General features: G+C 38.7%; 5 protein-coding genes and 1 pseudogene across 14 annotated transcripts; 2 read left to right on the top strand and 4 right to left on the bottom strand.

The window, feature by feature from the left end:
- Positions 1-67,052: 67,052 nt before the first annotated feature.
- On the bottom strand, positions 67,053-67,254 carry LOC112541067 (U2 spliceosomal RNA; annotated as a pseudogene).
- Positions 67,255-77,129: 9,875 nt separating this feature from the next.
- Positions 77,130-125,242, top strand: DELE1 (DAP3 binding cell death enhancer 1). Of its 4 annotated transcripts, none has more exons than XM_088131446.1 (10): positions 77,130-77,226; positions 77,310-77,412; positions 90,035-90,116; positions 90,264-90,399; positions 90,570-90,707; positions 96,799-96,860; positions 112,670-112,763; positions 118,900-119,042; positions 121,508-121,601; positions 122,264-125,242. In XM_088131446.1, the coding sequence occupies exons 1-10, from the start codon at positions 77,190-77,192 to the stop codon at positions 122,512-122,514; spliced, it is 1,140 nt and encodes a 379-aa protein (XP_087987572.1). In that variant the 5' UTR covers positions 77,130-77,189; the 3' UTR covers positions 122,515-125,242. The 4 variants fall into 4 exon arrangements, with proteins under 4 accessions (XP_087987572.1, XP_087987575.1, XP_087987574.1 ...); XM_088131449.1 differs by having other exon boundaries at positions 121,488-121,601; positions 122,264-122,486; XM_088131447.1 differs by lacking the exon at positions 77,130-77,226 and adding an exon at positions 89,297-89,371 and having other exon boundaries at positions 77,348-77,412.
- Positions 125,243-125,696: 454 nt separating this feature from the next.
- POLR3F (RNA polymerase III subunit F) lies at positions 125,697-152,684 on the bottom strand. 3 transcript variants are annotated; one of them, XR_003085102.2, is made up of 10 exons: positions 152,545-152,684; positions 151,868-151,985; positions 151,039-151,106; positions 149,391-149,458; positions 144,326-144,438; positions 142,374-142,517; positions 135,472-135,579; positions 134,209-134,400; positions 133,383-133,531; positions 125,815-129,814 (listed from the first exon to the last, which is right to left on the bottom strand). XR_003085102.2 is itself a non-coding variant. In XM_088131451.1 (9 exons), the coding sequence occupies exons 1-9, from the start codon at positions 152,586-152,588 to the stop codon at positions 125,697-125,699; spliced, it is 1,113 nt and encodes a 370-aa protein (XP_087987577.1). In that variant the 5' UTR covers positions 152,589-152,684. The 3 variants fall into 3 exon arrangements, 2 of the variants coding, with proteins under 2 accessions (XP_087987577.1, XP_007431891.1); XM_088131451.1 differs by lacking the exon at positions 133,383-133,531 and having other exon boundaries at positions 125,697-125,954; XM_007431829.3 differs by lacking the exon at positions 133,383-133,531 and having other exon boundaries at positions 152,545-152,603.
- Positions 152,678-207,020, top strand: DZANK1 (double zinc ribbon and ankyrin repeat domains 1). Its single transcript, XM_088131450.1, has 11 exons — positions 152,678-152,943; positions 161,157-161,284; positions 168,632-168,785; positions 170,600-170,711; positions 176,565-176,658; positions 181,024-181,148; positions 189,687-189,779; positions 196,213-196,432; positions 201,471-201,574; positions 203,612-203,683; positions 206,905-207,020. The coding sequence occupies exons 2-11, from the start codon at positions 161,179-161,181 to the stop codon at positions 206,935-206,937; spliced, it is 1,113 nt and encodes a 370-aa protein (XP_087987576.1). The 5' UTR covers positions 152,678-152,943; positions 161,157-161,178; the 3' UTR covers positions 206,938-207,020.
- Positions 207,021-212,825: 5,805 nt separating this feature from the next.
- Positions 212,826-243,804, bottom strand: KAT14 (lysine acetyltransferase 14). 4 transcript variants are annotated; one of them, XM_088131321.1, is made up of 11 exons: positions 243,548-243,577; positions 241,398-241,516; positions 237,895-238,136; positions 232,614-232,735; positions 229,853-230,034; positions 227,745-228,164; positions 223,105-223,658; positions 221,033-221,166; positions 219,536-219,711; positions 217,378-217,568; positions 212,826-215,886 (listed from the first exon to the last, which is right to left on the bottom strand). In XM_088131321.1, exons 2-11 carry the CDS (start codon positions 241,405-241,407, stop codon positions 215,713-215,715), a joined length of 2,205 nt encoding a protein of 734 aa, XP_087987447.1. In that variant the 5' UTR covers positions 241,408-241,516; positions 243,548-243,577; the 3' UTR covers positions 212,826-215,712. The 4 variants fall into 4 exon arrangements, with proteins under 4 accessions (XP_087987447.1, XP_007431887.1, XP_007431888.1 ...); XM_007431825.4 differs by lacking the exon at positions 237,895-238,136 and having other exon boundaries at positions 243,548-243,804; XM_007431826.4 differs by lacking the exon at positions 237,895-238,136 and having other exon boundaries at positions 227,745-228,161; positions 243,548-243,804.
- A 136-nt stretch (positions 243,805-243,940) lies between these two features.
- On the bottom strand, positions 243,941-248,481 carry PET117 (PET117 cytochrome c oxidase chaperone). Of its 2 annotated transcripts, XR_015794209.1 has the most exons (3): positions 248,305-248,442; positions 244,842-244,974; positions 243,953-244,087 (listed from the first exon to the last, which is right to left on the bottom strand). XR_015794209.1 is itself a non-coding variant. In XM_007431828.4 (2 exons), exons 1-2 carry the CDS (start codon positions 248,398-248,400, stop codon positions 243,944-243,946), a joined length of 240 nt encoding a protein of 79 aa, XP_007431890.1. In that variant the 5' UTR covers positions 248,401-248,481; the 3' UTR covers positions 243,941-243,943. The 2 variants fall into 2 exon arrangements, 1 of the variants encoding a protein (XP_007431890.1); XM_007431828.4 differs by lacking the exon at positions 244,842-244,974 and having other exon boundaries at positions 243,941-244,087; positions 248,305-248,481.
- Between the last annotated feature and the right edge of the window lie 3,897 nt (positions 248,482-252,378).

The raw sequence follows: 252,378 nt of genomic DNA, 5'->3' as shown, positions 1-252,378 counted from the left end.
AAAAGTAATCACCAGCACCTTGAATTGCACTCAACTCCACTGGCAACCAGTGCAGCTTGCAAAATAGCAGTGTCAAATGGGTGTACTAAGGTACACCCATAACTACCCATACCACTGTATTCTGGACCAGCTGTAGCTTTCAGGTGGTCTTTAAGAGCAACTCCACATAAAGCACATTGCAGTAATCCAAACAAGCAGTAACCAAGGCATAAGTAACCACAAATTTATTTATTTGTTGTTTGTTTTAATCAATTTACATAGCCACATGCAAACTCTAGACCCTAGATGACTAACAAATTTAAAACTATATAAACCAACAAGAGAACACAAGAACCAAGAACAAAACAAACGTAGTATGACAACTAAGAAGACCAACAACCAACCCATATGGACTCAACTAATCTCTGATTCCTGGGTAAACAACCAGTCTTAATGGCTTTCCAAAAGGCCAACAGGATTGGGACCAATCCAATTTTGGGTGGTATGGTGTTCCAAAGGGCAGGCACTGTGACAAAAAAGGCACACTTCCTGGGTCCCACAAGATGACCCTCTCTAATTGATGAAATACGGAGCGTGTTCTACCTGCTGGATCTGATGGGATAGGTAGAAAAAACTGGAAAAAGGCAATAAACTGGTCTCATGCCATGTACGTCTTTCTAGATGAAAGCCAGTATCTTGAATTGCACTCAAAAACCCATTAGGAACCAGTGCAGTGCAAAACACCAGTGCAAAACCAAGGTGTAACATGGACATATCATGGGCAAAGGCGTATAGTGGTATAATTGCTTGTACCACTATGTTCTGAACCAATAGCAGTTTCTGGATGTTCTTCAAGGGCAGCCCCATGTACAGTCCATATACAGTAAGAGATTATCAAAGCATGAACAACCATGTGCAGTGTGTTCTGGTAGAGGAAGGGGCGCAACTGGCCCACAACACAAAGCTGTGCAAAAGCCCTCAAACAGGAGCTATTAGTCCAGGAGGACCCCCAAGTTGTACAGTGGTTCTGTCTGGGACAGTGCAACCCCATCCAGAAATAAAAATGGCAAATCACTGGTACCAGGAGGACCTAACGCCCACAGCCACTCAATCTTGTTAAACTTGAGTTGAATCTGTTCTTCTCCATTCAGACCCCTTCAGCCTCCAGACACTGAGACAGAACCTCCATAGCATCACTTGGTGGGCCTGGGGCAGGGATGTACAGCTAAGTACCATCAGCATATTGATGATACCTCCCCCTGTGCCATCAGATTACCTCACCCAACAGCCTCATGTAGATGTGAAATAGGAGCGGGGAGAGTGTCTAGCCCTGAGGAACCCCACACAAAAGGGGACATGGGCTGGACCTCTCCCCCTATCAACACTGACTGGAACTGACCCTGGAGGAAGGAAGAGAACTGGTGCAAAAGCTACTCCAGAAGGATAGTAAGATTAATAGTATTGAGGGCCACCAAGAGATCAAGGACAGCAAGGATGGATGCACTATCCCCATCCCGTTACCTCCAGAGGTCATCCACAATTGTAATCAATGTTGTCTCAGACCCATACCAGGTCTGAAACCCAATTGAAAGGCATCCAGATAATCTGCTTCTTCCAGAGCTATTTGAAGCTGCAGCTCAACCACCTTCTCAACAACAAGGGGAACAACAACATTCTTAAAAGGAAATGTTGAAGGCACTATAAAAATTGTCCAAAATGTTGACTTTAGTGATGGCTTCATGAGGAAGGGGCAGACCACTGTCTCCTTAAGCACTGGTGGAACCACCTTCTCTCTCAAGGATGCATTTACCACTATCCAAATCCAACCACACATCTCCCAGGAAGCCTTAGCTAACCAAGAGGGACATGGGTCTAACATATAGATGGCCAAGTTTGCAGCTCCAAGAACCTCTTTCTCAGGACTAACAGGATCAAGCCAAGCCAGACTCAGCTTCAGCTAACTCCATGGGACCTCCAACAAGACCAGAGTTCATCTTAGAGCAAATCTGAGTGATTTATCTGCTAGATGCCTAGAGTATTCCTCATAGCAGCCCTATAAATGAGCTTCTCTTCCCTCCCCCCACATCCATAAAAGGGAGTGGGTCACTCAAAATAGAGCTGCAGATGGAATAAGGACAAAGAAGTAATGTCACTTTGCTGCCCTTACCATCACAAGGTAGGCCTTAGTAGCAGCTCTAACTTGCCCCTTGTCATCCTCCAACAGGATTCTAGGCATCTCTTCCACCACTTCATCTCATTAAGCTCCTCCATAAACCAGAGGGAATCCCTGGAGCTGAGCAACTAGACAGGTCACATAAGTGGGGAGAGGAGAGGGTGTTCTGATCCAGGAAAGAACGCAATGCTTGGTGCACAAGATGGATTTGTGCCATGGTTACCACCTGCTCTTCAAGCAGAAGTCATGAGCCTAGGAGGACCCCTCAGATTGGATATTGGACTTTCTGGGGAATTGCTGCCCCATTCAGAATTAAAGGTGGAAAATCTCTGGATCCAAGAGGCCTCAAAATCCATACCTATTCAGTCTTGCAAAGGTTGAGCCTGAGTCTGTTCCTCCCCATCCAGACCTCCACAGCCTCAAGATATTGAGTAAAAACCTTGACACTTGGGCAAAGGGGTGAACATATTGACGTTACTTCAATTCATGCCAACTGATGATCTCAGCCAGGATACTTTATAGATTGCTTGGAATTCCCATACACATATCTAGAAACCATTTTCAAAACTCAGTGCACTGTTCCATACATTTCTGTGGGTTCTTCAGTTTCAAAGGTATCTTTGAAAAAAATGCAGCTGTCAGTTAAAGGTTAGGGCTTTGATTTCCCAAATCTTGAATTATACTATTACGGATACCTTTTGATTAGTACCACATTTTGGATACTTTTATTTTAATTCAACTTCCTGGGCCTTTTTGGAATATTCATATATAGCACCTTTAGTTAACTGGGTAAAATATACATTCCTTGCAATATAGGTTGCATAAAGGTTGTAGGTTTGTTACAGATTTGTCCCTTTTTTTAACCTAAGTGTATTTATGTTCCATGCTCTATGCTTTTATTGTCTGTTATTCTGCTTTTAACCTTGTACAGGTAGTCCCCAGTTTAAGAACAAGTTCCGTTCCCAAGGTCTGTCCTTAAGTCAAATTTGTATATAAGCCAGAACAGTATCATTGTATAATACTGTATAAGTAGTATTGTGTAATGAACTTGAACCATTCTGTATTTTAACTCAAATCATTGTGTATTTAACTTGAATTTTCTACAATAGGCTCCATTTTTAACTATGGGTCATTTGTAACCCGGGCATTCCTAACTCAGGGACTACTTATAAACCACCCAGAGTTTTGTAGAATTGGGCAGTCTCTAAATCATACTACAAGCAAACAAACAAATTAAACAATTACTTTAAGAGACATGCATCAGTGTAATAACATTTCTGAAGGTCACCTTCCAAATATTACAAATATTTTTTGCTGTAGCGAGTTTAATAAATGATGAATGTATAAAAGAAAACATTTAAGCAATTAATCTGGATCTGAACTAAAAAAGTAAATCATAATACCTCCCAGCTCCTTTATGGGACTTTGGCTGGCCCTCCAGCTTCTTGTTTTACCACCTTGGAGTGGGTACAATCCAAATTTATCAGAATGGCTCTCCAGATAGCCAGTGGGTTTCAAATGCTTATCCATGGGTGGAGGCAGGCATGGTAAAAGTTGAGGCAAGAGCTTAACTTTTATTTTTGAGACTTAGCACCACTAATTCTCCAGGAAGACTATCAGTCTACCGGAATTAAAACAATTAGATCTAAACTCCTAAGTCTGGATTTCTCTGCTTCTTTGGTTCTCTAGATGGAATATGACCAGGCAAAACAAACCTTGAAGGATAAAGGAACCAAGCGCTAGGCAGATCTAGGGAGGGCCCTGGTCTTCCTGTCATCAGCAAATACTAGATACATAAACACTGCTGCTGGCTATCTCACCCAGCTAGAAATACCCAGCCTTCAGAAAGCTTTCTCCCTTGCCCATTGTCAGGCTGTCTCTGTCAGGCCTAGCCCAAGGAAATCCAGGAGACCATACAGAAATTATCCAGCAAGGTTTATTAGCTACAACCCATTTACAGGAATCTTCCCAGACTGGAGCCCAATTCCCAGGCTCAGCCAGTTCATACCGATGGTATTTCTCAGGGAGGTGCCAACCTCCTCCGCTTATCTCTTCCTCGCTCCTTCTGGAGATGAGAGCACATTCTTTACTCCCCTCCCACCATTCCAGTCCATGACAGTCTCCTCTGCAATTTTAGATGGCAAATATAAAAAATTAGCATTGGCTGAAAGGCTCTGCCCCTATAATTCTGGAGAAGTGGAGACCACAGAACATGTACTTCTTTGTTGCTCCTTTTCAAGTGATGTTTGAACCACATTTATCCTCCTCCTGATCAGCAGATGTCCTGATCACCCAGAGCCTGTGCCCAGATGAACTTCCATTTATTACAGCACATGTGGCTAGGTTTTGTGCAGCAGCATGTAAGACTTACTGGATCTTGACAGCCCAAAATGCATTTTATGTAATTTTAGATATTATCACATTTTTGTAACTTTAGATATTATCACATGTTATGTAATTTTAGATATTATCTCATTTATAGCCTACACATAGATTGCTTCTTTGGATTTCACTCATGCATCTGTTTTATAGATGTATTTTAATTTTGTCTTACATTTTTATTTACCAGTTTCTTAAGCTAGACTGTTTTATAGGTGCTTACAGATCACTTATGGACACATTTCTTGTACTGGTCTGAGACTGCAATAAAATGACTGAGATGAGAAACCATAATACCTTAAAGTGTAATAAAAGAAAAAAAAATCCCACCCCTACAGTAATAACAGTAAACAAAAAAGAAAGGGAAAAAATTAATTCCATCCTAACCCCTGGTCTAAACTTGGGTTTCAGTGCCCCTTATCTTCCCCCAACCCTGGGAAATTAAAAGAAGGAAAAAGGAAAAAAGCCACTATACTCATAGAGTGGTGGGGAGTGAAAAGAAAGAAAGAGAGAGAAAAGCAAACCTGTTATTCATCAGACAAGTGTAGAGCCTCTAAAAATTTCAAAGCAGCAGGCAGGCTGATAAATCTTTTAATCTCTTCTCCCAGGGAAAAACAAAAAATTGCAGAATAATGAAAAAATATGTTACATATTTTCTTTTGCCAAGCCTGCAAAAAATATTTTTTTTATCAAACCTATTATTTGAATAGGAAGGTCCAGATAAATCATTATTTTAATTCCATCATGTTTCAACTCAGTAACATGTCTTGAAAGCTGTAAAACATGGTCTTTGGTGCTAGACTTCAGAAATTTGACCATCACTGGAGCAGATCTCCATGAGAGACTGCATCTTGTTCTTAATCTATTAGTGTCTTGTATTTCAAGCTCAAGGGCAGTTGAAAAAGAGAAAATTTCCTGAGGACATTCTGCCATATAAATTAATAAAAGCTTTTACTTTTCTACATGTATAGATAAATTGAATATTTTAAAGATATTTCAGTGAGTTGCCCTTGGACTAACTCAGCTTGCTGGTTTGTGATAAATTTATCATGAGACTTTTCCTGTACTTCTAGAGCTGTACTTCTAGTTTCATGAGAATAAATAATAATAGTCTTCAATGACTCCAGTTTGTTCTAGAATTTAGCAACTTGAGATTTTGGTATTGAAGGGCATTATTTTGATACACAATTTTATATTCTATATATACACAATTTTATATTTTATATATATACAGTATATATATGCTTCACATAATGTATAACCATACCTGTAACAGTGCACTCTATTTTATTTCTAAAGGGTTAACTTGCTTTTGCTTTGTAAAGAGCACTGGTTTCTTCCCCCCATCTCTTTGCTGAATGCCCGATTGTCTTCGAATAAGCAATTAGCCGAGTACAAGCTGTTTGTTGTACCAAGTTTGCAACAGTTGTGGGGCCCTACATTCTAGAAAAAGATAAGAAAAATCTTGTATGCCATTCCCTTGGTAACCAGAAGAAAAAGTTACATTTAAGTTTACCTTCCTAAGAACCACCTTTCACTTGCTCAGACCGTCCCAAAAATCCCTTGTATGGGTATGAGGGGATGTACTATCTGATTACAGATTTAAATGTCTATAAAGCCTCTGATGTTTGTTTTGTGAGGTGTGATTTCATCAACATCTTTTGTTAATGTGTTGATTGGGGTCACCCAGCTGTGTCTTGATCAATATACATCTGTTATCTTAAAGAAGCCTCGTCTCAAGTCTCTTTATTTGGCTTTATTGAGACTTGGGAAATAAAAGTGCCATACAGTATATTGACTCAAATATACCATTTTCCATGCACATAAATCTGTTCTCTGTATCTGTTCACACTGATTATAGTTTAAGTATTATCTCAACACCCCTTATTTCTTCTTGCTGAGATAGAGAGGCCAATACATTTACATACAATAGAGTTACTGTTGCTCTAGCTGGCCCAGCAGAGTTGGGGAGCAGATACAGCCTCTCCTCTTTGATGGGATTTCAGGAGATTGCAAAAGTGCCTCCAAGCTTTCTTCTCTGTCAGCAGGAAGTCACTTGGGATTGCTGAGAGAGAACCATTTTATGAGGCATTTCTAGTCATTGAAATAACACTACATCTAAGTTGTCAAAGCAAATTGTAAAACTCATTCGCCATTCAATTACCTATATAAGTAAAATAATGGACGGGGTTGAAGCAAGGTGAAGGAATGCCTAAGCAGTCATTAGACAAGAAGACCTATTAAACCCAAAGGCCAATAAACAGCTTTTTTTTTTTTTTGGAGTCCTAGGAACTGAATTGGACAAACTTATATTAGCATGTGTTCAAGTAAACTATGCAGGGCATAGCATTAATAGCAACTGTAGGGGGAACATGAGTATTATGACAGGGAAGGATATTTAATTTTGATTACTTTCATGGCCTTACTAAGAATATTCTTGAAATATTTGACATATGTTTTTCCAAGTTATATTTTGCATATTATCAATAGTTAATTGTTACTGGTGAGTTCAATACTATTTTAGATTCTCAGATAGAAAACATCTACTTTTCAAAATTGGTAAATTTACAGGCATATATTCTGCAATTTAAATTAATAGATATTTGATGTGTTCTTGGGCACATCAACTTTGATTTAGACTTTTCAAAATCTCTTTTGTTCTGATTAATCTGTTGTGTCTTCTTCAGTTGGCCTAACTACAATTTCCATGTTCCAGTGATTCTTACACTGAAATTTAACATAAATTTAGATAGATAGTACCTGAATATTTAATTAATAAAAGATCTCTCTTTTCTGGAATATGTTCAGAAGAAAACTTGTCTTTTTTTTAAAAAATGAATGCATTTTACCAATAAGTTAATTGTTTGGGATGTTTATATAAAGCATTTATTCATGGATCCACAATCATCTTTGCCTCTGCAAAGATTTCAGTCTAGTACAGTTGGAAAGGATGTTAAAGATTCACTTTTGTCTTGTGCCAGAAATCCTATAGATGAATCATATAAAGCATTTCTGGGAACCAAGCTTAAGTTGGAGTGATTACACTCAGAACAATGTGAATATTCTCTGAAAGCTAGAAAGTTATTGACTCACCAGTTGAGAAAACAAAAATCATTTCTGGAATTCAGGCAAATAATGTTCAGTTACATATTAAAACAGAATCTATTACTTACCAGTTTTTAAATTTTATTTGTATACTCAATTACATAAACTGGAGACATCTGCAACTGAACAGCAAATTACCAATTTATTGGGAAATATTAAAATGGAAGATATCTCTTGAGAATATAAAAATAAAGTGGGACAACCACTGTCACTATTACAGAGATAATCCAATCTATGAAACTTGGGAAAGTCCCCAGCGTTTTCACCTGAATGGTACAGAAGTATATAGATTTATTGGCACCTACATTATAAGAGCTTTATAATAAGTCATTTAATCTTACATTCTCTCCTTTGTTCTATAAGGTCCATATTACAGTAATATAAAAGCCAGAGAAATACTCTATAATACTCTACTCTATAATACTCTGAAAACTATAGGCCAGCATTGCTGCTTAATATGTATGCCAACATTTTAACTGCAGTAAATTAGGAGATTATAGAATCTGTAATTGACCTATCTCAAATAAACAAGCATCTCAGAATCTTCATTTTGATATTTTGTACATGGTGGCAGATAAATTAGAATAAATTGTTTTAATTTTGTTACATGCTGACAAGGCCTTTGATATGGTTCAGATTAGGTTTACGAAGTGTGTTTTAAGATGATATAGGTTTCCTCCATTTTCTGTAAATTGGATTACAGTTCAGTATCTTGATCCTGTGGCCTGAGTTATTACAAATGGATTTGTTTCTCAACCTCTTAAGTTATATAATCATTTTTAAACTTGGTTCTTGAACCTTCAGCTCTTTTTATTAGTCTCAAGATGTTGAAAATGTTTAGCACTAGACACTGAATAAAAACTGTGTCTACTTGCTGATGATCTTATAACTATTTTGGATAACTATCTCGTTACTAGTAAAGCTTATTGAAGTTGTGCAACAATATAGTTTATTGTCTGGTTACACTATCAATTGGAAAATGTATAATCTACTCTCTTAGGGATCAAAAATATCTATAAACTACTATAAGAAACTAAGCTTAACAATTTGTACAAACTCCATAAAAATACATGGCTTTAGACTTTTTTCAAAATATATCATAATATATTAAATATGTTTAAATGCATAGATATGATTTCAGTAGATAAAAATCGGGGTTAAACTTCCAGTGAATCTCCTGAGCAAGATTAACCAAATCAAAATGAATATTTCATCTAGACTAATGTATATTTTCAGTGGGATTCCAATGTTAATTTCCATAGATACTTTACACATATAAATTACTGAGAACATTTTTATGGCAGACCAGGACCCCATACATTTATCTGGCCAAAATGAGGTTACAGTATGATGATGGTGGCCATAATTAACCAGATTTTCAATATTACCCCTGGGCCTTTATGTTAATCTTTATTTCTGTGGAATGAGAGTTTCTCTGAATAATGCCCTCTTTGGGTTCAGTTAGAGCATGACCCTTTTGAAATTCTGGCAAGTTTTAGGATCAAGGTATAGTAAACAGGGACTTTATTTTCTAGCTTTGAAAGCCGCTAAACACATTAGTTATTAACAGGTAAGCAGCTGGATTTTGGCCTAGAATCATGTGAGAAACTGTGAAATAATCCATTTTTTGAAGATAGTAGGGAAGACGTTTTATTGGAAAGCCTGGACTAAACAAGGGATAAATACCTTAACTAAGTTGATTTATAATGGCTGTTTTAAAGACTTTGAGATACTATGTTCTGACTATGCTTTACCCATAGCATCTGCTTGGCAATATATACAGTTGAAACATGTACTGACAAAACAATGTAGTCCAGGTGCCTTAGCAGCTTCAGAGGTACCAGAATTCCTGAGAGACACTGCATTTGAAGTGAAACCAGCCATTCAATTTTTTATGGAACTAAAAAACAGAAGGGAAATTAGCACTAGTAATATACATAAAATGTGGAATCAGGAATTGGAATATCCAGTTTTCAAAAACCAATGGGTTCAAGTCTTAAGAAATGTAAAGCATACTTCTTATGACGTGAGACTATGACGTTAATTCATTAGAAAATAGGGTTTCCTGTTTGCTGGATTCCCCATAGAATGTTTTAAAATGGTTGGTTATCAGATTTTTTTTTGTGCTGGCATTGTAAGAAATGTGAGGGAAAGCCAGTTTGGTCTAGTCATTAAGGTACCAGGCTAAAAACCAGGAGACTGTGAGTTCTAGTTCCGCCTTTGGCATGAAAGCTGGCTGGCTGACTTTGGGCCAGTTACTCTCTCTTAGCCCATGACATCAGGCTCAGGCAACAAGCTGGATGGTAAATTCCTGTTGCAACCAATGGATCAACATTTGGTTGATCCGGAAAAAAAAGCAGACCCTGCACCTGTGGGAAAAGTGCTAGGAAGAAAAAAAAAATGTAAGAAATGTGAGGGTTCTGTAACTCATATGATTTCATCTTGTCCAGCCATCGCTCCTTTTTGGTTTCAAGTTGTAGGATATATTAGTTCTGGGAAAATATGTAATAGTTAAAGATATAAATGTGATGTTGAATTATACTCCTAAAATATGGATTTTGTCATTCTATGAAAACCTTTGGCTTTATTGAACTTAAGATTTGGGGGAAAAGATAAAATATATGTAAATAGGAAAAAACTTATCCTTTCAATGTTAAGGAGTGTATTCAAGATATGTTTTTGTTATCAATTCTGAAAAGTATTTATATTCTAAAATGAGAAACTGGAGCAATATTTTCATATATTGTTTGGATGTATTGATAAGTTGAAGGATTGAATTTATTTTACATCGATACTTATTTTTTCCTTTTTTAATAGTTTCTTTTTTTTTCTTTTTTCTTTTTCTTATATATACACATAGGGAGTTTTTTATTATACAATTTTTGGTGTATTTTTGTTGTGATTTGTTATATTTCACCAATAAAAAAAATTAAAAAATAAAACCCTTTAGTTGATTGAGCTTTTGGGGGCTTAAATATAACAGATTAGATATATTTCCTCTCACTGTTATATCACTTAGAAATTGTGGTAATTTCAAAATTTCAAATTATATATTGATCCTTTTTTTCAAACCAGATTGACAAAATGGGCAACCCACACCTTGTCACTGATTTTTAAAAACCTGTTATATGGAAGATTTGGCTGAATGTTGGGATTCTGATGCTGATGAGTTTTTATCATTTCCTATGTTAAAGGATATTTGTCTGGCCACCCACTGGCAGTATTTACCACTACAACATTTATTTACATCTTGATTTGGACCAATGGCATTTCAGCTTCAGAGACACCTACATTATTAGAAATAATCACAATGAGACAAAAAAAGCCTATAATTAGTCTTTATAAATACTTGTTATTGATAAAGGTTTCATATATAAATTTCATATGCAAATTTTAAAGACTAAATGGAATGAGAAATTGGAGATTCCCCCAATGGAAAATTGTCTTAGTATCAGTATCAAAAAAATCAGTAGATTTCAGATTGCTTATTCAACAAAAAATATTTCAGACTTACTGGACCCCTTTTGTGTAGAAAAGGAATGAGAAAATCATTGGGTTGTTGAAGTGCAATGAGAATAGTGCTTCATTAAAACATGCTTTTGCAATATCCTAAAGCTATTATATACAAATCATGTATATTAATTTGATTTTAATACAAGCTTTAATATCTTCAGATATCCATATTCTTTTGGACTACATATCTATTACATGGAAATTGACAGTTAAACAATGGATTCTCCATGCCCTTCTTCTTACTAAGAGATTTGTTCTTCAAAAATAAATTTATGGACCTAGTTACTTAGTGAATTGAAGATCTGATGTTACCTGTGACCTATGAATGAGTTATTCACAGATGTGCATTGTGTATGGACAATGTGTATGAGAAGCCCTTACTTATACAATTTTTGTTATCACATTGTCTTCTTTTTCTTTCTTTTTCTTTTTTGGTTCTCTTTTATGTGTTGTTGTTGTTGATGTTGATGTTGTTGTTCTAAGCCAGTTTGGTGTAGTGGTCAAAGCACCAGGCTAGAAACCAGGAGACCATGAGTTCTAGTTCCACCTTGGGCATGAAGCCAACTGGGTGACCTTGGGCCAGTCTCAGCCCTAGGAAGAAGAAGGCAACGGCAAATCACTTCCAAAAAACCTTGCCAAGAAAACTGCAGGGCAGTCATCAGGAGTCAGACTGACTTGAAGGCACACTCACACACACACATGTTGTTTTATTAAATAAAGGCAATTTTTGTTTTTTAAAAAAAGTCCCTTCACTTTCTTCTCTAATAAGAAAACAAGGCGGAAAGTGTAGTTTGGGTCCTTTTCAGGCAGGAAAACAAACATTGAATGTATGTTGCAAATCACAGTGATGTATCGTCCATTGTCTATGTTGCTTGCAGCCTTCCCCACCAATTCTTCTCACCACACTTCTACACAAAATTTCTCTGTTGCTTGCTGTAGTTGGGAGCCCCAATAAGCTGCCTCTCTGAGTGAGAATTACCCTGGACTGATAGAAGCAAAGGGGGCAGGGAGAGAAAATGGAGGGAGAATGTCCCTTTCTTAACGTCCCACCTGAACTCCCTTGCCAACTCCTGTTTGTTCTCTCTTAGTGACAGTGGTCTTTCCCATTTGAAGTACAGGGAATTTCTACTTTAAATTGCCTTAATCCTAGGGTTTGTGGGGCTAGGTATCCACTTTTTCTCAGCTTCCTACTTGCTATTGTGCCTGCTCCTGCCAAGGTTTCTTAAACAAGTCATTTATTATCAATACTAGCAATATTTGGTTTTTTGAAAAACAAACCACTGATCCTTGAGAAGTTCAAAATCAGAGTATTAGATCTGTGATGTTTTAACATCCAGAATGAATCAAATTCAAAGGCAGAAGATCAAGCAAATTCCAATGATGAATAATGTATCCTATTGATAGTCTGCTTGTTTCAATGAAAAACCTTTAAAAAAAAATAGTAGGGATTTCAGCTTGCCTGAAACAGTATTACTGTACGCTTTACGTTTAAGAAAAACATTTTGTTCTTTTCCCACTGAGCTACATAGTGTGGAAGGATTCAGTGTTTGGCTGATTGCCAGATCTGAAAACGAATACTTTGATAGTATCTAGCATTGCAGTATTAGTTTAAATTTAATCATATAGCATACAAGCCACTAACTCTAATACCTAGTTCAAAATAACTTAAGTTTTGGAATGACATTATTGCTCAAACTAGTAATCTGTCTTCCTCTCCTTATTCCATGGCTCAGTCTCCATCAGCCATAGATTAATTTTAGGTAATCTTTCTAACTGCCAATTTCTTATACTGTGCTCTTTTTAATTACTCTTGAACTAAGCAAGAGTTGTCCCTATCTGAAACTTTCTGAACATCCTGGAAGCTCACAAGGCTTGAGAAATATTGTTGTAGATTTGGAAGGAGCCATTTAGACATTATCCAAGTCACTGTTCAGCATGAGAATCAGTGTTTTGAACTTTCCAAACGTATTTTTGTCTACAGGTAGTTCTCATTTAATGACCACAACTGGGACCTGCAGCTCCATCACTAAGTGACACAGTTGCTAAGCAAAACATCACATGACTGCAACAGACTTATGACATCACTTCCCATGCAGTTGTTAAGCAAGTCATCACAGATCGTTAAGCATCACATGACAGCAACTTGCAACTTACTGCTGGCTTCTCCATTGACTTTGCTTGTTGGAAGCTGGCTGTGAAGCTCGCAAATGGCAATAATGTGATTGCAGGATGCTGCGACTGTCATAAATCTGCACTAATTGCGAAGTCCCTGAATCACAATCATGCGACTGCAGAGACACTGCAACGGCTGTAAGTTCAAGGACCGGTTGTAAAGCTCCCTTTCCAGTGCCATTGTAAGTTCAAACAGTCACTAAACAGAGCAGCCATTAACCAAGGACTATCTGTATTCAGAAAGCATTCCCCAACCTGATATCCTGTGGACATTTGGGAAATAGAAGCAGAATAACTTGGGTACAGGCCAGGTTGGAAGAATGGTGACATAAAGAATCTTCTAGTATGTAGAAAATACTACATTGTTTTATAGCTAATTTACTTCCAAACAGATGGAACTCAAACAGTATGTTAGACTGCTCCTGGTCCTTTGCATTAGCTAGTTGTATTCTTTGGAAGCTAATACGCTTTTGGAAAATTAAGATTAAAGGTCTTCTTTGATTTTTCTCAACAAATATGCTGAACTACTGTAAGAAACCAGTCTTTATTAAAACAGTTTTCATTTACTATGGGTAATATTAATAATTTAAGTGGGCTAGTTAAAGGTATTCAGGCCCTAAGCCATACAAGGTTTTACAGGTAACAAGCAGCACTTTGAATTGCACACCAAGCCAATACAGCTGCCATAGTATCAGTGTTGCACAGGCAAATTTAGGTGTACCCATAACTGCTTGGGCTGCCACATAGTGAACCAGATAAAACTTCAGACTGGTATTCAAGGGCAACCCCATGTACAGTGAGTTGCAGTAATCCAGATGTAAGACGAGGTTATGAGTAATCATGAGTAAAGCTTCCTGTTCCAGGAACAGCTGCAGCTGGCACATAGGCTGCAACACAGAATGTGTTCAACACAGGCTGTCTTGGTCATAGCTTCTACCTGCTGTTCAAGCAGGTGATATGAATCCAAGAGGACCTCCAGATTATGAACCAGCTCACTCCTGGGAAGTGCAGATGTGATGGGATGTATCTACGAGGAGGAGAGTGGGAGATCAAGGCTATCAAGAGGGAGGGGGTGCATTCCAGGAGGAAAAAGGAGACAAGAGACAATACAGTCCACGGGGGGAGTGTGGGAAATGACAGAGATTCAGGATAGCTACTCCCTAGAATCTCCCAGGGTATATCTACTAGTTTGCTGTAGTATAGATTTAGTTTGGCAAGATTCTGTCTATAAGGTATAAGCAAATAAAGGAACTTTACTCGACTGGACTGTTTCACCATTATTCTTGGGCTGGGCCTGACAGCACCCCTGTCCAGAACTGAAGATGGACTGTCTCCAGAATCAGTTGCTGGGATGGAGCAAGACCCATCCAGACCCAAACAACCTCCAGACATTGAGTCAGGACTGCTATTGCATTTCTTGTCCAGCCCAGAGTGGAGATATATATCCACACATTCATGATACCTCGCTCCATATTGGCACATGACATTTCCCAGTGGCTTTATGTACATGTTAAACAGCAGGGGGGAATGGCTGACTCCTGCAGCATCTCATAACAGAATGCCTAAGAGCTCAACCTCTTCCCTCCCCCCACCAACTGGAACTAGGTGCTTAGGAAGGAGGAGAACCATCACAGAATAGTCACCCCCATCCCAAAGGACACCACATTCAATAATATCAAATGAAGCTGAAAGACCCAGCATGACCAGAATAGCCCAACTCTCCCTCTCCTAGTCCTGCCAAAGGTCATCAAGGCATACAAGGTGCCAGCTGGTTGTTGAGAAGGTGGAGAGGATGAAGTTGCAAATAATCATGGGTAAAATGGATTATATGGACTCTTTAGAGTCAAGATTCAGACCTGGCTATGGGATGAAAACTGCACACTTGCTCTTGTGGATGACCTTTGGCAGGGAGAGGCTGCTCAGGAACAATTCTGTCAAGCACTGCTGCCATGCCTGTATTTCAAGTCAATTAACCACGCAGCAAAACTGTCTGCCAAGGCTTCAGGAAAATCCTCAAGTGCTCTTTGGAAACCCAGGGAATCATTAGACAGCTGTGGCAGGCCAGTTGACTGCAGAGGCTTGTGGCACTGGCTAATCCCATGGAAGCATCTGACCATTGTAAGGTTTACCCTGTTCGTCTCAGAGAAACTCTTGTGACACGTGTGTTCAGCAAAGAAGTTTACTCAAGCATAACGTAAGTAAGTACAGACAAAGCCAGGGTTGGCTTGGCATAGCTTACATGGTATTTTATAGCTTCCCCGTTCCCGCACTTTACCCGTTGCTTAGTTACAGATTACCCACAGTAATCCCTCCTCACCCAAATGGCAGATTCAGTCTGGTGCTTTTGTCTTTCTGATTGCAGTCTATGGGTTGTGCTGTTATTGCCTTTGTTGGGTTTGCCTGTTTGCGTGCAAAGCCGGAGTCATTGATTGCTTTTCTTTCGAGCCTCTGGGCTTTCCTTTGTTTTCAGTGCCCGAGGGGAAACCGCGCTGATACAAAGTATCCGCTTGCGGTTTGAGCCACCTGTCAGTAATCAGCTCGCGGTTTCACTTCCCCATTTTCTCTGCTCGTGCCTGGGCGGTGTAATTGACTTAGGCGAAGCTGAGCGGTGCCTTTGCCGTGCCGTGCCGTGCAGGCTGAATCTGACAACCATGACAAGGCACTGATGGAAACACACCCCACCATGAGATTATATCTCAGATGTTCTGAGACAAAAAACAGGTCTAATGTACAAGCTTTTATGTGGGTCAGGCCCACAATCACCTGGGACAAGCCCATGGTTGTCATGATGGACATGAACACATATGTTGTCTCCAACCAAATAAATTGCAGTCTTCCAAACCAAAAGTCTAGGGTACTCTAGTATTAACCCTGCAAATTTACATACATACATACATATGATTTCTATGGCTACCTATCTCACAGCAGTGATTCTGGGCAGCAGTAAGTTTGAGCATATCAGGCAAGGATTAATGTGTGCAGAGAGAAATAAAGACCCTGCCTTTCATCGCAGAACCATTTCTCCAGATTCTACAACCTCCCTGTCTTCCCAGATTTCCACTGAATCCCAAGAGAAGAATTCATGTCACACATCTTTTTCTCAAGAGGTTTCCTAGAGAAATTTTTTTTTCAGAAAAATCAGATGCTACACTTGACCTTATCCAATGCTAAAACTCAGAAAAAGGATCCTCAATGTGGAAGCACAGAGTATTGTAAATTACCCCTGAGGACAGTACTAGGAAATCATATGAACCCCTTCAAACCAGCAAGATATCTAAACCAGCTAATGATTGCCAAATATTAAGAAGCTTTTTCATTGCTCCAATATAAAACTTTTCCATCAGCAATTCTCAAAGGCAGATACAGGAAGGTCCCCTCTGCAAAAAGATTCTGCCCATGTGGTGCAGGGGCCATTGAATGTTTGGTCCACACATTATAATTTCTTTAGAAATCTTAGAAGCTCTTTACTGGAAACTTATTTAAGCTATTCCCTGGCCACCCCAATTAATTTTATGTTTGATATCTCCTATTAGAGAAAGATCCCAAAATAACATACATGGTTGCTAAATCTGCATTACTAACATTTAAACTATGGGCTCATTTAATTACAACACAGATAGGGAAAGATAAAAAATACGACAATATTATGTTTTCTTCTGCTACTGCTCTCTTTCTTACTCTAAACAGTTAAAGATCTGATTTATTACAATAAAAGTTATATCCATGTATATGTAAATGCCCAAGTCAGTCGGGCATTTACATTCAAACATAAGCTGAACATGAGCCAACAGCATGATGCACCTGCAAAAAAAAGCAAATGCAGTCCTAAGTCAAGATCAAGAGAAGTTATTGTTCTCTTTAGCCTGCATCCAGTTCTAGGCACCATATTTCATGAAGAACCTAGACAAATTGATGTCTAGAGAAGAGTAACCCATCTAGGTTTGGGGCTTGAAAGAAAAACCTACACAGAAGGTTGAAAGCATTGGTCATGTTTGGCCTGGAGAAGACTGAAGGGAAACATTATAGCTGTCTTCAAGTATCTATTGTGTAGAAGACAGGGCAAAATTGATCAGAGTTTTTCTAGCAGACAGGATATGAAGCATTGGATTTAAATCACAAGGAATTAGTTATTTACACACTGAAAGTGTTTAAACAAAGTGTTTAAACAAAGGTTAGATGACCATTCATTAGGAATGATGTATTAGGCTAGAGTCCTACATTGGGCAGGGCATTGAATCTCCAAAGTCCCTTACATTCTATGATTCTATGAGAAACCATCTAACCAAGGAGAATATTAGGGTGGTGTTTTCCAAAAGCAAACTGTAGATCTTTCGAAAGGGTATGAAATACCAGTGATGGGACACTTTAATTACTTCAACTTGTGTTGGGAAGAAAACTTTGCCCAACATAGTCCTTCCAGGAAATTCCTGACTTGTGCATCAGCTGCTCTTGAGTTGATAATAACTAACAGGGAAGACCTGGTCAAGGAAGTGGAACTAGCTGGAACTTTGGGAGAAAGTGACCACATAATGCTGGAGCTCTTGATTTTAAGAGCAGATAAAACTAGTAAAATAATACATATCTTGGCCTTTAAGAAATGGGATTTCAAAAACTATTATTCAAAAAACATTAAGTAGGATTCCAGGCAGGAGAATTTAATGAGAAAAGTTGCTCACGTCAGATATTTGTTTCTTTAAAAACGAAACTTCTAAAATCACAATATCAACGATGCAAAATAGCGGAAGCAGCAAAAGAAGCCAATCTGACCACACAAAAAAACTGAAAATAAAACAAAAAGAGAGCGATATAAGATATGGACAGGGAGACGATTCACTAAGTACAAGGATGCAGACATAACCCTGCTGGGAATATATATTCTTGGCATACATGCCTAGCATTATTTGCTCCTCCCTCCCAGGAACACACACACACACACACACACACACACACACACAAAAGCAGGACTGGAAGGGGGGATTTTGCACAAATAGGTTGATAAAGTAAAACATTGGTACCTAACCCTCAATGTACAAAAAATGCTTATAATAATACCAATTTATGAGATCTTCCTGCTCTTAAAATGTTACAGGGAGTGAAAATGCGTAGCTAAACATGGCTAATCTCAAAACTATTTAAGTTCAATATTAGGAGGGGAGGATACAGAAATCCTAGGGCTGTAGACTAGATTGGGAAATAAAACTTAGACATCCTGAAAGACAACAATGACAAATCACTTCTATATTTTTGCTAAGAAACATAGACATGGACATGTAGTCTTCAAGAATTAGCATCAGTTCAGGGAAGAACTTATTCTTAAAATGCACAGAACTCACATATTCCAGAAACATATTATTACTATTATTATTAAATGACGATTTTCACTATTTAGAAACTACTCTGTAAACTGCCTGTTTACAGAGTGATTTCTGTAATATGTTAATGTTGGTGGTTTAAGATTGTTAACCCATAAATTTTAGAGGACTGTTGGAGTGCATCATTTTTTTCTCACTGTTATCATTTTTCCAGAACATAAGAGAACTCATGGTGGTAAAAGCAACTTGAAATGGGTGTATCCATTCATTTGTGTGTTGGAATGTTACCTCAGAATTGCAGAGGTAACGTCAGAAAAGCTAAAGTTCAGAATGAGTTGAAGGATGTTAAGAACAACAGAAGGGGCTCCTTCAGATCTTTTTTTAATAGAAAAGAAAAATCAACTGCTTTAGTGAAGCTGGCAAAGGGATAACAAATAACAAAGAAAAGACAAAAATGCTTAATCGTTATTTTGGCTAAAACTTCTCTAAATACAGAGTGTTCAATAGGCAATTTTGAAGAGCAGTTTGAAGGAACTTGAACTTGATCAAGGCATAGTCAAACAATATATTGAATGAGTTCTAAATCTCCACAACCAAATTAATGTCACCTTATATAGACGAAACTTGCTGATGATCTGGCTAAACCTTTACGTGTCAAGTTTGAAAAATCCTGGAGAATAGATAAAGTGCCAGATGACTGGAGGAGGACAAATTTTGTCCCTCTCTTCAAACACAAGGAAAAGAAGGATTCTGGGAATTTCAGATGAATCAGATTAATACTGTAATCTGAAACATTTATACCACATTTGTAAAGTGATCAATTTCTTGAAAACCACGCTCAAATTCTCATCCAGCTGAGTGAGGTACCGGATGAGATTGGTTGGATTGCTGGATTTGGTGCTGGGTCAATACTCATCAACATTTTCATTAATGATTTGGTTGAAAATATTATCAAATTGGAGATACACAAAACTGGGTAGGATGGTATATATTTCAGAAGATAGAAACAAAATTTAAAATGATCTTGACAGTAGAGGAATGAAAATAGATGTAAACTGAGTCACATTCTTCACATAGGAAAAAGAAACCAAATGCATGGGTATAGAGTGGTAGTTATCTGACTTGGTAATGTGCAAAAGATCTCAGAATTTTCTTTGATTATAATGTAAATATAAATCTGCAATGTGACATGGCTGAAAAAAAGCAACTTTAGACTACATCAGTAAAAGTATAGTTTCCAAATAATAGTAAACACAATGCATCTGGTTTATTAACCTGCATTGCTCAGATCACCACTGTGTGCCCAGTTCTATATATTGCACTTGTGCTGTCATCCCAGAACAGGTAAAGATATATGAGAGTTTGTGTAGAAATAGCAGGGTTTATTAACTTGGGGTAGAAAGCTCTGAAGGGTTGAGTTCCTAATTAAGTTTCCAAAGGTATCACATAAAACATTTTGACATGGAGGACCCAGACCTGATTATAAACATCTTTCATGACTAAATGTTAACAGTGAGGTTGCTTAGAAGCTGGAAGAGAATTATTGAATTTAATATCTATCCAGCTCTCTCAGAGAAATATACTTTCCCCAGCATTATTTGTATTGCTTCTATATAAACTGGAAAAATGACAGCATTAATGAGCAAGTCTCTTATGATGAAACCCCTATGGACTATAGTTTTGGGATGACTTTTTGCTTCTTATAATAATGAAGGCAAATACCAGGAATTAGGAATATTTAACATATGGGAGAATGAATTCAAAAAACTAGGTGAGAACTGAGAATTTAAAATAGGCAAATTAAAATGTTTCAAATTAATCTATATTTGGAAGGGATGGAAGGCTGATTTGTAACCAACGCTGTTTTACCTGCAGAGACTTTTATTATCTCTAGCTCTTCCTACTAGCTGAACCATGTATAGAGTTGGACAAACAGTAAAACCCAGACTATGGATGATGCTCCAAGAAGACACAATCAAAATTATATTTTAAATATATATTTTGTAGAGGGAGGGGGGAAGGGAAGGGAAGGGAAGGGAAGGGAAGGGAAGAGAAGAGAAGAGAAGAGAAGAGAAGAGAAGAGAAGAGAAGAGAAGAGAAGAGAAGAGAAGAGAAGAGAAGAGAAGAGAAGAGAAGAGAAGAGAAGAGATTTAGTACAGGAATATACTCATAATCTTCTTTTCTGGATACAGTACAGGAGAGTATGCTACATATATAAATGACTGGAGGTATAATTCAATCAATGTGCATAGGGTTCAACAAGGATTGGGCTTTTCCTCATAGCTAAATGTCATGCACTAGTTCATCTTTGAGCTGCCAGAAAACTATACCTACATAAAATTATAGGGCAAGTGTGCTTGGGTGGAGCCTGATATATGACACTGTCACACAATCAATATTGCTGGGGCTGCTACCTGCCCAAAATGTCTACTAACCAAAAACATTGCCATTCATTGGCTCATTTAAAATTCATCTGTTTAATATTTGGGCAAGGCATAGCCTGCAAAACTGCTTATCCTTTGATTGTTGGCTAGGGAATATATGCCCTCATTTTCAGAGGTAAATATATTAAATCTGGTAATCAAGGGGACGGGTCACTTGTCCTATTCTTTCATTTGAATCCATAGCTGTGATTATGTAGGCCTTTGGGTAAAGCATCATTTGATTGGCAATATCTCTTTCCAAAGTATTCTAGAACTCCCTGTCCTCACTTGTCCACCACAAGGGAAGTTATCAGAAAGCTATATTGTAAGATAAGTTAAAGGCAAGAGAATAAAGGGTTAAAAACCTGCACTGGATTAGAAACCTAAAAAGTAGGTTTTGCCTTAGACATGAAAGCTGGCTAGGTGACTTTGGGCCAGTCATTCTCTTTTAGCCCACGACATCAGTCACAACCAATGGATCAACATTCAGTTGATCTGAAAAAATAAAAGCGGACCCTGCACCTGCAGGAAAAACACTAGGAAGAAAAAAAATCTGAATGTAGAAGATGGGACAGAGTTGTTCTAGAAGACCACACAAGAAACAATGGTAAGGAAGTAATGACAAGGAAGTAAATTTTGGTAGGACATCTGGAAAAAAATGGCTTATTCTATGATCTGTCCAACAAGGGAGCACAGATTGCTGCAAGAAGTGGTGGATTTAGAGATGTTTAAAGAGAGTTTAATGAATTGCCACCTGGTGGGGGATGCTGTAGTAGACTGGGGACTGGATTAGATGATCTTAGAGATCCCTTCCAACATTTACATTTTATGACCCTATGAAAAGATGATATATCTTCCATGAGAATCACATTTTTCTAACTATTCTGCCAAGCTTCCATATTTCTGAGCGCTGAAAACTGGTTAGAATGATTCACTTGGGAACTGACATTCTAGGAATTCTAATCAGATCTGGATGGCTTCTGAGTGTTACCGGGTTAATACATAAAACAATATTGAAAAGTTACAGTTCTTAAATATTATTCTCATTTGCCATGAATAATCTCCACTGCTTCTGGCATCAATACTATTTTAAAAATGGTCCATTCTGTTCTATTTTGTCTTTTAGAAATCTAATATAGGTTTCATAGATGCATTTAAAAAAAAACCTGTCAGTGTCTTCATGTGTTTTATTAAAAACAGAAACTGTTAACATTCATTTTTAAAGTAGGAGGAAAGGACTGACCTTTTCTCTCTCAACCCACTGAAATGATTGTATTTGTGTAAAAGCTTCCAGGGGAAATTGCAAAAGTCTTAAATTGGGTTTTGCTTCTTCCAACTTCCACTTTTCCTCACTCACTAATCAAATTTTTTCCAAACAGCATTGACAGTTCCACTCCCATAAGCTACACTAAATTCAGTAAGATTTACTCCAAAGAAAGTTTGTGCACAATTACAGTTTTACTAGTTTTTAAATATTAAAAACTAGTAAAACCCACACCCCCCACCAACACTGGCAGGGCATGCCACAGCACATAAATAGAGAGCAAACCCCATCCCATTCTAGCACTGAAGATGTTACCTAGCCAGGTAATGAAACGTTTGCAAGAAAACAGCCAGGCTCAGAGAACCCCAGGGACTCCACAATTCAACCCTGAGCTACACATATTTGCTTCTATTGGTAATATTTTACACTCTGAGAAAGCTTCCTTCTGGAATGAGAATATTCTTAAGTGGAATGCAAAATGGTAAGCTTTTTTGAATAGCTTTAATTCTGTTGAATAGTGAAAGCCCTCGTATTTTTTGTCAATTCAGTCTGCAGAGAAATCTAAGCAATCTTTCTCAAAGGTTTTCCAGTGAATCATAACATACCTGATGTTTATAAGAAAAAAATTGGACCTCTTTTAGGGTAGTAACTCAGGGAAACAGGAACACTGCAAGTAAAGCACTACCTCCCAGCAATAATGTTGTTTTCAATAATGGCTCTGGACTCCAAATAATGGCTCTGGACCCCAAAATTCTAAAATTTTCATATAAAATAAAAAATATGAGTGATTGCAACCCAGTGCTTTATTTAGGAAGCTCCACACATGGGAGACATTTTGTGAGAGCATCAAGAGCATGCATTTAAAGTTCCATATGTGTTCACTAGTCCTAAAAGGTTGGGGATGCCTATAGTAACTCTTCCATACACAGAACAAAAAAGAGTGAAAAATTCAACAAAATATCAACAAGTTTCAATTGGTTTTCTGCCCCCTAGTGAAACAGACTGACTTTTCATTGAGTGCTTTAAGAAGCCTTATTTTAGCAACATTCCCACATTCCATAGCACAATCATAATCTGAGGACCTCACTTCAGGTTCTCATTCCCAACCCCCCCATGATTCAACTTAAAGCCCTTGTAATCAATTTCCAAACACAGAATTAACTACTCTGAACAAGGCAGCCTGCCGACAGCCTGCCAAACCAATAGGGAAAAGAAATGGTGTTTTTCCTTCTTTATCAACATGGTGTAACACAAACTTGAGTTCATACCTGTGCTTGGTCAGATTCACTTTGGGATCTTCTGGCTGCTAGGTATTGTTTCCGGCACTTCATCTCCTGAAGCTTCTCAGAAGGCCAAGCCAGGTCCTAGGAATAGTGAACAGAAAGAGGCTCCTTGGGACAATTCTCAGGGCCCAGACTGCCTCCTATAGTGACAGGCTAACCAAGCAATCAGTGAAACTGCTTGTCATTTTGCTAAGAAATAACCCTCTGAAAATCCTCAGGATCCATTAGGCGCTTGGGCAACCCCTCAGAACAGGTTCTACTTTGTGGAGATCATGGATAATAGTTCACCTCAGTTGTAGCAGGAAGTGATCTAACCAGGAGTTGTCTTGCTATAATGGCCTTAATATTCAGATCACCACACATCCTGAGGTGAACACCAAGACTAATATATGATCATCTGCCTGTGTTGGGCCAGAGCTTTCTTGGATCAAGCCCACAGTTCTCATGGAGGACATGAACTGTAAACCTTTCCCACACCCAAAAGGTGAAGGGACTCCAGTATTTGCCTGGAGACCAAATTAAGGAGCCCAAAGAAGAAACCAACTGGGCAGCAGCATGGCTGGTACCCAGCCTTCCAGGTACTAGCCAGAAGGATACCCAGCTTGTCCCTACATGCAAGCATTCATGCCCAGCCACATCAGGAGTGATCACAAACAGGTTGCCTCTTAATTAATTAATTAATGTCACCATCCCTCTCCATCCTGGAGCCTATAGCTGCTGCAGAACCCCAAACTCATCTGCAGATCTGCACAAGAAGGGGTATCATCGATACACGCGTGCTCATCTAATTTCTGAGTTGTGAATGAATGTAGTCTTATTGTGAAGAGACCTGGCAATAGTTACCAAATAATTAGTTACAAAATAGCAACCCATACTAAATATGGTATTTGAAATAAAGATTCTATCACTAATGGAACAAGTTAGATTAAAACTGTTTTTACAAGTAGATGACTATAATAATATTGTAGCAATCATCCCCTAATTTTGTTTCATCAATGAAAAGCCCCTAATCTTATTAGTTCATTTGTAGCCCTAGAACTGCATGTTGTCCTGAACCTAATTTCATATATCCTTGTCATTTAGTCACTTGAACATTCTGGCAGAATGAATCAATTTCTTCTCTAGCACTTTGCTGTGTCAGAGGAAAAGACAGAAAGAGTGAAAATAGGTTGTGGTGCAGAGAAAGAAATAAAGAAAAGAAAAAGAGAGAAAATTATGTCTGAAGGAAAGGATTTATACTTCCATCAGCTTTGGCTCTGGTCCAGGCCATGGTTTACTTTAACTTCATTTACTACTTGTATTTGATGTATCCCCCAAAAGATTACTCCTGCAGTAATGTAGCCCCAACAGCAAAATGACTGCCCACCCTGAAATTAAAACCAGAGACCAAAAAAAGTTGGGTTATAGAAGGAAGAACTAAAAATTAACAATATAAAATCTAATTAAGGCTCTTATCTCATCCAAAGTTCTAAATTGGAAATAACTAAAGAACAATCAAGTTAACAATCAACCATCCCTCAAGAATTTTTTAAAAAAATCATTAATAACAAAAATATTCAAAGAGAGAGAAAGCACCAACCATCTGTTCTGAAGCCAGTAATACCCATGAATATACCATGATCCTTAGTGATGATAAATTTCTACGAATGCTTGGTGCAGGCAGTATTATTGTAGAGGAACTGAAGTACCATCCCATCTGTTTAGCAGTGTTATATAACAAAGATTTTAGATGCCTATTTAGATGCTGTTGGTCATGAAGAACTGCAGTCAGGTTCCAACACCAGTTATTACATCAGTAAATGCTCAAATAAAAAATCAAGCAGATGTGTTGAAGAGGCTTTTTTAGAACATGTAAAAATGTGGCCTACTTTTCTTCCATGCACTGACTAGAAGATACTATTCTTATTCCAAGGCAAGGAAGATGTGTGGACTTGATGGAATGTATCTGATGATGAATCCAGTGTGCTTGCAAAATTAATCAATCTCATATATTTTATCTCTGCATTTTAGAGGAATATATGATAATCATGTATCTCTAAAATCTCTGCATTTTAGAGGAATATATGATAATCGTGTATGGCTGGTGTAGTACAACTATGCATGTAAATGACACAAGCCTGGATTTTTTCTGCAAGAAAATTAAATTCTTACTTGATATTCACCTAATCTAGAATTATCTCTTAATATATTCTGTGGGCTACATAAAAGTCCAAATAGTACAGAGCTAAACTACTTGCCAACTGAAAGTAACAGGGGTTTCTTAATGCGGCTTGATGGAAATGGATATTTCTTGTCATGGGATGCAACCCGGAAAGGCAATTTCCTCAGCCCCTCCCTTGCTGGTTAAAAACCTTTGTGTTCTCCTAACTTGGAGGAACAAGCTCTTCCCCAAAGTTGGGACTGCCCCTGAGAAGGCCTGCTTCCAGATTCCGAACTCCTGACACCCTAAGGGGGGGTGGGGGTCTGAAGCATTTCCCTGCCAAGTTGAATAAACAGGATGGACAGATTCTGCATGGGGAAGATGGTCCCACAGATAACAAGGACTCAAGCCATAACGGATTTTATAAATCATAACCAGCTCTTGGAATTGTACTCAAAGCCATGTTGGCAGCAAATCCAGCACCCATAACCCAGGTGTTACTTTCCCCCCCAGCCCCCCCCCAACTAGCAAGTGCCTGCTGCATGATGCACCAACTGAAGATGCCAGGAAGTTTTCAATGGCAACTCTAAGTAGGATGCATTATAGTAAATCCAGTCTCTAAGTGATAACATGAGTAACTCTCACAAAAGCCTTTTCCATCTAAAGATATTTACCATCTGTTTTCTTCTTAGAAAAAATAAGATCTTAAATTTTGTTTCTTTAGCAACTTTTGCTCTCTGGGCAACAATAAACTTTATTGGGAAGAAAGGAAAATAAGATGCTGAGGCCCTAGAAAGAGTACAGAGAAGAGCAACAAAGATGATAAGGGGTCTGGAGGCCAAATCCTATGAAGAACGGCTAAAGGAATTAGGTATGTTTAGCTTAATGAAGAGAAGACTGAGGGGAGACATGATAGCAGTCTTCCAATATTTGAAGGGCTGCCCCAGAAAAGAGGGCGTTGATTTATTCTCCATAGCACCTGAGGATAGGACAAGAAGCAATGGGTGGAAGCTCATCAGAGGGAGATCCAACTGGAAATAAGGAGGAATTTCCTGACACTGAGAACTATTAAGCAGTGGAACAGCTTGCCTCCCGGAGTTGTGGGTGCTCCATCACTGGAGGTTTTCAAGAAAAGATTGGACAACCATTTGTCTGAGATGGTATGAGGACTACTGCCTTGGGCAGGGGGCTAGACTAGAAGACCTCCAAGGTCCCTTCCAACCCTATGATTCTATGATTCTATTCCATATTCTCAATATGGCACTTCTAACATAATGATTTTTAAAATTTACATTAACCTTAACTTTATCATACCATAGGAAATCATGCCATCCAAATTTCGGGTCATGCTCTTCTAATTCTAAAACTCTCTTGTTTCTCAGTTACACCCATTCTTTCATCCAAACCAAACAGCAGGTTGCAAAGTACTATTTCAGATCAGGCAATCTCAATCCCCCTTGCTCCTTTGCATCTTGAAGAATTTTAAATTTAACTCTTGGTTTTTTCCCATGGCATATGAACCTAGATATATCTTTCTGCCATTGCTTAAATGGTACATCAGTTGTCAAAATAAGTATTGTTTGAAACAAAAGCATCATTCTAGGTAATTCATTCATTTTTATCACAGAAGTTCTCCCTAACAATGACAATTGTAATTTTCCCCATCTTATCATATCCTTCTTAATTACCTTAACATAATTAACATAACCCTAACTTTATAATATTTTGATATGTTTTGTGCCTGTTTTAATATGTAATAAACTCAAGCAATTTATAAAGTCATTCATAGATAGGTAGATAAATAGCTAAAATACTTTTTGCCTCAGAAAATTATTTAAAGATTGGCATTTATTTAAACTGGGCATTTAAAACTGTAAGAAATTAATCTTAGGGAAGTTGATGATATACTTCAAAAATTCTAAGGCTCTTCAGTAAACTTAAGCTAATGACTTAATTAAAACAGAAACATACAAGGGTATTTTTGAATTTAGAACATCACTCATAAAACTACTACACAAGATCATTGCTACAGGGATAAAATGAGGGGAGTCACTTCTGTAAGACATCTTGGCTTCTCAGGAAAAAATGGTATAGAAATGCAAAAATAAATAAATTGCTAAAAGTTGTCCTTTAGCACCATCCCAAATTAGGGCTGATGAGAAACAATTACTCTATTCAAACTTTATCCTGTAATATTTTACAGCCAACTTTACCTTGGTGAGTAAATTTCTATTTCTGCCTAGCCAAAAACAGACAAAATTGCCTGAGGGTTTAATTACTTGATGAGTAAGCTTGAAATCTAGCAGCCAGAGCTGTCTGGTTGTCTAGGCAACGGAATAAAGGAATTGCTGGGTCTCTTTGATCTGTATCTGCCTAGAACCTAGATCATAGTATATGCAGCAATGAGTTTAGTGCCACCTGAAACAATTATATTACAGTTTAAGCTTTCAGAAATATAAAAACATATGCTGTATGCATGCTATAAACATTGCTTTCCATAAGGAATGTGTTAGTCCAAGAGAACCCTAGATAACTTTTTGTTGCAGGTGCTTCCTGTGATGCCAGGAGGGGGGTTGGAGGATAACCTGAGTGGCTCCTTCTAGTTCTGTGGTTCTAAGTTGCCATAAGACTGGAATTTTTTGCTGCAACAGGCCAACATAGCCATCCTTTTAAAAGAATAGTTGTTACTTATTTTTTATCCTAATCTTGACTACATTTAAACCTAGAACTGAATGTAAATGGTCCTTTTAACTTTCAATGCCATCTAGCCCTATCTTCTACCATTTTTCCCCTCTATTTTTCTCAATACTAGATGAGCTTGGAAGATTATGTATTGGCCAAGGATGACACCGAATACTCACACTGTGGAATTAAGGGTAACAAACAAAAGAAATGCAATACGAGCCACATAATAATCTGTCCTATACTATTGTCATCAGTGTAGAGTATATTTCCCCCAACATCAATTTAGAACTTATAAACTAAGAGTGGGAGAATATCAGTGGTATTTTCTAACTGTCCAATTCAAGAACCATCAAATATGTATGAGCATCATAAATTCATAGAGTCATAGAGCTGGAACAGAAGCAACCATTTGGTAACTGAACCCTCTCCCCTGCTCCATACAAGAAATCAAGGAAGGGCAGTCTTCAGCAGTCTAGCATCTGCTTGAATACATCTAATTGGGCACTTTCTCTCCAGGTAGGAAGTTTTCTAACATTTGGTTGAAATCTGCCTTCCTGTAGCTTAAATCCACTGTAATAAGAGAGAAGTGGTCCTTGCCTTCTTCTCGGTGATATCCTTTCACCTATAGGAAAAGTAGTGTCATGTCCTCACTCAATCTTTTCACCTCAAAGCTGATTTCAATATCTCTTCAAAGAACATAGTTTGTAATTCCTTGATCATCCGTACTGCACTTCTCTGAACCTGTTCTACTTTGAATCCTTCTTAAAATATGATGCCCAGGACTGGACATAGTACCTGAGATAGGGTCTGATCAATGCAGAATGAAATGGAATTATTACTTCCCCTGCATTAGAAATTATTCTTCTTTTAGAAAATGCAACCTAAAATTACATTTTCAGTTTTGCATACCATGCTGTTGACTCATATTCAGTCAATAAGTATTGGAAGGTCTTTTTATAAGTACTGTAATCAGGCTAGGTATATTCCATCATATATCTGTATATTTGATTTGTTTCCTCAGTGAAGAACCTTTCATTCTTAAATTTCATTCTGTTATTTTCAACCCAGTTCTCTAAACTTTCACAGCTGGTTTGGACTAATTCTCTCTTCTAACGTATTATTTATCCCTCCTGTTTGTTTTCCTAGCTATCCACGGTATTCTCAAGAGTTTTTTCCAACACCAAAGTTCAATAGCATCATGTCAAAGTCTATGTTTCTTCTTATCATGTGTGTTGCTGGGCAAAGTCAGTTCCCACAAAGCCAGTTGACTTGCTTTCTATCCTACTTCAAAGTCCAATTTTCACAACCATGGAGTGTTGCATGGAAAATTATAGTCTGCCTAACGTTAATGTTTATAGTTATAGACACATCACAGCATCTGAATATCTTTTTCAAGGCTATCCTACCAAGTGCTAGTGCTTGATTGCTGATTCCTTTATTGTTGATAGGCTTATAAATATTACTATTATTATTACTTCAATTCACAGTTGCACTCCACCATCTTGGCTGTCCATAGTGGATGCTCCTAGTTGCATTCCCTTTGCCCACCAGGGATCAATTGCTCTGATTTCTATTCTTCTCTTTTTCTCCCTCTGAACACTTAGAGCCCTTGAATTTGCAAGGGCCTGAAAACTGTTTCTGAATTTTGAGCAGTACAGTATCTTCTACTGCCTCTCTTTATGGGTTACCCTTGCCCATAAGCTTGCTCTTCTGTTTCTCTGTTTTCTTTACGGTGACTTGCTTTCACTGTCCGTTTGTGCTGAAGAACTTCCTTTCTTTGAACTGATAGATCTGTCCTTTTTTATGAACTCAAGTATAGCTACCTGTTGTTCCACTCTGACTTTTTCTTCAAGGACTGCTATGGTAGTCAAAGACTGCTATCCAGTCTTTCAGGTAGGAATTTAAATATGCCACAAGCAGTACAACTCAAAATTGCAGTTAATTTTTTTTTAGAGCACCTCTAGCAGAACGGCTCCCCCCTCCCCATTCCTTTTTTAGAGATGAACATGCCTTTTCTGTCACAGGGCCTTCCCTCTGGAATACAGCTGTACAGCTCCCATCCTGATGTTCTGTAAGGCACTGAAAACCTGGCTATTTTGTTGAGGACAAGGCAAGCTGAACGTCTTCAAAGGAGTGGGGATAGCATTGCAGCAGAGACTGGTGACCAGAAGGCGAATTCTGGCCACTTTCAATTTCACCAGAAAAAGGAAAGATTGTGAGATTACCCACATGCACTCCAGTCAGCTGCTCCTCATGAGTAGACTACAAGAACCAAGGTTCTTGTGGTCAGCTCGTGAGTGGAGCAGCTGGGAGTTGAGGGAATTCCACTAAGCTTACAGCCATTAACATAGCCTATGTGGACAAAAAGCTCAGCTGAGCTTCATTTCTTAATCACTTTTCGAATTGCTTTTTAACTATTAAGAACCTTTGGATTGGCAAATTTTACAACATTCACTGGGTGAGTCTCCTTCAATCCTTGGAGAAAGAAGTTTTAAGTACAAGATTAAGGACTTTAAAAAAATGGGGGAGGGAATAAACAGCAAAAGGGTGATTAGAATCTAGATTTCAGAAAGTTATAAATGGATTAAGAGTCCAGAGGGATTTGAAATAATTTTGAAATTAATTACAAGAAATCTTCCCATGGGGGGGGGGACTTGATCAGATGGGATTTTGAAGGTTGGACATTAGAGGGAACCAAAAAGAACTAGATTATAATTAAAGGAGAAGAACACTTAAATTCAACTTATTAATATAGAATGGAGCAAAATAACTTTGAATGAATTCAAGGATATTTGGGAACAATGGACTCAGAAATTAATCTTAAGATTTTCTGCTATCATAGATAAACTAGATTTAAAAGAGGTTATAGAAGAGGAACAAGTTTTACTGGACAAGACTGAGGCTGAGGCTGACTCAAATGTGGATTTAAAATGACAAATTATAAGAATGATATGGAAAATGATGTTACATTGTATATACAAATGAAACTGGCTGATGTCTTAATAATTAAAAGGATATACAAATAACAAACCAGAAGAGTGACTTAGATAGTTTTCTTACTTAGGATTTACAAAAGAGACTTGTTAAAGTTTTGAAGGATTTTTTGAGAAGAGACAAAGAGAAAATGAAATCAAGTTCTGGGACATTATTTAAAGAGATTAAAGATCAAGAATGTTAAAATCAAAGGGAAGTAATATAAAGTTAGTTTATTTGATCAAGGTTAAAATATATATGTTGCTGTTTCTGGTGACCCTTAATGGATTTTTGCTGATCAGCACCGAATGACAAGGCTTTAAAGATTTGGAAAAAGTGATTTTTTTGGTTGTATTTTTAGAGCATGGCTCTTCAGGACCTGTCTTATCCTTTGGTGGTACTTGGATGTTGCTGTCTTCCTTGCCTCCTCCTCATGGTTCCGGTGTGACTGTGGGACACCAAGGTATTTATAGCTGGTCTCTATGTCTGCCATGTGGCCCACTGGTAGTTTCACTCCATCTGTCTTAACTACCTTCCCTCTCTTTACTATCATCCTGCCACACTTCTCCAGCCAGCTCAATGGGAAGAACAAGATCCATGCCATCAACATGTATGCCCTGCCAGTCATCAGATACCCTGCCGGTATAGTGAGCTGGCCAAAGGAAGACATGGAGGCTGCCAATGTGAAGACCCGGAAGCTCCTCACAATGTACGGAGGTTTCCACCCCAAGTCCAACACCGAGAAACTGTACACCAGCCGCAAAGAGGGCGGGCGGGGTCTGATGAGTGTCAAAGCCACTGTCCTGGACGAAACCCAGAGTATCCAGGAGTACATCAGTAAGATGGCACCCAAAGATGAGCTGCTGAGAGAATGCCTCAGGCAGCAGCAGACATGGGAGGAAGTTCAAGCGGAGGAAATACCATGGCAAGACAAGCCCCTGCATGGGATGTACCATCGACAGATAGCTGAGGTGGCTGACATTGGGAAATCCTATCAATGGCTGGAAAGGGGCGGACTAAAAGACAGCACTGAGGCACTGATCATAGCAGCACAAGAACAGGCACTAAGCACCAGATCCATAGAAGCAGGGATCTACCACACTAGACAGGACCCAAGGTGCAGATTGTGCAAAGAGGCCTCAGAGACAGTCCAACACATAGTGGCAGGGTGTAAGATCCAGGCAGGAACAGCATACACTGAATGGCACAACCAAGTAGTACTTGGTACTGTGTACAGGAACATCTGCACAGCGTATGGGCTAGACCCCCCCAAGTCCAGATGGGAGATTCCACAGAAGATCGTGGAAATAACAGGGCTAAGATCCTGTGGGACTTCCAGACAGACAGGCAGGTAGTGGCTAATCAACCAGACATCGTGGTAGTAGACAAAGACCAGAAGACAGCGGTAGTGATAGATATAGCAGTGCCAAGTGACAGCAACATCAGGAAGAAGGAGCATGAGAAGCTGGAGAAGTACCAGGGCCTGAAGGAGGAAATAGAGAGGATGTGGAAAGTAAAGGCCAAAGTGGTCCCAGTGGTAGTAGGAGCACTCGAGGCCATGACTCCTAAGCTGGGAGAATGGCTCCAACAGATCCCAGGAACAACATCAGAGCCCTCTGTCCAGAAGAGTGCAGTGCTAGGAACAGCTAAGATACTGCGCAGAACCCTCAAACTCCCAGGCCTCTGGTAGAGGACCCGAGACTGAGGAAGACATGTACCACCCATAGGGGTGAGAGGGGAATTTTTCTTTACTATATTCTTATTTTTTCCTTCTTTTCTATTTTATTTTCTATTTTCTTTTCTGCACTTTTTATCCCCCTTTTATGCTTTTTAAGTTTGTATTAGTCTTTTATCTTTGCAACTGCAAACTTTAATAAAATTATTTTTTAAAAAACCTGATTATTTTCTCAGGCTTTGGGACAGTGTGGTGAATGAGCCCCTGTAAGTTTTTGTTTGGTATGTTTTTGTTTTCTATATTTGGCCTTTCTGAATGCATATCATCCGTTTCTCTTTTAATGAGAAGAGAAAAGCGCCAGTCATCTGGAGTTGGGTGTTCTTTAAATCAATATAAATAAGTACCGTATTTTTCCGACTATAAGACGATACTTTTTTCTAAAATCCTTATGCTAAAAATTGAAGGGCGTCTTATTCAAGGAAGTCAGCCAAGGAGAGAACCGCGCAGTTGCAAAACTGCCCATACTTTGTCTCTGCAGACAGGCTTCCTCCTATTGCTAGCCTCCAATCACAAGTGAAATAGCTTGTCTCCCAAACGGACTCCCTCCAATCACGAGCCTTATGTAACTGATGTCAGCTGATGCTGAACAAACCAATTAGAGGAAGTCTGTTTGCAGAGACAAGCTATCGGCAGTTTCACTCGGGATTGAATGTAATCAGTTATGCAAAAGAGCATGGAAACAGAACTGCAGAGAGACGGTTTGGACCTCCTCCCACCGAGTGTATCAGGTAAATGTTACCTAATTACTAAATAAAAATGTGTTCTGCACTATCTTTAAAATATTGATTTCTTAATTTTCGGTTGGAAAAGTGGGGGTCATCTTGTAAATGTCTTATTGACGGAAAAATACGGTAAGTAAGAGCAAACTCTTGGCTGAGACAGAAGATTGATTAGAGACTCCCCCTTAAATTGCTCTATGGTCTCCCCAGTCAAACTCCTTTTGGCTCTCCCTCTCTGCTGAGTGAGCTCACTCCCTGGAAGCAGCCTGTCTGCCTCTTAGTGTAATCCGCTTCCTCAGGACACATCCCTTGAAATCAGCAGCTGTTCTGGAGATGGCCTTTTTATTTCCACAACTCAGTACAGAACCCTTTAAAACACACAGCTTCTATGCTCACTCTAATCTATATAACAAATTACTATATTATAGATAAATAGTTATCTAAATATGTATATCACTATTTCAACAAATAGATTAAGGGACTTTAGGACAAAGGGAAGAGGCTTTCATAAGAAAAAAGTATGTCCCTGAATGTGGTGAAACTGAATTTCTATGGAATTTTCAAATTAAACTAATTCTGCAGCTGTCACTTTGGCAGTGGAGAGAGAACAGCAGCATCCCTTTGGTGGGTGAGATTGATGAAAGCAGCATATGACACAAGATGACATGCTAGTGATGTATTCCTTCCCAATGACATGCCTATGCAATTTTTAAAGATAATTAGGTGCTTTATGGCTTCCTTGCGACCCCCTTGCTTGTTTTTGTAATCTTTAAGCTTTAAATATAACTGTATCAAGACCTGCCACTTTTCTATGTGTACTATTGTAGGAATGGGCATGGGAGCTGAACCTGATAGTGAACCTGAGTATGTGGAAGTTGAACCTGCATATGAAGACTTGTGGTGGGCTGGCATATGAGAATCTGTGCATCTGGGATAGAAACTGTACTCAGTGTTCTTGTCAAGAGTGATGTATTCCTTCCCAATGACATGCTAGTGATGTATTCCTTCCCAATGACATGCCTATGTAATTTTTAAAGATAATTAGGTGCTTTATGGCTTCCTTGCGACCCCCTTGCTTGTTTTTGTAATCTTTAAGCTTTAAATATAACTGTATCATTTAGTGATTTCATTGTACCATTGAAGATAAAAATAATTGTATGATTTGTGATTTCCTTGATCCTATAGCAGAGGTGGGAGAGACAGCTATGGTCAGTCTGATGAGATGGGTCATGGCTTGGGCAACTGACAGAACATACAGGATCTATAAGCCTGTAATGTGATTCTCCTGATAGGATAAAGGGAAGGGGGTTGGGGTTAAGATAAGTTTAAGATAGATAATGAGTAATAATTAATGTATAGCAGAAGGAGGTTGTGAAGGACACAGAAACCCATTTTTGGTTGAAGTCACAGTGACCTGGTGAAATAGATAATTTTATAAGAAACACCTGCAGATGTTTGTAAGAAGTTAACCAGTTTCTTTGTTTAAACTGTCACGTGGATCCTGCGAAGAAAAAGTATATAAGCTATGTAAAATCTGTAATCAGGACTCCCCCCATTAGCTGGGAGTCTCCAGTTTGTTTAGACCTCTAAAATAAAGTGGATAGAAAAAATCTGATTTTCGTCTTGGTGTTTTGTTCACCTTGCACCAAGTCCCAAACCTGGTAATTAGGGTCGATTGGCTGGACCCAAACATTATGATGCTGCATGTATGCCCCAAAGGGGCAGAATTTGTGGTGTGATGCTTGGCACTGCTTTTATCACTCTGATGAAAATGGCAAGATCCTGCACACTGTCACCCCAGGGAGAAAGAGCAAGCAGCCGATTGAGGAGGGAGAATCAGGAAGGCAAGTAGGTGGATGGCAATGGTCAGACTGAACAACGCCTAAAAGTATGAGTTGTGAAGTGAGCACAAACCCCATATTAACCAGATTTCTGATCAGCATACTTAAGGAGCAAACAAATTATTTCTAATGAAGTCACTGGTGTTCCTAAGTCTACAGGTAAATAGCTGCAATGAGTTGTGGTAATTGTCAGATTCACCCTAGAAAACACACACTGCTAGCGCAGAGCCGTTGGTCAGTTTCACCGCTTCAGGCAATAGGTGATCAGGGCAAGGAAACAAGGCAACCGCAAGTTAACTACGGACAGGGGGCAGGCAGTTAACTCACAACAGGGAGTCAATTAGAAGTGGCAACACTGGAGCGCAGCCGGCTCCCCAGGCAACTCCGGCTTACAATACACCAGGAGCACAGCAATCCAGAGGCAATCAGTGGCCAACTCAAAACCAGATTAAAACAGCCACTCCAACTCACCATGAATGCAAGAAATGCAAGGGCAAGACAGACAAAGGAAAAAAATTATAACACAACAGAAACCTGCTGAATCTGCCATCAAGGTGAGGGGAAGGAAGATCGCAACGGACAGATGGGTAACCCAGGGATAGGGCAAGGGGCAGAACCGAGGGGTTACTACGGGTCAAGGGGGGAACCCTATAAAATGATTGTAAGAAACTGTGCCAAGCCAATCCTGGCTTTGTCTGTAACCGCTATGCATTACACCTGAATAAACTAGCTTTCGTCCAAGCCTGTGCCTCACAAGGTTTCTGTTCAGCACTGAATGCAGCGAACCTTACAATAATGTCCATCAAAAACACACTTTCACTGAAAATACTGGTGGGTGGGCAATTAGTTTCCTCTAATACTCAAAAGGATTGAACAACATTCCTCTACCAACTTTTCCTGTGGAATTATAGTAACCTGTGGAATCAAAACACAGAACCCAAAGCAAATTATCAAGGCTTACTACAGTGTTTATTATATAAACAGTACATACTGGGGGGGAGCCCACCAAAAGGATAAGAGACACCCCTGCAAGCAAAAGAGATGCACTGATATTTATACATTTCAGAAAAAGGGGGAAATGATGCAGACATACATATTCATATGATGATACAGGCATACATAAGTAATAGATCCTGGGTTACTTCCTACCCTTCTGCTATCTGCTATCTTCAAAGAAAACAATTGTCTTTGTGAGACAGATCAGATGGAGGGGGCAATTTAGGGTGCCAAATGCCAGGACAGATTTATGGGTTGCCATGGAAATGTTCTGATAAGATTAACAATAGGCTGCTGTGAACTAGATACTAAACCAGCTCTAAGGCTATTGCAAATTCCTTATGTTTCAATTTTATTTAAACAATTCCATTCATCTGAAAACTTATTTTTCTCACAATCCTATGTGATGTTCTAACAGAGGTTGGGGCATTTTCTCCCTCCATTTCATGCTAGTGCTGGGTCTTTAAAGGTTACCTTTCATCCTAAAGTTTCTCATAGTAGTTAACAAGTACATCCATTTTCTGGAATAATGACTCTGCCTCCTGCTTTGGGATAGTGGCTTGGTAGTTCCTGTTGCCACCACATATCCTTGGGAGTGCCTTATTTGATGTCTCCCTTTTATCTCTGTATGTAAGTTAAGGCTTTAACTTTTCCTTATTTTTTCTTAAATAAGTACCAGTAGTGAATCATTTCAACCTTTTTTGCAGTCACTTGTGCAGAAGGGTTTCACCTTCTGCTCCCAAGTAGCCAAAAGAACTTCTGAGTTCTTTGGGAGCTGGAGGTAAGACACTTCGCTACCTTAGATGATTGGAAAAACAATGAAACAGTGCTCTGCTGGACTTACTTAGGAAATATAGTAATAAATGAAACTCATTTCTGAACCAGCAGTCTTCTATTTACAACCCAAGTATTATAATCATTGTGCTATTATAGCATTCATGAGAGAGATAACTCTGAAAAAAAAGGTAAATGCTACTCTCTTGCCAGTTCAGTCTCTATCAGTTATCAATGTATGACTATCATTGAGGATATAAGAAAAGTTAAAGCAATGCCTTTAACAACAGTTAAAGACTGAGAGCCTTTCAAGTTAAGTCCAGTCAAGTCACTGGAAAGATTAGGGACTTTAGCCAAAGAGACTAAATCTGTTTCAGTATTCTCAGCTTTATAGGACTACAGTGGTACCTCGGTTCACGAACTTAATTTGTTCTGCGACTCTGGTTGCAGACCGAATTGGTCGCGAACTGAATCAAATTTTCCCATAAGGTTCAATGTAAATACAGTTAATCCATTCTGACCCCTACGAATTTGGTCGCCAACCGATTTTGGTCGCCAACCGAATCAAATTTTCCCATAAGTTTCAATGTAAATATGGTTAATCCGTTCTGAACCATATATATATATATTTTAAACCACAAAAATATGAAACAAAATACAGTACAGTATGAAGAGAGAGAACACTAACCTTGCTTGAGGCGATTTCTGGTGTGGAGGACAGGAAGGTGGGTGGGGAGGCGGTTATTGTTTGGAGGGAGAGTCCCCCTCCCTACAGGAAGTCACGACCACATGTCACAGCAGGGAAAATGGCCGCGGATCCTGTTCGTCACCCGATGCAGAGTTCGTGAACAGAAGCAAAATTTTGCGAACGGTGCTGTTCGTGAACCGAATTGTTCGTGAATAGAAGTGTTCGTGAAGCGAGGTACCACTGTATTTTTAAAATATGGTTGTAGCCCCTGACTATTTTTATATGTTGCTTCAACAAATAGATAGCTGTATCATAAATGGGCTGCAAAAATCCAGACAGCCACTAAATGTCAGGAAAAAGTTAGAATTTTTGCTACTATAAATATTACCTAAACTTTTGCAGATCATGTCCAGTGTACCTAAATAGGCAGGGAAGCAATCAACAGTTGGGATTTCTAATGATTTTCAAAAAGGAAAATCCTATTACTCTGGTCAGCATGATAGAGAAATGATATTTATAGCATCAAAAATATTCCAAGGCAACTCTGTTTTATTCCTAACTCCAAACTGGAAGGTTGCCAAAGAGGGGACCACTGTATAAATAGAATAAGAGATTATTATTATTATTATTACATTTGATTTATTGTCCGCCCATCTCCCCCCAATGGGGAACTCTGGGCGGCTCACAAAGTACATATCATACAATTATACAATTAATTACGCTGTGTGACCGGCAGGGGTCGCTAGGGGGTCATCCGGGCTTTTCCTCCTCCGTAGATCTTCCTCGCCGCTCGCCGCTCATGCCGGCTGCATTTGGAGTTCAGCCAGCACCAGTATTTTGCTCCCCTGCGCAGCACCGCCGGTTCCTCCCATCTAAATGGGAGTACCCATTTATCTACTCGCAGATGGAATAGCTTTCGAATTGCTGGGTGAGCAAGGAGCTAGGACAAGGGACAGGACCTCACCCTGTCCCGCGGAGCTGGGCTCGAACCGCTGGAGAGCCAATCATTTCTGACTGGCAACTCCCGCGTCATTGCATGTAATTTTGCATGTAATTAGATTGCATATAATTTCTTTTAAACTGTTAACAGAAGTAGTTGTTTAATAAATGAAGGGGTTTGGGGCTGTTTTCTTGCTAATGAGTATAAGATTATTGCCCTCCTCCCAATGAGAAGCGGTCCAAGCTTTTACTCAACCACAAAGCTTGCTTGGTGACTTTGGCCACTCATTTTCTCTTAGCTTAACATACCACGCAGGTTTGTTTTTGTGGGAATAAAATTAGGGATTATTTCCCATGCATATCACCTTGACAACAACCTTGACACCTTGATTTTTGAGACAAGAGTGCAGAATGAAAAAAAATGCAACAAACAAACACATCTTCATTTGACCCATAAAGGGGATTTGGATTCAGATTTACTCCCTTTTCATTATATTTTAATGTCTGCATCCTGCTCTGCCAGTCACAATGGTGGATGATCTTCATTACTGCACACAAAGAACAGTTTGATGTAGAACTGCTCAATCAATATGTCAGATTAGTCATGGACAAGATGAAGATCAATAAACGAAATCTTTTCATTGACAAGATTCGGTACATTGACAAGATTCGGTACTTTGGGGCAGGGATGGGAACTGACCGGTTTTTCTCTCTGGCCACTTTTTTTTTTTTTTAACTTTTATTAAGATATATAAAAAGCACAGTTAAAATACAAATCAGAGTATAGAAAAGAAAAGAAAGAAAAAGACGAAAACTAAAATAGTGAGAACAGATAGAAAAATGGAACGGAAAGTGACTTCCAACTATCTCCAATACAGATATAAGAACAAATTTTAAAAAGGTTAATCTCTTACCACTAATTAATCCAAATTCACATTATTTTTATTGGCACAAACCATTTAATCATTAAATCCCACAATCAAAGCTTCATTTTTTTCCCACCCAAGCATGAAATCTAAGAAGGGTTGCCATGAGGAGACAAATTTAGGAACAGTATTCTCTCTTATTAATGCTGTTAACTTCGCCATTTCAGCCAAGTCCATTAATTTGATAATCCATTCTTCCACTGTAGGTATTTGTGAATCCTTCCATTTTTGCGCATATAACAGTCTTGCAGCTGTTATATGTATAGACTCTGGCCACTTTATTTATGCTTCCTTCCCAAACAATATCTTGGGATAAAATTTCAGGCCTCTGATAAAGAGAGCAGGAGGGTCACACTTCCACATAGTCACCACAGCAACTGGTCTGAGTCCTGCTGTGGAGTCTTCTCACACAATTCAGTCACAATAAAGTATCACTTCTCTACCTGGGGAGAGAAAGAAGAGATTCATGGTGGTGGTGGTGGTGCTGCTGATTGAAGATGGCAGAGGAGGATGAGATGGTTATTCCGCAGCAGTTCTTCTCTCACTTTCTTCCCGCTTCCTTCCATGTCACTTCTCCATTAAAAAAAAAACAAAAAAACCCATGTGTCTGCAACCCCCAAAGGATAGCCTCCCTTTGTGTACTCCTTTCTGAAAATGAGATGCTCCTACTGTGTTTACAACTTACTGTGAGCCCAGCAGAAACTCTGTGAATAGTTCTAGTTTGAGCAAAGCACTCATGATGAGGGAGCAGACTCACACTTTTTCAGCACAGCTCATTCACATGAAAAAAAACCTGTGGCTCTTATCCTCTTATAGAAGAGTTCTATATGTGTACATGAATCCTTTTTTGCACTCTGCAAAAGACTGCAGCATACAAAAGTGGATGTGATTAGCTGGCTTTTAATTCAGGGGTGGTGGTGGTGGTGAAAGGGGATAAAATATGAAGCTTGTGAGAGTAGGTTCTACTTCATTAGACTAGTCTCTACAACACAGAGGTGATGGGAAATAGCATTCCTTCTGCATGTGAGACACTTGAAGTGGCACAGTAGTAATGTGGGTTGCGTCTTTGGTAGCAGTTTTTGGAAGAACATCAGTTGATTCCAGTTTTATTCCCTCAACAATATTCCATGTGTAATATTACTTCATCAGGAGGGCTGGCAGCATCAAAATAATAGTGACCGATACTCGTTTGAGCTCTGAGAAAAGGAAAAAAAGATAAGGAAAGTATTTTTAAACCACTTTCCCTTCCTAACCTTTTGAATGATTAAAATTAATCATTGCAAAAGTATACATATAAGAAACCTAAACAAAAGATATTCCATACCTAACAGATAATCAATCCCCAACCATTCATGGTGAGTAATTATATCTAATTCCTTTTAAGTTCATTGAAGTGAAATGAAATGAAATGAAATGAAATTTACATTTTGTCATAAGCCACTTTATAGCCCTGGCATGCCTCTCAAAGGCTCTTAACTCCAAATGCTGAGTATCCTGCACAATAACCGCCACAAATTTTAGAGTATGTGGATGGGACAAAATTTCACATAAATTTTGAAATACGTTTTGAAAGTTTTTTTTCAAGCAAACTATTCATCTGTAAAATAAGAGACTTTCTTGAGCAGAGGTGAAACCAGACAAGGGGGAATCAGAATTACACACAGTATAACCATTAATTACAAATTGCACACATATGCATAGATTCACATATGCTTAGACATAGTCCAAATCTAGGTACTATTTAATTTTGCAAAACACATCTGAAAAAGAACACCACTAACGAAAAAACAAAACAAATAAAATTCCTCATCTCTAATATCTTGACCAGATCAAGTGGAAGCGTCCTGAAATAATTGAAGCAAGAAATATCTTCAACAAGGAGGGATGAAAAGAGATCTGCTAAAATAAAGTTGAGTATATTAAACTAAATTGTACAAGAGATAAAAAATTCTGTTGGGACAGAATGGAAAACACTCAGTACAAGTATAATATGTGACCTGAATGAATATGAACTAGTAAAAGAAATTAAAAACCAATTACTGTTTCAGATCGCATACTTTTCATGTAGTGAAATTAATATGCAGGTAACTCATCAGGTGATTAATGTTTTTGAAGGGCATTGTTTTGATACACAATTTTACACTCTCTCATAATGTGTGGGCATGCATGTGATAGTGCACTCTATCTTATTTACAAAGGATTAACTTGCTTTGTAAAGAGCACAGCATTTCTTTCCCCCACCTTATCTCTTTGTTGAATGCCTGATTGCCTTCTAAGAGAGCACAGCATTCCCCCACCCCATTTCCTTAGAAGCAATTAGCCAGATGCCTGAAGCCATAAATTAGATCAGTACCAGGCAAAGAAATTGCAACAAGAGAGGCCCTACATTCCAAAGAAGTTAGGTATTTCCTTGATAACCAGAAGAAAAAAGTTAAACTTAGATTCACCTCTTTAGGCCCACCTTTACTTTTCCCTGGGTCATCCCAAAATTCCCTTGTATGGATATGAGGGGATGTACTATCTGAAATATCTGAATATGCCTATAAAATCTTTGTTGCTTGCTTTGCAAGGTGTGGTTCTGGGCAACACTTCTTGAGCCATCCAGAAGGTTTCCTTGGCCAATAAAACCTCTGTTAATTAAAAGCCTCATCTCAAGTCTTCTTATTTGGCTTTACTGAAACTTGGGAAATAAAAGGTGCCATACATTTTTGGTGAGCCAGCCAGGAGTCCCGAAGGCAGGGATTCCTTGGGGAGGCTGCTTTTAGCCCCTCTCTAAATTGCCTTCACTACAGACGGAGGAAATCGACGGGGACCTTTAACAACATCAAGCGTGCGCCTGGAAAGTTTTCCAGTGACCTTGTGCTGGGCACCGTCGACAGACTCCACTCCAGCTGAACCTGAACGCTCAAAATTGAGGCTTTTTCTTTTATATCTGTTGTATAAAGTGGATTTGGGGAAACTGAAAAAGGGTGAGTATGCTTTTATTAGGTGGGGAGAGCTGCCTTGAGAGTGCGTGAGTGAGACGTGGGAAATTCCACTAGGGGCTTGCCTACGAAGTGAGTGCAGTATGTGTGCTTGTTGGAATATATTGTCCTAGAGGAGGATTCTAGGTTAGGAGGACTCACCATTACATGGAGAAGGATTTCACATTAGGGAGGGTACACTGGCCAGACCCCGAGCTGATTATAGGAAAAATCGGCCCGAGAAATCCCTAGAAATTCCGAGCTGAATCCCTGCGTCGAGGGAAAGACGGACAGGGAGGGAAAATAAAGAGCCTGAGAAATTCTCCGGTGGAGTCTGTAAAAAAGAATCCTGAGTTGAAGGAAAAACCCGAGAAATCCTCTAGTTAACAGAAGGCTTAAAAAAAAAAAGAAGAGAAAAATAGAAAAAAAATAGAAAAAAAAATAGAAAAAGAAAAAGAAAAGAAAAAGTGGCAAGATTTTGTATTCTTTTATTTTGCTATCAATCTTCTTATCATCAGAAGAAAAATGCCAAGTGCTTAAAGCAGCTACTGAAGCATACACAGCTGCAAGAAACTTGGATGCACAGGCTGGCCACCCACTGGGTGCCTGACCAGCTGCCCTGGATGTCCTAGTGCCCAGTTATGAGACTAACCCCAATACCCCAGACAGAGCACTTGTTTTGGAAAGGGTTAGAACTGCTTTCCTTCAGAGACTGCGATTGGGTGTGCTAAAGACAGTGAATTTTCATTGTGTCCATCAAATTGTTCAGGAATCTAAAGAATCCCCTATGGAATTCCTGACACGCCTTAAAGATGGCCACCGCCACTTCAATGATCTTGACCCAGAAGCCCCTGCCAATGAAGTTATAATCAAAGCTGCTTTTGTTGGCCAAAGTGCTCCAGATATTAGGAAAAAGCTCCAGAAGTTACCTGCCCCATCAACCCAAAATTTTGAAACTCCTATCTAGATGGCTTTCACTGTTTATTCTCAGAGAGAGCTCGAAGAAAAAGAAAAAAAGATGAAAAGAAAGAAGATAAGAGAATGCATAAACAAGCATCTCTTCTTGCACTGGCCATTTGCCCCCAAAGCAAAGGGAGGCAGGAATCCTCCCCCTCAGAGACTCATATAGAAAGATCAATGTGCAAAATGTGAGCAAATTGGCCACTGGAGAAATGAATGTTTGTGGAATGCCAAGCCTGATGCCCGACCTTCAAGGGCCAACAGAGGCTGAAAAAGACCAACACTGCAAGACCAAAAACCACAGAGAGGCAGACCTCAAAACTCCCAGCAGAGGTCTGGACTCCTTTTTCTTTTTAAGTGCTCAAGCCTCTGAATTTTACCCTGAGAACAGTTCATATTGAAGGGACTCCAGAGGACTTTTGTTTTCCCCCGATCCTCTGGCTGAGTTAAATGCCAACCCTATCATTTTCTCATTGATACGGGTGCAACTTATAGAGTTTTAAATGACAAAAATATTCCTTGCCTGACCATTTTCTCTGCTCCTGTAATTGGTGCAACAGGAGTTATGGAAATGGCACCAATCAGCTAACTTTTTTCAGTTGTTGCTCCCAGGAACCTCAGCTGGATCATTCTTTTTTGTTTATGCCACATTGTCCCATCAATCTCCTTGGTTGGGACCTTTTAGGAAAATTAAGAGCTACCATTTAATTCAATGATCAAGGCTTGAGTCTTCACATTCCCCCAGAACAGGCTTATTTTTGTTTTTATCCAAGCCAACTGAAGCCAGCCCACTTGATAACACCCAGATTGACCCACAGGTGTGGTATCAAGGGAAACCAGGGCTTGCTCAGTTTGTCAAGCCCCACATGGCTCAGTTGTTCCCTGAGGCACAACCCATCTCAATCAAGCAATGTCCTATCAGATGGGAAGCATGCCTGGGAATTAAAATATTAATTTACCACCTTGTCTAGTGACCAAGTATGGTATACAGTTATTGAAAAACAAGGATGCATATTAGGAGTCCTTACCCAGAAATTAAGACCTGAAAAGGATTCCTATTGCTTATCTATCCAAAAGTTATGGATGCTGTGGTAAAAGGCTGCCTTCGTTCAATTGCAGCTACTGCACTTTTAATTCAAAAGATGTCTGCACCCCCCACTCTGTTCAAACATTGCTGGAACAAAAACTTCCTGCCTGGGCTACTTCAGCCCGATTGACTAAATATGCCAGCTTAATTTTGGAAAATGATTCAGTTAAACTGTTTCGCTGTGAACAGCTCAACCCAGCCACCCTCCTGCCTCGACCATCAGAGGAGGCTAGCTCATCAGAAGGCCCCCATGACTGCCATCAGGTTTTAGAGACTATTGTTGGAATTCGCCCTGACCTCCAAGTTGAACCTTTTAACTTGGCAGAATGTCAGTTTTGGACTGATGGTTCTTCTTTTGTTGAAAATGGGGTCCGCCTGACAGGTTTGGCTGTGGTCACCACTGATGGACCTATTTTACTACATAAGCTGCCCTCTCACTGGTCAGCCCAAGCAGCTGGACTGTTAGCCCTCATAGAAGCTTGTTATCTTGCCAACATTTTTACTGACAGCCGCTCACACACGTGCTGCTTTTTGGAAGGCCCGAGGATATGTGGAATGGAAAAGCCCTGAAAATGAAATCTCTTTTTGATCTACCCAATTAGCAATAGTTTATTGCAGAGGCCACCAGACTGATCGAGGTGAAATCTCCCAAGGCAATCGTGCTGCTGATTATTGGGCAAAACAAGCTGCTTGTGAGGGTGATGTCATGCCTGCAGAACCTCACCAACTTTTGCCCCTCATTCCTGTAGAGCCTGATCGCCCATTTCCCCTCTCTATGATTACAGAGATCATCTTGATCCACAAGGAAAGTGGAAAGATGGGTGGTGGATTGTTAACAATCGTGTTCAACTACCTCTTCAAATCCTATGAAAGTGGCTTTCTCAAAGATACAGCAACAAGAAGCTGAGGCACCTTTGCCAATCAGCTGTAGCTCAATGCACTGTTTGCCACAAAAATAACCCAAAGAGTGATAAGCCTACCCCTCCAGGCCACCTCCGTACTGCTCAATACCCAGGAGAAGCCTGGCAAGTGGACTTTACTGAACTTCCCAAAAAGGGACCCAAAAATCATCTTTTAATCTTTGTGGATTTGTTCTCCGGATGGCCTGAAGCCTTCCCTGCTACATTTCAGCTTGCAGGGAAAAATGGTTAGGGCCTAGTGGAGCACATCATCCCAAGATTTTCGGTCCCTAAAAGGTTAAATCAGATAACAGCCGGCACTTCACTTTTGAAGTCATTCAGCAAGTCAGTAAATTCCTGGACATTCCTTGGTATTCACATTCTAATTACAAGCTTCAGGTTTCAGCCAGGGCTGAAGACATGAAAGCGGGCTGAAGATCGTACTTTAAAAGCTCAGCTTGCAAAGCAACTCAGTTGCCGTGGCCCAAAAATACTGCCCCTTGCTTTAATATGTATCAGGGCTATGCCCAGAGGGCCACTATTGCTGTCCCCCTTCGAAATGCTTTAGGGGAGACCATTGTACCCCATGAAGTGCAAACTGTATGGACAGGGGAAGCTGGCGCACGTTCTATGCTCTATCCCCCTGCAGGTCCGAGATGCCTTGCCAATTGCTCCTGACGTACCACCCATCGCCCAGCCAGGCTAGTGGGTCAGGGTGAAGGAGCTGTTCCCATCCTGCACTGATCTGAAGTGGTCCGAGCCGAAGCAAGTCCTACTGAACATGCCAACTGCTGTAAAAATCGAGGGCATCAAAGCTTGGGTGCACGGATCCAGGATCGAGCAGGTGAAGGAACCCCCAGACATTTGGCAAGTTTCCTCGGTCGATAGACTCAAATTAAAATTGCAGCGCTCTCTAGCTTCTCCAACAGATCTTTTCAAAGACTGATTAGGTCCACCGGTAGCGACCTAATTCAAGAACAACCAGAAGATTTGGCATCATAGATTCTACCAGCCACACGACCCCTAGACGTGCTGGCTTTGTCACAAACTAAGTTGTGAAACTGATATTGTTTTTATTGTGTTGATTGTTTGTTCTGAAATACCTTTCCTTTGTTGTTGGTTTCCCCATGTTTTGGGGAAGAGAATTACTATTTACTGGTGGGAGGATGTCTTAATGCCCTGGATGCCCAGGGACAGATCAAAGAGTGTTTGTTTGAAGAATCTGCTCATAAGCCTATTGATAATTGAAATGTTCCTCTTGGTTGACAATATTGATGCTTATATCCAAAGGTATGGAGTTTGGAAACCACCCCGCCTGCACTGACTTATAAGGTAATACATAGAAAAGATAAAGAGGAGTTTGTGTCCCGTTTATGGCTTAATAAGACATATAATGCATACTGTGATTTTGTCCTAAACTCTGCTGCAGGAATGCAACCCCAAAATAGTAAAGGATTGTTGGATATGTCTACCTATAGCCCCAGGGGTTCACCAAGCCCTTCCTGTCCCACCAGAATGGTGGTACAAAATCAAGACTAAGTTAGTTTTCACAGGAGAAAGACCCCCAAGTGGACTTGCTCGATCTTATTTTGATACACTTAAGAGGATGATATTGGGAATGGGACTGAAATAGCCCCCCATAGATGGGCCTGTTGCTATTGGAGTAGAAATGCTGGATAAGACACCAATATGTGTTCAGCGACATAATCCCCATGAACCTAAGAGACGAGTGGAAGTGGGGAGAATTGATGTGAATGCTTGCTCTATGATGGTTTCAATGGTTTGTGATCGTACTTTCACAATGATGAAAGTTATGCATGAAGTTACAAAACAGCTTAAAAATGTGTATTTAACCAAAGGATCCAGAATAACTATTCTGCAAGGAAAAGTGAGAGAGAACTGGTGTCTGGATAAACCTGCCTGCGCCCAGTTCAATCTCCCCCTTGGCTCTTAAAGGGCAAGAAGGGACAAAATTGTTTTCCCTATTCCCCAAAGGTCCCAAGAGGGACAATGGGAAGACTCCTCATATTTTGTAAACTGAGACTTTCACTAGGAGGTTTAGTGAAAGCTCACAGGAAAAGGTTTATGGATGTAAAGGGAAAGAGACTGAGTGAGCGAGCTGGTGCGGGCAACAGGATGTGTGATGAGCAATGGCTGTGGACTGCTAACTGCCATAGAGTGTGTATACGTGTGTGAAAAAAGGAAAGGAAAGGAAAGGAAAGGAAAGGAAAGGAAAGGAAAGGAAAGGAAAGGAAAGGAAAGGAAAGGAAAGGAAAGGAAAGGAAAGGAAAGGAAAGGAAAGGAAAGGAAAGGAAATGTTGTTGTTGTTTCCACAATTGATGGTTTAACTGTAATTGCAGCCCCCAGAAATCAAGCCCAAACATTTGCCAAACTTATGATCCTTCACTTTCTTCTGAAAACGTATAAGTGGAATCACATACATAAGAAGCATCTTATGTTCAAAAGCAAAGGGAGGAAATGAAGGGCATTGTTTTGATACACAATTTTACACTCTCTCATAATGTGTGGGCATGCATGTGATAGTGCACTCTATCTTATTTACAAAGGATTAACTTGCCTTGTAAAGAGCACAGCATTTCTTTCCCCCACCTTATCTCTTTGTTGAATGCCTGATTGCCTTCTAAGAGAGCACAGCATTCCCCCACCCCATTTCCTTAGAAGCAATTAGCCAGATGCCTGAAGCCATAAATTAGATCAGTACCAGGCAAAGAAGTTGCAACGAGAGAGGCCCTACATTCCAAAGAAGTTAGGTATTTCCTTGATAACCAGAAGAAAAAAGTTAAACTTAGATTCACCTCTTTAGGCCCACCTTTACTTTTCCCTGGGTCATCCCAAAATTCCCTTGTATGGATATGAGGGGATGTACTATCTGAAATATCTGAATATGCCTATAAAATCTTTGTTGCTTGCTTTGCAAGGTGTGGTTCTGGGCAACACTTCTTGAGCCATCCAGAAGGTTTCCTTGGCCAATAAAACCTCTGTTAATTAAAAGCCTCATCTCAAGTCTTCTTATTTGGCTTTACTGAAACTTGGGAAATAAAAGGTGCCATACATTTTCTAATTACATATATTGTTTGCCTCAATTTTATTTGTGCCATAGGCTATTTTCTCTATAGTTCTGGGTATGTGTGTGTATTACTGTATCCAGCAGGTTACAAAAAGTGAGAAATTGACAGTAAACATGGCTTTGCTTCATTATGATGGTTGGATTTTAATAACAGCATTGCAGCAATGAGCAGAAAACACACCGGGGAAAGGGGAGCTTGGAAAGAGGAATGTAGCAGAGTTGTTTGAAGGGCAGATAAGCTCCAAAATGCAACCAGAAGGGTTGTGAAAGCACACAAGAACCATAGCAGGTTGCCATGGAAACAGGCAGACGGCATACCACATGTTGGGAGGAAGAATAGGAATTTCATTTCATAGGGCTCTGTGCTTCAAAAATGGTTCAGAACTACTGCAGACCTCACAAAAGCATGACAACATCACCTCTCCACTATTCATCAAGGGACCCTGACCATTTTCAGGCTTCCCTACCAGTCTGAAAAAAAGTACTGCTCCTTTAATGTGAAAGAAAAGGCCTAAAAAAGGTTGAGCTATCTTAATGCATAGCCAAGAAACAAGATTTGAAGTGTGTGTAGCTTTAGTAGTGGCTAAACAAAGGGGGAAAAGGCACGAAGAACAATAGAAGCAGCAATTTGTTTTGGAATGTTCTAAAGAGAAAAATCCCTTTCTCAAAATGTAAGGAATATACTGTATCTGAATTGTACTGCCCCCTTGTGTAAAGCCTGATTATATCCTTAGTTTCTTTGTTACATCGTTCTACTAAGCTGGCCTATTTTGAGAGAAACTCCCAAAGCATGAGGTTGGGTTTTAAGTATACATTCATGCCATTACAGCTTCCACTATGCCATTGGGATGACTTCTTTAACCCAATGTGCACACCAAGCATCATTATCTCAACATACAATAGTTGATGATTTTAAAAAAAGGCTGCATTGAAACCAGAGACAGATTCTGGATCCCTGCTGCTACCTGCCAAATACAAAAAGCTGTTTGTTGAAGAGAAATGTTGCAGCTTAGTCAGTGCTACTGACAGTGAAATGTAATAAATTTCATAAAAACACTTGCTTATCTGCAGCTAGCTGGAATGAAGGAATAGCTGGAGAAACATTGATTTTAAAAGCTTCTGGCCAAGTTGCCTTCATTATTTAAAACATCATAAGCTCATTTAGAACTCATTTATCTTTAGCTGCTCCATGAATTTGGGTTGTTTGACTGTAGTCTTGAACTTTAACTCTGCATTAATGTTTGTCCTGATATCTACAGTTCAAATTATTTACTATTAGTCCTGCCCTTAGCTCTTGACTTTTCCTCAGTTATCCATGAGATCTCCTTCATTTGACCATTTTATCTTGATTCTGTCTCTGCCTTTGCTAAGTGCAATGAAGGTTTGGAGGCTTTGGCAGGTAAAAAAAAATTGTTTCACCATTAGAATAATAGTTGGAAGGAACTTCAAAAGTCATCTAGTTCAGACTGATGCAAAAAATCCATTATTGACCACCTCCTTCAAAGGTAACTTTGTGCAATATTAGAAGAATAAATATATGTCTGATTTGCCATTATGGATTACTGATTTGTGTTGGTTGTTGGGTTTTTTTTTCAACACCAACACAGTAGGAAAAGATGTTTAAGGAACTTAGTCAGCTTTTTATGAATTATTTGATCCATGATTACATATTTTTGCAGTTTTCTTCTTAAATTTTCCTTTATTACATATTATATGTTATGGTGGAGCTCCTCTGATAATAGGAAAGATGCACAGAAGTGCCTGGGACGGCCTGGGAAATCCACTAGCAGTGGTGTGATATAGGTACTCTGTACATGGTTATAATACTACCAGGCAAGTAGCACATGCCTAGTTGTTTCTACTTCTCCATCCCCAAAGGAGCACAATAGTTCAGGATAGGGGATTTTTTTACATCTTCCCTCCTGCAGTGTTGAAGGAAGAACACCACATCTTGCCAGGGTAAAGGATCTTCTGTGCCAATGTTATGAGGTATGAGGCAGGTTTTACACTACCCTCACTACCCAATAGGGATCTGGTCACCCTAAACAGAGCTGTTGGACAGCTATCAGCGGATAAAATAAGTGCAGAGATATTGACATTTTTCCGCCCTTATCGCCACAAGGTAATCTCTAATATGGGCTCTTACCTGGCTCACTTTGAGTCTTCCTCCAACAGTACTCCAAGCATCTCTTCTGGTGCTTCATCTCCTGGAGCCCCTTGGTAAACCAAAGTGCACCCGGAGTCAGTGCATAGGGAGATGGTAAAGCTGTCTGTGACACTCTTCCATAAGCTGAAGGAAGCATTTGAAAATGTCACACTTTTACTAGTTTATCCTTCAAAAGAAAATTTGATGCTGATGTTGATAATAAACTGGTTGTTTCTTACAATATTTCCAGAATAATAGCAAATGAGGGCTATCTCACACAGCAGGTGAAACATTAGGCCTGCTATGTAGAGAGAAGTTCCAACTGCTGTCCACAAGATAACTGCTATGAATATATTGAAATCCATCCCTTAGTAACAACATCATATTTTCCAGTTGATGAAATGATCAAAGACATAGAAAGTCAACTGGTATGGATCTATGCAACTATGAATTTGGGATACAATTGGATGAAACAATAGTACAAGACATGAAGCCCTGCTGAATCATCTTACCTACAATTTATCAAAAATGAAGAAACACATGAAGAAATGCTGTTCTGCAAATCAGTGATAATTAATACAATGGAGAATCAATGTTTAAAGTACGCCAGTGGTATCTCAAAACCAAAGATATTCCAATGATGAATATGATCTGATGTGTAACAGATGGAGCGCCATAAATGGTAAGTCACCATGCGGGTTTAATCACACTTTTAAAAAATGAAATTCTAAATCTCTTTTCTATCTACCTATTCATCGTCAAAATCTTGCCACCAAAAATCTAAATCAACAGCTTCACTCAACTGTTGATAATATCAGCAGTAACATGATACTGTAAAGGCACTTTAGTTAACTAGCAGATTGTTCCATAAGTTGTGTGAAGACATCAATGAAGAATTTGAATGCCTTCTTTTTAATACTGAAGTGCTGTCCAGAGGCTCATGCTTGAAACACTTCTGTAATTTATTTGATACCATTTCTGCAGTCTGCTGAGCCTGAATTATGCAGGAAAATTCAATGTTTGCATGGAAATGTGGCACATTTGGTTGACATTTATGACAAAATGAATAAGGTAAATATTCATTCAAGGCTTCAAGGTGATAATTTCAATTTAATCAAGGCAAAAACTCCAATATCTATTTTTATCATCAAGTTGGAAATATTTAAACATAGCATTGGCAGAAGAAGTTTTGCAGAGTTTCCCAGGATTAGAAGCATAAAAACATCCTATTCAGATTGTGACTTAGAAGAATATTGCTAACACCTGCAGGCACAGGAAAGTGACTTTGAGATTCACTTCAAAGATTTAATTAATTTGGAAATACCTGCATGGGTAACAAATCCATTCAATCACAAAGAGGAAGACCAAGAAGTTCATTTGCAAGAAGAAGTCATTGAACTTAAAATGATGAAAAATGAAAGCAAATCTTCAACAGTAGAGGACATCAAGCCATGTGGCTTAAACCTCATATGAAATTTCCCACTCTTTGGGAAAAAGCAAGACTTCTTTATATTGCTTTTCCATCCTCTTATCCTGTTCAATGAGGACTTACTGCAGTGAACTGCATACTAGTGCAAAATCAAAACTGTTTAGATATTGTTAATTGTGGCATCTTAACACTGTTACTATGCACATTTGCTCCAGATATTATACTATTAGCTAAAAAACATCAAGCACAAGGATCACACTAGTGTTTTATAAATAAATCTCATTTTATCTACTTTGCTATAACTAGGTATGTTAATAAATCATGCTAATTTGATGAAAGAGAAGAAGAGGATGACCAGCAGCAAGGTGGATAGACTCAGTTACAGTGGCAATGGGTGAACCACTGGAAGACCTGAAGGACCAAATTAGGGACAGATCCTCATGGAGAAAATCTACCTATGTGGTTGCCAAGAGTCGACACTGATTTGATGGCACATAATCAGTCAATAATTTGATATGTAATGTAAGTGCAATAAAAAGGCATAATAAAAATAATCAGTAATATTAATTATTCCTGAAAAATCCTTTTATGTCAAGTATTATTTATATTTTAAATGCATAGTGGGAAGCATTGGCATGTACACAATCTGAAAGGGTGTTGGGCCAAAAAATACTTTGTAAAGGGGTGTTGGGTCAAAAAAGTTTGGGCAATGTTGCATTAGAGCAAAAGGAGATGGATCTAGACCCATGATAAAGGACCAACAAGATAAAGGGAAAAGAACAAGACAGGGAAAGAACTTGGAGACTGATAAGAAACTACAACAGTAAAACCATTCGGCTGATTACACACTCAGATTTTTCTATACCAGCACACAGATTATGGGAAACAACATGGAAAATTTGAAATCCTAACACAGAAAGGCAAATATGGTGTTATAAGTATCACTCAAGCTTCATGGAATGACACACATGATTGGAACAGCATAGCTTAGTCAGCAGAGAGGAAGGGTTTTACACTGTATGTATACAAAGAATATGCCTACAAAGAAACTGACAATGCAGAACACGTAAATCCTGTTGAGAGTTTTTAGACAAAATAAAGAGAGTAACAAAAATAATATTGTTGTGGGAGTTTATTATAGATTGCCTAGAGAGAGAGAAGTTATTGATGAGGTCTTTCTATGTTAGTTATCAAACTTTCAAGGAGGCATGCAATACAGGTGGTCCTCATTTACCAACGGTAATTGGGACTGAGAACTCTATCACTAAGTGACGTGGTCTTAAGGCGCAACATCACAACTGCACCAACTTACAACACTAGTTCCAACAATCCCAGTTGTCGTTGGTGAATCCTGTGCAATTGCAGCTTCCCGTGGTCACATGATCGCCATTTGCAACCTCCTGCCTGCTTCCCCACTGTCTTTGCTTGTCGGAAGCCAGCAATGAAGGTTGCAAATGGCGATCACATGACTGCAGGGACACTGTGATGACCACAATGAGGATGCTGTAAGTACCCCTTGTTCAGTGCCATCATAACTTCGAATGGTCACTGAACGAGTGTATGTTAAGCAAGGACTACCTGTAGTCACAATGGGAAATTTGAACTATCTGACATCTGCTAGAAATGTAACTGTGCCAAGAGTCAGAGGTCCAACAAACTTCTTTCCTCACTTACTAATAACCTCATTTGTCAGAAAGTCTGATATCCTGGACCTAATCTGTATCCCATTATCTTTGAGTTCGTGATATCAAAAGGAGAAGTAATAAAGAAGACTCAAGACTTCCATTCTTGATTTCAGATGAGTGGATTTTAATAAACTCAGATGGAAAGTAGGAGCCATGAAATCAGGGAAAAAAACCTACACCATATGTAAGGTTTACCCCATTCGTCTTAGAGAAACTCTCGTGACATGTGTGTTCAGCAAAGCAGTTTACTCAAGCGTAACGTAAGTAAGTACAGACAAAGCCAGGGTTGGCTTGGCATAGCTTACATGGTATTTTATAGCTTCCCTGTTCCCACGCTTTACCCGTTGCTTAGTTACAGATTACCCGCAGTAATCCCCCCTCACCCAAATGGAAGATTCAGTCCAGTGCTTTTGTCTTTCTGATTGCAGTCTATGGGTTGTGCTGTTGTCACCTTTGTTGGGTTTGCCTGTTTGCGCGCAAAGCCGGGAGTTCTCAATCGATTGCTTCGCTTCTGAGCCTCTGCACTTTCCTTTGTTTGCAGCGCCCGAGGGAAGCCGCGCTGATACAAAGTATCTGCTTGTGGTTTTGAGTTAAGCACTGCCACCTGTCTGTAATCAGCTCGCGGTTTCACTTCCCCTTTTCCTCTGCTTGCACCTAGGCGGTGAAATTGACTTAGGCGAAGCTGAGCGGTGCCTTTGCCATGCCGTCCCGTGCCAGCTGAATCTGACACACCACAGATAGAGTCAGAAAGGCTGTTTATGGATAGTGGGCCTCTTACATTTCCAGTTGGTCTGATTTTAGTAACTTGACAAAATGCATTGAAAAATCCTATTTTGGATGGAAATCCACCTAGGTTTAGGATTTGCCATCAGTGAGATCAGTGTTTATGGATAGTGGGCCTCTTATTTCCTATCACCCTCATTTTAGTTCCCTGGTAAAATAAGTGAGGAAATCTATTTTAGATGGTAATCCACCTAGGGTTAGGGTTAGCCATTCATGAAATTGGTGAGAAAAACCAACATCACAGATAGATTTGAAGAGGCTATTTATGGATCTTGGGCATCTTACATTTCAATTCCACCTCATTTTAATAACTTGGCAAAATGCATTGGAAAATCCAATTTGGATGTAAATTGACCCAAGGTTAATATTAGCCATCCATGAAATTGGTGAGTAAAAGCAACATTACAGATAGATTTGAAGGTGTTGTTTACAGATAATGGGGCCTCTTAGATTTCCATTTAGCCTCATTATAGTAACTTGGCAAATGCATTGGAAAATCCTATTTGGATGTAAATCCACCAAGGGTTAGGGTTAGCCATCAATGAAATCAGTGAGAAAAACAAAGATCATGGAACGATTCAGAAAGGCTATTTATGGATAGTGGGCCTCTTATGTTTCTGAACCCCCTCATTTTAGTTCCCTGGCAAATGAATGGGGAAATCCTATTTGGATGCAAATGCACCTAGAGTTAGGGTTAGGTTTCCATGAAATCAGGGAGAAAAACCAACATGAGATTCAGAAAGGCTGTTTATGGATAGTGGGCCTCTTACGTTTCAATTCTGCCTCAATTTAGTAACTTGGCTAAGTGCTTTAGAAAATCCTATTTAGATGGAAATGCACCCAGAGTTAAGGTTAGCCATCCATGAAATCAGTGAGAAAAATCAACAAGAAGATCCAATGCCTTAAAATCTTGAAGTAAAAAGGGAATTATGGAAAATCCTATGAAACTGAAAATGCCATCATAAGCAATTTCTACTAGAAGGAAAAATTGGAAGATATCCAAAAAGACTAGTGTGGACACACACAGTTTTCTGAAATGCTAAAAAGAAAAAGGGGCTTGTATAGGAAATGGAAAGAAGGATAAAATGCAGTTATCAGAAACAATAGAATATCAGATAGGCCTAGAATGAGCTGAGGTTTGTGGAAAGTACCCTAAGCAACAAAAAAGGCTTTTTGGGATAGAAAAGACAAATAGGCTATAGGTTTGTTGCAAGGAGAAAATAGTGAATTGATAATGGCTGATGGCGTGAAGGCAAACTGTCTTAATTCATCATCTCTCTGAAAGGAAACAGAGTTCTAGCTGGCCATTGTCATGTCACTAGTGGAGTTACTAAATTGTGGCTTAGGGTAGACAAGGAGAGGTTAAAAGAACACTGAGCTAATGTAAATCACCCTGTAAATTATTGACCAATTAGCCTTCAATCTGTTATCAGCAAATTATATAGTAGATTTCTGTACCACACACTTCTGACTGGATGTCCTCCAAAAACATTTTGGCCTAGAATAGCAGGTCTCAAAGTGTGGTGTACAGATCCCTGAGACCCCCTGAGACCCTCTGCAAAGTTCTTTGGGGTCCTCAATAATTTTTAAGAAAGTAAAGCGTTCCTGAGACCAAATGTTTGAGAACTGCTGGCTTAAAGCAAGCCAGCTTCAGGTCTGAACACTCAACCATGGATCAATGTATTTTACTACATCACTTAGCTGAAAAATATTACAACCAACTTAAAGGTGCTCTCTATGTAGCCTTTATAGACCCAAGGGAAGCCTTTGATTCTATTCCACAATAATGACTCTGGAGGAAATTATCTACTACAACAATAGACCACTGTCTTATTAGGCTAATTAAAAAATTTAGATACCTTTAGCCTCAGAAGACTCTACACATGGACATCACCAGATGGTCAATACCGAAACCAGATTGATTATATACTTTGCAGCCAAAGATGGAGAAGCTCTATACAGACAGCAAAAACAAGACCAGTTGCTCTGTGGCTCAGATCATGAGCTTCTTACTGCAAAATTTAGGCTTAAATTGAAGAACGTAGGGAAAACCACTAGACCACTCAGGTATGACTTAGATCATATTCCTTGTGAGTACACAGTGAAGGTGATGAATAGATTTAGAGGATTAGATTTGGTAGACAGAGTGCCTGAAGAACTATGGACAGAGGTCTGTAACATTGTACAGGAAGCAGCAACTAAAACCATCTCAAAGAAAAAGAAATGCAAAAAAGCAAAATGGCTGTCTGATGAGGCTTTACAAATAGCTGTGGAAAGAAGGAATGCGAAAAGCAAGGGTGAAAGGGAAAGATATAAGCAACTGAATGCAGATTTCCAGAGAATAGCAAGGAGAGATAAGAAGGCCTTCGTAAATGAACAATGCAAAGAAATCGAGGAAAACAATAGAATGGGGAAGACTAGAGATCTCTTCAATAAAATTGGAGATATCAAAGGAACGTTTAGTGCAAGGATGGGCATGATAAAGGACAAAAAAGGCAGGGACCTAACAGAAGCAGAAGAGATTAAGAAGAGGTGGCAAGAATACACAGAAGAACTATACAAGAAAGATCTTCCCCTGATGTCCATGCTGGTGTGGTCACTGATCTTGAGCCAGACATCCTGGAGAGTCAAGTGGGCCTTAGGAAGCATTACTAACAACAAAGCTAGTAGAGATGACAGTATTCCAGCTGAGTTATTTAAAATACTAAAAGATGATGCTGTTAGTGCTGCATTCAATATGCCAGCAAGTTTGGAAAATGCAACAGTGGCCACGGGATTGGAAAAGGTCAGTTTACATTCAAATTCCAAAGAAGGGCAATGCCAAAGAATGCTCAAACTATTGCACAATTGCACTCATTTCACATGCTAGCAAGGTTATGCTCAAAATCCTACAAGCTAGGCTTCAGCAGTAGGTGAACCAATAACTACCAGATGTACAAGCTGGGTTTTGAAGAGGCAGAGGAACTAGAGATCAAATTGCCAACATTCGCTGGATCATGGAGAAAGCATGATCACCTAATGTGAAGAGAGGACTCTTTGGAAAAGACCCTGATGCTGGGAAAGATTGAAGGCAAAAGGAGAAGAGGACAGCAGAGGATGAGATGGTTAGATAGCACCACTGAAGCAATGACCATGAAACTGAGCAAACTCAGGGAGGCAGTGAAGGACAGGAAGGCCTGGCGCGATATGGTTCATGGGGTCACGAAGAGTAGGACACAACTTAACGACTGAACAACAACAACAAGCCTCAGAAGAGAAGACTGAGAAGAAATATGAAAGCAGATTTCAAATATCTAAAGAGTTGTCATATAGAGGATGGGAGTGAATTTTTAATCTGTCACTTCAGAAGGTAGGACAAGAACTGATGAGCTGAAATTGCAGGGAGGTATATTTACATAAATATTAAGAGGAATTAGTTGACAAGAAAGAGCTGTCCACCAGTGAAGTAGTATGTTCCCCTTCCCTGGAAATCTTCAAACAGTAGACCCTACACATTTTTTATTAAATGTTTTAATAGAGCCTATGCATTTAATCTATACTTTTCTATATTTATATGCTTATTATTGGAGCATACTACATCTTGCTTACTCATCCCAGTGCTGTTCCTAGTACTTGACATCACACTATTTTCTGGACTCTTTTCTTTCTCCCTCACAGGATTAATTTGCAATAATCAAAATAGCGTGAGATTTGTTCAAAAGCTCTTTTTTATTTTTTTTATTTTATTTGTCACATTTATATAGCTGCCCATCTCACACAAAGAGACTCTGGGCAGGGTATAACAATTAAATAAAACAGCAAATGGATAAAAAACAATCATTAAAAAAAGATAAAATTATTAAAATAAAATTATCAAAAAATTTAAAATATATAAACCCCACGGAGAGAGCAGAATATCAATCATAGTGGAGCCATCTAAGAATGTCTCTGGTTCCCAAAGACCCTCAGGCCTGATGACACAGCCAGGTCTTGAGGGACTTCCTAAACGACAGCAGGGAAGGAGTGAGCCTAACTTCAGGAGGGAGAATGTTCCACAAGGAGGGAGCCATGGCAGAGAACGCCCGCCTCCTGCAAGTCCCTGGCTGATGGAACCTGTAGCATACCTTCCGTGCCAGATCTAATGGTACGGGCTGATGTAATCCAGGAGAGGCGGTCCCTCAGATAACCCAACCCCATGCCATGAAGGGCTTTAAAAGTCAAAACCAGCACTTTGAATTGGACCCAGAAGCCAACTGGCAGCCAATGCAGCTCATGAAGCAGAGGTGTAATATGTGTTCTTCTAGGAGTACACATAACTGCCTGCACCACCACATTCTGCACCAGTTAAAGCTTCCGGATACTCTTCAAGGGATATCCCCTGTAGAGCACATCACAGTAATCCAATCTGGAGGTGACTAGGGCATGAGTAACTGTGAGCAGAGCCTCCCGATCCAGAAAGGGGCACAATTGGCGCACAACACAAAGCTGTGCAAAGGCCCTCCCAGTCATGACTGTCACCTGTTCTTCAAGCAGGAGTTGCGAGTCTAGGAGGATCCCCAGATTGCACACTGGGTCTTCTGGGGCAGTGTCACCCCATGCAGCACCAAAGATGGTACAGTCCCAGAACTGGCAGGGCCCCAAACCCAAAGTTACTCAGTCTTGCCAGGGTTCAGTTGAAGCCTGTTGTTCCCCATCCAGACCATCACACCCTCCAGGCACTGGGATAAGGCATTCACGGCATCACTTAATTTGCCAGGGGCAGAGATGTATAGTTGGGTACAGGTAATCCTCGTTTAACGACCACAATTGGGACTGGAATTCCTATCACTAAGTGATATGGTAGCAAAGCAAGATATCACATGACCACATTGCTTAGCGACCGCAATCCTGGTACTCCTGGAGGTGACTAGGGCATGAGTAACTGTGAGCAGAGCCTCCCGATCCAGAAAGGGGCACAACTGGCGCACAACATGGATTGTTAAGCAGAGGGGATCCCAGGTAAAGAATCTGGGAGTGTCACAAGGCAGTAGGGGAGGCTCTAGGAGACCCAGAGCAGGCCACAGGTAATTTGGGGGTGTTCCGCTGTGTGGCACAAACTTGCAGCTGCCCCTGGAATCTTCAGCCACCCCAGCCCAGCACAGCAGCATAGCGCAAAGCTGCTATGCCCTGGGAAGCCTCAGCTGCCCCAGCCCAGCACGGCAGCATTTAAGATTGCAGGGATGCTGCAACTCCCCCCACCTGCCTATCCCCCCCCATCTATGCCTTTTTGGCTGCCTTGCACAGTGGCACTTGGCAGCAGCAACACTGAGGCTGGGGCTAAAGAAGCAGCCCAGGGCCTTCAGTCTCAGCCAGCTGCCACCACTGGCAGGCCTTGACTTCAGCCCCAGTGCCACTGCTACCACTGCTACCACTGAGAAATGCCACTTTCAGGCTCCACACCATGGCCACCCACCCCAGCACCATTGCACAAAGTCGCAGCTGCCCCCGCTGCCCTGCACTCCACAGGGTCTGTTGTGCCCAGCTGACCTACGTCATTTTCCTCCTACTCCTGATGAGGTGCGCCCGGCATGACCTACTGTATGCAAGGCAGCTGCTGGCTGTGCCAGGCCTTCTTCCTGAGGCCACTCATGCTGTTCTCCAAGCCACTTGTGCCATTCCTTCTCTAAATTGTGTGCCTCATTCCTTCTCCAAATTACACACCCCATTCTTGCGATCCTTCGGAAACCTTCTGGTCTTTCTCAGGTCTCATGACAGCGAGCGCATGATTTGGAGAATGAGGTCTTCCGAAGCTCTGCAAGAATGGGGCTCCTGCCATTCTCCAAATAGTGCACCTGTTCTTGCAAGACCTGGGGAAGATCAGGTTTCCGAAGGACCACAAGAATGGGGTGTGCGATCTGGAGAAGGAATGGCGTGAGGGGCTTGGAGAATAGCACGAGCAGCCTCGGGAAGAAGGCCTGGCATGGTCAGCAGCTGCCTCGCATAGAGTAAGGTCAGGCCAGTCGCGCCTCATCAGCAGTGGGAGGAAAATGGTGGTCAAATGGGCGTGGCAGAGCCTGTGGAGTGCAGGCAGTGAGGGCAATTGGGGCATTGTGCAATGGTGTTGGGGTGGGTGGCCACAGTGTAGGTTTGAGGTGGCATTTCTCAGTGGTGGCAGCAGCGCTGGAGCTGAAGTTGAGGCCTAGGGGTGGTGGCAGCTGGCTGAGACTGCTGAAGGCCCCAGGCCTCAACTTCAGCCCCAGCCCCACTGTAGCCCCAGCCCCACTGCAGCCGCTGAGTGTCACTGTGCGTGGCGGCCAAAAGGGCATAGATGGGGGGGAGATAGGCAGGTGGGGAGAGTTGTAGTGCCCCTGCAATTGTAAGTGCAGGCAGTTTGCCTAGTGCCTGAATTTTGATCACTTGACCGTGGAGATGCTACAACCATTGTAATTTCGGGCAGGGATCATAAGTCCATTTTTTCATCACCGTCGTAATTTAGAGTTCAGTGAGGACTACCTGTATCATCAGTGTACTGATGATACCCCACCCCATGGTGATAGATAAGCTCACCCAGTGGCCTCATGTAGATATTAAATAGGAGAGGGGAGAGCACTGAACCCTGCGGCACCCCACATAGTAGGGGTCAAGGGTGGGACCTCTCCTCCCCAATCATCACCGACTGGAATCAACTCTGGATAAAGGAGTCAAACCAGCACAGCAGTGTGCGGCCCACCCCCAGTCCTCTAAGCCAATCCAGGGTTACATCATTGCTCCCCAAATAATTTGTAGAATCCTGGATCCTTGGCCTTATTCCAAAAATGCACTTAGAAATTAGTGCATTTTTGTATCATTTTTTCATAAATTCACACATAAACACATTTTGCTTACACATAAACTATAACAGTACTCAAGATAACATTCCAATGTGCCCTAATCACAAAGGCCCTGTAGCTCCCAGTCCTGTTAAACAAGCGTACCAAACATGCCTTAGAAAATTAAATTCCTCTAAATAATAAATGAAACTTGCAGAAAGGTATCTTACTGCGGAGCACTAATAAGGAAGATAATCTGCTAAGGCTGTATAACAAAGGGACAAAATCATCTGTGTTATATAGGATATATTTAGAAACCTATGTGTAGAATGCATGTTTTATCAGTTTGAATGCCACTGATCCAGAGATCCACATTACCAGTTTTAGTTTTGCTGTAGCTCAAGGAGGGCAGTAAAAAAAATGAGAAAAGCTGTTAACCCTGTACTGTATAGGCAAATAATTTAAGAGCCAGCCTTGCCTATCTGTATTCAGACTCATTAAAGATAAGCAACTCAGTGATAATCCTTAAAGTATTGTCCAAATAACCATAATCCTTTTAGTTAATTGATTGAAGAGCAATAGCTATAGATACTGATCAAAGAGGGAAATTGTTAAGCGTCACACTAAAAATAATGATATATAATGTATTGCTTCACCTAATCATATCCCAGTGTCTTTGGCTAATGTTACAAATCCTTGATTTTCTTTTTCCAAGGGTCTTCTCCACATTAATATACCTAGAAATAGGGACTACGTGGCAGGGCCACCCATAGGAAACTGAGATTTCATCAGAATGAAGAAATGTGTATCCTGACCATGATTCAAGCTCTGCCTTTTTGTAGTTACATAGTGTCATAATGCAATAAAAAAAGGGGTAGACACATGTTTAGTAATTTGCTCTCTTCTCCTCACTTTTGCAGACACCCATCTTTTGTAAGGCTATTACCTAAAGCAGAAGTAAGGTACTGTATGTGCTAACAAATCAAAAATATTTGATGTACAGAAGGAATTAGCATTTTATTGCAAGCAGATTTTTGTTACTTTAGAGGTTTGTGCCAGTTTAAATATGAAATCCCAGACATGACAAAAGCAGTGAAAAAGTTCCAAAGAAGGGATATATTTGTTAAGACTACACTGGCTATTGTTGTTCAGTCGTTAAGTCGTGTCCTACTCTTCGTGACCCCATGAACCATATTGCGCCAGGCCTTCCTGTCCTTCACTGCCTCCCTGAGTTTGCTCAGTTTCATGCTCATTGCTTCAGTGATGCTATCTAACCATCTCATCCTCTGACGTCCTCTTCTCCTTTTGCCTTCAATCTTTCCCAGCATCAGGGTCTTTTCCAAAGAGTCCTCTCTTCACATTAGGTGACCAAAGTATCTGAGTATTCCCCCCCGCCTCAGATCTCTATAAATACCCACAAAAGGGTCACATCACCCTGGGCACAGAGATAACTGCTCCTGTCTGTGCTCCTGCACTCTGAAGATGCCGGTCACAGGTGCTGGCGAAACATTAGGAAACAAAACTTCCAGAACACGGCCACACAGCCCGGAAGACCCACACCAGCCAAAGTATCTGAGCTTGAGCTTCATTATCAATCCTTCCAATGAGCAGTCAGGGTTGATTTCCTTTAAGATTGACTGGTTTGACCTCCTAGCAGTCCAGGGGACTTTTAAGAGTCTTCTCCAGCACCACAGTTCAAAGGAATCAATTCTTCGGCGCTCGGCCTTTTTTATGGTCCAGCTCTCACAGCCATACATTACTACTGGAAAAACCATAGCTTTGACTATGCGGATCTTTGTCGGCAAGGTGACGTCTCTGCTTTTTAATATGCTATCTAGGCTTGCCATAGCTTTCCTCCCAAGGAGCAAGCGTCTTTTAATTTCATGGCTGCAGTCTCCATCTGCGGTGATCTTGGAGCCCAAATAAATGAAGTCTGTTACTGCTTCCATTTCTACCCCTTCTATTTGCCAGGAATTGATGGGTCCAGATGCCATGATCTTAGTTTTTTTAATGTTGAGTTTCAAGCCAGCTTTTGCACTCTCCTCTTTCACCCTCATCAAGAGGCTCTTTAGTTCTTCACTTTCTGCCATTAGGGTGGTATCGTCCGCATATCTGAGGTTGTTGATGATTCTCCCTGCAACCTTAATTCTGGCTTGTGATTCTTCCAGCCTGGCATTTCTCATGATGTACTCTGCATATAGGTTAAATAAGCAGGGTGACAGTATACAGCCTTGTCGTACACCTTTCCCTATTTTGAACCAATCGGTTGTTCCATGACCGGTTCTAACTGTTGCTTCTTGGCCCGCATACAGATTTCTCAGGAGACAGGTAAGGTGGTCTGGTACCCCCATCTCTTTAAGAATTTGCCACAGTTTGTTGTGATCCACACAATCAAAGGCTTTTGCATAGTCAATGAAGCAGAAGTAGATATTTTTCTGGAACTCTCGTGCTTTCTCCATGATCCAGCGAATGTTGGCGATTTGATCTCTAGTTCCTCTGCCTCTTCGAAACCCAGCTTGTATATCCGGTAGTTCTCGGTTCACATACTGCTGAAGCCTAACTTGTAGGATTTTGAGCATAACCTTATATTATATTATATTATATTATATTATATTATATTATATTATATTATATTATATTATATTATATTATATTATAATATAATATAATATAATATAATATAATATAATATAATATAATATAATATAATATAATATAATGCAATGCAATGCAATGCAACACAACACTGGCTATAACTACATTTGAATATCCCACTCTGGGTAATATTTGCTTTGTGATATATACCTTTATGTTTCTAAAACCAGGCACCATTCTCAAATCAAACAGTTCAGGAGTTTCAATCCAGTGGTTGATACTTAGAACATGAAGAATACATTCAGGTTCATTAGGCCTTAAACTATGGGGAATTCAAAGTTATTTTCTTGATGGTTATGCTATCATAGATAATAAAAACGATGAGCTCTGAATTTAATGGATGCTTTTAGCACCATGCTCTTGCAGGTTGTGCTCTTGGGTAATAGTATCCTCTGATGGGAGAAACTTACGATGCTTTTTACAGCTTTGCTCAGAAAAGTACTGCTAAACAGAAAATAATGTTTTGAAGTTAGAACTATTTGGCAGTATTCTCTAAAAACAAATGAGATTCTTAAGATCTTACTCAATGCTGTACGATTGCTAACACCATAAAATATTCTCTGTGGGGGCTCTAAAAATATTATTTTCCTTTTATAAGCTCAAAGCTTAGACACAGATCCATCATTGTTATTATACTAGTCTGTATTCATATGCTAACAAAACTTAAGGAGTACCCACTTGGTTGTACCAAAGTAATTTACAAAGACTTCAGACAACTTTTAAACTATTTTAGGATTGTAAAATGTAAAGTATGGATTTCTAGAAGTTGTCTTCTTGTACTTCTCATCAGAGTAAGCATGTTGCCATTCCGTGTGGATTATCCAGAAACCCATCAGTTACATACATGCATTCATTCTAAAGAAAAAACATGGGTTAGTGGAAACACGCTGTACTGTTGAGAATTGGATAGTAAAAACCTATGATGTCTGGCACCTTCTAAAGCAAGTCCATTGAATATCAGAATATTTGGAAATATACTTTCATCAGAATAGGAGTATTCATCAGAATAGGGGTCCAAGTGGTGTGTCAGTCTAGAAAAAAAAAAAAGAAATACTAATAATTCTCACAAGGATAGTAAGCTTTACACCAAGATCAGATCACAATCAACCTGAATAGTGCATACTTTGAGGGGAAAACCTCGTTTGAGAATTAACCTGACACACAAATGGTAAGACATCCCTATAAATTATTATAAATTATAAATAACATTATAAATTATAAAAATTACTGTTTTTTCATACTTGGGTATGACCATGTGTGAATTCATTAATGATAGGATTGTCTGCATCCTGGAAGCACTGTGAATATGATAACTTAAGGCAGGAAAAATATGTTAATTGCACGATTTACAATTCCTCATGGTCTATAGTGCTACTTTGGAAGCATATCTGGCCTACAGCATCTCTGCCAAGGTCATCTTCCTTACTCTCTCTATAGGTGCTCTCTAGTTTGCTACATAAGATTAAAGAGCACTGTCTATACTGTACTGCCTATACACTGACAGAGATTATGTAATTTGTGTCTCAGGAGGGAAAGTAAAATTCTTCTTTAGGGCAAAGCTGCAACTTTTTGTATTTGTAGGTGCTGGCATCCAAAAATCAACATTCTGGGGCAAAAGAGTCCATTTTGGGTGTTGTAATATTTCTCTCTCTCTCTCTTTCAAAAAGAGGGGTTCAAATGGAAGGCCCTTAAAAGGCAAGCTTCCCACTCCCACTCTTAACACTCATCTCCAAATGGCCCATAATCATGCCATACCACTGAACTTGTGACTTATGTATGAATTGCTTATAGATGTAGTTTATATATGGTTAAAATGAAATATAGTCATCTTCATTTAAACTGTTGTATAAAACTTGCGTTTTATTGGTCAACAAAATTTCACCTCTGCTCTACTTAAAAGACTTCACAAGCAAAAACTCTGCAAAACAATTTATTGTTTATGTATGTTGGCTGGTCCTAAAATGTAGTTGCAATCTTTTTGGAGGTACAATTCCAAGGCAAATGATTTACTCTTCATTCAGCCAATGTGAACAAATTAATATCCATTGACTTAAAGTCCACTTTACATGCTTTTCTGATAAAGAACACTCTTAGTCTTGTGAATGATTATTAGAACATTTTTGGTCAAATAACAAAAGTGTTTTACAATTGTGTAATGAGTGAAGCTGGTGAGACAGGAATCAGTGCTAGAGAGAACCGTTATGTCAGCGCAGGTTAGGTTATTCCCAAGGCCATTAAAAGAACAGCCAAATATCTGTTGACTTGGAAAGGCAAAGAAAAAGCCTAGAATTTAAACCCAGGAATATAAATCTATGAAAAAGCTTTGATTTCTGTGTACTGCAGTAACCAGAGAAACTGCAGAGATTAGAGAAACTAATTTTGACAAACTGAGTCCATTTGCTGAGAAATCCAGTTCCTGAATAAGGGTTTAAGAGAGAGTTTCTCCCTATTCTTGGAACATTTGTCAAGCTTGTACACTGGAATTTAATTTAATTTAATTAACATATGGAGAGAGTTACATTTTAATAAGCAAGAATATACTTTCTTAGATTTAGTAGATAAATGTATTATTGGACTGATGACAATTTCTGACCATGTACCAGCCACAATGCCATTAGTTCTGAGAAAACTGAGAAAACTAGTGGGAGGTGTTATTATAAAACTTTATTGCTAGACAATCCTTAATCTGTTGTTCAGCAAAAAAGATATGGATATGTTAAACTAATAAGAACAGATGATATACTTCATCTTAGCCAAAAGGCTGAGAAATGATATAGACATATTTTTCAAATAGAAAATTGATTGGTATGAGAATAGTATTGAAGGGGAGGAGGGAGGGGATTTTCTTAGCCTGGCTTTCGCTATCTTGCCTCTGTATTTTGCTTGCACTAGGAAGAAACTGCCTGAAGGACATGTACACAGAAGACCTTGAGGGAGGAGAGCACAGGGAAAAGGTCTTGAGGGTAAAGGGGGGAACACTGGTTCAAACTGCCTTAAACTGCCTTATTAGTTGCAATGCTATAAAAACTGGGTTTGGAATCTTGTTGGTGTGGAGCTGCCCAGAACTTTCTGCTGCCTGTGTTTTGGGTTACGGTCCACCCAGCTGTTCACTCGGTCGATTAAAGAGCTGTTTTCTTTTTAAGAGCCTCCGCCTGAATTCCTGGTTTTGGATTTTCTACAAACCTTACAATATGGAATAAATTTAAAGCATTTAATTGGGAAAGACAATCACTTATACCTCTTGGAGAGAAAAATGAGAGAAATACATTGTTGGAAGTAAAATGATTACATTGAAATGGAATTTTATTAAAAATTTTATTCTGAAAATGCAGTAATGCTCAATGTGCAGATGGATGCCTTTTTAAATGGGATAGATCTTCCAAAAATTTTGATTTCCTAATCAACGTGTTTTGCTACACCATGAACTTGATAATGTCTTGATATCCCTAAATTAAGTAACTGTTTAAGAGATTATTTAATGACCACTGTATCTCCTAGTAGAGAAGTTAAAATATGTTTATCTAATTATAAAATAGTATGTCCATCATAAGACTCTATGTCTTTAATATTATCTTTAACATGTACAGCTAATCCCCAGTTTAAGAATGAGTTTTGTTCCCAAGTTTTGTTTTTAAGTCGAATTTGTATGTAAGCCAGAACAGTATTATTGTATAATACTATACAAGTAGTATTATATAATTAACTAGAATGATTGTGTATTTAATTTAAATTTTGCTACAATAAGCTCCATTCTTAACTATCGGTCATCTGTAACCCCAGCATTCTTAACCTGGGGACTACCTGTGCATCTTACGAACCCATGCACGTCATAAGACCCCCATCTATTATTTGGATTTGGCTGCTGAGAATGCTTCTGTGTGGCCTGAAAGCATCCCAGGTGCTACTGTCACTTTCTTTACAAAATAAGACACTGTCATAATTTGTCATGTGCATCTGCATTAACATACCTTAGGCCAAAAGCCTCTGTTACATATATGATTACTTTTTACATCCATTCTATTTAACAGCAATTTTCTTTGAAAAAAATCAGCATAAAGCAGCCTCAGGAAGTCTTTTTTAAGACTTTCAGCAGTTACATTTTCTCTAATAAAACAAACTCTAATTGCTTTAATTCATCAGTCAGACTTGCTCTGATAAAACCTTGATATTTCCCTCCAGATCAGAAGATTCATGTTCTTTTGCTGTATCTTCGTAAAATAAGTCCACTGAAAAGTGTGTTGTGAGTATATCAACATTATAATTCAGCAAGAAGTCAAATAGAGCTCCATAAGGGTAGCAATTCTTTGATAAAGCAATTTCCCAATGTCACATCCAACTGGCTAAAGAAAGAAGGTATCAAGGGTTCACCAACCTCCTCCTCCTCTGGTATCCTCATTTACAATTTAGCAGTATATTGTTCAAATCCATATAATCCTCACCATTTCCCACAATAAAGACTAACAGTGCAGATTTTGTCAGGACTGCCAGGGGTGCACCTCAGCAAACAAATTTCTCTCAGTACTGGTTTATGTAGGTCCAATTTGGAACAAATTAAATTTAGAGTTGCAGCGGATGAAAGCCATGATGGCAATCTGAAAGATTTATCTCTTTACATACACGGTAAAAAAGCTGTCTCTTTCTTACAGCGTATGATTTTTAGGCTTCTTCTGCTCAGAGCTCTTTATTGAAGAGGCTGAGGAGGTTTGGAAAATCCCATTTGCAATGCTTTTGTTTTCCACCTTTTCTTCTTTAAATGTACTTTAAAATCATAGGTGTGATTTTAGATGGAGGGGAGGGGAAGTCAAGTAATGCATATTTTGCCCATTACACAAAACATATATAAAAAGGTAGAACCTGCATTGTGACATCACAATGCATGTTTTTTTCACTTTGGCATCATTGTGGTTAGGAACTGACACCTATGATCAAAGTTTCTTGCAAACGTGGGTGGGTCACTGTATCCAAAACAGCTTGCATAACCTTATAAACCATAATTTCAACCATATTACAAGCCACTGTTTTTGCCTGTGGCTTAATGTTACCTTGGCTTTTTCTCAGAAACTTAATCTAAATAGCAAATAGTTATTTTACTATTCTGAAGAGCCAACGCATACCTCCAATTCCCCCTGCCCCATATGATTCTGCCATAGTAACTGTTCTAATCCATTGATGCTAATTATTACTTATGCTGGTGAATATAACATTAATTATAGAAATGAACTTATGTCCACATCCCATTTTAATAACAATTTTTAAGGAAATTTACATTACATTTTCTATGTGTCTTTCTTCAAAATCTATCTATCTATCTATCTATCTATCTATCTATCTATCTATCTATCTATCCATCCATCCATCCATCCATCCATCCATCCATCCATCCATCCATCTATCTAAAGACCACCCAACTCCAAGAAGATCCTGGGCAGCATACAATAAATCCAATACATATATTAAAAACACAACTAAACAGGTTATATTCTGAAGAGGAATATAAAGGACAACAGCAAGTTTATAATCAGTGCAATGGAATACATCAGCAATAACAATAAAAGCAGCACTAATTTTCCTAGATGCAGAAAAAGCCTTTGACAACCTGCAATGGCCATTTTTACTTGCAGTATTGAACAAAATAAATCCCAGAGAAGAGTTCAAAGCCTAGGTTAAAAGTATCTATCAGTGGCAAACAGCTAAGATCATGGCCAATGGAGCACTTTCTACAGATTTTCAAAGAATTAAAGGGACTAGGCAAAACCCAATTTCTTCCCTATTATTGCCTTAGAAATACTAACAGAAAAGGATTGAGGTGACAAACTAATACCTGCCCTCAAAATTTGTGGAGAGGAATACAAGCTTAAATGTTATGTAGATGATGTAGTAATAAACCATCACAGAACCACAAAGTGCAATCAGAGAGTTGATGAAAATAATCCAAGGCCTTAGAGAATTCCCTGGATATAAAATCAATTCAAAAAACAAAAATAGTTACAGAAATCTAATGCAGGAAGAAGAAATTTAAAGAGATCTTCAAAGGTAGAAAAAAATAATGCTTTCTTGGTTAGGATCAATTACAGGTACTCCTCATTTAGTGACTGCCTTGGACAGTGACCATTTGCAGTTATGACCAATGACCACATTTACAACCTTCCCAGCCTCTCTCTCTCAGTCAGGGGTTTGCTATTACAGTCAGTCAGTATGCATTATCCTGTGTCTGACTCATTTTGTTCTTTCCCCCACCCCCAGAGATTGCCTAAACAAGCAATCTCTTCCTGAGCTGCTTTTCTCTGCAACCCAGCTCTTCCCTGAAAAGTGCTAACCCCAAGTTAACAAGCTCAGCTCTGTGACCTTAATTAGTTGATAGAACTTCTGCAGCTGCTTTCTGAAATTGACAAGGCCCTAATGAGTTTCACACTAAAGACTTTTGTTTGCCTCCTAAGGGGCTTGTGGCTGGCAGCTGCAAGCAGCTCAGCAAACAGCCAGTGCTGGCGCATTGTTTTCAATATGTATTTCCCACTGTGTGCCTGCTTACTCTCTTGTAATCCTTTCTTCTCCAATGAATGTACATACAAACATTAATTCTCTTCTTGGTAATTATCCAAAGGGCAGGGGAGCAGGGACAAAGAAAAGCTGAAAACTGTAAGTGCAGTCACAGTCATGTGATTTTTCATTTAGTGACCACTTTGCTTAATGACCAAGTTGCTACTTGCTTCAGTTCTGATCCCAGAAAAAAATTTACAATAATGGAAAAAAACTGTCAACAAATTTATATGGAGCGGAAAAAAACTTAAAGTAAAATCCAAAAATTTACAAGATTCCAAAGACAGAGGTGATCTTGCTCTTCCAAACTTCAAAGTATATTATAGAGCAAGCTGTCTGTCATGGCTAACAGAATGAATAAAATCCCCAAACAGTAGAACGTCAATAATGGAAGAAGGTGACCTAGCTAATGGACTTCATAGAGATTTATGGTACAGGTAGTCCTCATTTAATGGCCATTCAGCGACCATTTGAAATTACGACAGCACTGAAAAATGGACTTACATTCCGTGCCCAAAGATACAGCTGTTGCAACACCCCTGCAGCCACGCAATCAAAATTTGGGCGCTTGGCAGCCACCTGCACTTATGACCACAGGGGTGCTGCAATTCCCCCCACCTGCCTATCTCCCCCCATCTATGCCATTTTGGCTGCCCTGCACAATGGCACTCAGCGGTGGCGGTGCCAGGGCTGGGGCTGAAGTAGAGGCCCGAGGCCTTCAGCAGTCTCAACCAGCTGCCACCACCCCCAGGCCTCAATTTCAGCCCCAGCACCACCACTGCCACTGAGAAATGCCGCCTCAAGCCCCACACCACTGGCCTTCGCCCCTTGCACCATTCCTCAAGCCGCGCTTCTTGTTCCTTCCCTAAAGCTGGTGTCCAGTTCCTTCCCCAAGTCACATGTCCCATACCTTCTGCAACCAGCATCTCATTCCTTCCCCAAGCCGCACCTCTTGTTCCTTCCCTAAAGCCGGAGTCCCATTCTTGCAAGACCTGGGGAAGGCCACAAGGTTTCTGAAGGATTGCGAGAATGGGATGCTGGCTTCCAGAAGGAACAGGATGCCGGGACACCGGCTTTAGAGGAGGAATATAGAGGGGGGGGGGGATAGGCAGGTGGGGGGAGTTGCAGTGCCCCTGCAGTCATAAGCATTCCAGGGGCAACTGTGGCTTTATGCTACACTGCAGCACAACTCCAACTTGTACGTGGTCTGCACCAGGCCTCCCAAGGCCTACCCCACCCCCCTGAGGCACCTCTGTGCTCCTTACCTGGGACTCTGTCTGCTTAACAACCTGCAATTCTTGTTTAATGGCAGCAGTCAGGAAAGCTGGGTTTGTAGTCACTAAGTGATAATTCACTTAACAACTGCATTGCTTAGTGACCTAAATTCTGGTCCCAATTCTGGTCATTAAGTGAGGACTACCTGTACAGGGATACAAAAGAGGACACTCTTTTTAAAAGGACGTATTATAAGATAAAGCTTGATAAAAGTATGGAAGTTTTGGAGAAAAATAGTAAGTCCAACAATTTCACCACTAGCTTCTCCTTTAAATGCTTTTTATGCAAGAGAAATCTATAGTAAGAAAAGTGCAATTCCATATGCAGATATGGTCCACTCAGATCCTACAAAGAGACTGAAGACACAGCAAGAATTACTTGGCAAAGGAACATACCATGGTTGATGTACCTACAAATTGTTGGATGAATAAAAACTGACCTCAAAAATAAAGGAGGATTTCTAAGAAAAATAACAGAATTTGAAATTCTCATATAGAATCAAGACCACCTATATATATAGAAATTGTTACTTGGATATTACACAGACAGAATAAAAATTATTACTTAGATATTACACAGACAGAACAAATTAAAAAATTGTATGATAAAATGGATGCAAAACTTCCAGAAAAAAAGAGTACAACAATGAGAAGAACTATGGAGCAAATCTATAATATTTACTCCAAGTTAAAATTTAAGAGAAAACTCATATAAAATGCTTTATAGATGATATACAATTCTGTCAATAATTAACAACATAGAAAAATCATATAGGAATAAATGCTGGAAGAGAATATTTTATCATATGGGGTGAACATGTATAAAAACTCAAAAGTACTGGAAATAAACACTCAAAGAATTTTAGAAATCGAATTTGAAATGCAACCACATTTCTTTTCCTAGGCATAATTACAAGAATGGCTCATATACATACATACATACATACATACATACATACATACATACATACATACATTACATATTACATACTATATAGCAAGGCAAATTTTTAGAGTATGTTTTTTAAGGGGAAAAAGAAATGACCAAAGAATCAAAATCAGAAATATATGAAAATGCATGACCATTTTAAATTTTTATAAATAGTGTATATCAGTCAAACTTCCACAAAGGAGAAGTCAGAAACTAAACACTCATCTATAATATATTTAGTAGTTTTTTCTTTCTCCTTTTTTTATAATATCTTTAAATAACAAAATAGTGGAGACTTTGGCACTCAGTGCAGAGATTCAAAACGTTCTCTGAAGTCCTTTTTCTTATTAAAATTAACATATTCTGGGGGGGTATGATTAATTTTTCATCAATGATAAACTGAGCACTAACTATACAACTTCTGCAACTTCTTTGTCCACTTATTGGTATCAATTTTTTTTCTTTTCTTTTTTTCTCTTGTTCATGCTCTTTTTTAAAAAAAAGATTAATAAAAAAGGATTAACATCTTCACACACACACTAAAAACCACATGACTGCCTGGACCAAAACAACACTCCCCAAAATGCAAGAAAAACTCCACAGGGACTCCACAGGTCACTCTAACACCAGGCCTGGGAACAGAGCCAGGACTTAAAAGACTTCCGGAAACCATGAAAAGTGGAATCAATTAGTTTGCAATCAGAACTTCCTTAATACAGATAAAATTCTTCCCTGGGGTTAGTCAATATCTTTCCATTATTTTTCTTCCATTATTTGCATTATTGCCAATGTATAGAATCAGGACCCATAGTGAGCTGTTGTACACGGGGCCTTGATTAATTATTATTTCTACAATGCCATAGTGCTAGAGCAACCATAGGGTCACACTCTAATCATGTAGTAGCTCTGATGTGATTAGGTTTTCTATTAAATATGAATGTATGCCAGAGTTCTTTATGGCAACCTAGGAGAGTATTTAGGAGAGTATTTAGAGAGCCAATTTGGTGTAGTGGTTAAGGCATCAATGTAGAAACGGGGAGACCGTGAGTTCTAGTCCTGCCTTAGACACAAAGCCAGTTGGGTGACTTTGGGCCAACACTCTCTCTCAGCCCTAGGAAGGAGGCAAGGGCAAACCACTTCTGAAATCTTGCCAAGAAAACTACAGGGACTTGTCCAAGCAGTCGCCAGGAGTCAAAACTGACCTAAAGGTACAAAAAAAAAAAAAAAAAAGGAGAGTATTTGGAAATACTCAGGTTATACACTTCTTTTTTCTGCCTTCATTGGCTATGCCTTTCCCCAGTCTCTGAGAGCTAAGAAGAGGGCCATTTCCTTATCAGCGATTTATAGCAGCTTCTAGTATCATTGAAGCATTACTATTCTGTATACCAGTAATAAAGGTTGGCTTTTAATGCCATAGCAATGCGTGGATGAAACTATAAGATGATATAATCAGTAGCAAGAAAATGGCCATGGTTAATGGGAAGGATCTGGGACTACCAGTGTTCTCTGTAGTTGAATCATAGATATTTATACCAGTCTGATGGCTATGTTTTGCTATTTTAAGCAGATTTAAAGAAAAAAAAATATGGAATGGACCAATCCTCAGATTTTTTTAATCTAAACTACAGCTTTCACATGATGACAGGCTTTAACTTTCCTGATTTTTTGCTTTATCACTGAGTATATATTTTGACTTCCATTTCTCTGTGGAATTCAAATGATCAGATTAAAGCTCTAATTATGGGCACATTTTGGAAGCTATTAGACTCCATTGTTATTCTCTGGTATGTATCTTTGTTATGAGAACTCTGCTATCTTTCTTGCAACAAGCTATTCCCCTTTCCAGGTGGCACAAGTTTTCATTCCCATCTACATGGATGTATCTTCCCCTGTCTTGGCATTCATCTGGTTCCTGCTTAAAGTTGATTTGTTCACAACTGCTAGGCAGGGCTCTTCTGAGAAAATGTTCTGGGCCAGCCATTGCAGAGAGTTCCTATTCATTATTTCATTTGTATACTAAGCAGGCTGCTCTAATTAGTCACAGTTAAAATGCTCTAATTAGCCACATAAAATGCCTATTAGCCTACACATCCTAAATTCAGAATGTCCCTAACACACTTAATTAAGTAAGTATATTGTCATAGCTTATCCTTGAACAACCTTTAAATCCCCAAAGAAATTACCTCAGCAAGGGAAGTAACAACCTTGATCCCCAACTCTTCTCAAGAAGATTGGAAGGGCAGCCAGCTGGCCCTTTGGACACATATTTTCCTCAGTAGACCTTCAGACAACAGAACTTGCAGAGGATTCAACCCTTGTTGTCTTCAAGAGCCATCCATGAATGCATTGATTTTCATCAACTCCAATTGGCCATAACTGGGAGAGTAATATGAATTCTTTATTACTTATACATTCTGTAGAGAGAGAAGACAAAGTAATAGTGAGAGTAGTTCTATTACATAACACTCTGAACTGCAAACTAGCTAATCACCAAATGAGCTTGCAAACCCACCCAGTATTTGATGATTCAATGAGCCCTGCAATTTGGGTTGAGTAACTCATAATTCAGTTTACCATAGGCAGCCTATTGTGTAAATACAACCATTATTACCTAAAGATGGATTTGTTTCTTTTTAGCATTGTATTTCCTTCTGCTCACCATGACAAATCTGTCTCTCAAGGAAACAACAAAGATATGCAAAGTTTTAGTACGGCTGTGATTGAACTGTTTTGTGTCCACCAAGAAACAAAAGTAACAAGAAAAGCTAATACGTTTTCTCATTCAGCTTTTTTTTTTTTTGATAAAGAAATTTAGGCAAAGAAAAATGTCCATACCTGTAGAATTCACTATGTTCAGGTGTAACAGATCTGAGATGCATAAATCCAAGTGACTATAGATAGTAGCAAAGAGGTTTTCTGTAGTCATCTGGATTTTTGCAGGTCAAATCCCTAATACCTATATTTTAAGCAAAGGCCATGGCTGACAGAGAAAATAGCTTATGACAGTCGTATTATTAAATTTAGCTCTACCAGAACAATAGCTTTGTTCACACAGCACACCAAAACACAAACTACTGGACCACATTTTAGCCTAACATGTGGCATGAACCAACCCAATACTTTTATAGCTTAGTGTGTCATGAAAATCCAAAATAGAATAATTCCATAAAGTTTAACTTAATTATGAGTTAACATTTATTTCAATGACGTATATTCTGCCTCATCAAACTTCTGAGCATGTCGCATGAATGCATAGAATTATTTGAATAGCCAGTCCTGTACCATCCTCAAATTAAAAACCTCACATATTATAGCAAGGATTGGTCTACTTAGATTTCCCATCCTACCTAAGTTAAGCACTCCAAGGCAACCAGACCCCTCCTGTTTCTTACTTTGTAAAAGGGTTGTGTTTAAAGATGATTAAAAAGTGTGAGAGGAAAGGGAAGGTGTACTTTTTAATGGTTTTAATCTTTACAGTTTTCTCTTGTTAGAGAAATCAGTCATAAAGATTCTCTCTAGTCCAACTCCAAATTTAATTACTTGTATGTTGCTTTCTTGGCAATAGTACAGAAAGCTTCTGTTGTCTTCCGATGTTTTTTCCACTTCCCAGTCTGAGCTCCAGCTATGAGGTTTTTTGAAGGACTCCCATTTACTACTATTAAGGTTCCACATGATTAGCTTTTCCAAGATCACTAAGGTACAATCTTCGATTGTTTCCTCAATATTTTCCTTCATTTCAGGCCAGAGAAGGAAATATAAATGTAAAGAAACGCGGAGAAAAACACTTGCGGGGAAGAGATCCTAAAAGGACTCTAAATAAGTTGGTTTATGAAGGGAAAAAAAAATTCTAAAGGAACTCGGAGGATGTTGCTTGTGTACGTCTATATCATTCAGTTTATGCAGCCGATGGCTTAAGCACGTGCTCTCTCGCTCTCGGCTTCTGAAAATTCGGCCCGACGCAGAAAGATGTTGTGGCGTTGGCTGTGGAGTTTCAGCCGAGGAGGTTCGCTTATCTTTTTTCAGAGGTTTACGTGCGCGTTTTCTTCTCCCCTAGGCCTGATGTATATCTCCTTTTGCCTTGCTCAGTGAGATCACCTGGCGGGGGAGCCGTTGCCGGCCTTTTCCGTTCCCGTCTTCAGGAGGGGGAGTCCTTGCTTCTCGGCCAGGAGTCTACGCAGACGGATAGCAGGTGAGGTCCGGGAGTCGGCGTGCCGCCCCGTCCCATGAGAGGCAGAAACCAACTCTTGGATATCCCGCCCCATCCAAGAGGACGGTAGGGTATAAGTTGGCGTGAAAGAAGGGCAAGGAAGGGCTTTTCCCCCAAGCTCTGTTTTTGGGGGCATAGGTTTCGAGCAGTCCGAGTCACGTGGCTCGTCGCTTCCTTGAGCGCTTGGACTGGCAGCCGGTCGGAACTAATTGGGTGGTGTGGTAAATTCACCTAAAGCATTAACGGCATACTTGTGTTCCCTTGAATTACACTGCTAGGGATAAAAGCATTTCTTTCTTTTTTAACATTATATTTTTTATTAGAGTTTCACTAAATTAAAAGCTAATAGATAATTAGAAAAGATATACAAACAAAAAAGAAGAGAACAAGAAAAAGGAAAAAGAAAGACATAAAAAGTGAACTCCCCTCTCCCTCCAGACAGGTATAAGCATTTACAATAACTTCACACCTTCTCTGGTATTACAGAAAAAGAAATTCTTCCCATTTCTTATCATTAAATAACCAAATTTTTTTTAAAAATTGATAGTCTTACACAGTAAAAGCATTAAGAATTCCAGTAATAATAACCCATATGTTTTAAACGGTTAAATCTGATTTACATTTTGACTTATAACTTTCTCTGATAAGTAAAATATTTTAAAAAGTATCCCCATAAGCATAAAGAATATCAATACAACATACTTTAAACTAGATTCAATAGGTCCCTTTTACATACTAACCCCTACCTTTCTCTAACAAATAGGAAATAAAAGATTCATCCATATATAAAAAAAATCTTTACATCGTCTTACAGTCCTGGTCAGAAAGATTCCAATAATAACCCAAAATAAAAGCTTATATAATTTAATCCTGATCGAATAAGTCCACTTTGAACACCTTTTTCTTCTTTTTAAGAGGCTTGATTTTCAGTTGCTTCTTCAAATAAAGTCCCAGGTAATAATTTCTTATCATTTTCTCCCTGTCTGTTTGCAGAAGAAACTTAATAGGTTTAGCATTTCCCTTCTGTGGATCCAAAGTAAAATAACTCTCCAAATCACTCTTCTGATTTGTAATATGGATATCCCCTTTGATTATTAAAACATCAGCCAGCAAATTTGTGTATCCATTACAACTTCTTTCTCCTTGTCATTCTTGTAATCAAACATCTTTAAATCCATTTTCAGATCCACAACATCTTTTTCCATAACTTCCATATCTCTTTTATAATCTGGCATTTCTTTAAAGTCCATTTTAAATTCCTTATTCAAATCATCCTCAGCTTCTGTTTTATCCACTAGAATCTTTTATTCTTCTATAACCTCTGTTAGATCCAATTTAAAAAATAAGTCCTGAACACATTGTTCTCAAGCGGATTTAAATTCTTCTATAGTGAGACAATGTTCCTCCATTATGTTAGGATGTATCTTTTCCTTTAATTGCTCTCTGGTTCCCTCTAGTTAACCTTCAAAGCACAGTCTTATCTTTTGTTTATTTTCAGAGCCAAAACTTTCCCACAATAGGTTTTCTGACAAGTCCAAAATCATCTGCTGTATTTTTATAAAATTTAAAACAGTCCATTAAAAAACCCTATTCTTTCAGATACAACTGGCCCTTTAACTGTCCTCAGTCTACATTCTTAACTCTCTTTCGCTGTTTCCAAAAGTTAAGATTTTTCTTTTTAATCTTTAAACTTACCTAAATCTCCTTTCTTCCAGGATAGGAAATTCTCCCAATGTACAGGAATTTGCCTTTCAGAAGGTTTTTAATGTCCAAGTAAATCAGTAATAAGTAGTTTCGAATGGTAATTAAAAGAGGAAGTGAAAGCAAATCTAGTGCCCTTTTGAAATAAATAAATAAATAAGCAAGCAAGCATTTCTGAAGAGAGATTACTTTGGGGATAGAACATTCTTATATTTTGAGTGGGATATCTCCATATGGTGGAATATGCCCAACAATTTTTGGAAAAAAGATAAAGTATTCCTTCATTTTAACATTTTATTATAAAAAATAAAATAATGAATTAAATATAACTCTAACTCTTCACTCATCCACTTTCGCTTCAACCTAAAAAGCTATAGATGCTCTGGTCTTTTTTATTCATAAGGGAGTCACTCCAGCCCTTTAATCATTTTGGATGCTTTTTTTCCCCCCTTTCCTTCTCTTCCCATCTCTTCTCTTCTCAGACATTTCCCAGCTTACAATATCCTTTTTCAAATATGGTGACCTGGTCCCACACAAATGTATATACGTCTGCATTATCATTTAGGCAGTTTATTTTCAGTTTGCTTCCTTATTATTTAGACTTGCCAATCATTTTTTAAAGAAGTTTGTTTTTTTAAATTTAAATATGTTACAAGTATCACTATCTCATCATCTTTGCATTACTATACAGGATATAATCTGTTTTGTATAAACTATGTAATCCTCTCTCTAATATGTAGCCTCCTTATAAAAATGATGTAATAAGGATGAATATCATGTAAGCATCTAAAAAACTATATTTGGGGATAATCAAGGGCCAAATAATTAAACTTGTCAAAGGATGAAAAATTTATCCTGTCACTGGAATCTACATAAAATGTGTGATGTTATGTTATGTTATATTTTATATATATTCTCTGTCAACACAACCAGTAGTTGATAAGATTGCAATTCAGTGATGATCCAGTGCAACAAACCCTGTCATATCCCAGGTCAGTTAGTGATTCAAGATATCTTTCTTAATTACAGAATATTTTACAGCATTTGTATCTATAAATATTCAAAGCATCAGAAATGATTAGCAAGTGAAAATTAATAATTAACTAGTTAATTTGATTAACTGGCATTATTTACTGCTAATATTAGCCTCAGAAAGTTAAAAGAATAACTTCAAATAGCCAGAAACCAGTCTTTGGTCCAAAAGTCTATGCTCAAATAATATTTTCAAATCTTTAAAAAAAACCAGCAAATGTAGCCACTTTTTCTTTAAATGTGCAGTGAAATATGTTTGGTTCAGACTCACCAGCAAGATGGATACAGGATCCTAACTCATGATATAATCCATAATCCATTTCAAGTTGCCAGGCAGTATTGAAATAGTATGTTGTTGCTTAACATAATCAGTATTGTTCACCAAGCTTTTGACATTTCTTTAGAATAATTCACTTGAAGTCTACTCTATTGCAGGTTTATTTTATTTATTTATTTATTTATTTATTTTATTTTATTTAATTTGTCCCCGCCCATCTCCCCACAATGGGGGACTCTGGGCGGCTTACAACATACTAAAAAACATGAATACAGTTAAAAGTTATAAAACCAAACATTAAAAAGATAAAAAGATAAGAAATCCAAGAGGCTGCTAGGGTCACAGCGTACCACTGAGGGGCCAGCCAACCCCAATTCTGATTTCTTCCCTCCCTGCCCCAGGGCAGATGGCAGAGCCATGTCTTTAAGTCCCTCTGAAAGGCCTGGAGTGAGGGGGCCTGTCTCACCTCCGGGGGCAAGATGTTCCAGAGGGTGGGGCCACAGCAGAGAAGGCCCGCCTTCTGGACCCCGCTAATCAGAGTTCTTTTACCGCGGGGATCCGAAGCATGCCCTCTCTGTAAGATCGGGTGGGACGGGTAGAGATCGTGGGGGCGAGGCGGTCCTTCAGGTAGCCTGGCCCCATGCCATGTAGGGCTTTAAAGGTGATAACCAACACCTTGAATTGGACCCGGAAGCAAACTGGTACCCAATGCAGCTCACGGAGCAGAGGTGTTATATGGGTCCTTCGGGCCCCAAAAATCGCCCATGTGGCCGCATTCTGGGCCAGCTGCAGCTTCCGGATATTCTTCAAGGGTAGCCCCATGTAGAGCGCGTTGCAGTAGTCTATCTGGGAGATAACGAGGGCATGAGTGACCGTTTGCAAGGCATCCCTATCCAGGAAAGGGCGTAACTGGTGCACAACCCGAAGCTGTGCAAAAGCCCTCCCGGCCACGGCTGCCACCTGCTCTTTGAGCAGGAGTTGTGAGTCCAGGAGGACCCCCAAGTTACACACTGGGTCTGTCTGGGGCAGTGCTACCCCATCCAGAACCAACGATGACAACGTCCCGGATACAGAAGAGCCATTAACCCACAGCCACTCCGTCTTGCCAGGGTTCAGCCAGAGCCTGTTGTTCCCCATCCAGACCCTCACAGCCTCCAGGCACCGTGAGAGGGCGGAAACAGCATCACTTACCTCACCAGGGATGGAGATGTATAGTTGAGTATCATCAGCATACTGATGATACCTCATCCCATGATGACGGATGATCTCACCCAGCATATATATCGATCCAAGTAATGTTACCAATAAAAATGAAGAAAATTAATTTTTTAATACCAAAAGATGAAATATTTCTTATTCTCAGACCCTCCATAGTATGTGATTTTTGTTATCTAAGTGAAGAACTTCACACGTTTCTATTAAATGTTATTGTTACTTTTAGTCCATTTCTTCAACCTTCTAATATTGTTTAATTTAATTTTTCTTTGTTTTCTAGGGTATTACTTATGAATTTTGTATCTGCAAATATGATAACCAACTCAATAATTAAAATATTGAAAAAAATAGAGATTAAAAAAAAGGAGGACAGGGACAAAAATATTCCAGGTTCCAGTAATTTTTGTTGTTGTGTAAAAGCCCTAATGTTTCAGAATCCCTTTGGCAAGGGGCTTACAGAGCAAAGAGATATATACAAAATACTTCATCAATTTAAAAACATTAATATATAAAAAAAAATACCAACATACAACAATATATTATTTAATAAGAAGAGAAAAAACACATTTTAATATGCTCTATTATACTTATTTTTCCTCTTATAATCTAAAATTAGAAGAAATGCTAAAATACAGTAAATAAATTGATATTCTTCAAATATCTCAGAGCTAAGAAAAGAGGAATTGTTTGATAAATGTAAGACCTCCACATTTGGAGAAGATTGTATCAATTAAAACCATGTTTATGAATATCGTATTGGTTCCTTTTTTTATTACTTTGTACTTTTATTCTGTACTTCCATATAAAACAAAACTTTAAAAACATTACCTTGCTGTTTCTGCTGTTTTCCGAATTGTTAACAATGCTGCTTTCAGGGGAACATGCAGTATATAAGGGGGAAAAAATGAAGCCTAAGAAGGAAATTTTAAAAATATGTATTTATCGTATCCATGCTTACCATTAAACATTGCTTGGAGAATGAGCAGCTGTAACTGGTTTTTTTATTAGTTTATAAAAAATGTTCTTTTCTTAAAAGGATGTCAAAACTAGTATATCTAATTGAACAAAATAATTTTAAAAAGGAGAATGAATACAGTTTTTTTGGTGAAACATTAATCTTGGTTAAATGCTTTGAAAAAGGAAAAATACAATATCTGAAAATCACATCAATGGTAAATAATGGAATGTGCTTATTTTGTCCTTTAGAAATTAAGCTATTTACTGACAATATCCATTTCATTTGTTTTCTTAAGTTATTTTCATTATTAATTTTACTTTGTTCTGTAATGGAACAAAGATCTATCTATTGTCCTTGCTCCATAAAATGTTTTGTTAAAGGGGCTCCTATTCTCTGATTTTTGTATATTTTGTAAATGTTCCCCACTCCTAACTTTCAAGGTTGTAGTAATCTTGCCCATATAAATTCTGGGACAAAAATGACAATATACTTTTATATGTCATACTTAACATTTTTATTATTATAAGAAAGTCTTTGTGTCGATCTTAACAAGCTGTGGAGAGCCCTAGAAGACCTGGGGGTGTCAACATATCTGGTTAAGTTGGTGCAGTCGCTGTACACAAATCAGGAAGCCACTGTGTGAACACCATATGGAGACACTGGTTGAAGATAGAGAAAGGAGTGTGGCAAAGTTGCATTCTTTTACCTTTCTTATTCAACCTGTATGCCAAAGTGATAATGAGGAAGCTGGAATTTAAAGAATCAAGAGTCGGACTAAAGATTGGAGAAAGGAACATCAACAGTCTTCTATATGCTGATAACATATCTCTCCTCTCAGAAAGCAAAAAAGGCCTGAAACATCTGATCAGAGAGATTAAAGAAAGCAAGAAATTTGGCCTCTTCTTGAACATCAAAAAGACCAAGCTCATGACCACTATGAGGAATGTGTGCAAGAGTTCACTTCCCTAGGATCACAGATTGATCAAAGCAGTGAATGCAGTCCAGAAATAAAACGTCAAATCGTATTAGGTAGCACAGCAATGATCATGAATCGAATATATGGAAAAGCAAGGACATCAGCCTGGCAACTAAATGCAGATTAGTCTGCAGTATCGTGTTTCCCATAGCTACCTATGGTTGTGAAAATTGGACCGTGAAAAAACTAGATAGGAGGAAAATCGAGTTGTTCGAGCTGTGGTGTTGGAGAAGGCTCCTGTGCATTCCTTGGACAGCAAAGGTAACAAATGTTCTATAGTGTATAAAACCAGACATATCGCTGGAAGGCAAAATCACAAAATTCTGCCTTATTTCAGCCATGTCATGCGATCAAACTCACTGGAAAAGGCAGTTATGCTCGGAATGGTTAGTGGTAAAAAGAAACAAGGCCACCAAAAAACATAGTGGCTAGACACCATCAAAGCCAACACCAACCAGAGCATAAAACAACTGAAAGAAGCCATACAAGATTGGAAAATGTGGAGAGAGTTGGTCCATAAAATCGAGAATTGGATACGATTGAACAGATAGCATCATGTTTTGAAAGTGATATTCCTGTTTGTCCATTGAAGTATACTTGTAATAAATTCAGTAGCCACAAGGAAAGAAGCTTCAAGGATGGAAATGTCAATAATTCTATTTGCTGGTGTATTGCTTGCAATATAACAATTTCAGATTTTTTTCTTTGTCTCCAAAATATGGTAGTATGTTGCATCTTGATGCAGTATACTTCTAAGCAGTCCCCAATTTCTTTTAATGTTAGTTTGCAATTTTTCACATGATCTTCTATTTGCTTTTTCAAAATTAGTTTTCATAAGTGACATTCTTCTGCATACTCATTGTATCTTCAGAATATTGGATTGCAGATAATTCTAAAACACTTTCCTAATGGTTGATAGTTATTACCCAAAGCAAGTCAGGAAAAAATGTGTTTCAGTGAAGAGTACCTGTCTATTTCCTAAAAGTTGATTTTAAACAATTACAAGAAACCTTGATTTATTGGATCCCCATTTAGCTGACTTTTGATGCAGTGAACCAAATTTCCATCTGGACAGCACCTGAAATACGAGTCCTCGCTTAACCATTCGTTTAGTGACCATTCAAAATTACAGTGGTGCTGAAAAAATGGACTTGCAACACATACCCGAAGTTATGGCCACTGCAGCACCCCTGTGGTCACGTGATTAAAATTCCGGCACTTGGCAGTCTACCTGCACTTACAACCGCAAGGGTGCTTTAACTCCCCTGATCCACCTATCTCCCCCCAGTCTATGCCCTTTTGGCCACCCTGCACAGTGGCATTTGGCAGTGCCAGGGCTGGAGCTGAAGTAGAGGCCCAGGGCCTTCAGCAGTCTCAGCCAGCTGCCACTGCTTCCCAAGCTTCTACTTCAGCCCCAGCACTGCCACTGCCACTGAGAAATGCTGCCTCAAGCCCCACACTGCGGCCACCCCAGCACCGTTGTGCGAAGCCCCAGTTGCCCCCACCACCCTGCATTCCACAGGCTCTGCTACGCTCAGCTGACCTTTGCCGTTCTCCCACTGAGAATGAGGCGTGCTCAGCCTGAATCTACTGTATGCAAAGCAGCTGCTGGCCTCGCCGGTCCTTTTTCCCAAGGCCACTCATGCCGTTCTCCAAGCTGCTCGCACCATTCCTTCTCCAAATTGTGTGCCCCATTCTCGTGATCTTTCAGTAACCTTTTGGTCTTCCCCAGGTCTCACGAGAACAGGTATGGTATTTGGAGAATGGCAGGAGCCCCATTCTCACAGTGATTCAGAAGACCTCATTCTCCAAATTGCACGCCCCATTCCTTCTCCAAGTAGCACATCCATTCTTGTGAGACCTGGGAAAGACCAGAAGGTTTCCGAAGGATTGCAAGAATGGGACACGGGATTTGGAGAAGGAATGGTGTGAGCAGCCTCGGGAAGAAGGTCTGACATGGCCGGCAGTTGCCTTGCATGCTTTCGGCTCAGGCCAGGCACACCTCGTCAACAGTGGGAGGAAAATGGCAGCCAGCTGGCCATTTAGGCCTTCAGATCCTGCAGTGTATCTGCCTTTGGTAAATTGTGACCATCACTACTTATGAGGATTCTCCATGCTTAGGGGATTACATTTTGGCATACAGTTTGGTGACCCATCTCATAGGGGTTTATTTTGTGGATGTTAATCATTCCTCTCCCTCTTTTACCAAATTAGATTGTTCTCTCAGAGTGATCTACTGTCACTTCTTGAGGAATTACTAAACTAAATAAATAAATAAACTTATAGCATGAAAACCTACTGGAAGTGTCTGAGTGAAAATTAAGGGAAAGACCCTAAAAATGACACTGTTGGTGTGTACTGCAGCCACCCAACAAAGCAGAAGATATAGATAACCCTTATGCTAATGGCGGATTTCAAATACCCTGGCATCAACTGGGAATCTAAATCTGCAGTAACTGGGAGAGCCAATAGGATTCTTAATGTGCTTTGCAGAACTTCATTGTCCAAAAGATAAATGATAAGCTGTACTAGATTTAACAGGACAGAAATTATTAAAGAAGTGCAACTTTTAGAAACCTTGGGAGAGAATGTGAAAGAATTCTGTGTGGTTCTAGAACTCATCATACTGCTGTGGGGAGAACGGATGGTAGCCAAATAGCTGATAGAGCTGACTTTAGTAAGGTTATGGAAAAAGTAGGAAGGTATCTATGTATGGAAATCCTGAAGGGGAAAATGGTTTAGGAGGGTTGGAAAATTTTGAAAAATAATTAACTCAAATACAAAACCAGAGAGAAAGAAAAATGGGAAAATTTGATGAAACCAGTGTGGTTGCATAAAGAGCTTTCTGATAAACTAAGAAACAGAAAAAGTTTAAAAATGGGAAGAAGGGTATATAATAAAAGCAGAATATCATGGAATAGCCCAAATATGTAAGGACAGAATCAGGAAGGCTGAGGCTCAGAATGAGTCAAGACTTGCAGTGAACACCAAAAATAAAAGTGTTGAGTATGTATGGAACTAGAAAAAATGTCAAAAAAGCAGCTGGTCTTCTGGTTGTACAAAATGACAAGAGTATGACAGGCAACAGGGAGAAGGCTGAGCTATTTAATTCCTATTTTGTTCCTGTCTTGTTACACACAAAAAAGTTACAAGCCACGCTGTGGAGGGCAGAAGAGAAAAGTGGATCAAATAAGGAATAAGAGAAAACCTAGCTGCTTTGAATGAGTTCAAGTTTCTGGGAGCAGATGGATTATATCCCAGGATGCTAAAAGAACTGGTGGATGTGATATCAGAACCACTGACTGGTTTTTGAGAACTCCTGGAGTACAGGGGAAGTGTAAGAAGATTGGAGAAGAGCTAATGTTCCAATCTTTAAAAAGGGTAAAAATCAGATCCAGGAAGATGACGTTGACAGAGAGATGCGGGTGCTGTTGCATAGGCAAAAAAGGTTAAAACGTTTTTTAAGTCCAGATAATATTTGGAAGCAGCTAAGACAGACATCTCCATAATTCACTGAACTACAAGAAGGAGGAGGAGGTACAGCACAATTAGATCTGCAAGGTTCTGTTATTATAGCCAGTCTCTATAGAGATAGAGATGTGGAGTTGATTTCATGGTTTGGTCAGCCTAGTGGAGCTGATAACTACAGACTAATCAACTTTATATCAATACCTGGGAAAATACTAAGATCCTCAAGCACTGGAAAGAAAAGAACAATGTGATTATTAAAAGTCAGGAGGGGGTTGTTAAAAATAGGTCATGCAAGACAAATCTTAGCTGTCTTTTTTTTTTTTTTTAACATAATGACTGGATTAGTAGACTAAGGGAATATTGTAGATTTAATGTACTTAAACTTTAGTAAGGCATTTGATAATAGCCTTTTTCTTAATAAAATGGAACAATGTGGGATGAGTATACTACTACCAGATGGATTCATACTTGGATGAACAACCATACCCTTAATGGAGCTATGACTATGTGAAGGATGTATGAAGTGGTTTATCTGTGAGTTCTTTCCAGGGCTAAGGGCTCTTCAATCTTTTAATAAATTACTTAGATGAGGGGATAAAAGGGATGTTAATCAAATTTGCAGATGACACAAAGCAAGGGGGAATTGCTAACACCTCAGAAGAGAGGCTCATAAGGATCTTGATAGACCTGAACTTTGGGCTGTATCCAACAATATGCAGTTCAGTGGTGAGAAATGCAAGGTTCTGCACTTAGACAGCCAAAACCAGATGCACAGGTACAAGATAGACAGTACCTGGCCCAGCAGTAGAAGGATCTGGGTGTCCTGATAAGATCACAAATTAAGCATAAGCCTGTACTCCAGTTGCCCAAAAAACCAATGTGCTATCTTGGGTTGCATAAATAGAGATACAGCATCAAGTTCATAGGAACCAATAATTTTGTTTTACACTGCACCAGTCAAAGCATATCTGGAATACTGTATCTAGTCCTGATTTCTACCATACTCCGAAGGACATGAAGGAACAGGAAAGAGTGCAAAGAAGAGTGACAAAGTAACAAAGATGGAGGCTAAATACTATGAAGTATGGTTAAAGGAACTGGGTATGTTTAGCCAAAAGAACAGAGGAAATGATAGCAGTCTTCCAGTATTTGAAAGGCTGTCACAAAGAAGAGAGTGTGTATTTATTCTCCATAGCACCTGAAGCAATGGGTGGAAGTTTCATGAAGGAATTATGTTGCTCTAAATTCTTGGTTTGTATAAACTGAATGCTGTTTGTGTTTCTAATAATATGAATTATCAACCAAGAAATGTTAAAGCAGTGTTTCTTAAAGTATGTTCCTATTGTTATTTTTACATGATTCAATAAATATTTTACAAATGTGTCAATTTTAATTTTTAATATGGTAAATATTGATAAATATAACCCATACAAACAAAAGGTCTTTTGGGGTCTTTCATAATTTTTAAAAGTGGGAAGGGGTCTTGACAGCAAAGAGTTTAAGAAACACTGCATTAAAGTAATGTCTCAAATGCCATAAACCTAGTTCCCATATTTGCTGGAACCTAAAATTATGCAGTCCTACCTATAAAGGGATAGAAAGAAAAAGACAAAAATTAGTCTAGCTTTCCAATATAGAATTGCCAGATCGATCTGAAACCAAATTTAGAGATTCCACCGTGTGTACATGTAATCTGAATATGTATCTTAATATGTATATAAGTCGTCTTCATACTTTCTAATTAACATTAAGTACTTATAAAATAGGTGTGTATTTTTTAAAAAGCCAATTCTCATCTGAATATACCGATCATTCTCTCTCACAAACAACCCACAGAATTGTATGCACTGTATGATTACTAGGCCTACCAAAAACAGGATTTTCAGTGGTGGGGGTGTGTGCTGTAAGGAGGTAAGCAATCTTTTTCAGCCTGGGAATGTACTTCCTATTTCCATTGGAGCAAACAGAGCCAAATTTTGGTGACTTTTTTTTTTTGTGGGGAGTATTTCAAGGAGCAAAACTAGGGCTGTAAGCCTTGCAGAGGTTTGTCCAAGTTGGAGGTACTTTGAAATGTTTAAAGAATGCCTTATACTATTGCATGGCCTACCCCCAATTTTCCCTCAACTACCAGTAATAATAAATGGGTCCAAAACTCTCAATACTCAGTGCTGTAGGAGATGCAGATAGGGTGCTGGATATGCTATTTGTGGATTGCTCTCTTTCTCTCTCTCTTTAGCTGGAAGAAAAAGGGAGCTTTAACTTTCCTTTGTAGCTGGACAAATCTATGAACATGTGCAGCCTTCATGGGAAGGTAATCTTTAAAGTCAAAAAAGTTGCCCATTTGCCATAATTATTTGCCTTGAGCTTTCAACCTATAGTTTGAAATCTTCCTGACACTAAAATATTGGCCAAAAATATATAGTGTGAGCTGTGCAGAAGGAGGAAGAGTTGATTAATGTTTCTAATCCTATTTATATGTATAGTAGAAATATTGATATCTACAGTATTAATGGCAAGCTATAGACAAGAGATATAATCTGTGCCAGAGGAAGAACAGTGGTTTCCTAACCAGTCTGCATTTGTATGCACATTTTGTAATATTCCACATATAATCTTGTTTTGCTAGCTTAGTTGCCTTGTAGACAGCATATTTATTCTTTTATTTAATTTATTTAATCCGTTCAATTGTGTTGGATTCTTGGAGACTGCCTGGGCAAGTCCCTGCAGTTTTCTTGGCAAGGTTTTTCAGAAGTGGTTTGCCCTTGCCGTCTTCCTAGGGCTAAGAGAAAGTGACTGGCCCAAGGTCACCCAAGGTTGGCTTTGTGCCTAAGGTGGGACTAGAACTCATGATCTCCTGGTTTCTAGCCTGATGCCTTAATCACTACACCAAATTGGTTCTCTTTTATTTATTTTATCTTTTATTTAAATTTATATATTTATTCTTTAGTTCTTACCTAATGTTTTCTTTTTTTAGCTGGCATGGCAAGCAGCAGCAGCACAAAAACTTTGGAAATAGGAACTTCTACTGCTATACTCCATTAGAAGCCTTCACCTGGGTAAGCAGCCATGTGATGACTAAGTGTTCCTTGGTTGTGCAACCAATAGAGGAAGTATGTGCCATTATGAGATTGAAGGCATATGCGAACTCTATCAAGATTACTGTAATTACAGTAATATTCTCAATGTGTTTTCTCCTTTATTAGAGTACATTGGCTGTTCTTGCTTTGGAATTAACCAAACAGGCCCATTGGCTGCGTTCTGTGCAACCAAATGGAAGAAATACCAGAGTTTGTCAGCCAGAGCCACAGATTGCTGATTTGTCCCAACATCAGCACTCAGGTAAGCTTCTTATGGACTAGAATAACCAGGGTTATAATTTCCTCCATATAACAGCAGAACTGAATCAGTGTGGCAAGTTTCCTGGGAGCTGCACATTCTCTTTCTCTAAGAAGTAAATCCAATACTTAGTATATTTTCTATGAATGATTAATTCTTCTGTCTGCATTCAGTCATCCCCAGAGCACTATCTCCTTGCTCCAGAGAAGAGGATCAACAATTCTTGGGAGTACACTCTGGCCAGGCACCAAAAAATCTATCTTCTAGCAGTTGTTCTTGGCCAAAAAATTATCAACTCTGTTCGGAAACAGGTACAAATCTTTATTTTTGGAAAACAAAAAGTTTTATTATCAAAAACATAGAAGGACATGGAAAGCATGGTCCAGTGCAGGCTGACTTTGACTTGCTTTGTAATACAGGTGCATAACTCTCTCCATAGGGCTATATCATCTTTTAAGTTTCATGTTGAGAACCACCCTCTAGAAATTTGCAGGGTAAAGTCCAAAGTAGATAGAACTAAGAGCCAAAAGTAAGGGGGCCATTATGAAATTCTGAAAAACAAAGATAAAGCAAAAAAACTCTTTTACATTTCAGAATACAATGCTATTAGCAAGTTTTCAGGCTGTACCAGAAATCCAGTCGACTATACTTTTTATACTCCTGCCATGTGGGATAAGACTACTTAAGTTGTGTCTTGAAAAGGAAAGACCAAACCATCATCATCCTCCCAGGAGACAAAGGCTGAACACAGTTATTATGGACAAATCACATTACTTGCAAAAAGCCAAAAAATTATTACAGGACAAAGAAACCTACATCCCAGTTTACACCAACCCAATACAGAAACTAGACAACCTAATCGAGAGAACCCTTAACAATCTAACCAAGAAAGGCCAGATCACAAAAGAACAGTGGTGGATGAAAAGCAGTGGACCTATCCTCCCATGTTTCTATGGATGACCAAAAATACACAAGCCTGACATACCTCTGCAACCAATTGTAGCGTTACCAGGGACTCCAACATACAACGTGGCGAAAGAACTGACAAAAAAACTTGGACATCTCACAGAGAGGAATGAATATTCTATCAACTCCTCACTACAGTGCCTCCAGAAAATCAAAAATGTACACATAGATGAAGATGAAATTATGGTCTCACTTGATGTCACAGCACTCTTTACATCCATAAACCCAGAACTAGTGAAGGAATCCATATCAGCAGTACTACATAACACACCCGACCTAACCAAATACACCCAGATCGAAATACCCAGAATCATGGATCTCATCAACCTCTGCCTCACCACCTATTTTCAGTCTGATGGACAAATATACCAACCAATCAGAGGCACACCCATGGGATCACCACTGTCAGGACTCATAGCAGAGATTATAATGTAACTCCTAGAAACTATAGCACTTCCGCACATACAACCTAAAGTATGAATCCGGTAGGTAGATGACACCTTTGTTATAATAAAAAAAACAGCAGCAAATTAGAAACCCAAGTCTATCAGAAGACAACCCACACTAATCAAGTACTCCATTGCCAGAGTAACAACCCAACCTCCCACAAGAGGAGCTGTGTAAGAACATTATTCATTATTCAAATGAGCACAAATGCATTGCAGCAACCCAGAACAGCAGAAAAAGGAAAGAGACCACCTATACCACATCTTCCAACAAAATGGATATCTACACAACTTTATCAAAAAGTGCCTGACCACTCAACCTACTACAACACAACCAACACAGGCTGTGAAAAGGATCACACTGCCATACATCAGAAACATCTCAGAAACTACCAACAGACTGTTACAACCATGTGGCATCTCTGTAGCACACAAACCAACAAGCCCTCCAGAACATCTTAAGCAAACCAAAAGACCCAGTAGCCCAAGAAGAAAAAACAGGAGTCATCTACAACATACAGTGTAAGGACTGTAACAACCACTATGTAGGACAGGCAGGCAGAAGACCGGCAGAGAGCATCCATGAACACCATGTAGCAGTCAGAAGACATGATGAAAACTCCTTAATCTCACAACACATGGACAGACTTAACCATAATTTCAACTGGGAAATTGTCAGCATCTTAGACCAAGCTAAATCCAAAAATGCAAGGGAATTCCTGGAAGCTTGGTATTCAGACATGGCAACCTTATACTGAAATGTGGGATGAGCATGTACAATTAGGAACGTATTGCAGAGGTTGCTAGAGGCGCAGTTGTATGTAAAACTGTTGAAATGTGAATTCCACATTTCAGTATAAATCAAGATGTCATCCAAATATACCAGCACCCCCTTGTACAAATATTCATATAACGCCTCATTGATTAACTGCATAAAGACCCCAGGTGCCCCCAATAATCGGAACCGCATCACATGGTACTGGAAACAACCCAGGGGGCAGCGAAATGGTGTTTTCCATTCATCCCCCTCTGATCCATACTTTAAAATAAGCGTCCCGCAAATCCAGTTTCATAAATATTTTGCCCTTTGCTAAGTGAGCCAATAAGTCTTTCATCAGGGGAAGCGGATACTTGTCCTCTTTGCAAATGGCGTTTAGTCTTCTATAATCAGTACACAGTATTAACGATCCGTCTTTCTTTTCCCTGAACAGTACCAGGGCCACTAGGGGGGATTTGGCAGGTTCTGAATCCCCGGTGCAGGTTTTTATCAATGAATTCCCGGAGCGCCGCCACTTCCTTTTGAGTCATGGAATACATCTTCGGGGTGGGGTATTTTGCCCCTGGCTCTAGTTCAATTGCGCAATCCATCGTGCAGTGTGGTGGCAGTTGGTCTGACTTGGCTTCGCTAAACACTTTCGCCAAGTCTTTATATTGCTCCAGGATCTTGGTGCTCCCTTCCTGGTTCCTGGAGTCAGGTGCTAATGGCTGCCAGTCCCGGTTCTACTGAGCTTAAGGTGTCAACCCGTTTTACATCACACACCCTATCTGGGAAGGTTAGAGTCCTGGCGTGCCAGTCTATGGTGGGATTCCACAGTTCCAGCCAAGACATCCCCAGGATCAAGGGGTAACTTGCCAAAGGGGCCACTAGGCATTTTAAAGTCTCCTGGTGTAAGCCAACTCTTAATTCAAAAGCTTCCGTATAATAGTGCACGGCTTCTCCCCCCGCCGTTGACCCATCTACTTGCCTAAAGACAATAGGCACTTTTAGCTTGCACACTTTTAGTCCCAGTCCATTTACCAGCCTGGGACTAATTAAACACCAGCTACATTCTGAATCTATTAGGGCTGTAAACTCCGCCTTGCGAGTTGTTCTTAGCACCCTTATTTTCACCTCAGTTGACATGGGACTCACCTGAATGTCCTCGATGTTCGGTTTTGGCTTTTGCTCCTTACTCCTCAGGTCTCCCACCTGCTCTTGGGTGTGCTTTAGAGTAGGTGGCTGGAGTTTTCCGCTGGCTGGTCCTCCTCCTCGTTGCTTTCGACCAGCATCCGGATCGGGAACTGCTCCTCCTCTCCTGCAGCCGCCATTCCCTTTCTTTCCGGTTTCATCACTTCACAAACTTGTCAACTTTTTTGTGTTTCCCGGCTGGTTTCTAGGCTGCCTTTTTCGAACAGACGGATGTGAAGTGCCCTTCCTCTCTGCAATGGAAGCACAACTTCCCCACCGCTCAAGCGCTCACTCCAGCCCTTATGACCCTTCCGGTTTGCTTCACAGACAGTTGGCGGGGAGAGCTTGTCACTTTGGGTGGGGCCACTGCTCCCGATCCACAGATGGCTGCCCACTGTGATTCCAACACTGAGACGTGAGCAATCCATCCGGCCAGCATGGTTGGGCAGCCTCGCACCACAGCCATTTCCCACAACTTTGAGCTTAGTCCCTTCTGGAACCGCTTCAAGAGGAATGCTTCGGGCCAGTCATAAAACTTACCAGCCAGGCATTTGAACTCTAAGGCATATTCGGTCACCAAGCGGGAGCCTTGTTTGAGTTCTATGATGGCATCTTCCACCTAAGCGCGAGCGCAGGGGTCTTCAAGCCACTCCCACAGCACTGTGATGAACCCATTGAAGTCCTCCAACTCCGGTGCCTCAGCCTCCTGCAGGTCAATCACCCATTTGGCTGCGCAACCCACCAGGTAGCGCGACACGTATAGGACCCTCCAAGCGTCGCTTCGGAACAGCCAACTGCAGTTCCCCATGCAAATTCTAACTTGGTTCAGGAAGCTAGCCAACTCACCCGGGTCTCCATCATGTTTTCTCCAAACCCCATCTCTTCAACGGGTCGCCATCTTCTCTGCTGAAATGTGGTCCCCCGAAATCCTCTTGTTCCCTCAGCATCCCCCTCAGGCTCCCTCTCAGCTCCCCTTCTCTTTCACCTGGTCGATTGAGATCCGGTGGCTGGCCGCTTCCTGGTCTGGCAGGTTCGACCCAGGGTTCATGCTGCTTCTCCTCCTTCCTCCCTCTGCTCGCTGTTTGCTTGTTGCTGTGGCAGCCCCAGTTCAGCGAAAATTGGTCTTGCACGTGCCCTGTCTGAGGCTAAGAGTCTGATTTTGTTTATTAGGGCACACATGTCTTCCTCTAGCGCCTGGAACCAACAATCCTGGTCCCGTAGTTCGGTGAACCCAGTTACCCCTCCAATGGCTCTTGACCATCTCAAGCGGTCCGGCTTCGCAGGTGGCGGTTCCTCAGTCACCTCCCAAAACTCCCAGGCACTCAGGGTCCCATCGTTGAGCGTGCTGGCACTCTCTGTCCTTATGTCTGACAACCAGCTGGGCTTCTATTGGCTGGGGAGGGATGAGAATCTCCTCAACCTCTATGGGAGGAGATGGCTCCTTCTCGATCCCGCCAACTGCCCCAAGCTTGAGCTCTGTGCTCTCAGCTTCCAGCTGTAGCATATCCTTCTCCATAGTCATGGTGCTTTGAGCGACTTTCCATGGTAATTGGTTTTCTCGGAGAAAGTCCAACTGAAGGAGTTTCAGCAAAATGTCAGAATTACAGTGTTTGAGTCCCAATGAAGAAAAATCTTGTGCAACCCGAGTTAGGTTCAAAAAAGATTTCATTTATTGGAACATACATGCAACTCGAAGCAGAGCATTGCTGAAACTAAAGCCTGTGCTTTTCCCACTTTTACCCCTACTTCTCCCCCCACCTTCTTTCCAGGCATCAGTTCTGTTTCTCACAGAGGTGCAACCTTGCACATTCCTAACCTCTGATAACAGTCCATCTTCCTGGCCTTTGATAGCCTACCAATTCACTCTACTTTCATTACCCCCCTCCCCCTCCTAAAGAATGGCAGAAACAAAGCAAGCAACTACTACACTAATATTTTGATTGCTGAAAGTTCTGACACAGTCATCAACAAGCACATAGAGATAAACAACATCTACACACTATTCAAAAGAGACAAAAAAGAGAACAAAAGACCAGAACATCTCCTCACCAGTAATAATCACCCAGATAAGCAGAGATTAACACCAAGATTATCACCAGACATACAATCAAGCAGTAAACAATAGCCTAATCAAGGAACTACTGGGGGGGGGATAAAACCCCCACCCCCACTAACACTGGCAGGGCATGCCACTATATATAAACAGAGAGCAAACCCCATTCCATTCTAGCACTGAAGATGTTACCTAGCCGGGTAACAAAACATTTGCAAGAAAACCAAGCTCAGAGAACCCCAAGGACTCCACAGTTCAACCCTGAGCTATGCATATTCTCTTCTATTGGTATGTCTTGAAAAGTTAGACTCCGTGAGAGTTCCACATAACACTTTATAACTACAAATCTCTGGCCCATTCTAGCCTGGAACCTTTGATTTCAGAAGGGCTAGATTTCAAGTTGTTAAGCACAGAAATTGAGGAAGGAAATTTGTATTAAAATAGTACTCCTATTTTATAAGTTAATGGATAAGACAACTTATTTGTAATGAATAAGAAGGTAGACACTTGTTGCAAAAAATAGAGAAATATTAGGCAAACAGCAGCAATTCAATAAGAAAAATGAATTTTGTCAACAAATCTCTGGCTGTCACCCAGTGGAAGTAAGATATTTATTACTTATTTTTGCACCATTTCTAGGCTGCCCTACTCCCAAACAACTTAGTTTTTACTAAGACTATTAGAAATAGAAGACAACTTTGTGCCCTCACGTCTACTCTGTATGAAACTATGAGACTACCTTATATTAACTATTGGTTTATATATCTTAGTAGTCCTCCTAAAAGAAGGTCTCCATGGATTTTACTAAGTGAAATCAATAGAAATTGGTTAATGAAGAGTGTGAAACAATTATGTTGCTCATTGTAAGGAGTATCAGGAAAGTTGTTGATTTAAATAGAAGAATAAGACAGCTACAGTATGGGAACTAGGGACCATGACAGGCTCTTATCCTGAGACCCAATCCCTCACTAATGTACCTTTTATTCCAGGGAGTTTCATCTTCCCACCTGGTACCAGCTTTGAACCAGATTCTTCCCTATTGAATTTGAAGGTATTCTGTGCTATTTTTGTTTTGTGAAATAGACTTTAGCATTAATTTGTTGAAATTTTCTGCCATATGCAATGCCAGGCTAAAAATAAGCACACTTTTTTTACAGTGTTGTTAAAGTGCTGTAAGTGGTTAGTAGCATAGTGTTCTCTGGGTTTTTTTGAGAGAAAGAAAAGCTTTTTATCTTGTCTAAGATTAAAATATTAGGCAAGCTAGTGAAAAGTTTACTAGGAAAAGATTCACAAAATGGAAATGAAGAGGCTGAGATCTCAGAAACAGCAAGGCTGAGACTAAGTCAAAATAGTTAATAGATTGAAATATAGCAGTCCAGGGGAAAGATAGAAGAGACAATGCTTGAAGCAAAAAGGGCAAAGATAAAAGTTTTGAAAAGGAGTATTAGATAAAAACAGACATTGTGGGAAAAGCTTACATGGGTTTATAGATAGGAGAGGCTTTATGTTATTAGCAGAAAGAGCATTAGATAAAGCTAGCAGCACAGAGTAAAGAAGGCTTAAAACAAAATAATAGAAGAATGGATTGATGAAAGAAAAAGCAGAACTCACATGATGCCACTACCACCACTTCCCAAGGGTTCACCTTTTTTTAAAATTTATAAACTAATAAACTACAACACAAAGAATAAACACGTGATAGTTGGAGAGATACAGCTCCAAACTATGAAAGCACTATAGGGCTGAATAGCTCCATACATATCCCATTGCTCTCAAGTAATATTACATAGGTGCTGATTTTAAAAAAAGTTTAAAAATAAAATAGAATATCAGAAATAATAGAATAACTGACGCCAATCACTATTATTAGTTATATTATTATTATACAGTGGAACCTCGGTTTACGAACTTAATCCGTTCCGTGACTCTGGTTGCAACTCGAGTTGGTCTCAAGTCGAGGTAAAGTTTCCCATAAGGTTCAATGTAAATATGGTTAATCCGTTCCGCCCTCCGAATTTGGTCGCACCACGAGGCAAATTTCCCCATAAGGTTCAATGTAAATACGGCTAAACAGTTCTGAAACATATGCATTTTATTTTTAAACCTCAAAAACCTTCCAAACGCCACAAAAACCTTCCAAACGCCACAAAACACACCACAAGCCTCACCGAACATCTCCTTGCTACCGCGATCTCGCCCACAGGAAGCCGCGACCGCGTGGCAGCAGGGAAAATGGCCGCAGATCTGGTTCGTAAGTAGAGGCAGAGTTCGCAAGTAGAGGTAAATTTTTGGGGCTGGAGCTGGTCGTATCTTGAAAAATTCGTAAGGAGGGGCGTTCATAACTAGAGGTACCACTGTATACAGATACGTCTCCTAGTTACCTCATGAGGTCACTTAATCTTGAAAAGGAGATACAGTTGGAATCATAGCCAAAAAAGAAACCCAAACAAGAAATTAGAACAACACTGGTTTATAGAAAGTGATTCTTAATGCTGTGGTGATATTTAATTCAGTGAGATTACTTCTAAGTACATTGGATGGAAGAAGTTAATAGAATATATTTAACACTCAGAGATTCAAGCCAAGTATCTTGATCCCAAGCTGTGTAGGGCTCTTTAAAGCCAGCATTTTAGGTTCTAGAAACAAAGGGTTAGGGTATATATTGATACAACCATCCTCAATAATTTGCTCTTAAATGTAAGAAACTGTCAGTCAGATTATCATCTAACAAAGTTTGATCTTACAACATTATTCCTCTCCTGTAATGGTGAAATGACTTGTGGAATCTCATGTGGAATTCATACTTGAATTTGTAGAGGCCCTTGTAGGCTTTTGGAATGGGGAAACAAAATAATCCATTGTCATGATTTCCCATCTGCCCTCTCTGTGGCTGTGAAACCCATACTTCTCCCTTTTTTTCTGGGAAGCTCAAGGTGATAAAGTAAGCTAGGAGATGATTAGCATGCAAGTGGTATAAGAGAGGTAGTGGAGCTAACTGGTGCATGTTAGTGCACAGCAGTTTTGTTGACTGTGTGACAATGAAGAATCATCTATAGCATCCAGCAGCACTCTTTAATGTGATCAAGGTGTTACTGTTATCTGTCCCCATGTTGGAGCTCTCAAAAACTTGCTGTGATAGATTTGAGAGGCATTTTAAGAATAAAATTGCTCATCTTCATTGCCATTTTGAACACTATTTATGCTAGAATACAAACTGAAGTGTATAGTCCTCTATCGAGTCCAATTGTAGGGGGTCGCTTTCAGTTTTTGAGAGCTGAGGATGTGGACAAGATATTTGTGGCTGACTATCCAGCCTGCTATGGTCTATTGTGACTCCTGCTCATCTTGGTTTATTTAGTCTATTGAAGGGGATTGACTGGGTGAATCCAGGAAATGTAGAACATGTATTTGCATGTTGGAATATTGCTGCCAGTCTTAAAAGAGGGCACAGTCCATCTGCTCTTGAGGAAACCTTCTTTGGATACAAAGGATTTTGCCAAGTAATTTTGCCACCCCTTTTGGGGGTGGTGTACTTAAGTGGATGGTTTCTCTGCAACAACAGTTCTTGGAGGAACTGATGAGCTGGGTCAGTCTGTGCGACCTGGTTTTGGAAAAGAATTAGCTATAGCTGTCCTAATAGATGACTTCTGGGGACGAAGGTGTGCAATTCTGTTGATGCTTGTTGGTATATCAATGGCTTTCAGTGATGGTATCTTTCTGGCCCAACTTTGTGAGTTAGAGTTTGGTATTGTATTAGACAAGTTCCACTCTACACATGAAAAGTGTGATTAGGTGATTTTGCTTCTGCATACTGGCTGCTATGCACTATTTTGTCCCTAATGCTATTTAACAACAATATGAAACCATTGGGGCGATGGGAACAGGAATTTGGATACTTAGTGTCATCAATACTGCTGTTATGGGGTGGACCTGCAGTTATGGAAGGCTGGATTAAACAGATGACCTGAAACCATTCCAGTATAGATTCAGGACAGGTTATAGCCCTGAGACCACATTATTGTGTTTGTCGAGGACCTGTGATAGGAGTAGAATAGGGGGAGTGCAACCCTCCTGATACTAATTGACTTCTTAGCTGTCTTTGATATCATTGATCATGGTATTTCTGGACTAGCTCCAGGGATCAGGGGTACTGGACTGTAGTGGTTCTCCTCCTTCCCTGGGAACAATTTCGGTTAGTGGGGAAGAAAGGTTGATTCCTAAAACCTGCCATTGTGGGATATCACAGGGTTCTACTGTCTTATCCCTCCTATTTAACCTCTACACAAATCCACAGGGAGAGCTCATCTGCCTTCAGAGAGTCAGGTATCAGTGGTACACAGAAGATCTTCATTTGTATATTTTAATCCTTAGTCAAATAGGAGATTCATATAGTTCCTGGAGGCTCTGAGGGCCTGGATGGGGAACAACAGTCTTAGGCAGAATCCCAGCAAGACAGAATGGCTGAGTTTGGAATATGAGACTGGTGATATTCCATCTTTCATTCTGGCCGGGTTGCACTTCCCTGGACTGCACAAGGTAACTGTCAGTCCTACAAGGTAAACCAGATCAGGAAATTGACTCCACAGGAAGACTAGAACTGTACTTTACTGAGATAGACTATAGAAACAGAATCTTGCAAATCTGCCTGTGTTTTCCTTTCCCTCCCTTTTATATCCCAGGGAGTCAGGGACGAGTCAGTCTAAGTCTCTTCTTCATACTGTCCCACCCTCCCTGGATTTAACACAGGCCTCCAATAAGGAGAAACATAAAATTTAATATAGCATCCTAGCCTTATGGGGTGACAGAACAAGTCTATTCCATCCTCTATATGCTATTGGATATCTGAAGGCTGCTGTCATATCTCCCTTCAGATTTCTCTAGTTGCTCTAACTATTCCTTATAGGACTTGATTTCCAGTCCCTTGACCATCTTGGCAGCCCTCCTCTGAATGTGCTCCAGCTTGTGTTTTTTTTGAACTGTTGTGCATAGAACTGAACAAAGTATTCCAGATGAGGTCTGATCAATGAAAACAGAATGGAACAGTTACTTTCATTGATTTGGACTCTGTGCTCCTGTTAGTGCACTCCAAGATAACATTTGTCTTTTTAGCAGCTGCATCACACTGCTGGCTTAGTTTAATTTATGGTCAGCAAGGACTCCCAGATCTTTTTCATATATATTACTGCCAAGCCAGGTCTTCTTCATCTCATACTTGTGCCTTTCATTTTTTTTTTCTCCCCAGGTACATGAATTTTACATTTCTTTATATTAAATTTCATCCTGTTTGTTTTGGCCTACTGTTCAAGCCTGTCTAGATCTTTGTGAATCTCCTCTTCTAAAGAATTGCCATTCCTCCTAGTTTTGTGTCATTGGTAAAAATCATTTCTTCAACCCTTTCATTAAGGTCCTCAATAAAAATGTTGAACAGTATAGGTGTTCAACCCTGTGACACTCAACTTGGTACAATTCTCCAAACTGATATGGAGCTATTTATGAGTACTCAAAGCCATGTAACAATTGCACATTTAATCCATATTTTGCCATTTTATAAATGAGGATATCATGAAAATCACTGTTGAATCTTTGTTGAAGTTGGTACACTATATTCATAGCATTCTCTTATCTACAAAGCTAGTTACTCTATCTAAAAAGGAAATATGGATAATCTGGCATGCTTGTTTGTATGCTGGCTCTTGTTAATTGTTGCATTCCTATCCAAGCTGTTATATGCTGTTTAATAATTTGCTTGAGGAGCTCACCTGGTATAGACTTTAAGCTGACAGGTATAATAATAATATCCCAGGTCTGTCTCCTTCCATTTTTTTGTAGATATGGACATTTACTCTCTTCCAGTCTTCTGGGACTTTATCAGTTTTCCAGGAGTTCTCAAAGATTAGGGCTAGCAGTTCAGCAATCACCTCTACTCATTCCTTCAGTACTCCAGATGTAACTCATCTGGCCCTGGAAACCAGAATTCATCTACTAAGTGTTTTTTCACCCTCTCCTTCTGCGCTCTGAACTGCAGTTCCCTCCTTCCACTAGTGGCACAGCAATCTCCAGCTAAGACTTTGTTTCCATTCTAAGAGAAGACAGATGTAAAATATTAGTTAAGATGTTCTGCCTTCTCACTGACCATCTTTAAAATGAAAAATATAATGACATAAATTCCAACCCTGAACATCCTGCAGGTTCTGACATACAGTACTTCCTTCGGCATCTTCAAAAGAAACAGTTATCTTAGTGATACTTCATTTGGGCAACCAGTCCTTGCATTTCTTTGCTGTACCACTTGCATTTTGAAGCTTGTCTATCTCACCTTCTGAATTAGAATTTAACTGAAATATTCCCAAACTCTGTGTCTTCTGAAGGTGTGCTTCAGGACCAAAAATTTACATATCCTCAGGAGTGCAGGAATCTGTACTGGTCATTTCATGTTTCACTTTCTATTCATTTCCCATGTACCTTGGATTTAATATGCAGACATCTACTTTACCAGATCTGCTTCATCAAGATCTACTGCATCAATTCAAATTCTTTATTCATTGACCTTTCTGCACTTTTAGTGAGGTCAGTTACCAAATCTAGTAACTTAAGTAGCGTAATTGGGTTCATCAATGTAAATTTAAGCCATGTTAATTTTTAGTGAAACGTTTTAAAGAAAGTTTTGAAATTGGCTTGATCATAATAAGATTTTTTTAAGAAACTCATAGATTTTTATCCACCTATGTCCACAACTCTGTATTTTTTGTTATGCCGCTCTTCTTGCATCTCATAGGGATCACTACCTGCACTTACATTCCTTATAGGATCTCTAGAGTTCACTGTCCTGTCCTCCACCATCCTGATTAAGATGAGAACTGCAAATGATTGTACTAACGGTAGTATAAATGGGGCATGTTATATGTTCATAAACTCTTGCTGTCCAGCAAGTGTCATAGTTACAGCCACTTGGCTCAGAGTAAGCAAGGCAGAAAGAAGAAAATATTCCATTTAAGTAAGTTTCAGAATGCAAAGCTGAAGACAAGAAGAAATCTATAGCAACAGCAGGATAAAAATAAAGGGGAAGAAAAGGAATAAGAATAAGAAAGCAGCCAGGAACAGGTGGTAGTGGAGAAAAGGAAGTGTGGGGAGAAATAGAATGGGGCAAGAAGTAGTCAGGTAAGTATTGGAGCTTAGATGGAGCCTGCTTCAGAAATGTGTATTGAAATACTCAGTGAGAGAAAGCAGGTAGCCAGATGGGAAGAGGGGATTTATGTTCATCCCAGGAACAGGAAAAATGCCTCAAACAGATTATGAAGCTGAAACTCAGAAGAGGAGATAGAAACGTGACGCTGAATGGAGTGGAACAACTTTCTGGATGTTTTATTAATTACTTGGATAAGAGGTAGAGGGAATGCTTACCAAATTTGCAGATGATATATAGAATAAAATGTCTAATACCATAGAAGACAGAAAGAACATTAAAAATAATTTTGATAAATTGGTCATAAGCTGAAAGCAACCAAATAAAATTTGACAGGTACAAATGTATAGGCGCACAATGAAGATACCTAACAAAATAATAGCACTTGTAAAACAAAATGTTGAAATAATAGTTGATTGGAAACTAAATATGAGTCTGTAGTATAACGTTCTACAAAAATGGTAATTGCAATTTTGCATCAACAGAGGTATAATTTCCCAATCACTTGAAGTAGTCATTCCTCTATATTGTGTTTGCGTCAGTTTCCATCTCAAATACTCTATCTAGTTCTGAACACCACACTTTAAAAAGGATTCAAAGAAATTGGAACAGAGTCAGAGACAGGCAACAAAGATTATCAGGGGACTAGAAATTAATTCATATTAAGAGGAAGGAACTGGCTATGTTTAATCTTGAGTTAGGGAAAAATGGTAGTAGCACTCTTCTAATACAGAAAGGATCAACATTTCTTCTTCTGTTGTTTATTTGTTCGTTTGTTCAGTTTATATGGTTACCCACTCACCAAGAATATAGAACATGAAATAAAAGTTTTAAGTTACAGGAAAGCAGATTTTAACTGAATATTAAGGGGGGAAAATCCAATAGTAAAAGCAGTTTGACAATGGAACAAGTTACCTAGAGAGGTGGGGATCTTCATCCCATTTGTCTGGGGTGCTTTGATTTAGAGTCCTGTTCTGAACAGGGGATTGACCTAATTAGGGATTACCTAAATGGCCCCTTCCAACTCTATGATTATCTCATTTTTGAGAAAGGTTCGATGCTGAATTTATCAGTTAGGCTTCTCAAACTCCCGCAAGCATAGTACAAGCCTTTGGCCTTGAAAAGGTTGATTTATCAATTAGATGTCTATATGTGGATCCCTATCCTTTATCCATAAAATGCAAGAGCCAAGCAAAAAAGTAAAAAAGGAGTGCCAAAATAACCCATCTCCTTCCTTGCCAACTTGATTTTTCAAATAGGTATCTGAGACTAGATCGGAAGTCTAAATCCTGGTTTTATATGCGTAACCTACATCCCTATAATGTATTACTGAACAATATCCTTATCCGTACATTTTATTTAAAAATGAAGTCCTCAGTTTATAGAAGTTTCATTTGTTTGACACTCTCCAATTCTGTTTTCATTCCCATTTTTTGTGTCCCTATTTTTTACCTTAACTATTTTGTTTAATTTCTGGATTAACAACAGCAACAGAAAATGTTTAAACCCTCTTAGCAATTCACACAGGAGATTTTGAGCTGCAGATGTTTTTTGTGAAATGGATGGCTGCAATAGCTGTAAAATAGTGCTGTAATTTGCTTCAGCTATAAGTAGCTCCTAGGAAATGTAACTTTGACAGGATTATTGCAATGCCAGACATGTGCACAGGAGAGAAGACATTCATTGAGATACTCTGTTTCAGGGCTATTCTGGGTTTAAAAGACTCACTTCAGACTGGGTCCAGAAGTGGAGAAGCAGCTGGTGTGATATGAAATGAGTGGCTGGGAGTCGGGTGGCATATACATTTTTTTTTATTATTATTATTATTATTATTATTATTATTATTATTATTATCATCATCATCATCATCATCATCATCATCATTCGCACATTCAGCCAGTTGTTTAGACTGGATTTGGTATTTTTATCCATCTATTGAGTCCTTCCCAAGGACCTGGGATAGGCAGATATTGTTTGATGGTGCTAAAGGTATCGTCGCAAGGTGTAAGCTGTTCCAAATAAAGCTGCCTTTTGCAATTGACTGGTGGTGATTTTGTCAATGCCGATGGTATTCAAGTGGTACTTCAGATGTTTTGGGATTGCACCCAAGGCACTTATTACTATTGGTACTACTGTATCTTTGCTTTCTTTTGCCACATTCTATTTCTGTTTGCAGGTCTTTGTACTTTGTGATTTTATCCAGTTTTTTCTCTCCTCTTCTGCTGTTTCCAGCTATTGCAATGTCCACTATCCAGACTTTATTGTCTTTCTTATCAACAATTGTTAAGTCTGGTTATGTGGCAGGTGCTTGTCTGTTTGTGTTCTAAAGTCCCAGAGCACTTTAGCTTCTTCATTTTCTATGACTTTGTCTGTTTTGTGGTCCTACCAGTTCTTGCTTGCAGGCAAATGGTATTTCTTGCAGATATTCCAATGCACCATTGTTGCTAATTTGTCATGCTGTTGCTTCTAGTCAGCCTGTGCAATCTTCTTGCAGCAGCTAACTAGGTGTTCCACTGTTTCTTCAGCTTCTTTCAGAGGCGGCATTTGCTGTCTGTTGCTGTCTTCTCGATTCTGGTTTTGTATGCATTTGTTCTTAAGACTTGGTCTTGTGCAGCCAGAATTAGCCCCTCTGTCACTTTCTTCAACTTTCCTGCTCTTAGCCATTGCAAGGTCTTGTTGTTATCTGCTTTGCCTGCTAGTTTTTTTGTGTACTAGCCATGTAATACTTTGCCTTGCCATGTCTCTTTTCTATTATTCATTTGGTATTTCTTGTAGGCCAGTTTGGTCTCTTCACTGTTCAGTAAGCCTTCATGCTGTACTAGCTTCACTGCATCTTCTTCACTGTCCTTCAGATAGTCTTCTAATGCCCTTTTTTCTTCTTCAACTGTCTGGTGTACTTGCAACATTCCACGCCCACCTATGCTCCTTGGTAAGTAGAGTCTGTCACCATTGCTGGGTGGAGGAAGGACATGATTCATTGTCATTATTTTTCTAGTCTTCCTGTCCAGGGCTTCTAGTTCTGCTTGAGTCTAGTCCACTGTTCCAGCTGTGTATCTAATGATGAAATTGCCCAGGTGTTAATTGCCTTGATGGTATTTCCTGCACTGAGTTTGAACTAAGATCTTCACCCTCATGATGTATTCACTATTAACCTTCTTCTTGACTTCAGTGTGCTTGAAGTTATCAGCTTGAAGGATGCCCAGGTATTTGTAGTGATCTTCTTCATCCAGACTCTTGATGTTACTTCAATAGGGCATCTTGATTCCTTCAGTTTTCATTATTTTTTCCCTTGTTGATGGTAAGGCTGGCACATTTGTCCAGTCCAAACTCCATTGCAATATCTTGGCTGTATATTCAGACAGTGTTGAGCAGCGATTCTATTTCAGATGGTATTTTTCCATACAGCTTCAGATTGTCCGTGTAAAGGGTGTGGGATAACCTGGCAGATGTTTTTGATGTTTAATAGCCATGGCCTGACTTCTTCAGTATTGTTGACAGAGGAATCAGTGCAATGACAAACAGTAGTGGTGATAGTGAGTCTCCTTGAAAGATTCCTCTCTTGATACTAACCTCTCCCAGTCTATCACCATTGACCAGCAACTGTGTCTTCCATTGTTCCTTTGATCTTTGCACAAAGCTTCTGATGTTTTTAATGACTCCTGTTATTTCTAGGCACTTGATTATTGAATCATGTGGCAGGGAATCAAATGCCTTCTTGTAATCAATCCAAGCTACATTCAAGGTGGTCTTCCTTCTTTTACAGTTTTCCAAGATCTTGTCAATTAGGAGCTGATCTTTTGTTCCTATGCTGTTTGAGCGGTTTCCTTTCTGCTCAGATGGAAAGAGTTTGTTTTCAACTAGATGCTGTTGGACTGCATCAGCTACCACACCAGTTAGCAATTTGAAAGTTGTTGGCAAGCAGGTAATCGGCCTGTAGTTGCCTGGTGCTGCCCCTTTTGTTGGATCTTTCATTATCAGGCAGGTTTTGCCGTATGTTAACCAATCTTCAATTTCACCTCCTTGCAGTATGTTGTTAAACTGCTTGGCAATGAGTGGGTGCAGAGCAGTCAGATGTTTCAACCAAAAACCATGCAGTTCATCTTCACTTGGTGCTGACCTTGATCTTCCTTGCTCTTATCTCCACCATTTCTGCTGTTAAGTTCTCTCATTTCAGCATCTTTTTTATTCTTATCAACCTCCTTTTATCCAAGCTGCATTCTTGTTGTATTTCTTTGGTTTGTCCCATAGCTTCGCCCAGAATTGCATTATTTCTTCTTTGTCTGGTGTTAACTGGTTCATTGCAGTCTTTCCATTGATGGATTGGTAGAATCGTTTCTAATTTGACTGAAATTGGAGATTCTGTGTGTATTGTGCAATTCGAGCTTTGTATCTGCTGATCTTTTTGGCTTATGGCTGTTATTTGCTGCTTCATTATTTCTAGTACTTCTTTGATCTTCCTTGTTTCTAGGTGATATTTCTCAATCAGGAATTCTTCTTGTTCTTCAGCTTCTTTTATTTCATCTGTTCTAGCTTGCTTGCATCTCATCTTAGCATGCTGATCTTATTTTCCAACCTGATCTTCCATTTTGGTGGTACACTGTTTGGCTTTTTTTCTTGTTTGTTGATTTTGCACCCAAAGTATTCAGTTGTAACTCCAGCTGTGCTGTACATTACTTGGTTTGTTTCTTGCAGTGAGGTGGTGCTTATATGTGATATTACAGTATTGGCATCTTTTAATACTTATGCTAGCTGTTTCTTTGTAATAAGCTTCAATGGAGGCAACCTTATTCTGTTCTAAAGGCTCAGTTATTCTTTGTTTCAATTCCTCTTGTTTTTTAATTAGAGGGCTTTGTTCTTTCTGAGGAGAAGGCAGAGGGGAGGGTGCCTGGTTTGGAATGAAAATGATTCAGTAGCTATGCTGGCTTCCTCTACTGCCAATTCCCCCTGCTTTGCCTCTACAGTCTGAGCTACTTCTGGCAAGGCTTCGATTTCTTTGCCCTGGATAGATCTTTGCAATTCTTCCAGTTCTACTTCTGTGAATACTGTATTTCGCATTATAAATTGATGTTGATCTGCTAGCCTCTGTTCTGTTATTCCTGATTCTGGATGTTGTTCTTTCCAGAACTGGTGCGTTCTTTTCAGATATCCTCTTCTCTTTGGACTTGATTTGTAATAGCAGATTATTTTTTTGTTTTTGGTCTTTATTTTATTTATTTATTTATTTATTTATTAAATTTGTATGCCGCCCATTTCCCCTGGAAGGTGACTCTTTGTATATTTGCAACAGGTAAACAACTTTTCTTCCAGTAGTCCTGCAGCTGCTGGCCCTGGTTGCTCAGCCAACAGTCCTGAGTCCTGTATCCCATTTGTCACCAGATGTCCAGGAACTAGAACATTTAGTATAGTCCTTGTTGTCCCAGGCGACAACCGATCAGGTATAGGTTTCTGTAAATTAGGTCTCACCGTATTGTTTATGGGAGAGACACTCTTCATCTGGCTCCTCTGACAAAACCTGTCCAGTATGGTTGAACCTCTGGCGTAGCTCTCATCCTCCTTGGAGCACACAAGCCCCACAACTACATCAAGGTAGTGCCACACTAGGGGATGATGATGATGATTGTCTCAATCAGTCAAGGTTACTATCCTTAATGATTACTTTGTGTTATGAAATATTAAATATGAGACAATACAGAAGTATGTTAAACATGTCATAATTTATTTCTAAAAGGAGTCCTCTTTGTTAGACATTGGTGTCACAAATTTATCTGGGGAGACAGAGTCCAAACCTTACTCGGCTGTAATTCACTAATTGAGTTTGGGCCATTCACTTTTTCAGCTTAACCTGTCTCATGGAGCAATGAAGATAAGATGGAGGTGTATGCTTTCTTAGATTTCTGGAGGAAAGATAGCATAAAAACATTTTCCCTGTTGTATGCTAATGATTAAGGTTGTGCAGCATTCAGATTTGAAGGGGAAAAGGTGCTTTGGAGTATTGAAGGGGTGCTTACAGTGGGGCAAAAAAGTATTTAGTCAGCCACCAATTGTGCAAGTTCTCCCATTTAAAAAGATGAGAGAGGCCTGTAATTTTCATTATAGGTATGCCTCAACTATAAGAGACAAAATGGGGGAAAAAAATCCAGAAAATCACATTGTCTGATTTTTAAAGAATTTATTTGCAAATCATGGTAGAAAATAAGTATTTGGTCAATATCAAAAGTTCATCTCAATACTTTGTTATATATCCTTTGTTGGCAATGACAGAGCTCAAGCATTTTCTGTAAGTCTTCACAAGGTTTTCACACACTGTTGCTGGTATTTTGGCCCATTCCTCCATGCAGATCTAATCTAGAGCAGTGATGTTTTGGGGCTGTCGCTGGGCAACACGGACTTTCAACTCCCTCCAAAAGTTTTCCATGGGGTTGAGATCTGGAGACTGGCTAGGGCACTCCAGGACCTTGAAATGCTTCTTACGAAGCCACTCCTTCGTTGCCCGGGCGGTGTGTTTGGGATCATTGTCATGCTGAAAGACCCAGCCACATTTCATCTTCAATGCCCTTGCTGATGGAAGGAGGTGTTCACTCAAAATCTCACAATACATGGCCCCATTCATTCTTTCCTTTACACGGATCAGTCGCCCTGGTCCCTTTGCAGAAAAACAGCTCCAAAGCATGATGTTTCCACCCCCATGCTTCACAGTAGGTATGGTGTTCTTTGGATGCAACTCAGCAATCTCTGTCCTCCAAACATGACGAGTTGTGTTTAGACCAAAACATTCTACTTTGGTTTCATCTGACCATATGACATTCTCCCAGTCCTCTTCTGGATCATCCAAATGCTCTCTAGCAAACTTCAGACGGGCCTGGACATGTACTGGCTTAAGCAGGGGGACATGTCTGGCACTGCAGGATTTGAGTCCCTGGCGGCATAGTGTGTTACTGATGGTAGCCTTTGTTACTTTGGTCCCAGTTCTCTGCAGGTCATTCACTAGGTCCTCCCATGTGGTTCTGGGATTTTTGCTCACCATTCTTGTGATCATTTTGACCCCACGGGGTGAGATCTTGCATGGAGCCCCAGATCAAGGAAGATTATCAGTGGTCTTGTATGTCTTCCATTTTCTAATTATTGCTCCCACAGTTGATTTCTTCACACCAAGCTGCTTGCCTATTGCAGATTCAGTCTTCCCAGCCTGGTGCAGGTCTACAATTTTGTTTCTGGTGTCCTTCAACAGCTCTTTGGCCTTGACCATAGTGGAGTTTGGAGTGTGACTGTTTGAGGTTGTGGACAGGTGTCTTTTATACTGATAACAAGGTCAAACAGGTGCCATTACTACAGGTAACGAGTGGAGGACAGAGGAGCCTCTTAAAGAAGTAGTTACAGGTCTGTGAGAGCCAGAGATCTTGCTTGTTTGTAGATGACCTAATACTTATTTTCCACCATGATTTGCAAATAAATTCTTTAAAAATCAGACAGTGTGATTTTCTGGATTTTTTTCCCCATTTTGTCTCTCATAGTTGAGAGTTCATACCTATGATGAAAATTACAGGCGTCTCTCATCTTTTTAAGTGGGAGAACTTGCACAATTGGTGGCTGACTAAATACTTTTTTGCCCCACTGTATGTAGTACCTATTGGCAATTGCTTAAACCAAAAGTATTTTTCTGGGATGGTTTCCTACTAATTATGCCATAAATATAAATGAGAATTATTTTTGCTATGTAGAGAAGTAGGTACAGTTGATTATAGTATGGTTTGAAATATATCCTTGGATTTTGCAAGCAACTTTCAAAATTGCAGTCATAAATGTAAAGAGCTAGCCTTCAGTATACAAGGTCTGGGTTTTATTTTGTTTTTCATGAACTGTATGTGCATTTCTATAAAAATGAAAGAATAGTTGGGATATTTTGAAACAATCAGTCTGCTTTTTTTAGCTTTCTATTGTCTATTTGTATTTTGCTGTCCAACTTGGGCATAGCTACATATTATAGAGGGCAGACTCATATTCACATATCGTACATGTAGGAAGTCAAGGTATACATTAAAAAAATAAATACTAAAGGATTGCTCAGGATGCCAAAGCTGATGCAAAGATATTTGTTACTTAATGAAGATCTCTAAAGTCTTCTATAGTAACATTTCTACTTAAATGCTTTCAAAGTTGAGTAATAAAGTTGCATTTCAAAAAATTGCACCATTTCCTGAGATTGTAGTACTCATACATATTCATTAACATATTTAGCAACTTCAGGAAGTCTCTAAACATCTGGTGTTCAGCATAAGTGGAGAATGCAGTACTCCTTAATTGTTGATTCACCAATCATTAAAAAATAAAACATTTTCATTATTTTCTTTCACTCCCTTCTTCAGATGTCTCCACAGCCATTGACTGTTTAAAATAATTGTAGACTGTTATCCAAAATCCTTTCCATTGGAAGGACCAAACCTACAGTGTGATACTGGGCATTTGCATTTGCTGCTTGGAATCATTGGACAGTTGTGTATTAGGAACTGCTTTATTGATCAGTCAACTGGATGATCAAGCCAATTTTTTTTTTTTAAATGAGGGGCAGCAACTATCTAAGATTTTTAGGTTAGGAATTTTTCAGTCCTGCTAGGGAGATACCAAGGATTGAGTCTGGGATCTTCTACATGCAAAACATATTTTCTCTACTGAGATATGATCCCTCTCAGTGTATGTTCCTTTGTGTATTATGATTTTGGCCATCAACTGAGTAAGAGAGTAATGCATAATCAAATAGTAGTGGTTCCTTAATTTTTTGCCTGCCAAAAAGATTTCACCCACCAGTGAATTTCACACACCAATCAGTTATGTCTACATATTTCAGCTGTCCTGCACCTTTTTCATGTGAAATGGTTTAAGGTTGGGGTTATCAATTGGTGACCTTTGTAAATTTATGTACCCACACTGTAATCACAAGGGTATTACATCAATCAATTGCATTCTCAGTGGGCAAAAATTTTAAGGACATGAGATTTTAACACTAGTGACAGGCAAAAAAAGAACAAGAGCAAATTATGATTTATTTTTATACTGCTTTAAATAAACTAAGCACTTTTCAAAAAATTGAGAGTCTGTTTCCAAAGGTTTATAATTAAGGATCAGCAGAAGGCAATAAAACTATGCAGAGATTTGTTATGTTCAGTGCCATATTTAAAAAGTAAGCCAGAAACAGATAACAAGCAAGATAGCTCAAAAATGTTGTTTCATTTTTTTGCTTTTTAAATCTTGCTTTATATTTGTTTGATGTGTTTCTGCAGGTTAGAAGTTTGGTTTGTACTTGCACTTGTCTTGCTGTTTAATTTGGAAATATTTTTCCAGATAAATGACATATGAAGAGTGCTGTAGCACAGAAGAAAAACATGGTTGTAAAACAAAATATTAAATGTTACTACAAACATATTTTTAAAAGATCAGTTATACAATAGCAAACAGATTCCAAGATATAAAAATAATTGATCACACTATTGAAATAACCTGTCTAACTATTGTGTAATTTTGTCAAGAGAGAATTATATCAAGTTTGTAATTCCTCTAACAACTATGCCTCAGTAATCCTAAGTTTCTACCTCCTTTATCATTAATTGCCGCTTCAGTGTAAAAAATATGGAAGGTTATCAAGAAATGTATGTAGTGTTGATATTTGCCTTTCTTCTGTGCAGGGTAACTTAGAAGAGGAAGAATCTGTTAAAGAAGCTGCTTCTCAAGTGCAAGAAACATTTCAAGCCAGTATTTCAGTGGCATCCAACATCCTTGGTAATAAAATGTTACTATAGATTGCTTACCCACAGATACTTGGACATGTTTATAGCAGCCTTCCCCAATCTAGTGCTCTTCAGATAGTACTGGGAGTAGAGTAGATTTTTCATCTGGCCAGTGGTTTGAAAGAAAGGTTTACAGTATTATATGGCCTGTACTCACACCAATTTTGAGTTCTCGTAAAAACAGAAACAATGGTAAATTGGTAACTCTGATGGTACAGGAGACCCTTGTGGTGACAGAGAACATTGCCCCAGAGATGACTGGATGAGTGTTCCTATGTGGAATTGAGCCTTAGGGATAGGCTAGGGCTATTGTTAGTGAGCTGCCCAGTTGCGGCCCTCCACAAGTTCCTGGGTGTCATCTTGAGGCTGCTATCAGAGGTGCCAAGATTAAAACTTTTGGGGGATTTCAGTCTACCTGTTCCAGGAGAGGGGTCTAATGTAGCTTGTGGCTTCATGGTAATCATGGGTACGTCCCAAATAATATTGGCTCCAACACAGACGAGGTCACATTGTTGAAACTATGGTTAAATCTGTCCATGTGTTGTAAGATTAAGGAGTTTTCATCATGTCTTCTGACTGCTACCTGGTGTTCATGGATGCACTCTGCTAGCCTTCTACCTGTCTGTCCTACATTCTAGCACTGAAGATGTTACCTAGCCGGGTAATGAAACGTTTGCAAGAAAACAACCAAGCTCAGAGAACCCCAAGGACTCCACAGTTCAACCCTGAGCTATATATATTCTCTTCTATTAATCTCAAGTTTCAATCTTAGCCTTTGTTAGAAAATTTTCTCCCAAAATTCAGTTGGCCCTATCTTTTATAAAATCCACTTATTTACAGTCACTTTCCTTTCTCTCCCCTTTCAGCCCACACTCAAGCTCCTCCCATTTGTTTTGATCAACAGCCCACAAGGGGCTGCAATTAGGCTTCTTGGAGGAAGTCATTTTGCATACCTCTGGTAAAGGGGGATTTATTTTGAAAAATCACATATGCAGTACTCAATAGAACTACTTTTTCTAATTTTTTCCCTAAAATTCCAGTGAAGAGGTAGCTAGGATCTTACAACAAATAGTGAGAACATTGAGCTCTAACAATGATAAAGCTTTATGGATTTAGAATGTTAAATACCCACATTCATTCACCCATGCTCACCCCCTCTCTTTGCCATTCACTCCCATTCTCCCAGTGCAGCATCCATCTGAGAGAATGGGAAATCCTTATCCAGAGAAGAAGCTTCAGTTTGCATTTTCTCTTTCAGAAGATTTATAGTCTAATTGATACTATTGTGTGTGTGTGTGTGTACATACATACATACACACACACACAGTTGCAAGAAAAAGTATGTGAACCTTTTGGAATTTCATGGTGTTCTGCATTAATTTGTCATAAAATGTGATCTGACTGTCATCTAAGTCAAGAGTATTGACAAATTTGCACCTAAAATAATAACACAAAAACAATTCTGATCCTTCATGTCTTTATTGAGAACAACCATAAAAACCTCATAGTGCTAGTGGAAAAAGTATGTGAACCCTTGGAATCAATAACTGGTTGACACCGCCCCCCTTGGCAGCAATAACCTCAACCAGGAGCTTCCTGTAGCTATGGATCAGACCTGCACATTGTTCAGGAGGGATTTTAGCCCATTCTTCCTGGCAGAATTGCTTTAGCTCTGTCATATTCTTTGGACATCTCATGTGTATGGCTCTCTTCAAGTCATTCCATAGCATCTCTATTGGGTTGAGGTCTGGGTTCTCACTTGGCCACTCCAAAAGGCGGATTTTCTTTTTCTGAAACCATTCTGTTGTGGACTTGCTCCGGTGTTTTGGGTCATTGTCCTGTTGCATCACCCAACTTCTACAGAGTTTCAGCTGACGTACAGACATTCTCACATTATCCTGAAGAATTTTGTGATACACTTGGGAATTCATCTTCCCCTCAATGACTGCAAGCTGGCCAGGCCCTGATGTAGCAAAGCAGGCCCAAATCATCATGTTTCCTCCACCATTCTTTACGATTGGGATGATGTTTTCACGATGATATGCAGTGCCCTTTTTACGCCAGATGTAATGCTGCATGTTCTTTCCAAATAGTTCAATCTTTGTTTCATCAGTCCACAAAACATTTTGCCAATACCGCTGTGGAGTGTCAATGTGCTCTTTCCCAAACTTCAGGAGTGCAGCAATGTTCTTTGTAGTAAGCAGCGGCTTCCTTTGTGGTGTCTTTCTGCCATAGACACCCTGCTTGTTCAAGGTTTTACGTACTATAGACTCATGAACACAGATATTAGCCAGTTCCAATGATGCCTTCAAATCTTTGGCTGTCACTCGGGGTTGTTTCTTTACCTCATTGATGAGTCTTCGTTGTGCTCTTGGAGTCATTTTGATTGGGCACCCACTTCTTGGTAGAGTAGCCACGGTCCCAAAGTGTCTCCATTTGTACATCGTTTGCCTAACTGTAGACTGGTGAATTTCTAAGGTCTTTGAAATCACTTTGTAACCCTTTCCAGCTTTATGTAAATCAACAATTCTTGATTGTAGATCCTCTGAAAGCTCTTTTTGGCGAGGCATGGCTCACATAAGCATATTCTTCTTGTGAGGAGCAAACTCAACAAGTTTGAGTGGTTTTTATCAGTCAACGTGGCTGTAGTCCACACCTCCAAACTCATTTTCTTAAGACTTAACAAGGTATACTAACATCTGACTCCAGTTAGCTTTTTTGAGGTCAACTCAAGGGTTCACATACTTTTTCCACTAGCACTATGAGGTTTTTATGGTTGTTCTCAATAAAGACATGAAGAATCAGAATTGTTTTTGTGTTATTATTTTAGGCACATTATATTTGTCAATACTCTTGACTTAGATGACGGTCAGATCACATTTTATGACAAATTAATGCAGAACACCATGAAATTCCAAAAGGTTCACATACTTTTTCTTGCAACTGTATACACACACACACACACTAACTGATTAACTGAAATGGCACATTGGCTGTTTACTGCTTTTGTGTTATATTGCTGACTCTGGCCAGCTCTGATAAAGGGGGAGATTTCCCTAGAATTTCAACCTAGAGGCAGCTAGGAACTTGCAACAAATAATGAGAACTTTGAGCTTAAATGATAAAGCTTTATTGATTTAGAATATTAAATGCCTGTATGCATTCACATGCATATCCATACTCATCCTCTCTCATTTTCTCTTTTCTGTTCATTCTCATTCTCTCAGCACCAGGGCACAGCACAGCACCCATCTGAGAGAATGGGAAGTCCTTATCCAGAGAAGGAATTTCCGTTTGCACTTTCTCTTTCAGAAGCCTTTATAGTCTGTACTCCTAGGCAAGAATTTGCCATACACAATGCTGATTAATTACCCTGGTTGTTTACCCTGGTTGTTTAATCACTTAGCTGGCTTCCTTATTCCTCTGGTATCTGCTTCTCTTTTCCCTAGTAGGGCTGGGGAACTAGAATCATAGAATGGTGGAGTTGGAAGGGATCATAAAGATCAGCTAGTCCAGTCCTTTGCAGTGTACAGGAAAGCCAGTTAAACCATCCTTGAGAGGTGACTGTCCAGCCTCTTAAACACCTCCAGAGATGAAGGATAGCCCAGACTTCTAGCAAGAAGTTATTTTCCTGTCAGATCCATCTTTTGGTGACCAGAAAGGTACATCACAGTAAATCCAACTGCCATTCTTGATTTCATAGCATTTTGCTACAAGTAGTCCTCAGGTTACAACCATTCATTCAGCGACCATTCAAAGTTTTGATGGCATTGAACAAGAGGGACTTACCAGCAGGGAAGATCACAAATTCCCAGAAGCAAAGTCAAAGGGAAAACCAGCAGGAAGTCGCAAGTTATTCCTGCTGCCACCATTTTTTCTTCTGAGGAGCCCCAGGGCAGCATGGGGATCTCGTACTCCATAGTATCTGCCCACAGCACCTGCCTGCCTGTACTCTGTAATGCCTGCCCCTGGCACCTGCCCATACTCTGTAGTAGCCACTTGTACTCCATAGCACCCGCCTGTCTGTATTCCACGGCAGCTGCTTGCCCACCTATACTCCATAGTACCCGACCCTACTCTGCTGTGCCCACTTGGAGCAGCCGCCCGCCCATATTTCATAGCACCCACCCACGGCACCTGCCTGCCTCCCCATACTCCATAGCACCATCCCAACCGCCCATAGCTCTCGGCCGCCAGCCTGCTTGCCTGGGACTCAGGCGTAAGCAAGCACTTCTGGATCCCTGCCTCCTTCCAGATCATGGTCATGTGAAGTCCTTACTTAACAACCCATGTGGTCCTTGCTTAACAACAGCAATGGGGACTACCAGGATTGCCATCACTAAGCGATGCAGTTGTCACGCTTTATGACCACATTGCTTAGTGACAAAAATTCCAGTCCCAATTACCATCATTAACCGAGGACTATGTATCTTCATTCAGCAATAATACTTTTCCTTTTATTTTGAACATACCTATAGAAATTATTTTGATTGTTCATGGCCTCCTTTGCCAACCTCAGTTCATTCTCAGTAGTAGCTTTCCTGATACCTTTGGTACAGTTCCAGACTATTTTTATGTACCCTTCTGTGGTGACTTCTCCCTCTTTCTACTTCCTGTTTATGTCCTTTTTTGTTTTCAGGTCTTCATTAAGCTTCTTGAGCTGCACACTGTGATTTGCCTGCACTCCTTCATTTTTTTCCTGATTGGAATTGTTTGAAAAGGTGCTTTATTTCATATCTTTTTTAGGATTTTTCACCAGCATTCCACGAGTCTTATTTAGGATTGAAAACTAAGCAGGGTAGACCTTGTTAGTACTTGGATGGGAAACCACCGTGAAATCCCAGGGCTACAAGCTAGACTGGGAGGTTGAAAAAACATTCTGAGTTTGTTAAGAAATTACATGGACATGTGTCTTAAGCTTGAGCCATCCTTGAATTAAAGGAGATTTTGCTTTATTACTATTATTACTAGATTTTATCTATTTTTTTAAAAAAATTTATTCATTCAACTCAAGGTGGTGAATATACCTAATACGCTTGCCTATTTTCCCCACAACAGCAGCCCTGTGAGGTGGGTTGGGCTGAGAGAGAGTGACTGGCCCAAAGTCACCCAGCCGACTTTCATGCCTAAGGGAGGCCTCAAACTCACAGCCTCCTGGTTTCTAGGTACTACACCAAACTGATTCTCTATCCAACTTAAGTTCTTTTTTTCCTATTAATCTCATCAACCAAGAAATTCTACTTATCATTGCTCTGAGCTTATTAAAATCTCCATTTTTAAGTCCAAGATATGTATTCAAATCATTCAGCTTTAATTTCCATTAAAATTAAGGACTCTGGTGTTTCTTGCTTGCTTTTGGGTTTTTTTTACATTCACTTCCTCAACTAAATATTGTATGTTGATTAGCATCAAGTCAGTAATAGCTGTCCTCTTGTTCGTGCTCCACTTTCAGAAGGAGAAAGTTGTCAGCAAGGCAAGTCAGAAATGTCCTATATGGATTTTGCTTAAGCAAGTTTGTCTCCACAGATGCCAGTAGTGTCAATGCTCAATATCAAGCAGGCTGTATGGGCATAATTGCCTTAAGGTTGTAGGTTAAGGTTTCCACTTGTACCTGGATAGTAGTAAATTTCCCATTTCAGTAAGAATACATGACAGAAATAGTGATTCCAGGAATATAAGGAGAGTGCATGTTCTGCGACAGTATCCTTTTTCACTATATTCAGATTCTGCCTAGATAAGTCCTTCAGAATATATTCACTCATTTACTGAAGGAAAATTTGTGTACAAGCTAATGTCTAGTGAGCCATAAAGATGTATGCTTATTAAAATGTTATTCCAATAATCTCTGCCATGTTAAAAACCTGAGTTACATTTATTTGTAAAACCAGAATAACAAGTCTTTCTTGCCACGTAGTGTGGAAGGATCCTGTATAAGACCAAATTTGATAATTTGATAGCTGAATTTGGTGCAATTACATTTAACAGCTGTCTCCTGCAGGACAACCTCAGAATTAGATCTGAAGTTATTTCTATATGAGTGAGACAGAGAATGATTGTATGTTCAATTTAAAGAATGTACTGGTACCATTGTTGTCTGAATTTTTTATTGTTATATATTGTTTTCTCAGGGCTTGAAAACATGGAAGCTGAGCAGTACAAAATGGCTTTTTCCTGTTTCAAGCTGGCTGCAGATCAGAACTATAGCAAAGCCCAGTACAATGTAGGCTTATGCTACGAACATGGAAGAGGCACTACAAAGAACATGGCTAAGGTCCTCCAGTCCTATTTATTTTATTCAGCCTATATGTTACCTCTTTATGTAGAAAAATTGGAGGGAAAAAAGCATTTATTATCTATAAAGTGCCTAGTATGTCCTAAGGGACACAGTGGCGCAGCAGCTTAATGGCGCTGGAAGTTGCTGGCCAGAAATGGTCGACACTTCAGTGGTTCAAGCCCAAGCTCCACACAGCAATGTGAGCTCCCACATTCGTCCCTAGCTCCTGCCCACTTAGCAGTTCGAAAGTATAAGCGAGTAGATAAATAGGTACTCTCACCCTGCTGGAAGGAAAAACGCTGGCGGCACCTTGCACAGGAAAATGGGAATCGGTTGCCAGTTGCTGGATGCAACGGAAGAGAGTCAATTTCCTGCGACTGCCAGTTGGGCTCCACCTTAGGAAGGAGGCAATGGCAAACCACTTCCCAAAAAACCTTGCCAGGAAAACTGCAGGGACTTGTCCAGGCAGTCTCCGTAGAATCGGTCACAATTGAAAGCAGATTAAAAAAAAAAAAAATGTCCTAGAACACACAGACAAGCTGAATAGCTGAATTGCTTTCTCTTATCTTGTTGCTTCTTCACTGCAAAAAAATTATCTTTGTTGGAAAGTGTTAAGAAAGTGTGCAAAAGAAGCACACAGCAGTTATACAACATTGCAGATTATGAAGGGAGAGAGAGGGCTATAGCTGTTAACTGTGTATCAAGCCATAAAATATATGGCCAATGTGCCATTTCTATATTAACATGAGTTCACATGTATTTTATTTGTTTTTGATGAATTACAAGACTTCATCCTAGGAAGAAGAAAATCTGCCTACCATAAATTGTAGCACTTACACAAGGAATGGATATGTTATGAAACTGTACAGTCCAGCAGCTTTAAACGCTGTTGGAAATTAGAGGAATTCCTCCTTTGTCTGGGATATCCTTGTCTTCTGTAGGTTCTGTGTCTTTATCTGTGTGCACATGCATGCCTTCAAATCAGGGTTGACTCTGGTGAGTGCCTGGGCTAGTCCTTGCAGTTTCCTTGACAAGGTTTTTCAGAAGTGGTTTGCCACTGCCTCCCTCCTAGGGCTGAAAGAGTGACTGGCTCAAGGACACCCAGCTGGCTTTGTATCCAAGGTGGAACTAGAACTCATGGTCTCCCAGTTTCTAACCTGGTGTCTTAACCACTACACCAACCTTGCTCTCCTTCTAAAGTAGATACAAGCTACTAATATTCTGTTTCTCAGTATTCATAGCTAAGACTGCAAAGTATTCAAGCAAGATGCTTCACAAAGTGCATTAATGAGCACCTTTCTTTGAAGTGTTAAAGTTGCCACATGTTTTGCAAAATCCACACAGCTGCTTCCAAAGCTGTTCCCAGCTGTTTTGTTTTTTCAGCTTTTTTTCTCAGGTGCCTTGCTTTTGGGGTAGAAACCTGGGCCCTCTGCTTTCATTTGTGCTTAAAGCAGGAGTGGGAATCTCTGGCCTTATGGGTTATCATGTGTTGTCCTCCTTGCCTTGCCCCATCCCATACCAATTGGGATTAAAAAAAAAACTTTCCTTGCCTAGTGTAGATAGCTACACAGTAATTACCTATTGTGTGGGATTACAACTGGATAAGGATAACATTCTATGTTGCAATTATATTTGGAAAAAGCTTTCACTGGAGGCAATGGAAAGTTTTTTTTTCCAAGTGCAGTTAGTAGGGAAAACAATTTGGAACATGTTATAATCTTGGCTGACTTTGGGCCCATCATCCTCTCTCAGTCCAACCACTGAGTTTTTGTTATGGGGAAAAATAGGAGGAGGGAGCACTATCTACACTGCTATAAGCTCCTGTACAAAAAGTAGGATATAAATCTAATAAAAAAATAAATATCTGGGAAGGCAGAACAAGGGGTTCCTAATTCAATGATTCAGCATTATTCTTTATATTCCTTGTGTTCCTAATGAAAGAGGGAAGTAAGTAGATTTGCTGAAGTGAAACTTCTCTTTGTGTTCCAACAGATGTGGACAGTCTTTTTAGGGCTGTGCATAATGGTTTTTAGGACAGCAGAGAGTTAAAGTGGCATGCAAAGTGGATTGAACCAGGATGTTTCAATTGGGGGATGGAGGCTTTTTTCTTGAATGTTTTGTACTTACATTAGACTTTTCATGCATTCAGTAGTCCAGTCAGATTGGGTCCTAAAAACTGCAAAAGTATTTTGAAGACTACAGGTTAATTACCTTTGCTTTAGAATATCTGTGGGATGCTTCATTACAAAATAAATTACCTTTTAAGATTCCTTATTAACATAAAGCTATAAAGCAGCCCTACAAAATATTTTTCAATATCCTGTCTGTCTATCTATCAAATCTATCTGACCATCTTTAGATTATATATATTCTGCGAAGGACAGATTAACTTAATCCCCTCCCCAGCAGTTTTTTCAATAAGTGGTAATATTTTTTTCTCAGATGTTGCTATTTCTTTCTAGGCAATCCTCTATTACCAGCGGGCAGCTCATCAGGGACACCTCCTGGCCCAGTACCGCTATATTAAATGGCTTCTCTGCTGCTGGTACAAAGCAGGTAACAACAGCAAAGCAGACAAAGGAGTTTTCTGGCCTCCCTGGTGAATTATCAGAAGAATTTTGGCACTGTGTTCCAAAAGCAGGATGCCATGTTTAGGTTATTAAGCAAAGCCTTTTCCCTGTACCGATGGCTAGCTAGCTGCAAAGCATTTTTAGATGTTGTTGTTAGCACAAACAGCTCTGAACCAGATCATTTGGGAACCTTACATTTTGGAGAGGTTGCCCTTATTGACTCTAAACCCAGCTTATGAAAAAGGCTTTGCAATCCTCCAAACCAGATGAAAGAATTACCAGCAAAGAGAAAACAGCAGATACTCAGTTGATGGACCAGATAGCAGTAAAAAGAATAAAAGGGTTGAGGCAGGTGAAATGACCTCTGCTGTTGAATAAGTGATCATGGGCAAGGAGAATGTTTGGAAAAATAGGGGAAAGCACATACTAGTTTTTGTCATCTCCACTGTGCACTGTCTTGCAGCTATAGGCTAGTTATGTTGTGAACGACTGAGGCTGGGATCACAAATTTTGGTAAACCATAATGCAGTTTAGGATTCAGATGTGAACCCAGCCATTAAAGCTTGTACAGCAACATGTTTACAACAAGGTTTGGCTTTACATGAAGCACAAATTGAATCTCTGTGATACCTGCACTCTTTCTCTCAGCTATGCAGAACCAGGATGAATTACCACTGGCAGAAAGAACCTGTCTGTCCAGTCCCTGCCTTCAGAGCCTTGATCAGCCACTGACTTCTCACTTGGGACAGCCAGCTGTTGGCCTGCTTCGCTCATGGAGCATAGGACGCCTGGAGGATATGGCAGATAGCTTTGAACTGCAAGCCTGTTTGGGGTTCCCTGATGACATCTCCATCAAACTACAGCCTTTCCCCTGCTCTTCAGGAATAGTAGTTAGTTAACATAGATCATGAGGAAACTTCCTTTTCAGAAACTTGAAAAATGATGGTTATGGTCCTGACTTACTTTTTATAAGATCAGAACGAGATAGACATTTCAAAGTTATATTTAATCATCTCCTAAATGTATACCTTCTTACCTGGCACTGAGGTAAGAAGTTATCATTGAATATTATAACCAAACCCAGCTTTGATGGACTATTTCATCCTACACATTTCTGCACTCACTAACCTGAGGAAAGCAGAAATATTAATATGCCATAAGACAACATCTCTACAAACTTGCAGAATAGTTACCAAGCTAACTATTTGTGGTGCTGATTAAATGTTTTGGAGAAAATTTGTGCTCGGTGTTTGATCACTTAAGAGCATTGACAACTGAACGTGCTGTTACAATCAGGTCATGAAAATACTGCATCCATAAACATGTATCTGTGGGGCAGATCTCACCCATGGCTTTCAGAACCTAAGAAGCAGAATTTTCTGGATGACTAGAATTCAGTGATGGCATGGCTTTGATTCCAAGAGGACACTGAGAGGTCTTGAAGCATGCTGAAATATTGCTGTAACGAAGCAGTTATACAGTTAGGAAATTCATAAAATACACAGAGGTATAAGAAACAATTGTTAAACTGGTTCATAATCTACATTTACTGATGCTCTCATAAATAGCATTTAGAAAGAGTTCAGCAGCTTAATGTCAAATACGTGAGTGGGATCATAATGTCTAGTGTGGCAATTAGAATGTCTTCCCTAAAAAGAATTTAATACACTCCAAAAAACTGGAATGTAGTGGAAAAACCCACTGTCTCAATAATCAAATGGTTTACATTAAGGAAAGAAAAGCTATGCTTCAGACTGTCTTGTCTGAAAGGAGACCTACCATACCAATTCCTGCAGCACGTTTCATGCAAAAGAAGAATCAGCATTTCTGTAGAAAGAGCAGGTATATAATTAGGTCAGCAAGATAGTATCTGGAAGGAAAAGAGGTATCATCCCAAAACATTTTCATTCTCAAGGAAAGTTCTTTCCCAAATGGTTGGAACTTTGCTTTCTTGCATATGTATGCATATTTTTGTACAGAAATTATTGTTTCTGCAACTGCCAGTTTCAACTCAGTAGCATTTCTCTCAACATCTTGTGTCTTGTTATGTGCTGAAATTTGCTGCAGGAATCCCAGAATGAATCTACCTGACTCAAAATCATCTCAAACACCACATTCATTGTATTTTCCAGGGTTTGCATGCAGCTGTTTTGCCAAAAGTCTCAAAAGAATGTGATTCATCTCTGCCTATGATTTTATGACTCAGTGAAAATTGTATAGCACCTGTTGAGATAACATGGTCCCTCCAATGCCTGCCTTGCCCAGATCACTTGAATATAGGCATGTTATCATTGACATCCAGAAGGTGTACCAAAAGCTTGCAGTAGACCGTGATGGGATTAGAATGTTGATCTCTGGTTGCACTCATAGCAAGAATTTTTCTGATAGTCCAGTTGCTGCTGCAGAAAGTAGTCTTAATTTTCAACAAAAAAAGCTCTTATCACTTCTGAAACATGCTTGCTGAAGAAATATTTGATTTTTCCACTTGGTCACTGGTCAGTATCAGTGTAAATAAGATTGATCAAAAAGGTCTAAAGCAAAACACCTTTCTGATCCCCACTGTTACAGAACTCTACTTAAGTGGCTTTTATTATTGGAATTTATCCCAGTCACCGTCACTGAGGTTCCAGGTTGAGGAAATACTCCATGATAAACTAGTCCAGGTGAACTGAAAATAAGAGCAGTCCTTTTTTGTGTTCCAATTTCTGTTCTGTGTTTCAGTCAGTTATCTTTTTTTCAAGAGCAGCCATGTTGAGGTAAGTTTCAGAAATTGAAATACTCCCCCACTGGTGTTTAGATATTTCTCCCCAGAGCTTTGAGATCATTTTCTTCACTTTTGTTGGAGTGATAATTAGAACACCCACACTCTAAAGCTTATTTTTTGAGGAACTGAATTCATACCAACTCACTGTGTAAACAAATTCATCTTAAAACATTAAAAATTTAATGAGAGCCAGTTTGGTCTAGTGGTTAAGGCAACCAGGCTAGAAACCAGGAGCCTGTGAGTTCTAGTCCCACCTTAGGTGTGAAGACCAGCTGGGTGGCATTGGGCAAGTCATTCTCTCGCAGCCCAACTCACCTCACAGGGTTGTTGCTGTGGGGAAAATAGGAAGAGAAGGTTTGCCACCTTGATATGTTTGCCATCTTGAGTTATTTATAAAAATAATAAAGGTGGAATAAAAAAATCTTTAAAAAAAGGTAAGTCTTCCTTGAATTGAGTTGGGCTTCTTGTGACTTCATTAGACAAGTCCACAAAATTTTCCTAGTAACAGTATGAATATTAGCTTGTAGCCTCTCATCCAAATACTAACCAGATCAGACCCTGCTTTTGAGCATAGTCATTTGGCTAGGTGCTGGCCTGCCAAATTATAGTTGCTTGTTGACATTCTGGAAACCCACTGAGAAAAATGATTTCAGCCACTTCCCTTTAACTGAAAAATTATGCCTAAATGTATTAAACTGGATTTGCTGAAATTATTCTGTTGGTTGCCACATTTTCCTCCCCTGTTGGTTGTCTCTCACGCTGTCAAGGAGTAGCAGGGATAGTAAGATGAGGCTTGGACAGAGAAGACTGGTCAGGAGGCTGGTGCTGCAGGCAGGAAGGGAAAGGAAAGCCGTGGAAGCAGAGTTGGAAAGGGCCACTTAGGCCATAAATTTGAATGAATTTAAAAGAGAATACACCTTTAGCAGGTGGCAGCAACAAGGCAAAAAACGAAAAGCAGCTTGCCTAGATAGGAGGCTTCCAGGCATTCCTAGGACTCTAAACCAACACTGGAGGAGGAAAGAGGTATTAGTCTATGATGGCAAAAAATCAAGAGTCTGGTAGCATGTTCTCTAATTATCAGCTTTTATTATTTATTTTATTTTTTATTAACCCGAAGTTCTTGTGAGCTGCAACTCACTTCAGCGGCTGCATAGAGTGGCTAGACTGATGAAGGATTTCAATTTGGGTTAGATGGGGGAAGGTGGGAAGGAGACTTGGTTATTCTGATGCAGGTTACATGTGAGACAAAGTACAAGTACTATATCTTATCAAGTAACAGTTGTAATGTATTAAAACCCTTTTGTCTGTTGAGATCTTCTAAGATTGCCTGAAACCTTTTGTTATGAGTTCAACAATTTCTTGCTCAATGGTACTGTTAAAGTCCCATTTTTCCAAAACAGTTCCTTTGAGGTCTGCCATGGAGTGTCCTGGGAGGTTGAAATGCTCTGATGTTACTTTGCTTCTGTTCTGCATTCTGATGTCAAACTTGTGTCCATTATTTTGTGCAAAGTTTGTTCTGTTTGTCCTATGTAGAATCTGGAGGAGCATTGCTGGCAGATGATGGCATATATCACACTGGAGAAAGAGAAGGCAACTTCACATGTTCTGCTGCAACTCAGGAAAGCTTATACCTTTTAATAAAAACTGTTAGTTAGAAAAGGTACTACCAGACTGATTTTTTAAACCTATGCTGAGTAATTGAAAAAAACAGCGTAGAAAGCAGCAGTGATAAATCGAATTATACAATTGCCAAGTGTCCTTGTAAGCCATGAGGTATTAGGTATTACTGATATTTAGATTTTTTAAATTTATTTACACAATTTATTAGCCAACCATCTCACTTTTTCCAAGTGACTCTAGGCGGCATACAACAGGGTTAAAAACAATAAATACATTTAAAAAGTATAAAAAACCAAACTAAAAAAATAATAAGCAAAGAGATGTTAAAAATAACTGATCCACCTCACTAGATCACTCATCCCCTGGGGTTCCAAGGCCTGCTGGCACAACCAGGTCTTGAGGGACCTCCAGAAGCCCAACAATGATGAGGTCAACCTCACCTCAGGGGGAAGATAATTCCATAGCACGGGCACCACAGCAGAAAAGACCCGCTGCCTAGAGCCTGCCAAAAGTAATTCCCCTGGCGTCGGAACCCGTAACATGCCCTCTCTGCCAGATCTAATAGGCCAGACAAATGAAATCAGGGAGAGGCAGCCCCTCAACCTGGACGTATGCCATGAAGGGCTTTAAAGGTCAACACCAGCTTCTTGAATTAGATCCAGAAACAAACTAGTAACCAATGCAGCTCATGAAGCAGAGGGGTGATGTGCTCTACCAGAAGCGCACACAACTGCTTGCGCCACTACATTTTGCACCAGCTGAAGTTTTCAGATACTTTTCAAGGGCAGCCCCACATAAGAGCACATTGCAGTAGTCTGGGAGGTAACTCATCGAGCAGGAGTCATGAGTCCAGGAGGACCCCCAGATTGTGCACGGGGTCTGTTTGGGGCAGTGTGACCCCATCCAGTACCAAAAAAGGCAAAGTCCTAGAACGAGAGGGGCTTAAAACCCATAGCCACTCAGTCTTGCCAGCATTCAGTTGAAGCCTGTTGTTCCCCATCCAGACCCTCACCGCCTCCAGGCACCAGGACTGGATGTCCACAGCATCGCTTAAGTCGCCAGGGGCAGAGATGTACAATTAGCATACTGATGATACCTCACCCCATGGCAACAGATGAGATCACCGCAGCAGTCTCATGTAGATGTTAAATAGAAGAGAGAGTACCAATCCCTGCGGCACCCCACACAGTAGGGGCCAAGGGTAGGATCTCTCCTTCTCAATCACCACCAACTGGAACTGACCCCATAGAAAGAAGGTGAACCAGCACAACACCGTCCTGCCCACCCCCAATCCTGGGTCGGTCCAGAAGGATACCAGTCGACAGTATCAAAGGCCGCTGAGAGGTTAGGGATGAATGCACAACCCCTATCCCTCCCATTCCAGAGATCATCCAAAAGCACGACCAATGCCATTTCCATAACAGATCCAGGTAATCCACTTCATCCAAGGTCCTCTGAAGCTGCTGCACAATCACCTTCCCCCCAAAAGAAGGTTGGATACTGGATGAAAATTGTCCAGTATCGTGGGCTTCTTGGGGGTGGGCAGGCCAAAGCCTCCTTAAGAGGCGAAGGAACAATCCCCTCACTCAATTCACCACCGCTAGAACCCACCACATGACAACCCCCAGGCTGTTTTCACAAGTCAGGAGGGGCATAGATCTAAAGAGCAGGTGGCTGAGCTCACAGTCCTAAGGAGACTGTCCACTTCCTCAGATCCAACAGGTTCAAACCATTCCCAGATAGCCAGGCAAGACTCCGCCCTAGGCATCTCCTCCAGACCTGCAGCAAAGCCAGCATCCAGCTGCAATGAATCCAAGCGATTTTATCCAGATTTTGCATCTGTTCTTACTGTACCTTTATAAAGTTACATTTATTCCTATTAATTTGATATGTTCTGAGTTCTTTGGGCACAATCTTATAGAAATGTGGCAAGCAAATACAAAGATTCTTACTATGATTAACACTTCATTTCCCTGAGGGGAAAATTTTAGATTACCATTGTGCCTGAACATGGGGGGAAATTAAGATTTAAAAAAGCATTATTTCTCTAAGTAATAGTAGATTTTACTGTTATTCTGGCCCTGCCAAGTGGCTAGACTGGGATTTTATAGGGAAGATGAAATGAAGCATGGCTATGATGAACATCTCACTCCATCTGGGTTGAGAGTTTTGCCTCAATCCAGCCTTTGATTCTTCTCTTTTACTCAGCTCTCAAAGGATCTAGTCACCTCCCCTCCCCACCCCATCCCTTTTTACACCCTTTGTTCTCTTCATTATATGTTACCAACCCATGGCATTGAGAAATTTGTAGTCTCTTCACATTTTAGGCTCTGGGTGTTCTTTTAAAAGACAGGTTGTTCATCTGGCTGAGTGCTGTTGTTGATCTGGAAGAACACAGGCACCTCCATCTAACTATCTTTTCTCACATGCTTCTGGTAACTTAAAAGAAACCTTTGTAGATGTAGTTATTTTGCCAGAGTCCAGTAGCAAGTCTTCCTGCCTCAGATAGTACAAGAGAATCCAAATATTTTCCATAAACATTCTACTACACTGAAGAAATTATGAAGCATAAATAACGTAAGACTATAATGGTAGATAAAAAGAGTTATCAAAAAAGAGAATAAAAGTTGACAAGCTTCATCTGCTCAGAAAGGAAGAACTCTGTACCTTGCATTATTTTAAAGCATAACAACTAGGCTGAAGTAGCTTGCTTTTTTTTCTGTAAAATGAAGCTCAGGCTCATTTTAAAATACTTTTTTAAAAAGATCTAAACAAAATAAGAAAGCTTACTGACAAAGGGCTTCAGCTAATTCATAAACAAGAGAAACAAAATTCTCTTAGTACTCTGCTTCCCTTACAAGATACAGTAAGACACTGTAGGAGGAGAGCCATGTTAGTCTACAGTGGCAAAAAATCAGGAGTCTGTTAATACCTTTTCTAACTAACAAATTTTATTAAAAGGCTTAAGTTTTCATGAGCTACAGTTCACTTCATCAGAGGCACAGAGAATATCCATATGTGAATTATTGCTTGTTTAGTGAACAACCTTTCTAGGTAGAGGTGCAGCCATCTTACTGGTAGAGCTTTGCATGCAGAAATCTCAATATACTGTTTCCAAAACTGGTGTTCAAGACATAGTTTCTGACTGACCTTGGAAGCAGCACACATTCAGTCTATGAGACAAATCTGATGGTCACTGACATTTCCTGATAAATTCTATAGTTTTGGTCAAACACACACAGGATTGGATTTTGCATTTTAATTTTCAAGAGATGTGTTTTTCAGTATTAAAGCTTTCAAATGTATAAACATTTATGTCACTGAGTATAGCACCAACCCCAATTTCATTGTTGCAGTAATTAATAAGATTTTCATGGGAGAACATCTGGATGGACTGCATCCCTGATTTCCAGTGCCATGAAAGTATCTTGAGCTAAATGCTCCCCTAATATGACAATCTTAACACACACTGCAGGATTCAGTTGCAACTAATAGGTTCATTTATTCAGCACAGCAAACTAATTCTCTTAATCAAAATTTAACTTGTCTCTTAAAGCTCTGATTGTATCCCTATGCATTTTACTTGGAAGCAGGTGCAGAGCCTCAAATCCTATAGTATCCCATTTAGCACATGGCAGGGCAGTCAGTATTTTCAAAAGTATCAACCCAGTGCCCAAGTAGTCTTCTAAGAAAAAGTTTGATTCATCAGGTTTAAAGTTTCAGAGCCTATTTGACTCCTAAAATTCTAGCCATTCCATCATGTAAATACAGTTTGCAGGAGATATTTCACCACCTTCATGGCAATCATCAAAAACCTAGAAAGAGAATCAGATACAAATATAATACGTAAAGAGCAACCAACATTCACAGAGTACATTACAATTTATATACAGTACATCCAACCTTACCTCTAAACTCTGTATCTGTACAGTGATGCTTAAAAGCACCTGCTACCTGCTGTTCAGGGAGAAGCTATGAGTCCATAAAGACACCCAAATTATGAAGTACAAGGAAGTGCAACTTCATCCAGAACTGCCTCCCTCGGTGCCCATTCTGTCAACATTAGTTGGCAGAATCCTAGAAGAATCTGATTAATTTTACTAATTAGACAGTTGGAGACCAACAGCCATTACCGTCATCCTAAAGTGTAATGTTCAAGTCCAGTATTTTAAAATGGGCTTTGAAAGAGAAGTCATTGTAATGGACCACGCAGCAGTATAGTATAATTAGGGTGCTAGCAATCTAAAAGTTTTATTTGGAAGTAACTGCAGTTCCACCAATAATATACTAATCTGGAGGCTGATCTGATAGGATTCGATATACCTGCCTAATGAAGTAAGAGGTAGTCCGAGCCAAAGACATCCTGTACCTTGCAATGACAAAGTGAAATCAAAAAGGCCTCAGGGCCTTTCAGACTATACAGCTTTTCCTTCAGGAAGAGGGAAACCCCATAGAGAAGCATGTATACATTTGTGGTTGCAGAACTCAAATTTCCAGTCTGTGTGTGTGCATGTTGTGTGAGAAAGCAGTTCATATGTGTACCTGCATGTGGGAGTGCAATTCATTTTACAAAGAGGTGGACTTATTTTGCAAATAATCATTTTAATGAATAGTCATTCAATTAATTTTGTTGTTATTGCTGATCTTTTCTGAAAAGTAATCTGTGGGCCAAAGAATATGTACAAAACATGTACTGTATTTCATATTTTCCTGCTTGTTAAGAAGAACCCTTCAGAATAGATTTCAATGGTAGTTAACCCCAGCTGACAAGCCAAGGAAGCTGGGCAGTACACAGGATTTCCATTCATATTGATAGTCTGGTTTTTATCTACTCTTTCTTTTCTTGGGGAATTATCTTAAATTCAGGGTCATCTTTCTTTCAGGCAATTAAGCTACTTTCTGGATTAGATACTAGAAATGTATTTCCAATATAATATTTAAAGAATTTAGCAGTTTAACTATTTTGTTTCCAAATAAAGTTTAAAGGGCTAATGTTTAGTTACATCCTTTACATGGCTTTGATGCACAACTACCTCAAAAATAATTTTTCCACATGAAAACAGGAACAGAAGGCTCTGCCAACAGTTGCTCATGCCTTTGTCATCTCTTAGGTGGACTACTGTAACTTGCTCTACAGGGGACTGCCCTTGAAGACCACCAAGAAATTTCAGCTGATACAAAATAAAATTACTAACATACTAATGGGAATGCCCTGAATGCACTGGCTGCCAAATTGTTTCTGTGTGCAGTTCAAGGTATCTGTAATAGCTGTAAAGACATACATTTATCTATCTATCTATCTGGGGGTTTTTTCCACCTTTATTTTAGTCAACTCAAGGTAGCATATTGAATGCTCCTAGCTTCTATTTTCCTCACAACAACCTTGTGAAGTGGGTTGGGCTCTGGACCTGAATATCTGCGAGAATGCTTGCTCTCCACCTAATACTGAGAAAACTTATTAAGACTTGATTCTTTTAAGTGGGTATGGGGGATTGAGAAGTTGATAAAATCTATACCTGGGATGTCTGTGACCATTGCTGATTATTGTTTTATTGCTATTATTGATGAGGACTTTGTTTCATTCATTCATTCATTCATTCATTCATTCATTCATTCATTCATTCATATACATACATACATACATACATACATACAGTGGTACCTCTAGTTACGAACTTAATCCGTTCCGTGACTCTGGTTGCAACTCGAGGTGGTTGCAAGTCGAGGTAAAGTTTCCCATAAGGTTCAATGTAAATACAGTTAATCCGTTCCGCCCTCCGAATTTGGTCGCACCATGAGGCAAATTTCCCCATAAGGTTCAATGTAAATACGGCTAAACAGTTCTGAAACATATGCATTTTATTTTTAAACCTCAAAAACATGAAAAAAAGTACAGTACAGCACAGTATGAAGAGGGAGAATGGGATGGGGAGGCAGTTATTGTTTGGAGGGAGAGTCCCCCTCCAAAGGGACATCGGGGAGATCTCCTTCAGGGGTTTCCTCTCTTCTTTGCCTCTTAGCTGCAGGCTCAGTTCTGGGGAAAAACCTGTCTAAAGTCAGTTGCCAGCCTGCTCTGCATTTTCTTTGGAGCCATGCTGACAAGCACACCAAAAACTTTCCAAACGCCACAAAACACACCACAAGCCTCACCAAACGTCTCCTTGCTACTGCGATCTTGCCCACAGGAAGCCACGACTGCGTGGCAGCAGGGCAAATGGCCGCGGATCCAGTTCATAGCTCGAGGCGGAGTTCGCATGTCGAGGTAAATTTTTGGGGCCAGAGCTGGTCGTATCTTGAAAAATTCGTAAGGAGGGGTGTTCGTAACTAGAGGTACCACTGTATCTAAAATTCTATTGGTTTATATACAGATGAATTTATTGCCATCAAAGATTATAAACAGACCAGAATGAAATAAAATATCAATTGGACACCTACAGTATAAAAGCTCTCAAAAAGTAAATAAAAGCAATGTTAAATGATATTATAAATCCAGCAACAGTTGTTTGTAGATGTTAATAGCTACCATACAAAACTTGGCAATATTGTGTGTGACAGAAGTTACCTTAACTGAAACATAACTCTATAAAATTCATCAGAGTGACCTGAAGCATGGAATAGCAAGAGGAAAAAAAGAATTTTGGGGGCAATTATTGTAGAGCATCACATGAAGAAGGCTTTCAAGAGTACCAGAGTCACAGAAACAGGTACAGGCTTGTATAAGGACTTCATTAAAGTTACCCTCTCAAACTGCTGAACCCTACTGAAATACTAAACCTGGCTCTAAAGAAACATACTTAGTGGGATGGTGAAATAATAACAATCAGCTAGTTGCCATCTGCCATGTTGTGTTTGTTTCCTAAAAGAGTCTAAACTCAGGCTAATCTCATTTTGATATTCAGTATCTAGAAGCCTTCAGACTGAGTGAATTCTGAATGACGTAAAAAATTACTGAAAGTCCACATGATAAAAGTTTTCACATCAATGCCTGGAACAAGACTGAAACTTGTCAGTCCAAATAAGAGGAATCTGACCTGTTCTTTTTTGGGGGTGGGGGGTGGGGGTGGAGAAGATTATTATTGTTTTATAGTTTTGTAAGCCAGTTGGTTGACTTGTGTGATTGAAGAGGCATAAAAGCTCTTGCAAGCAAGCTAGCTAGCTAGCTAACCTAGGAGGCCTCTAGTCTATTTTCAGACTGTGGCGCCACCCTTTTAGAATTCTCTTTCCACAAAGAAGCTGGTCTTCACCTGTCTCCCAGAATTACATGCAGCCTCCAAATTCCCTTTAAATGAAGTGAGGGTGCTATGATTACTGAAAATCATACAGATTTTCAAACTGTAATCAAAGTGTAAGCAGTATACGGCTTGAAACTGTTCGTTTACTTACTTATCAGATGTATATCCCTTCTTTATTTGTACAACTCAAGGAAGCATACATAATGTTCCCTCCTCCTATTTTTCCATAACAACAACCCTGTGAACTGGGTTGGCTGACAGACATGGGCTGGCTCCAAGTCACTCAGCTGGCATCTGTGCCTAAGGGAGGATTAAAACTCATAGTCTGTGGATTCTAGTCCCAGCACCTTCACTATTGTGTCAGATACTCAAAACATTTTTCCCAAAAGAAGATCAAGGAGGGGGGAAAAAAAAGAATTATCCCTTCCCCCCATCAGAAAAAAAAAAAATTCTCAGCTCAACTCATATGTCTATGGCCATCCTGTATCATCACTTTGTCCAATGCAGCCCACAAAAATATTAACTGAGGCCCTAAACCACCAAAAGGCTGCTCAGCTCTCCTTTACATTCATGGCAAAAACAATTTTAATTTTCCCTGTTTATAATTAAAAATATCACTGATATTTTAAATTTCTCCTAGATTATTTCAACACAGAATAAAATGGCTATTTTTAAATTAAAGCTGGCATAAGCAAATATATAAATTGCTAGTAATACAAGCCAAATGTTAATGTAGCCATACAATTTTGCTAAAAAGACCCATTAATCTAGTAATTCCGACAATGCATACTCACCAACAGAAATTTGCCTGAATGATTTCCCATTCCTGCTTAAATATTTTACCAGATATAAAACAATGTTCTATGTGTTCTGAAGGTCTGAAGGAATGACTGGTCTACCGAATATACAGATAAATTCAAATAAGTCACACTAGTTAAACATCTGATCTCAATGTATTATTCCTGAGGAATACATACTGGACAGAGCCCACAAGGTATCCGAATCAACCCAGTGGGTTGTATGACTGGACTGATGGCTCTGTAGAGTTTCATATGTCCATCCACACTCCCTGCTGATGCTTCCTTTGCAGCAATAATGGTCATTTCTACTTTTCCATCATATATTAAGGTATTTAGAATGGTTTCTATATCCTCCATTGACAATTCCACCTAAAAAATTTGAAAAGTTCAAGTAAGAATTCTCTAGCAAAAGAAGGAGCACACTGACGCTTGAAAAGCAGGCTATTGTTAATGCTTACTATAATATAATTAATGCTTAACTGAACACAACTGTTTTTTAAAAAAATATCCAACTGGAACTTAAATCAGCATGAAATAATTAACCCATTAGTTTAGTTACCAAGAAATGTTGGAAAGACAATTGCATTCCAATTACATAGACTATTCAAAATTATAATAAAGAGGAGTAAAATTGCCACAAATAGGCTGAATATCCATTTTAAAAAAGTAAACATAATTCACTCAAATGCACAGCTTTAGCCTATTCTAGCAAAACAGAAATAAAAAGTGCTTTAAATCAACTAGATCATAATACTCATCTGTTGTATCAGAGCTCTATCTCTAGTTCAGAATTACATTCCCATGATATGACCATCATAACAACACCATCCAACACTATTGTAAAATACTGTCCTATGCCCATACTTTTGTGCTATCAGGTAGAATCTTATTTTTCTTCAAAAATGAAATCTGTTTTATATTCAATTACTATTAAAAGTAATTGCTAATCCCAATAGCAATTGGGATTAGCAATAGAGCATTTCTTTGATGAACATTCTGAAGTTATGCATTTTTATTTAATAGTCTTACTTGAATCCAAGCTTCTATTGCTTTCAAGAAAAAAATACTTCCTTTTCTTTCTTTGTTTTTAAATACATTTTTGTGGATAAAATCTAAGTATTCAAGATAGGCTCTAATTTTTAAAATAATACTAAAATGGATTTAATAATCCAACTGATTATTTTTAAAAATGGCTCATGAAAACCACTGGCAAAAAAATTACCATCATTCAGATATCTTTTAGAATCCCGAATAGGTTAGGACCAATACCAGCACCTTAAAATTAAGCCCCCATAAGGTGACAAATACATTAGTGCAGTTCAACTAAACCTGGAATTCCAAATGATCTACAACTACAATGAAAAAGAAAATGTCTATTATTTTGCAAAACACAACATTGTTCACTGAGCACAAAATGAAAAAATAATACAATGGTCTTACCTTACTGATACCTAACTCACTGATATATTTCCACACTTCATGAGAAGATGCAAATGAGCTGTTTCTTTGTATCATAGGATTCTGCTTGCTTTCTCGAGCTGCTTCAGCCTATAAGATAATACCAATGGAAACAAGATGTAGTAGAGAAGCAGCCTGTATCAGTGGAGAAGAATATATTTTTAGCCGATGTAGTAAGACATTTGCAGGTAAGCTATTCAGGGAGTATTTAAAAAAAATATTCCTTAACACCAAAAGAATCAACACACTTAACTTCTGTATGGCTAGCTTTTGCTGCAAAATTCCACACCTTTGACTATGCAGTATAAAACTTATCACATAGAAAAGTTCCTTTAAAAAAAAATACTATAGACTTTTAAGAACTGGATTAAAAAAAATTTTTTTCATTCATTGTCTGAAGTCAGAATGATGCCTAACAATAATTTAATTACCACAATATCTGGTGGGAGATAAAATTGGCCAAATGTTTTTTCTTCAGGAAAGTGCTTGCAATTTTCTTGAGATTGGTTATCTCATGATTTGATTTTACCCAATAATGAAGACTTAGCTAATAAAGTAGAAATGACACAAACATTGGAATAAAACCACATGAAATGCTGAAATTCTCAGTGCTATCAAAAGCTAAAGATATGTATAGATAAACACATCTGGAAAGCAAAATGTTAGAAATTCAAACCACATAAACTAGAATTCTCTGTCATATACTAGGACTCTGGTCTCTTTTTCTGCCACATAAAGTACCACATCTGCCACATAAAGTGGAGGTGCCTAACCAGCTTGAGGGATGCATTACATGAAACAGCTGCCTTTTTAGTTATATCCCAGGGACCCCTTCCTTGGGACCAGCTTTCAATACGCTCAAACACTGTTCAGGACAAAAACCCAGAAGGCCCCATTAATACCATCCAACTTCCTGCTTTATAGAATTCCTACAGGTTAGAATCCACTACTACATGCATGAGAGATGGTGATCCAGCCTGAGTTTAAAAACATCCAGCAAAGGAGAACTACAAATTTGGTAAGAGTGGGGTCTGGAAATCTTAGTGAGAGAGATTTTTTGCAATGGCCTGGGGTGAAAGTCTGATAGGTTTAGAGAATCCTTATCAAGTCCAGAATGAAAACTGTACCTACATGAATTGCAGCAGAGACAACACACCGTCCTGGTAGACAAAAAATATAGGAAGCCAGACTCTGAGGATTCTGAGTTTTATGGCTTCAGAACATTATCTTTCCAAAATGTCAATTATCAAGCACATACAATGGAATATTAGCATTTGCTTAGAAATGTGGAAACTTCTTTCTTCCTACACTTCCCAGAAGATATATAAAGCAGTGCAGATCTCCCAAGTGAAGACTGCTGGCATGGCCCACCATGGTGCTGACTGTGCCTTATTTCTTTAGATATAGGTAGACCTCGCTTACCGACTGCCTCATGCAGTGACCATTTGAAGTTACAACAGTGCTGAAAAAATAAGTTTGCAACCAAGGTGCACATTTACGACCTTCACAGCATCTCTCTCTGTCACGTGTTTGCCATTACAATCAGTTAGTACATGTTGTCCTGTGCCTGATCCTTTTTTTTCTCCTTTTTTTCCTCCTCGCAGAGTGGAGAGATTGGAGAGGAAGGGATTACAAGAGAGTAAGCAGGCATGCAATAGGGAATACACTGGGCTGCTTGTGCAGTGCACTCACGGCTCCCAGAGCTGCCAGCACCACTGCACTGCTTTCCATGTGTAGTCCCCACTGTGTGTTTGCTTACTGTCTTTTAATCCGTTCCTCTCCAATGAATATAAACACAAACATTAATTCTCTTCTTGTTAATTATCCCAGAACTAGGGTAAGCATTCCAAAGGGCGAGGGAGTGGGGAAAAAGGAAAGCTGAAGTAAAATCGTAAGCACAGTCATGGTCACGTGATTTTCCACTTAGTGACTGTGTCACTTAGTGACCAAGTTGCCAGTACCAATTGTGGTCATTAAACAAGGATTACTTGTAACTTCTGGAGTTCCAATGTACTCCAAGGCCATGTATTACTTAGATATCTATTTTCATCCGAAAAGGAAATGGGGGTCAAAATATCTTCAACCTTAGAGATGTCAACTGGTACATATTGTGACTGTGACATCTATTCTGCCTTTATTACAGGAGAGGCAATGGCTTGCTTTTGTTGATGTAATGAATGCCTACTTCCATATTTCTGTCATAACCTATCATTGCAAATATTTACAAATTTAGTTGGACTTCAAGGCCTATCCAATTTAGCATTCTTCCCTTCAGCTTGGGCCCTGCCCTGTCAAGCTTCACCCAACAAGTAAGGACTGGAACCTATTAAACAAGCTTACAAGAATCCAAAATTCCTAATAAACAATTGTTATTGAATGAAGTTAGGAAGCCATAAGAAAAGTATTCTAGTGACAGCTATGTTTAGACAGACATACAGATAGACAGATCAAACCCTTTTGTGCCTCCTTCTTTTGCATAGCAAGGTTGCTTTCCTTTTATCCCCTTTCTGCAAAGGTTAGATTTGCCATCATGTCATTTTTCACTGACTGTGTGAGGGCTAACTCTCACAGCTACAGGTCTTCACTAAGTATATGGAGCCCATGGTGATCTACTTCCATTTGCTAGACATAAGGTTTACCCATACTTGGACTGATAGGAGTTCAATGCTCTGGGATCACATAAATCATGGAAAATTGTATCTTTCTCCTTCCCAGCTCTTTTCTTTTACTGGAGCATAATTTGATTTAGTTCAAGGGAAGGTTTTTCTATCAAGTGATTAGGCATTAATTAGTGTACCTGGTTTCTTGGTCTCTCTCCTCTGCCAGCTTCATCACTGGCACAGTGGACCTTATGGCCTTTATTATGACATCTTGCTTATGAGGCCCATTCACTTGTGGTAAATCTGCTTCATTCCAGATGACACCCATATTTCTCAATTCAAGCTCTTTATCATAAACATGATAAACTCTTGGGCACTGAACTGTTACATACAATATTTTTGCCTACCCTTCACTCCACCTATGCCTTTAGCCATGTTGTTGATGAATACTTCCACTTTATAAAGGGAAGCCCCCCGCCCCCGTCACTCCACAGTGAAGAAGGGGTGGAGGTCATATCCCAAAGGAAGTGACAATATCAACAGGTGGAACTCCTTGACATTTTTAAGGCAGCCAAATCATTATTCAAAGCTTCAAAACTTCATGACAATACTAAATGTACAGTTGGGCAAAAAAGTATTTAGTCAGCCACCAATTGTGCAAGTTCTCCCACTTAAAAAGATGAGAGAGGCCTGTAATTTTCATCATAGGTATACCTCAACTATGAGAGACAAAATGGGGGAAAAAATCCAGAAAATCACATTGTCTGATTTTTAAAGAATTTATTTGCAAATCATGGTGGAAAATAAGTATTGGTCAATATCAAAAGTTCATCTCAATAGTTTGTTATATATCCTTTGTTGGCAATGACAGAGGTCAAACGTTTTCTGTAAGTCTTCACAAGGTTTTCACACACTGTTGCGGGTATTTTGGCCCATTCCTCCATGCAGATCTCCTCTAGAGCAGTGATGTTTTGGGGCTGTCGCTGGGCAACACGGACTTTCAACTCCCTCCAAAGGTTTTCCATGGGGTTGAGATCTGGAGACTGGCTAGGCCGCTCCAGGACCTTGAAATGCTTCTTACGAAGCCACTCCTTCGTTGCCCAGGCGGTGTGTTTGGGATCACTGTCGTGCTGAAAGACCCAGCCACGTTTCTTCTTCAATGCCCTTGCTGATGGAAGGAGGTGTTCACTCAAAATCTCACGATACATGGCCCCATTCATTCTTTCCTTTGCACAGATCAGTCGTCCTGGTCCCTTTGCAGAAAAACAGTCCCAAAGCATGATGTTTCCACCCCCATGCTTCACAGTAGGTATGGTGTTCTTTGGATGCAACTCAGCATTCTCTCTCCTCCAAACACGACGAGTTGGGTTTAGACCAAAACATTCTACTTTGGTTTCATCTGACCATATGACATTCTCCCAATCCTCTTCTGGATCATCCAAATGCTCTCTAGCAAACTTCAGACGGGCCCGGACATGTACTGGCTTAAGCAGGGGGACACGTCTGGCACTGCAGGATTTGAGTCCCTGGCGGCGTAGTGTGTTACTTATGGTAGCCTTTGTCACTTTGGTCCCAGTTCTCTGCAGGTCATTCACTAGGTCCCCCCGTGTGGTTCTGGGATTTTTGTTCACCGTTCTTGTGATCATTTTGACCCCACAGGGTGAGATCTTGCGTGGAGCCCCAGATCGAGGGAGATTATCAGTGGTCTTGTATGTCTTCCATTTTCTAATTATTGCTCCCACAGTTGATTTCTTCACACCAAGCTGCTTGCCTATTGCAGATTCAGTCTTCCCAGCCTGGTGCAGGTCTACAATTTTGTTTCTGGTGTCCTTCGACAGCTCTTTGGTCTTGGCCATAGTGGAGTTTGGAGTGTGACTGTTTGAGGTTGTGGACAGGCGTCTTTTATACTGATAACAAGGTCAAACAGGTGCCATTACTACAGGTAACGAGTGGAGGACAGAGGAGCCTCTTAAAGAAGTAGCTACAGGTCTGTGAGAGCCAGACATCTTGCTTGTTTGTAGGTGACCAAATACTTATTTTCCACCATGATTTGCAAATAAATTCTTTAAAAATCAGACAATGTGATTTTCTCGATTTTTTTTCTCACTTTGTCTCTCATAGGTGAGGTATACCTATGATGAAAATTACAGGCGTCTCTCATCTTTTTAAGTGGGAGAACTTGCACAATTGGTGGCTAACTAAATACTTTTTTGCCCCACTGTACTCCATATAACCCTGAAGACAAGCTCAAAACTACAGCTGACACATAATTTAATTTGTTAAGCAAAGTAACTAAGTGGGATCATGTGACCAATCTTTAAAGCACTGTACTGGCTGCCTTCTAGCTTCCAGACCCAATTCAAGATAGTGACAAAGCCCAAAACAGTTTAGGACCAAGTATTTAAAGCAGTGCTTGCCAGTCCCACCCAATGCGTTTTAAAATTGGTTGTAAAAATATATGAGTAGTGGAAGCCAAAATGTTTGAGAGGATCTTTGAAGTAATTAGGTTCTAAGTAGTTTCTGAGGGTTTGAGAAGTAGCAATTGTAGCAAAATGAAACTATTTGGGATTTGAAAGAACAATTTTGCATTGTGTAACTTAGATTTAACTTCTGCCTTAACCTTAGGTTAATGGAAATGCTAGTATACTTTTAGCCTTACAATTTTGATTTTGAAAATCTGGAGTTTTCTGACAACATTTAAGAAGAGTATCCAGAATAAAATGTCTAGTTATGTTCCCCAAAACTCTGGTTATCCATACTCTTAGCAACAGTGAAACCGGAGTCAGCAAAGACTAGGAATCTGCATATACAGTTGGATGGACTGGATCTGATTATACCTATTGATTTTCTGATATGTACTTTTTTACATCAGAATAATAGAAGTATTCTGATGTAATACTTCTATTATTAGATGCTTAGATTGTATCTAGCCTTAGGGCTGCAATAAAACTGATTTGATTTGATTTGATCTGACAAGTGACGTTGGCTAGAAAGTTAATAAAAAAACTAAGAAGTTTAAATAAAACAGATAAATGCAACTTTGTCAATATTTTTTGGGGAGGGGTGACCTTGAATCATTCTCAAAGTTTTCTTGGCAAGTTTTTTCAGAACTGGTTTGCCATTACCTTCTTCCTAGGGCTGAAAGAGAGTAACTGGCCCAAGGTTACCCAGCTGGTTTTGTGCCTGAGGCGGGACTAGAACTCACAGTCTCCCGGTTTCTAACATGACAGCATCACTTAGCAAAGGCAATCTTAGCACTCCACGCTATTGTCAAGTGAGGATCACAGGTCGTTAAGAGAGGACCTCCTTGCAACCTCCTGCCAGCTTCCAACAAGCAAAGTCAGTGGGGAAGCTGGCAGGAAATTGCAAGTCCCAGGCGGTTCGCAAACAGGCTGACAGGCAGGTAAGTGGCTGCTACTGGGTATGGGAGGGGCCAGTGCAGCATGGTGGGGCTTGGGTGGCTGCTGCAGGGTGCCAGTAAGATGAGGTGTGAGCACGGCGGGACTGGGGGTGGCTGCTGCAGGGTAGGGGAGACTTATCCGAGTGACCTGTGACCTTCCCTGCCAGCTTCCTCATTTTTGGGGGTCTTTTTTTTTATATGATTTTTATTAAAACTTCTAAAAAAGAAGATAAAAACTAATACAAACTAATATAAAGGAAGGAAGAAAAAATAAAAAGATATAAAGCAAAGAGAAAGCAAAAAGTGCAAGAAAAGAAAAAAAATTAAAGAAAAATGGAAAAGAAAGAAAAAAGATACAAAGAAGTGGCTTTTGATATTTTTCACAGCAGTTGTAAGTACAATTATATTTTAACCTCTCTCTCTAAAGTTACATCATATTTTAACCTCTCTCTCTAAAGTTACATTCCTGCTGACTTCCCCATTAACTTTACTTGTGGAAAGCTGGCAGAGAAGATCACAAAAGGCAATCATGTTACTGTGGGACACTGCAGCCGTCATAAATGTAAACCAGTGGCCAAGTACCCACATTGCGATCACGTGACCTCGTGGGTGCTGGGGTGGCTGAAACTTCAAAGACTGGTTTTAAGTACCACTCGCTCAGCACCATCATAATTTCAAGCGGTTCCTGAATGAATGGTCGTTAACCAAGGGCTACCTGTAATCAAAGACTTTCATAAAGAAGTTAATTTCTATATAATTTCTCCCCAGTTTGTACTTGCCTGTTTCTCAGTTAATGTAACTAATGAATAAAGCAGTCAATTTCTCATTATTGCAGCCTTGATATATATCACATCATATACCAATTATACAAGTGGGTCACTTACCTTAGTCTGAAGAAATTTAAAACACTGTTGATTTAGCACCTCTACAAATTCAGATTCAAAGTCCTGGTCACTATACCATGCTCCTCCTGTCACAGAACGATCAGGCTGGAGATTGTACAACATGTACACTTTCTTCTTGGATGCCTATTGAATTAATGACGTATTTTATTCAACTCTTCTGCAATATGAAAAACCCTGTAATATTTATCATGAAGCATATTTATGCTTTATGATATTGCATACCCAACTCCCTTTTTTTCCCTTACTTCAGGTTCAAGGAACAAGGATAAAACTGTGGCTAATTAATACTACTTTCTCTAAAAGGGATAGGGAAAATGAAGTTTCTCAGTCCCTTTTTGTGGACTCCTGAAGCTCTCCAAATATGACTCCCCAGAATTGGTGACATGGTTTCCTACCATTCTGAGAGAGAAATATATGAAAACTGTTACATAAATCCTAAAGATCTAATATTGGAAGATCTAACACCTGAGAACTAGGTAAACAGAGTCACTCCTCCCTCAGACATTTTACCATCTGGCCTAAAGGCCTCTGAAACAGTGGGTGGAATATTCAGCCCAAATGTAAAGCAGGCAAATGGGCTGCTTGTGGTGCACCAGACTTAAAGAGTTGGCCTGGAAGGGAAAAGCATCCAAAGACCCTTTGGTCCCATCCATGGTCTGGACATTAGTGGATATATACTTGGATTACCCCAGAGTGAAACTCTGAGATAGCTGGCAGTGTTGCTTTTTAATCCATAACATAGATGAGAACTGGTGGGACAGATGAATGGGGAAGAAGTGAGAGCTCACCCAGAGCTATGGTTATGATCCACTGGTATTCATATGTGCTAAGAATAGGTAGGCTCAGTTTAGCAAGGCAGTGGGAGTAGGGAATAACTATGGTTTACATGATTCACTAAATATTGTGGTGATGGAATAAAAAATGAATCATAAACATGAGATTTAAAATAGATTACTCCCCTCTTTTAGTATTTCATTTTTCTTAATTTGCTACTTTTGTATTTTTATGTGGCTACATTTCTGCTGATTTCATTCTTCAGTTTAGCCACATTTCTGTGGACTAGACACTTGTAGCCTGGGTGGGTATGTTTTTATCTTCTTTAGTTGCACTGATACAGTAGTGTGGACCAGGACAAAATGCGGTGGAAGGGAATCTCTGTGGAAGGAGATAGGACCCATTTAATTATATTGATAATATATTCCTATCTCTATTTCTTCCACCTACCAGGGTTTTTTTTAGAAGCAAATTAAGTTACAATAGTCTGGATGCCACTCACTCTCAGGAAATAAAATTTGAGATATTTTTATAGATCAAGTGGCTGACTTTATTATGGTGACATGGCAGGATGTGGCAGGCAGCTGTTTGGGCCTACTTAACCGTAAATTCTACTATAAAGAACAGCTTCAATCATGCTAGTCAGGAAGGGGGTACTATTTCACCAAATATTATAGAATTATGTATTAGTCCTACCTTCAGAAGATGAGAAGGGGCTTGGGAACTGACATGATTTCTTGGATTAAAGTGTAGCCTTTAAATGTCAAGCTTACACGATTCATTAAATATTTTGGTGATGGAATAAAAAATGAATTACAAGAATGACTGATCATTTGAACAGTTTTCTCAAGATGATGATATGACCGTTCATTGTTGTTACTTACATGCATTTAATGGCTTTCTAAAAACAATTGTTATAATACATTTTGTGAAATTACTCAAAAGCATGCTACATAATCAAAGCCAATAATTTAATGAGAGAAACAATTTATAAAAAATTTATAACTTTTATAAAAAGTTCATAAAAAGGATGATTTGTGTTGGTAGGCTTATTGCAAATGTAAAAATACTGCAAACATTAAAATATTAAAAAACAAAGTGCTGCTTTAAAAAAAATGAAGATCACTGAGCTAGCTGAAAATTATGGATGTACTCACTGCTACAGATTTTACAGCTTTAATGAGTTTCTTGCTTTCCAAATTCTTCAGGATCTTGTTGATCTCAGTTAATGGAAGATTGCTTTTATATCTGATATCCCTGCTCCAAATGCCTAATTTTTTTAAAAGGAAGATGAAAAATTAACTTAGTTGAGTTATGAATCACATATTTGATTATATTGTAGATTGTGGATGCTCCTTCTTAACCTTTTTATTCTTCTGCTACTAAATAAATAAATAATGCATACATACATACATACAAGCAGACACATACTGACCAAGTAACTGCACACTCCCCTCACACTCCAGAATGGAGATGGGATATGGGGAAAATATAGCTGTACTCATGGATGGAATGGAAAAGGTAAGCAGACTGGGAAGAAATGAAAATACAGAAAAGCTCAATTTAAGCATCACAAAATGGTTAGATTCATAAAGCCAACAATCCTATCCAAGCTGCAGCTAATCTTTTTCTATCATTATGCTAAACAAATTAATAAAAAAGGACAGATCCCTGCAGGAATATGAAGAAATTAATATAACTTCAAAATTAATAACCATGATGATACTAAGAAGAGGGAGAACAAGAAGGACCTTGAAAGTTGTGTTATAAATAGAAAAATTCTTTAAAAATGACTTACTTTGTTCAAATGTCCTTTGTCAGGGGAAAAAAACCCCAAATCTTGACAAACAACACACCTGGCTTTTTCCCCAGGCGTTTAGGTCCAGTTAAGTGGTGTCCCATTTTGGTTGTTTAATTATCATGTCTGGTCACCATTTTATATATTGGGCATGGTTTTTTAATATTATGTAGTTACTTTTTTGTTTATTGTTTTGAGTCACATTGTTTAAGTTGGGCAGCTAATTCATTAAATAAATAAATATCAATAGTTCATTGCTATGTATCAGGTATAGGTTTCTCTTACCAGTGGTGCATAATTTTAATGATCAAGTTCACCAGTACAAGCAATAATTAGCAATAGATCAAGCAAAGATGCCTATTTCATTCATATTGCTTAATCTTGTTACCGAAGTATCGCACAGTGTGTCTGGAAAATATAATGTTCATAGCCTATTTTTTAAATTCAATTAAACATGTGTCTCAATTGCAGTTTGAAATAAATAACTTTCATTTATTTATTTGAATTTCAAGGCCGCCCAATTCAGTAGTGACTCCTGGCAGCTCACAGATAAAAACTTAAAAAAAAAAAGTCAAGAAAAATAAAGAAGATAAGAATGGGTGTTGCTGAGAAATAAAAGACTTTTAGAGTTAGAAGAGCATGACCAGAGATTTGGGTGGCATGGATATTTGTGGTACAATAAAATCAAGATTAATGTAGATTTTAAAAATCATTATGTTAGATGTGCCATATTGAGAATATGGAATAGATACAAACCCAGGATGTGCCTGAAAATACCTTATGGCTCTCAGTACAAGAAGCATTTTATAGAAAAATAATAGGCAAAGATAAATGGTTAACATATCATGAGATACTAGAATTTTATCAAGGGAAATATAAAATAAAATCAGGAAAACAACTGATGACAGTGGGACATAGTTGTCAGTGGTTTTCTTACTTACATTTATCAGAAAGATTTAAAGTAGACAAAAGAATTCATGGTACTGAACAATGTAAGACAGAATTTGAAATGGAATTGTGTACAAATGATGAACATGTAATTGCAAAAATGTATAAACTTTCATTAAAATTTGAAACAGAAGAAGAACAGGTCAAAGAATGTATGATAAAGTGGGCTCAAAACTTTGGTTATAATATACAAATGGAACAATGGGAAAATATGTGGTTGAAAGGATTGAAATTTATATTATGTTATAATCATAAAGAGAATTTTTATAAAATTATGTATCTTGGTATATGACACCAGAAAAATTATCTAGAATGTATAAAGGTATTTCAAATTTATGTTGGAAATGTGAACACGAAGGATCATTTTATCATGCTTGGTGGACATGCAAAAAAGCTAGAAAATTTTGGGCTCAAATACATACAGTGATTCAGAGGATTTTAAAGATTAACATTCAATTGAAACCAGAAATTTTGCTCTTGGGACTGATGGATAAACAGTTCAAAAAGAGCAATAGAACACTGTTTTTAATATTATAACTGCAGCAAGATTATTGTATACACAAAGATGGAATGATTTGGTGATACCTACAATGGAGGAATGGTTGGTAAAGATGACAGAATTTGCTGAAATGGCTAAATTGACTTGTTTGATTAGAGAAAAGACAATATCTATATTTATTGGTGACTGGAAACCCCTTATGGGCCTTTTGGTAAAAAAGAAAAAAAATGAACCTATCATTTATGGTTTTGATGATTAGACAGAATAGACTATAGAAAGAAGAGAGTTACGATGTAACTTTAGAGAGAGAGGTTAAAATATAATTATACTTATAACTATTCTGAAGAAGACTGGAAGCCACTTCTTTATATTTTTTTTCTTCTATTTTTTTTTCTTTTTGCATTTTTAGCTTTTTTTCCCTTTTTCTTCCTTTCTTTCTTCTTTTTTGTTCTATTTTAGTTTATGTTAGTTCTTATTATTGTTGTTAAAACTTTCAATAAAATTATATAAAAAAAGAAAAAAAGACAACTGACCATAGACAAACCCCAAACCCCAAAGAACCAAACAACAAAAAACAAAAAAAAAAAACAAAAAAACCTCAAGGGGCTTAACCACCATCCTAACCCAAGACCTGGGAAAACAACCAGGTCTTTAGTGGTTTCTAGAAAGTCAAAAGGGTGAAAGCAGTATCCAGAAAGATATCATTTCACAGGGCAGAAGCTATTACTGAGAAGGTCCTGCAAGATAACACTGCTTAATTGATGGGACCTGGAGTGTACCTACTCTAACTGAACTCACTGGATGGGCAGAAACATATGGAGACAGGCAGACTCTCAAGTAACCAGGTCCTGTGCTAGGCAGGGCCTTTATAAGTGATAATCAATACCTTGAATTGTACCCAGAACCAAATGGCAATCAGTGCAGCTCGCAAAGCAGGAAGCACATCTTTGTATATCACAATATGCCCATCACTGCCCATGCTGCTGTATTCTGGACCACCTGCAGCTTCCAAGTGGTCTTCAAGGGCAGCCCCATGTAGAGTTCATTACAGTAATTCAATTGAGTGACCAAGGCATTAGTGACTATCTGCTACCACATGGAATTTAATTTTGACAAACCGTTTGCTATGCTCATTCATGCTGTTGAAGAATCAAATAAACAGCTCACAAGAAGTTGTTGGAGGATTTAGATTTTTAAGAATAATAACCATGTTTGGACTCAGAAGCTAAGCAGGGTCACACCTGGTTACATCGATAGGAGACTACCAGAAAATTACTGGGCTGCTGGCTAAACTATGAATTTGTTAATATCACAAAGAAAGTCAGTGGTAAATCAGTTGCATGCTATTGCCAAGAAAACTGCATGGCTGAAACTACGCAGTCAACAGGAATCAAGTATTTTATTTAATTTCAAAGGACTGGCATCAATCAAAAAATGCAGTGCTGGGCCTCTTCTCTTAAAGACTTAAACCATAGCAACTTCTTTTTGCTTGGTAAAATAGGTACATTTAAAATAAAAATTATTCCTAAATTCTGTGTTTTTCTTTTAAACACTGCTAATACCATCGCCTATTACTGGATCATATATGGCAAAGAGCTGCACTATCATTTATACATACTTATACATCACTCGAAATTAGACAAGTTATAAAATATAAACAAAAAGCACTGACTGAGGTTTAGATATATCAAATTAGAAATATTATTTTGAAATCTTTCAATTAAGTCAATGAATTCATATTATTAGAAATTTTTTAAAAATGATCAGTGGGTACAAATAATTAAATTCCAGTTATTTCCAATGTTTCCTTCTTTGTTTCAGGCACTCCTGATTCCCATCCCCAATTCTACATGTGACTGATTTAGAAGCAGCAGCCACTTTTTGATGTAGTTTTTTTCTGCTTATTCCAGTTTTCCATCAAAATTCAGCAACAAATTGTAGCAGTAATCCACATCATCTATGTAGTTCTTTCCCACTATTTCACCCACACAAAGACTTGCTGCTGAATGGCAATCTCCCCAGAATGCTTTGTTGTCTTATAAACTTGCAGAGTAAAAAAGCCATCTTGGAAACATACTTCATCTTCTTGTTTCCTGCCATGGACGCTTTCTAATTGCCATGAACAGTCCTGCCCTAGACTCTCCATAATTATCATTTGTATCACTAGCTTTCTTCTTCCTATTGTAGGAGATGTATGTGTGCACTGTATTTAAAACCAATGATTCACAGAAACAGACTGTTCTATGAAGAACAGCAGCAGTTGCTGTGTCACCAGCAGGTATTGAATTAATGGCCAGTAATAATTGTAGCTACTATCAATTCTCATAACAGGATCTCAAAGGACAGAGTTTTGTGTTTTTTACTCCAAATGCATGGATGATAATTTCACAGTAATAATAATGGTATTAAGAACAATAAAGCCCAATTCTCTATGCAGATGGGCACAGTGATGAAATTGTTTTTTGTTTTTGTTTTTTTAAATGAGTTAGTAAACCAACCAAAGACAACCTGGGGACTAACAATCACAAGCACCTCAATGACTTTTTGTCTAGACTCCACCCAGTTTTCTGCAACTCCTAAATTGATTCCAAATGACAAGTGCAGGGCTTGACCCCAAAAGGTTCCCTCCTCCTGGGGTAGAATAATACCATTACCAAACAAATAGCTGCCATCTCAAATACATATTCAAAACCTCTTCTAGGAATTAAGAAATGATAGAAATTAACTGTTGGCTCCTGATCTTTCTTTTTTCCTCCTATTCCTTGATTTTTTTTTTACTTTTAAGTATTTAAAATACTTTTAAGCATGAAAATAAATTTGTCCAGACTTCCTTTTATATCTACTCAGCAAGCCATCAATAATTTTCTCCTACTTTAAAATACCATTGATATTCCACTGTATTCAAGAACAGAACAGCTACAGCACTTCACAAAGACAATAGTAAAGCAGGACAACAGGTAAAACAGATACATAGTACCTTTATTTCCTGCATCCTCAATAATCTGATATACCAGTTTCTCTTGATTATCAGATCCCTTCATTTTACTGCAAGAAAACAAAATATAAGGTGAACATCTTTTCACTTTTGAAGATCAAAAAGATTTGGTAAATATGGAGAGTAGATAGCACAAGGGAAGTACTGCTTCCTGAAGCTCCACTGAGAGCTATGGCTGGTGCTTGAATAAATAAAACCACTGAACTAATTGCTAGTACCCTCTCAGTGGATGAGACTTTTCACTTGGCTGCTTGATCTCTCATACATCAGCCCACATGTGTTCCTTCCTCCCAGTAGCACAACTGTTTCAGGGCAAAATGGCTCAGAGAAAACAACAAAGTAGCTTACATTAAAAAAGCACTTCTTGCGGTTTCTATTATAAATAAATATTATAAATAATAGAAACAGTTTTAAAAAAAGAAATCCAACATAATCCAGTTAAAACTAACCAGGGATTAAGCAAATACAAAAATGGGGTAGTACAGAATTTCCACCTATCATCAATGTTGAGATAAATCATGTAAAATAGAAGAGCCCACCTGTTCTATTCCTGAAGATCAGAAGAAACCTTTATGGTAAGCCCAGCTTTTTATTCCCAATGTTAGAGCATTCCCAGGATGTTTCTCTTAAAGTCTGCTATATTTGCTGATGGTTCTTACTGATACTTTCTTACTTCAAATACTTTGTAGATTATGGAAAACGGACTGCATATCTCAGACCTGAACATTCCAATAAAAATCCTAAGGGCTCTATAGAAGTCAAACTTGTCTCTCTCTTTTCTGGATGAAGGGCAGAAATCCAGCAGTATAATCTGACCAAATGAGCTCACTTTATGGCTAAAGTTGGATTCAAAATACCACAGTGCATGAGGGAAACATGCTAAGGTATTATCTGGAAGGGACTGGATTTTATTTTTCTGTTTTGAAAAGCACCCTGGCCAAAGTCAAAACAACCTAGAAACCCCTCTGATCATTGGACAGATGGAATCTGTCACTTAAATAATTTTAAATCAGAACACCAGATCTCAGATTCCTGAGAGAGGGGATATGGAATGGAGAGGGCTCACTTACCAACGGTTTAAATCGGTTAACTAAGAAGAAAGAGAATTGGGAAGTTTGGGTGGAAGGACATGTCAGAGTGAAGATCTGAGTCTACTAAAGGATATCTTGCAGTACTCAGTAATTTCAGTTAAAGAGAGCTAAGAGTATTTGAAGAATAAAAACCTGTGCTAAAGTTAGAACTTGTTTTATCAACAGCAAGCTTGTTATTTTCATTCCTTTGAGTATCTGAGGTAAGAGAAATATGATTAAGATTAATATAATTTAAAGGTTGACTGATATTATTTTGAGAGATATTTCTGTATTAATTCCATTACCCCTCTTCCCCCACTCTCTTTTTATTTTCTAGCATTACAGCCTAAAATGTCAGTATTCTAATACAAATGCAATTTTTACAAGAGCACAGAAGCAAACACTGAGTGGGTTCTCCTGGCTGGGTTGGACTTTCTATTTCTATATGGCCCTGCTATGCTATGAAGGGATAAATGAATGTTATGTTATCTGTACTACTTCCTCATATTAAGCAACTGATGGACAATTTTAATAAAAGAGAGTAAAAAAAAAATCCATACCCAGCATTCTGGGATTCCTTGATTCTGTAGAGAAGGCCAGTACTGCTTCTCAGAAGATCTAGTTGTCCCTAAGAGAATACACACAATTTTAAAGCATTTCCACAGTTTTCTAATAATGAATGCATAGCAGGAAGCAATGTCCTCAGTTACAAAATTAAATTCAGTAATTCTGATTCTTATTAAAATAATTGTTTTATCCTTCCTCTGAAAACCAGTGGATGGATTACACTTTAAAGATATGCATACACACTACCTAGAGCTCCTGAATGAAATGCAGGATATAAATCTAAGAATAAACAAATTCCAAACTATAATTGCTTGCAGATAATTATAGCAAACAGATACATTTGTCAAAAAGCATATATTGGCTGCAACTTTCTGTGAGCATTTATTCATTGGCAAGCTCATATTTCCTATTGTTTAATTTACTATTTAATTTTTACTAGGTTTTTATGTTGCTCCAATTGAAATCATCTGAGTGGTTTATATAATACATGAGCAGGATTTAAACAGTTTAACATATTATAAAATATTGTAAAAACAAATTATAATAAAATTAATATATGAAATTATTTTTAAAAAAACAAAGTGTTTTTTTTTCCAGCTGGATGAAGGACACAAAGTCAATAACTGACAACATATTAAGAATCCTAGTATGGTAAAGACGCACCAATCTAAATATGGACTTACAGGGTGATGAGAACTGTGAACTGTATTTTTACTTTAAAATTATGCTTTTAACACAGACATAGTAGATGTTTTATTTCAGACTACAGCTAGATATCTTTTTTTTAAATCCAACAACCACACACAGTTGGGAAGCTCTTACCATAGATAGCAGTCTGTTAATGGCCATGGCCCGTTGCTGAGCTTCCATGTGAGGCATGTCATTCTGAATCACTTGGTCTGTGATACCATGGGGAAACTGATGGCACAGCTCAATTATCCTGGGCAAAATAGTAGTAGTAAGATAAATACACAGTTAACTCTAAACTTTTGTATCCTTTTTTTCTTATGAAATTAAAGGAGTCTACCAGTGAGACCATAAAATAAATAAAAACAAGATCCACCATAAAGAAGCAAATAAAATGAAAAGAAACAAATATTAAAAAAATAAAAGAATCATATGGAAATTAATTATAAAAAACAATTTGCTCTTTGGAGTTTACATTAAAACTAAATATGGCTAAAGGGTCTATACCTAGTATCATTTTTTTTAAATAAAAAGACATAAAGGTAATGTTTGCTTCCCAACAGTTAGTACTAAAGAAATAGACACGTATTCCAAAACTAAAACTTGCTCAACCATTTTGAACAAGTTCCCTCAAAATGCAAATGTATCAACTCATCCTACACTTATTATTCCCATCCAGGTCTTGTCTCATTCTCTTGTTACATCCCTACATGCTAACCCCGCCCTGCTCAAGAGACCTCCAGTTCTATCCATACTGTCGTTAGGCCCTACCAATCAGTACTACTCGTTCTCCGATCTCACTCACTTCCTACCTGTTCTCGATTTCCAGAGGTTCTGGAGCTTTCAAGTCCGCCATTAAAAGAGCCCGTCTTTCCTCTCTTCATTCATACACATTTCCCTACTTGCTCCCCGGAACACATTAAAATTATGCTACAAATTAACCGCACAAAAGCCTCCGCTAAAGGAAGCATTGTGATAACGTCATCTCGAAGCGCCTGACAGAACAGGCGGAGCGGAGATCGCCATGGAGACGGATCCCACCAATGCCTTTTTGCATCCTCGCCTCGTACCAACACGTTCGGCGTTGAAGGGATCGTAGTCTACTAAGTAAAGGGAAGGAAGAAAAAAGATACAACAGAGAACAAAGACCTTTAAAGAGAGAGTCAAATATTTTAATTTGTCAGATTTGTACCCTGCAAGTCTTTCTCCAAGTAAGAGGTTATTTTCTGTATTATACAATCTTGTAAGGACGATTAAACAAAAGCCTAATTCTCACTGACGGTATTCCGGTGTTAGTTGGTTGTCCATTTGAAAAAAAAAATGATTTTGTGAAAAAACTCCTTTTAATAGACTATCTTTCAGTAATGGTCCTGATTCAGTGGATTTCTTAGTAAATTCCCATGAGTTGAATTTGCAAGGAGTTACATTTGTGTCATTTTCAGAATTCCATGCTTATGTAAACCAGAAGAGTTTTTCTTTTTTAAAAAGAATTAATATTAACTAGATATTGTAACTTATTTTAACCTTGATACCAGATACTTGAAAATTAGCCTATAGAATACTAGTTTTTAAAAAGGAATGAAGAATAGATCCCGGAAATTTCAGAGCAACTGGATTAATGTCTCTTCTTGATAAAGTAAAGGCAAAAACTCCCTTGTCAGTTCAGCTTTTGTTGATTGCATGGACATGCTCTGCTCATCAGAAAAGATGTGCTTTTTTCATTCTTCCAGGGTTTTTTTTTTAACTTCTCATTCTAGCCAACATCCCTGGTGTTCCCTGCAGGAAACTGTAGTAAATATTATTAAAAACAATGTAATTTAATAACAATTCTAATCTAACAAGAATCAGTATACCCATCCAAAGATAAATTCCATCACAGTTTCTTTTTATAATGCCATTCTCTGCATGTCTATTGAGACAATAAGCTTTATTGCTTCATGTGTATAGGATTTCAGTCTTATTTTTGAATGCCATGTGAATAGGGGCGATACAGTAGAACATGTTCCGTGGAATTTCATTTTGTTTCATAACCTTTCAGATATTTTCCCCCATAAAATCATACAGTGTAAAGGGCCATTCAGGCCAACATTCAATCCCCTGCTCCTTGCAGGAACTGAAATCAAAACAATAAGAATAAATGATTCCATAGCATTTGACTGAAGATATGCAGTGAGGGAAGGTTACCATTTTTCTGGTTCCAGCATCAAACCGTTCTTAATATTAAAGAACAGTTTCTAATATTCAGTTGGAATCTGATCTTCTGTATCTTCAGTTCATTATATCATATCTTATATTCCATGTGATACTGGATTTAATAATCTGTGTGGATTTAATAATCTGTGTCAGGTATTTGATGAGTGGTATGTGTCATTTTTTGCTCAAGGTTAAATGTATCCATTTCTCTCATTCTCTACTCATAGAATTTAGTTTGATGTCTCATAATCATTCTTGTTGCCCACTGCTGAACTTATTCAAGTTCTCTAAATTCTTTATAAAATGGGGTGCCCAAACTCAACTTAGTACTTGAACTGAAGTCTGACCAAAAGATAGGTCAAATCTTACTTGCCAAGATATGGAAATTTTATTTCTGTAATGCAAAAAATTTTGGAGCCATGTCACATTGCAAATCATATTAAATCTATCATGAATTCCAGTTCCAATAGCTTTTTTAAAAGCTCTGCAGTATTATAAAATTATAGTAAGTATTCCCCGTTCTATATTTCTATACCTGATTTCTGTTTCCTAAGGAAAACACTCTGCAGTTATCTTGTCCAAATTCATTCTGTTGTTTTCCAGCCATTTCCCTAATTCATAAGGCAGTTTTGTTTCTGTCTTTTAGAATTTAAAGAAGCTTAGAATATAGAATGTAAGGGGATACGAGTGTCTTTGGAGATCATCTAGTCTAACTTGCTGACCATTGCAACCCACTACTATACCTTCCCCAACAGATGGCCATGAAGCCTCTTTTTAAACACTTCCAAGAGAAGAAGAGCCCACCACCTTTCAAAACAGTGTGTTCCATTCTTGAACAGCTCTTACTGTTCAGAAATTTTTCATGATGTCCAACTGAAATAATTTAGAGCAATTTTCTATGTGACACACCTTCAGATACTTGAAGACAATTATTCTGTCTCCCCATAGTCATCTCTTTTCCAAGCTAAACATACGCAATACCTCAACCCTTACTCATAGGTTTTTCCTTCCAGGGCTTTTGTTATCTTGGTTGTTTACCTCTAAACATGCTCCACTTTGTCAATGTCCTTCCTAAAATGTGGTGCCCAGAACTAGTTGCAATATTATGGGTTCAGTCTGACCAACTCAGTATAGAGAGGAACTTTTCTTGATCTGGACACTATATTTCTCTTGATGTAATCAAGAATCAACATTTGTTGTTTTTGTATTGTTTTGCCACACACTTTAGGCTTATATTCTGTTCAGCATATAATTCACCAAGATATCCAGTTTCTTTTGCATGTATCACTATCTACTGTGGCCTCTCTCCATCTTATGCTCCTGTCTTTGATTTTTCTGACCAAAATGTAGGTCTTTACATTTGTCCCAGGTGACATTTATCTTGCTGCTATTTGTCTATTGTTCCAGCTTTTCAGTTCCTCCTGAATCTTGACATTGAATGCTGTGTCCCTATTTTTTAATTGTTTACAAATTTCATGATAGTATTTACTAATCTCTCATCTAGTATATTTGTAAATATTTTGAACAATAACGGGCCTAGAACAGAGCCCTGCATGATGTCACTCTATACTTTATTTAAGTTTGATGTAGAGTCATTGACATACATGTTTTTGGGTACTATTGTTTAACCAGTTCTGTATCCCTTTAACTGTAGCATGGCCCAGCCCATAATTTGACATCTTCTCTACCAGAATCTCATGAAAGGCTTTGCCTTGTTGAAGGAAATCAGGTTGGTTTAGCATGATTTATGCAATTCATTATATTCTGGATGCTCACAAACTGACTCATAATCTGTTCGAGAATTTTCCCTATTGCTGACATAAAGCTAACCAGGGTAGTTATCCTGCACCCCTTTTTTTCCCTTTTTGAAGATAGTAACATTTGCCTTTCTCCAATCCTCTGGCACTATGCCAATTCTCTATGATTCCTCCCCGCCCCCCCTTTTTTTTTGTCCCACTGAAGTACATTCAAACATGGTTCCTATTTGGTGAGAAAACTGATCCAAAAGTAGGAATTACTACTGTTACTATCTTGACATGGAGTTCCATCTTAGTCCCACATCCACATCAGTCAGGGTTCCTGGAAAGTTAACCCTGTTTGTTTTTTCCTCAGCAATTTGTTGAACTGACTTGAAATCTTTTAGAGTGTAGTGTTACACAAGAAAGTGAAACAATCTTATTTAGTCTATTCCTCACATTGAGGAATTTATGCTGCTGATTTAGTCTTATATACAAACTTTAGCATATTTTTCTCCATTAGTAACAATGACTATATAATTTTAGGAAAGCTGCTATCCGGTTAGCCATCTATCTGAGATCCAGTTAATGGCCATCTTGATTTTGCTGCTGTGTAGAACTGATCCATGGTCTCTAATATGAAGAAGTATCCTTCAGAGTTCAGATTAGTAAGGAACAGATAGGTGTATTGTTACCCTAGCTACTCCAAATATTAGATGTGAACAATATTATCTGTAGTTTTAGCCCTCCACAGCTGCTAGGTACATTACATCTAACTGTTGAAAGTGGTGCATGATGGTAGCATGAGATCAGCACTTGAATCAGGTGATTGATAGACTTTACCAGGCAGGATGATTTGTCATTTAGAGCCAACATTTTATCCATGCAATTGTTGATTGGCATTGATAATTGTACGTTGGCACTGATAATCACCATTTGATGAACCCATACTTACCCTACTTCATATCTTCCATGGTAGCCTAAGACTGCTTACTGGGGACAGATAAGAGTGGAGGGAGCTGCCTGAGATGTGAACTGTTCACCTGCTACTGGCTGTGCTATAACTTTGCCCTTGCCTCCTGACATTTCTTCTTCTACTGCTGGCAATACAGACTAATGCTGCCTCTTCAAATGCACATGAGCAGAAAAAACTGCAAACTATTAATGTTGTTGTGCAGTTTTTCTGCTCATGTGCTTTCTGCATACTTTCCACCATGTTAATATGATCCCATACCATGCTGTAGCAAAGTACAGAGATAGCCTTGAAAAAAAATATTCAGCAACCATTACAAAATCATCAGCTTAGCCCAGATAGGGGGGAAGGGTGAGGAAGAAATGCAAGATTGGCCTGCCTTGACTCTCTTAGGTGTAAGAGAAAGATGAAAAACTCTGTCAGGCTTTCAAGATTCTGTATCAGGCTATATCAGTAAAATAGAATTCTAGTATTGCTTGCAGTGTGTTTCCTGACCTGGTTGATTTTTTTAAATAGTTTTATTAAAGTTTATATATATATATAAAAACTAATACAGAACTAAAAACCTACAAACAGAAACAAAAACAAGGGAGGAAGGAAGGAAGGAAGGAAGGAAGGAAGGAAGGAAGGAAGGAAGGAAGGAAGGAAGGAAGGAAGGAAGGAAGGAAGGCAGGCAGGCAGGCAGGAAGGAAGGAAGGAAGGAAGGAAGGAAGGAAGGAAGGAAGGAAGGAAGGAAGGAAGGAAGGAAGGAGAAAGATGACTTCCCCCTCCCTCCAAACAAGTATATGTATTAACAGTAACTTAACACCTTCTCTATTATTACTAAAAAAGAAACCCTCTTTATCCCCTTTCTCATCCCTAAACAATATCTGAATTATAAAATATATTCAACTATTAATCTAATCAGCAAAAGGATTAAGAGTGCCAGTAATAATAAATTATATATTTTAAGCTTAAACAAATAGGTCAATTTTGCATTTTAGCTTCTAAGTTTTTTTGAGAAGTTGCACCTAAAGGATCTTTCTCCTTAAGCATACAAGAGACCAATAACAATCACATATGTGTTTTAAACTATACCAAAAAAATCACTTTTACAGGTATAAATCATAATCTTACAGTCCTGGTCAGAAAAAGAAAATTCAGTATTAACAATCCAAATCAAAATATGAACAATTTAACCTTGATCTGATAAATCCACTTTGAATTCCTTTCTCTTATTTTTGAAAAGCTCAATCTTCAGTCTCTTCTCCAAGAGGTAGAAACCACTGGACATGTTCTTCTTCGATGATCATTCTATAGAGACATTCGAACAAAATTTATTTACCCAATGATTAATAGGTATCCAGGCTGCTCTGATACTGACTATCTATAGTCACAGCACAGGTAGCTAGATTCTACGCAGCAGCATTAAAGATTCGTCAGAATCTGATGAATACCTTATTGTAAATAGTTTTATATAATCAACACACTTCAATTTTAGATATTATCATTTTATCATTACTTTTACTATAGTTAACAATAATTGTAGGATATCATAATTTGAGTAATAATACACTACAGTATAGGCCACTTGACTTCATGTAAAAATGATAGTTAGGTGGCCAAATTATAATTATGATATAGATTTGTTATTATACCTAAGAATTTTAATTAGACATGTTTTATGCATTTTTAGTTGTACTGGTCTATGACTGTAATAAAATTGATTGATTGATTGATTGATTGTGTCTCTTCTCCAAATACCCCAGATCACAATCTCTTATCATTCTCTTCTTAAGGATTTTCAGAAAAAGTTTCAGAGTTTTGGTATTTCCCTTCTCTATGTCCAGAATAGGATAATTCTCAAAGTCACTCTTCCAGTCCATTACAGCTTCTTTCTCGATATCATTCTCATAATCAAGCAACTTTCAGTACATCTTCAGATCCACAACATCTTTTTCCATATCTTCCATGTCTCTCTTATAATCTGGCATTTCTTTAAGTCCGTTTTAGAATCCTTAAAAAATTTAAGGAGAATCCTTATTCAAGTCATCCTCTACTGCTATTATGTCCAGTAAGATCTTTTCTTCTTCTACAACCTCTGTTAGCCCCAATTTTACAAATAGTTCCTGGACACATTGATTCCAAACAGCTAAAAATTCTTTGAAAGAAGGATACTCTATTATGTTAAAGGAGATATATTGTTAGCCTCCATTCCTTCTGACCTTGAAGGCTCTGTCTTATCTTATGTTTATTTTCAGAAGCAAAACTTTCCCAGGGCAGGTTTTCTTGCAATTAAATCCAAATTCACTTACTGTATTTTCTTAAACATTTAAAACAAACCTTAAAAAATCCATCTAGCCTCTTAATTGTCCCCAATCAACATTCTTAATTACCTTTCACTGTTTCCAAATGTTAAAATATTTCTTTTTGATCTTTAAATGTACTTTGATCTTCTTTTTCCCTGGATAGTAGGAAATTCTCCTGGTGTACCTCAACTTGTCTTTCAGGAGGTTTTTAATTGCCAAATAAATCACAAATAGCAGTTTACAATGTTAGTTAAAAGAGGAAATAAAGCAAATCTAGTGTCCGTTTGAAGGCTCCGCACCATGATTTGGGCTTGATGTTTCTCTCAATTCCCAGAGCACTCCACTCACTAGAGATTGCTAAATTGCAATCTCTTCACAGGGAATCTCTGTAAGGAGTACCTGTGAGTGATCCTGGCAATCTTGTTTACCTAGAGATGATTCCGAAGAGCTGGATCAGTGCCAACTCCTCTAATTGCCGTAGGTATCAGCTCCACAAAGGACAAAGCCATATTCAATTGGCTATTTCTTCCATGGAAGCCCATCCTGACCTGGTCTACCTTGAAGGAGTGATGGTAGTGTTCCCTAATCTTGTTTCCAACTGATACAGGAATTATATAGTTGGAGTGATCCTTTCGTACTGGTGTAGTCATGAGGCTGCTCCTGTAGACAGCAGAGAAAATGGCCTTGAGGAACAGGAAGAAGAGCTGCTATCAAGGCAACAGACAAGTAAAAGGGGTCTGAGTCCTGGGCAAGAATGTAACTTGAGCAAGCGTCTCAGACAAGCCCCTCCCTAGTTCACACAAAGATGGGGGGGGGGAGCGCATTCAGATTTGCAAGATTCTGTTAGTGTAGCCTTACAATAAAAGTAGTACTGACCTGCCTGGCTTTGGTTTCTTAGCCTGATCTACCTTGAAGGGCAGACAGCTCTCCCATTCTTCTGCTAGCACTGACAGTACTAAAGCTGTTGCATTAATGGTGGTAGGTCCACTAGCCCTGTTGCTGATCTTCTTCTCTTGCTCTTCCTGGCTTAGATTTCTGAAAAAAGCAGAGTCTCTTTTCTATGTAAATAGGACCAAAGAGAAGATATCAGTGATCTTTTCTAAGAGCAAATTGCACATCTTTCAGTGAGGCATGTAGTACTGATGATGGACTTTATGTAACCCCAACTCTCTGGTGACAGCAATTCTACTAAGTTTCCTATTCTTCTAGGAAATTCCTTATTTGTCTTATTAACAATATGAGGAAAATATACCTTTGGGTGAAAGAAGCAAGTTTTTGGGTAAAAGAGGCAACTTTTCAGAGGCCTCAGATGAATGGGATCACCTTAATAAAATTGAAACATAAAGGAATGCACAGCACCTTTGAGCTGGTACCTTTGAAGCTGTGTGAACTAAGCTGATTGTAAACTCCTTATCACAAACATCCCCATAGCAACTTAAGGAAAGATGCCTTCTTCCTGGCATTTGGCACCTTGAACTAATCAGTTTCTTCTTCCTAGTAGATAGCAGTTGTCCTTGTAGATAGCAGATAGAGGGGCAGACGGTAACTTGAGAAGTGTTGCTTATTTAGGTGGTATGCCTGCATTATCATATGAATATGTATGCACATGTGTTCTTTTTCCCTTCTCCTTCTTGTAGAACTGTATAAATATCAGGGCATCCATTTTGCCTACAGGGGAGTGTCTCCCACTAACCTTTGGTGGGGTCCCCCTCTAGTACATACTGCCTAATAAACACTGCAGTGAAGCCTTGATTATTTTGCATTTGTGTCCTGTGTTTTGATTCCACAACAATTTTCTTCTTCAGAGAGTGGAGAAAGGCATAAGGGAATCTTCTATCCTTGACTGAATCTTATAATAGAGAAGACTTAAAAGACAATGTGGAAGTAGAGAAAACTTTGAGAAAAGTACTGTATATTGATACTAATGAAAACTTAACCTGAAAATAGTCAAATACATCCCTCATATTTCAAGAAAGCAGACTTTAATTTTAGAAAGCTACAATATTCCATGGCAGGAAGAACTAATGGGAAAAGGAGCTTGATGGAATTTTTAAAAAAGAATATAATAAAAGTGCAGTGAAATTTACACATACAAGAGTTTGGAAGGGAAGGGAATGCCTTCTAGGTGTATGTGAAAAGGATCTTGGAACTGCAACTATCTTTTATGGATGGATTTATATATTTAGTTCTGACTGTATTCCTATATTTAAAATATGTTGCTTTTCCTTTTTTAGAAACTTAATTTTTGGGAAAATAATGACTGCTGGATCTGTTTTAGCACCTCAGATTATACCACTTCGAATCTCAAGCGGCAAAGCTAAACATGAAATAGATACAAATACTCTTGTTGAAATCAAATCAGGTATGTTTAGCATATTAGAACACATGCTGAAATTGTTTATTATATATATGTAACTTTATACTTATTTAAAATATTTCAAAGATTTCTGAGTAACAGAATAGTTAAACATTAATGTCTTAAAATATTATTGTAAAACCAAACCGAAAAAAACCCACAGCTCAACAATGACATTCAAAATACTAAAAACAAGGATAGAAAATAACATTATGTACCAAGGATTTTTCTGAAACTAGCAGAAGGTTGTTAGAGAATAAGTGAGACAGACTGCTTTTGGAAGCCACTGGACAGACCCAGTAAAACAGATAATCAGGAGTTGTTGGGACATATAAAAGGCCTCCACAGATTATCACAATAGATGGGCAGTTTGAATGGGAAAAGGTAGCTCTTTAAAAATTCAAGATCTTCATTTCCATGGAATGGATATAGTTGGCATATCTAGCCTTAGCTGGCCAAAGGCACCCCTGCCAACATCAATACTTGAACATCCAGGTTTAAGTGTGGATCAGAATGAACCCTCTACTACAAGCAAGTATTTTCAAAGGAAGATATATCCCGTTCAACATAGATTATTTTCTGGATCAGCTGACTTAACCCAGAGCACTTTGCCTTTTCTAAATTCTATTTTAATTTATTGACCTAATATAGTCTAGTACTGTCTCCAGACATACAGGATTTCAATAGGGGACTTCCAGGGAAGAAATGTCAAATTGGAGATGGCTCCGCTAAAAGCAGAGCCAGCAAGTAGACCAGCTCTTTGTAATTCTTCTCTGGACAAGGAGAGGACTTGTGATCACCCACAAGTGCTCCTGACAGTTGCTCCTCACAAGGAGACCACAGGACACAGGTTTCCAGCAGGATTAGAGCTCTAGGAGATGAGTGAATAGCCATCTTGCTCAAACCACAGTCAGCACCTTTGAAAGGACACTGGGTTTGCATACCTCCTTTTCTAATTACTTTCAGAAATTGCTTTTCAGCTCTTAGGAACCTTTGGATTGACAAGTCTGAAAACACCAGGTGAGTTTCCTTCAGTACTTAGCAAAAGAAGTTTTAAATACAAGCTTAAGGACTTAAAAAAAATTTTTTTTTTGGAATAAGTAGCAAAAGAGTGATTAGAACTTTGATTTTGGAAAGTTACAAATGGACTAAGAGTCCAGATGGATTTGAAATAAGATTTTGGAATTAATTATAAGAATCCTTCCCATGGGAAAATGCTTTTGTTTTGAATTCTTTAAAAAAAACATGATAAGATGGGACTTTGAAAGTTGGACACTAGAGGGAACTAGAGGGAACTAAAGATTACAATTAAAGGTGAAGAACACTTAAATTTGATTTACTAATACAAAATGGAGCAAAATATCTTAACACTGACTTATTGAAGGATATTTTTGAAGAATGGACCCAGAAGTTAATTTTAAGAATGTCTGCCTATATGGAAGAGGAATAAGTTTTACTAGACAAGACTGAGTGATCTGAAAGTGGATTTAAAAATGACAAGTTATAAGAATGATATGAAAAAAGATACTACACTGGACATACAAAAGAAACCAGCTGATGTCTTAATAATTCAAAGGGATATGCAAATAATAAACCAAGAGACTGGCCTGACCTATATTGGATTTACAAAAGAGGCTTGTTAAAGCTTTGAAGAATTTTGTGAGAATAGACAAAGAAAAAATGAAAAGAAATTAAGTTCTAGGACATTATTGAAGGGATTAAAGATCAGGATTGTTAAAAGTAAAAGGAAGGAATATAAAGTTGGTTTATTTGATCAAAGTTAAAATAGATATGTTGTTATCTCTGGTAACTTTTAATGGACTTTTGCTGACCATGACTGAAATGACAAGGTTTTAAGAATTTGTTTATAGATAAGAGATGGGATATGGGAAGAAGAGATCATTTGTTGTATTTTAAGAGAAGGTGATAAGTTACTAAAATTGTTTATATTTGTTGTGATGAAGGGGGAGGTCATTTCTTTATATATTTCTCTTTTTTTCTGTACTATATTCTTATTTTTTCTTTCTATTTTTCTTTCTATTTTTTTCTCTTCTGCACCTTCTATTTTTTCTTTTTTTCTTTTTTTTAGTTTGTATTAGTTTTTTTATCATTGTAATTGTAATTTTTAATAAAGTTAGTATTAAAAAATATATAGGGTTTCAATAGGCCCTTTGGGATTCAGTGAAAAGGAGAAAGAGGATTGGATGTCAGCTACATGGAGATGACACCGGACCCCCAAACCCTGATGCAGAATGGACAGAATAAACTCTTGTGGAGTGCCACAAATCAAGAAATGTAACTCAAATAGAAATTGAACTGATTTGCCTTTGACTTCTAGTTTGACTGTGGACTTATATCTTCCAGCTGAAGAGGATTCCAATCCAAGCAGTGCTGTAGAAATGCCATATTATATGATGTATTATAAGTAGAAAAGCAATTTTTAAGAACTTTTTCTAAACATTAGAAATCATTATTAATATGGATTTTACACAGATTATATTAGCCAAACTTTAGTGTAATCTTGGCAGGCTCTGGGGGTTAAAAAATGGGGCTAGGAGAATGTATCACTTTCAGTTTTAGGCAAATGCCAAAGAGCCTGATATTATATGAGATTTGTGAAGTAGCTTTATCAGAATACTTGCATTTAAATTAAGAATTGTATTGACTCTAAGGCTGACATAATTTTGAAGAAGTATAATTTCCATATGTTACATACGGTAATATATTCTTGGATGCAATTCTTTCCTCTCTGGTATTTACCATTTCTATAAGAAAGCCCGTGCTATGAATTCAGCTGCCTCTTCGTTTTTATATAAAAGTGCTATTTCTCCAATGGTTTTGTTGAGAATTTTGTATTTTTTTAATAACATTAATAAAAATGAAAAAGTACTTGAAAAATGTGCTGAGCCAGTAGAAGTAAATTTACCAATAGAGGTGAATATGTGTAGCTCAGGGTTGAACTGTGGAGTCCTTGGGGTTCTCTGAGCTTGGTTCTTTTCTTGCAAACCCTCTATGCCGCAGCACATAAATAGAGAGCAAACCCCATCCCATTTTAGCACTGAAGATGCTACCTAGCCAGGTAACAAGACATTTGGAAGAAAACAACCAAGCTCAGAGAACCCCAAGGACTCTACAGAAGTAAATTTACCATAACTATCTCTTGGGGGCAAAGTGGGGATTGTAAAAATGGTTCAGCTAGTAACTGTAAATCATCATTACTATTATGATTAAAAGTGTACTTTTTTCAATCATACATTATAATATTTGTTTTCAACAAATTAATTTCAAAAGCAACACCCCAAATGTTGTTTATGTATAATCTGTCCACTTTTAGTATAATATAAATGAATATAAAACAATAACCTACAACCTATCATATCATATACTGTGTTGCTGAAGAACTGATAATATATTTCACACACACACACACACACAAACACATCTAATGCTTTTTTTCTGTGATAAACTATTTCTTCAGTATTTTTAACTAGTATACATTTTCTACCATAAATAACTACAGTTACCTGTAGCTATAACAAGTAAGATAAATAAAAGTTAATCTGTTGACCCAGGAAACCTCTGGGTTCGTGGACCTGGCGTGCCATGCCCAATTAAACATGCAAGGTGGAAATCTCTTTAGTAACGTTATTCTGCAGAGTAAAGGGCATTTACAAATTAATTTTCAAGGCAAGCCCAGCACTCCATGCAAATCACTGGGTTTTTAAACAGCTACAATCACAAAATCATTACATCATAGGTTACTGCAAGTTTATTGGTATACACAGTTAAAACACTCTTAAGAAGATGGGTACTAATACCCAGAGGGTGGGCACTGGTTGCTGCTAAGGGAAATATGAGCTGAGCTAGCTGATACCTTATTTATCTAAGTTACAAGCGCTTCCTGCTGCATTCCATTCTCCAAGAGAGGGCTTTTACTTCTCTCTCTAGTTGATACCAGGCACAGTACACAAAGGGAAGGCAATTCAAATACAGTTTGCAACTTTGCAATCTGCTCAGCAACTAGTGAAGGACAATTCTGGGGCCATACATAATGTTCTGCTGTTTTCTTCAAATTAACCCTAAAATCACCATTCCATCAAATGGAGTTGTGGGCAGCATAATAAAAAAAGTGACTTTTAACATAATGCAGGTGGCTAATTTTTAATTACCTTGCTTATCATTTCAGTAAATAGTTACGTGTTGCTGACTTATTTAAAAGTTTATGAATGTTATCCCAAGGATTCCTCTGAATGTCCTCAGAAACATTCTCATTAGAATTGTGTTCCAAACTCAGATGAAGCCCAAATCCCAAAGTGGATTGAGGGAGGAGCAGACAGGTGTAATAAATTATGAGCTATTTCAAAAAAAGTCTGCAAACTCCTTCCGTAGTTGTTATCCAGCACACTGCATATTATGACACCACAACAGCTACAAAAGATAAAGCAAAATCCCACTATTTGGACAATTATATAAAATGCCATGGTAAATAGAAAGAAAGAGGAGGAGAATTTGACCCAGAAAGAGAGTCAAGTCCGATGCTATGAGCTAGGAACGTCACCTCACCCTTGTGGTACAGGATAGCCTATTTCCGTCAGTTGAGAGCTGGGTCAGTACAGCTTGCAAGAGCCTATGTTTCAGGATGCACGGAGCTCTGATCTCTACAGAGAATTACCCTACAGTGCTCAGAAGGCCTGAAGGGAAGGAGAGGCTGCTTTGCAATTATGTTCTGTCTTTTTTTTTAGTTAAAGAAAAAAGGGAGGAACACAGAAAGAATAGAATATGCTTTTTTTTTAAGTCCACAGGGAGAATCTTTCTAGGAAGAATGAAGTTGTTTTCCAAACCACATTCCCAGTATCAGTAGAAATTCAGATTTCTATTAATATCTGAGCGAATTAATCCTAATTCTTAGCTATATTCTATGCCCAGTTAATCATAAATTATTTCACTGCTCAGATTCAACATTCTATTTAACGATAAGTTATGAAAACTAAATAATACTGGATATTGTATTGTCGAAGCCTTTCACATACGATGGCTGGTGTGGGTCTTCTGGGCTGTGTGGCTGTGTTCTGGAAGTTTTGTTTCCTAACGTTTCGCCAGCATCTGTGACTGGCATCTTCAGAGTGCAGGAGCACAGACAGGAGCAGTTCTCTCTGTGCCCAGGATGATGTGACCCTTTTGTGGGTATTTATAGAGATCTGAAGGGGGGGAAGGGGGAGGTGGGTTAACGAGTGGCTGCTTGTTTTGGTGTCACACTAAACCCTAACCCTAACCCCCCCAACCCCCGCTAACCCCCCTCTTTCCCCCCCTTCAGATCTCTATAAATACCCACAAAAGGGTCACATCATCCTGGACACAGAGAGAACTGCTCCTGTCTGTGCTCCTGCACTCTGAAGACGCCGGTCACAGATGCTGGCGAAACGTTGGGAAACAAAACTTCCAGAACACGGCCACACAGCCCGGAAGACCCACACCAGCCATAATACTGGATATTTTTCATAACTGCATTTTCCAAGTTTCTTTACTCTTGAGTGGTATTTACTGTATTCTAAATTGTTATATTAAAAATATAATGAACTTTTTGGAATGTGATTCATTGGTCTACTCACAGCCTATCTTCAAAATGTTCTTACTCTAAACTAATTTCAGGAGGGGAGCATGTATAAAAAAGCTAAGTATATCAAGGAATAAAATAATTATGTAAATATATAAAGAAGCTTTGGAGGAAAATGGTTATACAAGCAAATACCAGGTCAGGCTGAAAGAATCAAGTTAGGGAAGTTCAGAGAGATCAGGTACTCAAGACCATTGTACATTAACTGCATTTCTATCATATTTTTTAACTCAGAACTGAAGGGTTTTCCCAAATGTTATCATCCACAACAGCAGTCCTAGGAGATACATTGGGACTGAAAAGTATTATTAATCAGAAATCATCCAGTGAACTCTGTAGTCAAATAGAGACCTGAGGCTGAGCTCCTGGCCTCTGGTTGTCATCATGACACGGTAAAGAATTGAGCAACAGAAGCAGAACAGTTTTTGAGATAAGGGGGCACTGACAGGGTGCGACAAGGTGCTTCAAAGCAAGCATGAGTGGACTGTCAATACCTCCTTAGCTCAGGTGTGGATTTTCCTGGGATCTTGTGGCTACTGTGTGAGATCAGGAAAATACACATCTAATTTAATAATTAAATTAATTAAACCCATTTTCTCCTTCAGATCCAAAGTGCAGCACATTTCTACTTCTATTTATTATTAAACTAGTTTAGCACTTTCTGGATCCTAAACTTTGATTAATGATTACACTTTATTTAAAATAAATTAGATTCATGATCCTCACTTTGAAGTGGTTTATTGCAAACAAATATACTGTAGATCAGGTTAACATAGAAAAGATTATTAATTCAGATGAAACAAACAGAACAATAAAACATTAAGTGCAGCCATACCAGGAGAGATGTATTTCACATGGGCTGAAAATATCCATAGTTTTAATTTGGCCCAATTCTAAAGTCTATGCCAATAGGTACTGCAAATCAATTGGAGTATAAAGGAGGAAGTCAGAAATTAAATATTTAACTATATTATTTATAGGGGTGTTTCATTGTTGCTGTTTTAACATTTAAAAATAATAATGTAGTGGGGATTTTGGCATTAAGCTCAAAAATGTATATATTTTTTTATATGATGAAAACAACTCAGTGTTTGGTATATTACATTAATATTATATTGCACATTAATTGTATAACCAGTAATTATCTGTCCACTTGTAGATAATGTCTTTTTTGAAATAAATTTTAGTTTTAAATGAAATTTTTTTTAAAAAAATTTAATTTGGCACTAAACAGAATATAAATGTATAATACTTTTAAATGCAATTATTGCACCATAAAGTTGTATAGCATTGTGTGTGTGCCTTTGAATCACATTTGACTCCTGGCAACTGCCTGGACAAGTCCCTGCAGTTTTCTTGACAAGATTTTGGATGTGGTTTGCCATTGTCTGGTTCCTAGGGCTAAGAGGGAGTGACTGGCCCCGGGTCACCCAGCTGGCTTTGTGCTTAAGGCAGGACTAGAACTCCCAGTCTCCCAGTCTCTAGCCTGATGCCTTAGCCACAATACCAAACTGGTTCTGTATATCATTGCTGATACTGATATGCTCAACTTTCTAGTAAGCTGTCCCACATTTTCATGACTGCTTTCCAAATATACTACTTTCCAGAGCCTATAAATTCTTTTTTCTTTTTGGACATCTGTGACATAAATGTTTGCCTGTGTGTTTAGTTTTTTATAAATGAATGTGTGATGTCGTACAGAAAGGAATGATGCGGAGTTCCTTATTACTGTCTTTCAGATACACCTGATGTGATGATACATTTTACTATTGATGGAAGTAAACCACAATATTTTAAGAGATTTGATTATAGAGATCATAATACTTTTAAGTATAAGGGGCCAATTACATTACCAGATGGGAAAATAACCATCAAGGCATTGGCAGTCACAAAGTAAGTATCTTCACTATGTAATTCCTGTTTTGAATAAATGCAGAACTGAGCATTCCTTTGTTCAGAATGTAGAAATGAGATTGGCATGCATACTTATTTTGCTTTTTATAGAAGAGATATTCAGTGAGGCAGGTTTCTCTGTATTAGGAGAAGAATGTGCATACATGTAGACGAGTTTGTAAGAAATCTTTTCCATGGCATTGATAAGATATTCTTTGCCTGAACTCTCTGTGCTAATTACATAGAGCTATGTTGCTACATTGCTGTTTTGTAGAGGTTTTCCATGCTGATCATAGAGATGGAATTTTCTGATTCTATATTTTGTTCATCCCTGTTACTTAGGTATCAATAATAACATCAAGATTTCTTGAATTCTATGCCAGAATGATATTTTTTAAAGAAAAATTTACAAAATTGCTAATCATCTGTATATGTCATAATTAAAACATGCTTTTTCAGATCTGTTGTTGAGTTTGAGCATTTTCCTACAAGTTTTCAGTCTTTTTGCTGGAATAGTGACATTTCTCTCTTCACCTTAGTAATGCCAAACAAGTGTATTTTGTTCTGAAAGTGGCAATCCAGGGGAAGTCTGAACAACTTGGGAAAAAAGGATTTATATTTTACTCTTTTTTCCTCTGTCATGAACTTGACACAATTCCTTCTTTTAAAATTCTCTTTGTATTTCAAGAGAAGCTTCTTACATTTTGTTTGCCATGTGAATATAGATCATGACTCAGACTATGCTACACTTTAACCACAGCCTATAACCATATTTTGGTTTATGTTTCCTAAATCCAAACTGAAATTTAACCAGTTGTTAACTTCCCATTCCAGCAACCTCTGGTTACAGAACATGAGAGGAAGAGCAATTAGAAAGTTGAGCTGCTCCTGCAGCAATAGCTCTGTTGTTTTAGTTTTGTTTTCAGTACCCATAGATGTGGTAGAATGTGAATCCAGGGCACAAGATGGTGGTAGGGAGACCCACTCCATCCCATGTGGAGTAGCCCTCTCGTCAGTCAGGCCTCCTGTACCTTTTCTGCATTTGTTTGTTTTGAAAAAAGAGTGCCTACTAACCAGTCACTACAAAAGGGGCTGGGATACCACCCAAAAGAAAGGAATTGGCAAGCTGGAGTCAGTTACAGTATGCTGTGTTATCTGGAATGAGTTTGATGAGTTAGTACTTTATCCCTGATTAAAACTAAATCATGCTTACTATATAAAGCAGACATGATCAATGACTTGAACAATGATATTTAAGCATGTGGTTGAGAAATCAGTTTATTTATTTTGGTAATGTTTACATGATTGATTCTCTGCAAATTTTTAGTTGTTTTTTTTTAAGTTAATGTTTTATTGATGGGATTTGTTTTTCTTTAATTTTCAATCATGCTAGCCACGCTGAGAAGTCTTTCCTAAATCAAAAGGTTGGTTATAAATATGTTAATTAAATACGTATTAGCTTATTTCTTTGTTTTATCTGTGCTGCCCTTCTCAGCAGGTGGTAGCTGCTTTGTCAGGGCTGAGAAGCTAAGCAGTGTGAGACCTGGTTAGTACATGGGAGACTACCAGGACATTCTCAAGCTATAAATAATCTATGACAATGGCAGGCCACTTCTCTATATTTGCCAAGAAAATCAAGCTTAATTTGAGAGCCTTTACCAGTTTTTTTCCCTTTTGTAATATCAGAGAGCCAGTAAAAAATTAGGTTTGTTGTCTGTGTTAAGTCACTTATATATGATTGGTGTGCTATTCTACCTCTTTGAGCCATAAGTTATGTATGTCTTGTCTAACGTTTCTGGATTCTTAAATTACAGAGATTGCAGAGAGAGTGCCATTGTAACAAAACTGTTTGTAGTAGAATATGCAACTCCAAACCCACATGACCCTGATAAAGATGAGAGTTTCCTGAATTATCTCACCAGACAGGTAATTTTATAAAATTTGAAAAATCTATTGTAATGTGTTATAATACTAGTATAATATGAACATTTTGCAAAACAATACTGTTCCTTCGCTTCTGTGTATATCCATTAGGGTAGTTAAAAGAAATCAGGGATTTGGAACAGAGTTACTAACAATAATATCAGAAATCCTTCTATTTAAGTAGACTTTGAGAATTCTCACTGAGCAAGTTTTGCTCAAATTAGACTTTCTTCCTTTAAACTTGTAAACAAGTTTTCTGCTAGCTACTCACAGTAGCCCACTAAAGTGTAAGCCATATTTTTTCACTACCAATTTGGGAAGTAATTATCCTGCTCTACTCTGCCCTAGTCAGGCCCAACTTAGTATTGTCTTCAGTTCTGCATACCCCAGTTTCAAAAATACTTTTTTTTCCTGGCAGTATTTCCTCATTCCCCTCAGTTGTTTTCTGACTGCCATAGCATGGGTAATGTTCAGTGTCTTTTTTATTTTTCTTATAGATTCTGTTCTTTTAACTATTCTCTTGTGTGTCTTCTGTTTTTCATCTACTTATATAGTCAGGATGTTTGGAACATTACCACATTACCTTTGGGCTTATGGCCTCTATGTCTGTAAGAGCATGAAGTATGACAGTAAAATCCCTTCAACCGATGGCCATTTCTAGCACATTTTTTGATTGAAAACCACGTTGTGCATACTTGAGCTTACTGCCATAGAAACATAGATTCAGAAGGCATTTAGGTCATCAAGTGCAACCCCATGCTCTTTATAGGAATCCAAATTAAAGCATTCCAGATAGATGTTCGTCTAAATTCTACTTGAGTAGAGTAGCCATCCAAGGAATTCCCGGTCCAAGAAGTGATGGATAAGTTCACCCAGCAACCTCATATAGATGTTAAATAGGAAGGGGAGAGCACCAAACCCTGTGGGACTCCACATAATAAGGGCCGAAGGCAGTATCTCTCCTCTCCAACCACCACCAACTGGAATCAGCCCAAGAAAGGACACCATGCCACCTACCCCAATCCTCTGAGCCGATCCAGAAGGGTACCATGGTTGATGGTATCAAAAGCCACAGAGAGATCAAACAAGGCAAGGATGGATGTACAACCCCATCCGACCCTCACCAGAGATCATCCAAAAGCGACCAATGTTGTTTCAGTCCCATATCCAGGACTGAATCCTGACTGAAAGGGATCCATATAATCTGCTTCATTCAAGGTCCTCCTAAACTGCTGCGCAAACCACCTTCTCAATCCCCTTCCTCAAAAAGGAGAAGTTAGATACTCTACTCTGAGCAAATTCCTCTGCATGCCCCTGCAAGAGGTTCAGGAGGGCTTGTGTCACCCAAAACAAGGCCGCAGGGCAGCTATCTGCAAACACAATAAGAGCGGAGTAATGATGCTTCACCACCCTTACCGCCACTAGGTAGGCCTTAATAGCAGCTCTGACCTGTGTTCAGTCGAGTTGTCTCTCATCAAGTGCCAGCAACGTTCTATATGTCTCTTCTCTCGCTTCATCTCCCTCAGCTCCTCCATAAACCATGGGGAGTGGCAGGATCCACAGGAGGGGAGAGGTTGCATGTGTGCAATCCAATCCAAGGCCTCAGCCGCCCCCTTATCCCAAGCGGTGACCAGGGCTTCGATGGACCGTGCAACAGACCAGCAGGAACAAACCCCGACTCCCTCTGGAACCCATCCGGATCCATTAGTCACCAGGGGAGGACCAATCTAACGGGTCCAGCCTCCCTGCAGTGGTTAGTGGCGCAGGAGAATCCCATGGTAATTAGGGCATGATCTGACCATGACAAGGGGGACACTAAAAGTTCCCCCAATTTCAGATCACATAGCTATTGCTCTGACAGGAACACCAGATCTGGTGTTTGACCGCTGTCCCATGTCAGGTTCTGGATGATCTGAGTTGGGCCCATGGCTGTCATGGTGGCCGTGAACTCCCGAGCCACCTCAGACCCCACTCCTAGAGAAGGCAGATTGAAGTCCCCCAAAACTATAAGTCTGGGGAACTACTGCCAGCCCAGAAATGGAGTCTAGGAACTCAGGCAGGGAAGTTGCTGTGCAGCAGGGAGGCTGTACAACAGCAGCAATCCCAGCTGATCCCTAGAGCCCAACTTAATGAGCAGGGTCTCACATCCAGTGACCTGTGGTACAGCGCCCCTGAAGGCTATAAGGGATTCCCGGATGACTATCGCCACACCTCCACCCCTGCCCTGGGATCTCGACTGATGACACACCCAAAACCCAACTGGACATAACTCTGAAAGGGCAACCCCCCCCTTCCGGATCCAGCCAGGTCTCGGTGATACACGCCAGGTCGGCCCTCTCATCAAGGGTTAAATCACTGATGAGGGCAGCCTAATTACAAACCAACCTGGCATTAAGAAGCAGCAGCCAGAAGCCAGAGCCTCTGAAGATCTGGTGACAGGTTACTGGGGCTGAGACTGAGGAGCTGGAACACAAGACCGGAATCAAACAACGGTCCCATGTTCCCTGGGAATGTCCCACTCTCCATCTTCCCCCTTATCTCCCCATGCCCATCACCACCTGCCCACCATAATTATTTTGGCCTGCCCACCATAATATTTTGGCCTGCCCCTCAACAGCAGCCCCATCTCCATTTCCAACCCCTCAATTCCAAGGCTGGGAAGCGCCTACTGTCCTCACCAGCCATCCCCAGGAGAAGAAGCCAGGCACCCTGAGGCACTTTAGCTTTACCAGCTCTCAGCGCCTTCAAGGTACCTAGCCACCACCTCCCCACTTTACTGCAACACAGTCACACACACAAACATTCACAGGCACCTCCCCTGCTGCTCCCACCAGCAGGTAGAGGGTGTCCTTCCCATTCATTTTCTGTCAATTCCTCCTATGACTCTCACCCAGAGGAAAGAACACACATTCACACCCTCTCACACCCCACTGGCATCCAAGGCACCCCCACCCTGCTGCTCCCACCAGCTGGTGGAGGTACCCATCCCATTCACCCCCCACCAAATCTACCCCCTGGCTCTCACCCAGCGGAAGGGAAAGGAAGAAGGGATCAGTACAAAGTGTTGGGGGGGGAGGGGCAGAGACTTGCAAGATTCTGTTCCTATAGCCAATATTAATAAAAGTAATTTTAACCTTCTGGTGGTGTTGATTTCTTGGTTTGGTCTACATAGTGAGGCTGACAATTTGTCAAGCAATCATTTTCTTCCATTCTTCACTTAGTTGGGTTCTATAAGTAGAAATCTGTTTGTAATGCATGAGACCATGACTACATCTTAATTGTAACTGGTTGCTGAGTGGTCATCTCTGTTTTCCTATAATACTCCATGGTCCCTCTCCTGTCTCATATGTAACCTGTATCTGCATAGCCACCCTCTGTTCCCCTCTCTTTTTTCCTTCAGCACTCATGCCAATTTCTATAACAATTTAGCTACCTCACACAGATAAGGATGTGAGCTGTAGTTCATAAAGGCTTACACCTTTTAATAAAATTGGTTAGACTGAAAAGTTGCTACCAGACTCCTGCATTATCTCAAGGAGCTCAGATAAAATTCATAAAATCGCAGTATGTAGACATTGAAATGATTTTCTGGTCATCTAGTCCAGTCCCTCTGCCTGGTGCTAGAAACCACTAAACCATCCCTGACAGGTGACTATCCACCACTTGTTTGAAAATCTCCAGCAAAGCAGAGTTTTAGGCAGATTGCTCTAGTGTTTAAGAACTCTAAGCATTAGACAGTTGTTTGTAATATTCAACCTAAACCTCCTTTTAAACAAAATAATTTTTAAAAAAAATCAATTATTGTTCTCTGTCCTACTCAGCTTCAGCAAAGAGCAAGTCTGCCCCCTTTTACACACTTGAAAGTTGGGAGAGCTTTTGGGCATACACAAGGGCATAAGGTCAGGATATCCTTCTGCCAAAAAGAGCTACAACATTTGGAACACATTGTACAAGCAAATAAATCATTCCAAATCTTTCATATTCTTTTGTAGTAATGCCCTCTTCGAAGAGGAGACTTGGGTTTATCTCTAGCCCTCATCGTATCTGTTGATGACAGGTGCTTGTATACAGTCTCTGCATTCCTGCTCTCCTGTTCAGACGAGTCCACAAAGTTAGGCCAGAATCTTTCAGCCACTAGCTGAGCCCTGACATATGGTGAAAGGAGGTTATTCCTACCAAAATGTGTCAGCTCCACAATATTTATATGGCCACTTAAAAAATCAGCGTTAATAGGTTAAGCAGCTCACTGTCACAGGATACCTAGAGCTTGTACAGAAAGTTGAAATCAGGACTTAGAAAAAAGTGGACTTCCATGGCGAGCTAAATGTCCCCTTTTGCAGCGGGACAGTGTTATGATGGATATTGGCATGGGATGCAGGATCCTGGCTGTCAAAATGCTCTCCGGATTAAGGAGAGATCTTTGAGATAGCCCACGTGACTGTACACAGCTGGTCCTAGTGAGTAAACTGCAGGAATCGTTTTGTGGTTTGCCTATGGGTCGAGTGGCTGGGAGTCGAGGGAGGAACCATCTTTGGTCCCACTTGTTAACATAGACTTTTAAAGGACAGTAAGCTTGACTGAGCCTCACTTCTTAACCACTTTGGATTTTTATTCTGCTGCCTTAAAAGGTTTAAGACCCTTCAAAATGGCAAGTTATATTGTATTCATTAGGTGAGTCACCTTCTCCTTAGAGAAAGAACTTTTAAATATGATTTTAAAAACTGTTTGAAAAATATTACATTTTGGATTAAACAGCAAAAGGGTGCTCAGAATATGAACTTTAGAAAGTTTATCAATGGATTAAGGACTCAGATGGACTTGGAATTATAATTTTAAATGCCCACAAAGAGCTCTGAATTAATGAGAAGAAACTTTCTCATGGGAAAAATGGCAATTGTTTTGAGTTTTTTCATGATAAGGGGACTTTGAAGGTTGGACACTAGAGGGAGCTAGAGGATAAAGAAAATGGAGCAGAAATCTATAACATAAACTTGGGAATATTTGTCTGCCAAGCTTCCTGACAAAATAGATAAATTTCTTGACAAGATTGACAGAGCATGTAATGAAATTACAGAACAAGAACAAGTTGCAATGCATTATTTTGAAATTACTCTGAAGGCGGACTTAAATGTAACAAGTAATGAGAATGGTATAGAGAAAGATATAGGCACACAAATGGAACCAGTGATGATTTATTCCCAAAAGGAGATATACAAATATTGAACCAGGAAACTGACTTGGATAATTTTTTTACTGGATATACAGAAAAGCTCTGTTAAGGTTTTGAAGGACTTTATTAGAAATGACAAACAAAAGAACAAACTTTACTTTTTGGATATACAAAAGAAATGTGCTAGAGTTCTGAAAGATTTTTGGCTTGAAACACAGATGAGCAGAAAACTAGCTCTGGGACTCCTTTTGAAGGGGTTAAAAGTATTTTTAAAAACTCAGAAGGAATACAAGGTTGGCTTATTTGACCAGGGCTAAAGGAGAAAAATAGTTACATCTGGTTACCTTCACTGGACTTTTGCTGATAAAGAACGACTTACAAAGTATTTGGATTTTGTTTTTGTTTTTTATTCAGTATATGAGATAATGGGGTGAAGAGAGATTATACTGTATTTAGAGATAGTGATAAGTCATTAAGATTGTCTTTACTTGCTGGAATGAAGGGAGAAATTACTTCTTTTTTTCTTTTTTTCACACTTTTTTCTTTTGTATTTTTCTGTTTGTATTTTTTGTAGCCTGTATTGGCTTTTATTCTTTACATTTATAATTCTTAAAAAATATATTTAAAAAAAAGGATTCATAAAAAGGCAAATCATGTTATAGATCAAAATCTTTTGTTCTTAGCAGATCAAAAGTGGATTGCCTGATTTAAAGCTTAGAAAGAAAGGAGTGAATATGGAAAATGAATCCGGTTGGAATGATGCAGCACATGAATTAACAGGTACTATTTATTAAAGCCAGAGGTGAAAGTGCTGTAAAAATTCACTGGCTAAAATGGTCTTAACTGATCATACAGTCATATCAAAGAAATCTCAGAAAAACAATTAATCGTGTCTTTATCACTGTGATTAGATTTCAAACAATAATGACAGTTGAGACTTAAAATAACATCCTGAAACACATTCTGCATTCCTTTTGGTGTGCATCAACCTAAAAGCTCTAGATGGGACTTTAACTAAATGAAAATTATGATTTGGAGTGCATTCTCCCCACACCCCACTACTCAAAAGCCAAATAGTGTTTCTAGTCATGCTCTCAATTTAGGAAAAGCAGTGCACTCTTGGTTTTTCTCTGCCTCTAAAAGTCAAAAGCTCACAGACTTCAGCACATTCAATGAGAACCATTGCCCTGTTAACTATTTAATGCTTCTCTGTTAGAGATCCTCAGGCCACTTACATAGAAGATGGGTTCATTTACTAAAAGAGTATTTTTGTTTGGCTCTGCAGATGCAGCTTGATAGATTGTCTGTCTTTCCTTAATCTCAAATCTCATTCAAGAAGACATCCTAAAGTTCTCTATGCTAACATTGGTATATAACTTACTGCCATTTATTTTAAAGATGCACAGGAATTTTTTTCTTGTTTCCTTGATTTTCTCTTGTGGATGCTCTGTAGTCTATCTTGGTTTACAGGCCAGGAGAATCCCAAATTAGATTTTTTTTTTTCAGTCATGTCATCTCTCTTGCTTTCTTGGTTAATAGAGGAAATTAATCTATGATTTTGTCACTTTAGATTGGATGATGCTTTCATGATAAATGAATAATACTGCATTTTGTGCTCAGACAGAGCAGCATCTCCCATACTGAGTTTCATACTGATTCCTGTAGAATATTAACACTACAGCAATAATATTTTCTTCCTTGTAAATGTGAGAAACAAAAAGAAATTACAGCAACTCAAATTCAAAATGATTACATAACATCAGAGATAATCAGGAACAACCTGGAATAGTGGGCAACAATTTTGGCTTTTCTTTTCTCTTTCGTTGATCACACTGCATGTGTCCCAAAAGATTGGAGGTGGCAATAATAATTGCAATACAGTATACAAAAAGGATGAGAGAAAGCTGCCTCCAAACTACAGACCTATTAGCCTGTTAATTAGAGTCAGCAAGTTGTATGCCAAATACCTGTATGAATTGGATGGATACAGAAAATATTCTGGCAGAACAACAATTTGGCTTTTGATCAGGCCACTCTGTTCAGCCTTTATATTTTACCATCTCCAAATCTAATCTAGTCTTATATGCAGAATTTGTTTTTCAATATGCATTTAATCAGATCTGTAGAGATAAACTCTGGCATAAATTACTGTCAATGTCAGCTGATTTTCATCTACTTCTGATATCAAAATTATATGAAAATTCAATCTATGCAAAAACTGCTGTGTCCAACTTATTAAAAAATTCCAACTTTTAAGGGAGTGAGGCAGGACTGCATTTTGGCTCTGTTGTTGTTCAGCTTATATATTAACTCAGTCATTGCTCACTTAGACAATTTAGATTATCATCCTCTAAAACTGGCAAACAAGCATCTTGGTATACAGGTAGTCCTCAGCTTACGACCATTCATTTAACGACTGTTCAAAGTTACAACAGCGCTGAAAAAATAACTTGTGACTGATCCTCGCACTTATGACTGTCGCAGCGTCCCTGTGGTCACATGATCAAAATTGGGGCACTTGACAACTATTGTTGGCACTTGGCATCTATTTACAATGGTTGCAGCATCCTGGGTCACGTGATCACCATTTGCGACCTTCCCAGACAGCTTCTGACAAGCAAAGTCAATGGCGGAAGCTGGATTCACTTAACGACAGTGTGATTCACTTAACAACCACAGTGATTTGCTTAACAACCGTGGCAAAAAAGGTCGTAAAATCAGGTGCAACTCACTTAACAACCACATCACTTAAGGACAGAAGTTCTGGTTCCAATTGTGTTCATAAATTAAGAACTACCTGTACTCCTTTATGCAGATGGTATAGTAATTCTCTCTCAAATCCCAGTAGATTTACAAAGAGCATTAAATGCTCTTGCTTCTACTGTGACAATCAATATTTAGAGATTAATTATGACCAAAAAAAAAATGGTGTCCACTAAAAAGCTAAGAATGCTAAAGTGGTCGCTAAATGGGCACAGTTTAGAAGAAGTAAACTGCTTTAAATACCTTGAAGTAATCTTTCATGAATCAGGCAAAATGCATGTCCATAGAGATTACGTAACACAAAATGCATCTAAATCTTCATCGGCTATCCAGGCCTTTTACTGTTCCTAGGGTGTCTAGTTTGTTCTTGCTGCAATAAAACTCTTCAGTAAACGTTTGTGTGCAGCTCCTTTATGGAGCACAACTCGCTATTTATTCCAGCCTTTTCAAAGACTGAGTCTGTTCAGTTCAAGCTCTTAAGAAATATTCTTCAGGTGCCTCTGTGTCTGCCTAGTGCTGTTCTTCTTCATCTTAAAGTTGAAGACAGTACTTGGATTAACATCTTTAAATTTTAGCTAAACTTGTTAACTTGACTTCTCTAGGAAAGAGATTGGAACAAATTTCCTCCATCTGTTGCACAGTGCGAATCTTCTTTCTTGTACATCGTTACGCTGCTGGAGCAAGAATTCTTTTTACAGTTCATAGAGAAGGTTGGCAGGAGGGTCAAGAAATTGTAACTGTTTACACTGGCTGCCTATATGCTGACAAAAGGTTGTTCTAGCACTTGCAAAATATTGTTGCATTTTCTCACACAAGATCTCTGCAGATGTACCCTCACAGCATGGTACATCACAGAACTAGGGAGCATGTCATAATGTTCTATGGCCAAAACCTGTAGGCTTAAAACCTTATGTGTAAGCTGACCCCTTTATCTTTAAATGGAAAAAAGGGTTGGAGGAAAAGCTGCATTATTATGACTTCTCTCCTCATGCATGCAAAATAATGGAGTATGACTTGGCCAGGAAGAATCTCAGACAATAATTATTTGATATGGAGTGTCAAATTGAGCACAGCCTAATTCCTACTGATGTCCTCTTAGGTAGCCCAGTTACCAGTCATAAATGGCTAGATATCTTAATCTGATCACCATACCAAAATGCTGAAGACACTTGCATGCTGTGATGCCCTGTAAATTGCAATCTTGGAAGAGAAATACCAGAAAATACCATATAATGAATGCCTTCGTCACTGTAAGTCAGGAGCCATTGAAAGAACAGCCCATTTGCTTATTTATTGTCAGTCCTATCAAGATCTGCAACACAAATTTATCATATCATCATTAACTCAATTACCAGGCAGTGTTGACTCTTTTTATCTCAATTATCTTTTAGCTGATCATGCATTGTCTTACTAGTTGCCATATTTTGTTTAATAGCCAACAAGATTTGATAGGACCTCACTAGGAACAGTTTGACTTGATTAAACTTGCAAAGACTTTAGTAATTACACTAAATTTTAACCGTCCTGTTTATTTGTTTCTATCTATATTTATGATTTTGTTTTATTTTGTTTATCTTTTATATAATTTCTGTTTTACGTTATGTAAGGCTGATCAGTGACCAAAATAAGGTACTTTGACATTCTGTGCTCCCTAGAGTTATTCATAGATTAGCTGAGGACATAGCTACTTAATTCTTTGTCAAAAATATAAGTGAAATTATCAAATGGAAGTGAATACACTTCCTTTAAACATAGTGGGACAGGAAAGAGATGGGATGGAATTATATTAGCCTAAAATGTACTCTCAGTACCAATACAAATAGAAATGAGATTTCAAAATATAATATGAGTAACTCTAGCAACTCATTTACTATATAATTTTCTAGTTAGATAGAAAATTATATAGTAAAGTTGTACTGGGTTTTCACCTATTACCTATTGCCCATTAAGCCAATATGCTGGGTTGTGGCGGGGTCAGGAGTGGGGCAGAAAGCATCATAGGCGGTTCTATAAGATGCTAAAATGTTTGTCTCAATCTCCTTTCAAGTATAAAAATCTTATTTCCTACCATTTTGAACTATTCAACTTGTATTAACTTCACTTTTCAGCAGTGTAGATGATATTCAACATTAAAGTTTGGAGGAAAATCAGATGTGTTCCTAAATATACAAGGTTTCAAGATTCCTAATTAAACATTAAACCCAAATTAAATTTTCAGATGGATGTTGGGTGCTCCTGTTACATTTTTGCCTATATGTATGACAGATTTGCTATGTGACAGAGTTGCTATGATTTTACATTTTATACAGTGCTAGAGAAAGTTTACATTATTTTGAATATGTTGTAGGAAAGTAACAGAATTAAATGTATGCATGATTTTAGGTTTGTTGAAAGAAAAAACATCTGTTTCCTTACATGTCAATGGACCACATTCACTGAAAAAGTACTTGAATGTCTCAAGTGATAGAGAAGAGTCTAACTCTGCCGGGTTGATATCTCAGTCACAGGTAACCAAATCATTTGCTCATGTGTTAGCAAATTCATCAGGATTCTGTTAAAAAGAAGGGGAAAAAACAAGCTGGATGAATATTGTAGCATGCAGGGGATCTAACTTCTTTCCTGGGCCCAACTCTTGTTTTGCCTAGGGAAAAAAGTGCTATTGTCACAAATGGTAACTGCACTTCCTAATAACAACAGCAACAAAATCTTCTAATTGGTATTTCAGCCAGGAAGAAAGCTGCTATAGCCACCTGTAACACCTTCCTCCCAGTGATAAAGAACAATTGGAGGGAAGGAGGATCTTTTAATAGTTGCATAGTAATAGTGGTGGCTATTTTTTGTTTTGGGGGGCTTGGGACATGGGTAGGTATAGGGCATAGCCATTAGAGGTAGAACAAATAGTTCACTTTTTAGATTATGTTTGATTTATTTTTCTTGTCCGGTAACCTACCATGGAGAATCTCTAGGCCATGACCATCAGAGACCAGGTTTACTCATGAGCAAGTAGTATTAATAATGTATCAAATGTTATATGAATCTGGATTTGGAGCTATTTCCAGTCACATAAAAATCCTTTTTTTTTAATGTAAAACACAATTGTAAATAATATTAAAAATGTAACATTTGGACAATGAATTGATTGTCATCATCAGGCAAGTACAAATAATGGTCAGTTAAATGTCACATAAACTATCCTTTGTTGCAGTGGGTTTTGATGGGTTTTTTTTGAACTGTCTAAGGCATTCTGTACTCTGGGTCTTTCCAAGTTCAGTGCTCTTTTCTCTGAAGTTTTATGTTAGAAAAACTATTTTCAAGTAGGAAAGCAGTAGTAGGGCTATTGGATCTGACCTGCAAATATCCAGACAACCACTAGATGGCAGATCTGGCAACCCTAGGAAATGGCAAACACTTTGTATTGTTCTCAAGAAAACTACATGGAAATGTCCACAAAGTAATTGTGAGTCAAGCTCATATAGATACCATCAAGCAAGATGCATGTGGCCTGAGCATGCGCTCATCAGTGAATTTTGGCCTTTAGTCAATGTAATGGTTTTCCTTTATTATCTCAAGCTTGTGAAGTTCTTTCTCAGATGCATCATAAAGAAAATTTCATTTAAATCTTAAATCTGGTTTCTCATATAAGCTATATTTCTTGATATAAGCTATATTTCTGACTTACTGTACATGGAATATCTATTCTTCAGTTATGTTTCTGCTATAGCTGTGCTCTCTTTTAAATGATTATATTTAAAAGGGATGATTATATGAATCTTGATTTAATAATTTTTATATACTTTGAAATGGTAGCCTACCATCTCCTACTATTGATCTTAAGCAGGAATTCTGCCTCTGAGGGCCCTGAAGCCTGTAATCCTGAAGGAGAGATGCAGAAAATAATAACACAGAGTGATGGCTGTGAGCAGCTTGGACAACAAGGTTAAAGGCTGAGAGAACCTGAGACTAGTCTGGAGAAGTCCATTAAACTGTTGAGATACCTGGACCTAATAATATGACAGTGACATGAGTAGAAGTACATACAACATCCGGGAATTAAGTTAAATATAGAAAAAATATTTTCTCAACCTAGATATTTAATTATTTTCTTTCTTTGATTAATCCAGTGTCTTCTGAGAAATGGCAGCATGAGAGAGTTGAGGAATTTAGTGTACCAGGTAAAGCAGTTTCTCTTAATGTTCAGCAAAGGATTATATTTATCAATAGGACAACAACACTTTTTCTCCAACCTGTGAATGGGACTTGGAATTAGTATAACATGCAAAAGACCACTGACATTCCTTTGTGTGTGTGTGTGTGTGTGTGTGTGTGTAACATTTTAAAAGGAAAAATAATGAAACAAAATTAAAAGAGAGCATAAAAGAAAAAAGTAAGAAAAGTACAAAGTAAATGCAAGAAGATTTACAACCATCATAAAACTGAATATAAATTTTCAAAGTCTAGTTCTATATATTTGAATACCTTATATCATTTTAAAATATGCAGTACTATGCAAAAGTTTTAGGCAGGTGTGAAAAAATGCTGTAAAGTAAGAATGCTTTCAAAAATATATATTGTAGTTGTTTATGTTTATCCATTTACAAAATCCAAAGTGAACGAATAGAAGAGAAATCTAAATCAAATCAATGTTTGGTGTGACCACCCTTTGGCTTCAAACCAGCATCAATTCTTACACTTGCACACTTTGTATACTTGCACAAAGTCAGGGTTCTTGTAGGATTAGAGTCAGGTGTATGATTAACCAATTATACCAAGCAGGTGCTAATGATCATCAATTTCATATGTAGGTTGAAACACAGTCATTAACTGAAGCAGAAACAGCTGTGTAGGAGGCTTAAAACTGGGTGAGGAACAGCCAAACTCTGTTACTAAGGTGAGGTTGTGGAAGACAGTTTTGTGTCACAGGTCATACACTATGGCAAGACTGAGGACAGCAACAAGACACAAGGTAGTTCTACTGCATCAGCAAGGTCTCTCCCAGGCAAAAATTTCAAAGCAGACTGGGGTTTCAAGATGTGCTGTTCAAGCTCTTTTGAAGAAGCACAAAGAAATGGGCAACGCTGAAGACCGTAGGTGCAGTGGTCAGCCAAGGAAACTTAATGCAGCAGATGGAAGACACATCATGCTTACTTCCCTTTGACATCAGAAGATGTCCAGCAGTGCCATCAGCACAGAACTGGTGGAAACCAGTGGGGCCCAGGTATACCCATCTACTGTCTAGAGAAGTCTGGCCAGAAGTGGTCTTCATGGAAGAATTACGGCCAAAAAGCCATACCTCCAATGTGGAAACAAGGCTAAGCGACTCAACTATACATGAAAACATAGGAACTGGGATCCAGAAAAATGGCAGCAGGTGCTCTGGACAGATGAGTCCAAATTTGAAATATTTGGCTGTAACAGGAGGCAGTTTGTTCTCCGAAGGGCTGGAGAGTGGTACAAGAATGAGTGTCTGCAGGCAACAGTGAAGCATGGTGGAGGTTCCTTGCAAGTTTGGGGCTGCATTTCTGCAATGGAGTTGGAGATTTGGTCAGGATCAATGGTACCCTCAGTGCTGAAAAATACAGGCAGATACTTATCCATCATGCCATACCATCAGGGAGGCGTGTGATTGGCCCCAAATTTATTCTGCAGCAGGACAACAACCCCAAACATACAGCCAATGTCATTAAGAACTATCTTCCGTGTAAAGAAGAACAAGGAGTCCTGGAGGTGATGGTTTGGCACCCACAGAGCCCTGATCTCAACATCATCGAGTCTATCTGGGATTACATGAAGAGACAGAAGGATATGAGGCAGCCTACATCCACAGGAGATCTGTGGTTAGTTCTCCAAGATGTTTGGAATAACCTACCTGCTGAGTTCCTTCAAAAACTGTGTGCAAGTGTACTTAGAAGAATTGATGCTGTTTTGAAGGCAAAGGGTGGTCACACCAAATATTGATTTGATTTGGAGTTCTCTTCTGTTTGCTCACTTTGCATTTTGTAAATTGATAAACATAAACAATTACAATATATATTTTTGAAAGCATTCTTACTTTACAACATTTTTTCATACCTGCCTAAAACCTTTGCACAGTACTGTAGATCTTTAAGTCAAGTTAATATGTGGTATCAGTAATAATAATCAGCACAATGTGACTTATAAATCAAAGTGAAAACTTAGTCTTATCCAGTCAATAATATTAACTGCTAGGATGGTCTACACCTTTCATTGGAAACCACGTATAATTCCTTCTGTAGACGAATGCCAAATTAAGTTGTGGGAGTATGTCTTGATTTTTTAAATTTATTATTAAATTTATGCCACCCATCTCTCCCAAAGGGTGACTAAGTAACTTCATATTTGAAAAACAGATCAGATGCAGAATTTAACCTAACATGGAAATAATTTCTGGATTATAATTCTACTCATGGGTTTATACCACATCAACATTTGCGTTTATCTTAACACAGAGTGTTAACATTTAACTCTTGAATGATTTGTTAAACAAGGATTTTTTTTTAATTGACTAATTTTTTTTAATTGACTATTCTTACTGGGAACCCTCATTTTGCTGCAATTGGTGAATATACTTTTATTTCAGGTCATGGTTACAGTCAAGATGAATACATTCTGAACTCTGCTAATGTTCTTTCTGCTATTAAAAGTTTTTCTTATATGTTCTAGACTAAAAAGTGACGATTTGCTTCTCAAATGTAACCTGTTTGTTTCTTCTGATTCTTGTCATTCTCCTAACACCGAACATTCTGCTATACTAGCTACTAAGCCCAGGCACTATGATGATACTCATTCCAAACTTACTGTACTCCATGTTTCTTTCAGGATTTGAAGCAGTGGTTGAACCTGACAATATTACTTCTGCTTTATATAATGATAAACATTTAATGTTTACCTTCAAAGTATTTTGAATACAAATAGAACTATTTACTTGAAGAGGAAACTTTCTCAAACCTGGTTCAATAAGGTGAAGCCAAAAAAGCAATATAGCCCAGTCGATAATCAAATATAGGTGATAATTGCTTCATTCCAGGAGTATTACCACCACAAAATTAGTATAAATCTATGTAATTAATTAATGTAAGAATTAATGTAATTAATTCTTAATGTAATTAAGAAAAAGAAGCTTGCTCTATAGAGGAGATCTTTTATTTCCTCCTCTTGAATCAGACTGATCATAGTGGCTCAGTAGGAACTTATTACACTAATATTTCAATATCCCCAGTTTCTCTTGTTAAGTTCCAGAATAATTCATAATATTGGTTTAGAGCACACATGGGCAAGCCATTGGGCACACACGTCTCTCAAATGCTATCTGTGCAGAGGCTAGGAACCTTGCTCAATCTCTGCTACAAACTGATTGCTATTTCTGTGCTTATCCCAATTTATCACTGAAGGGTGAATTTAGGGAAAGGTTTGACCTAATCTCACAGTCCAGCTGTAATCAAGATTGCAACTTTGCTACTACTAATAGCAACAAAGAAAAACAATCTGTCCCACATTGGGATAGCTGGAGGGGAAGATGTTGAAGTCTTACAAACATACTCTTTAAATCTAACTCTGTGCATGAGGGAATGTACATGACATAGTCCCATACATCAGCCTCATCTCCACATGCAATGAGGCATGGTTCCACAAGTGTCAGTGTAGCCTTAGCCCCCAAATCATCCCATCCTTGATGTTACAAACTGGCAGGAAAGCTAATTGAAAATCTGCCTATTAGGGCCATTCTTTCAAGGCCTTTTTCAGTAAATGTAGAGAGCCACAGAGATGACCTTGAAGAAACTGCAGAAATGGTTACAAAAACAAAAAGTATTAAGCCTGGAAAACAGAAAAAGGATTAGAAAAAGCTCAGATCGGCTCCATCCTCATTCACTGGGGTATAAGAGGGAGGGAAGGGAAATGTAGGCTTTCAAAATTCTGTTTCCATGGCTTATGTTATTAAAGTATCATTCCAGTCAAACTTGTGGAATCTGTCTCCTGACCTGGCCTTCCTCAAAGGGCTAACATCAAAACATAATTATGATAGGCTGCAACCAATCTGGTCAAACCTCCTGATATCCCCTAGCCCAGCTTCTACCTAAGACATCTTCATTCAGCCCAGCTTTAGGAAAATATAAAGGAAGGTACTCTGGATCTACCCATGCAATGTCCAGAAACATAAACTTTATGCCAACTTTGAAATACAAGAAGTAGCTATGTAACCATGCAGTCCTGCACACAGGGAAGGTTTTAATGAGAAGCTTACTTGTAAAACTGATGAACCAAATCTCTAGGTATAAAAAGGAAATTACTGTATCGGGAAGAGGGAAATATAGGGGAAAGAAAGGACAGTAACCACACAGAATCCCAAATAAAGTTGATTTAGTCACCCTGGCTAAACCAGTTCACCATAGTCTCTCTACTCAAGGGTTTCCTCAAGAAGTAAAATAGCTCAAGGACAGATAGCCTTTGCACTGAGTCTTTAATCCTGCAGATCAAGATCTCCACATGCTGTACAAATTGTGCACTGGTACCTGTTGCTCAAGCAGCTACTTAAACAACAGGTTAGGTGGCACTTCGTTTGAATGACAGTCCTGAGGGATCTAGTTTCAGGATAGGTTGGGCTCAACCCTCTAGTCAAAATTTGTTCACTGGTTTCCTTTTTATGCTATGATAGAAGTATTCTGCAATCTTAAGGCTCTTCCCCATAAGCTTGTACCTGACACACCAGTTGTTGATAAAATGAATTTGGTACTGAGTTCATCAACACCAACTGCATTCTGCACAAAAGTTCAAGAGATGAATTATTTCAATTACCCTTCCAATTACATGCAATAAGCCAGATATTGGCTAATAAATTTCAGAGCTTTGCACTTTCTAGATTAACCAATTGACAGGTCGACCAACCCACTTTAAAAAAAGTGGCCAAGGAAGGTTCTGGTGTCCTTTAGAGCCAAAAGTGGATAGAGGGGTAGTAGAGCAGGTCCGGGACTAGATGGAAGGGAAATCAGCAGAACAAATTGGAGACACAAATTTGCCAACAAAATTTCAGTCTGCCTCCCCTGTGTCTATCAATATGCCCTACATTGCCCAGATGCAGCATTTGATAAGAGGTCAAATGCCACTTCCAGAGTGGAGCACCTAAAGCTCCTAAAGCTATCCTTGGGCTACCTCAGCTGTGGATGGGCAGTGCATGTGGACATGTCATCTGGAGTTGATGTGTAGGCCATTCTCACACCAAGACAAAGAGGCTGTGTGAATTTGCCCCAAGAGTATTTACAAAATGAAAGCCTTCAATTTTTTCAGTACACTAATAGCATTATACACCATATCATCTATCTATCTATCTATCTATCTATCTATCTATCTATCTATCTATCTATCTATCTATCTATCTTTTGGCTTCTTTCAACCTCTGCATTCACTTAAAAAAGACACACACAAACCTGAACACCGAACAGAGATTCCTGATGACATATTACTATCTGTGGTTTGAGCTACGCCAAAATTTTGTTCCATAAAACCAGTACCTAATTGAATGTGTCTAACAGTCAGAGCCTTGAAGGTACTACAATTATTTGATCACATATTAGGTACTCCGATAATATGCCCTTCTCCACATGAGACTGCTCCAAAAGTAATTCTTAGAGGAATTCCTTTCTTCACTATTCTCTAGTTGTGCTTTAGCACATACTTTCTAATTGCCATTCCCTCTATGGTAGTAATTGGTGCCTAGATGTTAATGGCTGATGTGTCCAGTCTAGATTGGGGGAGCACAACTTTTCCATATACAGTACAAGGCCTGTGGCTTGTGTAGTGACCATATCAGTATCCTTGAGTGACTTGCTGTCTTCGAGGCTTTCCAGGTATTTCAAATTCTGTTGAGTCCATCAGGTATAGTATAACTACTGCCAATTTTGTATTTTATTTAAGCAACCAAGATGTAACAAATTCCCTAATTCTCTTCATTCTTTCTCTATGATCCTCATCTATTAAGAGGCGTGTCCATCTGATTGGCTACCTGTCCCTGTAGTTCTTCAAGTGGTCTTTGTGCATTCACATAATTCACCTATTGTCCCACATAAGAATGCTTTAATTGGTAGAATATGTCAGCTCAAGATAGTGATGCAAATATTGGAAGCTCCTTGGTCTTCCTGCTAAAAGCTCAGCTCTAGAGCATTCCTAACTATATTCTCTGCACCTGCAGAATCCCTCACCCATACAACCACTCTGTCAGCCACTGTTACAGTTAAGCAACTTGTTCAGATCAGACTGGTATATTTAAATATTTTAAAAGTTCACAAAAGGAATCCAAAAATGTTCACAAAACATGGAAATTGTGGAAATTGGACAGGAGAAAAAGGTTTAAGGAAAACCTCCCTTAATTCCTTTAACTCCTGGTGACTTCATGGAGATGTCTGTATAGTTTTCTTGTCAATGATATGGAAGTGGTTTGCCATCACTTTTTTCTAGAACATCTTTTTCAATATCTCAGTCTACACAACTAGGATTTCCTGATGATTATATCTAACTGCTGACCAGGTCCAACTCTACTTAGCTTTTTAAGATAAGGCCAGTTTGGCTAGGTTCTGTGCAAATAATACTGAATAAGAGAAAAAGTTTAGGAAAGTTAAATAGGGGTGAAGCAACATACATATGACATCATTTCAACCAGAATGGGTTGATTGATGCATGCATGTTGAAATAAATATACATAATTCTAAAAAGAAGCTGCTATTAAAAAATAACATGGCCAAAAAAGTGGCAGAGTCAATTTTTTAATTTAAGGGAGCATTTCCCACATGGTGAACTGCAACTTCTACAGGTTGTAGCCTCAGTGCAGCTCTGGGATAGTAAGTCAGAAAAATGTGATTTGAAGGCAAAATCTTGTAACTTGTTTTAGTGCTGGCTCTCACCCCTTGAAATTATTACAACAATAAGAAAACTTCCTTTTGTACAATATTGTAACTCAGAGAATAGAATATCTGGCATATATTGTTGATACATATTTTACAAATTTTAGTGATATGTGCTTGTTCTGTATTTTAAAGGATACAGTACTTTGCTATGTATGTGGCGCAGGAAATCCAATTCACATTAAAGAATGTATGATCTGTGAGAACAAACTTTCTGAAACCCAGATGGTAAGAATTTCTGTAATATAAACAATCTCTGAACACATACAGAACTATCTAACAAAAAGGCACTCAGTGAACTCTGGTTAGATGAGAGATCAACAACTATTTAAAGAGTTTCTGTGTAGCTTGCATCAGAGCTGAGCAACTTACAGCCCCAGGACCATAAGTAATCCCCAGTTTCTTTTTGAAGCTCCTAGAACTCCTTCCAACTGGTGAAAAAAGCACATGTGTAATATAAGAATCAAAATAGGCTTGTCACAGTTAAAAAGAGACCTACCTGCACCAAAAACAGGAAAACATCTTAATCCCACCCATATGTATGACACACTTGCAATCGCTGTCTCATCTACTGTGGCACTGGGCCCTCCAAACAAAGTGTTAAGAGTAATCTTTAACCATGAAAAATATTCACCACATGATACAGTGAGAGCTTTTATGTCCATATTATTGTATGTGGCCTTATTATTCTAGGGAATTCACAATAGTAAAACATACCAAAAAAAATTCCATTCCCAGAAATTCTAGTTAAAGTACCAAAACAGATATAAAAATAGTAAAAACCATATTATTGAAGCTTACAAAAAGGCAGCCCAAAGAGCACCACTTGGTTCCAAATACCTAGCAAAACAAAACTCCTTTTACTCCTTTATTCAATAGTGTGGAGCCCAATTAGATTTCTGGGAGGGAAGGTACTAATGGGGTAACCAAACAGGTCTGCTTCCAGGCTGCCATCCCTCTCAGCTCAAGCAGGATGGGGAGCCACAGCATTCCCTCCCAGGACAGGCAGATTCTATTTGGAGAAAACAGCCCCCAAATGGGAGCCAAGCCATGAAGGGTTTTTTATACACCAGGAGTTTAAATTAAATTTGGAAATCTGTTAACCAGTGCAACACCTGCAAAACAAATGTTCTATTATTAAAGTAGCACTCAACTGCCAGTAAGCAGGCAGTTGTATTTTGTAGCAACTCCAGTTTCTGAGTAGCCTTCAGTGCCAACCCAAAGTAGAGCTTGTTGCAATAGTCTAGCTTTGAAGTGATAAGTGCATGACTCACTGTCATTAGTACTTCCCACCTCAAGAAGAGCTGTAGTTAACACACTAGCCAAAGTTACGTGACGGAAATCTTGGCCACTGTCTCCGTTTGCTGATCAAGCAAAGCCATGCGTCCAAGAGAAGCCTCAAATTGTGAACCTGCTTCTTCAGAAGTACAACCTCTTCCAGAGTCAACATAGGCACCAAAATGGACCCATTCTGTTTGTGCATGGACATTATCTCCATTTTACTCGGTTTCAATTTTAGCCTGCTTTGTCCCATCCAATCTCCTGCAATCGCCATAAGCCGAGTAAGGTCTTCAAATGCATCTCCAGTTCAGGACAGAATGGAAATCTATAAATGGATATCATCAGAATATTGATACCTTACCCAAAAGCCAATGGATGACCCTTCCTAGTGGTTTCATGTAAATGTTAAACAGCATGAAGGAAAGAACCAAACACTATGTTATGCTGTGTTGGAGCAACCAGGAGCTCAACTGCTCTTCTCCATAACTATTGACTGGAATAATCCCCACAGGAAAGAGTGGAACTTCTGTAAAACAATGTTTCCTACTCACAACCTGGTGAGGAAAGGAAAAAGGTCAAAGGTCTTGATGAATGTCATCAGACTGAACAATATATGTAGTTTCCATACCATGTCCAAGTCTGAATCTTGATTGAAAGGAATCCAAAGAAGTTACTTCATCTAGGATTCCCTGCAGCTGATCCCCCACCATTTTCTTCAAAATTTCCTCAGAAAGGAAAAATTAGAGACTAGGCGAAAGCTGTCTAATAAGGTTGGATCAAGAGATTGCCTTTTCAGGAGAGGGCACATCACTGTCTCCCTCAAGGTGGTTGATACCACTCTCTCCCTGAAGAAGCCTTCATCTCCTTTCAAATCCAACCCTTGATAATAGACAATCTAGACAAGATGTATGCTACTCCCCACAGTTTAAATAAAAGATGCCTTATTTTTTGGTAAGGAATGTGTTATATAACTAATATGTGTAGGGATTATCCCAGACCATAAGTCTTATGTTCAGCATTTATAGTAACAAAGATTGCTGTGGATGACATATGTCATCAGAATGTTTTTAAGTATTCTCCTTTCAGATTTTTCCAATGAATAAATGGCTTTTTATCTAAAAATTATCCCTAGGATAATTGGGATGTTTAGGATGTTGAAAAAGAGAACTTCTGAGACTTTCCAGAAGAAAGACAGGCAATTCTTCCTCTTCTTAGGTGATGCTTGGTTGTGGCACTTGGGAGTAGTTTGGATGAACCAAATAAGAACCCTCTCCTCTCCTCTCCTCTCCTCTCCTCTCCTCTCCTCTCCTCTCCTCTCCTCTCCTCTCCTCTCCTCTCCTCTCCTCTCCTCTCCTCTCCTTTACTTTCTTTTGAAAAGAACCTTCATTGCTGTTGGCCTAGGCACTTGGCATGACTTGGTTACACAGCAGCCAAGGCAATCCCACTCCCTTCTTTGCCTGTTGAATAGAGGAAGGCCCTTAGCCAAACCAAAGAAAGGGCAGCCCCTATTTTAGCTTAGATCAGTGTTGTCCATGGCTGGCTGGGGAATTCTGGGAGCTGAAGTCCACTCATCTTAAAGTGGCCAAGTTTGGACAACACTGGCTTAGATACTAGGGGCAGCCAAAAATTATGGATCATAATCCAAAAGTGAAAACTATTGTAGCTTTATAATTTATAACAAATTTGGAATAGCTGAATATTTTCTTCTTAGAATCAGAAAAAAAAACTGATTAGTCACAGATGAGAAGCAATAAAGAATAATGCATCACTGATAGCAAAAATATACCCAATATTCTATTAGATAATAAGAATTCCAAAAATACTATCTAGCCAGCAGTTGGAGCTAGTCTCACTCATCAATGGAGTGTGTTTTTCTTGTCTGGTTTTTACTTTCTCTTAGTATTTAGGATATTTTCTGTGCTATGTTTATTGTTTTCCTTTTATTATTTTATTTGGCGCTCAACTCCACTTTCTTTTCCTGGAGCAGTTGCAATTATAACATCTGAAAAATACAGTCATTGTTAATGATCACCCCACAATTCCACTCCTAGTGCTTAAGATGAAACCTTCCTAGCTCTTTTTTAAATTTTCCATGCAGATATTCTATGGTAAAAAGTATATAGTATTCCAAGCAAGGCAACTGTAAACACAGTTGTAATAATGTATCTAACTCCAGTTTTATTTACAATAAGTGTAAAGAGTAGATGAATTTGCAAGATTTATTAAAATCTAGGCAATTAGCTCCTTTAATGCTGTTTACCAAAGGATAAGCAACCAGAAATCTTATGACACTAATGTTAGACTGTACTACAGCCAAAAAATTTTTTTTGCTATTCAACTCCCCTAAGACTGGTTTAATTGTAAGAAATCAGCAGGGCTGGTTGATCCTATGGTGTCAGTGCATTCAGAAGTTTCCTTCAAGATGTTGGGAGAAACCTAAGCAGGAGGCCAGAAGAATGTAGGTAAAGTAGTGGAAAGTAGTTTCTGTCAAGGGGAAGGAGCCTGAGTGATATTCCGAAATAGCTGGAGTTCAAGGTCTTGCCTAATTAAGGAGTTGATGTCCTTTCCTTTCAAGGAGATTTGCCAATCTCCACTCCTCAGTCCTCCTTAGCTGAAGGTGGGTTTAAGAACTTGGTACTGTCTAAGTTCAGGATCCCATTCCTTCTTCTGTGAACTGGCAGTCCAACTCATTACTCTCAAGTGGCTGACAGCTTGTGGGCTCCCTAACTACAGGCTGAGAGAGTCTGCCAGGTTCTCCTTTTCAGCCTCAGAATCCATAACAAGTGAAAATAATAAATCTCCAGAATTAATTAAATCAATTATGATTATGATTATTTATCCCAAACCAATCCACTGCTGAATGAAGTCCTATTCATTGAAGGTTATAGACTGTAAACTATCACTCAGGTCTAGTATGGGCTGGTAGGTAAATTTTCTTTGGCTTCCCAGTCTATGGCTGAGAGAGTGACCAGCCCAAAGTCATTCAGCCAGGTTCTGTGCCCAAGGGAGGATTAGAACCTGAGTCCCTTCCACTCCTAGCCCTGCACTACACCACACTGGCTCTCAGTTACAAAATATATAAGCATACAACATCCAGAATAATACAGTAATAGTAATAATACAACACACACACACAAATTAAAAACAATAATGTAGAACAATATAAACATATATATTCCTTCAATAAATTCAATTTAAAAAGCCCTTCAGAACAGCACTGTTTTAACATACTTCCAGAAGAACAATAATGTGAGGTCTGATTTAGCTTCCATAATATAGGGGCCATTAAAAGGAACATCTCCTCTTGGCCTCATCCCTACTAACTTCATGGTAGTCAGGATTTACAAGTATTTTTTCTTTATCAAGTGAGTCAATTCCAGTTGAAATAGTCCTGAAAACCAGCACTTTAAATTGCAGTGGGAAACCTGTTGACAACCAATGCAGGAGTTGTAGCACAGGGGCAATGTGGTCAGGGTATCTACCACCAGTTAACACATGGGCCAGTGCAATTTCCAGGTGGTCTTCAGAGGTTGCATATGTACAGCACATTGCAGTAGTTTAACTGGGTAGTCATGGGGGCATGAATTCCTGTTACAAGGTCCTCTTATTCCAGGTATGGCTTCAACTATCTTTAGTGCTCAAGATTTAGGAGATGTAATTAAATGTACAAGAATTGCTGAATATCTGAAATCAGTGTCTATTTCAACAATAATGCTGCAAGAAATATATAACATTAAAGATAAGTCACAAGTACATGCATGTTTGGGTCAACAGTCTAAGAATAGTAAATCTAGGGATGTAGTTTTATTTAATGTTAATGTGAAATTTAAACCCATAAAATTGTATATGATTCCAATTATTATATTTTCATATTTTGTTTGTTATGTCACCAAGAATTTACATTTTCATCAGTTTATGCCCCCTAATAAGGAACAGATGTGATAAAATATTGAGTAAGTTATTAAATTTTGCATTAGGGAGAATAGGCAGTGATTTAACATAGGTTCAGATGATCTAATTTAGGCTACAGGTTTTTTTAGTCATTGGGATTTAGTGATGTTTGGGAAACCTTAAATCCAGCTGGAAAGAACTTATTATTCTGGAAGATGTCAGATATATTCTCAAATGGTAATATTTTGATTTTTAGAAATCTTCCCCAACAAGATTGTAATCTTTTAACAGTAATTGTAGAAAAGATTTGCACTCCTTGAAATAAATAAATCTATTCAAACTATGTTTAAGATTTATATATGGATCTTTTAATACCAAATATATCTCTTCTGATTCCTATGTTGGTTCAGCCTCTTTGTTTTTTTAACAGAGACAGAATGAAGCAATATGTTCGCTGGAAAGAGAAAAGGTTATATTATATTAAAATTGGGAGGTTTTTATCCAAGGCAGTAGGCCATTTACAGAATTTGGTCATGTGCATAATATAGGTTTTAATAACACAAGAAGTTGTTCTTCCAAATATTTATACTTTATTAAAAGCATTAGTATTAATAGAATTTAGATAAATAAAACTTTTGGAGAAGATATGGGAATTAGGTTTTGAGAGAGAATATCACAAAATAAATGGAAATGAGTATGGAAAAACTCATAAATTGATTATGTACCATAGCTATTATATATTGTTATAGGATTTTACTGCGTAATCTTGTAAGCAGTATGTAGGATTATTAATTGTGATATAAACTTAGACTACTTGTTCTGTATGCAGAGTTCTTCAGTATCTCCAAAAGATTGCAGGACTGAGAAAGGAACAATCTCTGATGTATGATTTGAAGAGCTACTGTCATGTAGATCAGAGGTTTTCAAATTTTTTCAGGCCATGGAACCTGTTAGCTTTTTTAAAAAAAATCCTGAAACCCCTGCTGCTTGCCTCACAAACACACACAGAGTTGTCATGAGCACAAATGCCCTGGAAGGAGGGGAGGGGGGGTTCTGTTGTAACTTAGAAAAATTACTATGGATGCTCCTGTTTGAATTATTCCAACCCCCCCCCCCAACCCGGCTTTCATGGCACCTCCTCAAGTTCTTCAAATACAGTTTGAACACATCAGATGCAGATGATACTGGGCTAGATGGACACCAATCTATCATTCAGTGCCTGCACATAAGGCAGTTTAATCTCTGTTACTGTCAAGCCCTTACCAGCCACTAACCCACCTCCCGCTTTTTGCTGCCACCTAGTATCATCTGGAGACTGGGTGCCCTAGATATACATAATAGATGTTACACTCTCAGTGAGCTATGTATCTATGTTTGCTCAGACTTGATAGATATAAAAAGACATTTGAATTTCCTCAAAAATGATGTTAATTTTCTTTAGGGAAAATGCATGAATGGTATTTTTATATAATTTGAATTACCTTAACAGAATGCCAACTTTCAGTTCCAACAACAATCAATTCTTTCATTGCCAACCTCAAGACCTGACTTCCAAGAGAAAAAAGAGCAAGGAACTCAGACTATTGGATTGTTCTACCCATCTCACAAACATTTAGAGAAGAAAGAAAGTGAGGTGTTCTTGCAAAAGGAGAAGCAGATTAAGGCAAATGATCACAAGTCTCTGCTCACAGCTATCAGCCCTGGAAAAGGTATGAAAAAAGGCTGATTTGAAGTTGTGTTTTAAAATGAAGCTCTTATCAGTTGACTTTAGGTTTCTCATTTTTCTGCATTATGTCCATTTTATTCCTATTCCTGGACTTTTGAATTACCATATTTTCTTTTACAGATTTCTCTTCAACCTTTTCCTCACTTGCCATTGACTTCCTTTCTTTATTGTAATTTTGGTTATAAATGTAGCAGTTTCTTTTCTTCTTCTATCTGTCTTCTAAAATCAGCCATTCATTCACTTTTCATCCTTCTCCAATTCTATCTTGAAGGAGAAGACTGATCAGAATGAATATGAACTGCAGGGTACTCCATATGATAATGAAAAGTGGTCAGCATAGGACAGCTTTCCTGAAAGTATAGAAATTGTGTCTGTGTACATGCATATATGCACTGAAACTAATTTCAAAGCTATCTTTCCCTTTTGGCTTAAATAAGGCAGAAGCCTTAGATAAAGATAAAACTAGCATAGATACTACGTGGTGACTCTTGGCCATAAGAATAAGTAATTCTTGCCCATTAGCAGCATCAGCAGTTTTATAATTGTTAAAAAAAAAAGGATGGATGTATTAAAAAAAGAAAATACAGTAGAGCCAAAAGAAGTCATGTGTATCCATATTACAACATGAGACCTGTATCTTTGGTTGTGTCTGGACCTAGATGCAGTTAAGAGATGCTTTTCCTTTTCTGTCTCATTAAAAATTCATCACTGTTTGGAGGAACTCTGAGATTATGCTCAAATCTTTGGAGAGTTGCATGGGCCACTGGGATAACAGTTATGCATTTCTGTCTTTGAAAGTGAAGATAGTTTACTGCTTTGATTTACAGTGATTCAGCAGAACTGGATTTTCTCACAATCAAATGGAGTTAAGAAAGCATTCTAGTATGGTCTTTATGTAAATGAAACGAAGCAAAAAATATGCGTGAATGTGGCTAACACCTTACTTTTAGTCCATGTTGGATAAGAAGGTGGGGATCATTAGGAATTGAGTGTCGATTTCAGGCCCTTGCCTAGCTATTGATTTTTCACAGAGTAAACCAAGAAACACAAAATTACTACAGCTAAGAAATCAGTACTGAGTTATTAAAGAAGAACTTAATATTAATTAGGACTTTTATTCACATGTCCAGATTACAAATAGTTAGCTGAGCCTTATACATACAAACTTCCTAAGATCTCATATTTCAGAGTTCACAGCAAAGTTGAATAGAATCCACAGCCAACTGAGCAAGCTGTGGAAGACAATTGTGCCTCTATGGATTGAAAAACCAAAGATTCACCCTGAAAAATATGGGAATTGGTTAATCCCTGCTAAGTGTAACGATCTGCCACCTGCTGCTCCCAAGTCCAGTAACTTTCCTTGCAACCAATATTGATTCAAAAGAAAGTTCATTTATTGAGAACAAGTGTACAGTTCCAAAGCATTGCTAAGACTAAGCCTCTGCGCACCAAAAGCTGTTTTTTTTACTTTTCCCCTCCTTCATTCCCCCTTGCCTCCCTAGTCTCCTGATTCTCCCGCTGGTACGGCCTTGAGCATTCCCGCGCCTGTGATAAGGAGCCATCTGCCTCTAACTCTACTTCATCCATTTTCCCTCCATTCCCCCCCACACCTTTTACAATGGCAGAACCGCAACATGTAAAAAGCAACTACCAACTAGCCAACTCTAAAATCTACTATTAAATCTTGCAAGGATTCTGACACTAAGGTGATTCTGTGCAGATCCAGTACAATATCGCAAGAGACATGTTAACTTCCAGGTGCATGACATGATAGAGACATTACAGAGATCATTCAATCCCACCTTTCCTCCTGATTCATATAGAAATGAATGGCACAGCAAGAAGAGATCTTGAAACAGTCTTCAGAGATTATGAGGCTTTGGACAGGCTGGGCAAAGGAGCTGGAAGCACAAGTAGTTTTTTCGTTAATTCTTCACACTAAAGGTCATGGTGGTGCAACAAGAGAGAATAGGATCCTGGAAGTCAACAGCTGGCAATACAGATGGTATTGCTGAGAAGGATTGTATTCTACCTTCACAAAGGAATCCTGGGATAAGACAGGCTACATCTTACAAAGACAGGGAAAATAATGTTTAGCTGGCACTTCAACAGTTTCATCAAGCGGGCATTAAACTAGAAGAAGAGGAGGGTGGCAAAAGCCTAGAACTAATTGTTCAGCCAAGGAGTGGGACCAAGAAAGCAGAGAACATAAAGGGAGAATTAGGAAGCTAGGATAGGGGCTCAGAATTTTGTAAAACCAGCCACTAAGTGGTACCATTAAAGTGTCTGATATTTCTACACCAACATACAGAGTATCGGAAATAAACAGGGAGAACTAGAGATTATTAGCCTAGGAAGATTAATATGCTGTTGATAGGCATCACTGAAACATGATAGGATGATATTGGACACACAGCACTGGAAGGCTATAACTTGTTCAGTAAGAAGAAATACAACAAAAAGAATGGGGGCTTTGCACTGTACCTGAAGAAGGAATATACTTGAACAGTAATTCAGGAATTGGAGAATGGAAATCCTATTGAAGGGTAAAAATAAAAGGAGATAGAAACAAAAGTGGGAGTTAATTACAATTGCCTGGGTAGGTAGAAGATATAGATGAGGCCTTTCTGAGTTAGATGACCAATCTTTCAAAGAGGCATGTGATAGTGATAATGTGGGATATCAATTATCATGATTGCTGGGAACCTGTGTCCAACAAATTCTTGTCCCCCCTTGCTGCAAATTTCATTTGTCAGAAGGTAGAAGAAAGAACAAGAGATCTGCTATCCTGCATCTAATACTCACCAACAGGGAAAAATCAATTGAAGAAGTGAAGGTGATTGTCACCTTGGGAGAAAGCAATCATGTATTTTTTTAATTCATGATGTCCATAAGAGAAGGAATTGAGAAGAGTGAGATCTCTATACTGGATTTCAGAAGGGTGAATTTTGATAAATTCAGAGGGTAAATTGAACCAGCTGGTTGAAATCCTGAAAGGGAAAAGTGTTTGGGAAGGATGAGAATTCCTACAAAAGGAGTTACCAAAGACACAATTGCAAATAATTCCTACAAAAAAGAAAAATGCTGTAGAAGGACCATATACAGGAAATCCAAGAAATGCCATATAACCAAAGAATATGAAGTAGTCTCCAGAGTTTGTAGGAATTGCACCAAAAAAGCTAAAGCTGAGCTGAGGCTTGTAAGAAATACCCAAAAAACATCTACTCAACAGGTTCTTGGGTATATTATATACAAAAGGAAAGCCAAAGAGGATATACATCCATTGTGAGCCTGGTGGACTGTAATGGATGATGGTGAGAAGGCAGAATTTCTTAATTACTATTTTCTGACTGTCTTATGTCAAAAAGGAAATGGAGCCCTAGGTTTTCACTGTTATGCTTGTGGGAAAGAAGACAACTGTAGTTTAGGTCAGACAAAGAAAGGGGAAAAGAGAGAACTTAGCTAATTTAAATGAATTTGGGTCTCCAGGGCCAGATGAATTATATCCTAAGGAACTAGTAGAGCTGACTGCATAATCAGTTTTGGTAATCTTTGACAACTTCTGGAAGTCTACTGAAATCCCATAAAACTAGGGAAGAGCAAACATCCCCATCTTCAAAAAGGGGAAGGAGGACTCAAAAAAGACAGATCTATCTGTTTGATATCTATCCTGGATAAAGTCTTAGAACAAATTTTCAAGCAGTATGTTTCTGAGCACTTGATTAGGAATGCTGCTGTTAAGAGGAGCCAACATGGATTTGTCACAAATCATACCAGACTAAACTTATCTCCTTCTTTGATAGAATCATTAGTGTCTTATTGTATGTATTTTTATTGGTCAATGACTGAAATAAATATGATGATATTAATAGAGCAGAAGGATGCTGTAGACCTCAACACAGTTGACTTCAGCAAAGCCTTTGGAAAAAATACAGGCTAGATAATAGAGGGACTCAGAATTGGCTGAATGACCATACCCAAAGAGTGCTCATTAATGGCTCCACTTCAGTTAGGATGGTAGTATCAAATGGAGTGTCATTCCCTTTTCCCTCTGTCCTAGACCCTGTGCTGTACTGATCTTTATCAATGACTCAGATGAAGGAGTTGAAGGGATGTTTAATAAGTTTGCGGATGACACAAAAGTGGGAAGCGCTGCTAATACTTTAGCAGAAAAGAGTCACTTCCAAAAGAACCAGATAGGCTTGAGTAGTGGGCTGAAATTAAGAGGATGGAATTTAAGGGGAGAAATGTAAAGTGCTGTATCTAGGTAGGAAAAATATAAAGCATTAGTATAGGACCAGGGAGACCTGACTTAGCAATAGTACATGTGGAAAGGGTCTAGATGTCTTTGGTAACCACAAGTTAAACATGAGCCAGTAATGAGTGGCACCTTGGGGTGCATTAGCAGGAACACAGTGTTCAGATCAGGAAGTAATGGTTCTATTCTACTCTGCTCTGGTGAGACTTCATTTGGAATACTGTGTCCCATTCTAGGCACCACAGTTTAAAAGGACAGTGACAAATTAGAGCAAGTTCAGGGGAGGGCTACAAAGATGGTGAAAGGTCTGGAAAATAAGCTCCCTGTGAGGAACAGTTAAAGGATCTGGGTATCTTTAGCCTATAAAAGAGATGACTGAAGGAAGGTATGATAGCAATCTTCAGATATCTGTAGGACTGATACACAAAAGAGGCAGTGTAGGGCAGGACCAGAAGCAGTGGATTAAAACTACAAAGAAGGAGGTTCACTACATATCAGATGGAACTTTCTGACTGCATGAGCTGTCAGCCAATGAAAAGGAGGACATATGACAAAGTAAATTTTCCTTTGCTAGAGCTGTTCAGACAGATGCTGGATCCTGCACTGAGCAGCAGGTTGGAGTAGATGATCTCTAAGTTACTTCTAACTTTATGATTTTATGAGTTGTGGGTTTTTTAATTCATACCAGGATTTTTTAAAATATTCTGTTATGCAAACTCTCTGTTTTTTATATGATCTTCTTCCTCACCTTATTTTTTTTCAGGTTACTGGAGGAAGCAACTGGATCATGTCTGTGCACATCTTAGAAGTTATACACAAAATAATATGGAGTTTAGGACATTAATTGGAGAACCTCAGATGGGAAAGGTAAAAAAATTCTGATATAAGGAGCTGTTACAGCTCAAACTTCCTGCTGTGGTCCTGATAGGTCACTTCTGAGCTTTTTAAGCACGACCTTGCTGGGAATGGAGGTTTTTGGTACAGTTCATGATACTAGCTGATTCCTGGCTTTTTCATGTAGCATCTAATTGAGGAAAAACATAAGCTGCTTTTTTCCATGGTAAAAGAGATACAGGTAGTCCTTGGTTAGTGACCACAATTGGGATTGGCAACTCCATCGCTATGCGACATGGTTGCTAAGCAAAACATCACATGACCCTGACAGACTTATGATCTCACTTCCCACATGGTCATTAAGCAAGTCACTGTGGCTTGTTAAGTGAGACATCACGTGACCGTGACTTGTGATTATACTGGCAGCTTCTCCATTGATTCTGCTTGTCGGAAGCTGGTGGTGAAGCATGCAAATGGCAATTATGTGACTGTGGGGATGCTGCAATGATAGTAAATACAAGGGCTGGTCGTAAAGTTACTTTTGCAGCACCATGGTAACTTCAAATGGTCGCTAAACAGGGCAATCATTAAGCAAGGTCTACCTGTACTTCAGTAGTTTTTTCCTGTTGCTTTTTGTATTTGTGTTCATTCTGTATGTCTTTTAAGTTGGTACATTAGCCAGTCTGTTTAAATGTCTCTTCTCAAGAAAAGATCAAATGGAAGTAAAGTCAATGTTTTTCTCTTCTTGCTATTGTCTTCTCTCTTTCTCTTTCTCTCTGTTTCAAGAGAGATAGCTGGAGTCTCCATGTTAAGAAGTAGTACATTTTTGAATGACTGACTGCTCCTTTCTGTAGAACAAAGAGAACACATAGTAAGCATCTCCTTCATCACTTTGAGGGAAAGTGAAGAATGGAAATGAAGGGAGTATATGAAAGAAATAAAACCTTCTTTTCATAAAATGTGAAAATGTTTCAATCTGCCAGTGACTTCTACACTATCCAGGGAGAATTCTTTAATGGGGTCTGGATGAATGAAGTCACATAATTTGCCTTTTGGCCAACATTTTTAATTTCTTTCTTCTTTTCCTTCCAATGATACTGTGTAAACTCTTGCATCCATTTGTTATCTATAGTTGTGGCCCTTCTCCTTCCTGTTCAGCTCTTGCTCACCTATCAGTAGAAGGGAACACTGAGGCCTGTATGGAATCATATTAATGGGGCCTAGCCATTTCCTATTTCTACTTAAAACAATTAAAATAGCCACCCAATCATTCTTTTAGAAACACAAACTTACATTTTAATAGACTTACATTCTAATAGACATACTTTACAATTGCTGTTAATTAATACCTTAATTTTGCTTTAAACCATTTCATTTCCTGATTTGATCCTGAAGAATAGAATTGAGTCATAATTACATGAGGTGGTGAGCCTAATGTTGGTGCCAGTGTTTCAAATAACTCAATTCTAACATGGCATGGTTCATTCAATCTAGTCCAAGGTTCCCACAAAGATGCATGAAATATTTTTAAAAAGGTTTTAACAAAAGCAGGGGGACACAGTAGCCAAAATGAAATAGCAGATAAAGTTTTCATTCCCTGAGGAACAATGTTTTCCTGAATAAGAAAGGTTAGTAAACCTAAGACAGAGAACTAAGCTGCTTTGGCATGGCCACCAAGAAGTTCCTCTCAAACACTGTGCACTGCAGTAACTGAATCTAGAGATAACTAAGGCTTCAACTATCATGACAAGATCTGACTATCTCAAGAATAGACACATTCGAAGCTGGGCAAAGTATTCCTGACTGTGGTTTTCCTAGACCCTTCTGGTTCTATGCTGAAATACCAATAGTACTCCCAGAAATCAAATCTTCAGGTGAGTATGAATCCATCAGAAGCAGACTGAAGTTTATTCTTTCTACTCAGGAACATATTTGTCTTGTATAGATAAACATTCAATATATTATTAGTCCTCATTGGTTTATTTAGTTAAGTAAATGATTAGAGCTATTCTTCCTCAGATAGGAAGAAGGAAGGAAAAAGCAAACCTAATCACTGTTTGTCTTCTTTAGCTTATTTCTGCTACTGTCCATAAGGATGGTTATCAAGTCAGTCTCCAGATCAATTATGCACTCGCTAAAAAGGTTCGTATGAACATTTAAGCTGATATAGGAAAATTTCAGTACCAGTAATTCTAATTGTAGGTGGAATAAATCACTTTTTTTGAAATTAAAGAAATAGTTGAATTATTTTAAACCAGGAATTTTTTACTTCTTTGGGGAACTCTGAGCATTTTAGAGGATTTGAAGACATATTTTAGGGCATGAATTCACTTGAATAACTATCACCATGCCTGTTGGACATCACTGTTATCATGTTTTAATTAAGATTATTTTCAAGAGTTTCCTGCAACTGTTTAGGGAATTAGGGAATTGGACAAGATATACCACATATTGTGATGGAAAATGGGCCCACATGTCAGCTGTGGGTAGGGCTGGAGGTTTGCAGGCAGGGTTCTTCACCTGTTCTTTTAGCCTCAAATACAAACATACACATATGTGCACATGGATCCACATCTCAGTCCATAGGAAGGGAATGAAAATGATTTAATCAGCTGCAGAATGGTATCAGGGGCATCAGATTCCATAAAGTGAATAACAATTGTCTGTCACATTTATGTGTTATAAGGGAAAATCAGTTTTTCTTCCCCAAGGAAACTTGTCTGTCCTTTATTGCTCATCTATGTAAAGAACTTTTTAAAGTTACATTTCATCTTGCTAAAACCTTGCTCACCACTCCAGTAGTAGAGAGAGAAGTTTTTTCCTTATTTCTGTCTCCTTGATGCATGCACACTCTGCCTCCCCTCAATAGGAGAGAAAGAAATCTGAACATTGCACCACCCTTGCTTTCTTTGTCTTGAATGCCAAGGAGGGAGAAAAGGGACCCCAAGCAAAGCAGCCACTGCACATTATCTCCACTTCTTCTAAGTAGGAGAGAGAGAAGTCACTGTTGCTGATTCTTCATCTTGAATGTGAAGCAGGGAAAGAAGTGACCTTGAACTCAGCAGCCCCTTTGAGTCATCTTAGCACAGATGAATTTTTCACCTCCTCCACTTTCCAGAGGTGACTTCTCGCTCTTTAGCAGTTTGCACCAGAATCCTTGGGCACTGCTTTCTATAACTTTGCCTACTGTACCACCCACCCTTCCCATCCTGTCCTATAGCACCCCATTTTTCATCCAACTTGTGTAGGTCACTTAGGCAGCCTCTCCATGTGTTCTCTAGTGCATAAAAGGGGCATGCTTTCCCTCTATATCCTTTGGCTTGTCTCAAGCCAGAAAAAAATAGCTATTACCTCTCTCTTTCCCTCCCTCTTTCACCCACCACATTGTATTTTCCCTCTTTTTCCATCTTTGCACTTAACAGATATTCAACTTTAATGGACATCCCTTCCTCCTCAATGGTCTTTTAAACCAAGGTTTTACTCTACGTGCACAATTTATGATGCATATATTTTTATTTCCATTAAATCCCTTCTCTAGTAGAGTCTTTATGCAATTTTTCTCAGACTTGCCTGGGAGTGAAGATCTCTTCAGGAATCCACAATCCTCTCCACTATTCCATAGATCTCTTTTTCTTTGTAGCATCTGATTGAGGTCTTCATATAGAGTTTTCATTCCCACAGGATTATGTATAAAGCCATCCTGATTAAACTTGCCATGCATTGACCAAAAACATTTTTACAAGTTCTTATGAGGTACAACCCTTCTCATGCCAACAGTCCTCCAAGCAATTAAAACCATTGCCCAAGAAACCAAACCTGCCAATAGTAGCCAGATATTGGTGCTTTGAGGTAGGCCAGGTCAGAGAACACACAGTACAAGGACTACTGGAACTCTATTGTTATAGGATATAATAGTAGAATCTTGAAAGCCTGTCAGAATTTTCCTTTGCCTCTTTTATGCCAAACAGAATCAAGACAAGATATTTTGAGCTGCTTTCTTACCCCCTCTTCCTTCTTCAAGGCTATTCTGTACTCCTCAGCCTATTCAATTGTAGTATTCATCTTTCTCTTTCCATTCCTCTAAAACAGACTGAAAGTAAGGTTCAAAATACCACCTGAGTCTCAGGGCCATGAGTTTTCCTTCCTAGATATTCAAACTCCATGGTGATACAGTTGTAGTTTTTCTTTGCAGGTATCATTTGTCTCCGCAGGTGGGCATAATTGTGAGAAGACTTAATAAGTCTTGGAAGTTTTTCTGTCATAACACTGATCCTTGCTTCTGGTAGGTAACTCACTTCACAAGCTGATGGTCCAGTCATTACACATTTGTTTTGATTTCTCATAGCAGTAAGTCAGCAACAACAGTGATTTTCCTTTTTGTATATTTGCAGAGTGAAATTGCATCCCCACTGAACTTCAGGAATCCACAATCCTTTCCCCTATTCCATAGATCTCTTTTTCTTTTCCTGGAGAGAATCTATTTCTTCTGTGTGAGTTTCAAAGTTGTTTCTGAGTTCCAGCAGTGCAAACTATCTCATATACCTCTTGCTTCTTGTTGTCACTCTCATTGATGGGACTTGCTCCTTTGTTTCATTTCATAAGGAAGAGTTGCCTCCTCTGTTAGTTCTTGCTGTACCACCTCCTTTCTTTGATCTAATAACCAGTCTCTCATCTGAGTGGTTCTGTGGCTGCTTGCTGTTCCACTCCTCTGACTTTTTCCTCAAGCTTGTACTTCCTGGAAGTGTATGCAAGCAATTCTCAGGCAAGAGCATAAACATACCACGTGTATTCTATTTCAAGCCTGCAGATGCCCCTCCATTCATCTTCAATTTTATTTCTTAAGGTACAATCAACAAGCTTCTATTTCTTATTTAACAGCTATATACAGTATTAGAAGGATTTTTTTTATAGAGTACCCTTTCATCTCTCCTCCCCAACTCCATTTTTGTTCTTCCTGATTAATTGTTCAGCGAGCTTTTCTGTGAAATCTGTCTGCCTTCTATTCCTCCCAAAGTCTCTACTTGGTTAGCAGTTACTCACTGAGACACAATGGACAGTCAGTAGCTCTCAAAAGGAATAATATTGTTTAATATGAATGTGACAAAATTTGATTAGTTACAAACTAGTAAATGTTAAAATTCAGAAGGACACTATTTCAAAAATTAGAATAAATATTGCAGTAAAATATTTGGAATATTTTTAAAATAATTTTACAACACAAAATATACAAATATAAAATAATTACTATCCTGAAAATGGTTTTCCTAAGGATACTGATGTTATGATGTGACATACTTAATTCACATGTTTCCTACTATACCATGAATATTACTTGACTCCAATTGTACTGTTCTCTATTTTAGCCATTGGAGAGAGCCAGAGAATTTCAAACCTGAATTAAAAAGTCAAAAGAAGTAAAAAGAGAAGATACCATTAGTGTAAAAAAGAACATTTACTTTGCAAATGATGCTACACTGAAGATGGTTGAGTCCAATTTTTACTTTGGGAAGGAAAGCAAAGAAAATCACATTGGTATCTGTTTCTCCTCCTTCTGCTATACAGATTTTTCCTTCAGCCCTTTTTATTTTTTACTCCATTTATGACACTCCTTTTCACTTTGACATGCCTATTTGCTTCACTTTTTTATGGCATTAATATTAATTTTCATTTTATGGTAATGATCCACAACTGTATCTCTCCACTTTTGGCAGGATAGGCTTTTTCAACTTGTACCTCTGCCTTTTTTTTTTTTCCAATTTTATGTTTATGGTTGTTTTTTTAAACTGAGTTTATTTAAACTTTTTAAAATTGTCATCTTGGTTCTATTTCTGTCTATCTATTTTGTTGTATTTATCTATCTATGAATTGAAGACTGCATAAATTATCTATATGTTAGTGGGAACATTTCTTGGTAATTCCTCTCCGGCTTCGTAACTAAATCCGTATTGTAGGGGAGATGGGTGGGAGAGAAATCCAATAAATAAATAAAATAAAATAAATAAATAAATCCCCATAATTAGCATTAATTTCCAGAAAGTCACTCCATATCACCAAACTAAACTGATCTCAGTTCCCCCTCTTTTTTTAACTATCTGTGGAATTCACTTTTTTTTTCTTCCTAGCATTTTTCCTGCATGTGCAAGGTCCACATTTTTCAGATTAACTGAATGTTGATCTGTTGGTTGTGACAGAAATTGACCAACCAGCTTTTGCCCAAGCCTGGCATCAGGGGTGAGAGAGAGTGACTGGCCCAATGCCACCCAGCCAGCTTTCACGCCTAAATCAGGATTAGAACTCACAGTCTCTGGTTTCTAGCCTGGAGCCTTAATCACTAGACAAACTGGCTCTCTTCCATGAAACACACATACAATAGCAAATTAGAAGGCTGTATCTAGGGATCCATATCTCCCAAAATCTCTCAGTTCCAGAAGGTAATTTAGAAGTCTTTGGTAAAGCAGATAAAGCAGGAATTTAAACAGAAGAAATCACTATCTCAGACAGGACAAATTCCAGCATTCCCCAAAGTAATTTTCCTTCTTCAGATTTTACCCTTAATATTACCCCCTTAAAGAAATTATGTAATTTTCAATAGATTTAGCCATAAATGATAAAAGGCTAATTTGAGTAAAGATATATTATACACAAGTATTAATTATGGAGGCTCTAGGAGTATCAATTTTGTGGCAATTTTATGAAGTTAGATCTGTTGAATCATTTGAAATGACCAAGACAAACTTTGGACTGTAATAGAACTTTCCAGAAGAGTAGAAGAAATTAACTTTATTAGTAACCCTTTTTTGAAATGTTCTTTTCTGATTTGAGAAACAAACAGGCATAAAAATTATTCCAAATCTTTTGCCCTGAATAGTTGGTATATTTTGTTGCCATGATAAGTTTCCTCACTTTTCAAATTAGGATATGAACTGTTTGTACAAATGACATATTCTTATAGTTAATGAAGAACAGAGACAGCTAAGAGGTAAACAGGAGGATTTCTCACCAGTTTGTTTCAGACTATACAGATTTTGACAGTTAAATCAAAACCAGAGGTTAAAAAGCAAGTAGTTAGAGATTTCCTTGCATATAAAGTCACATGAATATGATTGCACATTATTGTTTTTGTCATGGAAGAATTAGGAAGAAAGAGTGTCTTCATACTTCCTTGAGCTCCTAAAATAAAAGGTGGGATATAAATTATTATGTAAATAAATAGAACAATAGAGCCTTAAGAAGCAATGTTTACAAGAATCAGTTAGTCCATGCTCCCTTTTCTGCATGATAGTGCTTCAGATATTTGAATAGGCTGCCTAGTATACCTGCCTAGTAAACCACAATTGAGCAAGGCTAGCAACTACAAACAAGGAACTACAAAAAAGGTTTTCCAAAATGCATGAAAAATCAGACTTTATTTTACTAAAATTTAACATTGCATTTTTGCAACTCAACCTAACAATATGAAATTAGATAACTGTTGATTTATACAATATACAGGTACAAAACATGTATTTTAGCTTGTATTGGACTTCTCTGCTGCTACACAATTCTCTGTTTAGAGAAGTCTCCACATTTGGTGGAGATTCTCATTGTAATGACTTAATTCATTAACAGTCACTGGGATTTTAATTTACTCCTTTTGCTTGCATTTTTCCACTGTTTTACTGGTGCAATAAATATCTTATTATTCAGAATATACTTCCTTTCTTCTTTATATTATTAAACCCACTGTACTCTAATAGACAAGAGTATGACTCTTCTATCAGGTATGTCTGTAACAGAACATCATCTAAATTATAAGCCAAAACAAAATTCTAGGAAAATACTGTTTTTCCTGGAATACAACTCACTTCAAAAATCAAACATTTTTGTGAGCTTTATTATAGAAACAAACCAAAATCCCAGGGATAGAACACCACTTTAAACCTTGTGATCATTCACTGGAGAATTTTTCATCTTAACATGTATATTAGGCAAATGAAAAAAATACTGCTTCAATTATATACTTTATTATACTGAAAGGAGAAAATGTTCAGGTGCTACCAGGCAATTTCATCATAGTATACATAGCAAAGGCACTGTCTGGACCCAGGAAGTGGCTTAGGTACCCCAAGCATAGCAAAGGCACTTTACGCACCTTCTCATTTGGCAAGGGCATTTCCAGCCTTGATTGGTCCCCACCTGGGGAATGCTCTATTAAGCCCCATTGGAAACCACCATTCTACTTGAAACCTGTGTGCCAGAAGTCTGTTGTCTCCCCAAACTCTGCCGCTGTGAACCTGGACCAGCTGATGACCTACTGCAATGCCTAGACTTTCCGGCAAAGACCTGACAATGCTTCCGCCTGCGGCTGTTGGAGAAAAATCTGTAAGAGGAACTTCGGAATTCATTTTCATCCCATTTACATTTCCACTCCCTTCTCACTTGCCCTTCAGGGACAAGATGAGATTTGTTTTCTCTACTCAAACAAGACACTAGAGGATTTCAGTCTCCAAATACTTATTATGGGTTTGCAAAGCCAGGTCAAGCACACATGGACATGTTCAGTAATACTCCATGGGCAAGACCCCGAAACAGGGAAAATAGGGTGTATTTATAATTGAGCAACAAGAAACTACTGGAGTATAACATGGTTGGTTACAAATAGATTATAAAAAGGCAAAGAAGTTTAAAATATGTTATAGTCACCAAATGTCAAACCACAACTTCAACTATCTCTAGTCGCTCTAAAGAACTTCCTCTTGAAGCCTAACTACTAATACAGAGGTGAAGTTAGCTAAAAACTTGCTAATTAATGACTGCCGTACTTAAAATCCTGGCTATGCTCAGGAGCCCTACACTTAAACATTAATATTCAAATTGCTTAAATTCTTCCACATTCCTTTGGAGTCTTGCTGTTGGAACTTGTTAGCAGGCAAGCTCATGTGGGATGGGGACTTTGCAGAACCCTGTGCTTGCTTGCACACATGCCCTGCTTGCTGCTGTCTGCTTAAATCCAAATTAAAGCCTAGCAATATCTCTGTGTATGTATGATTGGCCTGGAACAGGATGTATTTCGGTGATATAAACAGGAATAGAATTCATCAAGTGGACAGCCCTGAACAGCCCCATCTGTAGGTCACAAGTGATTGTCCAAAAGTACAGCACAGCTTTCTGCAGTATGGTAGACTGGATGGACAGAGCTGTGTAGGTGATGCCTTCACTGCTGTAGGCAATTGAGCTTGTTTATCTCACCTAAATGGAAATGGAGAGCTAGAATTCTAAAGGTGGCTAGGCTAGCAAAGCACTTAGAAAGGGGAAATAAAAGAAACCAGAAAATAGTTGGACAGAACAGGGATTTTTCTTAACTTCTTGTCCAGGTAGCCCCAACTCTAAATGTAATTTGTAAATTGTACTATCCAGGAAGAGACGAACTGAAACTTAATCTGTTCCATCAAGCAAAGTTTTGGGAGTCTCTCACTCTTCATAGAAGTCTTTGCCAGTAATTGTATTTTTGAGTGAGTACAGAGTGTATATTCCCAACTCAGCTCTAACTTTGGCAGCTAGATTTTTTTTATCTGCACCCAATATATTCCCCAAATGATATGATTGTATTTGTTCTAAGAGTAATTGTACTTCAGCCCCATATAACATGGGTATAACTAGCTTTGTACAATTTGATAATTGGGGCTAAACATCCCTAGCAGCAGTAATTACCTAATTTTAACTGCAAATTCATACAGCAGCACATACAGTGGGGCAAAAAATATTTAGTCAGCCACCAATTGTGCAGGTTCTCCCACTTAAAAAGATGAGAGAGGCCTGTAATTTTCATCATAGGTATACCTCAACTATGAGAGATAAAATGGGGGAAAAAATCCAGAAAATCACATTGTCTGATTTTTAAAGAATTTATTTGCAAATCATGGTGGAAAATAAGTATTTGGTCAATATCAAAAGTTCATCTCAATACTTTGTTATATATCCTTTGTTGGCAATGACAGAGGTCAAACGTTTTCTGTAGGTCTTCACAAGGTTTTCACACACTGTTGCTGGTATTTTGGCCCATTCCTCCATGCAGATCTCCTCTAGAGCAGTGATGTTTTGGGGCTGTCGCTGGGCAACACGGACTTTCAACTCCCTCCAAAGGTTTTCCATGGGGTTGAGATCTGGAGACTGGCTAGGCCACTCCAGGACCTTGAAATGTTTCTTACGAAGCCACTCCTTCGTTGCCCAGGCGGTGTGTTTGGGATCATTGTCATGCTGAAAGACCCAGCCACGTTTCATCTTCAATGCCCTTGCTGATGGAAGGAGGTGTTCACTCAAAATCTCACAATACATGGCCCCATTCACTCTTTCCTTTACACGGATCAGTCGTCCTGGTCCCTTTGCAGAAAAACAGCCCCAAAGCATGATGTTTCCACCCCCATGCTTCACAGTAGGTATGGTGTTCTTTGGATGCAACTCAGCATTCTCTCTCCTCCAAACACGACAAGTTGAGTTTAGACCAAAACGTTCTACTTTGATTTCATCTGACCATATGACATTCTCCCAATCCTCTTCTGAATCATCCAAATGCTCTCTAGCAAACTTCAGACAGGCCCAGACATGTACTGGCTTAAGCAGGGGGACACGTCTGGCACTGCAGGATTTGAGTCCCTGGCGGCATAGTGTGTTACTGATCGTAGCCTTTGTTACTTTGGTCCCAGCTCTCTGCAGGTCATTCACTAGGTCCCCCCATGTGGTTCTGAGATTTTTGCTCACCGTTCTTGTGATCATTTTGACCCCATGGGGTGAGATCTTGCATGGAGCCCCAGATCGAGGGAGATTATCAGTGGTCTTGTATGTCTTCTATTTTCTAATTATTGCTCCCACAGTTGATTTCTTCACACCAAGCTGCTTGCCTATTGCAGATTCAGTCTTCCCAGCCTGGTGCAGGTCTACAATTTTGTTTCTGGTGTCCTTCAACAGCTCTTTGGCCTTGACCATAGTGGAGTTTGGAGTGTGACTGTTTGAGGTTGTGGACAGGTGTCTTTTATACTGATAACAAGGTCAAACAGGTGCCATTACTACAGGTAATGAGTGGAGGACAGAGGAGCCTCTTAAAGAAGTAGTTACAAGTCTGTGACAGCCAGACATCTTGCTTATTTGTAGGTGACCAAATACTTATTTTCCACCATGATTTGCAAATAAATTCTTTAAAAATCAGACAATGTGATTTTCTGGATTTCCCCCCCCCATTTTGTCTCTCATAGTTGAGGTATACCTATGATGAAAATTACAGGCCTCTCTCATCTTTTTAAGTGGGAGAACTTGCACAATTGGTGGCTGACTAAATACTTTTTTGCCCCACTGTATACAAAAATTGGATTCTACAAGATGAATTTCAGGATCCCTATTTTAGGCAGGGTAGTGCTTCCTGTCAAGCAGCAAACTTGCAAGCTGAGGATCCTCCTAGATACAGCATTGTTGCTAAGCAGCAACATAGCTTTGGCAGCCATTTTTCAGATTGGATCACTATACTGGGTGAATCTCTATCTGGAGAGATTAATTCATCCACCAGTAACATCAGGACTGGGTTATTACAATGCACTCTTTGTAGGTTGGCCCATGAAACTTACCCAGGCCTTTTAATGTTGTTATTGTGGACTTGGTATTTATATTTGTTGTGTCTTTTAAGAACCATTTATGGATGTTCTAACAAATCATTAACTGTCCAGAACCATAAAGGAAATGCGAAGCAGAAAAATCTTTGAAGTAAATATTGAACCTCTTCATTTCTCTCCTACTTCTTACAATTCCCCTTTCCTTTGTTCCATTCTCTGTAATGATCTTGAAATAGCCAAGTGGGAATTAGATAAAATAGGCAGCAGTGAGGAGTAGTTCTGTACACTACTGGATCAGAAAAGAGAGAGGATTTTTTCCTCTTTCCCAATAGCCATTCTGTGGCCCCAAACAGATAAATACTCTGAGGTAAAAAGTCATACTATACAAGCCATAACCAAATGTTCAACTGGAAAACGAATGTGTGTTCTTAAAGAAAAAGGGCACCTGCCCTTTGGAATAAGATCACCCCTGAAATCGGTGTGGCTCCTGCTCTATTGGTGTTCCGCAAAGCCCTGAAGGTTGTTTTCCCAGGACTTGGGGTGAGACAGATGGGGCCCCTTGAGTGTAGTATTTTTGCTTTCTGTTTGTATATAGTGCCTGGATGCCATCTTGTTTTTGGTTAATACTGGTTTTTATGTTACTATTTGTGAACTATCCAAAGTCAGTTGGAGGCAGTGTCCAAATTGAATCAAATAAAAATATCCCTTTGGCTATTTTTTCCCCAGCATTCAGCGTACCACCACTACACTTCAGTGGCCTAAGATTTAAAAAATGAGGAAGCATGGGGCTTGTTTTGACTACCACTGTTTCCTGTGATGGAGAAGATTTTTATTTTTTATTCTATCACAATCCATCTGCTCCAACAGAACATGAGAGATGGGGTGAGCTTGCAGCTACAGAGGGTCCTGGATGAAAGACCAGTCCCTTACTGTAAGGTTTCACACTAGGAAACAACACTGAGACAGCACTGAACACACTTTTAGATGATCACTGGTGGGACCAAGGAGGTAATGCATCTATCCTAGCCCTTCTTGATCTCTCAGTGGCTTTTGGTATCATCAATCATGGTATCCTACTGGATCAGCTTCAAAATTTAGGAATGGGATGCATAGTGTTACATCAGTTCTACTCCTTCCTCCATGGCCATTTCATTGTTGTTGGGGGGGGGGTGTCTTGATCTAACCCAGTGTTTTTCAATCTCAATATTAAGATGTGTGGACCAACTGCATCGTGAGGTTCTCCAATGTTCTACGGTCTCTCTGCTATACATAAAATCACTGGATCAAGTATCATCAGCTACAGATCTCCACCCTAGGCCAACCAAGTAATGGCATCAAGGATCTTTCCCAGTGTCTGTAGGCTGTGGGGGTCTAGATGGCGATAGAGTTTTCAGCTCAACCCTAGTAAAACCAATGCCTGTAGATTTTGAGGTCCCTTGACTCTGGGGACTCCCCACTTTGGTTCTGGATGGGGTTACACTCCATCAGACAGAACTGGTGTACAGTTAGGGGTCCTCCTGATTCTCAACTCCTGCTGGGAAGGGCAGGTGGCAGCTGAGGCCAGGAGCACCTTTGCACAAATCCACCTTGTGTACCAATTGTGCCTATTTCTGGATTGAGAGGTCCTATTCATGGTCACTCATGCCCTGGTCATATCCCGTTTAGACTATTGTAATACATCTACACAGAGCTGGCTTGAAAACCATCCAGAAGCTGCAATTAGCGGAATGTAGTTGCAAGAGTTATTATGGATGAATGTAACACAACTGCTTTATTAGCTGCACTTGCTCCCTATAAGGTTCAGGGTGCAATTCAAGGTGCTGGTTATCACTTATAAAGCCCTTCAAGGCACAGGGCTGGGTTACTTGCAGGACCACCTGTCTTTAATTGTCTCTGCCTGGCCCATGAGATCTGGCAGAGTGGGCAAACTTCAGGTCCCTTCAACAAAACAGTATCACTTATTGGGGTGTGCCTTTTCTGTTGCAGCACTTCCCTCATGAAACATAATTTCCCTTGAGGGTTGGACAGCTGCAACCCTTTCCTTCTGCAAGGCCCTAAAGACTAGATTGAGAGATGATAGACAGACAGACAAAGCGAGCTCGCTCCAATGGAGTGTCCCGAGCACAGCTATTGGGTCCTGGGCTTAGAACAAAAATGTGTTCTATTTCGTAAAACCTTTTTCTTATTGAAAGATACACAACTGTGAACTTTAATAGGTGAGAAGGGAAATAAGTCCCTGCTTAATAAAAATGGCAATGTAAATACTTGATTCAGGTGTTTATTAATTTGGAAAACTGACTGTTGCTACTATTGTGTAATTATCTAACACTTGAACTGATAAGGCCCTTCACAAAAAATACTGACCTAATTTTACCTCTACAATAAATTGCATTTTTGTATTTTTAATGGATTTTTCTTGGTGTCAAGAATTCATCTTCTCAGAAACATCAAAGAATCACCCTTCTCAGAAAAGCTGAACAGCAAATATGCAGCTTATTACTAATGAACAAAACAGAGCACTGTAACAGCATTCTGGGCCAAATTTTCTTTTACTGACTGGTTTTCCATAAACATATCCACTGAGCCTACGTATTATCGTCGCAACCTCAGGAAGAATGCATGCTTACATTCCTTACTATCCAAAGGGTAATATTTGTCATAAAAATCTAAAATGTATTCCTCAGTTTTAAATCCAAACTTCTGATATAGCAGCATTGCAGAATTACTAGCAGAGACATGGAGGGTTGCATCTTTGCCCATGCAAGTCTGTAAAAAGAAGAAAAGAGTAGTATCAAAAGGTTACAAGATTCTTCTTCCTCAAAAGAGGAGGAAAGAATTAAAAAAGAAAATAACAACTTAAGAGAGTGAGAATACCAGATCCTATATTAGCTTCCATGTAACACTGTTCATGCTACTTTCTTATATGGAGTGAAACACTGGCACTGAAATTGAATATTTACAACATTGACCAATAACAAGGACAAAGAGAACTTCAGATTACTCAATTAAGTAAGCCTCAAGAACTGCACATTTGGGGAAGTGAACAGAGGTTTTTTATAAGATTGCCATAAAATTGACATATTTATCATCTGGGAATAATAAATACAATATTAAATATAAAGGAAAAGACCTATTCCACTTCCAAGTATCATAACTTTACTATACATCACTTCAGTCAGAAATCAAATCCTTTTAGTGGTTTGTCACTCTGAAGCTCAGTAGGCTTCCAATAACATTCCAATATCTAATCACAAAACTTAAAAATTCCCAATCTTTGAAAACAGGAATATTGATATACAGGTGTCCCTGGGTTAAGAATGCATGGGTTACAGATGACCCATAGTTAAGAATGGAGCCTGCCGTAGCAAAATTCGAGTTAGATACACAATGATTCAAGCTAAATCCACAACAGTTTGAGTTCATTACACAATATTACTTATCCAGTATTATACAATAATACTGTTCCGACTTACATACAAATTCAACTTAAGGACAAACCTTGGGAGGTATGTGTTTTCTGTTTCTTTTCAATTGTTTAAGAGAAATGGAAATACACTACCACAAACTTCTATCAACTATTCAAAATTCTTTTAGACACTGAAGCAGAATCTTCAATTTTAGAAATTTAGTAGTTTGCAAAGAACTTCACTTAGAAAATAAACTCAAATGCAAAGGTATAGCATGGGCAACTGGATTGGTAAAAAATAAAAGTGAAAAAATATTGGAATAGTAGTTGATTTCAAACTGAATATGAGCCAGGAGAGTGATGTGGCTGAAAAAACAGCAATTGCAATGTCAAAGGGCATCAACAGAAGTATAATTTCCAAATCACAAAAAGCAATTTATTTGTTTACTGTACTTTATTCTGTACAGTAAAATGACTCCATTTTAACTAATGTGTGTAGTTCTAGGCATCACATTCCAGAAAGTTTCAAAGAAATAGGAACAGGTTCAGAGAACAGCAGCAAGGATGATTGGGGGACTAGAAATTAAATCTGATGAAGGAGCTGAGAACTCAGTTTGGGGTCTTATATGTACAAGAGAATTTTGGATTTATCTACCTCAGGATTTTTTCAGATGCTACCTCAAGGCCCTAAAGCAAAATAAAAAAATAGGTAAATAACCTGCTTAATTTTGAAAAAGCTGAACAATGAATAATAATTTACAAAAGTGAACATTTATTCACTTGAAGAAATGAGTCTTTGCAATTAAATTAAGCAAGCCACATTTCTCAGAATAACAATCATTTCAAAATACCTGAATAAGATGATATATCATAAAAGTTGCAATCCCTGATCGTCTCCACTCAGGATGAACAAAAAGGAAAGAGATATATGCTTCATTGTATTTGACATCTGGCACCATAAAACCAAAAGCAACTATAACTTTTTTGTAAAGAACGACAACACTGAAGTCTGGATACTGCAGGCATTCTGACAGGTCAATCCCTATATAATGAAAAAAGGAGACACAAACAATGACATATTAATGATGAAAACAATTACATATTAGTATATCTTATAAAAATAATTATTATATTTTCCAGGTGAGTAGTTTATGTTGCAGCAAAAAAATATTTTTAATATCAAAATCTAATTAACACAAACTGTTGTGGATGACAGTCCATTTCATTAGTACAGGTAGATCTTGCTTACCAACTGCCTCGTGCAGTGACCATTTGAAATTATGACAGTGCTAAAAAAAATAACTTTGCGACCAAGGCACCTATTGACGACCTTTGCAGCGTGTCTTTCTCAGTCATGTGTTTGCCATTAGTGTCAGTTAATACACATTGTTCTATGCCTGACCCAGTTGTTTTCTTTTTTTTTCTCCCTTGCAGAGTGGAGAGATTGCCTAAACAAGTAATCTCTTTAAGCAATCTCTCCTGTGTCTGACCCTTTTTCTCTCCCTGCCCCCCCCCCCCCCCGCAGAACAGAGAGATTGAAGAGGAAGAGGCTGGGAGCCACAAGCATGCTAGGCAAACAGCCGGTGCTAGCGCATTCCTTTTGATGTGTATTCCCCATTGTGTGCCTGCTTACTTTCTTGTAATCTCTTCCTCTCCAATGAATGCAAATACAAACATTAATTCACTTCTTGCTAATTATCCCAGGGCCAGGTGAGCATTCCAAAGGGCGGGGGAGTGGGGAGAAAGGAAAGCTGAAGTAAAATCATAAGCACAGTTGTGGTCATATGATTTTCCATTTAGTGACTGCATTGCCAGTCCCAACTGTGGTTGCTAAATGAGGACTACCTATATGTAATCATATCGACTGTGACTAATATAACCTTTTGCAGTAATTAACTATGCTGATCTTCAAAGAGCAACAAGACTGTTTTTATTTTAAAAATAGTCTAAGTTACTGAGAGTTAATAAAAAGGCATTCCCCGTATGCATTTATAATACTTTTTATGCATTATATCTCCCTATTAAACAAAACAGTTTTGCAATAAAAGTACAAAATACTGCTTTAGCTTTGTCACAAGTTCATGATTTCTTTTGGTATATTATCGTAGTCCATCAACTTTCTTTAGCTGCATGCAAACATCATATGACTTCTTTTAAAGGGCTTTTATTTCTGGCCAACATGCAAAGGATGGACTACAGGAATATTCTCCTCAGATTTCTTAACAATATTCTCTGGAAGACTCTGGAGCCAAAGGCTACACTTGATGGTGTCTGTTCTGAAGTGACTGGCAAGCAAAGAAGGGTTAATCCATGTAGCCAGATGTCAATTAGCGAGACTTCCACTTCTAGGATGCCCATGTGTGGTTGTCCCCTGACCAAAGGGGTGGCAATAAGTGCCAATGTGATGGACCACCCCCCGGTGGTTCATGGTGGAGTGAGACCTGGTTGCCTTGGTCTCCTGGTTTGTATGCCACAAATAGGCCATTTCTCTGGTAGATTCTAATACTGGGATTGTCAGTTCATGCACTGCATGTAACCCTTAGCACTCCTGAAAGCACCCAAAGTTGTTCCAGTGAAATTCAATGGCAAAAAAACCCCAACATTTTTTGGAAGTGATTTTTACATGAAAAATGCGAAAATAGATGCAATAAGCCATGAGAAGACAAAATGTATCTGTTCTCACCTTTTAAATCTCTCCCCTAATGGGACAAAATCAAACTATCATTATTCAGTGGCAAATGGCCTAAATTTGGCAATGAGATTTTCAGATTAAAAAAATAAAAATAAGGGTAGGAATGGAAGCACAAGATTGTTATGAGGCAAAAATTCCAGTTTCCATTCTTAACCCATCCCCTACATTCAAAATCTGCCAAAACCTTTTAACTTGCTACTTACGGTGACACCACTGAGTCAGTGGAAGACCTCAGCTGGCTGACCAGGTGATCCAGCCAATCAGCTGCAGTTCTTAGGCCAAGAAAGATTGGCAGCCCTGATCTAGTAAAATCCTACCTGGCCAGAAGAACTCATGGCACATTGAATTAATGGTTGGGATGTGATTAGGGCGCACGTAGCAATAATCAATGGGTGCTTCTGGTTCAGCAGTCCAGCTTGGATCATTCTTATGATAATGAGCTCGTATTTCCATCAGCAGCCGAAGTTTCGGAGGCCTGGTCTCATAATCACGCCTGGAGGAAACAGATGAAAAAACTGAGTTCAATGCAACAACATTCAAAGTAGATCAGACCTGTATTTCATAGAAATATGTTTCAAAGGGATCTTGCAGGTCTTTTGGGCCAATCCCCTTCTCAGGGTAGGAATCCTCACCCTACTCTAGACAAATGGCTGTCCAAACTTTGCTTGAAAACAGTCAGCAGTGGAACACTCAGGATTCCAAGAGGCAGGCTGTTTCATTGCTTAATAGCTTTCACAGTCAGGAAATTCTTCAATATTTCAAGTTTGAGCCTCCCTCTGTAAAGTATCCACTGGTTCCTGTCCTAACCTCAGGAGCTACAGAAGCTCTTCTCTGTGACAGCCCTCCAACTGCTGGAAGAAAGAGATCATATTCCCCTTTAACCTCCTCTTCTATAGGCATACGGGTGGGAATACACTCCAAAAAGTGAGCAGGCCAGGATAAACATATGAAATATGGCTAATATTACTTTTGGTTAATTACTTAATATGATTCCCCATTCCCAACTCATTTCTACTGATTAAGAAGCATGTGAGCAGGAAAAATCCAAAGGTAAACACAAATACATATATGCTATCTTAAGCAGGACCGCAATAATACTTTCCATCCATCTCCGTTGAGAAGTGCTTAGAGCTATCTAGTTCTTTGCTATGAAAAACATGAATATTACAACCTGAATCACTATCCTTTATCCCTTCTTGCAGAAACATCCTGCATCCTGTATGATGGTGTTTTTAAAGAGCTGAGGAAGGAACTCTGAACTCAGAAAGCAGAATTTCAAGAACAAGAGCTTCTTGGGAGTTCTAGTGCTCATTCTGATGTCACAGATGGCACTGTAGTTTCAAATGCAAGTATTTCATCTCCCATTAGACTCATCAACTTTTCCTTCAAACCAGTGCAACTGAGTAGCAAGCAAGAGATGTGAGTAGCAAGTAAGGTACTTGTGACTGCTCCATTTTGCTAAGGAATGTTAAAACGTCATAAAAATGCTTAGCTTATGTTACCATTTTGTGTGTTTTGGGGAAAAGGGGAGAGAGTGCTTAATTAGCATCACAGTCAGTGCTTTACTATGGCAGCAAGAAGGAAGCTCCATCTTCCTTCTCCTCCACCACATGCAGTAGCAAATTCTTCCCTCTATCCTGAGAGCCACCCTTCTCTTCTTTGTCCTTTACTTTCTTCTGAAAAAAGTAATGAGGGAAAGCAATGGGAGTGCTATAGCTGACCAGTGGCATTTCCTTGATTACTAATATTTACCAACATCAAAGAATCTAAAGGCCAGAGAAGGAAAAATGTCTTCCCATATGGCATATCTATACCTGATATAAGGTTTCAAAACACGAGAAGTATAGGGACTCATGATGCTATGATCATTTGCATCTTCAGAGCCTACAAGTCGGCACCAAAATGATGTTGTTCTGTGTTGGAACTCTTTCACAGCAGAAACCTTAGTCTGTAAAACAAATTTAAAAAATAAATGAGTTAAAGAAGCAATCAGGAAGTAAAATCAGTAATACGGCAAGTACCAATGATTAATCAGATATGGCAGATACAGGTGATGACATCTGCAATTAATGTTAAGTGCAGCAAAGAGAATTGGAATATACAAAGATGATATACAGTAGATTTCCAGTTTAGCAAGAAGCTGCATGCATCCTACAGCAACCTACTATTGAATAAGTGGCCTTTTGCATGTAAAATCAAATTGCTTATCTTACTTTTATGTCCAATTTTGTGCAAGATAAAGAGTAACAGTTCTGAATTGGTGACACTGCATGGACAAGAAAACTATTACAAACTATGTATTTATTTGTAATTTGCTGCTAAATGCTGTTTTTATTGTTATATATTTATTGCACAAAAGTTATTCTCAGGATATGTTACTTTTGACTGGGAAACAGAAACATCTCTACATATGACTGTAATAGACTTCACAATACTTGGGAAAGACGATGGCAGTTTGCAAAATATTACAGATTTGAAACATCTGCACATTCCTCCTTTATCAGAAAAATGTATAGCCACCTCCCCACTGCATCAACATTTGGCAAGAGAATCAAGAAATCCCTGCCCAAAGAAACTTAGAATAAGACAGGGTGCTGAAGTAAACATAAACAATTGCCAAAATTTCCATGACCTAAACCTCCATTTTTCCCTTTTCAATAAATCTGGTTAATATTATGCTGTCAGAATCTAGCTTTCTTGGTTGCGAGCAGCTGCTGGGTATTGACATGGACAGTCCTTAAGGGCACCTGAAAAAATTCCACCCCTTGAAACCAGGTTGCCTCCATATGCTTTGATTTGCATCTTCAATCAGCCCTACCAAGGGACTATGGAAACCGCAGTTCAAATTATCTAGAGGGTGCCAGTGTGCCCACCCCAACCCAGGTTCCTCCTGAGAGGAAAAATTGTTATTTTCTCTGGTTTTACTCTTGGTTTCCAAAAGTAGAGGATCATCTTTCTCTTCCATTTTGCAGTCTTTTCTCTCCCATAGGATGAAAGATTTGTTAAGGCAAAGTAAGGAGGTGATCAAACTGTACTTTGACTTCCTTTTCATTCCTCAGAAATGCTTTTGCCAACTACTATCGTAACCTCAACAAACGTTCACATGGATATAATCTGAAGCAAGCATGGAAAAAGCTTTAGTACTGAACAGCACATCATATTGCTCTATATGTATACCAAAAGGACAGCAAAAACTTTTAATAATATTATATCAGCCTAGATCATGGGGTCATCAGAACTTGTTTCACAGATTTTTCATTTATTTCTAAAGTTAAGGAACAGCAATATTACGCCTACTAGAACTAGAATGCATTAATATAAAATACATAAAAAGTCATATATAACTTTCAACCAAAAAAATAATGCCCACTCCCCTGAAACAAAAAGTTGGAGTAATCTGTCATTATAGCATTATTGTTACATTCTATTTACAGGAATGTTACAATAGATGTTTGTTTATTATTTGCGCTCTTCAAGTCAGTCTTGTCTCCTGGCAACTACATAGACCAGTTCATGCAGTTTTCTTGGCAAGATTTTTTTGGAAGTGATTGGCCCAAAGTCACCCAGCTGGTTTTGTGCCTAAGATTGGACTAGAATTCACAATCTCTCTATTTGTAGCTCAGAGCCTTTAACCACTACATCAAATTGGCTTTCAATATATTCTCATACATACTGAATTGTAGAGAATAACTTAATAAAGCACATAGAGACATTCTGGGCCAATTGCTATGTCTCAGCTCAAGCTACTTTATAAGTCGTTGTTGTTGTGGCTAAAGATACAGCAGGAGATTCCAAAAGGCATCACTGTAAGTTCCTAGGGGAAATGAGGGATAATGTACAGTAGATTATGCTAATGATAGTGAAAATAACAGGAAAAAAAAGGAACCTGGTATCGATCCAAGATTCGGAAGGCCTGGCAAGAAGTTTTGTATACTGCATAATCTGCTGGCAGACAGGCAGCATTTCTTTCTTTAGTTCCATAAAACCTATCAACCAAGAGAAGAGCAGAATTCACAATATCGTCCAAGTTGAAAAGGGAAAGACCTCTCTCTCGTTTAGTTTTTCGGACTATCAGCTTGCGCCTCAGCCTCCGAGCCTCAGGATTCAAGGCTGCTGCATTTGGACAGGACTCCAAGTTCCTCAAAAGAAGTTTTTCTTCATAGATACCAATAGATGTATACTTGGACATAGTGGACTGAGAATCCTTATGAGCCAGCTGTATCTTCCGCTTGTCTGGACCTTGATCTTGAAGGAAGGTATGTGTATTATCATCATTTTCCATATCATCAACCAGCCTCTCTGCTTTTTCTTCTTCACTCATCAGCTCTTGCTTAATCTGTTCAGACATCTTCACTTTCTTTTGGATCATTCCCCCTGATACACTGGATGGAGGGATATATTCTATTCCTGGGTCTATCACACCTTCCATCTCTTCATCATCTATAAACAAAACAAAATGCCTCAGCAACACTGTGATATTATAAACAATACAACTGAATAGTCTTCCTGATACCTGATACCTGGGAAATTCTGAAAATATGTTGTCATGACAACTTTGATTTTTTTCCTTCCAAAGTGCTAGTGATAAAATCAATTTCCCCACTGTTAGCCAAGTTTTACAACAGTAGAAAACTGAAATACACCCTTTCTGTAAATCAGTGATATTTATATTGGCTTGACTGAAAAGTTGAACAACCCTACACTTAAGGATAGTTCTATTCAAATCTGATTACTATTTTGTAGGTATAGTAATATTTTTTTCCTAACAGGTTACCTTTGTTTATACAAATGTCATTCTGAAGAGAGAGATGGAAAATATATACTTAAAATGTGTGTGAGAGAAAGTACATGAGAGAGAGGACTGCCACTTCAACCTAACCCTGATGATAATCTTTAGCTTTTCCAAGGACATTCCAGTGACCATCCATCTTAATTGCTACCCCTTCTACTTTCCTCCAATCTGTCAAGTATAATAGTTTATTTCTAAGTCCTATCATCCACTCATATTATATGCTCCAAAAATGTGAGTTGCTGGACTTCGGGGAGGAAATGGCGAACTGAAGACGCCTCCACTGAGAGCAGAGCTGATGACCGTGGTGGAATGAAGAGCCGATGAATGGACCAACTCCTCGCCATTCCTCTTGCCCAAAAGCACTCCATACAGCTGCTCCTCATGAGGAGACCACAAAATAGCAGTCTTCAGTGGGTTTAGAGTGCTGGGAGATCAGGGAATGCCACTGTAGCCCAAACCACGGTTTGGCACCTTTAAAAAGGATACAGGGCTTGCATACTTCCTTTCTTAATCCCTCTTGGAAACTGCTTGTTAACTGCTTTTTGAATATTAGGAAACTTCATAACGGCAAGTTTTGCTAACTGGGTGAGTTTCCTTCAATCCTTAGCGAAATAAGTTTTATACAAGTTTAAGGACTTACAATTTTGGGGGGGAGGGGGATAAACAGCAAAAGGGTGATTAGAGTGTTGATTTTGGAAAGTTATAAATGGACTAAGAGTCCAGATGGATTTGAAATAAGATTTTGAAACTAATTATAAGAATCCTACCTGTAGGAAAATGCTGTTGTTTTGAATACTTTAAAAAATATATAAGATGGGATTTTGAAGGTTAGACATTAAAGGGAACCAGAAGGAATTAAAGATTACAATTAAAGGAGAAGAGCATTTAAATTTGACTTACTAATACAGAATGGAGCAAAATACTTTAACATAGGCTATACTGAAGAATATTTATGAACAATGGACCCAGAAGTTAATTTTAAAAATGTCTGCCATTATAGACAGACTGTGTTTGGAAGATGATATGGAAGAGGGGCAAGCTTTATAGGATAGGACTAAGATTCATCTGAAAATGGACCTAAAAATGATGGGCTATGGGAATGATGTGGAAGGAGATGCAATATACAAATGAAACCTGAAACCAGTTGATGTCTTACCAAACCAAGAGAGTGTCCTGGATAACTTTCTTATACTGGATTTACAAAACAGACTTGTTAAGTTGTGAAGAATTTTGTGAGAAGGGACAAGAAAAAATGAGAAGAAATCAAGTTCTAGGACTTTATTTGAGGGGATTAGAATCAAGATCGTTAAAATGGAAGAATATAAAGTTGGTTTATTTGATCAAAGTTAGAACAGATACATTGTTATCTCTGGTAATCCTTGATGGACTTTTGCTGACCAGGACTGAATGATGAGACTAAAGATTTGTTTATAGATATGATACATTTGTTATATTTTAAGAGAAGGTAATAAGTTAAGAAAACTATTTATACTTGTTGTCATGAAGGGGGAAGATATATAGAGATATATACTTTCTTCTTTTCTTTCTTTTCCTTTCTTTTCTGTGATTTCTATTTTTTTCTTTTCTTTTATTTTTTTAGTTTGTATTAGTTCTTATCTTTTTAATTGTAATGTTCAATAAAATTACTGTTAAAAAAACAAAACAAAAATGTGAGTTACTGATGATCACTTCAAGGGAACAGTCAATGTTTACTGTATTTGGTCCAGGACAGATAAGCTTCTTCTTGCAGTTCTTGGTACTCTCAGTAATTATCTGCAATGCCATAATTCAGAGGCATATATCTTTTTTCCCTTACTCATTCTCAATGTTCAGCTTTCAATAGCTGAACATTTTTCCGTATTACTACTGGAAAAAAACGCTACTATGATCTTTGAGTCACAGAAATGTCCTTCTGCTTCATGACCTTGTCTCAGTTTATTACTTTCCTATCTAAAATTACTGCTCTTTTTACCCCCTGAGCACATGATCCATCTTTATCTATTTTGAGACCAAGAAAGCAAAGCTATCTAGGCCCTTCATCGTTTGCTATCAACTGTGAGATCATTAAGCAGACTAGTTAACATTTGTCTTTGCTGTCTAAATATTTAACTTTATTGTATTATATACCGTCCTCTTGGATGGATGAGATGGTGGTGGCTAAATCTCATTTCAGTTCAGATGGTATAATACTAGAGATGACCCAAGCAAACATCACTGATGTGAATCACATGGGTCTGCGTTATTCCAGTGATGGTGCAGGGGGCAAGTCACTCCAATGATAATGGAAGGCCTGGAGAAGCACTTGGTGAGTGAAGTGAATCTCCATACAGAATAAGAATTACTCAGTAATGTTGCAGGGACTGAAGAAATACACAACGCCACATGGCTCTTCATGTAATGTATACCTCTCAGACAATATGAACCAGTAAGTAAGTGAAGTAGTATCAGAGGGACAGCACTAATCCTCCACCACTGGTCATATCTAGGCATTGATCTGGAGGCTGAAAATGTTCAGGATGGCAAGGTAAGGGGCTTATCTCTTATTCCTCCCTCTGAGGAAGGACAGAAAAGTCCACCAAGAAGAGTTTTATTTTAAAATAAATGACTCACTCCACCAAGTAAGAGTCCAGATATGAGCCGTGAAGTGTTACCACATCACTTGCCCAGGAGAACATTCTTGTGTGGTAGGCAAGAAACCACCAGCCATTGTCAGGTTCAGTCAGATCTTAGCACTGGTTACTCAAAAAGAAGGGGAATCCTTCTTTCATGCTTTCCTGCTAGCATGCAGTACACTGCTTTAAAACTAAATGGAACCTAGAGCACATTTTTTTTTAAAAAAACCCTATCAAAATAGGATGAGGACAGCCAGGCAATATTCACCAGTGAAATTGTAGCAGCACTGAAGACAATCCTCCAGTAGCAGCATCTAGATCCAGAATGGCTCTTTGTTGAGCCTTGTGCTACTTTAATATCTGCTGTTTTGCCCAGTATTCCACTCCCCAGATCACTCCATCCAGGCTAAGACAATAACAGCAAGGGCATCTCTATTCCCTGCTGCTGTACTGGCAAACTCAGTTGCAAGCCTCAACAAAAAAGTCCAAATATAGCACCCAAAACAACTGGAACACTTGCATGTGTTATTTTGAGTTCAGAACATTCAAAACAGCCATTTAGAAGTTCCATCCGTTTCCACATCTCAACAGAGAGAAAGTATGTATAGTGCACACCCAATGAGTATTATTATCAAATATCATTTTTCCTTTACTTCATGAGAGAATGCTTTAAAAATAGTAATCAAATATGTATACTGAGTTTTAAATTATATAAATCCCAATCATGGTATTTTAGCTCTGTCAAACCAGTTATTCGTAATAGTTATATTTCTGTCTATACAAATGTCTTTCTGGGCAAAGTATGATAAGCATATGTTTAATATCTTTAAAATCTTCCTAAGATTATCAACATATTTAGATGCATTTCCAAACTGTGGGTTTTTAAAAAAAAAAATCAATGTTTCCTTTTGCATATTAATTATTATTCTGATTATTTTTATGTCTGTCTTAATAAAAAAAGGAAAGAAAAAAGATGAATTAACATTGGCTATAATGTTACATATTATACACACTCCTAACAAATGTTACACATCTCAGTAGTACAACTACAGCCAAAACATGGTTGTGCAAATGAAATCTAATAGAAATGAACAGATAAGGAAACGTAAAGATTGCTTTTACCGTGAAAAAGGGCCTGGGGTGGCATTATATCTGGAATAAGATCAGCTTCTGAGAGCAGGCTAGGTGTAGCTGAATGTGAGGCGGGAGTTCCAGGAGCAGAAAAATCCAGAGAGGGAGAAGGAGATGGGCTGGTCAAAGGTGTTTGATCGGAAGAGCTGAGGGAGGAAAAGTCAACCACCTCCCCTTTTTCAAGCATAACGTCTGAGTGCCTGTTTCGACTTGTGAATTTGACCGGTGTGGAGGATGTACTCCTGTCCAAGAAGCCAGCTGCTTCTTTCTGAGCTCTCCTGATGTCTTTAGCTTCTTGAGTGCGAGACCGCTTCTCCTTCAGCTCCATAGCAGATTCTACTGGATTGCGGCTCACTCGCTTTCTAAGCCCCTCCACTGTAATGACTGGGTCTATAGATAGTTTTGAACCTGCTGGAAAACAAGCAGTCAGTTTCTATAACAACCATATCAGTTTTAAAATGACTCCATCTTTTTAAAAAAATCAGTGCAAGTTCACATAGATACAGTGGGGCAAAAAAGTATTTAGTCAGCCACTAATTGTGCAAGTTCTCCCACTTAAAAAGATGAGAGAGGCCTGTAATTTTCATCATAGGTATACCTCAACTATGAGAGGCAAAATGGGGAAAAAAATCCAGAAAATCACATTGTCTGATTTTTAAAGAATTTATTTGCAAATCATGGTGGAAAATAAGTATTTGGTCACCTACAAACAAGCAAGATGTCTGGCTCTCACAGACCTGTAACTACTTCTTTAAGAGGCTCCTCTGTCCTCCACTCGTTACCTGTAGTAATGGCACCTGTTTGACCTTGTTATCAGTATAAAAGACACCTGTCCACAACCTCAAACAGTCACACTCCAAACTCCACTATGGTCAAGACCAAAGAGCTGTTGAAGGACACCAGAAACAAAATTGATCTCACCCTGTAGGGTCAAAATGATCACAAGAATGGTGAGCAAAAATCCCAGAACCACATGGGGGGACCTAGTGAATGACCTGCAGAGAGCTGGACCAAAGTAACAAAGGCTACCATCAGTAACACACTACGCTGCCAGGGACTCAAATCCTGCAGTGCCAGATGTGTCCCCCTGCTTAAGCCAGTACATGTCTGGGCCCGTCTGAAGTTTGCTAGAGAGCATTTGGATGATCCAGAAGAGGATTGGGAGAATGTCATATGGTCAGATGAAACCGAAGTAGAACGTTTTGGTCTAAACTCAACTCGTGTTTGGAGGAGAGAGAATGCTGAGTTGCATCCAAAGAACACCATACCTACTGTGAAGCATGGGGGTGGAAACATCATGCTTTGGGGCTGTTTTTCTGCAAAGGGACCAGGACGACTGATCTGTGTAAAGGAAATAATGAATGGGGCCATGTATCATGAGATTTTGAGTGAACACCTCCTTCCATCAGCAAGGGCATTGAAGATGAAACGTGGCTGGGTCTTTCAGCATGACAATGATCCCAAACACACCGCCCGGGCAACGAATATGTGTGAGGTTGGCCATTTTTGCCTTTTTTTCTTATGAGGTCAACTGCATTAAGTCTATTTTAGGGTTGATATATGGAGATAGAATAAATTCATTGCTGCAGACAGAAGATAGTCTACAGGAGAAAAAAATGGTTTTATGGAAATGTGATTCTGGGATTACAGGTTACTCACCTCTGTTTTAAATTAATACTAATTCGTAAGAGAAAAGATAGGTAAAAGATGCTGGGAAGAATTATGAAAGCAAAAGAGAAATAAAGAAGCAAAGGAAGAAAGTGAAGAATGGAAATATTAAGTGGGTTGTGAGATGAGTCTGATGGAATGAAACAAAGAAAGCCAGGATGGTAGCATAAACAAATAAGCAGAACATTAACTCTTCATCTCCATCCAGCACCCCTTTTGCCTCAAAAAATAATTGCTATGAATTTATTCTATCAGATATTATATGAAAAATGTATTTTAATATCCTTATATTATGCTTAAAATTTGCTCTCAATCAAATCTTCAAAGCTTGCACACATTCATTCCCTTCCCACTCCACAAAATGCTTATGAATCTAGGGTTAGCTCAGATCTTGAAATCCGCAGATTTACATGCAGTTCACAAAGACCTGCCTTTTGCTTTTAGAGAAGATGCAGAAAGTTTCTCTCCTTCAGGCTTCATTATAGGGGGCCTATTGTGAACAAGTTTCCACCATCCTGGTTCTCCGAACTCCTGAGCCCCTGAGCGAAAATACAGAGGGCTTCCCACCGAAAGGCAACCAGCAACAGTGCTCCACCAAGTAGATGTCTTCTTTCTAAATCATTAGAAAGGATTAAGCAGAATTTAGGATTATGAGTTTTAGATGCTTTAATATAACATTTATACCAACATCTAATAACATGAAGCTCTATAAACTACAAAAAATATACAATATCCTCATTTAATGACCACTCATTCAGCAACCATTCAAAGTTATGATAGCACTGAACGAGTGGTACTTACAACCGGTCCTCAAAGTTCCAACTCTCCCAGCACCCCTGTGGTTACGTGATTGCAATCTGGGTGCTTGGCAACCAGCTTGCACTTATGACGGTTGCAATGTCCTGCAGTCACTTGTGACCTTCCCTGCCAGCTTCTCACAAGCAAAGTTAATGCGGAAGCTTGCAGGGAAGTTTGCAAGTTGCTCCTGTAAGTTGCTCACACTCCCATGGCTTTTCCTTCCAAGGACCCTGGCTACAGAGTACGAAATCCCAGGAATCTCATACTCCTCAACATGCGCTCCCACAGCATTCCCCACCAGTGATGGCTACCTGCACAGCCTCCCTCACCTGACAGCAGCCACCAGTCTCACTGCACTTGCATGGCACTGCAGTGGATGCCTGTGCACCCTCCCTCACCCAGAAGCAGCAACCCCCGGCCCAGTCACCTGCGTGAACCCTCCCCCCGACCTGGCAGCAGCCCCCTGAGCCCTGCCGTGCTCATGTTGCACTGCAGCAGCCACTTACCTACCTGCTGGCCTGCTTGCAAGCCACCTGGGACTTGCAACTTCCTGCTGGCTTCCCCACTGACTTTGCTTGTTGGAAGTCGGTAAGAAGTTGTGAGGAGGTCCTCGCTTAATGACCCACGATCCTCACTTAATGATGGCAACAGGATGTGGTCACATGTTGCACTTTACGACCACATCACTTAGTGACAGAAATTCCAGCCCCAATTATTGTCATTAACTGAGGACTACCTATAATAGCTATTGTCCTCCTGTTCATAAGTATCTAGAAAAAGCAGTGAGTCTTTCAGATCAGAATTAGCATATGAAGTTAACTTCTGTGGTAAAGCAAGCCACTATAGCAAATGATTATATTGTATGAAGTAGTATAGTATTTTTAACATGACAATTAGCCGAACTCACTGATTTCTTCTTTAAAAGACACACAGGAGTCCAATAGATAGTAAAAGAGTTTTCCTGAATTTCATAATTTTAAATCTATTAAAATGTGACATATACATGCTAAAATGGATGTTTGGTTCCTTATTTCATGACTCTGTATGCTCTGTATGCTTACAGGTAGTCCTTGCTTAACAACCACAATTGGGACCGACAAATCTGTCACTAAGCAATGCAGTTGTTAAGTGAGACATCATATGCCCGCAATGAACTTACGACTTCACTTCCGCCATGGTTGTTAAGCAAGACATCACATGACTATGACATATGATTTTACTGCTGGCTTCTCCGTTGACTCTGCTTATTGGAAGCCGGATGTAAAGCGTGCAAATGGTGATCATGTGAGCACGGGACATTGTGACCATCCTAAGTACAAGGACTGGTTGTAAAGTTACTTTTTCAGTGCCCTCATAACTTTGAATGGCCACTAAACAGGGAAGTCATTAAGCGAGGACTACCGGTAATTTGTTTTATTTTAACTGTTCATAAATTATTATTACAGGCTTATTAAAAAATTGTTAAATCCTCTAGAAGGAATTCTGAAACATCTCTAGTGCTGACCCACATCTGGACATCAAAACGTATTTTAACTGAACGTACTGCTATTCCACACTTTTGATCAATGGCACTTCTACTGCATTTCTTCAAATAATACAAATTCATCACTTAATGCTTTAAACAGACAGAAAAATATACACCATACTCCACACTGATTCTCCAACAAAATGATTGCCTTGCTATTATAAAAAAGTTCATTCCCCCATAATGCATTGTGGCACTGTAGTTTTTAAAGTACAATATAAACTCAATTTAATTGACTAATTGGGGGAGGGGTGTCAATTATTAACTAACATTGATTAAATTGGAGGGTATTCCTGTGCATAAATACAATATGTCAATTTCATTTTAGTTACATAATGACATAAGTAAATTGGTGCAGAATATTAATCCATTCCATGCTAAGTTCACTGTATTGATATCCAGTACATTGAGGTTTCACTTACTATATATTTAAGAAGTTGCAATAACTGAAAGTATAGCCAGCTGTAAGCAGGTGATTTACAACTATGAAAAGCATAGGAGAGCATTTTATTTTACTAGGATTGCTGGTATACTAGAGACTTGCTTAATACCGTGTATTTGGTTCTACATTATGTACTTAACCTAATTAAGTACATTAGGTTTCTACTACTGGACACATTTTTGCAAAAAAAAAAAAAAAAAAAAAGACTTTATCAATATCACCTGCTCTGTACCTGGCTGGTGTTCATGACTGGCTGCTGAACTAGCACATGCAAAATACTTTTTTTTAATAAGCTTTTAAGTTTTGGAGCTTGGGGCATTTCTCTCTCCCAAGAATTAAAAATAATGCTGCTGCAACTAAATTTCCCAAGTTAACACTGAGTACTTAAATGATCATACATTACAATATACTGCACTGTAATAATTACCGGTTTCCTAGTAGAAAACTCCAGTGTTTTTCAATAAAAGCACAAATGTCTTCTTTCCATCTGAAATAACCTTGGCGGCCAGTTCCTTCTAGGGATAGATTATACATAGCCAGCATGACAACCTAATATACAAACAGAAATGTTTCATTTAATAGGAACACCTTTTAAAAAAAGCCACCTCTTCTAGAAGGTTTTATGTATAAAAACCTTCTAAACTTAAAAATTCCCAGAGATGAATTACTGATGCAATCCTATATTCAATTTCCCAATTTGATATCTCAAGCCACAGAGAACCCAAACATTCATCTTCCAAGAGACTGGAAGTCCTTCTAGGAGTCATCACGTTCTTGATTTTGTCCCTTTCTTCACCTTTTCAGATATTAAAATATCTTTTCAAATATTCTGAAGTAGCTGGCAGAAATGATTTTACAACTGCTGACTGTAATCTTTGAAAATTGCCGAAGGATTGGTGAGGTGCCAAAAAACAGGAGAATAGCAGAGTCCCAATATTCAAAAAGGGAAAGAGAAATAGCGTCGGTGCAATGTATATCTCTCAATAAAGCATTTGACAAGGTCTTGCATGACACTTGGACACGATAGATAAGTGTGGGCTACATGGTACAACAGTAAAGTGCCATCGGTTAAACAATTAAATGTTTTTATAAATGACCTAGAGGACAGAATGGAAGGAAAGCTTATCAAGTTTGAGGATGATACTAAACCAGGGGGATTGGCTAATTACCTTAGTTGCTAATCACAATTCAAACTACTTTGACAGGCTTCAAAATGGGCCAAATCCAACAGGTTCATATTGAGTAATGACAAATATAAGGTCTTCCCTTTGGTCAGGACAAACTGAATACATACAGTGGGGCAAAAAAGTATTTAGTCAGCCACCAATTGTGCAAGTTCTCCCACTTAAAAAGATGAGAGAGGCCTGTAATTTTCATCATAGGTATACCTCAACTATGAGAGACAAAATGGGAAAAAAATCCAGAAAATCACATTGTCTGATTTTTAAAGAATTTATTTGCAAATCATAATGGAAAATAAGTATTTGGTCACCTACAAACAAGTAAGATGTCTGGCTCTCACAGACCTGTAACTACTTCTTTAAGAGGCTCCTCTGTCCTCCACTCGTTACCTGTAGTAATGGCACCTGTTTGACCTTGTTATCAGTATAAAAGACACCTGTCCACAACCTCAAACAGTCACACTCCAAACTCCACTATGGCCAAGACCAAAGAGCTGTTGAAGGACACCAGAAACAAAATTGTAGACCTGCACCAGGCTGGGAAGACTGAATCTGCAATAGGCAAGCAGCTTGGTGTGAAGAAATCAACTGTGGGAGCAATAATTAGAAAATGGAAGACATAAAAGACCACTGATAATCTCCCTTGATCTGGGGCTCCATGCAAGATCTCACCCTGTGGGGTCAAAATGATCACAAGAACGGTGAGCAAAAATCCCAGAACCACATGGGGGGACCTAGTGAATGACCTGCAGAGAGCTGGACCAAAGTAACAAAGGCTACCATCAGTAATACACTACGCTGCCAGGGACTCAAATCCTGCAGTGCCAGACGTGTCCCCCTGCTTAAGCCAGTACATGTCCAGGTCTGTCTGAAGTTTGCTAGAGAGCATTTGGATGATCCAGAAGAGGATTGGGAGAATGTCATATGGTCAGATGAAACCAAGTACAACGTTTTGGTCTAAACTCAACTCGTTGTGTTTGGAGGAGAGAGAATGCTGAGTTGCATCCAAAGAACACCATAGCTACTGTGAAGCATGGGGGTGGAAACATCATGCTTTGGGGCTGTTTTTCTGCAAAGAGACCAGGACGACTGATCTGTGTAAAGGAAAGAATGAATGGGGCCATGTATCATTTTGAGTGAACACCTCCTTCCATCAGCAAGGGCACTGAAGATGAAACGTGGCTGGGTCTTTCAGCATGACAATGATCCCAAACACACCGCCCAGGCAACGAAGGAGTGGCTTCGTAAGAAGCATTTCAAGGTCCTGGAGTGGCCTAGCCAGTCTCCAGATCTCAACCCCATGGAAAACCTTTGGAGGGAGTTGAAAGTCCGTGTTGCCCAGCGACAGCCCCAAAACATCACTGCTCTAGAGGAGATCTGCATGGAGGAATGGGCCAAAATACCAGCAGAGTGTGTGAAAACCTTGAGAAGACTTACAAGAAAACGTTTGACCTCTGTCATTGCCAACAAAGGATATATAACAAAGTATTGAGATGAACTTTTGATATTGACCAAATACTTATTTTCCACCATGATTTGCAAATAAATTCTTTAAAAATCAGACAATGTGATTTTCTGGATTTTTTCCCCATTTTGTCTCTCATAGTTGAGGTATACCTATGATGAAAATTACAGGCCTCTCTCATCTTTTTAAGTGGGAGAACTTGCACAATTGGTGGCTGACTAAATACTTTTTTGCCCCACTGTACATATAGGATTGGGAAGATTTGGCTTGGGGCAGCAAAAAGAATTCAGGAATGTTAGTGGATGACCAGGATCTAGGGATATTATTAGGCCACCGGTGAACATGAGCTATCAGTATAACACCACAGCTAAAAAGATAAATCAAATCTTGGGCTGCATTTTCAGAAGCATTGCATCCAAATCACAGAAGATAATGGCTGGTTATGTACTTGGAGTACAATGTCCAGTTCTGGGAACCACACTTTAAAAGAGATTCACCGTTATTATTCTCTCCTTTTTCTGTATTCCTTGTCTTTTGAGTGTGCCTGTCTTTAAAAAAAAATAGTAAGGTTTGTTTATAATAAAACTACAGTACAAAAGAGAAACATAAACACCTCTATCATTTGAACTAAATCACTGCACAGGAAACACATGAGAGTTTAGTGGTAAACTAGATTTTTTGCCAACTCATAACTTTAACAAAATTATGCCATTGCTCATAAAGATTACTGCTATATTACTTTATAATATCTGTGCTCTTTAGCTTTCTGCTGAAGGAACAGTCCAAATCTTATAGGACCATAAGTCTATTGTAAGATTTAATATTAGTTTTTCAGTTCTGAACCAGTACCTGTCTTTATGCTACAGAAAGTAATTTTAGAAATAGGACCGTGTAGCACTTTAGATTCAATTTGAAAAGGGTTCTTTGGAGTGCATGGAGGCACCAAAACAGCATCTATTACAACTCATGCTCAGGATGTTATGCTATTCTTCCATGGAGCAATAAAGTCAGTCAAAATTAGTTAGCAAGATAAATAACATAAGACACAGAACAAGTGGAGTATTCTTCAGCTCATCAGCATCATCTCCCACCAGGTCAAGATTCTATCAAGAACTCCTCTTGGGGAACTTTCAAGTTTCATACTGACATTCCTTTGACAGAATCAGTTGAGGATTTCCTGACCTACACAGATTTTATCCAGAATCTGATGAAGCAATTCTACTTCCTCAATCAATTTTGGGTTGTTTACTTGTCGTACTCCTGTTATGGATGGATCACTCTTGAATAAATGCTGAGCCATTACAACAACTCAATTCTGCAGGATTGATTATGTGCCATTAAGTCATTTTCACCGCCTAGTGACCAGTAAGGACAAATTACCATGGTCTGCCCCAAGAGATACAGTTGAGTTCCAGGAATCCCTGGAGGAAGTTTCCTTAAACTTGTTTGATCTTTTAATGCCTGGTGGAGACATAGAAAAGCAAAGTCTTCCAGGCATTTGATTATAGTAGCTCCTAAGTATCTCCAATGCTACACCAGAATCTATGCAAACATAATACTCAAAAGAGCTGCATGTCTTGAAGGATGAAGGCAAGTGGTATCATACAATCATAGGGCTGGAAGGATCTTAGAGATCATTTAGTCCAACCCCTGCTCAGTGCAGGATCCACTAGAGCATCTCTGATAGATGACCACCCAGCTTGTTTGAAGACCACAAGAGAAGAATTCATCACTTCATGTGGCACCTGTTCTTGCCCTCTGGGGCAACAGAACGGGTGCCACATAAATAAATCTATCCTTCTTCCATGTGACAATTCTTCAGATATTACTCTTTCTCTTTTGTATGTCAGCCCTTCAGATATTTGAAGATTGCTATCATATCTCCCCTCAGTCATCTTTTGTGCAGGCTAAATCTAACCAGATCCTTTAATTGATCCTCATACAACTTGATTTCCAGACCCTTCACCATCTCAGTAGACCTTCTCTGAACTTACAATATTTCAAAGAGGGTCTGACCGGGGCAAGTAGAGTGGAACAGTTATTTCCCATGATCTCTATGCTCCTGTTGATGCATCCCAAGATAGCATTTGGCTTTTTAACAGCTCCATCACACTGATGGCTCAACACAAGTCAACAAGATACCAAATCCTTTTCATATATACTGCCATGCCAGGTCTCCCCATCCTATACATGTGCTTTTCCTATCCAGATATAGAATTTTACATTTCTTCTTGTTAAATTCCATCATATTTATTATACACCACTGTTCAAACTTGTCTAGATCTTTTTGAATCTTCTCTTTTTCAACTAAAATATTAACTACCCTTCCTAGCTTTATGAGTTGTCTCAATTCCCTCATCCAAGTCACTGAATAAAATGTTGAACTGCACAGAGCATCAGAAGAATCATTAACAACATACTTAAAATCAATTTAAGTAGGATGAACTGAAACTTCCAACTGGCTCAGAATGCAGCAGCGTACGTGGTGAGTGCTGCTTCCAAAAGATGTCACTTCACATTTTCTCTCCAAAGAACATCTATGTCTCAGCAAGCAAACATGATAAGTAGGCCAAAGAAGTAGTGTAACTTGAGGTTAACAGAAAGATGGCCAGGAAATTGATATTGAATGATTCATTACCCCAAGCGCAGATTATTAGCATCTTAGGCACTGAAGGAATTCTGTTGGACTCTAGGAATCTTCATATGTTATATTTAAAGACCCTGGAGAATATGTGAAGTACAGGTTGATTGTGGAGGACAACACTGTTCCAATCTTCAAAATGAAAAAATAAAGAATCTGGAGAACTGTAGTCTAATTAGTCTGGTAGCAATATTTGGAAGATTCCAGCATAAACTATAAAACATTCAAATTATATGTATCCTGACACCAATTCAGTGATTGCTAGGTCAGCATGGATTTGTCATGGCTAATTAGGCTTAAATCAAGCTTTGACCAAATAATATCCTTAGCTGATTGCATAAATATAGTGGTACCTCTAGTTACGAACGCCCCTCCTTACGAATTTTTCGAGATACGACCAGCTCCGGCCCCAAAAATTTACCTCTACTTGCGAACTCCACCTCGAGTTACGAACCAGATCCGTGGCCATTTTCCCTGCTGCCACGCGGTCGCGGCTTCCTGTGGGCGAGATCGCGGTAGCAAGGAGACGTTCGGTGAGGCTTGTGGTGTGTTTTGTGGCGTTTGGAAGGTTTTTGGTGTGCTTGTCAGCATGGCTCCAAAGAAAATGCAGAGCAGGCTGGCAACTGACTTTAGACAAGTTTTTCCCCAGAACTGAGCCTGCAGCTAAGAGGCAAAAAAGAGAGGAAACCCCTGAAGATCTCCCCGATGTCCCTTTGGAGGGGGACTCTCCCTCCAAACTATAACTGCCTCCCCACCTCATTCTCCCTCTTCATACTGTGCTGTACTATACTTTTTTTCATGTTTTTGAGGTTTAAAAATAAAATGCATGTGTTTCAGAACTGTTTAGCCGTATTTACATTGAACCTTATGGGGGAAATTTATCTCGGGGTGCGACCAAATTCGGAGGGCGGATTAGCCGTATTTACATTGAACCTTATGGGGAAATTTGCCTCGTGGTGCAACCAAATTTGGAGGGCGGAACGGATTAACCATATTTACATTGAACCTTATGGGAAACTTTACCTCGACTTGAGACCAACTCGAGTTGCAACCAGAGTCACGGAACGGATTAAGTTCGTAACTAGAGGTTCCACTGTACTGTGATCTTGACTTCCATAAAGCTTCTGATAATACTGCTCAATTAAATACTGATAAAGCAGCTGTTTCTGCATGGGTTGAATAGTACTACTATTACACAGATCCACTGTTGCATGGATAAATATGGTGAAATGCTTACCGATTGTTCCTAATCAGTGTGAAGAAAAATATTAAATGGATTCCTTGTTTGTTCTTGGATCCTGCTATTTACAACACATTTCAATGATGATTTTGAAAAAGGAGAGAGGAAGAAATAAGGCAAAATATTGATTTAACAATACCTATTTCTTCCAGTTAATGGACTTCTAATACAGCACAACAAATCTGCAATCCTGAAATAAGAGACGAGTTCATTTTTTCTGAAGTCTGTCCAGACAGCTCATGTTTTTGGATCATTTTCAAATGAGGTAAGTTGACATAAATGATGCAAAACTTTCAATCATACAATTATGCAAGTGACATGAATTATGTGAATTATGCAAATCTGAACTGAATGGACATTTGGATTTAATAGACAACCCTTTCCCTATAATGATCTATTAAATCAAGTCCTTATATTTTTAAATGTACAAATGACACAAAAATCAGAAAGTTTAGGAAAAACAGAAATAAAATTAAAAACTATTTTGCCAAGTTAGAAAATTGGGTGGAAAAGAAGTATAAAATCTACTAGAAATAAATGCAAAATTCTTCATTTAAAAAATAGGAATCAAATGCACAGATTAAAAACAGGTAGCAATGAATCTGAAAAAAATCTTGAAAATGTGAGTAGCACAAACTACATGAATTAGAAATGAGATATGGCTGCAAAAATGCAAACACAGCTTTAGATTGCATCAAAATTATTGTAGTTTTCAAACAAAAGAAAGTAACAGTTCCACTTGAGAAAACATTTTGCCTTAATACTATGTTTATTTCAGAACAATATTCTTTAAGGATTTAGATAAATTAGTACTGATTCAGAGAAGGGCTACCAAGATGATCAAGCTATGAAATCCTCTTGTACCCTATCAACAAAGACAGAGGGAACAGTTCTCTTCAAGAATCTTAAAGGATTACTACACAGAGGAAGGCACAACCTCTGTTCTATAATCCAAGATTCAGGGCATGAACTAATGGATTCAAGTTACAGAATGGTAGAGTTCCAAAGGGTGGGGGAGATTTTAAATATTATTGGGACTTCTGGGGGAGGTATGGTGAACTGAAGACGGAGCTGAGAATCACAGGAAAATCCATGGAACTGGTGAGTAGACCAGTCTCCAGGATACCTCTCCGGATAAGTCTATTCATAGATTGCTTACATGTGCTCCTGACAGCTGCTCCTTGCAAACAGACTGCGGGATAGAGGTTTTCCAAGGCTTTGAGTGCCAGGAGAAGACGGGATTGGTCATCTTGCTTGCAACTGTGGCGGAGACTTTAAAAGGACACTAAGTTCACAAACCTCACTTTCTAATCACTTTCGGAAATTGCTCATTAACTACTTCTAAATTGTTAAAGACCTTCGGACAAACAAGTTTGAAAACATGGGGTGAGTCTGCCTTCAATCCTGAATGAAAGAAATTTTTAATCAAGCTTCAGAATTTAAAGAAACTGAAATAAACAGCAAAAAGCTAAATAAGACTTTGATCTTAGAAAGTTATAAACAGATTAAGGGTCCATATAAAATTGGAATACTGAAACTTTTACAATAATATTTTGGAATTAATTATAAAGAACAAACAGCTTTTCATGAGAAACAGATTCTGTTTTGGTTTTTACATTGCAAAACAAAGATAAGCAATTTCATTATTTCAGAAACTGGACACTAGAGGGGACTAAAGTTTTTAGGTAGAGGAAAGATTTACAAACCTGCAAAATGTTGCAAAACGTTCTAACAATGAAAATACTGAATGAGACTTTTGAAGAATGGAATCAGAAAATAGTAGCCATGATATCAACAACGTTAATAATGATATCTGCTTCTATGGATAGACTATGCCCAAAATATGTTATTGAAGAAATGACAGATGTAGAACAAATTTTAGCTGACAAGATATAGTATCGAAAGTGGATTTACAACTGACAGGTGAAGAGAATGATTTAGAAAAGGATGTTTCACTGGATCTACAAAAGAAATTGGCTGAGGCTTTTAAAAGGGAAATACAAATGACAAACAGAGTTTGTCACTGGATAATTTTTTCCAACTTGATTTACAAAAGAGACTTGTTAAAGTCTTGAAGAATTCTGTGCAATGGGACAAAAAAGAAATGAAGAGAAATCAAATCCTACAATATTTGAATGAACTAAAGATTAAGACTGTTAGAAATAAAAGGAAGGAATATAAAGTTGATTTATTTATTAAAACAAGATATGTTACCTCTGGGAACCCTTTATGGACTTTCTGCTGACACTGGGACTGAAAAGATTTTATGGATTTGTTTACAGATAAGAGATGGGATATGGGATGAAGAGATAGATGTTTGTAACCTTAGAGGAGGTGAAGAGTCACTAAACTTGTTTATACTTGTTATGATAGCTGGAAGTCACTACTTTATGTATTTCTTTTCTCTTTCCTTATTCCTACTTTTCTCTTCTTTTTTTTCTTGCACTTTTTACTTCTCCCTATTCTCTTTCTTTAGTTTATATTAGATTTTACTACTATAATCAAAATTCTTAATAAAAATTGCACACACAGAAACACACACACACGAAATGTTTTAAACATTGTTTACTGAACAGGGGACAGAAGTCATAGTTTAAAGAACTCTTCCAATGTTAACATATAAAGAAGTCTGAACTACTTTATCATTACATAATATGAACTTTATTAGTTAGCTTGCTACTTACTTGCTGCCATGTTAGCTTCAACCGTTCAAACTGCTCCTTCCCATCTTCGGCGCAATCAGAGCAAGTAAACTTGAAAAAGTTATCGCCTTTAAGATAGGTGATTTGTTCTCTCGTCTGACCTGTAAATAAATAAAAATCAGCCCTCTTTTTTTCCCCACAAAAACAAACAGCATAAGCCACATCATTATAAAGTATATTACAAAGTAATTACCTGAGAGTAAACTACAATGAATAGAGATAGGATGACCCTTGAACAGAAATCTTGGAATCTACCACTTTCTTATTGATAGTAATGAACAGAATACAGAAAAAATACACTAGATGGCTAGGGCTGTGCAAAACACTTCAATTCAAAAGATTCCATCCTGAAAACAGCTGTTTGTTGTTTCACGCTCAAAACCAAACACTTTTGTCTGGCAGTTCTACACTAAAATCAGAACAAAACATGTTCTTTTTTTCCATTTCAGAACAAAACTTTAGTATTTCAAGTGTCCAAGCGTGTGACTGAGCTGTTATTCCATGGCTTGTGCTTGAGTTGCTTTTTTTCAAACTTTTGACAGCTTAAGCAATACAGCAGAACTAATCAATCGTCCTTGTTGCTACTGGTTTAAACTGACCGAGATCGTGGGTAGGAAGCATGAAGAAGAAAGCAACAGTTAAGCATGTGGCCAGACAGAAGACTCTTCTCGGTTACATGACAGTCAGCCTTTGTGGTAAATTACAGTAGATTTTCTTAAAAAAAAAAAAAAAAATGCTATGCAGAAGTTTACATCAGTGGATAGGTTGCAATTAAGCATATGGATGGATGAGTGGGATATATATAATTTGTACTTTATATTTCCAGCAGCTAATTTAAAGATTAATGTGTGCATGCGTCTTTGTGCTTCAGAGTAAGCACTGTTAATGCTGCAATAAATGTAAAAAATGCTTAGTACAATGTTGATTTACTTGGACCATAATAGACGGCCATAAATGCTCTTCTCTTCTATAAATACTGATCTTCAGGGTGCATTAAAAAATACAAAGGCTCTATGTTAGTTTTGGCTGGTTTCTTTTTGGATGGGGGGTGTGCATGCATGTGCATATGTGCATTTTGTCAATAGTATTATTTTGCTGTAATGTTAATGCTATTTATACAGTTAAACATCAGCAGCCTTTTTTTCCAGACAACAACCACCCCTATGTGCAAGCAAAATGTTAGCAAAAAAGCTATATACTTGCTTTAACTGGGTTTCTGCATAGAAAGCAGGCTATGTTTGATTTTGCTTAATAAATGGGGCGACAATGCATACAAAAAATTGATCAAGGAGACTGCTTTTTAAAACATTAGAGAAACCATGCAGAATTGAAAAAAAAGGACAATTTGTGTCTACCTTTCAGATTTGTTTAACTTGAGGCTACAAGAGGTACAAATTTAAAATGTAACATATTGGTTAAGGTGTTATGCCAGATTCAAGTCTCCCCTCAGCCATGGAAACTCACTGGGTAACTTTGGGCCTGTCACACACTCAGCCAAATTAACCTCACAGAGTTGTTGTGACGGGCATAAATTAAAGGAAATGCAAGCCAACTTAAACTCCTGAAGAAAATTAAGTGCCATCAGCCACATATAAAAATTAACAAATAAGCATTAAAGAAATCTGTTCTTTAGAAGGGCCTGACTTCATAGAATATTCTTAATACAGGAACAGAAATGGTTTGTGATTGCCGTCTTTCTGGATGTTTCTGAACTTTGCACTCTAACCTATAGACCTGGGATTCCCTGGTGGCTTCTCACAGAAAAAAAAAGCATATATTTTCTCTGCTATGCAACAAAGAAATGTTGATTAAAATATGTCCAAACAGCTAATATATATTTATTAATATATATTTATATTTTTAAAAAAGAACTTGTCATGCAAAAATTTATGTTAATGGATTCCTTGTGGTTTAGCCTAGTCTTAAGAAGACTGTAATCTATGTCATATACTTAAAAGACAGAACTGGTAGGAATCCAGCAAAACTAGAAGAGAGGTGGTTCCAGTGTGGAGAATGTGTGTGGGCTAGGAGGCTGACATGTGTGTTTATGTAAAATGGAGTAAAAACAGTAAATTTAAAAACTCTAATTCATAAAGGACGCAATATAAAGATCAAGAATTAGGAAGTCTTACTTGCTGGCAACCATTTTTGACATCTTTCACAGTAATAAGATATCTCCTCTGTCCATGATGTATCCCCTTCATCGCTATTCACAGAGTCCCCACTTTGATCATGGCTCAAATCCACTGATGCCTGATCTTCAGATTCTACTATGAGAAGAGTCTCTCCTTCTACTTCTCCCTCTTCCAGCCCTTCTGAAGGAGATGTTCTTGTAGCTTCATCATCATGACAATTCATCATCTCACTCATGTATGGATTTTTATCCATTGTGCCTATGTAGAATTATTTTCACTATATAAGAAATGTTTTCTTCTAATATTTAAAAAGCATGATCAGTATGACTGCCTTGGTAAATATGACAACAATAAAATTATTTAATAGAAAATTACAACAACAGCTCTTTCCTTTCACACTTGGGATTTTCTTGCCATTAGCATTTTGCTATTCTCTGTTTCAAGTTGTGCAGTCAAAGTAATATGTTCATCTAAAAGATGAAAACGTTCCTTGTATTTCTGTCTTTCAAGATCTTTGTACACACCTTCCCGTAGCCTCTGAAAAAAGATATTAATAATTACATTAATTCTCATATAATATTACTGAAAGATTGTAAAAGATCCATAGTACTGCTATAAGAAAATTAAGAACACTTCAAAAACTAACATATATTGCAGCATAAGCTTCATGGTCTACTGTCCATCAGACACACAGAGATTATTAATAATATTATAATTATACAATATTATTAATTATATTACAGACCTTTACAGATAAGATACTTAGGAAACAATATACAATAAGCAAAAAATATTCATATGTTGTTAGTCCTTGCTTAATGACCCTGAGACTGGAATTTCCTTCATTAAGTGATGTACTCATTAAAGAAACATCACGTAACCATACCACATAGCAATGGAGTTTCAGCAGTCTTGGTTGCAGCTGTTAAGTCATGCCGTCATTAGGTGAGGACCTCATGCTGCTCCTGCCCTGCCATGCTCATCTCTACTTCAACTCCCTGCACCTGCCTATCTCCCCACCATCTCTGCCCTTTTGGCTGCCCTGCATTCTGCCACCTATGCTGCCCTGCACTCCACCACCCCTGCCATCCTGCCACTCCAAGTCTTCTTCCTTCCACTGCTGATGAGGTGTGGGAGGGGTGCAGGGCAGAGTGAAGGGCAGTGGGAGTGGCAGAGTGCAGCAGGGGCAGAGGAAGGCAGAGTGGCCAAAGGGACAGAGATGGGGGAGATAGGCGGGTGGGGGAGTTGAAGCACACACTACAGTCATAAATGCAGACAGGCTGCTAAGCACCTGAATTTTGATCACCTGACCACGGGGGTGCTGCAAGGGCCGTAATTTCTAGGATCAGTCGTGAATACCATTTGTTCCGTGCTGTCGTAACTTCGAATGGTCGCTGAACAAATGGTTATTAAGTAAGGACTACCTGTAAAAATATATAAACAAGTATATAAACAAAACAATGAAAATGTAGAAGGAAATTAAATTAACCAAACCAAGATGGAATCAAAGCCAAAATGCCTTCCAGAAGAGCTCTGTTTTGAACAGCTTCTGGAAGGCAGTCAGGGTAGGAGCCAATCAGTTGTCTATTGGGAGCCCATTCCAATGTGGTGCAGCTACTGATCCTTAGATGCCCCTCATTTCCTGTCAGCCCTACCATATCTCCCTTGTGGGGCACCATTAGTAGTTTCTCTAGGATAGGATATAATAATTATATCTTATTTTTCTGTATCATCCTAATGCACTAATCAAACTGACCAGTTTCTATGCAAAATAATAAATGGGTACAAATTCAACATCAGAAATGCAATATGCCAAAGAAAAATATGGTAACTCTTAAAAAGAATAATATTGGTAAGGTTGTCAGCTCATGAACCAAAGACTATATTAATTTATTTCAATCTGCTTCTACTGTTAACTATTCTTCTTAATCTACAAATAAGTTAAACACTAGAAATACATCTTTTCATTACAAAAGATTTGTTGCAACTGCATTATCAAAAGATTTATTTTACATGAGCATAATTTACAGTTATAGTTCTAGCTATATCAAAGATATAGTTCTGTATTTGCTGTTTTAGAATTTTCTGAATGTTTGTGTATCTGCCACTGAAAGTTATCAGAGCTTCACGTGGGTCCTACTGAACAAAGATCTGTCCTGGACACCAGCAGAGGTGGTGAGAAGGGACTCTGGCCTTTGGGGGTTGAGTTAACAATATAACTACTGGCTGAGAAAAAAGCAGAAGAGTTGTGACATGCAGCAGTTGTGACATGCAGCTCATCTGATTAGACAATGTTCTAGTTAATAATTAATATTAATTAATCAGAAAAAGGAATAATCACATCTGTGCCTGTATTTCCTTCCCTGGACTTCTCAGGGATATGAGAACTATACATTATGTACTTTATTTTATTCCTCACATTGTACACAGTGATAGTAACAAAAAATCTCATCATCAATAGCAAGAATAATTCAACATTGCCTTACCTAGCCTCTGAAGTGGAAGAGAAAAGAAACTGAGGTGAGAAGAGTTCTCTGCAGGCAGAAGGCAGAGAGCGGGAAGAAGAATAGCACTTAATATCAGGGAATTGAGAATATGGTGGCTCTCTTACCCAGAACCTGGGACCCTGAAAATCATCTTCATTTTTCCTCAAGATCCGCGGATTTACTTAGTCCCAGACAGTAAAACTGTCTGGAAGAATTGGAAACTCCCAGATAGAATTATCAGCCATGAAGGCAATGGAGGAAGCAGTGGAAACGCAACTGAAGGAGGCATATTAGTTTAGCCCTGCATTTCCCCAAGTGGAGTATATGGCCCTATCACCAAATAGGGAAATAGTGAGCAAACAACCATAGATGAAAATAATAATCCTGTTCCCTAAATGTTGCCAACATTCCAGAGGGAAGTACCTGAAGAAAATAATTTATTAGAAATCAGAAAGAAAAGCAAATACAATCCCTTCAGTGTCAAGAGTTGTACTGTGAGGAGCAGCTAAAACAAGCTGGGGGCTAACAGGTCAGTGAGAAGTCAGAAATGGATCACAGTGTGTGGCAAAGTGGGTAATGCGATTCCAAAGTTGTTTGTGGTCTGGAGGCCCTCAGGGCCTGAAGAATAAAGCAGACGAAAACAGAACAGAAATCATCAGTCTTTGTGTGTTGGGCCACAGTGGAAGACTATGCAGTGGAAGCAGCATTTGCAGCTTGTAAGAAACAATAACCACAGATGAAAAGATGGTGTTCACTGGATTATTAAGAGATTAAACTGCTATTGCAACAAGGTGAGGACCAACTTCACTGCCAGAATTTACAAACTGTTAAAATATTTAGGATAAAACAGAGACTGAAACACAGTAGAAATGAAGAGGAATGAGTTTGGTTGGGATTAGTTTGTACAGGAGGTAAGCCTCTTTGATTAACAGATGAGGAGATTACCAACAAGAGGACACGCATGAATAGAAGCTATTCCCCAGAAATTCAGGTGAAAGTTGAATTTCAAGGGGAATAATGGGAAGTAATATGAGATGGGATGCAACTGAGTAAGATAGCATGAAAGAGTGTGTGATTTTATGAGACAGTGATTAAGGGAGCTGGCTGCACATTAAATTGGTTAAAGCAGGCTGGGAAGGTAGTCAACAATACAGTATAATGGAAAGATTTTATTATTTGTATTTTAATTATGTTATGTTCTCTTATATTCCCTCTTCTGTTTTATTGTTATTCCCAATGATTTTGGGAGGAAAAGAAAATGGGGGGTGAGGAGAAATATTGGGAAAAGAGGGATGCCACCAAAATTGTTGATGAGCAGAGGTGGGAAATTGAGGGTGGGCCACACTTGGGAAAGGGGCAAGGAAAACCTTGCTCTGATCCCTACTTTTAGCTCCCCTTCTCTATTTGAATGTTAAGTAGAAGAGATGTATCTGATGAATCACCTGAAATGGGCACAACTCCAAAGTAGAGGGGGCAGCGTGACAACTGTCATCTAGGGCCCTTCCAGTTGTCAGAAGCATTGTTCCATAGATGATTGGATGTAAGGCTTTATATGTGATGTTGAGCTGTTGGGATAAGCTAACACTATTGTTGTTTGTACCAACCTCCCTGCTGCCCAGCTACATCCTTACCTGAGTTTGCAGAAACTTACTGTACAGGGATTTTCCTAGACGCTTTTAGTGCTAGAGGATTTCAATTTACCTATTTTTCCTTTTTCCACTCTCTGCATGGAACTGAGGGAAACCCATTGTAAATAATATCCCTACCCAGAAACAAAATGTAACACAAATTTACAGGTTATTGCTTGCTTCTTATAAGAAACCTTAGTTAGGAATATGATAAAAGCTGGCTTAGATTTCCAGGAAGAAAACAAAAAATTTACAACACAGCCTTCAGGTTAAGCAAAAGTAAATCCACTTAAATTGTCTCTCAGAAACTCTCCCAGTTCAAATTCAGTATAAGCCTTAGAACGCACTGACATTACATACATTTAAAAACTCCAACTCCCTTACTTTTCTTCACAGAAGAGGTACTGGAAGGAAAAATCATTTAATGTTGCTTTTTCTTGAAAGAGAAACGACGAAATTACATATGCTTTTAAAAACCTTTTGCAACTGCCCTAGTACAGCAATATAAAACCGCAGATTCCTCCATAGCTTCTCTATGGAATAACTGTTACTTCTGACCCGAGAGAGAGAAAAATGGCTCCCAAATTCAACGCGGAAGCAGGATCTCGTGCGTATGAGAAATCTCTTAAGTTGACATTACCTCTCTGAGACGTCTCTGTTGGACGTGGACACCAACAATAGCTCCGCCCGAAAGCAGGACAGAAACCCCCAGGGCTGCCTTAGAAGCCGCCGACATGACACGACGGAGCGCCACAACCTCCCACGAGACCAAGCATGAAAACGAATTACAGCGTTGCAGACAAGGTGCTTAAGAGCATGCGCGTCTGCGCGGACGCCCCACGTCTTCTATGTCCTACGCATGCTCAACAGATTTGATTGACGCGCGTTGCGTGGAGGCTTTCTTTCCGGAAAGAATCTATGCTTTCGTTCGGCCATATTCAAGAGGTAGAACATTGACCCTAATTTCTTGAGTAACTCTGTTTTCACCCTGATAAAAAGACGCAGCACATTTGTTGGACAGTTGACCTAGCATTTCTAAAATTGAGGAATAAGATTGTAGCAAAAATACTCTTAATTCAATCTGCGATTTTCTGAAGAAACCTAGAGGCAAAAGCAGTAACTGATGGAAAAATACCTCAGATATGGCAGGCTTTCTGCATTCAGATCTTCGGGTGTGCGAACAGAAGACAAAACCAAGGGGAAATGGAACTATTGGGTATTGTGAGCAGGGGAGCAAGAGCAGCATGCTTCACCCAGCCTGAGCAGGAATGGGAAGAATAGCCACTGGGAGTTGCAAGACCGGAATGTAGTGCTGAGCTTCTAGAGTGGGTAGGAAAATGCTGGGTTAGGAAAGGTGATTAAATTGAGGCCAGGACAGTGAAAGCTGGCTCTTGCTGCCCAGTGGAAAACAGAGAGCCTGGGAGCCCAGGACAAAATGGTTTCACAGGGCAGAGATCGGCTGCTGGAGAAGTTTTAAAATTAAATTTGTTTTCTTGCATTTCCCATTTTTCCCTAAATGTTGCTGCCAGTTGGAGCTGGGGCTGTGACAAGATCAAAATGAAGCGCCACAAACCATCTGCTCTGAAGGGCTTAAGATGGCTCATATTGGAAAAGAGCTCTTTTGAAGTGCAGCTGGAAAAAATAGGTACAGGGTCCATTTGCAATAGGTTGAGAGAGAGTGGACAAGCGCATCCTCCATTCCCACACTCCAGAGGCAGTGAATGGCTGATACTATTGCCCTGATAAGCAAAAAGTGCAGATCAACCCTGAAGACACTTGCAGCAACGTGCAAAGGATTCAAATCTAGATGCAGGCTGCCATAACACTTCACTGGACAATTCTTATGCTGCTATGCCCTCTCAACTTTTCCTTCCAGAAATGCAATTGCCAATCCCTTCACTTTCTGTGCACAATTCTTAGTGGACATATGTGCTTTTATATGTATGTATGCAAGATGCACATACATGCAGGCTCATGAGCCAGCTTTAAAATCAAAATTGTTTTCTTGCATTTTCCCATTTTTCCCTAAAGGTCTGTTGCTGCTCCTGTTACAAGTCTTTCTCAGTGGCTTAGTGGTTATATGTTTGACACATAGAAGATCCTTGGTTCAAAAGCTGGTAGACTACTTTTCAAAATTACTATTTTTACTTTCCTGAACTACCTATTTTTTTGCTGAGCGTTTTTTAAATGAGTCCATCAGTGCACTGTTTCATTATGTTCTAGTCACCTGACATAATGATTTCACCAGCAGCTTCCCAATAATCCATGGGTTTAAATTAGTAGATTTCTGCATTCATTGGGGGTTGGGCAAGATGATCTCCAAGATCCCTTCCAACCAAATGTGTATAGTATTTGGATCCAAAGTAGGCACGTTTGCTGAACCTGTTGATAGCTTTTTCTGGGGTTACACTGTAACTGGCTGGCTCAGGAAAATATGTATTTGAGGCAGTGACAGGAGCGCTATATTCCTAAATCACATGGCTGCCGTGTTAGCCCAGGAAAAGGTACAGTTCATTTAAGAAGCAGCTGGCAAGTACAGGGCCACTGCCCGTATCAGATCCAAATCCTGCCCATCTCTACTTCCAACCCTTATTTTTAAGATTCTGTGTCAACCCACAAATTCAAAAAGTAGCATGATCCTAATAACCCTCTCTACTTCCAATTATTTTTCCACTAATGACTTATAACATCTTCAGCACATCAATGGTTGGATGACTCTAGATAAGGTTACTTATAAGCTGGGGAGCAGTATCCGGCCGGTCTATGGTGTTATTTCAGCAATCAGTAAATCAGAAAGTTGTTTAGACTCAAGAAAAAGAAACCTCCAGACTCTAGAGTTGAATACTATGTTCCTTTGTTTTTAAGGAACAAATGGCAATCAATTAACCGCTGTCCTTATAAAGGATGTAATATTTTGAAGGTTGTCCCTGATTGTCTGTACAGGTATGTGCATGGCACACAATACTTTCACCAAGACTGTCAACAAAACAGTGGTTATATTTGCGCGCGCGCACACACACACACTGAGAACACAAAACAGCTTTCAAACCAGCCAGACAAGCTTTCCAAAGGATGTTGCTGCTATAACAGTTCAAGGAGAGGTGTTTTGTCTGCACTAATGTTTTGCAAAGCACTCTTTCAGATACTTTGCATAGCCCTAAAAATTAGGTTAGGAGGTCTGCGCTAAAACTTTTATTTGTCTCATCTAGGAGAAATTAGAAGGAGGATCTGGGTCAAAATCAATCCCTTACAGATAGGATCTACCTCAAACCAGAAATCACATCAATTTCCACAAAACAAGACATTATAATCACAAGCCCAACATTCTGGGGAGTTGCCATGAGGCAAAAACATGGATTGGAGACACAAATCCTTCTGGTTCTTCATTATTTCCTTACATGTGACCCAGCTAAAAACATTGTGAAAGCATAGCTCACAAAATAAGCATAAAAGTGTAACTTTTTGTACTGTAATGTAAAAATATCCTAATAAATCTCCACCATTTGACATGCCCCCCAAAACAATAAATCAAAACAGATTAGATCAGTTTGCACAAAATAAGCCTTTGCAGTCATGGATCTGTCCGTATATAGATATAAGGTATGACTTCTCTTTTTACCTCATATCCACCTAAAACTACTGTCAAAACACCCATTATATCCACTTCACTCATCCGTCTCTCTCTTGCTCACTATTGCTCTCTTGCTCATATCTTCCCCCTTTCTCAAAAGGTGAGGGCTGTCTACAAGTGTGGTCAGATGGACTCCCTGCTTCAGCCAGATCCACTTTATCACACAAGCTGGAGCATTATTTTTACTCATGTTTAGCAGTTTAGCATGAGACCACTAGACCCATGTAGATAAGGGGCCATGCCTGACTAGTCTTCTACACTGCCTGGTCACTCCTGATGCCCAAGGCAAAATGGCCATGGAGAGAAGCCACAAGCAACCAGGGGTGTGCCTGCAGTTCCTTAAAATGGCTGCCCCCTGCCTCATCATTGATCACCTCGGAAGGTGTTTATGTGTCCATTGTGTAGTTTTACAGTGGCATAAAGGAAGTGGACTTGTAGATAGGTCTAGGCTGAGGTTAATGGGGAGTGAAAGTTGTTGAAGTCATGATGGAATTTGATGAAAGATTGATTGATGCTGAATGATACTGCATTTTCTTAGTCACTGGGTGGCACGTCCATACTTGCATACAGACAACCACCCAACTTGAAGCAGCTTCTCAGAAGCAACAAGAAGCAACAGGACAATGATGCCAACATGGGAAGCAGGTCCTGCAACAAACCCAGATGTCTACCTTGCCCCACATCTACAGCAACAGCATCATTACACACCCAAATACACACACAAGAGAAGAGATGCCTTCACCTGCTTTTCCTCCAATGTGATATATGCCATCATTTGCCAACAAGGCTCCTCTGGATTCTACATTGGAGAAACAGCCCAGACTTTGCCTAAAAGAATTAATGGATGCAAGTTTGAGATCAGGACTCATAATGAGGACAAAATAATAGCAGAGCAATTTAATCTCCCAGGACACTTGATTACAGGTAGTCCTCAGTTTATGATGGCAATTGGGACCAGAACTGCCATTGCTGAGCTACGTGATCATAAAGCACACCGCTTAATGACATCAATTCCAGCAGTCCTGGTTGCCTTTGTTAAGTAAATCACTACAGGTTGTTAAGCAAGGACATCACGTGGTCACC

This window comes from Python bivittatus, unplaced genomic scaffold, assembly GCF_059951505.1.
Source record: "Python bivittatus isolate LINGU-HERP-01145 unplaced genomic scaffold, Pbiv_v1 ctg000960_np1212, whole genome shotgun sequence".
Lineage (NCBI taxonomy): Eukaryota > Metazoa > Chordata > Lepidosauria > Squamata > Pythonidae > Python > Python bivittatus.
The sequence above is the reverse complement of the archived record's forward strand: the minus strand, read 5'-3'. Positions and strand labels throughout refer to the sequence as shown.

Coding starts and splice junctions, on each gene's coding strand:
- POLR3F (XM_088131451.1), bottom strand. CDS start 152,588: ATGGCGGACTTGAAAGCTCCAGAACCTCTGGAAATCGAGAACAG. Junction 144,439..149,390: donor TGAGGATGCAGGAAATAAAG/GTACTATGTATC, acceptor TAAAAAAATTAG/GCATTTGGAGCAGGGATATC. Junction 125,955..134,208: donor TACCTTGTGGGCTCTGTCCA/GTATGTATTCCT, acceptor CTCTTTCTCCAG/TGTGATATATGCCATCATCT.
- DELE1 (XM_088131446.1), top strand. CDS start 77,190: ATGTTGTGGCGTTGGCTGTGGAGTTTCAGCCGAGGAG. Junction 90,708..96,798: donor TCAACTCTGTTCGGAAACAG/GTACAAATCTTT, acceptor CTTTTATTCCAG/GGAGTTTCATCTTCCCACCT. Junction 121,602..122,263: donor CTGCTGCTGGTACAAAGCAG/GTAACAACAGCA, acceptor TCTTTCTCTCAG/CTATGCAGAACCAGGATGAA.
- KAT14 (XM_007431825.4), bottom strand. CDS start 243,803: ATGGATAAAAATCCATACATGAGTGAGATGATGAATTGTCATGATGAT. Junction 241,517..243,547: donor TCAAAAATGGTTGCCAGCAA/GTAAGACTTCCT, acceptor ATTTATTTACAG/GTCAGACGAGAGAACAAATC. Junction 217,569..219,535: donor CCATGAGTTCTTCTGGCCAG/GTAGGATTTTAC, acceptor TTCATTATATAG/GGATTGACCTGTCAGAATGC.
- PET117 (XM_007431828.4), bottom strand. CDS start 248,400: ATGTCGGCGGCTTCTAAGGCAGCCCTGGGGGTTTCTGTCCTGCTTTCG. Junction 244,088..248,304: donor AACAGAGACGTCTCAGAGAG/GTAATGTCAACT, acceptor ATCTTTTTTCAG/AGGCTACGGGAAGGTGTGTA.
- DZANK1 (XM_088131450.1), top strand. CDS start 161,179: ATGACTGCTGGATCTGTTTTAGCACCTCAGATTATACCACTTCGAATC. Junction 176,659..181,023: donor TGCAGCACATGAATTAACAG/GTACTATTTATT, acceptor GCATGATTTTAG/GTTTGTTGAAAGAAAAAACA. Junction 203,684..206,904: donor ATTATGCACTCGCTAAAAAG/GTTCGTATGAAC, acceptor TCTCTATTTTAG/CCATTGGAGAGAGCCAGAGA.